This window comes from Pelobates fuscus, chromosome 2, assembly GCF_036172605.1.
Source record: "Pelobates fuscus isolate aPelFus1 chromosome 2, aPelFus1.pri, whole genome shotgun sequence".
NCBI lineage: Eukaryota > Metazoa > Chordata > Amphibia > Anura > Pelobatidae > Pelobates > Pelobates fuscus.
The window spans coordinates 289,013,219-289,301,576 of record NC_086318.1 but is presented as its reverse complement, the minus strand read 5'-3'; the positions used below and the strand labels follow the sequence as shown (position 1 = coordinate 289,301,576).

Genomic DNA, 288,358 nt, shown 5'->3' with positions numbered 1-288,358 from the left:
TTGGTCTGATATTGATGGGGAGGAATGGGTTCCCTAAATTTTCTAGGTATAGATGGTGTATCATTGTAGGTTTTTCTTCCAGATACACCTAAGGACCGATGATCCGGGTGTTTAGGAAATTGATTGGTCTTATTATGGTGAGGATAATTTTGATGGTGGGAGTGATTTTTCCGGGAAAAGGATCTTACTTGGTTTAGAGCATAATCATTCTGATCTCTTTGAAACTTCCTCTTTTTAATGATTAGTGTATTTTCCTCCACTTTTTCCACATTATTCTTTACCATTTTAAGTGTATTATCAATTTCTGTACAATTGACTACTGGTTTAAGTTGTTCTTTAATTTGGTTAATCTGGATACCCAGCTGCATCAAATTACGTTTTTTTTGCTGTACAATAATGGATATCATCCTAGCTGAAAAAGACTCCAAAGCGGAGTTCCAGATCTCCATAAAATCATCATCCTCCCTATCAAACGTGGGGGTTTTAAAAAATCGTAGACCTCTTGGGCTAATTTTTTGCTCCAAATATCGTTCTAGGGTAAAGATATCCCATTTAGTTTTAGTCTCCTTAATTAGCAATTTTTCTAGTTTTTTACAAGCAAAATCTAGATTTTCTTCTGATTGAATAATGGGGCCTTGTATATTGTCAAATCTACTAGCAACCATATTCTGCCAGTTCTCTCTGGCTTCAAATAATTCCATTATTAATAGATCTCGAATAAATGGATCAGAGGTAAATTTACAAATATGAGCAGCCCACAACTTTAAGGGATAATGAAATAGCAAACAAAATATACACAAGGTGTATAGTTGTGTAGGCGCTTCCAACTTAAAATAGACAATAAAAGTAAGTGTGACAGAAAGGTGTAATCCCTTAACACCTAAAGGTAAAGTGAAACAATTAAAATAATTCACACCCACTTAGAAAAATATACAGAGTAAAGAGGATATACCACCTATTGCAGATATAGATAATGCTCCAGTAGTGGTAAAATGGTCCCCAGAGACTGAACAAGCATTCAGAAAGCTTAAAGAAGCCATTTGTGCCCAACCAGTGTTGGTAACACCTGATTTTTTTAAATAATTTATTTTACAGTCAGATGCATCTGATGTAGGACTTGGTGCCATTCTCTCTCAGGAAATTCAGGGTGAGGAGCACCCCATATTATATTTAAGCAGGAAGCTTAATCCCCAAGAAAGAAACTATTCCATTGTTGAGAAGGAGTGTCTGGCTATAGTGACAGACCATGCACCCCTTACTTAGATGAGCCAAAACAGGGAGAAAAATAAGTAACCCGCTGGTTCCTTAGCTTGCAACCCTATAATTTTTCCATAGAGCATAGGGCTGGGTGTAGACAGGGAAATGCGGATGGTCTTTCGTGGATGAACTCGCTAATGTCCATGGTCGCTCGACCCAATAGGTCTGAGCTGGGGGGGAGAATGTGTGACCGAAAGCAAGGAATTGTGCTGGAGGGAATCTATATATCTCCCCAGATGTTTATGTTTATGTTGGAAAATGGACAAGCCATCCAACCCAGTTAGCTAATTATTTTGTACAGTTAGTGCTCAGAAGAGCAATGATTTTGTTTTATATATTTTGTTACAACCTTTTATACCTTACTGTGCATTTATTTTGGAACCACAAAAAAAAGAGCAAGTCCTTTTACCTCACCCAGTGTATGAAGTGTCTCTAAAGCCTGAAAAGACTGTGTGTAACACCCCAATCCCAGGACAAGGTACCAAGGGAAAGGAGTACTTTTGTCACAATACATACACACATGCCAATTTTCTGTTTTCTATTTCTAAAAAATAGTTTTATGTATATATTTTTCTCATTTCACTTCACCAACTTAGACTATTGTGTTCTGATCCATCACATAAAATTCAGATTAATAAAACATTGAACTTAAGGCTGTAATGTAACAAATTAGGTAAAAAGTCAAGGGGGTGAATACTTTTGCAAGGCACTGTAAGAAATATGACATAAAACCCTGGACATCTAGCAATATGAAGGTCAACCCCGAATGGGTCCCAAAAGGAGGGAGCCTGAGACCAGAGGGTACCCCATTCCCCAACAGGTGAGGCTTTTTCTCCCCCCCACCCCTCGAGCTGAGCGGATCATCTTTTTTCTTTCTCTCGCTATCCTGCTATTCTTCTCCACACCTAACCTCCCTCTCTCTCGAAACACTACTTGGTCGAAGCATTTGGCGATACAACAACTTAAACGACATATAGAAGATGAGTCAGTCCAAAAGAACCACAAGGTTCAAAAAGAACTACAGCCTCTTTGGCGCACTAAGAGGGAGCATTTCCTGGTGTGACAAAAGCCACTTCACCACTGGGCTTTGGAGAGGACTACTTGCCAGCATTTTACCTTGTGATTATGGCCCCTGTGACTTATTTAGTTCTAAGGCACTCTTTCTGCTTCTGGAACTTATACTGGAACAGATTCGAACTTTCGAAGTGGCACTTCGGCTACAGTCGAAGTAGTCAAAGTAGTTGAAGTGGTCGCCATTCGACATTCGAACACGCGGCGGCCATCTTAGTTGGTCAAACGTGTTCAGCTGTGTTTTGCCGTCGAGTTCATGGATCTCAAATCGGACACGTGATGGCACAAATACCGCTGAAAAGTTACCTTTCAGGGAACTTCGACAATTCGAATGGGAGTCGAACGACGTTCGGTGAGTCGAAGCCCACGAACAAGAGACATACATTGACTATGCTCATTCACCATTCTGTTCGGTAATTTGAACAGTACTTCAACTGTTTAAAATAGACCAGCCGCACAGTCTAACTCTCTGGCACTGTTTTGGGCATGAAAACCATGCGTGCGGTCGGTCAAAAAGAGACTTCCAGGATTTCCTGATCCCCTGCTCTGATCTGGGTGATTTTTGGATATGCTGTACACCCAGATCATGGCTATCAGGGATGTTTTATGCAGCTATGTTGTATTTTGGGGTACTTATGAAACTTTGTAAAATATGTGTGTTTTTTTATGCTTGGGGATAATTACATTAATACATTATCTACCTTAATTGTACCACAGGTAAAGGGGAGGGATTGTGTGCTGTATGTGGGAGTGTCAGGCATTGTTACATTGTTTCTATTGGTCTGTACAATTTGTGTCCTGGTGCCCCATCAGGTCCAGTGGGTATTCCTCTGGCCTGAAAAGTTGTATAAAAATCCAACCTATACCATCAAACTCTCAGACTTCTTACCCTCAACTTGCAGCCTCGTCTCGTGTTGTAGAGAACAGCTATAATCACTACAGGGATTGCTATAATCATTATACTCCCATGAATTCTGCTAGCTCTTGTAAGAGCTATACAGCTATGCCTGCTTGACCCTCAGGAGGAAGAGAGGTTCACCCACTGGACCCTGGAGCCTTGTTGTGGGTCAAGGGTGGGTAGGAGACGGCGAGACCCCAACCAAGCTGCGGCGGCTCGTGGGGTCTGCAGTGCTTATGGTGTCTGATGGTCCTTGGTGAGCACTAGGAGCATCCATCGGCGGAGGGTCCGTCACACCTGGTCTTTACCATTTCATTTTCTCTTGTTAAATAAAAATGTGATTGAATAACAGAGGAAACCAGTATATTCACAGATATGCAGTAACCTGCAATGTTGACCTTGATACTGTAACAATAACGGACAGTGATGTTTTGTATGCTGAGTATCATAACGTGAATGTATAAAATTATGACCTGCTATCATGCAAAAATAAAGAATTAAAAAAAAAAAGAAATATGACATAATAGGCATAACAGAAACATGATGGGATGACACACATTACTGAGCAGTTAACTTAAATGGTTACACATAATTTAGAAAGGATAGGAATCGCAGGAAAGGTGGTGGAGCATGTTTTTTTGTCAACCATAAGTGAAAGTCAAATCTTAAAAAAGGAAGAGACTGAAAAGGGATTGCAGAGAGGTCCTCCCAACTATCATCCTGATACCCAAAAAAGAGCTGTTCATTAATCTAAGGCAACCAATTGCCAGTATAGAACATAAGTGAAATATATGAAAAATAATAATACATTTTATTAGCCCCTCTTGAGGAGAAAAATGATAAATAAATAAGCGAAAAAATATATATTGATAGAAGTGTATATACAGTGAAAAAATATATGTTGTATATAGGAACCGTCTACAATTCTGCTAAATGGATAGTGTGTACAGCACACCAGTACGCTCTTTCATTGGTAACTGAGATGAATATGTATTGTTGCTAGTAATGCATGTGCAACAATATCTCGTTAGTCAATGTAACTACGGTGTGAGTAAGCAGAGATACAAAGTATCTTATTATTCATGTAATAAGTGCACAGGGTGTAAATACAGTAAGAATAAGACTTTAAAGGCATAGACAAATTAAAGACAACATATAATAAATAATTTTTTATTAACGATTTCATCACATGATTTACTCGTAATGTAATCTACCTGTTAATATGCCCATGTGGCTTACAGTATGTGGGACGTACAATACTCCCACTACATAAAAGAATAGGAGAGCATGTGAATAATATTCTTTAAAAGGAGTCACACAACATAGCGTCTCGGCACACGTCAAGGAACATCATAACAGTGATCCAAGGGGCTTAGGAGACCACATTTTAAATATTGGTAGAGAAGAAATGAAGTGGATTTATAAGTTTAAAACTCTGGAGCCATATGGTCTTAATATAGAATTTGATCTTTTTAACTTTTTATATATTATTTTTATATAAAATAAAATGGAAGTATTTAGAAAATTGGACAGACTAGATGGGCCAAACGGTTATTATCTGCTATCACATTCTATGTTTACTAAAATAAGAAAGGACAGGACATAACACTTGCAAAATACCAAAGTTGTCTACTTTTGCAAATGGTAAGCAGTGATTCAGGTAATTTTTTTCCTGGCCTGTCATACTGCCGCAAAGGCATCACAGGGCCAGAAAATCAATTTATGAAAATTCCATGATTTATTTGAACAGTTTGGGAACCATAACATCATCAAAACGAAGTTGTTATGGTGCCAAGACGTCCCAAAGTCTTTGTTCCAATGATAAATCTCCCTGCCACTCAGCCCTTTCATTTTCTAAAAAGGCTCGCGCAGAATTGTGCAACGAGGCTGCTAATTGTCTTACATGGGTCAGGTGACGCTCTCTGCCAGTAAGTGAATCCCTATTCATAAAAGTAGCTTGAAAAAGGGAGGTTTTATAAATGGGGTTCATTGATTGGCTGACAGCATCAGCATGACAGATAACAGCGCATCAGTGATGCCCCCACTGTTTTTTAGAAAATGTAATGGCATTGCAGATTGGACACTGGAACAAAGACTTTGGGGTTTAACCGTTCAAAAATGGTTTAAGCCCTTAAGGTGAGCTAGTGCCTGGGACCTCCGGCACCATAACAACTTAATTTTGATGAAGTGTTTTTGATATGGGTCATATTTCACCATGTAACTTACAAAAACCCTGGCAAACTTGCAAAATGTGGGCATCGTTGTGCTCGTGGGACTTCACAGAATACAAATTTGGGTGTTTTTGGTAGTAAAAATGAACAGAGGTCAAATTCCAGCTTTTTTGGACAATTAACTCCATCCTTCAATGGTTAAAACAGATACGGTCTTGTGTTTACCTGGATTTCCCATAAAATTTAAAATAGGCACATTACAAAAAAAGTCCAAATACCTAAAACTCTGGTCACAGATTAAGTTTACTGATTTTTTTATTTTATTTTTTACAAAGCCCGTTTCTATTTCCGCAGTATAGATAACAATTAGCATCCTGTAACAGTAACATTAAAATGTTGCATTGCACTGATGACGATAGAGGGCGCGCTATCCATTGCAGATTGAAACATGCATGTAGACTCTATTCTACACGAACACGCACAATCTTCCACAAAAATCGTGTAGCAGTCACGTGACTTCCCGTAACACCACTTCCGAATGACCATAAAGAGCGCTCGAAATGAACATGTCGCCACTTCCTGTCCTCTCTCCCCACAATAAACTCTATGGTATCACTGGCTGGAATCCTCCCACAATCACATCTCCCCTAGGGGGCGCTGCACATTAAAACCTGACCTTCTTTTATCATTCCCGCTACAGGAAGACACAAAGACAATCTCTTTGGTTCTAACGGTGTCAAATAAAAAAAGACGATGTCACTAAAGATAACTCGACCATTTGTTTATTCCACAACTAAAAGAGCAATGTACCCGCTGCAGACACCCTAGAAATGCCCGTGAGGCTTTTACTGTCTTTCAGTGTGGTCCCTCCCACCACAGCCCTTGCAGAGTCCCGGTTCAAACATGGCGGCGGCTGTGCAAGTCACGTGCCACTCGCGAGTTAACGACGATCTGGGAGTTCTGAGTCGGTTGGGGGCCGCCTTGTTCGTGCGCAGCCACCCGTCTGCCATGTACCGGGACTGTTAGAAGCTGCGCGGCCCCATCCATGCAGAGCCCTCGGTATCACGCCATGCCAGGGGGACGGTATCCGCTGTGCTTGTAATATCATGCACCGTCAGACGGACACCGTGTTGGCATACTGACACCGGGCTGCCATGCCGGCCAAACCGTGTGTGTCTGTACATACTGAGTGTCTATCCATACCGTGTGTGACCGTGCCCGCTGTGTGTGTGTGACAGACTGTGCCTGCTCTCTCTCTCCTCCCCCCTCCTCTTCACTCTCACACTTCCTCCCTCCTCCTATCCCCCGCCTCCTCCACCCTGGCTCCACAGCCACTCGCCGCCGCCTCCTCCAAACAACACGGCGTTCCTACATCAACCGACAACATGGAGGCCGTCAAAACCTTTAACAGCGAGGTTTGTATTCCCTGATTTCCATCCTCTGTCTCTGTACTCCGCACACTCACTATCTCTCACTCAGCCCCGTGCAAGGCTCGCTCCGCACACTCACTCACGCCGGATGGGCTACCAGGGCCCGGCAGGGCTTTCCATTCCCCCGGTTTGACCCTCCTTATCTCTTCCCTCCTTTACCAGGCCTGGCTCTGATTGTTTTACTTCCCCGTATTGCACATTGAAACATGCATGTCCCGTTGGCTATGCAGGAGGCAGCTCCGTGTCTCTAATAATGGTGCACCCTGTGCAGTGCCCCTTACAGGCCAGCACTGAGCACTAGGCCCTTAAATATCCTGCAGTGGGACAGCTTCCTTAAATATCTTTGTTGACGATGAAGGGTGGTTTAGCAGAGCCATTATTATTATTTTATTATTTATATAGCGCCAACAAATTCCGTAGCGCTGTACAATGTAGAAATACATATTTTAAAAACACCGTTTAATGAAATGTGATAATGAAGAAGCTATAATGTCACCCCTCCCCACATACACTATGTATGTATTCATTTGCAGTGCCAATATACTATATTAAGTTATAATTTCTTATTATTTAAAAGCAGCATCTGCACCATGTAGTGTTTTTATACAATGTTGCAAGTAACCAAGTATCAGCACCTAAAGCACTTACAAAGAGAGAGAACAGTATTGATAGTCATTATTTTAATCAGTGCATAGTTAAATAAAACTTGCAAGTCAGATTCACATCCATTGTTTCTGGGGTGCCAAGTTGTTTCTGAAAACTACAAGCCATAGTGTTCAACATTTCCCTTCTCACTGATATAGTACCATAGGCCAACAAGTGTTTGTGCCATCATCATTAATGTTTTTTATTTTGGTTCTACAGTATATGGAACCTAGCTCTCTTACATCAGGGGAATTTTCTTTCTTTGTTTTGCGTATATTATACTCTAAACTGGCTTCTCCACGTTTAGCAGGTTTGTTCTCATAATGGGATATCTGAGGGAAATTACACAGTCCAACAGTTTCTAAGACAAATTATGCACAATCATCTAAATTTGGGAAGTGACCAAAATTATGTCTAACATCACTAAAGAAATAAGTGCATTATGTATAAACATCAGTTTAGCCTATTTTGAAGGCTTCATTGTACTTTGAAGGCCATTTTGAAAAGTGGTGGTGTCAAATTCTGTTCCTTGATATTTTTAGTGGTGTGTGTGTAAATACATTAAAGCAGCGATCAAAATTGTCATTCATCCATTAACGAGTAAAAGTTCAGCCATGGACTCTCCAGGTTTGCAGTGGTGAATAGCTTTTCGACTATTATTATTATTATTATATTTATATAGCGCCAACAAATTCCGTAGCCCTTTACAATGGGTGGACTAACAATCATGTAGTTTGACGCACAGAAACAGAGGGGTTGAGGGCCCTGCTCAATGAGCTTACATGCTAGAGGGTGTAGCATAAAGTGACACAAAAGGTAAGGGAAGTAGATTGGTAGAATAGTATTTAAAGAAGACTTAGTGTGGGGTTTTGGAGCCATTAAAGGGACACTCTAGGCACCCAGACCACTTCATCTCATTTGAGTGGTCTGGGTGCCTTGGCCCTCTACCCTTAACCAAGTTTGTCAAAACACTGGTTTTTGCTAAACCGCAGTGTTTTGATTAAATTGAAAATCCCACCTCCAGCTGCCTTCTCTTACCTAGCCGCTAGATGGTGCTTCCGCATCCATAGGAGAGGAAAGGTGAGTTACGACGTGCGACGCCCCCACGCACTGTATGAGGACGTCGCACATCACGTGGGTCTAATGCAGCTTCACAAGGGGATTCAATGAATCTCTGCATGAAGCGTGCGAGGGGCGGGGTGCTGCGTTAGATGCGCATGCGCTCTTGATTCCCAATGAGTATGAGCTCATTGGCGGAGGGAAGGAGAGTGGGTCAGCTGATCGGATGACGCGGAAGGGGGTGTAGACGACGGAGGATGGATGTGTGACGCGGCGCTGGAAATAAGGTAAGAATTATAATATTTATTGAAGTTTATATGTCTTGCAAGGGGGGTTACAGAGGTGCAGGGGATGGGTAGAATTTAGTTTGGGAGGAAAATAAGCTGTATTTTCGGTGAGTACAGTTTCCCTTTAAAGGAGCACTATAGTGCCAGGAAAACAAACTAGTTTTCCTGGCACTATAGGGTCATTAGGTGCCCCACTCCCGCATGGGTTTAATCCCCTTCAGCCACTTACCTTTCTCCAGGGCCAGGCTCCCTCTGTGCTGGGGAACAGTCCACCCCCTGCTGAGGTCAGATGCGCATGCACGGCAAGAGCCATGCACATTCAAACAGCTCATGTGAAAGCATTACTCAATACTTTCCTATGGAAGTCCAGCGTCGTCTCACTGTGATTTTCAGCGGAAGCGCCTCTAGCGGCTATCAGTGAGACAGCCACTAGAGGCTGGATTAACCCTCAGTGAAACATAGCAATGTTTTTGGCGATCGACTGGACATGAGGGGTGAAGAAGAGGACGGAGTCAAATACTACACCTAGGCAGCGAGCCTGCCCTATAGTAGTGGAGGATTAGAAATTTTGAGCCCTAGTATAATTATAAATATCCTAAATGTTTTGCAGTTTTCTTATGCTTGCCTGAATGCTAACAGAAGGCCGTCACAAAAACTTTTCAAACATTCGGGACTTATTTTAGTAATGTGAACGATGCTTTATTAAATGATATAGCAACATCTTGATAAAAGTCTACACAAGTACTGAAACGTTGATCTTTGCTGCATAAAAAAAAGCATTCTGAACGTAAAATCAGAAATGTAATTTCTCTGGAGGGGACTGTTTCTAGTTTCCTTATCCCAGTAAATGATATTGAAACATGTGTGTGAATAATATGGTTTAGGTGATGCTTTGGGTATTCACAGAGAAATTCAGAACAAGCGCATGCACACTTCCTACAGTTATGCCATGTATGTGTGACATTGCAGGGGTTAGATTTACATTTAGTACCCAGCCGCCAAAGTTTACAGCTAGCTTTGGTGGTGTGATCTTATAAAAGTTTAGTGTAGGGATTAAAAGGGCAAGTTTACTCTAAAGGCAGTACTGGTATTTACATATCCCACTGCTGCCGAGAGTTAGTCCTAGGAGGTTGTTATTTCCAGTATCAGTGATACTCATCTCCGCTAATCCACTTTTTCTCCATAGAGAACACTGAGAGAGGCCTAGTAGGCATTTCCTACTATAGGGCGCATTCAGCATCATACTGAGCACGAGGGCACCTATAGTCACTCCTGCATACATTTCAGAGGTGTAGGAAGGAGTCACCTCTAGGGGCTGTCAGTCATGATCACAAGAGGTGTGCCGACACTTACAGCTTAAAGCAATCTGACTTTTAATAGAAAAGGCACTGTTTATAAAAGAGAGGCTGCAGGTTGAGGCTCTTTACACACAAATCACTTCATAAAGCTGTAGTGCTTCTGGTGATTAGAGTATCTCTGACAGTTTGTATTTTCAGTAAACTAGATATTTCTTTTAAAATATTAACTATTCACACAAAGGGTTAATATAACCCATTCAATGACCGATTCTCATTAAAAATAAGCATGTTTGGACACTATCAGAGGGAGATAGGAGGAATGAGCTGGGAGGTAACAAAAGTTGGAAGGTTGAGAGGTTTATTTGGAAGAGAAAGATGAGGGAGTGTAACATATGATGAAGAGGGATAAGGGATCAAAATATATAATTAATGTCCACTCTATTATATTCTACAGAGAATACACATATGTAGACTTGCATATGAAATACACTAGAAACTGTAGGATTGTGCATATTAAACTCTGCAGGCTAGAGGTTGTGCACCCCTAATTTACAGGATCAAATTAGTGGCATACCCTTGTGTTGGCATGCACCTTCCTTGGTATTTGGTAATATTGCACTATCTGTGTCACCGTAATGGCCAGTGTCAGACTTTGATACCGTCTCTAGCCCTAGTACTAACAATAAAGGGACACTAAAGGCACCCAGACCACTTCATCTTATTGAAGTGGCCTGGAAGCAATTTTTCATGTTCCTTTTAACCTTGCAATGTAAAAAATACAATTCTTGAGAAACTTGCAATGTAAACATTGCAGTGCTAAGACTGCATCCGTGAAATGACGCTGAATGTTCTCAAGCTGTGCATAAGGACATTCAGCATGTTTTAAAAACTTCATAGGACTGGGACAGTGCTTTCCTATGAAGAAAGCCTAATGTGTACGTCGCGCTCTTCACACATGTGCTTTAGTTCCCCACATCTGTGGATTAAGATCATGACCCAGTGTTGAGGGGAGCACTGGAATCGGGTAAGGGAGAGGGCTTTATAGTGTTAGGAATAGTGATCGACTGATTATCGGCCAATATTCAGAATTTTTAGCAATTTTGTTATCGGCCTATAAAGATACCGATAATGCAGACCAGGGCCGCCATCAGGGCATGAAAACTAAGACGGTTGTCATGAGCCTGGGGGGCCCGCAGCACACTCTTACTTACCTTTCCTTCAGCTCCCCTGTCTAAATCTTGCGAGTCCCGTGGCCATCAGAGCGTTGCCACGGCTTACCATGGCAAAGCTGCACGCAGGCTGCGAGATAGACAGGGGAGCTGCTAGGAAAGGAAGTAAGAGTGTTGCTGGGCCCCCTCTGCAGAGTGCATACCACTGGACCACCAGGGAATGCCATATCTCCCTGGCCAGGTAAGAAGCTGGGAGGGGGGACTGAAACAATGTTTAAAAAAAATTAAATACAAAAATTTAAAATGCCCCCTCCTCCCCCCCCCCATTTTACACACATTACATACCTACACAAACACTCACTGCATTTACTATACATACACTGCACAAACCACTGCCTTCATTATGCACACGCTACACTACATTCACTTTACACACACACACACACACTATACAAACACACACTGCATTCACTATACACACACTACACAAACACACTGCATTCATTATATATACACACATTACACAAATACACACTGCATTCACTATACACACACTACACAAACAAATACACACACTGCATCTACTACACAAACACACACTGCATCCACTACAAAAACACACACACTGCATTCACTAATCAAATACTCTCACTGCATCCACTACACACACATATTCTTGAAAACATAAACAATTCTAATTGGCATGTACATTTTGTGCATTTACCTTAAAGGACCACTATACCTTTCTCCAGCGCCTTTCTGTGTTGGGGAACTCTCCACCACCTGCCGACGTCAGATCCGAATGTGCATGCGCGGCAAGAGCCACGTGTGCATTCAAACAGCCCATATGAAAGCATTACTCAATGCTGTCCTGTGGACGTCCAGTGTCTCACTGTGATTTTCACAGTGAGAATCGCGGAAGCGCCTCTAGCGGCTGTCAGTGAGACAGCCACTAGAGACTGGATTAACCCTCAGTGAAACATAGCAATTTCTCTGAAACTGCTATGTTTTCAGCTGCAGGGTTAAAACTAGAGCACCCAGACAACTTCATTAAACTGCCTACAGTGGTCCTTTAACAAAAAAAATATTAAACCAGTTAAGTTAACAGTAGATTTGTGTAGAAATAGTTTATGGTAAATGTACAGAATATGGGTAAGTTATCGGCTTTCGGCCTGTAAATTCACAGATTATCGGTATCGGCTCTAAAAAATCAATATCGGTCAATCCCTAGTTAGGAATGCATTTTTGTATTTCTAGCACTATAGTTTCATTTGACTGTTGAGCAGATTGGCTCTTGTTGCTAAAGTTGCATTGGGGGACCTTCATATTGCTCTTTTGACAATTCCTTTCTACTGTAAGACAGGTTTTTTGAGACCACATGTAATTCCTCATGTACAAGGTACACACTTGTCACCAAGCATAACTGGCGGGGCAGTCCCAAATGGGCTAAATATAATGTTGGATCAGTAAAAATGTCTTCATTATTAATAGAAATCTCAGGCAGTAGAGGAATATCAGGCCTCCCAACAGTCTTGATATTGGCGTGGCAGGTAAAAATTTGGGGTCCTCTACCACAGTCCTGATTTAGTGTTCTAGTGTGTCGCATCTGCGAAACGAGGGAACTGTCCATGGACAGCACAGCGTGAAGGCATCATTAGACATGCTTGCTCTATGAACAGGAACTCGGATCATATCTGCATAGTCCTGTATGGAGGTGTCCAGTCAGGAGACTGTCAAGCAGTATGGGTGTGCTTGTTGCCAGCTTGACCCACTCTTTCTGTGAGCAGATTTGCTCACTAATGGGCCACTGGCATCTTCCCACAACGTCTCATTCTCGTACCTCCCAGTGTTGGATGGAATAAAAGTAAGGTTAGATTGCTCATTGGCATATTGAAGGACTCACTTTTGTTTGTAGGCCATTGATTATTAAAATGTTTTAAAGCTCTAGGTATAGGCATTACCATTACTGTCTTGTCACCAACAAAAGAACTTGCTAGATTTTTTATATTTTTAATATAACAACACTGAAACAAATTCTTTGGATTGGTTCTCACAAGGAAGTCTAAATAAATCTTTGCTTTGAACTGTGCAAGGGTTTATAGTACATTTTGTTCCTAGAAAATCATGATTTGTTTGAGAACACTCCAGGGGTAACTACATTTATTTTGATTAAAGTGTTTTTTCTATTACTTAGAATAGTAAATTATATTAATGTAGCGGTATTCATTTAAGAATTCTCCAAACTAGCGGGTTTCTTTGGAATTTAAGACATAGTTGTACAGCTTGCATAATAACCATTATGTGTACTGTTTAGTAAAAGAAAAAAAACTCCAACACAGGGTAATTTATTTGATCAAATGGAGATTTTGCATGCAGACATTTTTAGTTTTCATTCATCTGGTGTTTTGCTGCAAAGCATCACAAATAGCATTGTACACTAAGTAGCCTTAATTTGTACCTCACTACTGCCATCATTCAAGATTTAATTTCCATGTAATATAGGCGAGGGGGGCTGCACATTACTATATTACTTCCCACACACTCACATTTAAGAAACACTATAATGTTAGGATTACAAAGCAGTATTCCTAACACTATTGTGTCCCTCTCCCTGCCTCCACCGCACTGCTGTCAAAACCCTTTAGTTCTCTTACCTTATTCCAGCGCCAAAGTCCCTTGGCTTTGGCTTAGCAACCTCCAGTGTCAGTGCCAAGGTGAATCTAGTGGGCGTGCACAGCAAGCACCAAGTTGCGCATTAGGCCTTCGCCATAGAAATCAGTGGATCTATCAGTATGTCCAGCTTCATTTCACAGAGTTACAGGGATTCTATAGTGTTAGGAATACAAATCTTCCTCGGACGACCAATGTCGTTTTAAGAGAGTCCGTTAGAATCCAAGAAGTGTATCTAGTGCCTGTATGATAGACAGTCACTAGAGGTAGTCTTAATTCTGCAAGGTAATTATTGCAGTTTCTCAAAAACTGCAATGTTTTACATTGCAGGACTATGGGGGACAGGGGCAGTGCATTCCTAACACTTCAGTGAGATAAACTGGTCTTGATGACTATAGTGTCCCTTTAAATAGTGTAGAAAGTGCTTCTAGTTGCTGTCTGGTAGACAGTCACTAAGTAAAGTCTTTCCCTGTGATGTGAACATTGCTTAGATTGCAGGGTTAAGGAGACAGTGCACCCAGACCACTGCAATGAGATAAAGTGGTCTAGGTGCCTATTGTGTCTCTTCAATGTTATTTAAGCCACCTACCTTTTCCATTACTCTTTAGCAGCATGAGAACAGCTTTCTTGGAGACCGGGCTAACAAGACACAGAACTGCTATTGTCCCTTGCAGATTCTGTTTTAAAATCATTTGGAGGAAATGCTCTAACGTCACTTCATCCCAGCACTGCCTTCTGCATTCACCCCTAGAGTTGACCACCCAGTCAGCACTATAAAAAAATTGATATAAAATGGGGTAAGCTGGGTAGGAGGGAAACTCCCCTCTAAGTATCACAGGTGCCATTTGTCCCATTAAAGGACCACTATAGTGCCAAGAAAATATACTTGTTTTCCTAGCACTATAGTGCCCTGAGGGTGCCCCCACCCTTAGTGCCTCCCTCCCACCAGGCTCTAGGGGGTGGAAGGGGTTAAATTTACCTCTTTCTCCAGCGCCGGGTGGGGGACTCTACTCGTCTGAATGCGCATGCGCAATTCACAATGCTTTCTTATGGACGCTGGCGTTTTCTCACTGTGAAAATCACAGTGGGAAGCGCCTCTAGCGGCTGTCAATGAGACAGCCACTAGAGGCTGGATTAACCCTATTATATTCTATGAAACTGCTATGTTTATAGAAAAAAGGCTTAAACCTAGCTGGACTTGGCATCCAGACCACCTCATTAAGCTGAAGTGGTCTGGGTGCCTATAGTGGTTCTTTAATACAACTACTGATGGGGGAGATCTGCTGATCTCCACAGCCTGTCTGTTCGGGTTTAGCACGTGCCATATGTTGCAGATCTCAGCCTCACAATTCTTGTAGTGTTATTTACTGTATTAGGAATTGTTGGCAATTGAAAGTGAATTTTAAAATGCAGACCAAATAGCTAAACAGAAGGGATAGCTGATTTGGATCATTTTCCAGTTCAGCTATTCTGGCCTTACATTTGAAACTCACTTTGAACTCTTGGCAATTCTCAGTCTAGTAAATAATCTTGTGATTCCCATAGCACTAGTGTGCTATGGGATTCATGGCACACTAGTGCATACCTAATAAATTCCTTGTGGGAATGAATGGTAGAGTCCTATACACAATACAGCTGTTGAGGCTTTTTATATATATATATATATATATATATATATATATATATATATATATATAATTTTTTATTTATTTATTTTTTTACTTAAACACTCACGTTCACCTTGAAAGGAAGTCGGCAGCAGCATTCATCTTCTTGTTGCATATATTTGAAGGGTTAAATCAGCCCGCAATGCAGTAATTTATGGGAATCTAACATGTTTTTGGATAGTAGAGAAAAGCATGGTGGGGATATTCTGCATACCCTCTCCCCTCCTCCCCCACAGAGGTGCATTGTTTTTAGTCTGTATAGTCTAAGTGCTTATATAAACATTTTACACATTTTCTACTCTGATGTCCATGCAAGAAATCTGTTAATTTGTCGGGTCTATTTACCTTTTCAAAGAAGCACTTTGTCAAACTGTTAACAAATGGTTTGACACTTACTTGGCTCTGTTGGATGCCTGCACGGTTGTTAGTCTGAGCTGATATGAAAACCAGAAGTCCATAGTTTTCTTAGAAAAGATGTCACCATTTTGTTATTGATTGCGCTTAGATTTTTAGAGACACGCGTACCTTCACCACTTCATGGAATGTTCTTGCACAAGATTTCATCTAGCCCCCTTTCAATCTACAATGTATAAAATAAATATACAGTTTAAATATATTATAATACTGGTACACAAGTCCTAAAATTTAGTATATATCAGTGTTTTGAGGCAGGCAACATACAGGTGTATACATTATAGGAACTCATAATGGATGTACCTGTTTTTTTTTTTTAGAAGTTGGTATACTTGATAGTGATAACATTTACATGAAAAGTCTAAGTATCATGACGACTACAAAAAGCTGGACTGCTCTGGCACGTCTCCAATGTAAATCGTCAAACCTTTTGCTAACAGATTGACAACATACCTGGGGTTCGCCAGTCAACCCCTCCATTGAGAAACAGAAGCTCTCTGCTCGAATCTAGCTCAGCAGTGCAGTTGAATGGCAGAGCGATCTTCTAACCTTAAGCTGGCCCTGCAAGTTCTTAGGTCGGCAGGACTAAGTGAAGATCCATGCAGGAGCTTCTTGCTCTCAGTGGAGTTGGTGAGCAGTGTCTGGTAGACCCCAGGTAAGTGTTCAAATAGTTGGCTATTTGCATTGTGTGGGAATCAGGGCATTCCTGGCTTCATAACCACTACATCTCTCTGTAGGGGTTATGGTGCTTGGAGTGTTCCTTTAAGTCAGGTTTTTTTCTGTCAGCGTGATGAATTTTGAGAAAGTGTGTGTGTATATATAATATCTTATCTTATAGAAAATACCAGCACTCCAGGAATTCCACAATTTTCCTCTTTATTGCAATGACTCCATCAAGGTTGATGTATATTTTCCCAATAGCAACTTTCATCAGGACAGCGTGAACAACTTCATGCTGTCCTGATGAAAGTTCCTATTGGGACCTGCAACGTCGACCTTGATGGAGACTTTCCAATAAAGAGGAAAATTGGGGAATTCCTGGAGGCCTGGTATTTTCTATAAGATTTTATCTAAAGTGTTACAGAGCACTAGGTATTTGTTATAAAAGTTGGATATATATATATATATATATATATATATATATCTCCAACTTTTATAACAAATACCTAGATATATATAGTCCCCAACATAGCCTTTTTGTTTTTTTGCTAAGTTGGATATATATATAGTCCCCAACATAGCCTTTTTGTTTTTTTGCTAAGTTGGAGATATATATATATATATATCAACTTGGCAAAAACCAAAAAGGTTATGTTGGGGAAAAAATTGTGATTGAAAAACTCTTCCACCTGAAGTCTGTGGATAGTTAATACATTGTTAAATAAGAATCTGAACATCAGTCAAGCCATTTTTGCCTCATTCCATTTTAAACATGGATTTCTTTGAGTCTTTGTTTGCTGCATACAACCGCTTTGAAATGCAACTTGGGAAAAGATGCAAAGCCAGTGAACCACTAATGAACAGCTGTTTCATTGTTAATGCAAATCATCAGCATGAGGTTGGTTACTGAAGCGCTGCGGAATATGTTGGCGCTATATAAATGGCAATAATAATACTGGTTTGCATATTGAGGCTTGGTAGTGCTTGGGAACCAAAAACTAAAAAGGTTATGATGGGGAAAAATTGTGATTGAAAACTCCTTCCATCTGAAGTCTGTAGATAGTTAATACAATGTTAAACAAGAATCTGCACACCAGTCAAGCCATAAGACTTGCTTTTCCCACAGAAATCACAAATCGCAGTGATGTTACTAAGGATTCTGGGTGGGCATGAGTGGTTCACTGGCGTTGCATCTTTTCCTAAGTTGTGTTTCAAAGCTGCTGTATACAACTAACACAGACTCAAAGGAATCCATGTTTAAAATGGAATGAGGCACAAATGTGATTCTTTGTTAAACTAATTTGCATATGCCCGCCACAGATTTGTGATTTCTGTGGGCAAAGCAAGTCTTATGACTTGACTGGTGTGCAGATTCTCGTTTAACATTCTATTAACTATATATATATATACACACAACACAGTCACAATTTGTTAAGCGTAAAGGTGAATTTATTATTCAGTTTGACACTGAATGCAGGATTAAAAATATTTAACCATCAAATAGTAGAAAATATTTTAATTAAAAGGGAGGCATGAAGCTTGAATAAGGTGTACTGTTTCCATGTCTAATCAAATGTGTCATCTTTTCCAGGGTCGACATCAGGGTATAGAAGTGTCCCTATATCGATCTAGTCAGGTTTGAATATTTTATGAGAAATCTGTAACAGAAGTGATTTCTGCATGATACATTTTAAAATTTCAATGTACATTACTAAATGATATGTTTTAATTAACTACTATTTTGGTAGTGAGGCACTCTAAAGGATAGTAGATCTCTTGTATTGAATTACCGTGGTACTAGTATAATAATGGCATCCATGTTTGTGACTTTTAGATTGGACACAAAGTTCTTGCTTTGTTTGTATTTGTTTCTTTTGAAACCCATAGATGATGTTTTTTTTTATCTTTGTGGGTTGTCCATAGGTAGCTTGTTTTTGTTTTTTATGGCTTGGGGAATGACTACAAAGAAACTGTTTAGCCATTTTTTGAATCAACTTCAGCAAGATAGTTAAGGGGAAGGCTGAACCTGATGGACTTGAGTCTGTAACTGTAATTTGTTTAGTTGAAAATATTTTTGAATGTAGGATACCTTGGTTGTGTTTGAATGTGTTTTATTTGCTGCCTAGGTATGTTTGATAACATACACAATATCGTGATGCATTTACATTTTATTTTGGTATACATAATTGTTGTTTAGAACCAAATACTTCTTGTTTAAAACAAAACTGGACAGATTAAAGGATCACTATAGGGTAAGGAACACAAACATGTGTTCCTGACCCTATAGTGTTAAAACCATCATCTAGCCCCCCTTGGCCCCTCATGCCTCCATTAATATATAGTAAAAATCTTGCTGTATTCAAGCCAGAAGCTGTAACTCTGCATGCTGTTAGACATAAAAAAAACAAACAGTCTGCTGACATCAGCAGAAGTGGTGGCCTGATCCAATCACAGTGCTTCCCCATATGATTGGCTGAGACTGACAAAGAGGCAGATCAGGGGCAGAGCCAGCATGATTCAAACACAGCCCAGGCCAATCAGCATCTCCTCATAGAGATGAATTGAATCAATGAATCTCTATGAGGAAAGTTCAGTGTCTGCATGCAGAATGATAAGATACTGAATGTTTGGATGCATTTTAGGCAGCCATGACCCAGGAAGGATCTCTTAACAGCCATCTGAGGAGTGGCCAGTAAAGTTATCACTAGGCTGTAATGTAAACACTGCATTTTCTCTGAAAAGACCGTGTTTACAGCAAAAAGTCTGAAGGTAATGATTCTATTCACCAGAACAAATTCAATAAGCTGTAGTTGTTCTGGTGACTATAGTGTCCCTTTAATTTAAATTACTAAAATCACTATTGTTGGATTGATGTGTAAGGACTTGTTTTAGTACTGTATTCTCTGCGATTCTGGTGATATTTAGTTTATGGAATTTAGCCTTGGCATGATATATAGTTTATAGTTCGTATTTTTGACATGCGTTATGAACTCAATGAAAAGTCACTGTCATTAATATAGATGTAATGTACAAAAATCATAAGTGACTACAGGCAGTTATGATTGAGAAGGGAAACCTACTGTGCATTTTACTAGATCATTTAACCCCTTAAGGACACATGACGTGTGACATGTCATGATTCCCTTTTATTCCAGAAGTTTGGTCCTTAAGGGGTTAAACAAATCATCTTATTTTCATTCTTTATAGAAATAATTGTGGAAATATTTGTGTTGTGGCATATGTTAATATGTATGCTACTTTGTAAAGTTGTAATGGCCATAGCCTTTAACTTGAAAACATTATTGGTTTTATCCCTTCATTCAAATTAAACTAAATAGACATGACCATTACAACATTATTATATTAAGTTATATATATTTATTTTGTCCAAAACAAGACTTTTTTTATATTATGTTCGCTTGTGTGTAGTACAAGCATGTCAAACTCAAAGTACCATGGGCCAATTAAACAAGGTTTAAGTTTATGTGGGCCAAAAAAAAAAAAAAAAAAACTGTACATTTTCATAGAAACGTAGGTTTGTTGTGAAAAGTACCATATTTAATTATTTATTTATTTATTTTTTTAAACAGCATCCCCGTCTTGTAAACCCCAGCCCCCTCCTCTACTAAACCGCAGTTCTCCCCCTCTATACTAAATCCCAGTCCCGCCCCTCTGTACTAAATCCCAGTTCCCCCCTCTATACTAAATCCCAGCACCCCCCTCTACTAAACACCTCTACTCCTTGAAACCCTGTGAACGTGGAGCACGTTGAAGTCACGTCGAAACGTGACGTGCTGCGTGCCTCCATGCACCTTAATGTCCTCCACTGTCCAGCCGCGGCCATCGCAACACTGTCCATCACTGTCAGACGCACGCACTCACTGTCAGACACACGCACTCACTGTCAGACACACGCACTCACTGTCAGACACACGCACTCACTGTCAGACACACGCACTCACTGTCAGACACGCACTCACTGTCAGACACACGCACTCACTGTCAGACACACGCACTCACTGTCAGACACACGCACTCACTGTCAGACACACGCACTCACTGTCAGACACACGCACTCACTGTCAGACACACGCACTCACTGTCAGACACACGCACTCACTGTCAGACACACGCACTCACTGTCAGACACACGCACTCACTGTCAGACACACGCACTCACTGTCTGACGCACGCACTCACTGTCTGACGCACGCACTCACTGTCTGACGCACTCACTGACTGACACACGCACTCACTGACTGACACACGCACTCACTGACTGACACACGCACTCACTGACTGACACACGCACTCACTGACTGACACACGCACTCACTGACTGACACACGCACTCACTGACTGACACACGCACTCACTGACTGACACACGCACTCACTGACTGACACACGCACTCACTGACTGACACACACATTTACACATTCTTGCACACACTCACAAATCATTTTATTTATTGCTCCCTACATTTGGGAGCTGGTGTGGGGCCCCTCCCTGGGAAATTTCTCTCCTGCTCCTCATTGCTTTCTCACGCACGCAGTTTAGTGATGCATGCACCTGGCATCACTACAGAGGGTGCACTTTGGAGCAGTGAGGAGCAGGAAGAACATATTGAGCTCCCTCGCTGCAGCCAGCATACTTTCCCCCCAGCCGGGTAAATTTTAGCAGACTAGGCACCTGCAATGTGGGGAGCGCAGGTGCCTACTCTGCCTTAACAGTAAGAATATATAAAACTCGCGGCTCGCCAGGCCGGAAGGCTATTCATTGTGGGCCACATGCGCGGGCCGTGAGTTTGACATGCTTGGTGTTGTACATAGACTTTGTGTGTACCTGTCTCCTGTAGGTCCCTTTCTCCTTGCACAGAGTGACTTATAACTGCAAATATTGAACAAAGAGAATCACAACTTTTTCCAGCCAAGGTCTCCACAATTTGCATAAAAATCCTGACGTTTTTAAGAAATTTTCATTGTTTAGCAATATACATATTCGTCACCTTGCTTTTTCCAGTGTCTAATGAGGAATGACCTGTTTATTTTCATTTAGTCAAACACCATAACAACTACTATGTAAGTGATATAATATTGTTTGACTTTTTACCTGGAATCTGCTGGGCGCCACTCCCTGTTTCTCTGCAGCTTGAAGCTCTCTGCTGAGCTATACCCAGTGGGGTAGTTCATTGATTAAGAGTTCTTAGCTGACATTTTCAGCTTAGCTCATAATTTATGAACTGTTTCTTGTTAAAACATAAGACAAAGTAGGGATTACTTTGTTTTATGTAGGAAACAATAGGAGAAAGGTAAGTTTGAGGTGTCAGAGCCACTTTAAAGGTAACCCATAGTTCCCGTTTTCTCTGTAAAAGCTAGGATTAATCTATATTGCCTCCTTTCCAGCGCCGAGACTCCTCCACTGTAGCCTCCAGCTTCGGTTCTATTGATATCAGCATCTAAGCTAAAGTAATGAAGTGATGTGTGGGACTTTAGTGGTCCTTTAAGGCTTACTCCAAACACCATGACCACTTAAGTGATTTGAAGTGGTCATGGTGGTAGGAGTATGTATGTGCAGTATTTCAGCTTGAAACACTGGACATACTAAGTTATTTGGCTCTTGTGTGTTGGGGGCTAGCTACACCCCTGGCATATTTGACATTACCAGCCCAGAACTTTATTCTGCCTAATGTAAATAATGTAAATTCTGTGCATATTTTACGTCTGTCGTCAGCTTTGCCCGGCACTGGATTAAGGTAAGTTAAAACATTATTTTTTGTTGGCTTTACTGGGGGGAGTGCAAATTAATAATTTTTTAATCAGTGTTGGAGTAACCCTTTAAACACTTATATATTGGTTATGATGCAAGAAGCTTTGTCACTCCATTCTACCAATTTTACTAGCAGCATTTTTCTAAAATTGGTACAACTAAATGCATTACACACTCGTGTATCAGTGGGAAGCTGTGCTCTCTTTTATTTCTCCTCTCATTGTATGAGAGCTAATATAGCCCCCCCCCACCCCCCCCCCCGAGCCCCCTTAAAAAAAATTTAAACTCCCCTCATTTCCAGCGCTGGCTCCACCACCTTGGTGACATCATCAAAATTGCCTCTTTTTAGCCAATCCAATGCTTTCCCATGGTGAAAGCATTGGATTGGATAAAATCTGCAAGGGGCTGGGGCCAAACACCATTTTGGCCAATCAGCACCCCCTCAGAGAGATGCATTAAATCAATGCATCGCTATGAGGAAAATTCAGCGTCCCCATGCAGAGTGTGGAGACACTGAATGGCAGTGCTGCCTACTGTGCAGCACTGAGCTAGGAAGCACCTCCAGTGGCCATCTGAGGAGTGACCACCTGGAGGTGTCCCCAGGGGCAATATAAACACTGCTTTTTCTCTAAATAAAAGCAGTGTTTGCATATAATGACTACACTCACCAGAACAACTACATTAAGCTGTAGTTGTTTTGGTGACTATAGTGTCCCTTTAAAGCAGAGCTCGAAGGCCTATCAACAAGCCCTGTCAGACATTTCCAATGAGTTAGTATGCCACCTCTGTTATGGAGGCACAGGCACGTGCTGCCCCTCAGCCACAGACTTTCCCCCTCTCCATGATGGTCTGTACTGGGAATACATAGCTAGTATAAATCATCATAGAGATTAGGTAATGCTTTGGACTGAATTGACTTTATCAGAGCACTTAACCACTTCAATAAGATGGAGGTTATGGTTTTATAGAAGTGACACTTTGAATGAATTCGGCACTTATTAAAGGTCTAAACAGCTGTTTAGGTCCCCAACTCCCCTCCCCCTTTACCTCCGGTTAAAAAGATTTACTCACCTTTTTCCTGTGTCACAAGGGGTCTGGTCACGGCTGGCTCCACCCCTTGTCTATGATCATCTACCTTGATGATCTCTGCCAATCCAATGCTTTCCCATAGGAACACACTACGAAGCACTTCTACTTGCTATCTCTGGAAGTGTCCCTAGGAAGTAATGTAAACACTACCTTTTCTCTGAATAGGCAGTGTTTAAACTAAAATGCAACAGGAACATACAATATACACCAGAACAACTACATTAAGCTGCAGTTGTTCTGGTGACTATAGTGTCACTTTAAATGAACCTTGTAACACTTCCCCGGCGGTCAGTTAGGCATCCAATTCTGTTATATCCTGGAAGTTTAGATCTATGGAGCTATACTCAAAAGACCGGCTACTGCTTAGAGCAAGTGCCTTGCATAGATGTATTACAGCAATTGTTAAAGGGACACTATAGTCACCCAGACCACTTCAGCTCAATGAAGTGGTCTGGGTGCCAGGTCCCTCTAGGGTTAACCCTGCCTGCTGTAAACATAGCAGTTTCAGAGAAACTGCTATGTTTACATTTGGGGTTAAGCCAGCCTCTAGTGGCTGTCTTCTGGACAGCCACTAGAGGCGCATCTGCGACGCTGGAGGCATTGTATGCCTCCATCACGCAGAGCGTCCATAGGAAAGCATTGATGCGCTGATGTCAGACGGGGAGGAGAGGTAAGGGAGCCCGGCGGTGGAAGAAGGTGAGTAACTGAGGGGGTTTTAACCCCTTCAGCACCACAGGAAGGGGACCCTGAGGGTGGGGGCACTCTCAGGGTACTTTAGTGTCAGGAAAACCGATCTGTTTTCCTGACACTATAGTGATCCTTTAAGTATGTAATTTAACAGCTACAGAAAGTCTGTGCTGGTGAAGAATGGAAGAGCTTTGACTAGCTACAGAAACTAGATCTGCAGCTATTGCAAACCAAGATATCCCCCAAAGAAAAGATTCAAAGCACACTACATGCATATATTTTTGTGGTTATTGATACTAAATTGTTATTTATATACTTTAATGTAGTGTTCACTTAAATGCTACAAAACATTTTGCAAATGCATTGAAAATTATTTGACTATTATTGGTTTGTGAACATTGGCCTTTACTAGCCAGCTTCATGTATAGATTAGAAAAAACAAGTGTTGAAGGAGGTGGGTTCTAGATAGCCCTAACTGCAATGTAAAATAGACACAATAAAACAAGGGAAGTGAATGGCGCTTACACAGTAAAAACCAAAACACAGTACTGGAGTGAGAAAGGTGTTCCCCAACACCCTAAAGTCAAAATGTACAGAAGGTATTAGAAGCAACAAGTGCCAAAATACACACAACACTCCCTGTGTATAAACATATAAAACAATACTTATGCATGTACAGGTCTATGTGAGGGATGTCCCATGTAGTCAGTACCTACAATAATAAAAAAGGTACATAGTATAGACTGTACATACAACGAGAGAAATATGGAGGTAATTGGATACACTCACGGATTCCAGAGCCGTACCAGGCTCTGTATTTAGTGCCCAAAGGTGCCTCAAAAGGCTTTGCTGGAGAATCCTGGATGGTATCCCCCAGAGGTAGAAGGAACAGCAGCAGAGTGATGATAAAAAATGTAGATTTATTGTAAATATAAATTAAAATAATAACTGTGCAGGTCCCATATGGTGACTCACGAAATCACAGTCATGCAGACGCGTTTCAACTCAGTCCGAGTTTTCATCAGTGCATAAAATCATCCAGTTGCTGTTCCGTTTTAAATCCACCGCTATTTTGATTGCCGGTCACATGGGCGGAAGTTCGGGTGGCCGGCGTCTGACATCACTTCCGGTATTTCGGCGCTCATTTTCCAGCTTGATTATGTTTAGTGCTCATTTTCCAGCTTGATTATGTTTAGTAAACATAATCAAGCTGGAAAATGAGCGCCGAAATACCGGAAGTGATGTCAGACGCCGGCCACCCGAACTTCCGCCCATGTGACCGGCAATCAAAATAGCGGTGGATTTAAAACGGAACAGCAACTGGATGATTTTATGCACTGATGAAAACTCGGACTGAGTTGAAACGCGTCTGCATGACTGTGATTTCGTGAGTCACCATATGGGACCTGCACAGTTATTATTTTAATTTATATTTACAATAAATCTACATTTTTTATCATCACTCTGCTGCTGTTCCTTCTACCTCTGGGGGATACCATCCAGGATTCTCCAGCAAAGCCTTTTGAGGCACCTTTGGGCACTAAATACAGAGCCTGGTACGGCTCTAACTGCAATGTGCCCTCTCACTACACTGAACTGATGGGGGTCCGATAAGCTTTCTCCTTTGATGTTTGTGAGTAAGGGTTGGCCCTATGGCTGCAGAAGTTACTTTTTTTCAAATCACTGCATTTGTGAGATCCCATGCTCTAGTATTTTCTTCCTTTTAACAATCCTTCATTCAATAATTTCCCAGAACACTATTATATTTTAGGTGCTTCTGATGGCTAGCGTAGCTGTCTGGAACTAATTACGTTTTAATACTGCTAACTTGGAAGACTGTGATTGGAGTGCCGCACATAGTTTGCAAGGCTTCTGAATACGGATGTTAATTCTGGAGAGGGCTTGAAGTATCTGCAGATATTAGATCTGCTACTATTGAAAGCCAAGATTTCATATACCCCCAAAGAAAATAAGTAAAAATAATTACATCCATTTTCTTTGGGAGTATGTATACTAACTTGCTTTATTTGTTTTCCAAAAAATATTTGTGAGAATCAGTGTCTTAAAAAAATAATAGGTTCAATTACGTGATTGATAAAGAACACTTTTGGTGCCAATCATCAAAATTGTCAATCTCAGCCAATCCAGTGGTTTCCTATATAAAAGCACTGGAAGGCAAACAAAATACAGAGCTGTGCCATTCAGCATCTCCTGGTAGAGATGCATTAAATCAATGCAGTCCTATGAGGAATGAGTGATGGCCACTAGAGGTGTTACTAGGCAACAAAATAAACACTGCTTTTTAACTGAAAAAGGAATGTATACATTAAAGTGCCTGCAGGGATAAACTATACACACCAGAACAACTACATTAAACTGTAGTTCAGTTTAAGGGAATTTCAAGATTTAAAAAGTGTATATGTTTGTAGTGGACGAGGTTGTTAAAATATAAAATGAGCATTTATAGGTTTTTCAAAATAATTTTCTCCAGTTCATCTTACTCTTCTTGTACTTTTTATTTAAAGATAATCAGTAAGTAAGAAAAAACATAATACATGGTTATTCTCTGAGCTGTGAACTGTCAGGATTTACAAAGTAATTTCAAATTTTAGACCGAACTAGCTAAATTGGAAAAAATCACCTACTCAACTTCTGCTTCTAGGTTACCATTTCAGTAAAATATATTATCTCTAACAAATGACAATTCAGTGAGTTTCCCTGGATAATGAAAACCTGTTCACTCTTTTGTAATTCAATATATAGGTAATGCATTTAAAGTGATGCAAACAGATTCCCCTTTTCATAGATCCTGAAATCGCTCCGCTGATAGAGGTTGTTTGCAGCTTCTGACAGACAGTCTCCCTTCAAAGAGGACCCATGAATCTGGGACCTCTAATTCTGGGATAAGGTGTCTAATTTTATTCTAAAGTGAGATTTACGGAATAAGTAGTTTCCCCCAACATTAGTTACGGAATTCACTACTTGGGGTATGACGCCAGGTTACTGTAGGCAACATCATCATTCTTAATTCTCTGCACTATTTGGCTGTTTATATTATTAAATTCAGGTGTTAGGGGATTCATCTCTACCTCTGCAGATTACATTATGATTGCTCATGTATATGCTTTCAACTCCTTGTCTTTTATTTCCTGGCTTGTAGCATTTTGGGGGGAAAGTACTCCTGTCTGAATATCCCTTTCTTGCTACAGTTTTCTCACAAACATATGTATCCCATGAACCTGTAGTTTGACTGTCAGATTTAAATTAAATATGCACTGGTTGTAGCTGACTTATGAAAAAAACAAACTTAAGTCAGTAACAGTCAGGAGGCGACTTCCATTAACTTGCAGAGTTGCTTCCAGGGAAATGGTTATGAGCTCAAATTTAGGTAGGTATAGAAACAGATTGCAGGTCATATGTTCATTTACTTGACTCTACCACTATCATCCATTAAGACCTTTACCTAAAGCATAGGAAATTATCTTTTTTGACGTAAGGACACTAAAGCTGTGGAATTATCTACCTAAAGCAGGAGTCTCAAAGCCAATTTACCTGGTGGTCACTAGCCACATATCCGTACTGCTGCATGTGTTCACAATCAAAATTCCCATACACATAGAGACACACATGGTTACACACAAACACCCACAGCTACACTCTACCATACATTTAGACATAGAAGTACAAATTCCCGTATACACACTCAATATTCTCTCTCCCCAGTACCTCACAATAGAGTCTGCTTCTGTGCATTATGTGCACCAGCCAACCTCATTACTGGAGTTGTGGTATGGGACTGTCAAAGGCAAGCACTTTACTAATAATGCTGTCAGAACCACAAAGCAAAGACAAACATTGTTATCCAGCTGGTCAGTCACTTCAGCCACTGCAAAAAAGTGTGCAATCGCAGCCTGATGCAGACCATAAGCAGTGTGGGCCAAAGAGAGGTATGTCTGGGGATTAGACCTACCCATCTATGCCAGGATGGGTTGCTATTCGGGCCTATTTTTTTTAGAGGGCCAAAAATGACCACCCGCATGGTATTTTGAGACACCTGGCCTAAAGATTCCCTTTCTGTAGAAATTTCTGTAAAAGCAGGACAAAATAGTTCAAGGGTAACCATTCAGCCCTCTATAGTAGTTATGGTGTCATGAATCTCCTGATGTCATCCCAAGTTTAAGAATCATACTGTTTTCACTCACGGTTTGACACTTACCGTGGTCAACTGTGCTCCCATGGTCCTGTCTGGCAAGTATTGCTAAAGGGGAAACGGTTTGACTATATTGGGGCAGGATGGGACAAGAGCACTTCTGGAACTGTAGCCACTGCTTGAAGTATTCCTTTAATAGTTGCGTTTACAACTTATTGATCCAAGGAGAAATCTACCTGCCATTTATCTTGCGCATTTTTTTGTTGTTGTTTTGTTTGGTCTTCTTATTCATTGCATGGTTGTAGTGAATGATAGTTCTATTTCATTCACACCAGCTGGTAACTGTATAGTTACATTAGGAGGGCAATATGTAAAACCCACAATATTGTAAACTCAGATTTCTTTTGCTGTATGGGACTGTAAACATACCCCTTCAGGGTCTAGGGTTTATTCAGTTTTTAAACAGTTAAAGCGTCACGGTCACCATCTGGGTGCTTTGCATATTTCGCAAAGACCCCTGTTGTTGACATCTCTGCTGGTAGTTCGGTGGCCGGAAGGAGCAGGCAAAGGTGAGTTTAACTTACCTGAACCTGTCTATCACAGGCACCAGGGGTCAATGTCACTCAGCCTTGAGGTCTATGTAGAGTCCCAAGAGGGTCCGACTTGTGGTAGCTCCATGTCAGGTGTTTTTGCCTTTTATTTTGGAAATAAATACGTTTTTGTTTTGGGCTGTCAACCAGCTGGAATAATCCTGGAAGGCTGGCAATATCAGTTTTGGGCAACTTTTGTGTGTGGTGCCAGCACGCATTGAGTGCACACAGTATTCTAACTTTAGACACAGTGGGCAAGCTGCAGTTTTCCCCTGTGGCTGTCAGCCAGTAGTTTTTCAGAGTGCCAACAGTGGCAAGGGAAGGCAACTTCTTGCATTGCAGTGTATATCATACTCAATGAAGTTTTGGCTGAAGCTAGTTTGAGTAAAAAATATACATTAACCCCTTCCCGCCGTTACGACGTACCATGCCGTCATGCATTAAATGGGCTTTAAAGCTGTTGCGACGGCATGGTACGCCGTAACGGCTTGCAGCCCCAGGAGGTGAGTTGTACTTACCTCCGCCGCGATCCTCTTCTGGGGGGCTGCCTTACAGCCCAGGCAGCCCCCCTCCGGCAAATGAGGCCCCCGGGGGCCGTGTGATCGCTCTCAGAGAGCGATCACATGGCCCCCTATAGCTGGCTATGGATCTGCCAGCAGGGGGACTGTTTGAAATATCACAGTCCCCCTGCTGGTAGGAAGAGTAAAAAAAATAAATTAAACATGTTTAAAAATATATTAAATATATTTATATATATATATATACATTGTATGACGTTATATAATAAGTGTATTTTAATATTAATAAAAGTATATATATTAATATTAAAATACACTTAGAAATGACGTTACATATATATAATATGTATATATATATTATATATATATATAATAGATGTACATATATATATATATATTATATATAAATACGTATAATTAAAATAATAAATAAATAAATAAAATATTGAAACAAAATGTAATATAAATTATATATGCATATGTAATTTCATTCTAACTGTATTTTCTTATTAATATATATATATATATATATATATATATATATCAGTAACAAAATACACTTAGAATGACATTCTATATATATCTATCTATATATAAAATACAAATAACCGCAAATATATATATATAGATAAATACATATAATTACATAAAAGATTACATTAGTATACACGTAGAATTTAAATACCTATAAATGCATATATATAAAAATTCTACATGTATATTTAAATAATCTTTTAACGTAATTATGTGATTTGATTAATTAAAATTTGATTGACATGCCTGACAACACAGGGAGAAAGTGCAGAGAATTTAATTCGCAAGCACTATATTTGACCCTGTAACTCTCCAAGACACCATAAAACCTGTACATAGGGGGTACTGTTTTACTCGGGAGACTTCGCTGAACTCAAATATTAGTGTTTCAAACTGGTAAATTGTATTACAACTATGATATTTTAAGTAAAAGTGACTTTTTTCACATTTTTTACAAGCGAACTGCACTTTTATGGTCTATATTATTGTTGTAATATGTTTTACTGTTTTAAAACACTAATATTTGTGTTTAGTGAAGTCTCCCGAGAATAACAGTACCCCCCATGTACAGGTTTTATGGTGTTTTGGAAAGTTAGAGAGTCACATATAAGGCTTGCATTTCATTTTTTTCACATTGAAATTTGCCAGATTGGTTATGTTGCCTTTGAGAGCGTATGGTAGCCCAGGAATGAGAATTACCCCCATGATGGCATACCATTTGCAAAAGTAGACAACCAGAGGTATTGCAAGTGGGGTATGTCCAGTCTTTCTTAGTAGCCACTTAGTCACAAACACTGGGCAAATATTAGTTTTTTGCTTTTTTCACACAAAAACAAATATGAACGCTAACTTATTTGCCAGTATTTGTGACTAAGTGGCTACTAAAAAAGACTAAACATACCCCACTTTCAATACCTTGGCTTGTCTACTTTTTCAAATGCTATGCCATTATGGGGGTAATTCTCATTCCTGGGCTACCACACCGTCTCAAAGGTAACATTACTAATATGGAAAATTTCAATTTAAAAATGTAATGTTCTATATTTGACCCTGTAACTTTCCAAAACAACATAAAACCTGTTAATGGGGGGTACTGTTGTACTCGTGAGACATCGCTGATTACAAATATGTGCATTTTTTTGCAGTAAAAGTATTATGACATTCACAGTTAAAATGTCAGACGGAAATGCAAATTTAAAAAAAAATCTTATTTTCTCACATTTTTTTTAATTTTGTTCATAATAAATTATGTTCCATATATGAATAGTGAATGATAGATTAAAGCCCTGTTTCTCCTGAACAAAATGATATATAATAAGTGTGGGTGCATATAATTTGAAAGAGGGGAACTACGGGTGAACAGACATATAGCGCAAATTCCAGTTTTTGTTTACGTTTTGTTTTGATCAGAACGTGCACTATTGACTCTGTCCTGAAGGGGTTAAAGAGGGCACTATAGCCACCAAAACAACTTTGGCTTAACCCCTTCAGGACAGAGTCAATAGTGCACGTTCTGATCAAAAACAAAACGTAAACAAAAACTGGAATTTGTGCTATGTGTCTGTTCACCCGTAGTTCCCCTCTTTCAAATTATATGCACCCACACTTATTATATATCATTTTGTTCAGGAGAAACAGGGCTTTAATCTATCATTAACTATTCATATATGGAACATCATTTATTATGAATAAAAGTAAAAAAAATGTGAGAAAATAAGATTTTTTTTTTTTAAATTTGCATTTCCGTCTGACATTTTAACTGTGAATGTCATAATACTGTTAGGTTTTACTGCAATAAAATGCACATATTTGTAATCAGCGATGTCTCACGAGTACAGCAGTAACCCCCATTAACAGGTTTTATGTTGTTTTGGAAAGTTACAGGGTCAAATATAGAACATTACATTTTCAAATTGAAATTTGCCAGATTGGTAATGTTACCTTTGAGACGGTGTGGTAGCCCAGGAATGAGAATTACCCCCATAATGGCATACCATTTGAAAAAGTAGACAAGCCAAGGTATTGAAAGTGGGGTATGTTTAGTCTTTTTTAGTAGCCACTTAGTCACAAACACTGGCCAAAGTTAGCGTTCATATTTGTTTTTGTGTGAAAAAAGCAAAAAACAAATATTTGGCCAGTGTTTGTGACTAAGTGGCTACTAAGAAAGACTGGACATACCCCACTTGCAATACCTCGGGTTGTCTACTTTTGCAAATGGTATGCCATCATGGGGGTAATTCTCATTCCTGGGCTGCCATACGCTCTCAAAGGCAACATAACCAATCTGGCAAATTTCAATGTGAAAAAAATGAAATGCAAGCCTTATATGTGACTCTCTAACGTTCCAAAACACCATAAAACCTGTACATGGGGGGTACTGTTATTCTCGGGAGACTTCACTTAACACAAATATTAGTGTTTTAAAACAGTAAAACATATTACAACAATAATATAGACCATAAAAGTGCAGTTCGCTTGTAAAAAATGCAAAAAACGTCACTTTTACTTAAAATATCATCGTTGTAATACAATTTACCAGTTTGAAACATGAATATTTGAGTTCAGCGAAGTCTCCCGAGTAAAACAGTACCCCCTATGTACAGGTTTTATGGTGTATTGGAGAGTTACAGGGTCAAATATAGTGCTTGCGAATTAAATTCTCTGCACTTTCTCCCTGTGTTGTCATGCATGTCAATCAAATTTTAATTACGTAATCAAATCACATAATTACGTTAAAAGATTATTTAAATATACATGTAGAATTTTTATATATATGCATTTATAGGTATTTAAATTCTACGTGTATACTAATGTAATCTTTTATGTAATTATATGTATTTATCTATATATATATATTTGCGGTTATTTGTATTTTATATATATATAGATATATATAGAATGTCATTCTAAGTGTATTTTGTTACCGATATATATATATATATATTAATAACAAAATACAGTTAGAATGAAATTACATATGCATATATAATTTATATTAAATTTTGTTTCAATATTTTATTTATTTATTTTATTATTTAATTTATTTATTATTTTAATTATACGTATTTATATATAATATATATATGTACATCTATTATATATATATATAATATATATACATATTATATATATCTAACGTCATTCTAAGTGTATTTTAATATTAATATATATACTTATATTAATATTAAAATACACTTTGTATGACGTTACATATATATAATATGTATATATATTATATATATATAATATATATACATATTATATATATATATATATAATATATATACATATTATATATATATATATATATAATATATATACATATTATATATATATATATATAATATATATACATATTATATATATATATAAATATATTTAATTTATTTTTACACTTGTCTTTTATTTATTTTTTATACTTCCCACCAGCAGGGGGACTGTCTGATATTTCAAACAGTCCCCCTGCTGGCAGATCCACAGCCAGCTATAGGGGGCCATGTGATCGCTCTTTGAGAGCGATCACATGGCCCCCGGGGGCCTCATTTGCCGTGGGAGGGCTGCCTGGGTTGTGAGGCAGTCCTCCTGAAGCGGATCGCGGCGGAGGTAAGTATAACTTACCTCCTGGGGCTGCAAGCCGTTACGGCGTGCTATGCCGTCATAACGGCTTTAAAGCCCACTTAACCCGTGACGGCATAGCACGCCGTAACGGCATTAAGGGGTTAATGAAGAAGTTTTGGTGTATAGATCATGCTCCTGCAGTCTCACTGCCCAATTCTCTGCTCTTTTTGAGTTAAATCAATGTTATCTATATTTCTGCATCCCTAGTCACACCTCCCCTGGCTGTGACTGACACTTTAAATTTCAAATGTTGTTTTATTTTTTATTTAAAGATTCTTTATTTATAACTTGTTGGTTTTTTTTGTTTGTTTTTTAAAGAACAGAGAGATACAAGAGTACAAAAGTACAGAAATTCAATTCAAAACACAATATTTGCAGCATAGTCTGGTACCAATGTTGAGTGCTACATTGGTGTCTCAAAATGTTACAGTAATGGCAGGTATACTCTAGGCAGGATCTAAGGGTCTTTTTGAATTCTTCCAGGGAGTAATATACCATCAGAATAGCATTTTATATGCTTGTTCCAAATTGTGATTGAGTTTATGGAGGCCCAGATGTCAGACCAGTCAGTGGGGTCTATGTTAACTTACTTTTAACGTTTTTATCTCCTGCTCTGTAAATTGAACTTTAATTACATACGGTAGGCTCCTACGGAGCCTAACAAGATATTAACAGAGCTGGAGATAATCTTAATTAAACAGCATTTGTAATCAAAGAAGTGTGAACATTAGATAACTTCTTTACAGGAAGTGTTTAGGAAGTCTGTGCAAGTCACATGCAGGGAGGTATGACTCGGGCTGCATAAATTCTTATAAAATTATTTTAAGGGTCACTATAGTCACCAGAACAACTACATACTATTGTATTTGTTCTGGTGAGTGCAATCACTCCCTTCAGGCTTTTTGCAGAAAACACTTTTTCAGAGAAAATGCAGTATTTACATTAAAGCTTAGGGATACCTCCACTGGCCACTCTTCAGATGGCTCCTATAGGTGCTTCCTGTGCAGTGCTGCACACTCAGTGTATCCACAGTCTGCATGTAAACACTGAACTTTCCTCATAGAGATGCTCTTTGGCCAGGGCTATGTTTGACTTGTGCTGGCTCTGCCCCTGAACTGCCTCTGACCTTCTCATCCAATCCAATGCTTTCCTATGTGATTAGCTGAGACAATCACTTCTGACGATGTTGGCCAAGCCGGCACACCAGTAGCAGCAGACTGGAATAAATAATACAATTTTACTATAATTTGGGGGGGGAAAGAGTGAGGCAGGTGGGCTAGGTGGTGGTTTTAACACTATGGGGTCAGGAATCCCTGTGGTGTTCCTTTAACACCTAAATGGCAGAAAATTGGGCAGCGAGACTGCAGGGGCATGCTCTATACACCAAAACTGCTTAATTATGATAGTTATTTTGATGGTTATAGTGTCCCTTTAATGTAATGGCAAGGTGAGGCAACCACTTGCTAACCAGCTTATCTGGAATATAACTTTCCCTCCTCCAGCAGTTGGTTAACTCTGATAAGATTTTTAGTCTACAATAGACTATAATCATTTTGTTTTTATAGAAATCACTATTTTTATTTAAAGAAAATAAACTACCGTATATACTCGAGTATAAGCAGAGTTTTTCAGCACATTTTTTGTGCTGAAAAACCCCAACTCGGCTTATACTCGAGTCAGAGTCTGTATTATGGCAATTTGCATTGCCATAATACAGACTGGGGGAGAGGGGGGCTGGCAGAGCTGTACTTACCTCTCCTGCAGCTCCTGTCAGCTCCCTCCTCCTCCGCGCCGTCCGTTCAGCACCTCAGTCAGCTCCCAGTGTAAGTCTCGCGAGAGCCGTGGCTCTCGCGAGACTTACACTGGGAGCTGACAGAGGGAGCTGCACAGACCGCGCGGAGGAGGAGGGAGCTGACAGGAGCTGCAGGACAGGTAAGTACAGCTCTGCCAGCCCCCCTCTCCCCCCACTGAACTACCAATGACACTGGACCACCAGGGAAGGAGCCCCCCTCCCTGCTATGTATCAAGCAGGGAGGGGGGACGAAAAAAAAAATATAATTAAAAAAAAATAATAATAATAATTAAATAATACATAATAATACAAAAAATAAAATAATATAAAAAATAAAAAAAATATAATAATAATTAATAATATATTAAATGCCCACCCCCACCAACACATACACAAACACACACTGCATCACACACACTGCATCACACTTCATTCATATACACACACTGCACTCATACACACACTGCACTCATACACACACTGCATCACACACACTCACACTTCATTCATATACACACACTGCACTCACACACACACACTTCACTCACACACTTCACTCACACACACACACTTCACTCACACACACACACTTCACTCACACACACACACTGCACTCACACACACACACTGCACTCACACACACACACTGCACTCACACACTTCACTCACACACACTCACACACACACACTGCACTCACACACACACACACTCACTCACTCACTCACACACACTGCACTCACTCACACACACTGCACTCACTCACACACACTGCACTCACTCACACACACTGCACTCACTCACACACACTGCACTCACTCACACACACTGCACTCACACACACACACTGTACTCACACACACACACTGCACTCACACACACACACTGCACTCACACACACACACACTGCATTCATTATATACGCACACACACTGCACTCACAAACACACACTGCATTCATACACGCACTGCATTCATACGCACACTGCACTCATACGCACACTGCACTCATACGCACACACTGCATTCATTATATACACACACTGTAAATAAATATTCAATTAATATAATTTTTTAAGGATCTAATTGTATTTAGAAATTTACCAGTAGCTGCTGCATTTCCCACCCTAGTCTTATACTCGAGTCAATAAGTTTTCCCAGTTTTTTGGGGTAAAATTAGGGGCCTCGGCTTATATTCGGGTCGGCTTATACTCGAGTATATACGGTAATACAGCCCTATAGTATGTCTTTCGTTTTTGTCCCTATTACTTATTAAATCCATCCATCTGTATGAAAAGCTTCGAACAGGCAATCTGACTGTAGTGTTTTTCTATGACATGAATGTGTTTGAACAGTGCCCAGCAGTAACAAGGAACTAAGTGCTGGGTAAAAAGGTTGTGGATCTTTAGATGCCAGTTCTGTGTGCATGTACATTAAAAAAAAATGTTTTTGCACATACTACAAAACATTTGTTTGTCTTATGTAAGATATAGTCACCGAAAGTGCTTCTTCTTATAAATTGAAGGTGGACTATATTGCACCTGGCAATTAACAGAGGCAAAATATGAGGCATAGACCAGTTTTTCCTCACATTGAAATTTTTTTGTTTAAGAACCAGGCCCGGACTGGCCATCGGGCACAGGCTGTCAGAGGAGGTCACAGGATCTCCCCGGCCGGTCCATGCAGGGACCCTGCCGTATTCCATGATTCCTTCTTAGTGGGCCGCTGTGATAAATGCCTGGGCCTAATTTTTTTTTCCCAGTCCGGCTCTGTTAAGAGCTATACATGAATTAGACGTTTAATGTGAAATATACATTGTGGAGCATGTCATTCTAAAATATCTGGTCAATTACCTTTCATGAACCCCTAGTGCAGAAATAATTTCTCTTCTATATCCATTTGTTTGTATTTCCAATCATTATTTTCTAAATTACCTTAAATCAGTGTTTCCCAATCAAGTCCTCAAGACCCACCAACGTTCCAGGTTTTATCAGTATTTAAAAGTGCACTATAGGGTCAGGAACACAAACATGTATTCCTGACCCTATACGGTTAAAACCACCATCTAGCCACCCTGGTCCCCCCATGTCTCCCTAAATATAGTTAAATCTTACTTGTATTCAAGTCTGCAGCTGCTTACTTTGTCCCTGTTTCCTTTAGATCTGCCCACTGCCTGCTGACATCCGCAGAAGTGGTAGCCTAATCCAATCACAATGCTTCCCCATAGGATTGGCTGAGACTGACTCAGAGGCAGAGCCAGCACAAAACGTCTGTGGCTTATTTATATGACTTTGAACGTTAAAACTATGCTTCCAACTGTGTCTCTAGGAACAGTCCGTGCCTTCGGTATCTTTTTCTTGTGTTCCTTGTTTGTGAAGGGAGATATCTTCTCTTAACTTTGTGGCCCATTCTTTTGACTTGGCCATATTTCTAATTTGCAGTCAGACATGACAGTCAACAAACCTCTAGCTAGTTCAGGTATTTAAAGTGTTCCAGCTCAAGCACACCTGGTGCAACTAACGAAGCCCCTTAAGAGTTACATCGGGTGTGCTTTAGACATGTTTTTTGGATATTTGTGCTTTTGTGAGGGATTCACTATTCAGGGGATTGAATAATTTTGATACTGGAGAAGTCATTATAAGTTGCATTTTAGGTTGACTTTGTGGAAACCACTTGAAGCATTCGCTGTGTTGAGCTATTTCAAATGCTTTTGTTTGATTTGTTCATTGCAAAGAGCTGAAAGTATGTACATTTTGATAATACATTTTCAATTGGGGTTGAATAATTATGATTGTAACTGTATATACACACACATATGTCTGCATGATAAGTTATTTGTTTCTGTAAATATACTTTTTTTTATTTTTTCCATTCTAAGTCAAACAGATCTCTACTTTTAGACTGAAGGACATTTTTTAAAATTTGATTACACCTCAGTTCATGGAGGTACGTCAGATTTTGATGCCCTTTAGATTAGTCATAATCAAAGCTTAAGTTTCAGCCTTCTTCACCACTGTGGTCAGCCAGTTAGCTGACTGTGTGTAATACCTGCTGTGTATAGCTTTGTGGTTCCCCACCCAGTCCTAAACAGTGTTAATTTTGTCGACTGACAATGTAGTAAAATTTTAGTCAATTAACATTTTTGAGATTGGGTTGACTAAAACTAAAACAATTCAGATGACTAAAATCCGACTAAAACTAAAATGGCTTTTTAGTCAAAAGCCTATTACTAAAACTAAATTGAAACTTGCTGCCAAAATTACTGCTGTACACAGGGCCTGTGGAAGGGGCAACAGAGACAGACCAGTGCTTGGATGGAAGAGAGTCACCTAGAATGGCTGGGAGAACACAAAGAGACACAGAGGGACTGGGGAAGGGACAAAAGAGACAGAGGCTTTAAAGGATCACTATAGGGTCAGGAACACAAACATGTATTCCTGACCCTATAGTGTTAAAACCACCATCTAGCTCCCCTGGGCCCCTCGTGCCTCTGTAAATATAGCAAAATCTTACTGTATTCAAACCTGAAGCTGTACGTCTGCATGCGGTTTGCCTCAGAAAAACAAGCAGTCTGCTGACATCATCAGAAGTGGTAGCCTGATCTAATCACAGTGCTTCTCCATAGGATTGGCTGAGAGTGACCAAGAGGCAGATCAGGGGCAGAGCCAGCATGATTTAAACACAGCCCTGGCCAATCAGCATCTCCTCATAGAGATGAATTGAATCAGTGAATCTCTGAGGAAAGTTCAGTGTCTGCATGCAGCGGGAGGAGATACTGAATGTTTGGATGCATTTTAGGCAGCCATGGCCCAGGAAGGATCTCTAACAGACATCTAAGGAGTGGCCAGTGAAGTTATCACTAGGCTGTAATGTAAACACTGCATTTTCTCTGAAACAACAGTGTTTACTGCAAAAAGCCTGAAGGTAATGAAGCTGTAGTTGTTCTGGTGACTATAGTGTCCCTTTAACTAAACCCAGTCGTGTCAACTAAAATCTACTAGAGGTTTAGTCTACTAAAACTAAAATGGCTTTTTAGTCAAAAGATTATAAATATTTTTGCTGTGACAAAGCAGTGCTCTTTTCTTCTAAAAAGCGTTACTGCAGTTTCAATCTTGCAGAAATTTTAGTTTTCTCCTTGTACTAGTCCACAGAATAGCAAGAAAACCTTGCACTTTTGAGATGTTACATGTCATCAAGCTTTACCTTGAAGCATCCAAGACCTTTTGAATATCTAAAACTATTTTGTATATGTTCTTTAGGATAACTAATTTTCACCAGACTACTTCCCGTTTGTTCTTAGATGTTGACATATTTGGGTAAACACTTATAGGCACTACACTAGGGATCGACCGATATTGATTTTTTAAGAGCCAATACCGATATTCTGTGAACTTTCAGGCCGATAGCCGATATAATTTGCCGATATTCTGTACATTTACCATTTTGGAAAAGAAAAACTATTTCTAAAGGTAAATGCACAAAATATACATGCCACGTGTAGTGGATCCAGTGTGTTTAGACAGGGGAGCTGTGTGTGTTTGTGTAGTGGATGCAGTGTGTGTAGTGGATGCAGTGTGTGTTTGTGTAGTGTGTGTTGTGGATGCAGTGTGTGTAGTGTGTGTGTGTTGTGGATGCAGTTTGTGTAGTGTGTGTGTTGTGGATGCAGTGTGTGTAGTGTGTGTGTGTTGTGGATGCAGTTTGTGTAGTGTGTGTATTATGGATGCAGTGTGTGTTTGTGTAGTGTTTGTGTTGTGGATGCAGTGTGTGTGTGTGTGTGTGTTGTGGATGCAGTGTGTATTAGTGTAGTGTGTGTATATAATGAAAGCAGAGTGTGTGTGTGTATAGTGAATGTAGTGTGTTTATATAATGCAGAGTGTGTTTGTATAGTGTGTGTATATAATGCAGTGTGTGTGTAGTGTGCATTATATAAACACACTACACAAACACACACTGAATTATATAAACACTGTGTATATAATGCAGTGTTTATATAATGCAGTGTGTTTGTATAGTGTGTTTATATAATGCAGTGTGTTTGTATAGTGTGTGTATATATAATATAGTGTGCGTATATAATGCAGTGTGTTTGTATAGTGTGCATTATATAAACATACTGCATTAAATACACACACCTCATTACAAGCCCGGCGGTCCTGTGTGATGTCCATGTCATGGTAATGCAGAGCTTATTCTGTTTTTTACCATTTTAACTTTAATGCATATCTTTCCAATGGGAAAGCATTGTGATTGGCTGAGATCACCACTTTTGATGATGTCAGCCAAGGAGGCAGGTCAGGGGCAGAGCCCCTCTATCAGTCTGGAATAAAGGTAGGTGTTCCAGTGTTCCTGGTCCTTTAGTATTCCATTAATTTATTTTGCTTAGGCACACTTACCCAAGCATCATAATCCTCCTCCATGACGCCAACATGCTTGCTTCATTGCAGATGTTTTTGCATTTTAACAGAGTGACAAGCACTGTGTTGAAGTACAGCAGGACTGCCTAGTGGAGGGTTCTTTTGCTTTCCAGCCATTTCTTTGGCATAGCAGTCTATGAAAAGATCTATGCAGATTTACTGATTGAAAATGGTGAGGGGCCTATTTTTAATGGTTTTCTTCCCATCTATATACTAGCAATGAATAAGATTTCACAGGTCCCAGCTGGATTGTTGCGCTTGGGTTTAGATTAAAAGGTATTTGATTGTTCATGCCAGCTGAAATGCATTTGTGCACATGTCTACTAACAACTCTACTCTGCAGTGTAGAGCTTAAATTATTTTTACTATTAAATAAACTTATCCATACTATGACGGGTACTTAAGTAAGGTTAAATATTAATATTGTTTGTCATTGGACAGGTGACATTGTATAAATACTTTACGCTGATCTGCATTTGATTTTACTTTTAAACTTTTTACTACGATATGTATTAATCATTAAGTTTATCTCCATTGTTTCCCACAGTTATACTCGCTAAATGATTATAAGCCACCTATTTCCAAAGCTAAAATGACACAGATCACAAAGTCTGCAATCAAAGCTTTAAAGGTATGTATTTTTGTCTTTATTTGTTTAGTCATAACCTTTTAAAAACCAAGGCAGTTTTGTCATAACATTATATATATATGTGTATATATGTATATTATTAATGAACTGAACAGATTGGAAACGGACTATACCTTGTGTTGATATTATATAAAAGTATACTAAGATGGAACGTTTTAGTTCACCAGGTGTAACCTCTTGACATACAGATTAAAAGAACACTATATGTCAGAATTGCAAACATCTATTCCCGACACTATAGTGCTGGTGTGGCTGTTTAGGTTGGAGGCCCCGCTCCAATCTCCCCCAAAAAAGGTGAATTTATTTACCTTTACGCACATGTCATGGGTATCTTGCCGTGGCTGGCCTGTCTCCATTGCTGGGATCATCATTTTGATGATTTGAGCCAATCAAATGCTTTCCCATTGGGGAGGCTATTGTGCATGCGTGGCAAACACTGCACTGAGCCAATCAGCATCTCCTCATAGTGATGCACTAAATCTATGCATCTCTACAGGGATCATTCAGCGCCTTCTTGCAAAGCGTGAAAACGCTGAACGCCACTGCTCGCACTGTGTAGCAATGACGCGGGAAGCACCTCTAGTTGCCTGAGTGACTAGGCACAAATGTAAATGCTGCCTTATCTCTGAAAAGGCAGCATTTACATTAAACAGTCTGCAGGGACAGGCTATAGACACCAGAACCAACACATTAAGCTGTAGTTGTTCTGGTGACTATAGTGTCCCTTTAATGGAGGAGGAAAAAATCATTATGTCCTTAAGCTAGGGAATTGATCCATATTTTAAATTCATTACTATAATGAAATAAATGATTGAGTCAGCAAGTACAACAGGATACAGTTCTTGTCTTAAACTGGTAACCAAAATTGAACTGCATAGTTAAAGGAACACTAAATGTATTCCTGACCCTATAGTGTTAAAATCACCATCTGGCCCCCCTTGCCTCCTTACATGTAGTATAATCTTACTTGTATTCAAGTCTCAGAAGTAGTGGTCTGAGCCAATCACGAAACATACCCATAGAATTGGCTGTCATGGAGGCAGATCAGGGGCAGAGCCAGCACAAGTCAAACACAGCCCTGTCCAATCAGCATCTCATCATAGAGTTGTATTGAATCAGTGCATCTCTATGAGGAAAGTTCAGTGTCTGCATGCAAAGGGTGGAGAAACTGAATGCAGTGCTGCCCAAGGAAGCAGCTTTAGCAGCCATCTATGGAGTGGTCAGTGAAGTTATCACTAGGCTGTAATGTAAACACTGCACTTTCTCTGAAAAGACTGTTTACTGCAAAAAGCCTGAAGAGAATGATTGTACTCACCGGAAAACAAATACAATAAGCTGTAGTTGTTCTGGTGACTATAGTGTCCCTTTATAGTATGTTCTGAAAATTTAAGAAACCGTGAATTGCATTAGCTCCGGATGCAGCGTGTCTTGAGATTCTCTCTCTGAGATAAAGTCTTTTAAAGTTTTTATCTTGACAATAATAAATGTACTGTTATTCTAAAATATGCTATACATTTTTTAAATTTTCTATTTTTGTTACCCGTGGTGCTAGTAGAAATTGTATGATAAATATTGGGGAAAATAAAAGAAATGGTGCCTAATAAAACAAAAAACATTATTAAGTATTCTGGGCACAGTTTAATTCACTGTCAAGCAAGCATAAAAGGTATTCAACAGTTTTTGAAGAGATTTCAAAAGCATATAAAAACAAAGAACAGATTTCTCTACATCAAAATACCTTATCTTTTAGAAATTATGATCATGAACAGCAATTTTTATTTATTTCATATTTCTGTTCATCCTTTACTGATTTCTCTTTGAAAGTCCAAAGACCTTAAACAAGTCCTCAGCCAAATACATGTTGAACAGCTAATGCAATTCACACTGCTAATGAATGATCAGATTGCCTGTAGTTTACATGTTTTGCATTATGCCAATCAAATGTACATAATGAGATACTTGAATTTAGTAGTACAGCATATTTAAATAAGAGACCTAAATGGCCTTGAGATCTTATACTCTAATTATGTTGTATTTGTAAAGTTAGTACCTTTGTTTCTATGTCTTTGTCTTTAATTATAATAAAATGGAAGTTTGATAATATATATATTTTTAGGCTAAATGGAGCACTCTAAGCACCATAGCTACTGCTGCATGCTGTTGTGGTTATGGTGCCAGAAAACCCTTGTAACACCCCACTGTTAAGATACATACTGCTTTTAAATGGGTTAACACATACTGTGGTGCTTAGCCCCTGTTCACAGATATTGCTGAAGTGGAAGTTATTTGTGAGAGAGGCCAGACTACGAGGGCCTGCATAAACCACAGAAGTGTCACACCATTAGAATATGATTAAACTATTAACAGTGGGACAGTGCCACAGTCACCTAGCACCATACTTACTACAGCATGCTGTGGATGTAGTAGTGTTTCATCCATCTTATTACATTTTTTTTAAGTATTTTTAATTTCCAAAAAGAAACATCATTGGGTGATAAATCTCCCAAAATGTGTTTTTTTTTTTTTTTTTTTAAATATTTTTTCTTTCCAACTCTAGTCTGTTACTTAGCTCAGAGGTTTTTAATCTATAGGGTCAAATAATGTTGGTTTTTAAATTGACATTTTTTTCCTTTTATTACAGTCTACAGCTGTGCTTCTAAAGCTTCTTAGCTTAGTGACCCATTCTTCAATTTTAAAATTACCTCAGTCAACTATTCAACTTTTATGTAATTTATGTATTTAAAAGTTATTTCTGGAAACCACCTTCATTATCCTCTTCCCAACCCAAGGGGGTCTCCATTACACTTAAAGGGTTACTCCAAGCAGTATGACCACTCAGGCCGATAGCCGATAACTTACTGATATTCTGTACATTTACCATTTTGAAAAAATAAACTATTTCTAAAGGTAAATGCACAAAATATACATGCCACGTTTAGTGGATGCAGTGTGTTTAGACAGGGGAGCTGTGTGTGTGTGTACATATAATGACTGCAGAGTGTGTGTTTGTGAAGTGTATGTATATAATGAATGCAGAGTGTGTGTGTGTGTGTGTGTGTGTGTGTGTGTGTGTTTGTGTAGTGTGTGTATAGTGGATGCAGTGTGTTTGTGTAGTGTGTGTATAGTGGATGCAGTGTGTGTGTTTGTGTAGTGTGTATAGTGAATGCAGTGTGTTTGTGTAGTGTGTATATATAATGCACTGTGTGTGTGTTTGTGTAGTTATGTAATGGGGGGGGGCATTTTAAAAAAAAAAAAACATTTTCTTTTAGTCCACCCTCCCTGCTTCTTACCTGGCCAGGGAAGGGGGATATAGCTTTCCCTGGTGATCCAGGGGCATGGACTGTGCAGTGGGGGCCCAGCAGGCTCTTACCTTCCCAGCAGCTGCCTTCAGCTCCCCTGTCTAAATCTCGCGGTGTGTGTGCCGCGCAGAGCATTGCCATGGTAACCCGTGGCAACGCTCTGATGGCCGCGGGACTCGCAAGATTTAGACAGGGGAGCTGCTGGGAAGGTAAGTAAGAGCTTGCTGCGGGCCCTCCAGGACCGCCGGACTTGTCATGGCCACGGCGGTCCTGGTATGTATTATCGGCAATATCGATATCTCTATAGGCCAATACCGTATATCGGCCAGACCGATAATCGGTCGATTCCTAGTTCACACCCATACCAAGTACAACAAATAGACTGAGAAGGAGCATAGGCCAGGTCCCAGTTTGTAGCCATCCCACTTTATGCTTCTAACAGCTATGGATTGTTTACCAATTGTTGTATTAGTGCCATTGCTACCTAAAAGCACCCAAAGTGTTTTTTTTTTTCTTTTCTTTTTTTGCATTTTACAAAATCTTTAGATTTCAATTGAAATGTGCACTTTATAAAAGTGTTTTTTTTTTTTCTTTTCTTTTTTTGCATTTTACAAAATCTTTAGATTTCAATAGAAATGTGCACTTTAATAAATTAATGGTTATTACACACCCTGGATGTCAACCATACATTTAGGTCCTGTTACTTCCTAGTAGTTCAGTGGATCTATACTGAGACAGGGGCAATTGCCCAGAGGTCCATCTCCTGTGCTGAATCGAAAAGCCCTATAATTGTTTGAACAGCCACAGAAAGTCAGGGCTGGGGAAGAAGGGGAGGGTGTGCAAAGGTTGCAGACGAGATCTGTAGCTTTTGGAAGCTATTTTTAGAAACACTCCCAATGAAAAATGCATTGTCAAATTAATGCATGTTTTCATTAGCACTATATCTGCTAAATAGTGTTGTATTTTTTGTATTTTAGTTCCTTGAATGGAACACAGAGAAACATGGAAGCTGTGTTTTCACATCTTACAATGCTTAGAAATGGATTTCTGATATCTAGAGTGATTTTTCTTTTTACAGACTCACCACAGCGTAGCGAAATTTAAAAGAATAATAATCCCAAAAACACAATACCTATAATCTTACACTTATTAACGGCAGTTAAATTATTGATTGCCAGGCGTTGGAAAACTACTAATACGCCAACAATAGAAACTTTTTGAACAATTTATCTGGCAATGTAGGATGGAAAAAGGCTGTAATAGTATAGACCAGTGGAGATCGAGAAAATGATGTAATTGGGATCTCTGGATAAAAAAAAATAGAAACAATAATGGAAAGAATAAATTTTTGAATACTCCTAGCAACAATGACAATGGATTTTGTTGTCTCTCTCTCAGGAATGTTAAATGTATGTATGTAAAGTATTGTTTTGTTTCATAACTTTATATGAATTTCAACAAAAATATGGCTAAAGAATGGATATGAAAGATATATATGATTGATGTCTCTTTGTTGAACTTTTTTTTTTTTATAACATTTTAAATCCAATAAAGAGATATCAAAAAAGAAAATAATTATAAAAACATAACCCAAGTTAATATTTATGTTGTCATATTTTTGTTTGCACATCTCTAAGTGAAGTAGCTACTTTTTCTGTCTTTAGTGGTCAAAATCTCCCTCCAAAACACTCACAAAATGTGTTTTATAATATTTTCTATTGTGTGTTTGAAATATAACGATTATTATTTACAGTGTCATAAGATGTGAAGACAATTGTCCATTTTTTGCCCATTCATATTGATTTTGTTTGTTGTATTTTTTCCTTTAGTTTTACAAGCATGTTGTCCAGAGTGTGGAGAAGTTCATCCAAAAGGTAACTTTTACTTTGAAATATGTGCTTATGGGGTCCCTTTACAGGTATATAAATTTTACAGCATATAGTATGTGTGAACTTGATATTGGGGAGACTATACAACTGTACAATCGTAGTATTACAGCCTTACAATGCCATTGTCAAAATTGCATAAATTAAGTATTTCCAGAATGTGGTGACATATTAGTTGCAGAATAGGCAAAATCATGTAATTTCTTTTTTTCCATGCAATGTTTTATCTAGCATGTGTCCCTATCTGTGCTGTTAATAGACACATTTGGGTAATCTTATATACATTCTATCAACTAATGGACAACAGGCAGAGTAGACAGCATTCGTGTATTTGATACATCTGTTCTAGGAGAAGCCAGCTCCACTATTGCAAGGAAAAGAACTGCCTGGGCACACAGGATTAAAACAGCATAGCAAGTGTATTCCCACCAACATTTTAATTCACACAGCAGCATTTGAGGAGAAAAGTCTATGAGAAGCTTTACTTGCATGTGCCCTGTCTCTCAATGCTTACACTAACCCTAAGGAATACTCTGCTAATATCAGTGTTTATATCAGCATATGGATTTACTAGCTAAAATAGTAGAGATCAGTCTGTGACCACCATCTACAGGTTGTTTTCAAGATGACAGAGAATAGCTCTCTGTAATGCTGAGCCTTCTTCATGCTTTCCCCGCTGATTACACTGTGATCGGTGCTGGGAAGCTGGCAAAGCATAGCACCGGTCATAATTGGCAGGGGGCAAGTAGGGAGATTTTCCTTTTAGATGCTTGGGGATTCCCTTGAGCAGCTGTCAATCTAGAATGACTGGTCCTCTCATCTGCTGTGTTTTCAATGGATTTAAAGTGCTGTATGCAGCACTCATTTGAGCACTGCATACAACTCCTCAATCAGTCTGGGGCCACTTAATTACTAAATTTGGCCCCAGCAGACAGAGGTGTCAACAAGTATCGATTTGTACCTTATTCTCCCTGATGTAAACTGCTCACACCAAAACATTAGAGCTTATCATTATGCCCTCACATCATTACACCCCATGCTTTGTAAGGCGTAATGACATGTCCTAACTTTAAGGATTTTGTTGCACTTTTATACACAATGCACAACCACGTGGGAGCTTTAAATCATGTAGTGTGCATAACAGGTTCCCTGTGCCAGTTCAGCAATGTAAAAACAAATTAACAGAAAAAAGGTAGAATCCTCCTATATCCCATTGCTCACCATCTCATTTCATGATATTTTGTATGGGTAATGAATAAGTAAACCTCCTCATTATCACATCCCCAGCAAAGACGTTGAACTTAATGCTTGTGTACATTTGGAATTAACTACCTAATGTATAATTAATCTTCAATCTAAAGTTGACAAAGGTATTTTAAAATGTGTTCTGCATTACAAATGAAAAAGGAAAAAGGTAAGAGTTTTCATACTATCAACTATAGTGCTGTGTTAGTATAGTATAGTATATATATATATATATATATATATATATATAACCCCACTGGCTGTCAATCAAACTTCCAGTTCCATCAGACTTTCAGTTCTGTTACTTTCAGGTAGTTTTGCTCATATGGAGCTAGACTCAAGAGGCAGGCAATTACTCAGTACTTGGACAGCCACAAAAGGTCTGAGCTATAGAAGGGAGTTGCAAAGACTGCAGATAAGAGATCTGCCGCTTTTGCACGCTGTTTTTAGATGGACACCCAATGAAAAAAAAAAAAAAAGTAAATGCATGCTTGATTACATTGGAGATATATCTACTAAATGTAGATTTTTTTTATTTTTTTATTTTAGAAGTGTAATTTTATTTTTGTTTTTTTGTCTTTTCTACAGTGTAAACCAGAATATAAAGTTCCTGGGTTGTATGTCATTGATTCCATTGTTCGTCAGTCCAGGCATCAGTTTGGTCAAGATAAAGATGTGTTTGCCCCCCGCTTCAGCCAAAACATCATTAACACTTTCCAGAATTTGTATCGCTGTCCTGCAGATGACAAGGTATATTCCAGAATTTTCACAACATTTTTAAAATAAGTATTGTTCTTTTACCCATTTTGCAATTATTAAATGAATTATATCTGAAGGAGCTACATTTCCCATTATTTGTTTTTCTCAATATGACATGTTGTAAGAGGTGGTACAGCAAGTATTTAGTAATTGAGGTGGAAAAAGATAGTAGCGCTGTCTGTGAGCTTGCATGCTGGAGATTTTCAAGCATTCATTGTTCGTGTGTACTCTAGATATTGCTCAGTTTGAAAGAGTGGTGGAGAAATTGTAAGTGATGTCATTGTAAGTTTAAGCTTATTAGTAATCTTTCAATTTCTTATAGTCTATTTGCTTATATTTTAATACACCTAAAGTACTTTTATTGGCTTTGTATTACACAGCCTCATTACAGTGCAGCCGCCAACTCAGTGTGTTCAGTATTTAAAAGGATTTTCTTCTTTTAAGACAACTTTAACAGTAGGACTCTTCTAAGATGTGTGCTTTGACTTTGGCTGGTAAGCTTACACTTTAATAGTTACTGCAGTTACTGGCAGCATCTTGCCATATACTAAAACCCATTGTGAAAGCACTTTTACAAAAATCAGACGGATTCCACTAAAACAGCTTATAGTAGTTATATTGCTAAGTGTGTCCCTTTAACAGCAATTTGGCACAGCTGAATCCTGCTTATTCTGTTCAGATATTTAGGTCAGGTGAAACTCCATTGTTTATGTGGAAGTCATAGGGGATGGATTAAAGCACCCATAGCCTACTTGAACCAAACCAAAGATGTTAGAAGCATTATGTTTCTTGGTATCATGTGTAATTAATTACAATTTTCTGCTAAGATAACCTGGTAATTTTGCTTTGAAAAAGGGTGTTCAATTATAGATACATATGATTTATTTTTTGTTATATTTTGATGAAATGCCTCTAAAATATGTATGTATTTTTTAATTTTTTTTTTTGTTTAGAGCAAAATTGTAAGAGTACTAAACCTGTGGCAAAAAAATAATGTGTTCAAGAGTGAAATTATTCAGCCTCTCCTTGACATGGCTGCTGGGATTCCTCCACCTGTTGTCACCCCAAATCTACCTAGTACTGCAGCTGCGGTCAGCAACACACCAGGTATTATCTTCACCCTACAGCAGCTTTTATTTTCTATCAGTTGATGCCTTCATTATGATCTATCATGAGTTAAAATGTAATATTCCTTTACTTGAACAACATGCATTAAATCGCAAATAAAAAAAAAAAAAATTGATTTTACACCGTTACATAGCTGAGAAGAGACATGCATCCATCAAGTTCAGCCTTTCTCACATTTGTTTTTGCTGTTCCGAAAGAAGCTTTAAAAATAGTCTGTAGCTCTTCCAATTGTGCAACAGACTAGGGGGAAAAATCCTTCTTGACCCCAGAATGACAGTCAGATATCTCCTCGGATCAGGAATTATTACCCCACTAATTATAAATTATATCCCTGTATGTTATGTTTTTGCAAGTATTTATCCAATTGCTGTTTAAACATCTGTATATACTCTGATAAAACCACCTGTTTATTGTTCTTACTGTAAAAAAAACAAAAAAAAACACCTTTTCCTTTGCCTTAGACTAAATCTCCTCTCTTCCAATCTAAATGCCTTACATAGTTTCCTATGTATAGTTCTATTTATGAATAGATTTCCAGTCAATGGTTTGTATTGGCCCTGAATATAATTGTGTAGTTCTGTAAGTGAATGACGTTGTGTGAGCTGATGGACATGCATAGCTTATGGCAGAGTATGGCACCATGCCTCTTTTCTCAAGCATTCCAGCTCCCACTCAACATTGATGCTCTGAGACGACAATCCCACCGCATAAAAGCAGTGAAGGATAAGGGAAGGACGAAAATGTTACAGGGAGATCTTTTTAACATCTTTTACCTATTTTAATTCCTAGAGGCTTCAGATGGTTGATATCTCTTTTAAAATTAATTTGTCTGAAAAATATTAAGTTATACTGTTCTTACATTACTATTATTAGTTTGACATTATCATTTAATCAGACCAACAAATTGATAACTAAATTTGTTAATAACGATTTTATAATCCATTATTAATGTTATTATTTGTTGTAATCAGGCATCAACCTATGTTGCATGTCAATGCCATGAATCTGATTAATTAAATTTTTCAGCCCATTTCAATCTGCGACCATGGAATTTTCGTAGTTACAACACTGTTTTGATTTGAAAGGTTGCAGGGGCAGCATCTTTACTGTTTTGATTTGAAAGGTTGCAGGGGCAGCATCTATGCCACAAAATCACATAATTAAAATAAAATTATTTTGGTGTTTAATGACTATGTTACTATGTTATTCTATTTCTTCTAGGTACTCCAGCTACGCCAGTAACTCCAGCTAACATAGTTCAGGGTATACCAGACCCATGGATTGCTCAAATAGCCAGTACAGATACACTTGCTGCTGTGGCACAGATTTTGCAAAGTCCTCAGGGACAGCAGGTAAGGATTATTTGTAATGTGGCTGCTAATGTGGCTGCCGACGTCTTGACAGGATCTCTACAGTTATTATATATGAAGGGGGTGGAAACACTACAGAACATCATACCCCCGACTTCCTTTCACAGGCTGTTAGGGGAATTTACTAATGTGAGAATTCAAAGTTAATTTCAAATTTAAGGTCTAAATAGCCAAACTGGAAACATTTTCTAAGTCATCTATGCTTTCAGTTTGACTGTTGTGACCTTAAATTTGAAATTCACTTTGAATTCTCACTTTTGTAAATAACCATGTGTGTGCCAGATTCTTAAGGGGGAATCCTGTCAGAACAAAAATGCATCCCAAGATGCTATTTTGCCATGCTACATGGTGAGTTAAAGGGAAAGTTTACGTCTGTATGTATATGTAATTAATACAGCACATTTGGGATTAATAAAGTGCATTGTGGAGCTAATACTGAAGATGCTGGGTTAGTACAGTATGGTGTGGGGTTAATACTGCAGTTGTGTGCATATAGGAGTGTGTGCATCTGGCACGGTGTTTGTGTCTGGGATTACTGACTTGCAGTTCTCATCTGACTGTGTGTCTGGAAGTATGAGTCGGTGTGTGCTTGTGTCTTTGACTATGGATCTGTGTTAAAGGCTTCTGGGAATATGGGTCTTTGGCCTTTAGCCTCCATGGATATAGATAAATTTGCCAGTGCCCACCTCCACTCTCCCCCCCCCCACCCCAGGTAAATAGCACTTTACAGCATTTAGTAGATCATGGAACACTATTTCCACATGTCTGTCATTTTCAATCCATTTAATCTGTTTAGATATTACTGCGTCAATACAAGCACCATATCAAACTATGCTATTTGCTTAGATTATGATAAACCGTGCTCCCTATCTCTGACTCCATTAATCTTGTGTGTTTTAGTTGCACACAAAATGCAATTCAGGAAACAGCTTGCATTTGTTCCATTGCTATTTCATATGCAAGCCCACTTTATTAAGGCATTAAACCATTAACAAAACGTAGTGTCAGTCTGACACATAGTGGGGATATATGGAACCTTTTTCCTTAAATTAAAATATTCTAGTTTGCATAGCACATAATAGTTATGTATATTGTTAAACTATAGCATTTCTTTTCAATAGAAACAATAATTTATTGATTGTTTGGGTTTTATGAAATATGCCTGTATGTTTAAACAAAGCATTTCAATTATACATTTTTTGTTAATATTAATATACTCCTAAATATCCTAAAGCGCAGTGATAGGGTTTTTCGCACACATTGGGCCAGGTATGTTTGAGTTACACACAATAGGGCACCCACATATCCTACCTCAGCAATGAATGTAAGATGCACTCCTACTTCTTGGACCCCATAAGGCTACACAGAAACTTAATGGTCAAGCAGTGATACTTATGCCCATAGTGCATTGAGATAAGTAAATGCAAACCTGAAACAGGAAAGAGTGGTAAACTCAAAATGTGAGCAAATCTTTTCTACTTAATTTTAATGTTTCTCACATTTCAGTTCTCTTTTAGCTCACTTGCTTTCTTGCCTTACTGAATTGGCATTGCTGTGTTTGTCATCAGTAGTTAGGATTTTTTATAAAGTTTATAGTTTTATAATTTTTATGATTCCCTTTTCAATAGCTTCAGCATCTGGTCCAATCTTTGCACGTTCAGCAGCAGAAGCCCCAGCCTTCTCTTCTTCAAGCGTTAGACGCTGGTCTAGTTGTTCAGCTTCAGGCACTTACAGCTCAACTCACAGCAGCAGCCTCCTCATCAAACACGTTAAATCCACTGGAGCAGAGCATGTCTCTCAGCAAGGTATAACACAGTATATTGTGCACATTATTATGTGTACTTATTATGTAGGGTTCTGCATTTTTGTGTGTGACACAGTGAAAACTGTCAGTTAATAGATAAATTATAACACTTATTTTGTGTGATTATGTCTGTATAAAGATATTCTAATACCAGACTAAAAACGTCCTTTGGTACATGACCCATTACAATCATTTATTTACAGCCACTTATTGTGTCTACACGTATAATTATTATTATATATACTTATTATTATTTAAAAAAAAAAAAAAAAAAACATAAACCGACAATATAGCCTTTATTAAACTTTTGACTTTCTTACATAATTGTCTTTTGTTCTAATGGCATTCACCAGAGTAAAATAAACATATAGTAGATACTGGTATATTTGTGCAGGCATGGTTATATTCTGGCAAGTGATCTGGCATAGTGGTTATGGTGCCAGAAGTACCCTGGCTTCATCCTGAAGTAGCCAATAAGCTCTTGAATGGTTCAAACAATTACTTGGGTTACCCCGGGCATCTCCAGTCCAGCCTCCTCTTCAGGTATGACTAAAGTGGAAGTTTCATTTTAAGTATATCTTAGAAAAGGCCAGACCAAAGGTGCTCAAGGTTTGAAAACCGTTTTCATTCCTGTGCTACCATACGGTGTCAAAGGCAACGAAACCAATCTGGCAAATTTCAATCTGAAAAAAATTTTACTCGCTAAATTTGACCCTGTAACTTCCCAAAACACCATAAAACCTGTACATAGGGGATACTGTTTTACGTGAGACATTGCTGAATACAAATATGTGTATTGTATTGCAGTAAAAGCAAACAGTATTATGACATTCACAGTTAAAATGTCATGTAGAACAAAAAAAAACATTTCTTATTTTCTCCCATTTTTTTATATTTTATTCATATTAAATAATGTTTCATAGCTAAATCTTTGATGTTAAATGAAAGCCCTGTTTTCCCTGAATAAAATGATATATATTAAGTGTGGGTGCACTTAAAATAAAAGAGGTGAATTACGGTTGAACAGACATAGTCAAATTCCAGGTTTTGTTTACGTTTTGTTTTGATCACAACGTGTACATTTGGCTGAGTCCTTAAGGGGTTAATGGATAACCATTCCCCAAGAAATGAAGTGAAACCGGTTATCTTCATGGTTAGTTTATTTTATTAATACATATTTTTATTTACGTACTAGAAACTAATGGACAGGTTTGATTTTGGAGATGATTCTAGCCAGCCTGAAGAGTCAAACAAGGAGACCCAACAGATGTAAGTTTTTTTTTACGGTTACTTTTTATATTTTGTTGCATTTTTTCTTGTGTTTTGTAACAATGTTATTGATAAGTAATTTCTATATTTCACGTACATCATATTCTGTAGTATTAGTAACAAATTATTATTGTGAAAACTATGAAATCCTTGTATAGGCAATTAGGTTTGTAACATGTCCTGGGCATGTTTGGTGCACTCTGACTCTATCAAGAGCTGCTTCACATATCCCACAGGTATGACAATTTTTAGGTGTTATTTATAACTTCAATAATGGAAAATGATCTCCAGAAGAATAGGTGAAAGTGGATGCATGTTGTTTTTTAGTTACACCATGAGATTTCATAACAAGTCATGTGATATGTGTTTGTATGGGGGTGTTCTTTGAAGATCAAACATCTCTAATGATCTGTGGGGGATTTGTTTTAGTGGAGAGCATGTGACTTGCACCCCTTGCAGATCACAGTAACTACTACTCATGGCGTAGCACCCACTAAGCCAGAGTTCAGGCTCAGAGTTACGGCAGCGGTGCTCTGACTTACTGAGCCTCAGACTGCAAAGGAGAGACCACATTCCCTATGCCCAGGCAATTACAACCCCATGTGCCCTGGAGGAGTTCTGCTGGCTGAATTAAGGCAGAAGAAAAAAAAACATCCGCCCAGCTCCTGAAACTACATGTCCAGAGCATTGGGTGATAGGATTTTCACATCTCTGATTTTTAAACCTTTTTCTTCCGTTTCCATTGGTATTCTTACCACATGGGGAAGGAAATAAGCATAGCACATCTTCACCAGGTCACCTTTGCACTTTTTTTAGTTTAAGGCGTTGGCTTCAATATCAAACCTGTCTGTTAAAGAGATGCACTGTAAACACTAAAATAACTTTAGTTGAATCAAATGGCTTTGACGTATAGATCATGTCCGTGGAGTCTCCCTGCTTAATTTTCTCCCATTTAGGAGTTTTATCACTTTATATATCCAGTTCTACCCACACCTCATTTGGCTGATGCTCACACAGCTCCCCTTCACCTTAAAAATAACATATATTGTTTTAGGTTCCCATATTGTGCAGTTTGTTTAATCTAGAATTTCTTATCCCCTTCTAATAATGACATGCTAGAGCCTGGAACAGCTTCATGTGTATGATTAAACTTCAATTAACAGAGCAGGAGATAATAATGTCTAAAGTAAACATACTGTGGTGCCACATCTGAAAATTAAACCTTGTTTTTTTCATGTAGGCTCTGTGAGTCACAGCCAGGGCGAGTGTGGCTAAGGCTGCATAAACAGAAATAAAAGTGATTTAAATTCTAAATGGCGTAGATTTGAGCAGAGAGACTGCATTGCATGGTCTATGCACTAAAGCTGCATCATTAAGCTAAAGTTGTTAAGCAAGTGTACCTTTTAAGCTTGACCATTTTATTTATGTTAGTATATATTTTTTTATTTTTTTTGAAGAGGGACCATTAGCTAGCCTGTTCTGATATTAATATGGTAGTGATGCAATATGTCAGATAGTTTTGAATTGCAATTTGTCCTTCAAATATGTTATGACTCGTTACATCTTCATAATTAAATTACTGTTGTGTATAGAAATAATATTTTTTTTTGTTTGTGTATGTGTCATGTTGTAGACCTCGAGTATCTGAGTCCATGAACAACTCGCTATTCCATCAACTTGCAGAACATTTGCAACAACAAAATCTTGAACATCTTCGCCAACAGTTTATGGAGCAACATACTCCAAAGGTAATTTATTAACTATTTTAACAGGGATGATATTATTTGCATCAAGTTTGCTTAAAAAGTTTAGAATAAAACACTGATAATGGGTATGTGTTAATAACACACCGGAAGCCCTATTCATTAATTTCACCTTTCTTGCATTGCCTACAGTGCTGGTCTGTTTGACAGACACAAGAGGCATGTTCTTGTCCAAATGTGAACATCACCTAGTCACACTGATTCATAAAAGGAAATACTGGAACCACTTTGATTCAAGAATGTTCTTTCTCTATGACTGTCTAGATGCCAGCCAAGGAAAATCAGGATATGTCTGAATCTGAAAACTCTGCTACACCTTCTCAAGATGATAGCCAGCAGACCTTTCTAGATCAAGAATCACAAATCCATGCTTCTATGAACATGCAACAAGAGGTGAATAGCAATACTAAACTACTACATTTAGCTTAACCCATTAATAACATTCTATATTACTGTAAAATATTCGCAGTTCAGTAAATATATGCAAGCCATTTTCCAGACCATCAAGCTGAAGCGCCACACCACTCGATTTAACAGGTCTAGTTGCCATTCTAAAAACTATTTTACATAGACTTATTATATTGCTTAAGCAACATAATTTATATCAGTTAGTGTAAAGCCAAAATGTTTATTTGGTTTGTAGGTTGATTTGAGTTAATATGAAGTGCACTTTTTTTACAGTCATTGATTTCAATAACAGTAATTATCGGTGTGATAAAAATGAAAATGTAAGTATTGTTTTGAATTGTGATATATTGTTTTTAGGATATGGATATTGAGGAAATGCAAGATGTAACTGAAGAGATGTTTGAGAAAGAGGAAAAGAAGATAATGAAAGATGAAAGACCCAGGACACGTTCAAAATCTCGTTCAAGGTTTGTGATTATTACTTTATTTATAGACCTCTTTGCTTTTTCAAAACCATTGACTAAATTATCTAATTGAAGATTTTGTTGCCTTTCAAAAGATCCCCAAGAAAAAGGCGGTCAAGGTCACGCTCTGGCTCCAGGAAACGTAAACACAGAAAACGTTCTCGGTCAAGATCTCGGGAAAGAAAACGGAAGACATCCCGGTCATACTCAAGTGAGAGACGAGCAAGAGAGAGGGAGAAAGAGCGGCAGAAAAAAGGCCTACCTCCCATAAGATCCAAAACGTTGAGTGGTATGTACACTATGATCCTTTATTTATTAATTTTTTTATTTATACTTTTTTTTATTATTATTATTATTTACAGCTTGTTACATTTGTTTGTAATATTTGCTTTCAGACGTAAATGTAAAGACTTGTGTTATAAAGATTATGTACTAGCATATTTTCTAATTAATTATTATTGTTTTTTTGCGTATGTAAAAATTATGTGTTTTTTTTCTTCTCATTTTACCTTCATTAGTATGCAGTACTACACTGTGGGTTGGTCAGGTTGACAAAAAAGCCACTCAACAAGATTTGACCAATGTTTTTGAGGAGTTTGGACAGATTGAATCAATCAATGTAAGTATGAAAGAAACACTTAACTTCATATGGTTTATTAAGTTGTTGGTCCTTGTTACAGACTGGACATTGTGTAAAAAATTTCATGTTAAAATCAGCTTTATAAATTTTTATAAATGTAAATGTATACATATATAAATGTAAATGTATACATTTTTATAAATGTAAAATATAAGTTTGTAACTTCTTACCACATTACTTTTTTTTTTTTTTTTTTTTTTTTTTTTTATATATAGATGATTCCCCCAAGAGGATGTGCATATGTCTGCATGGTTCACAGGCAAGATGCCTTTCGGGCTCTTCAGAAGCTTAGTGCTGGCTCCTGCAAGATTGGATCTAAAATAATTAAGGTATGTCTAGCCTTTGAATGGGTCATGCAATGATAAACAGCATTGTAAAGGGACGAGAAATGTTAGATTTCCTCTTCAGTAAGTGAAGCATAATACATTTTTAATATACATTTTTTTCTGTATAAAATTTATCATGCGTTTGACAAGATATTCTGCATTAGACTCACTATATATTTTCTTATGTTCAGATTGCTTGGGCCTTAAATAAAGGTGTAAAACAAGAATACAAACAGTTCTGGGATGTTGATCTTGGAGTCACCTATATTCCATGGGAGAAACTCAAGCTGGATGATCTAGATGACTTTGCAGAAGGTGGAATGATTGACCAAGAGACTGTCAATAATGGTAAAAACCCATTTAACTTAAACAGGGTATTTATGTTGTTTTTTCTTTTAATAGTGAAAGAATTCTAGGAAATGTTTTACAAGCAGTATATATATCTTAACCCATAACATTCAAACTTCTCCTCATTAACCTCAACCACCCAGCAAGCTTCACTGCTCCCTCTTTTCTTTTTTCACGCACTGCACACATCTCTCTGTACACTTTCCTACTTCCAGACAATCTCATCCTAGACCTCATCCATACAACACCCATTCTCACCTCTTGTCATTGTCTCTACTTTTGTTTCTTGCAGCTGGTGATGTCTCTCCCAATACACAGGGTCTTTCACGTTCTCTGCTTACACTAAGCCAGACAGAACACATATGAACCTCATGCCCATACCCTGTTATTTAATGCTCAATTACCAACATTCAGTGTGCATTGTGGAACGCCCGCTCTGTCTGCAGCAAACAAATTGACTATACAAGACCTTTTAATTTCAAACTTTCTGAGTCTGAGACCTGGCTTATCCCCCTTTGATAGCGCTGCTCCAGCTTTTTTAATGCGTCTGTGGCCTATAACTAACTCACATTCTCAGCAACTGTAAAGGAAACTTTGCAGCATCCTTTTCTCCCCCCAATTTACCTTTCAACCAATATCACTTGCCTTATCTTTTCCTTTGTTTGAAGTTCACACTTTCTGCCTTTTTAAACCTTTAAGAACTGCCATCATTGATTGCTCTCTGGTCGTCCCAGCTTGTTCATTGAACACTCTTCTTCCTGGCCACCCCACTTTTTCTCCTCTAGCACTCCGTCCCTTATCCTTGGGGACTTTAATATCCCAATCAACAACCCTAACTACTCTGATGCCTCTCGACTGCTCTCTATAGCCTCACACATTGGTTTAACGCAGCAACTCATCTTCACAAACCTTTGTACCACCTCTAATCAACCACAGTTTGCTGACCATTGACATCAGCACATCCCATAACCAAATTATACCACCCTTGGTACATCAGTCTCTCAGAAAATGCTGTTGTCTTGACTTACAGCAACTCTCCGCCAACCTCCAAACTCTCCTTTTATCTGTCCCAAACCTCACCTGCCCTAGCTCTGCAAATCTCCCTTTACAACTTTACCCTTTTCTCTTAAATGGCACCTTAAATGGCACCTCCTACATTTAAACATTGTAAGCACCTCCAATTATAATATTGGCACACCAAGCAAACCCGGTACCTCCAAAATTGCTCTAGAACTGCTGAACAATATTGGAGAAATCTGAATCCGACTTCCTCTACTATAATTTTATGCTATGCTCGTGCAATGTCCACATATCCACAATCTACCAAGAACCCAAACAACTCTTTTACACTTTTAACTCTTTTCTCTGCCCTGTTGCTTCTCCTCCTCCTGCTAACTGGCCCCGTACTGTTCTGAATCTGTACTGCTTCCCTTGGTAAACTCGTCAGCTTCTTTGGCTTCCAGCATCCCTTCTATGCAGATGGCATGCAAATCTATCTGTCCTTTCCTGAACTCTCGCCGTCCCTATTGATTTGTGTCTCTGGCTGCCTCTCTGCTATTTCTAACTGGATGGCTGCTCAGTTCCTTAAACTTAACCTATTTATAACAGAACTTCTTTACCCCCTTTAAGCATTGCTACTCCCATGTCTATATCCTTCCAAGTCAATGGCACTACCATCAGCTTTACCTTGTAGGCTTGCTGGCTAGGTATTCTCTTTGACTTCAACCTCTCCTTCACCCCTCATATCCAATCACTTACATCTCAAAAACATAGCGTGCCTCCACGCCTATTTAACGCCAGATGCAGCTAATGTGCTGATCTATGCTGCTGTCTTCTCTCGCCTTGACTACTGCAATCCACTTCTCAGTGGGCTTACATGCTCCCAAGTTGCCCAGTTACAGTCTATAATGACTGTAGCAGTGACGCTCATCTTCCTGTCCAACCATACTTCCTACGTCTCCCCCTTCTGTTAGTCAGTACACTGGCTTCACATAAGATATAAGGCTCAATTTAAAATTCTGGTACTTGCCTACATATCCCTACATAGCTCTTCCTACCTACTCCTACCTACTTAGCCTCACTAATACACAAGTATGTCCCGCTGACTCCGCAACACTCTACCGTAGACCTGTCCAGTGCTGCACCGTTCCTTTGGAACTCCTTTCCCTGCTTTGTTTGACCCATTCTCTGTTTCTTCAAAAACAAATCTTTGAAAGCTCACTTCTTCATGAAAGCATATCAGTTAAAGAGTTTTTCCTCTCCACACCTTGCTTCCTCTCCTGCAACTGTGTCATTCAAAAAACGAATCCTTCATTGTAAACTATTCTACCAACCTGCTCTTCCCTTACATGAAATGTATCCTACCCTTAACTCTTGTGCTGCTTTACCCCACTCCCTCTAGAATATAAGCTTTTTGGAGCAGGGCACTCAGCACCCCTCTTTTTTTGTGCACCTGGATTTTGTTACAAATACGTGTCTGTTAGTCCTCCCATTGTACAGCGCTGCAGAACACGTTCTAATTGGTAATAATAGCATACGTTGTAATATTCACACTTTTATTAAATCATGAAATATGACTTACATTGTTTTATTTATTTATTTTAGATTGGGAAACTCAGAAAAACCCTGAGCCTCCCACAGTCAAAGAACCAGCTCCTAATCCCACAGTAACAACCACTGCAACGGTGCAGAGTTCTGCTATTCCGAAAAATACAGTTATAACAACTCAACAAGAGGCCTACAGTCAGTCAGTTGCAATGCTTCAGGTAAAAACTGTAAAATCCTATGTTGTCTTAACTTTTCACAATTTGAACAAATATGTAGTATGTTATTTAAATATATTAGACATGCAAGGATGTGTTTCAGTTTACACATAGTGTTTTGTAAGCAGAAGAGAATATTGTTTTCATGCAATATTTTACTTGAATGTGTTTGTAAAGTCACTGTCTTTTTCATAAGCAAAATCTTTGTGAAAAACTCTTGTAGAATGTGTAGGAAATTCATCGGCATTCTAACACAATTTTATGAAGTGGTTATTACTGTGTTTTATGTGTATATGCAAAAGATCTACAGTAAAGGAAAAATAAAACTCATAGAGTAATATAGTTAATCACACCAATATACTAGTGTTTCAAGGTTGCACTCACAAAAGTATATTGATTCTAGGCATATCAGATAATTTAAAGATGGTAAAAGGTCCACAACATGGAAAATGGGCATGTAGGAGAGAATGAGAAATACACAATAAGTGTAGACTGTTAAAAACTTGATTATGCACTTAAATAAATCACACTTACAAGCTTGAAGTGATATATGAGCATATCAATATCCACAAGGTATGATCCTCAGTCATCATCCAATATAAAGTTAAAAACAAAGTAAAATAATAACAAAATTGTATTTTGTTTTTATTTTACTTTTTTTTAAACTTTATTTTTAACTTTATTTTGTGCTCATACATATCCAATAAATTGCCTTGTTAATCAAGAAGCAGTATTCTTTATCATTCATAACCAACACCTGTGGATGATGACTGAGGATCGTACTTTGTGGGTATTGATATGCTCATATATCACTTCAAGCTTGTAAGTGTGATTAATCTAAGCACATAATTACATTTTTAACAGTCTACACTTATTGTGTATTTCTCATTCTCTCTTCTACATGCCCATTTTCCGTGTTGTGGACCTTATACCATCTCTAAATTATCTGGTATGCCTACAATCAATATACTTTTGTGAGTGCAACCTTGAACACTTGTATATTGGTGTGATTAACTATATTACTCTGAGTTTTATTTTTCCTTTACTGTAGATCTTTTGTATATATTTTGTATTCTGAATACTATTCTACAGTTTAAAGAGTACATTTTAGGTATTTTATAACTTATATCCACACTGTGTGTCTTTCCACATATTTTTAAGGGTGATAAGTTCATACTGTACATATGTTTTATGTGTGTGCAATAATTGGCATGAGCTTCATGCTTTTGTAGCCAAATCTTGCATTTTTCATCAGTTGTGGCAAGCAGAATGGTCCGTAATAGGGACTGTGCATGGTGATGTGTAATGGAATGTGGCCTGCAAGTCTAAAGCACAAGAGGGACCCAACACCAAAGCAATATTAAAGTTAACTCTGGGCTGTGCTGTTTTTGTCATTCACAGACCAACATGTATTGCAGGTTTTTTATGTTATTTTTTTTTTAGTTCGAAGGGGTTGTCTCTTAAATTGTGCTAACCCTTTAAAGCATCAGAGTTCCTTCTGGAACTAGAAATAGAAACTTGTTTTATATGACTGCTTTAATATTAAGCATGCTGTAAGACACTTGGAACAAAATGCCATTGAATGAATCATCTTGTATTAATATTCAATTTATTTTTGTCTGAAACAGATCCCAGTTGCTGCCACTGTCCCTGCTGTAAGCTTAGTGCCCCCAGCATTTCCTGTCTCTATGTCAGTGCCTCCACCAGGTTTTTCTGCAATCCCACCACCTCCATTTTTACGGACAGGTTTCAACCCTTCCCAACCACCACCAGGTAGGTTCATTGTTTAAGTATTTTTAAGTTCTGATTAATTTATAAGCATTGACATGTAATACAAAATTCTGAGATCAAACTTTGTTTCAGGAGTACAATCCCACATTTACATTTTTTTTTATATATTGAACTTTTTTTCTTTCAAACTCAGGGGAAGAGATATAGGGAAAAAAAATTAGGGGGTACTTAAAACCATTCATATTGTATGAAAGGACCATTCCCGACACCAGTCCTTGGCGCCATTTTACCTTAAGGGGGTGAAACCATTAATGAGCGGTTTTACCAAAAAGTATAAAAGACCATGTCCGATTCCTCTGCCACTTCACTGAAGGTTCAAGGCATCCGAGTGCTATTGGAAGGCTGTGAAAGTCATCTGGGAGTTGTGGCTTTGGTGTTTACAAAGTACTAGTCATTTCTCTGGTTAGAGGTGTTGTATCTAGGAACAGATACAGATACCTAAACCAAGGGTCCCTGGTCACATGGAGTCTGTTTTTGTTGTGTCATGCAGAACGCATTATTTCCTCACACCCACTATACATTATAGGTGTCAAACATATAAAATATAAGGATTTCAATTATGTTGCCACATGTGGCTGTTCCAGTGAGGATAAAGGAGCACAAAGGAGTACCAAATAATTTGGCTTTTATTTTTTATTATTTTTTTCCCCACAGAGGTCTATTTAAAGGAAAACTCTGGGCACCAACATTACTTAAGTGCATTTGGTTTTGACAGGTTTTGGCCCTCATGCTGTGTTTTCCTGTCCAAATCTCATTCGTTTTCACTAAGCAACTTTTTTATTTGACTTCTTACTTGTATGCTGAGGAGATAAGGGACAAATAATAGGATGACTGTGCTTGGCTATCAGGTGGGGTGATGTCAACAGCTGAGCTCTGGAGTATGTCCTGTAAATACATGTGATGAGTTGCTTTGTGAAAAAAAGAGAGGACGGGTGTTTTTTATTCCTTTTGTTTGATGATAGTGGTATTTTTGTAAAATGTAACAAGGCAAATTTAAATGAAATACCATTTGGGCTGTGCAAGAGTGCCCCTCCAGCTAAGAACATCAAATTTACAAATCCTCAGCCACACAAGCAGAGGCAAGAATACAGCTTATTCTTCCCAATTTTCTTTTCAGTTTTGGTAAAATGCTGCTAGCATTTTAAAGCAGAAATGCAGATTTCAGCTATGCTGGTCACTTTTATTTTTCTCTGCTGTGTAGGTTTTTTTCCCCTCCTGAATCAGACAATGTTTGGTAGAGATTCCACATCAATCCATAGAAAACAATAATATATAGAAATCTCTACTAGATATAGATGTTTCTCTGTACGTATGATTTAAAGTTTTGATGTCTGTGGTGATCTGTACCCTCTGTTTACTACAGGTTTTATTCCGCCTCCTGTACCACCTCCTGCAATTCCCCCTCCTCCTCCTACTATTAGCTCAGCTATTACAACAGGTGAGATATTCTACCCTTAGCAGTATTGCTATTATTTATTTCAGCTCTTAAACATCTACGTTATTACTAAAAAATTTTTATTTTTTTTTAGATTTCTTCATATATTTTCATTATGATTCAGTTTATATTTGCAGTATAATCCATTGTACTGCTATGATTACATTCTGTTTTTGTGTATGAAAATAACGTTAGAAATGTTATATTATGTAAATGCTCATTATTTGTTGGAGAACAATAGTCCTAAATTGTGAACATTTAGTGCTTGAGTCAAACCTACTGTTTTAAATGCACCAAACGTGAACACTGTATTCTGTGTTCTGATGGGTATTTTGTTGCACAGCGTATATATTCATTATCAGTAGTATTTTTTTTTAACTGACTTTTTTTTTTTTTGATGGTGGTGACAAATTTCACTTTTATCCCATTGACATCTTGTTGTTTTTTTTTTTTAGTCCATATACATGAGGTCTCTTATCATTTATTGTGCACATCTGCTGATGCACATAGGAAATCATGGATATTTGGAATGTGCATTGGATTCTGGGCTTTTCCAGAAACAACTTCTATTTAAAGCAAATTAAAGTTTAAAATAAATGCGAGATTTAAATTTGTAGAATCACAAATAATAATCTAGCCTTTCTCTCCAAAGTGACAGGTTTGTTTTTTTTGTTTCTGTTTTTTTTTATCATTGGTATCTGTAGGGAATCTAAGACTTTGTTTATATATTTGCAGCTCTAGTTCACCAACGAATCCCCATACCACCAGATGCCATGAAGGAGGTTTCGTATGGAAGTATGATGTTACCGGTTAGTTCAGTTGTAACTACTCAGACTACTCCAGCAGTGTCTACACCATCTATTTTCAATCCTGTTTCAAGTAACCAAGGAGAGCAAGAGGAAAAAAGATCATTTCCTGGTGAAACACAAGTGCCAGAAAGTACATCTACAAACCGTAAGCATACTTATTTTTTCTTTATTTTTTTTGCTGACCAATGCATTGACCCTAATGTGTCAGGGAGAGGAATGCCTTTATTATTAAAAATTAATTGTAGGACAGCAAGCTTAAAAAAAAAAAAAAAATCACATCTGTTTGTTGTGCATTTGTTATCACTGCTAACAGGATTGAGATCAGCGGACCCCTGCTATTTGGATTTCATTTCTGCAGTGGCATTAATTCCAAAATAGCTTCACCTGTCTATTCATGATTATACTCTTCCTTTGCCACGTTACTTTATTTATATGTATTACCTTTTCCTTTTTTTGATTTTAATATCTGAGTGTAGCCATTTTGATCTAATCTGTCCAATATGTTTGCTGTTTGCCCCTCTATGGAATTGATTTTGTAGATGGATTGTGGGTAAATTTGATTGTCAACTGAAATAGAACCTTGCTTTAACCTGCACTAATTGTCAAGTTTTGTCAACTTTACTGTCATACATAAGGAAAAGTAGTCCTTTTTTTTTTTTTTTTTTAACTACTTGTGTATTTTATGAAAACAAGCGCTCAGGAATAAAATAAAGAGATTTGGTCACATGGAGCAACATAGAAGTAGATAAAATAACTATTTAGCCAAATTGTAACTAAATTTCCCAATTTCCATGCTACAAAAAAGAAAAAATTAAGATGTCTGGTTGGGGTCAATTTATGATTGAGGTATCATTGGTGTCAAGTTTTGGGAGTAGCATTAAGGTTCTTGTATCAGGCGAATTGGAACAACTGAAGCCAATTTGGAATAGCAAAATTACCTATGATGAAGAGTCCGCTGAGATTTTAGCAGACAATTGAACTGCAGCCAAATGAAAGTGCACATTCAGTTGAAATAATTAAATCTGACTTGTGAATTCCTGGATTGCAATAATCAATGATTTGAATGCTTTTCAGTTGCCATTGGTTTTTATTTTAACTGTTGTATCTCTGTGTTTTGTTGTCTTTATTTTAAATTGATCTGGTCTGCTTTTACCACCAATAACACTTTTCATCTTACTCATATATTGATTAACTTATTTTGCCTTTTCCAGATTCTCAAAGTACCGTGGTTAGCAGCACTGGGATCCTGGGTGTGCAACATCCTTCTCCTGTTACAGCGCATATTCCTCATTTAAACATTCATGGTCGAGTTCCAAGCATGCCTTTTTTGGATATTCGTCCAGGGATTTTGCAACAACCACCTACAGCAAGATTTGCTATGTTACAACCTGGATTGCCTCCACCACCTCCTCCAAGAAGCATCCTTCCTCCAACATTGATTGATCCCTCAGTCCATCCATTGCCTTTTCCACCAGGTGACATTTTTACCCACCCTGAAAGACCTTATGGTGTCCAAGGGAGACCAGGCACAGATACAGTTAATATACAAGAAAAAAATATACCTGTTCCCAATGACCACATTCGGCAAGACGGAGATCAGGATTATCGTTTTCCACGAATAGAAAAACATGAGAATCCTGGTCAGACATCAACAGGTGAACACGGTAGTGGAAGAATGCCAGCTGGAGGTAGCCAGGATAATCAAGGCGTTAATTCAGCAGAGCAGTCTGATGTTGGACATAAAGGGGATAATCACGAACTACAGGATATGGCCGTTGTAGATCCTTGTGAGGGTCAGGAAAAACTTATTGCAGACTCTTTGGGTCACATGTCCTCCGATGAATCCCTTGAGAGTGAAAGGAAACATGAAATGGATACTTTAGACAAAAGCAGAGGCCCTGGTCTTCATGCATATGATAATATGGGAACAAATTCCTCAGATAGTCATGACAGTCAATTAAGACCGCCTGTGGATGTACGGCCGCAGTTTGGAGGTCCTCCAGTAGATATGTTACCACCTTTTGGGAGGCATCTATTTGAAGGCAGGGAGTTTTTCGGAAGACCACCTTTGGAGGGAAGGGATCACTTTGGCAGGCCATCTATAGATGTACGAGATCATTTTGTGAGGCCCCCAATGGAGAGTAGGGATCATTATGGACGACCTCCATTAGAGGATAGGAGTCATTTTGGAAGGCCACCCATTGATGGTAGAGAACATTTTGGAAGACCACCTCAAGATATAAGGGATGACCACGGAAGGCAGCCTCCAGATGTTGGTAGTAGAAGAGAGCACTTCAATTTTCCCCCAGATAAACCTTGGGGACATAGAGGTGATTTTGATGAAAGACAGCATCACTTTTTTCCTGGGTTTGGAGGGCCTAAAGGCTTTCATGATGAAAGATTTCGCCATGGAAACCACAGGCCAGAACTGAGAAATGTTCCTAATTGGAACAGGGGGTTTGAACAAGATGGACATAGGGATTTTGATGACCGACGAAGACCTTGGGACAGACAGAGGGATAGAGATGATCGAGATTTTGGGTTCCGTAGGGAAGTCAATGGCAACCGTTTTGGAAGAGAGAGAACACCAAACTGGGTACCTCCTCAGCCTCATGTTTTTGAATATTTCCCTGAGGAAACTTCTGTTCCACAGAAAGATGACAGTGCTCCTCAGGTTAATGGTGAAAGTCCTGAAAACAGCAGTGAGCAACAAACTGTTAAAAAGTCAATTGAAACTGAACTTTCTGAAAAGCAAGAGTCTCCAGTCAAGGTGAACGAGGAGAAAGATGTCAAGGAACCTGAAATAGAATGTCAACCAGTGGTTGAAAGCACAGAAACTGAGGGAACATAATCATCACTCAGTAGGTAAAGATACCTTTTGTAAAGTTGTCATCTCTCTAATAGAATAATGGCTGACTGGACCTTAGTAGTTTGCTTTTTATCAGCCAGAATTAAGTTAATCACCTTTCACTTAAATAACTGTACAACTGACTTGTATAGACTTCTCTTACTCTGAAAATTGTAGGTAGAGAGATTTTTTTTTCCCCATTAGGAATCCGCAAAACATTGCCCCACTTGCTTTTAACCAAATCTTTAAATGTCCATAAAAGAGACTTCCTATGGAAGAACACAACAATTTTTAATGCTGCCGATGCGTTGGATCTGGTTGCATTTCAGGCTGCTTATGACTTTTAAGTTTAGAAAAGATGTGAATATTTCAAGGTTCCTTCAAATTGGCTTAAAAATATTACTGCCTGTCTGTGCAGATTGCAGTACTAAGATAAAAAAAAACACAAATATTTTGTAAAATTGACCTCACAATCCCTGTAATAATCAAAAGTTAAGTGTCTGTGATTTATTTCTTGTACTGCAGTGAGTAAAACAACGAAAAACCTGAAAAAGTATGTTTAAATGTTGGGTGCATTTTGTTTTTAGATCCTAATAAAACATTTGTTTGATAACAGTGTGCCAGGTATTGTATTTTTTTTTTTACTTGCCATGTTGTTAAAAAGTGGGTTTCACATGAGCATGTTTATACATATAGAACATTGCTTAAATCATTTATAAAGGACAGTCCTTATATTTCTCATAGGAACATGCATTGGCACGTGCTGGAGATTTGTCTCTTAAAACCATGTACTCTGTGGCTTTGCTATGTTCCAACGTAATTGTATTTAAAGTGAAAGAAATCTTATTATAATATAACATTTGTCTGAAACATTTTTCTTCTCTTATTTAAAAAACAGTAATGATGTTTTATGGATTTAATTTTTTTAATTTCTTTTTTTATAATGGGGAAGCGTAGGATTTTTTTTTTTTTTTAAATGGAGCATAACTGCACTGGTGAACTAGTGTTTTGTTTATCAGATAGTATGTATTATGTGCACCTTTATTTCTAATTTTATGTTTTGTGAGAAGCTAATTACATGTTCCTTCAGATTTGTATTGCAGAGGTTGTTATTGATATGACTTATATTTGCAGGATAGTAATAAAATGCTAATTTAATGTCCATATCATGAAAATCTTGGTTGTTAATCTGGAAAGTATGTAGATATGTTTATTAATACATATATATATATACAGGAAGGAACTTTTCATGATGACTGTAGTTGCCACTATTTTCTCTCTTTGTATCTGTCAATTGCATAAGCAGCCATAGTCCTCTATCTATAAAAATGCATGGCAGGGAAAAACAGGAGAACCCTCCTGCAGGTAGTTCTCCTGCTGTCTGTCACTCTATAGAGCATGTCTAATGCTTGCTAGAGGAGTATAAATGAATCGGGGTGACAGTCATAGTTGTGGTGCTCCTTGCTTGGGAAAGAAGTGTTTCCAACCTGGAACTATTGCATAAGAAGAAGACAGGAGGTGGGTGTTATATTCATTTAACATATGGGGGAGGATGAATCCCCATCAGACTGTCTAGTGGAAGAGATAAAAGAATTAAGATCACCCACAAGTCATGACCGTGTACATTTTAAAATATGTTTTGTTATTCTTATCTTTCTTAAAGGAACACTCCAAGCATCATAAATATCACAGCTCATTATGGCACCAAGAGTGCCCTTATGCTGTAAGAGTATAATTGGTCAAACAACTTTCCTTGATCTCATTAAGCAACCTGGGCCATATTCTGGATTCTCCTTGCAGTAGATTCCGGTTAGTTCTGGGCTATGCATGGCAGCAGACGTTGGCTGATAGCATCAGTTGAGTGCTCGAAGACAAAGAGTGCAGTCCTGTTTTAGCAATGCAGGCTGGACAGAGAGACATATGTCTTTTTTTGCAGAAGACCAGATTCAGCACGGGGGGAGAGAGAGCTGTAGTGGATAGGAAATATATCCTTAACACCTTTCCTTCTAAAGCAATTAATGTTCTAATTTAACTGTATGATAAATTATTTATTTATTGCTTGAGAGGATGTAATGAGGAGAATGGTTGATTTCTCCTTGAAATGAAGCTTGGGAACTGCAGCCATCATGAAGCTCTGAAACACTGTCATGTACAAAGTAACACTTGTTTCATTATGACGTATTGCTATGAAAATGTTCTTTATATCTTTGCTTAGTAAATTAATATATAATTGCCCGATTGACAGCATAAAGAGTTTGGACATGGTCATTAAATTAAGCAATGGCACTGTCCTTTTAATTAAATAAAACATACTATTGGACAACCTGATTAACCCCTTAAGGACACATGACATGTGTGACATGTCATGATTCCCTTTTATTCCAGAAGTTTGGTCCTTAAAGGAACACTATAGTCACCTAAATTACTTTAGCTAAATAAAGCAGTTTTAGTGTATAGATCATTCCCCTGCAATTTCACTGCTCAATTCACTGTCATTTAGGAGTTAAATCACTTTGTTTCTGTTTATGCAGCCCTAGCCACACCTCCCCTGGCTATGATTGACAGAGCCTGCATGAAAAAAAACTGGTTTCACTTTCAAACAGATGTAATTTACCTTAAATAATTGTATCTCAATCTCTAAATTGAACTTTAATCACATACAGGAGGCTCTTGCAAGGTCTAGCAAGCTATTAACATAGCGGGGGATAAGAAAATCTTAATTAAACAGAACTTGCAATAAAGAAAGCCTAAATAGGGCTCTCTATACAGGAAGTGTTTATGGAAGGCTGTGTCAGTCACATGCAGGGAGGTGTGACTAGGGTTCATAAACAAAGGGATTTAACTCCTAAATGGCAGAGGATTGAGCAGTGAGGCTGCAGGAGCATGTTCTATACACCAAAACTGCTTCAGTAAGCTAAAGTTGTTCAGGTGACTATAGTGTCCCTTTAAGGGGTTAAAGGGATATGTTATGCACTATAACCACCACGGCAAGCTTTAGTGGTTATGGTGGCAGAAGTTACCTAGTGTAGTCCCATCGTAAGCAGTCAAACTGTTACTTGAGACCTCTGGGCGCCTCCTGTCCAGCCCCGCTATCTGATACTTCTGCAGTAGTGGTATCAATGCTGCCTGTTTGATGGAATTAATTCGATAAGAGCATCAGCATTATCCCCATCATTATGGAAACTGTAGTGTTTCATATTTTCTGTGCTCCGAGAACAGCAATTCATTATGGATCACTTTAAGCCAAAATGGAAGGATAGCGCAGAGCAGTATTCACTTTAATCTGTGTTAAATATTTGTGTTCAAAATTATATTAGAAATGATACACAGTTGCAATAATTTATAACAGTAGATGAACCCATGTTTAAAGAGAACATGCCTTCTTGCATACACTGTATTGGGTACTTTTCTATGTTATATATAATTGAGCTGGCAGTAAAAAGAAAAGGCTTTTGTAAGAGTTCAATTTAAGTTAATTATCCTTCCATTATGGCTATAATTGTGCTTAAGTAATGATATATATATATATATATATATATATATAATATATACAAAAAGTGTTTCTTGGCACTCACCCTTTCATGTGTATGGTTCAATTTAGCCTGGGTGCAATCCCATGTTGAAAATATATAAACAGAAATAAAGAGATGCACTCCAAGGACTTGGTAGATGGAAAAAAGGAGTAGTTTATTCCACTAGGTATAGCATTTAAAAAATAGCCGACGTTTCGACCCGTGCAGGTCTTTCTCAAGGTCCTTAAATCAAATTTAAGATGGAAATTAGGATTGCTTCAGGACCCACTTTAATATTTCCAATCAGGACAGAAAAGCAAATCCTTCTTTGACCATGACATGTCTAATATGTATATGTATATGTGTATATATATATATATAATACATATTAGACATGTCATGGTCAAAGAAGGATTTGCTTTTCTGTCCTGATTGGAAAAGCATGACATGTCTAATATGTATTTTATATATATATATATATATATATATATATATATATATATATATATATATATATATATATATATATATAATATATATACACATATACATATTAGACATGTCATGGTCAAAGAAGGATTTGCTTTTCTGTCCTGATTGGAAATATTAAAGTGGGTCCTGAAGCAATCCTAATTTCCATCTTGAATTTGATTTAGTTCTTACTCGTGGAACCCCAGGGCTTGATAAATCCAGGAAGCCATGGCTATTCTAAACATATGACTCCTACAACACTATCTATGAGTCTTTCAACACAATTTCTATGAGTAAAAGTGAAAACCATGATCTTGAATCTGTATGACTAAACTAGAAATAGGTATAACTGCTAAGGTCAATTCTTCACACTGCATTTACCTGAGCAAAACTGTTGTGCTGAGAGTCGGTAGCAGGTTTTGCTTCTGCTATGACATTCAGTATGAACAAATAAAGGAAAAAGTTTTCAACATAAACCAGCTTTGAAATTTCAAAATAGTTCCATTATTGTTTGATCAGGATATTCAGCAGGGACACAGCATGGAGAGTAGCACAGATAAATGACACCAACTCATTTTGCGCCTTAGCGGCACTTCATCACTTCTGTATTTGTTGATGCTGACTACTAAATTATGCAAACATTTCTCAGTCCCTGAAGTACATAATACCGCTATTGTTTTTTTGGTTTTATTGTTATTGGGGGTTTTCTATGTTTTATACAATTTATTTCTAAGATAAAAGCTTTTTCTTTGCAAAAAACATGGTTTAAGGGAAATAAATAATGATAAAATCTCCCAAAACATTGAAAGGGTTAAAAAAAAAAAAACTCTTCTAGTACTAACTCCAAGACTGCTCTTCCTCCCTTGAAGTCGCCACCTAATGCGCATACGCCGCAAGCGTTCCCACCCCATTAAGACTACCCTAAAGAAAAGTATTGAACCAATGCTTTTCAATGGGGTTTTAGCTGACGCTGGGTGTCTTCATTCAGAGCGTGAGGACGTCCAGCATCACCAGTGTTCCCCAACCCAGTCCTCATTGACCACCAACAGTCCAGGATTTATGTGTGTCCCTGTTTTATTGTTTTATTCCAATGGAGATACTTACAAAACCTGGACTGTTGGGGGTCCATGAGGACTAGGTTGGGTAACACTGAGTTAGATGACCAAAAGCCGACTAACGACTCAGAAGCGCTGGTACACAGCCACTAGAGGTGGAGTTAACCCTGCCGTGTAATTGCAGTTCATCAGTAACTGCAATAATTGCAATTGCTGGGTTAAACTGACAGTTGCACTGCAAACAGATTACTTCAATAAACTGAAGTGGTCTGGGTGCCTTTAGTGTCCCTTTAAGTGATTTGTAAAGCAGTTCCCAAAGGGGAGAAACCTGTGGTTTAGCTATACGTGTTACAAACATCATGCTAAACTTTGCAAACCTGAGCATTGGGTCAAACCTCTATGAGACAAGGTACATTCTAATATTTAAGTTACTGCACAATTGTGCATTTGCTAGCTCATTGAGTAGCACAATATGAAGATGAAGTTATAGCGAGATCAGAATGGGACTCTGCCATAATTTATATAATGAGCCCCAATTAAGCTCCTCTGGTATTACGAGTTATGGTAGTTTTTTTTTATATTGTGATCAGATGTCAACTCTTAAACTACAGCTAAGCTGCAAACATGTTTAACAGGAAGATGTATGTATTTGTTTTTGTGTAGAAAAAATACACATACTGCAAAGTCTTTAACATGCTTAAGATTAGAGGATCTATCCAAGCACCATAACCACTATATAATAATCTAGTGGTTATGGTGTAAGGACTTAATAATTTTTAATGGTTTGAATTCCTTCCTAGGGTCCACAGTGTCACTTCTCGTTTACACTACTAATGCTGGATAACCAAAAGTTCCTAAGCAGGAGCTTCCGTACGATTTTCTGAGTTAAATTCTGCACTTTCTTTTTCTTTCAATTCTTTAATTTTGTAGTGCAGAGGCATATACATAGCTTTGTAATGGACAAAAGACAACAAATACAGGGTGCGCTAAATAAAATAAAATAAAAGAAGGTGAAAAAAGTCTCTATAGGTACAGTGTAGACCTTGAGTAGCTGTTCTTCTATTCTTGCTTTGGAATCTCAGTAGTCGAATATGGAATACAAAAGCAGAGAAGGGGGAGACCAATAGTGCAAAACCGTAATGCTGAAAGGATCACGAACAACACAGACGAGGAGAAGTGCCAACTTACAATTTTTAGAGCTAAGCCCAGCTCTAGGTAAAACAGCACGCAGTGGTATTTAATACTCCCCACATGTAGGATATTACTGGGCAATTGGAGGTATCTCCACACGATTCTTTACAACTTCTGAGACCGACGTCAGCATATAAAATATATAAAAGAGGGAAAAACCCAATGGTGCAATAACTTGGGTAATACTGCAACAACAGACAACACTGAGGTCCTAAGAGTGCCAACTTACAATTTAAAGAGCTATGACCAGCTCTGAGTAAAACCGCATACAGTGGTATTTAAACTCCCCACGTGTAGGATATTCCTCTAGTGATGCTTGCAGTGCCGGTCTTATGAAAATAAAATCACAAGAGAGGGCCCATAGTGTTTTTCATATATAAAATGACAAAGAAATAAAAAGAAACGTACTTAAAGTGTTCAGAGCAGGCACACTGCTCTATGAACCAAGCGTAGGTGGAATAATCCCCACCAGGGATTTCTTTTGAAGTGCTAGATCTTGATAAAAATGATAAAAATCAGCCAGGATAAAACAGCAACATATAAAGTAAATGAACTAACCCAAAGTGAAAGGTAGTCACAAAATACTTTAATATAAAACAAAGTAAAAATACACAACGCGTTTCGCCAAACAATAGGCTTTTTCAAGTGTAGAGAAAATAATCCTGGCTATTCCCATTATATAGGCAGCTATATGGCATAAATTACAAAAATTGGCGCCAAAATGGCGTCATTACCACGTGACCGCGGTCACATGACTTAAAATTATACATATAATAGGTTAACATACTGAAACAGTAAAAAATAATAGTTTTTATATTTGTATGTTATGGGGTTATACTTAACCCACTAAGGACCTGTAGGGGACAAAAAAAAATTGATTTATATGCAAGGGAAGGGAAGAAATTGAAAGATGAAAGGACAGGTGAAAGGTTGCGAGGGCGCGGCCATTCTAAACCAATGAAACGGGCGGTAACGGCATAGTGCCGTGTGATATCGCTAAGCATGGAGGGAAATGTAGTCCGGATCACGTCTAAGATAATGGCGTGATCGGAACGAAAATTAAAATGGAATAGGGGATGGGGGAGTCATAATTAATGAGGGGAAGAGAGGATTATAAGCGGCCATAGTGGTGAAGGGCAGAAGGGTGAAATATGAAGAAAAGGCAATATGTATAAAGGGCAAAGTAGTGAGGTATATAAATAATGGGAAGAGAGCATACAGAATATTAAGACAGTGATAGTGTAATAAAATACATTATACATATATTAGAAGAGAATAAAATAAAAAAAATAGTAAATAAAAAATGAAATGATGGTCTTAGTATATGATAAAATAAAAAATAACTGCATTTAGCTAATAATAAAGGAAAAAAGCTAATAATCATATTTACATAAAATTACTTATTTTAAAACATTACAAGAAATTAAAAAGGTCAAATTCTGCATTTAAGCCTTCTGGGGTTAGTGTCTTAAGATTAAAAACCCATTCCATTTCGGCTTTTCCCAGAATGTTTCTTATATCACCACCTCTCCGTGGAATATTGCATATTTGAATAGGGGTAAACTTAAGAACGTTGGTTTTTTTTTGGTGGTGTGTTATGTTTAGACACTGTGTGATTCTCAAATCCATTCTTAATGTTCCAAAAGTGTTCTGATATCCTAATTTTTAGGCATCTTGACGTCATACCCACATACTGGAGGCCACAAGGGCACTCCAGTAGGTATATGACATTTTTCGTACAGCATGTGATGAACTGTTTGATATTGTAACCTTTGTTAGTAATGTTAGATTTGAATGTTGTGGTTTTATTTGGGACTGACATTTGGGTAGTTACAATATCAAACAGTTTATCACATGCTGTACGAAAAATGTTTTACCTAGAGCTGGGCTTAGCTCTAAAAATTGTAAGTTGGCACTTCTCCACGTCTGTGTTGGTCGTGATCCTTTCAGCATTACGGTTTTGCACTATTGGTCTCCCCCTTCTCTGCTTTTGTATTCCATATTCGACTACTGAGATTCCAAAGTAAGAATAGAAGAACAGCTACTCAAGGTCTACACTGTACCTATAGAGACTTTTTTCACCTTATTTTATTTTATTTTATTTAGCGCACCCTGTATTTGTTGTCTTTTGTCCTCTCCATCCTCTGAAGGGTTTGAGGGTTACCCTTCCTCTCAGGTGGGCAGCTTTCTCCCCCCTTGTGATCAGTACTGTAGCGCTGTTCCCTCCCCACTTTTTCTCACTATAACTTTGTAATGACCTTTAACATTAGCAGTGGCTGTGTAGATATAACATGTCAAGATGAGCTGCGCAATTTTAAGATATCAAAATTAAAGCAAAATACACACAAGACCTTCAGGCACTCGACCCGGTAAGCCTTCTAGCTGCACACCACATTGCGGCTCCGACTGACCTATTCTCACAGCGGAGAGCATACTTTGAGACTGCACATGTGTGCTGGTGCGGTAACTCTTCTGGCGTTGCAGAGATTGTCGGTTCCGAGGGGTCCTTGTTAACTGGGTAGGAGTGTCAGGGGTTGGGTGCTTAGGCCTTCAACACATTATCGGGCCCTCTTCAAGCTTGGGAAACATTTCCTCCAGGAAGACTCGATCTTGAGACCGCTGATGTAGGTCTGCGGGTAGCTGATTGCTTGCCGGGTTTTGTATTCTGCTGGCCAGCTTGGCCAGGAAGGCATCAAATAGGTTATCTTGCTTGGTCAGAATAGGGGGCTGCAGGCCCGATTGACACCTGGTATCCGCCGTCTTGGGTAGATCAACTCGCCTGATATGCATCCAATAAAGCCACAGCAGGGCCAGATGGCAGGCAGATGGGTGCCAGGGAAACCCTCACCGGGAAAGTGGGGGGGGTGGTGTTGGGGCTCATCCGCCGATATTACGTTCCCTGGTATGGCACAGACGAAGCGATCGGCTGCCTCCCATCACCTCCATCACCAGGTAGGCCACAGGCAGGTCCACTTTGGGCCTCCCTGCAACTAAACAGGAGAGCAATGCTGCTCCCACAAACAATGAGGAACCTGTGGCGTCGGGCTTAAAACTTGTGAACCTTGAGTCCACAAAGCGGGTCTTATACAGGCTGGCATATTCTTTCAAAACTGCTTCTTATTTACCTAATTCAATTTAAACATATATTTACATAAGATTAATGAACAAACATCTAACAAAGCTGTTGTAAATTTAGAGATTATACTAGCAGATCTATATTCTTTTCCGAGTGAAGGTGGCAATCTTGGCACCATTTAGACCATGGATAGTCAACCTGGTCCCTACACCTCTCACACATATATACATATGGAACATGGGGGGGTGGCTGCACTCACCTGAACATGCTTAAATGGGGTGCTGCTGGGGGCCATATTATACAATAAACAATACACAAGATCCAGCGCACTCTCCTATCTACTAAACAGCAACTTCAATGTTGACAGATTTTATTCGTTTTTAAAAGGTTTTTTTTTTTTTTTTTTTTTTTTTTAAAAACACCTTATCTAGGCAAAAAATAATGGGGATTTAGTTACATTATATGATCATACATTGCATAAGCCTGCCACAACGTCAATGTACCCCATCTTTGGCAGGTCCTACTCTCACAGTCTAATGTCTGCTCTTATGAGATTAACCCACTTACTTGGGAAAAAAATTCCATCTGAGGCTCTCTGCAGTACAAGGCTAAATAGGGACCTGAGATGAGGCACCTGTGACAGGGAGGGGTGCAAAACCAAGGAGTTGGCTAGACTCCCAAATATATACATATGGAACATGGGGGGGTGGCTGCACTCACCTGAACATGCTTAGATAAGGTGTTTTTAAAAAAAAAAAAAAAACCTTTTAAAAACGAATAAAATCTGTCAACATTGAAGTTGCTGTTTAGTAGATAGGAGAGTGCGCTGGATCTTGTGTATTGTTTATTGTATAATATGGCCCCCAGCAGCACCCCATTTAAGCATGTTCAGGTGAGTGCAGCCACCCCCCCATGTTCCATATGTATATATTTGGGAGTCTAGCCAACTCCTTGGTTTTGCAACCCTCCCTGTCACAGGTGCCTCATCTCAGGTCCCTATTTAGCCTTGTACTGCAGAGAGCCTCAGATGGAATTTTTTTCCCAAGTAAGTGGGTTAATCTCATAAGAGCAGACATTAGACTGTGAGAGTAGGACCTGCCAAAGATGGGGTACATTGACGTTGTGGCAGGCTTATGCAATGTATGATCATATAATGTAACTAAATCCCCATTATTTTTTGCCTAGATAAGGTGTTTTTAAAAAAAAAAAAAAAAAAAACCTTTTAAAAACGAATAAAATCTGTCAACATTGAAGTTGCTGTTTAGTAGATAGGAGAGTGCGCTGGATCTTGTGTATTGTTTATTGTATAATATGGCCCCCAGCAGCACCCCATTTAAGCATGTTCAGGTGAGTGCAGCCACCCCCCCATGTTCCATATGTATATATTTGGGAGTCTAGCCAACTCCTTGGTTTTGCACCCCTCCCTGTCACAGGTGCCTCATCTCAGGTCCCTATTTAGCCTTGTACTGCAGAGAGCCTCAGATGGAATTTTTTTCCCAAGTAAGTGGGTTAATCTCATAAGAGCAGACATTAGACTGTGAGAGTAGGACCTGCCAAAGATGGGGTACATTGACGTTGTGGCAGGCTTATGCAATGTATGATCATATAATGTAACTAAATCCCCATTATTTTTTGCCTAGATAAGGTGTTTTTAAAAAAAAAAAAAAAACCTTTTAAAAACGAATAAAATCTGTCAACATTGAAGTTGCTGTTTAGTAGATAGGAGAGTGCGCTGGATCTTGTGTATTGTTTATTATATATATATACACACACTGCACCTCTCACACACAAACATACAGCACATACAGAAAAGGTTTTTATACAGTAAGAGCACGAAGGATATGGAATTCTCTGGCTGAAGAGGTGGTTTTATCAGAGTCCATACAGATGTTTAAACTGCAATTGGACAAATACTTGCAAAAACATTACATACATGGATATCATTTCTAATTAGTGGGGTAATAACTGCTTGATCCTAGGAGATATCTGACTGCTTTTTTGGGGTCAGGAAGGAATTTTTTCCTAGTTTGTTGCAAAATATGAGGGTTGTTTTTTGCCTTCTTTTGGATCAACAGCAAAAACATATGTGAGGAAGGCTGAACTTGATGGACGCAAGTCTCTTTTCAGCTATGTAACTATGTAATTCACAGCCATGCCTACCTGCCACCCCACTGCACTGCTCTTATGATCTCAAACCTGCTTAATTATGCATGTCTGTTTTTGCTGCATTTCCATTCCTGTCCCTTACAGAGATAAAGAATGCAGTAATAGAGAAAAAAAAGACAAGAATAGGATCACTACAAGTAATGCGATCGTTACGGGTTGGAAGAACTGACAGTAATAGGAAGGGGCTGACTAAACAAAGTGAGGGACAGAGGAGGAAGGAAGTGGATAGTAATTTGCCACGTGGAGGAAGTAGGAAACTTCATCAGAGAGGGAGCACAGTCACATACAAAGGCCCCAGAACACATGTATTTCTATGCATTCAAATGCATAGTTACCCCATGCTACGGACAAAATAGGCATGAAAACCAAAAACCAAAATTCTTTATGGCATGCAAGTTTTAGGTCTCTCGTTAAGACAAAATTTTGAGCTGAAGACTGAAAGTTTCCGCATCATGTTAAGGTTCACACCTTTGCTATTCTGAACAATAATGCAGTGTTGTGTAGCAAGATAATACATCTATAAATGCATTTTGGGGAATTCTAAACAGATTTTGTTTGGATGATATTGTGATATAAAAGCCTGACAAGTTGATGTATTTGTTATTTTTCTGTACCCCTCTTTTACATTGGAGACTGACAGGTTTTTGTTTTATTTTTTTCATGTTTATTGAAATTTTGCAAACACTGCAATATGTCAAGTAAAAACGTTCCATTACAGAGGCTGGATTGCAATCGACCACTGAGCTTGTTACAAGAAAGAGTTTACATAGAGGAAAAGTGTTCCAAATATAACATTTACAGCGTATAGCATAGTTGAATGAAGACAATCGTTATCAATACTAAATCAATGTCAGGATACATAATGAATAAAAGTTATGGAAAATGGACATGAACATACATTGAGATGTTCTATTAGATTGAAACTCTTTATAGAACATATCTCCAGTTCAGTAGTTAAAGGAACGCCATAGTAAATACAAACACGTGTCCCCAGCCCCCTTCTCTGTGGAGTAAAAAGGTTATTTTATTTTCCTTTTCTCACAGCCTCACAGTTTTTTGCTGCGACTGACCCTGCCTCCATAGCTGAGATCATCAATCTTGACAATCTCAGCCAATGCAATGCTTTCCCACTGGAAAGCATTTTGAGGTTATTGCATATTCAAGGCAAAACACCACACTGCGCCAATCAAAATCTCATCGTAGAGATCATTGAATCAATGCATCTCCATGGGGAACGTTCAGCGCACTGAATGTTGGTGCTGCCACTAGAGGTGTTACTAGGCAGCAGTGTAAAACTGCCTTTTCTATGAAAGCCTGCAGGGATACCAGAACCACTACATTAAGTTGTAACATACCTGATCACAGATTGGAACTGTATGTGAACTAAGCAGCATAGAACAGAAAGAACAACAACAAAAAGAGAGAGAAAGAAAACAACCAAAATAAGACAGTTGCCAAAGAAGGGCTAGAGGTCCCTTGTCAATCCTCAAATTTATGCAGTAATTGCATCCGGCGTCCCTTCACTATACGCTATGGACATAAGTATTGGGACACACCTCTTAATTATTGAATTCAGGTGTTTCAATCAGACCCATTGCCACACGTGTATAAAACGAAGCACCTAGCCACACAGTGTACTTTGAAACATTTGTGGGGATAAAACGTTTTTTTCTGAAAAGCTCAGAGAATTCAAGCTTGGTATTGTGATAGGATACAACCTTTGCAATAAGTCAGTTTGTGAAATTTCATTCCTAGATATGCCATGGCCAACTGTAAGTGGTATTTTTGGAAAGTGTTTAGGAATAGCAGCAACTTAGCCATGAAGCGGAAGACTAAAGTCACAGAGCAGGGTCACTGAGTGCTGAGGCACATGATGCATTAAAGTTGCCAAGGATCTGCTAATTCCATAGCTAATGAGTTCCATACTTTCACTGGCATCAATATCAACACTAAAACTGTGCAGCAGGAGCTTCATGGAATGGGTATTCATGACCAAGCATTGGATCCAAGAATTGGATCGAGTGGTTTAAAGCACGCCGCCACTGGACTCCGGAGCAGTGGAAACTTGTTTTGTGTTTTTCTGTTTGGCATTCTGATTGTGAAGTCTGAGTTTGGCGGATGCAAGGAGAACGTACCTGCTTGACTGCATTGTGCCAACAGTAAAGTTTGGTGGAGAAGGGATAATGGTATGGGGCTGCTTTACAAGGGTTGGGCTAGGGAATGGAAGTCTTAATGCTTCAGCATACCAAGATATTTTGAACAATGCTATGCTTCCAAATTTGTGGGAACAGTTTTGGGAAAGGCTCTTTTCTATTCCTACATTACTGGATGAGATTGGTGGCCCACACAGAGCCCTGCCCCGCATCGAACACATTTGGGATGAACTGGAATGGAGATTGTGAGCCAGGACTTCTCATCCAACATTAGTGCCTGACCTCACAAATGTTCTGCTGGATGAGTGGAAAAAATACACACAGAAACATGCCAAAATCTTGTGGAAAGCCGTCCCAGAAGAATTAATGCTATTAGTGCTGCAAAGGGGGGGGGGGGGGGGGGGGGGGGAGGATCTACATATTAATGTCAAAGTATATAAAAAGTGATGTCATAAAAGTCCCTGTTGGTGTAATGCACAGGTGTCCCAATACTTTTGTCCATATTTTCTATGTCTGCCGGAGTTTAGTTTGAACCTGGTGTTTAGTAGTAGGGTTAGTCGATTTCCAGCACAGCGTTATGCAAGATATGGCTGTCCACATAATATGTATGAACAATTTTATCTGGGTGCCCTGATTATCGCATAGAAACATGCTAAGGAGCATAACCTATGACAGTGATACTTTTGTACATAGTTGAATAAGGTGAATATATGCTTCCAGAACTCCTGTATCGGACTGTAGGAGCAGAAACAGTGTAATAGTGTTTCCTTGTCTCACATCTCCAGCAAATAGAGGACATAATAGGACAGGCAGGGACTATCCTTTAGGGAGTTGAAGGAACTCTGTACTCTTGTTGTGTATGTACATACAATAACATTAATACTATTTCTATAATAAAGTAATAGTAGTGTCACCCATGTAAGAATTCTGTTTTGATTTTTTTTAAAACAGAGCTTGACAAATTTGCTTGGAGTCTAGGAGCCAGCTAAAAAAAAAAAACGTAGGGGCCAGTTTTTTTTTTGTTTTTTTTTTATAAAACTAACAACGCTTTGTTTCCAGCCACAAGAATAAAATTCTTAACAGGATACTATAGTCACCAGATCCACTACAGCTCAATGTGGTTGTTCTGGTGTCTACAGTCTGTCCCTTCAGAGAATATGCAGTGTTTATATTGCTGCCTAGTAACACTTCTAGTGACTGTTACTCAGACGGCCACTAGAGGTGCTGCAAAGCTCTGCATAGCGGTGCTGAATGTTCCCTATAGAAATTCTGATTCCCTCAAGCGCTGTTTAGTGATGCGGGGGCCGGCGTGACATCATAATCCAGCTCTCTGCATTACTGCAGGACGTGCAAGGGAGCAGAGCAAGGAGAGCAGGAAGATTTCTGCTCCCTTGCTGCCCGCTTCCACGCTCCCTGAGCTATACACCTGCCTTCATCCTCCCTGGGTTGGCTGCATTCTCCCTTAGTCGCCCATCTCGTAGGGAACTGGCTCACGCCATGCTAACCTGGCGCCTGGTATTTATCAAGCCCTGTTTAAAACCATATGGAATAAAGGAAAATAGATGTTTGAAGTCCCCTTGCAGCAGTCTGCTCAACTTCTGTTTGCTTCATTATCTCTAATGACTTTGGCCAAATCGAAAACTTCCCATAGAAAATAATTTTGGATTGATGGATGGCACTCACTGCAATCGACCATTTAAATTATTCTCATAGAGAATCATTGAACCGAATGATTCTCTATGAGGAGTTGCAAATGACTGATCAGCTTAGTGCTCTCATAAATTCCGCTTACATGCATTTGTTCCTGACTAGCACCCAGCCAATACCGTCATTATCAGCACGGTAGGCGTGCTAGTGTCACAGTATGATTGGTGATGCCAGCCCAGAACTTTAAGTGAAGACTCACTGAATCAGAAGGCGTGGAGGCATGTCTATTAGCCACACTTTTAAACACACTAACATAACGAAAAATTAAATGTAAAGGAAATTAAAATGTTAACGTTATTGGCCCTATAGATCAGGCTTCCCCAAACTCCGGCCCTCCAGATGTTGCTGAACTACAACTCCCTTGATTCTATGAATTTAATAGATAGGCTGAGAACCATGGGAGTTGTAGTTAAGCAACATCTGGAGGACCGGAGTTTGGGGAAGCCTGCTCTAGATTGTAAGTTTGTTGGAGAAGGGTCCTCATCAACCTACTGTTCCTGTAACATTTTGTAATTGTCTTCTTTAGTGTTAAATTTCCCCCTTTAAAATATTGTAAAGCGCTGCATAAAAAGTTGGCACTATTCAAACGCCAATAATAATAGTTATACTATAACAACTTTAACAGGATGACTACAGTTTTCTTTAAATACCATCTCAAAGATCATTACAATGCATCTACCAGTGATTCAGGCACCCGGAGGAACCCTTCATTTGGGCAGATGTTTTCTGGAATTCTTCCACAGGGAAAAAATGTATTTGTCAGTTTTAAAATATTTAAGGAAGTTTTTTGTTTTTTTTTTTGATGGAGACACATGTAAAGTATAGCAGAGAGAAAGCAATTTCTCCAGGATCTTTAAGAGCAAAGCAGAATTAACACATTTTGTAAGGATAGACTGGTCGTAGGTATCTTCAATTGGAGATGTCATGATGAGTTCCACTCTGAAATAAGTAAAGATTTTCCAAGTTGACAACCCAAACTTCAGTAAGAGATGGGAACAATTTGACTACTAAGGTCGATAAAAGTTGAGAAACCTTCTCAAAACCCAATTTATACCAAATTCCAGATGCAAATAAGTTGTGAACAATTGCAGTGCATTAAGGGGGAGCAAAAATTACAGGCTGCACTGGGAAAAGGAATGAGTATGGTTGTGAATAGTCATTTTCCAGCCGCGACCACAGTGGAAGATTTGGTAAAAAAAAAAAAAAAACAGCATTACAGCCATGTGAGACTACAAAATATGATTTTAAGTTAGGTTCTCCCCACACTGTAGGTGCTCTCAGGGTAGCTGCAGATATGCAAGCTGGTTTCCTCTTCAAATGTGGGCATTGAGGAGCAATTTGAATAATTGTATTAAAGTTGAAGGCCATGCTATAGGCAGTGTCCTAAATAAATTTTGTATTGATGGTGTTTATACTCTCCAACTGAGACAATTCAAGGTGTGTCTGCTGGTTTCGTTCAAAAGTCTTGTGTAATTCTCTTGAAATAACTGATTGCGGGAGTTGTTACCTGAGTGCCCAAGTATTTAATATACCGTATATACTCGAGTATAAGCCGACCCGAATATAAGCCGAGGCCCCTAATTTTTCCCCAAAAAACTGGGAAAACTTATTGACTCGAGTATAAGACTAGGGTGGGAAATGCAGCAGCTACTGGTAAATTTCTAAATAAAATTAGATCCTAAAAAAAATATATTAATTGAATATTTATTTACAGTGTGTGTATAATGAATGCAGTGTGTGCGTATGAGTGCAGCGTGTGTGTGTATGAGTGCAGCGTGTGTGTATGAGTGCAGTGTGTGTATGAGTGCAGCGTGTGTGTGAATGCAGTGTGTGTGTGTATGAATGCAGTGTGTGTGAGTGCAGTGTGTGTGTATGAGTGCAGAGTGTGTATGAATGCAGTGTGTGCAGGGCCGGTGCAAGGATATTTGCCCCCCCCCATATGTCCTGACCTCCCCTCCTCCTCCCTCAGTGGTCCTTACCTCCCCACCCCCGTGTTCCTTCACCCCCCTCCCCCAGTGGTCCTGACTCACCCCTCCCCTAGTGGTCCTTACTTCCCCCTCCCCTCCCCTAGTGGTCCTTACTTCCCCCTCCCCTTCCCTAGTGGTCCTTATCCCCCCCTCCCTCCCCTAGTGGTCCTTATCCCCCCCCTCCCTCCCATAGTGGTCCTTATCCCCCTCCCTCCCATAGTGGTCCTTATCCCCCCCCTCCCTTCCTCCCATAGTGGTCCTTATCCCCCCCTCCCTCCCATAGTGTTCCTTTTCTCCCCCCCTCCCTCCCATAGTGTTCCTTATCCCACCCCCCTCCCTCCGATAGTGGTCCTTATCCCCCCCTCCCTTCCATAGTGGTATAGTGGTCCTTATCCCCCCCCTCCCTCCCATAGTGGTCCTTATCCCCCCCCTCCCTCCCATAGTGGTCCTTATCCCCCCCTTCCCTCCCATAGTGGTCCTTATCCCCCCCTCCCTCCCATAGTGGTCCTTATCCCCCCCCTCCCTCCCATAGTGGTCCTTATCCCCCCCCCTCCCTCCCATAGCGGTCCTTATACCCCCCTCCCTCCCATAGTGGTCCTTATCCCACCCCCTCCCTCCAATAGTGGTCCTTATCCCCCCCCTCCCTCCCATAGCGGTCCTTATACCCCCCCTCCCTCCCATAGTGGTCCTTATCCCACCCCCTCCCTCCCATAGTGGTCCTTATACCCCCCCCCCTCCCACAGTGGTCCTTATACCCCCTTTTTTTTTTTTTTTTTTTTTTATTATTTTTTTTTTTTATTATTATTTCTTATTTTATTTTTTTTTCGTCCCCCCTCCCTGCTTGATACATGGCAGGGAGGGGGGCTCTCCTTCCCTGGTGGTCCAGTGGCAGTTCAGTGGGGGGGAGAGGGGGGCTGGCAGAGCTGTACTTACCTGTTCTGCAGCTCCTGTCAGCTCTCTCCTCCTCTGCGCCGTCCGTGCAGCTCCCTCTGTCAGCTCCCAGTGTAAGTCTTACACTGGGAGCTGACCGAGGTGCTGAACGGACGGCGCGGAGGAGGAGAGAGCTGACAGGAGCTGCAGAACAGGTAAGTACAGCTCTGCCAGCCCCCCTCTCCCCCGGTCTGTATTATGGCAATGCAAATTGCCATAATATAGACCTTGACTCGAGTATAAGCCGAGTTGGGGTTTTTCAGCCCAAAAAATGGGCTGAAAAACTCGGCTTATACTCGAGTATATACGGTAGTCATCCCTCTAGTTGAAGAACAACCTCTACTGAATAGATATGACTTGTATATATCACTAATAGCATAGACAGTTTTTTTCACAATATTTTTATAATGGGAAACTAAACTACAGGATTCCAGTGTATCTATTAAAGGAACACTATAGTGACCCAGACCACTTCATCTCACTGTAGTGGTCTGGGTGCAGTGTCCTTGTCCTTTTAACACTGTAATGTAAAAGAAACTGCAGTGTTTACATTGTAGAGCTAAGTCCACCTAATTTGGCCAAGTGTCACAGAAGCCCGCATAGCAACTCATTGATTCAATGCTTTCCTATGTAGAAGCTTGAGTTTGTGCACGGCACTTGCCATGCATCAGGTCACCAATGTTCCTCTATAAGGAACACTAAATTGGACCATCGCAAAGAAGCCATGCCTCCTCTGTGATAGTGCTGGAGACGGAGAGGTAAGTAGCGCCGAGGAAAAAGGTAAGTTAAATTTTTGAGTTTTTTAAATTTGTATTGCAAACTTGGGAGACCTGTGTAGAGCTAGCCTTATATATAGCTAGGGGCACTATAGCATTTGGTATACAGGTTTAGGTGTATAGTGATGAAGTAGTGTTTGTGAGAAATCCATATAGTGCAATCGAATGCTTGTATGTTTGTGCTATGGTTCCTGTAATGCCATGGTCGTGTTATATAAGGTGTACTAAAGGCTCCTGTATTAAAATAAAGAACAATGGGGCAACCCTTGTGGGTGCCATTTGTAATGTTAAATGTAGAGGATAGAACTCCGGAGTTAAGGTTTCAGGCTGAAGGTAGCAAAAAGAGGACCATAACTGATTTCAGAAATATTCAAGAAAGCCATATCTGCAAAGTGTGGAGAGAAGAAAGGTGGTCTAGTGCTTTTTTTTTTTGCCGAGTATTGGCAAACAATATAACAGATTTCGTAGTACATGGATACATTTGCCACCTAGCTAAGCCTACTCAGTTTTTCTTAGTAAAGGTAGATTCACCCAGGCTTCCCTATCGGTGGTCCTTGGGCTTGTGACTAGGGGGGGGCGTTGGTGTTGGGCTATATGTGCCTTGTGGCCAATATGTGTTGCGCTCTGATACCAAATCCTTTGTAAGGCAAGTAGTTAGAGTATAAGTGTGCATGGGACCTCTCAAAGCCGAGGATGAGTTTCCGCTTTGTAGCGTTGGGGCAGGACGTCGAGGTCACATTCTAGGTACTCAGAGGACTGTTGTTTTTGCGCAGAAGTGTCACTTGGAAACTCTGTGCTGCTATGGTGGGGAGGGAGAGGGGGGGTCATGGATGCTTTGATTCAGAGCTATATCTAAGGCCTACGGAGCCAGCAACGTAATAACAGAGGCAAAATACATAAACGTTATCAACATTTAAGACGGGCAACAGTTATAAGATTTTGTAAGGTGTATCGTGCATAGGGTAGTGCACAAGTAAGTTCAGGGTGGTAGTGCCGTTGTCGTGGGTGCTCCCCCTCTGGGCACAAATGGGGTGGTGTCTGCTACATTCCTGGGGCAGGGGTCTGCTGTCTGTGGCTTAGCTGCCGACAGGCCGAGGGCTTGCAGGAAGGTTGATGCTTCAGCAGGGTGCGAGATGGCATGCGTTTTTCCTGCCTTATTGGCAAGTAGTCTGCAGGGGCCCCATTTGTAGACAATGGAATTCTCTTGAAGAATCTGGGTTATGGGCTTGAGAGAGCGCCGTCAGGACAGGGTATGTCTGGAAAAGTCCCGATAGAATGCCAGCTGATCTCCCTCAAAGGGCACCGTGGGAGTACTCCTAACTGCCCCCATAATAATGCCACGGTCAGCGTCCCGCACCAGTTTGAGCAGTACGTCCTTGGGCACCTACTGGGTTGCATTGGTTGCTTTATTGATTCTGAATCAGGAGTCCACCAGCAGCTGTTTGGATTGCTTCAGCATGAGGAGGGTGGCAAGGAGCCTCCTGCAGTAGTGGGGAAGTTCTGCATCTGAAATAGTATCCGCCATTCCCTTTATCCTTATGTTACGTGCCCTGGCTTTGTCCTCTAAGTTTGCTAGTTGGGCTTGATGATCTGCACACTGTTTCTGCAGCGCTCCTATGGCCGCGTCTATGGCCTGCCATACCTTCCTCCACTGTGTGCATGCGGTTAGTGAGGGTGGATACCGCCTCCCGTATTGATGCCAGGTCTGCCTTGAACATAGCTTGGATCTCTGCTACTAGGGCTTGATGTCTACCCTTTTGGCCGGAGCAGAGTCCCCAAGTGCTGTGGTCACTAGTGGCTCTATTTGCCTCGGTGGAGGAGAGAGGTCGGCGATGCTGCTGTCCTCCTCTGAGGACAGGTGCGTGTAGGCCTCTGCGGGCGCCATCTTGGTCGGCCGCGCTGCAGTTCGCATATAAGCGCCGATATCTTGAGTACCTGAACCCGGGTCTGGACACAGCTTCTTATTTTTTTTCCCCCATACCATCGGTGATCAGGCAGCATCCAGCGAAGGTCTGTTATAAGGGTATTCTAGGTTTTTAGAGACCTTTTCTCGGGCTGAGTAACAGAGCAGCTCCGAGATGCTTAGTAAGTAGCAGGGCCGTCTTTAACGCGGGGCAAACGGGGCAGCTGCCCCGGGCCCAGTTGCTCCTGGGGGGCCCAGAGCAGCTGCCCCGTGGGCCCCGCGATTTGCGCAACCTCCCTTGGACCCGGCGGTGCGGCTGCACAGAGCCGCACCGGCCCGCACGCTGAGGAGGCTCCCCGGGTGGCTCATGCACTAAGGGCCACCCGGGGAGCATGTGTGAGCAGGGGCCCGGTCTGGCGCTGTGACGCTTAAACAGCGCGACCGGGCCCCTTCCTGTACCGGCTGGGAGGAAGTGACGTCACTACCTCCCGACGGAGAGCACAGCCGCGCGGGAGGAGAATGGCAGGGAGGGGAGTTCCAGAGGAGAACTCCCATCTGCCTCAGCCTGCCACTGGACCCCAGGGAAACCACCCTCCAGGAAAAGGTAAGAACCTGGAGGGTGGCTAAATGTATGCTTGTGTGTAAGTATGTCTGTGTGTGTCAGTATGTGTGTGTGTGTATGTCAGTAGGCCTGTGTGTGTCAGTATGTCTGTCTATGTGTATGTCAGTATGCCTGTGTGTGTGTCAGTATGCCTGTGTGTGTGTGTCAATACTTCTGTCAGTGTATGTGTCTGTGTGTGTCAGTATATCTGTCAGTGTATGTGCTTGGTCAGTATATCTGTCAGTGTCTGTATGTGTATGTATGTCTGTGTGTGTCAATACGTCTGTCAGTGTCTGTGTGTGTATGTCTGTCTGTGTGTGTGTGTGTCAATACGTCTGTCAGTGTATGTGTCTGTGTGTGTTTGTGTGTCAATACGTCTGTCAGTGTATGTGTCTGTGTGTGTGTGTCAGTACGTCTGTCAGTGTATGTGTCTGTGTGTGTCAGTATATCTGTCAGTGTATGTGCCTGTGTGTGTGTATGTATGTATGTATGTATGTCTGTGTGTGTGTGTGTCAGTATGTCTGCCAGTATATATTTGTGTGTCAGTGTATGTGTGTGTCAGTATGTATCTGTGAATGTTTTAATGTCTGTCTGTGCGTATGTGCCAGTACGTGTGTCTATGTGTATGTCAGTATGCCTGTGTGTATGTCAGTATGCCTGTGTGTGTCAATACATCTGTCAGTGTATGTGTCTGTGTGTGTATGTATGTCTGTGTGTGTGTGTCAGTGTGTATCTGTGAATGTTTTAATGTCTGTCTATGTCTGTATGTGCCAGAACGTCTGTCAGTGTGATTGCGCATTGGGCGTAATTGGGGGGAGGGATAGGAGGGGCAGGGCCCAGGGGGCCCAAGAAAATGCATTGCCCAGGGTCCTAATCATATTATAGACGGCCCTGGTAAGTAGAGTTTAACATTCCAACTAAAATACGTACTCTACCATCGTGTTTGGAGCAAAAAGGAGGGAAGTGCAACCACAAGTTTGAGCAACAAGTGCCACAGCTTTAATTAAAGAACAAGCACCTATACAAACATTTTGGGCAAAGCCCTTTCTCATCAATGTCCATCTTGACAAGATGCATTGAGAAAGGGTTTTGCCTGAAACCTTTGTATATTGTTTGGGCAGTAAGGGAGGCAAGGGTGCCCATTACATTCTGTTTTCCTCCTGCACAACTCCCTCGTCGCCTGCCGTGATATGATGTAATCCCCGCATCAGCATCACTGCTGGGCATGCAAGGGACCTGTGCAGGAAGAGCACATAGATCCCAGCACCAGCAGCAACCACTGGCCCCAGGAAGCTGATCCACTCCAGCCCTCCCAGAGCAAGGTAGGGAGGCTGTGTGGTCCTCTTTGAGGACTACAAGTGTGTGCATGTGATTTTGTGTATGTTTTGTCAGTGATTGGCTGTATGTGGGGGGCAGGGGTCTGTGGGTATGTGTGTGGGTCAACTTATAGTTAATGCTGCAATGTAAGAGACTCAAATAGACAAAAAAAACTAAAGAACACAAGGTGAAGAAATTTGTGAAACAAGGAGAGCGTATCCCTCAATCTTACTTCTTTGTGCAGGCTTACCAGATATATTGAAGAAAAGAAGACTAAATGACAAATGAAGAAAGACACAAACAAAATCAGAAGTGTCAAAGATATATGGGTGACTAGTAAATTGGAGATAAATGACAGATGGTTGAAAGAAACAAGGACTAGAACAATAGGAGGGATGTTTTATTTTGGGTTGGATAAGTACTTTAATGAGGCAAGAGACATGGGTTTAAATGCCAGGGAAGGGAGCTAAGAGGTAATGAAAGTAGTAGTTAGTAGAAAGATGGAAAAGTGCACTGGTACATGGGATGCTAGTTTTAAAAACGAGTTCACTAAACCTGGCACATGAAAGAACATAGGTTCATCACCCTTGGTGGTCTAGTATGAAGGACTGCTATCAAAAGCAACCAGCATATTATTTATTAGCAAGCTGCTAATATAGGACATCATTTTGTTATCACTAGACCACAGAATTGTGAGTAGCAGATCACAGCTATCTCATGATTTCACCTTTTACCTTGCCATGGGATATAGTTCCACCAAATTATCCATTGTTTAAGTCGTTATATTCAGAGACCGACTGACCATTTGGGCACATCAGTCAATGGCCAAAAAAAAGCACACGGACACAAAGGGGCCCTCCTGTGGCTGTGCAGCCATGGGACAACTATGGAGATAAGAGGATCTTGATCTCCCCAACTGGCTTTCAATATTTTTTGTGCAGGAGCCTTCAATCTGGATTGTGCACTTCTTTTTCTGTCTCATATAGAGTGGCTACATGAGAGCAGTGGCTGATACCTGCCAGTGAGCTTTACCCAATGTCTTTATTGTGGTTTAGAGCAGGCACTGCTTGAGGGGAAAGGCAGGCACATAAGCTCACATCATATTCCCACCCCACCATATTTCAAGGGCCGCAATTTGGAACTGCAATAAAGACATCAGTAAGAGTAAAAAAGGAGAAAATAGGTGCCACTGTGTGCTACACACGTCATGGTAAGAGAAGGGATATCAGCGAACATATACTTAAAATGAACTAGAAAGAGGCAGCAGAAACATTATATCAGAGATGAGCTTAGGGAGGAGAATTCCACATCTCCCTAAATTCCAATGAAGTATTGGCCAACAAAACCAATGTATTCTTATTATACATCATGCCTATCACAGATTCAGGCTTGGCATGCCCCTATAGATACAAAAGGATGTGTCAATTTTGCATGTCTCCAAACCTAAAGGGGCACAAAAGGTACCCAGACCACTTCATTACAAAAAAGTGGTCTGGGTGCAGTGGCCCTGTCAGGCCTTTAATCTAAAACACTGTCTTCCAGACCACCACTAGAGGTGCTTGAGCTGCAACAAGTGTTTCACTCAGTCACGTGACCTTGAACATCATTGAATGCAGCTCCCTATTAGAAGCATTTCTTTAGACATGCAGACTGTGCTCACCTCTCTGAGGCTCAGGATGAATGGACCAAAGCCTAAGAAATTGTATACAAAATACCTGCACATTTTTCAGAATATAAGATGTGCCTAAAATAAAACAACCAATTAAATGTTGTAGTCCCCCTTAGTGTATCACATCCACTTTTTAGTGTCTTTTAACCCCTTACATGTCTTTTACGCCCATATTGTCTGAAGATTCCCCCCTCCTCCAATTTTCCGCTGCATGGAGACACTGAATGTTCCTCATAGAGATGCAAAAGCCTCTCATTGCTTTCCTACGGGAAAGCATTGCATTGGCTGAGATCGTCAAATTTGTTGATCTCAGCCATACAGGCAGAGCAAGGTGGGGCCAGCTGCAGCAAGACCAGCACAACACTGGAAAAAGGGTAAGGTAACTCACCTTTTTAATGTAATGAGAGGAGACCTACATTGTTATTTTATCACTATATTGTCAGGAATACAGTATGTGTTCCTGACACTATAGTTTTCTTTTAAGCCCATGTTCTACCCAAGTTGAACTTGAGGAAGGTATAATTGTAAGACTGAAACGTCTGCTCCTCGAATGAATAAAGCTGCAAAGATAGCAACATTTGAGTGCCCGGACATTTTCTTGCTTCCTTTTAAAGACAGAGTATAGGTACAAAAATAACTTAATGAAGCAGTTTTGGTGTATAGATCATACCCCTACAGTCTCACTGCCCAATTCTCTGCCATTTAGGAGTTAAATCTCATTGCAATTAACTTTTTTTTACATTATCTATCTTTCATAAAACCATTCTGATTTGTGTTAATTAATTAAGTGCTTGTGGGTGAATACCATCTGGCCTTGAGGATTTGTTTACATTAACTTTCTTTTGTTGCTGTGGCACCTTGTCTTGAGTAATCCAATCACAATACTTCTGCAGGTTTTTTGCAGCAATGATTTACATATCTCTTGCTGTAGGTTCATCTTTAATATATACTAAAAAGTAATTATTTTAACCCAAAAAAATGGTCCTTAAGGACAAACATGAGCGCTGGAAACAATTGTGATTATTCCAGCTGCTCTAAGGGTATTGCAGTGACACCTCGATGTCGAGGCATCCTGCAATACGTCTCCTGACTGCCGGGCCGCCCGGCAGTATAGCAGAGCATCGGAAGCCATCAGGCAGGATTCCGATGCTCCTCTGCCTGTGTGCTGAGTGTTGAGGCACTCTAATAAATAAATAAAATACAAGAGAAATAATTAAATACATTTTAAAAAGTATTTTAGCCCCCAGAGAACCTGACACACCTGTACATGGTTGGTTTTACTGTATTCAGGAGATGTTGCTGAACACTTATTGGGGTGTTCTTTGGCAGTAACACATAACAGGAGCTGATAATCCATGCCTAAAGTACAATGTGTGTGGAAAAATAACAAAAAAATGACTACCCAAAAGTTTGACAAAGACTGGTGGTAGAATTAGTGCATGGAAAGTGTTAAAATACCAACATTTGAAATATCCTAGGGCAGTGATGGCTAACCTTGACACCATAAATTGTTTCTGGGCTACATTTCTTTTGATGCTCAGCTAGTGTTTAGAGTCTAAAAGCTAGCTGAGCATCATGGGAAATGTAGTCCAGAAACAATTTATGGTGTTAAGGTTAGCCATCACTGCCCAAGGGTGTCTACTTTTAAAAAATATATGGTTTGATGGGGGTAAATTACATTGGCCGGCTTCAAAAATGTCCCAAATAGTACCAGCTGTGAAAATTCCAAGACTGGAATGCGCACCCTCCAAATAAGGTCTTTTAGCCCCCAGAGAACTCAACACACCTGTACATGGGTAGTATTATTGTACTCAGGAGATGTTGCTGAACACATATAAATCACCAATTATTATTATTTTTTTCTAAATTTGGCATAGATTGGTGGTAAAATGGTTGCATGAAAAGAGTCAAAATTCCCCAAGGACAAAATTAAGAAACTATATAGCATGGGTGCTTTTTGGCGGTTGTAGATGCGTAACAGATTTTGGGGGTCAAGCTTAGAAAAGGTGTGTTTTAAAAAAAAAAAATCATCATATTTTTATAGTAAATTATATGATATGATAAAAATAATGGTATCTTTAGAAAGACCATTTAATATCGAGAACAACTGTATATAATATGTGTGGTAAATGAGTAAATGAGGAAGAATAAAATTACAGCTAAACACAAACACTGCATAAATGTAAAAACAGCCCTGGTCCTTAACAGCAAGAAAATTGAAAAACAGTCTGGTCACTAAGAGGTTAAAATGTAGCTTTTTCCTAATCTTCCTTTACTAACATAACCATCTCTGATTTTAGTCACCTACGCTTAAATGTATTTTTAATTTTTTTTAATTAATGTACTTAAAAGCTTTATGGGGTTAATCGTGCCCTCTTTGGCTACTTCTTTTTTTAATTTTCTTGTTTATTATTTATTTATTTATTAAAAATTCTTAAGAAACGCAGTCTTATTACCCATAGGGTCTCGATGCGCATACCAGCAATCAAAAACAAGCAAAACAATATCCAGCACACAACAGCATTATAATCACATGCATTTGAACCAGGTTAAAAATTTCATGTCATCCCGTATGCCTGAGCAAATAAAACTGTTTTTAAGCTCCGGCGGAACTTCAATAGATCATTCTCAAGTCTTAATGTCAGAGGCAGGGAGTTCCAAAATTGCGCTCCCTGAACATCACTCGTCCTCCCTCCGCACTTTTTCTTTTTAAAATTTGGAATCTTCAATAAGGCTAAATCAGCCGATCTCAAGGATCGACTGGGAGCATAGCGTGTGAATTTATCCTTCAGATAGTCTGGTCCCATACCGTGGATTGCCTTATATACCAAACAACCATTTTTAAACAGAACCCGTTCACGAACGGGCAGCCAGTGCAGGGCTTTTAAAGATGGAGTGATATGGTCATTGCGGGCCACACCCGTAAGTAGCCTTGCAGCTGCGTTCTGTATCAACTGTAGCTTGTGTATGATGTTCTGAGGCAGTCCAAGGTACAGGACATTGCAGTAGTCCAATCGGCTACCGATGATGGCGTTGACCACCGAGATTTGATCGGAGGGGGCAATAAATCTAAAAATAGACCTCAGAAGCTTCAGGTGGTAGTGGCAAGAGCTTACCACCTGATTGATCTGGGGCTTCAGTGTCAACCTAGAGTCGAAAATGACTCCCAGATCTCTGACCTTGGTGGCAGGACTCGGAGATGGAGAAAACGAGTCTGGCCATGAGGGAAAGATACTATTCACCTCCTGGTTACTGAAGATGATGCATTCAGTTTTGGAGCCATTGAGTTTTAAATAATTGGCTCCCATCCACGACTGGATATCCTGTAGGCAGGAAGAAAGATTGATTTGATCCTCCTTTTTCTTGGCCAGGCGAAAGTACAGCCTATCTAATAATATTTTTACAGGCTTTATCAGCTTCTTTGCGCAAGATTTACAGAATATAGATAAGCACTAAGAAATACTAAAGCCAATTAACTAAAAATCAGCAAATACTAGGTGTAGGGACACCTCTATGTTCCAACAAAATGAGATAACACAACAAAGAAAGGTTGTCCCAAAACAAATAAGTAAAATATAAAAAATACAGCAAACAATGAAAGATAAAGTATATAGTCCAAATACTCTTATGTGGTTGAGTCCATCCTCATAAGGTGGATATGAAAGAAAAGTAAAAAAAAAAAAAAGAGATACTGAATGTGTAATATGTAATACAGAGTTTGGTAACAAATAACAAAAGTGTGTAAGTGCCCACTCACAGGTTATAGAGCAATCATACATGCTCTGGTAGTGACAGCATGTAGTGGTACAATCCCAGCTAATGGATATGCATGTAGATATGGTCTCTCCTGTGAATCACAGTGAAGTATGTTAAGACAAAAATAACATCCAGTACTGTAATATTTCCAAAATAAAGTGCCATAAAAGAGGAAATGCACTCACAAGGGTAGAGCTTTTATTAAAGATCACCTTTGCAGGTATAAGTTGGTGATGTTCTCATCTAGGGATATAGCTGGTTCACAACTTATTCTACAGTGTTCACATATATGGAAGAATAGAAATGGTATATAGTGCTCTCAGTATATATGTACATAGAAAGATAGATGGAAACGTACGTACATTTTTTGGAGCAGTAAGATTGCTCTGTTTTGATAGTGTAGGTTGTACATATTAGAAATGTATACTTCTCACTATATACTATTGGATAACAAACATAAAAGAAACGCATTGAAACCCATGTGGTTTAGTTGGAAGGTAAGCCTAGGAATTAAGAATAAGAAAAGGGTATTTAAATCAGATAAATCAGAGGTCTCCTATATGAAATACAAGGAAGCTAATTAAAAAAGATATAAGAAACAGGTTGTGCCAATATGAAAAATATAAAAATACAACGAACAAAGATAAAATATAGTCCAGATGTTGTTCTAATGGCCTGAGTTCTTATGTAGTTGGATCCATCCTCATAAGGTGCATATGAAAGAAAAGAGAAAACAGGGATAGTGACAGTGTAGTATGTAGCACAGTGAGTGAAAAACAAACAACAAAAGTAAGCACCACTCATGTTATGACGCTATCATACTAGCTCTGAAATATGTAAAGACAGAAATAACATTCAATAGTGTAATATTGCCAGCAAAAGTGACTAAAGTTCCAAAAAATAGGAAATGCACTTACAATGCTAGAGGTTTGTTTTTTCCAGCATAGTGCAAGCATGTGCTGTGTTTGCTAGTGACTTGTGTCACCAATAGTGGGATACCAGGGAACAAAAGTGGAACAGGACTGTTAAATGTGTTTTGTGCGTGTGTTGTGTGCTCCCTGTGCTGTTGTATGGCAAAGCAGACATTGTGTTGTAGGGGTCTATGTGTGTGGCTAGGGACTGTAGTGTGTGTGTGTGTGTGTGTGTGTGTGTGTGTTTCTGGGTTGTACTGTATGTGTGTTTGTGTGTTAGTAAGTGCAGGGGTGTCGTATGTATGTTGGGAACTTAAGAGAGTGTGTGTGTGTGTGTGTAAGTACAGGGGGTGTTGTGTGTGTATATAGGGAGTATAGCATTTGAGAAGTGTGTTTGCATGTATGTGCAGGGGGCATAGTGTGTGTGTTTAGTTTGTGTAAGTGCAAAAGGTGTATTGTGTTAATAGGGGGTATAGAGTGTGTGTAGTGTGTTTGTGTGTAGTGCCTATATAAGGGATTGGATTAAGGGAAATGGAGCACCCTAATTCCTGGTGGTCCAGTGGGCACAATATGTGTTCTGTACCACCACATGGTACAGACCATGTCACTCCCTGTTACAAGTGCCGGTGTTTCAGAGCATTGCCATGGGTTATCATGGAAATGCTCTGACAATATCAGAGGAAATGAGAGGGAGATGCTGCCCTTCATATTGCCGAAAGGCCTTCTGGCTCACTTTCCTCTGGTGACCCAATCTCCCCTCTGACCCATGATGAAACAGAGCTCCCTCTAAGGGCCGATACTGTACAACTTGGGCCGGCAGGGGAGATCCCTGATCTCCCCTGACAGCCTCAGCCCATGGCCATCGTGGCCCACTGGGCATTTGCCCTGTTTCTCAGATGGCCAGTCAGGGCCTAATGATGTGACACTTACTATGCCCATAGTGAGTGGGCCCACCTGGAAAACTACCTACTGAAGGAGCCTGTCTTGCAGGCCACCTGCCTGCATTGCCTTGCAGAGACAGCTGCTGAAGCACTCCTAGTGCCCATGCTCAGTACAAGCACATGTAAGGATGTGTTTATGCTGTGCTGTCCGACTACAGTTTTCTGGTGTCCCAACTAAATCTGGAATGTGGGATAGGACTGTTGGGGTACCTGACCTTAAGTCATCAGGAATTACTGTCCCTTTCCTCCCTCTTGAGCCATTGTATGTCATATCATATGTGAAAGAAAAATATACACCAGATATCTTTAGATCTGTGAAAACAGGCACAGAGTGATAGGTAAGAAGGACAGACCTATAATCAAAGAAGACACCCCCCAAAAATAACTATTGGGATGTTTGTTTGTTTGTTTGTTTGCATGATGAAAAACAAAAACCCTGCTCTCTAGAACTTACTTACCTTTCCAGTTATTATTAATCAACCTCATACTGTTACTTAAAACAAACTTAAACAATACAAGTATTCATTGTCTCATAACAGCAGCACTACATAATTTAAACCTAAAATGTTTCTTACATTTTGAAAAAGGAAATCTAAAACTGCCTAAAATTCTTCCAAAAATTTTTCCAACATATTACTATATGCATTTTCTTTCAAACCATGGACTACTAAATTTTATGAAAGGAGCAATAAGACCTTTCTACTAAACATCATAAACACTAATATTTGCTCAGGAAGAATCCCCCAAAGCGGGGTTGCCCAAAAGGTAGACCCCCAGAGGTTGTACAACTACAGCATCCATGATGCATTCTAAAGGCACGAAAAGCATAATGGTTAGTTGTAGTTTTATTACATCCGGGGATCTACCTTTTGGGCTCCCCTGCCCTATAGGCTTTCGTTACCTCCCCATACGACACTGTTTTATACATTTTTATTGACAACTTGTAGGAAGATTTTTTTTACCCTGTACAGTAAATCAAATAAGAGTAAAGATATTATTGTATTTTTGTTTGCTCTCTCCATTATGGGAAGAATATGAATTTCATTCCTTTTGCCAGTCCCAGAAATCTGAGATTCTGATCCATCTACACTAAAAGTCAATCCATTGATCGTTTTGCAACAGCAGTAAATATCAACTGTGTTCTTTACAATTGTAAATGTTATTAGCAAATATGATAATTTCGTTTGCAAACACTTACATCCAATGAATATGAAGTAGGCTTCTACGCAATATACATAGGTTTATGCAAGCTGGCAAATAACAGGCCATACGCTGGTCAAATTGTAAAGGTTCTAACGGCTATGTTTATGATATGTATATTTACTATGTGTTTTTTTTTTTTTTCTAATAAATTATTGCCAAAATCAGAGTTTCTCTGTTTCCTTTGTGTGTATATTTGTGTTTGACATATGCTCTTTGCTGTGACTTGTCATGTGACCCATCACAGCATCATAATGATCTTAGCACACATTACCAGGCCACCTGCAAACACTTCTCATTGAGTCCTTACATTTGCAGAGGGGTGCTTTGGTCAGGCTGACGAGATCCTCTGATCTCCTCAGTCGGCTGGGATCTGACAACCTTGTGTGCCATATAAAGGCACCTTATGTGCCATACGTGCCTGATTTAGCAATATTAACACAGTTGCACTCCATTGTGCCTATATTGGAATCTATTTGGGAATTCGTTTGGACTGTATCGCCTCAGAATTTGACCTACTATTGCAAACTGGCAATAACCCACAGAATTATCCACAGAGCCTACTCATACTTGCATTGATAAATATGCAAACATTTTCCTAAGTGCAGAGGCAATTTCTACTTTATATTAAGTAGATGTAGTTATTAGAATGATGCATACCTAAAGCTCTGTGTCTTTCCATAATGGTATGTCACATCTTATCAATTAGAATGAATGCCGTATTAAAGGGACACTATAGTCACCAGAACATTACAGCTTATTGAATTTATTCTGGTGAGTAGAATCATTACCTTCAGGCTTTTTGCTGTAAACACGGTCTTTTCAGAGAAAATGCAGTGTTTACATTACAGCCTAGTGATAACTTCACTGGCCACTCCTCAGATGGCTGTTAGAGATCCTTCCTGGGTCATGGCTGCCTAAAATGCATCCAAACATTCAGTGCCTCCTCCCTCTGCATGCAGACACTGAACTTTCCTCATAGAGATTCATTGATTCAATTCATCTCTATGAGGAGATGCTGATTGGCCAGGGCTGTGTTTGAATCATGCTGGCTCTGCCCCTGATCTGCCTCTTTGTCAGTCTCAGCCAATCCTATGGGGAAGCACTGTGATTGGATCAGGCTACCACTTCTGCTGATGTCAGCAGACTGCTTTTTTTTTTTTTTTTTTTTAGGCAAACAGCATGTAGATCTACAGTTTCTGGCTTGAATACAGTAAGATTTTGCTATATTTTTGGAGGCATGTGGGGTCCAGGGTGGCTAGATGGTGGTGTTAACACTATAGGGTCAGGAATACATGTTTGTGTTCCTGACCCTATAGTGACCCTTTAAAGATCAAAACTTGAATAACTGTTAATGGGACACTGTAGGCACTGTAATCTCTTCATCTCAGTGAATTGGTTATATTGTCTGGAGTTCCCTGATGCCACCCTTCTTTTCAGTGTTAAATCCTTTTTTTATTGGTTTAATGCTTAGCAAGAGTCCCACCCCAGCAGGGTGCATTAGCCTAAGCCAGATGACAGATGGCTGTGATTATCTGAAACATAGAAACATAGAACGTGACAGCAGATAAGAACCATTCAGCCCATCTAGTCTGCCGAATTTTCTAAATACTCTCATTAGTCCCTGGCCTTATCTTATAGCTAGGATAGCCTTATGCCTATTCCACACAAGTGTTAACTGACTGCTTTCAGCCTGTCACAGAAGCCGATTGTTGGTATGGATCTCTCCCTAAGTCATGGCCGGGCTATAGGCAGTCAGGGAACCTCATATAGCTGAATATTGCTCAAAAATTGATTAATAGTGTATGGAGGAACAGCTCACAGGTACTACCTGTTTAGTTAGATAAAATGGTTAAAGTGCCTAGAATGTCCCTTTAAAGGTACACTCTAAGCAGCATAACGACTACTGTGACCTGTTGTGGTTATGGTACACACCATCCTTCAATGTTTTTTGGCACCTCCTCCAATGTAAGTAGTCAAGTAGCTTTAGAACAGTTTGACTTTTCACTGGGGTCCACTGGACACCGCTCCCGACCTAGAATATATATTGCACAAATCTGTAAACTGTATGTTAGAAAGGGTCCCATCAGGGCCCAATTAGAGACCACAATAGAGTCTAATGGGCCCTGGAGAGGGGCTCTCCAACACTCTGGCCCTTCTGTGTGTGTCTGGTTGCCCCCCTAGCCCCTCTGTGTGTCTCTTTGCCCTCCTCTGTGAGTCTCGTTCTGCCCCTAGCCCCTTTATGTATCACTTTGTGCCCGTTAGTGTCTCATACCCCCCAGCCCCTCCATGTGTCTCATTCCCCCAGCCTCTACATGTGTCTCATTTATTCCCCAAGCCTCTCCATGTGTCTTCCCCCCCCCCCCAGCTTCTACATGTGTCCCATTTCCTCCCTCCCCAGCCCCTCTATGTGTCTCATTTCCCCCTCCTCAGCTCCTCCATGTCTCCCATTACTCCTCCACAGTCTCTCCAAGTTAGTGTTCCATTTCCCCTTCCAGCCCCTACAAGTGTCCCATTCCCCCTCCACAACCTATCCAAGTGTCCCATTCCCCCTCTCCAGCCTCGCCATGAGTCCAAACCCCTCTATGCAGTTTCTCAATGTCTTTCCTTTCCCCCTCCCCCGCCTCTCCATGTGTCCCATCCCCCATAGCCTCTGCATGTGTCCCAACCCCCCCTTAGCCTGTCCATGTGTCCCATTTGCCCATCCCTAGCATCTCCATGTGTCCCATTACCCCTCCTCAGCCTCTCCATGTGTCCAACTTCCCCCCAACCTTTCCATTTGTTCCATTCCACCTTAACCCCTCCACGTATCCCATTTCCCCCCTCCCCAACCCCTCCTGTCTGAGCCGCGGCAGAGGAGCTCCTGTTCACTGTACCTAGTCTCACAGGAAGCAGTTTTGTGCTCCCTGATAGCACTTCCTGCCAAACCAGGTAGAGGAACAGAAGCTCCTCTACCAAGGTCTGCGGCTCGGCCACGCTACATTCTGTGATCAGCAGGAGAGGAGCATTTCCCCTCCTGCCGTTTACCCTATGATTCACTTTTGTCACCCCACACTTATTACGCTTACATTGGGGGGAGGGAGGGGTTGCCAGGTCACTCCTGGCACCATAACCATTACAGTGTGCTGTATGGTGCTTGGAGGGTGCTTTTAATCATCCAGCTATCCTAACCACATGCATTCTAGTGCAAATTATTATTGTCTCTCTTCCCCATACTAGAAGAGTGCTTCACCAACAAGTGTGCTTTCCAAGATGAACAGACAGTAGGTATTATGGAACTACTGATACAGTGGTGAATAGGAGAGATTGATTGAATTGGTGGGTGATAACATTCTCAATATGCATCACATGTCTGAATCAGGACAATTCATCCAAAGCTTCAACTACAATGAACAGAAATGGATATGACAGTGAGAAACCTCTTACAATTAAAGGGCTGTAACTGACCATTTTGAATGCACATAGATAAGGGATTAGAAAATATGCACCCACATCCAATCCTAAATAAAATTATAATAAAAGTTAAAATATATTCACTACCAGTACTTTATTTTAATGGAAAAAAACAAACAAACCAAAACAACATTATAGTTCTTGAACTTGGCCTACTCCAGGAACATACCTCCTAATATTGGGAGGTATGAGAATGGGACAGGTGGGTGGACCTGAGAGAGGCTTTGCCAGTGATACAAATCACATCACTTGCAATCCCAATAATTGGATAAAATAAGCAGGTCTGTTTGGACTTGAGAAGGGCCCACCAACCTGAAGGACCTTGCAGAGAGCACTGCTGAACCGCTTTCTGCAGGATCCTAGTGCAGTGTGACCTTGTCTAATGATATGCTTGCACCTTGCTGTCGAGGACAGTTCCCTTTGTGGTAAGTAAATTAGGACACCAGGACATGACCCCAAAATCAATACAGGTGTGGGCCTGAGGAAGTAGCTTGCCCAATTAAGAGGCCTTTACTTTCAGACATGTTTAACCCAGCACTGCAAAGGGTAATGTGCATTGGCAATTACCAACTAGCTAATTATTAAGACAAAGTCTATAAAATACATAAAAGCTAAATTGGTATCCAGGGGTCTTTTTAATACACCTCTCCTGTGCTGCAAACCTGTGAAAGTTACCCTTAAATCAATACCCGATTGTGAAAACAGAGTGTATGCAAATTACAGCCAATTTGTACACATTATACAGCAATATAGTATGTTTAAAAGTATGCATTTTGAATTAAATTAATTTAAGTGTAATTACTCTTCAGTGCTGATCCTTAAATATGCTTGGCTTCCCTTTGGGATTATAGTTGAGAAGGTGGCACTATTAAGTGCAATGGGCAAAAATACAGTTGTGCTCAAAAGTTTGCATATCCTTGGAGAATTGGTAATATATGTACAATTTGTAAAGAAAACATGAGTGTGCAGGCAAAAACACATTTCTTTTATTTCTTATGAGATTCATATTCAACTGTAGGTCATAACACAATGGCACAATCATAACAAAACATGGCAACAAAGAAAAAAATGAAATGACCCTTGTTCAAAAGTCTGCATAGACTTATTTCTTAATAGTGTGCATTGCCCCCTTTAGCATCAATGACAATGTGCAGTCTTTTGTAATAGTTGTTTATGAAGCCAATAATTCTTGCAGATGGTATAGCTGTCCATTCCTCTTGGCAAAATGCTTCCAAGTCATGCAAAGTCTTTGGTAGTCTTGCATGACACGCACTCCCCAGTGTGGCTCGATGATATTAAGGTCAGGAGACTGTGATGGCCATTCTAAAACCCTCACTTTTTTCCACTGTAACCACTGGAGAGTCAACTTGGCCTTGTGCTGGAAAGTCCAAGAGCGTCCCATATGCAGCCTTCATGCAGATGAGTGTAAATTGTCAGATAATATTTTCTGATAACACGCTGCATTCATCTTGCCATGAATTTTCACAAGATTCCCCATGCTTTTAGAGCTCACATCCCCACAAAAATCAGTGAGCCATCACCATGCTTCACAGAGGTGGTGGTATTCTTTTCACTATAGGCTTTGTTGACCCCTCTCCAAATATAGCGCTTGAGGTTGTGGCCATAAAGCTCTATTTTAGTCTTGTCACTCCAAATTACAGTGTATCAGAAGCTGTGAGGTGTGTCAAGGTGTTGTCGGCATATTGTAATCGGCTTTTTTGTGGCATTGGCGCAGTAAAGACTTCTTTCTGGCAGCTCGACCACGCAGCTCATTTTTGTTCAAGTATTAAAAACAAGCACACCGTCTTTTTCAAGAGCAGCATGTATTTCTCCTGAGGTGGGATTTGCACCTGAACTTGATTTGGTATCAAGAGTTCACCGAATTTTCCACTTTTTAAATGATTGAACAGTACTGACTGGCATTGTCAAGGCTTTGGAAATGTTTTATATCCTTTTCCATCTTTATAAAGTTCCATTACCTTGTTACGCAGGTCTTTTGACAGTTATTTACTGCTCGCCATGGCTCAGTATCTAGTCTGATCAGTGCATCCATTTGAGAACTAACAAACTCATTGACTATTTATACACAGACACCAATTGCAATTTAAAAAGCCACATGTGTGGGAAATTAACCTTTAATTGCCATTTTAACCTATGTGTGTCACCTTGTGTGTCTGTAACAAGGTCAAACATTCAGGGGTATGTAAAGTTTTGTACGGGGCCATTTGGGTGATTTCCGTTATCATTATGATTTAAAAAGGAGACAAACAACTATGTAATAATACATGGCTTCATATGATCACTATCCTTCAATAAAATCAATTTTTTGCATGATCAGTCATATTTTCAAAATCAATGCCAAAGTTTCACAATTTCTGCCAGGGTATGTAAACTTTTCAGCACAACTGTCTGTCTGCTTGCATCAGCTGTTTTTCTAAATATCTTTTTGAAAAACTTAAAGCTATACCTTCAAAGTCTCCTTATTTAAGAGAGGCAGTCTCTATTTTGGGCACAAATCCCTATTCTATCCTGGTGTCTCTTTTTTCTAGAAGTTCCATATTGCTGTGTCTGAGCGTATAACAGAGCTCCACATCAATAGAAATGTGTCTTTAAACTACAATAAATGTGTTTAGATAAATAAAATACATATTCTTGATCTAAATTTCATTTTTAGCTGTATAAATTATTAGTAAGTCATCTATTATTCTCAAAATAGCCAAACTAATGGCCATAATCCCGCTCACAACTATAAAATTAGTGTCCCTCTTTTTCCATGTTAAATTCAGGAAGCTATGTAATAGAGACACTTTAACTTTACTGCTCACTAATGAATAAAACTACGTACATGACTATAACGTTCCATGTATTTAAGTATCTCTTGCAAATCTACTCAGGGTTGGATATCTCTCTTTGTCGTCTGAATGCCTGCATAATCATGATGCAAGTAAGCATCACTATGTACAGTAGGTTATTGGGAGTAATGATTGGTGAAGTTTAAAGACAGTGGGGCACCAGACTTTATTCCAGGAATTTTACTCTGCCCCATAACTTGTTGGGCTCCGCGCACTTAACCGCCTGCCCATAAAGCACATTTTGAAGGGGAAAAAAAAACTTTAAAAGAGGTTTGACCACATCCCTTAAAGCTGTATGATACCCAAAGATAACCCCTCAAGACTGGGCGATATGCAGGCCTGGCTTTTAGCATATCCAGGATCTGTCAGTCCAGTGAAAAGCTACTGCATGATGACTAAGCATGTATGACGGGGCAGAGGCATTCATAGGTTACATGGCACCTGGGCATTAGTATTTTGTCCCCCACCATCCTCCCTTTGCATTGCCAACCCCTTTTTAGTGCTTTGTCAAAAGAGACTTAAATGTTTTCTTTTTTTTTTTGTATTTTTCTATTGTTAGACTAGCTTAATGCAGGTGAAGGCATTTTTTTTTGGGGGGGGGGGGGGGGGGGGGCAACACTGGAAAAAGAGAGGTGGTGGGTAAAGCAAACACATTTTGCATACAATTGAAATGTTTACCAACCAAATTCTATCTCCCAAGTAATTGATGAGTATAGTAAAAGAGGGAAAGGGTTTTAGGAATAATTACGACAGATGATGCTAACAGATTTTTTTAAAATGTAATTACAACAAAAAATGTACCCTCTGTACCTATAGACCACCTTCCACTCATTATTGATGTAGTACAGGGGTATGTAATCTTCAGCACTCCAGATGTAGACTACATCTCCCATAATGCTGTAACAGCCATAATGTTGGCAAAGCATCAGGAGAGATGTAGTCCACAACATCTGGTTTGCCTGCTGTAGGAGGTTGTATACCTCCCAACATCGGCGCCCAATCGTAGGGGGAAAAGGAGACGGACCAGTGACACTACTGGACACCTCCCAAAGGTTCACTCAAAAGGGAGACAAGTCCACCCGAAGGACTGGCAGTTTAACCAGGTGTGAATGCACACCATGCTGCCTGTCAATCATAAGGCCGGCCCATGCAGGGAACACTGTTTTAGTGCTCCCTGCAGGGTCATAGTGTCCTGAGTACAACTCGAGCATGTCTGATGATACGTTTGTGCTACACATTTTGTGGACCGTTTCCTGGTGTCACCAAAAGCAGGACACCAGGGAACAAAGTTTAAATGGTGGGATAGGACCCAAAAAATCAAGACTGTTTTGTTGAAATCGGGTAAGCTGGGAAGCATGGTAATGAGCTAATGGTGATGGTAAAAGAAAGAAAAGTAATTCATTAGCAAAACTGTGCCAAAATAACTATCACTATTCACAGCAGCAGAAGTAACTCAGAGAGGTATAGATGGTGAAGATTAAATAGAGTGGTAATGGTCTATAGCTAAATTTCTCATTCTCTTTTTAGAATAGCAGTATCCCTCCCAATCAGGGCCAAACAAGAAAAAAAATGTGGGCTGGTCATTTTCTAAACAAAAAAGCCCAGTGGTAGGTGGTGTAGCCAAAGAGGGGGCATGTTGTCATCACCAATGACACATCCCCCAACTGAATATATTAATTCAATGCCCCTCCAGGGCAGCCCAGATCACTGCTAAAGAGCTATTGCATGGGGAAAAAAGGCCCTGTTTGTGGTGTGGTGTTTTTTATAATTAGTTTAATTTCAGCGGAGTTGTGTTTATGGTGTGTGGCTAGGGGCTGTAGTGTGTGAGTCTAGGGCAGGGGTAAGCAACCTATAGCACCTGTGCCATGCACGGCACTCATGGCTGCTAGAGCCAAACAGGCTCTGGCCTATCAGGAGTCCCAGTGAAACTTGTGATTTCTCCTAATACGAAAAGGTGGTAAAGGACAATCCTCAATTTATGCATTACAGCACATAGAAGAAGGGATCTCAGATCTCACGAAATGCCATAATATCACACAGTGACGCATAGAACCCCCTGCCCATAATCAAAAGCTATTGAGGCAACAAGACTGCGTCCGACATCGATATCAAGGGCGTTAGGCCCCGACAACCACCCTATTTGCAATACAGTGTCTTTTCTCTAGCCAACAAGCAGCCCACATACTCCACTGACTCTGCCGTTTTGGATGGCACACTCGGACAGCACGAGCACATGCCCCAAGACACTGCTATGCATATCGTTCTATGTTCCCAAGTTAACTTGTAATCAACGAGTATTAATAAGTTGTTAATGTTGTATTGTTACTACGTGATTGTATCGCGACTACTGCCGCACAACCCTTTAAAAAAAGGGCGCACTTAAACCTCTATGTTTATAACTTGCATAGCCAATGTCTCCATATCTTATAACTGTGAGAAAACTAAATAAAGAATGTAAAAAAAAAAATAAAGCAACTGCAGTATAAAAAACACAAGCAGAATATGGCAACATACACACCTCAATTTTAAAAAATAGGACCGGCATACTCTGGGACATCACAATCTTATTTCGGCACAGTGCTGCTAAAAGGTTGCCTACCCCTTGTATGTACGTAGTGGGCATTGGATAGCATTCCCCTCATCCCCCCATAAAAACCATAACTTACCCCTTCAAATAACGACAGACAACTTCTTGGGAAAAACAGGCCACAGCATTTATTAACATCACCAAATACTGTATAACTCCTTAAAAATATAACATAATAAATTAACATAAACACTTTTTATACAGTCATACAGTAATCAAGAAACCGTCCTTACCAATCTAACTTCCCCAAGGCTCTCACCTCCCCCCCTCGGCATAATAAAACCTCTTCCTTTTCAGGGCTCCCCACCAGCCGGTTTTCCGCTCGGTGGGGCCTTCCTGGTCCTCCCACTCCACCCTCACCCTGCTTATTGTCACTAGCCCTGCCTTTGATTTCCCCTGGCCTCTGTGCATGGCTACTGCAGCCAAATGGGCATTTGCACGGTTTTCCCAATGGCCAGTCTGGGCCTGCTCCTAATCTACAAAGTTAATGAAGCCCATCACACCCCATATGCTTCTTCTTATTAAACACTAGTTTTTGTTTTCATCAATATCTAGGCTCCGCTTAAAGCTACACTATAGTCATCCAGACCACTTTTTCTCAATTAAGTGATTAGGGTGCAGTGGTCCTTTTATCCTAACTCTGCAATGTAAAACATTGCAGTTTTTTAGAAAGTGACATTTTTTTTTATTGAATGGTTAAATACACCTCTAGTGGCTATCATACTCACAGCAACAAGCAATTGCTTAATTTCTCCTCTTTTTCGTATGCTTTCTCTGTGCTGACTTCCAGAAACAAATCATTTGTAACAATGATTGCCAGGGAGCTCACATGGAGGGACCCAGTTGCAGGATACAGATTTGCAGATTTCTACTTTCAATATTATTTTACACACCTCACAAATACATACAGGTAGTTCCCGACTTTACGAACGAATTGATTCCGAAGCCTAGTTCATAAAGCGGGAGTTCATAAAGTGAGAAGTGCCCGTATTTGTTTAATGTAGTGATAAGTAAACATAATATTAAACATTCTGAGAAGTGACAGCTCGAAAGCTAAAAAGAGTATAGCTTTAATTGGAAGTTCAGAATATTACTAGTTTCTGGACTAGATGTATGTAACTATGGGAATACCTTTCCATACCCCTGTGGTGGTCATTGGGGATCTTTGCATTTTATTAAGTCTAAGAGGGAGCAGGCATCATTTTTACAAAGGTTTTAAAGTTTGTTGTTTGTTACACACAAACCAAGGGAGGGCCAAAATATAACAAAAGTCATAGAGGTGATAGTGGTGAATATTTTAGAATATATCAGCAATTTTGAAATAATTGGCCTTTTGCCACGATGGTGTGAAAAAAGGGGATTTACTATCTGAAAATTGTAAGGTTCAACCGTGGAATCATACAATATTTTAAATAATCCAGGAATCGGACAAGGAGAGATGCTAAATTATGCAGAAGATTTTTTTTAACATTCTATATGTTGCAACCTACTCTAGAGTTTTATAGGATGTCAGTTTAGACTTCACTTTAACGGGACACTATAGTAACCAAAACAACTTTAGCTTAATGAAGTGTTTTGTTTATGTATAGATCATGCCTCTGAAGTTTTCGCTGCTCGATTCAAAACCATTTAGGAGTTAAATCACTTTTGTTTCTATTTATGAAGCTCTAGTCACACCTTCCCTCTCTGTGACTGACACAGCCTGCATGAAAACAAGATGGTTTCATTTTCAATCAGATGTAACTTACTTTAAAAATTCTCCTGCTCTGTAAATTGAACTTTAATTACATATATAAAGCTATTTACAGAGCAGGAGATAAGAAATTCTAAATTAAACAAAAGGATATGTAAACATTGGATTACGTTTTTTTTTTTTAGGAAGTGTTTATGAAGTCTGTGCAAGTCACATGCAGAGAGGTGTGGCAAGGGCTGCATAAACATAGTGATTTAACTCCCAATTGAGCAGTAAGACTGCAGGGTCATTATCGATACACATAAACTGCCTTATAAGGTTAGAGTTGTTTTGGTGACTATAGTTCCCCTTTAACAGCCATTTGTTAGTTGAGCCCAATAGACTATTTGTGGTCATTGGTAGTGCTCTCAGGCTAGAATGCTGCTGATCTCCCCTGGTACTGAATCAGAGACATGACATGACAAAATAGTCAAATGTAGGCATGGTAACAATTTGGTAACAATGTACTGGACAGGGTACTTCTCCTAGCCAGAACCATTATCTTCAGCAAACAGGTAAATATAATTCTCAAAGTGCATAGTACATGATACACTAAAAATGTGTTCTTAATTGGTTCTCTCGAACAGTCTTTGTCTATACACTGCCATATATAACATTGGAAGGTACACGACAGCCTGAGACACCTCTGCCACTTCCTGATTATTGCACAAAATCCCCATGATATGAGTGTTTTTGCACTGCTCCTTACAAAAAGCTATAGAGACATTTAGTATTGAGTATCTTTTTTATTTTACTTTCATTATTAATGCATTATTAACATCTAAATATCAAAACTTCCCTTCAAAGCCTGTCTGCTTAAACACTAATTGTGCAAACAAAAACAAAGTTACCTCAGGAACTATTCAAACTAACATTAAATGAGCACTATAGGGTCAGGAACACAAACATGTATTCCTTACCCTATAGGGTTAAAACCACCATCTAGCCACCCTGGTCCCCTCATGCCTCCCTAAATATAGAAATCTTACTTGTATTCAAGTCTGGAGCTGCTGGCTTTGTCACTGTTTCCTTTAGACCTGCCCACAGCCTGCTGACATCAGCAGAAGTGGTAGCCTGATCCAATCACAGTGCTTTCCCATAGGATTGGCTGGGACTGACAAAGATGCAGATCAGGGGCAGAGGAGCAGCACAATTCAAACACAGCCCTGGCCAATAAGCATCTCCTCATAGAGATGAATTGAATCAATAACGCTCTATGAGGAAAGTTCAGTGTCTGCATGCAGAGGGAGGAGGCACTGAATGTTTGGATGCATTTTAGGCAGCCATGACCCAGGAAGGATCTCTAACAGACATCTGAGAAGTGGCCAGTGAAGTTATCACTAGGCTGTAATGTAAACATTGCATTTTCTTTGAAAATACAGTGTTTACAACAAATAGCCTAAGGTAATGTTTCTACTCACCAGAACAAATTCAATAAGTTGTAGTTGTTCAGGTAACTATAGTGTCCCTTCAAGTGAGTAATGTGGCCTACACAGAAAGTAGTGGAGGAAGGGAGCAGAACTTGGTTGACCCTAGGTAAGACATCAAGCCATTCTAAAATTATTTGACTGCTTACAATAGGGACGGGACCTAGGGCACTCCTGGCACCATAAACGCTAGAGTTAGCTGTAGTGGTTATGGTGCATGTAGCGTTTCTTTAACACTTTCTCTTTAAGTGTGCATACTATACAAAATTTACATAGTATATATTGTTTTATAAGGGCTTTATTAGAATACCCCTTACAGATACTAGGGCTATAACATTTTTTTGGCAGTCGAAGAATCCAAAAATATTACATTAAAGTATATATTTGTAAAAAGTAGACCCACCAGGCTATTTAACTAAGAATATTTTGGCAGTTCTCATTTAACCACTTAAAGGGATACTAAAAAGCTGGCACTATTGCTCCCTCTGCCGTCTTCCCCCTTCCTTGCTTGTGCCCCTCCTCCTCACGGTGGTAAATAAAGGGTTAAAAATCAATGAGCGGAAGTAATCTGGGTGCCTTTAGTGTCACTTTAATTTCATCACCAACCTAGCCAAAACTACAAAACTACTGGTTATAATTTATTTTATATGTTTCATTTATAGGATTCATAGAGATGATGAGGTAGATATATAGATACAGTATATAGATATATAGATAGACAGACAGGCAGGCAGACAAATGAATAACTAAAGGTACTGAGACAGTGCATCCAAAGTCTTTTTGCACCATAACCCCCACCGCCATCTGCTGATGAGTTTGTTATTGTGTTAGTTGGCAAATGCCTATTTGTTCTGTTTTTAGTTTAGCTGCTCTCTAGCTAATACATTTAACTGCATATATATATATTATATATATATATATATATATATATATATATATATATAGTAGTAATATTTATAACTGTAGTTAAAAGGTTAACTTCTTTATTTTTATATAATGCATTGAAACTATAAATCTAAATCTACTTAGTTATCCAATAAATGTATTCCTAGATCGACAAATTGTTAACTCAGACATAGAGATACAGTTAAGTATGTATTATATTATATAAGTGCAACTGATAGGCTCCATCTGCCTAAATGATAATTGAATAAAAAATAATCCCTTCACACTGTGAAAGGGTCAGAGGGGGCAATCTTTTGTTCCATCAGTGAATTCTCATTTAAAAAGCGTAGGGTTTGTTTTATCACAGCATCTGGGCAAGAGATTATTTTGAATTGGCATGAATATTTAGCAACTGCACTCTATACCCATCTTCAGTCAATTAGAGTAAATGTCTTAAAGAAGATGTCACGCTAATGGGAAGGCTGAAACAGTTGGTGCGTGAAAGAGACAGCTTTGAACGCATTAATGCTTGGTGGTGACTGAGCAAACTCTTCAATTTCTGAACAATTAGGGATGCTTGAGGAAGATTTCCTGATGTGACTGAATATATTAGAAAATCGTAAGGGCTGCTGGAAGCTTTGCAATGATTCATTTTGTAAACTCAACACACCTTTCCTTTCTAATCAATAGAAATGATGGGTCAAAATAAATTTTGTCGCCTTATAATATGGGATTTATCCTGTGTGGTGAGCTGAAAGAGGAATACAGGGAGTGCAGAATTATTAGGCAAATGAGTATTTTGACCACATCATCCTCTTTATGCATGTTGTCTTACTCCAAGCTGTATAGGCTCGAAAGCCTACTACCAATTAAGCATATTAGGTGATGTGCATCTCTGTAATGAAAAGGGGTGGGGTCTAATGACATCAACACCCTATATCAGGTGTGCATAATTATTAGGCAACTTCCTTTCCTTTGGCAAAATGGGTCAAAAGAAGGACTTGACAGGCTCAGAAAAGTCAAAAATAGTGAGATATCTTGCAGAGGGATGCAGCACTCTTAAAATTGCAAAGCTTCTGAAGCGTGATCATCGAACAATCAAGCGTTTCATTCAAAATAGTCAACAGGGTCGCAAGAAGCGTGTGGAAAAACCAAGGCGCAAAATAACTGCCCATGAACTGAGAAAAGTCAAGCGTGCAGCTGCCAAGATGCCACTTGCCACCAGTTTGGCCATATTTCAGAGCTGCAACATCACTGGAGTGCCCAAAAGCACAAGGTGTACAACTTGCCTAATAATTCTACACTCCCTGTAGAGGTGAAATAATACAGTTCCACAAACTCAAAAACATGTCTTCTATCAATATGTATTAGTACACTGAGACTATATGTGAGGGGCTGCATGTTACCCTTACTGAGAAAAGAATCAATAGAGAATTCTGTTGATGGCTCAAGTAATAACTATCTACATGGCCTAGCTTTTATAGATAGATAGATAGATAGAAATCAGACGTCACTTATTAAGGTCTTGGGGACACTGTGGCTTTGATTTAGATTTTCGCATACGTTTTTCAAATAATATAATATTTTTTTATAAACTTTTGAAATTATTTAATGTTTTAACAAATATATAGATTTTTTTATATGTAATATATATTTGTTGATATTTTTATATTTTTAAAGAAATATTTTTTAAAGTTTATAATATTAAAACAAGACTTATGTCGTTGTTTTTTTAGGCAGGTGTAAGGGTAAGGCTAAAAGCAGTGCACAATTCCCCGAGTTTTACTTATATGCAGTTTGGTCCAGCTCCATTGCATGTTTTGAAATAGTATTTTCCTCTTTCTTGCTACCTGTGGTCTGAAACCAACTACTTCTTTTCTCTCAATTGTAATGTAACGGATCCCCTATACTCCGACTGAGTATATCTGTTGTAATTCTCCCAACTCCCAAGTGAATCAGTGATTAGAGCTCTTGGTTACCCAAACATCAGCCGAGACTTGATGAAGGGTAAAACAGGAATGACTGCCGTTTATTATTGTCACACATGGGCACAGGCACAGACCCCTACCTGGGGTCTCCAACACAATTCCGACAGGGGTTTCAATCCCCAAAACCTGATGGGAGATGGAGGAATGACAAAGCAGCTGGTTTAAACTGGGCTGGCAGTGTCCCTTGGACAACACCCTGCTAGGACAGGAAAAGGAAGGGGGAGGGGAGGGGAAGAGGCACAGACAAGCAATACACTTTCCACCTAACAGTCTATAGAGCTGCTGCCCCCCCCCCCCCTTTTGCTGACCCACTGCTGCATATACAGACATATCACTGCTGTATGTAGAATACAGGCACATAACAGAGCAACATCTAGACACATGTAAAACAGCCTCAAAAATGGCGCGGCAAGCTTGTGGCCCTCGCCAAACAAATCAGGCCATCCATCACATATCTCCCCCCATAAAAAAAAGACAGACCTGTGGCCAGACCCACGACGGGCCTGCAATAAGTGGATTGGACCCCCTCCCAGAGTCCACAGTCCAACTCCTTGGGGTCCAATGTGACTAGCCAAGTGGGTGGGCACACGTGGGTATGGCACTCAGTGACGGCGTTTGTCACAGGTAATGAGAGTCATAATCAAAGAAATGAGAATTCAAACATTCTGTAAGGCTTAGTGTGCTTTACATTAGACTCTGTACTAAAAACTAAGTCCCACAGAAATGATTAAATTTTGAAAAAAGGCAAAATGAAGTAACTCAGTTCTATATTCCATGAATTAAAATACTGTGTTCTAAGTAGAAAAGATGTAGAAAATTGTAATGATTTGATGTAACATTAGATGCTGATGTCCAAAATATTTTTATACATTTTTACTACCCTAAGAAATCAGCCATTTTTTTTTTTTTTCAGCGGCATTTACCGGTAAATGTAAAGTAAATGGTCTTAACCTCACTTTTATGGCATAAAATTAGTAGATTATATAAAACTAATATATCATTCTATCTTTCTGGTAAAGTCATAGCGACTCCCAAGAGGTTTACGTGGTCAAAATATCACACAATAAAAAAAAAATTTTAATAAAAAAAAAAATGGTGAAAAGAAGACATGTAAAATCAGTACTTTCAAATATGAAATTTTGTGCTAACCAGCAAAATAATGCATTGATTATAAGTTCTAAATTATAAAACAAATAAAACAATGTTCAATTTCTTAAAGTATTAAGACATACAAGCTAACACTTGCCATGGTCGCTTTCTTTAGTCTGTCTAAGCACGATGGGAGTTGAAGTCTATAATGTGACACTGTAGAGACATTCACAGGCTTATTTATGTATTAATGTGAGAACTGCTGGGTATTCAAAGTGAATTTTAAATGTAAGACTAAAATAAGCGATCGGAACACAGAACTGAATAATTATGCTAAATAGTTTGGGCTTACATTTTTAAAATCACTTTGAATTCTTGACAATGCTTACTTTTGTGAATACCCTTGCATCTGTATTAATACAATACGTTGCTCGCAGTCTTGCACTGAAATATGTTACAAAATGTGCCATCATATAGTCTCTTGTAAAGGAAACTGAAAACTAACCTATATATTTCCTTTTTGCCAAACACAGATTTCCAAGCATTCCAGAATTTGTGTGAAAATTAAGATGAAAAATCCAGAGTTAGAAGCATGTGCGGTAAGCTTATTTTTGTTAAGGCTTGGCCCAGGTGGTCGCATGTTATAGTAGTACGAAAATGATCACAATGGGGCATTCTCTAAGGCTCTAAGGCTCTAAGACGCAATCACGCTACTTACTTCTGAAATTACAGTACAATACAGGGGTAATCAAGTACAAGACATCCAGGACTACAACACATATTTGCCATAAAACAGTAAAGCTCACCTTCAGTGATTTAAAATGGTCATGGTACCTAAAGTCTGCAGCATTTTGCTTTGAAACAGTCCACATGCAGAAATAAACCCCTTAGCTGACAGAGTTGTCACTCCCACTCAGGCAGTTTCATAGGGATAACATCAGCCATCCCAGAACTAGAGTTTGGGTTGGCTAATGTCAATGATGTGCAACTTTAATTGCACAGAATTTCAGTTATTGGCTAAGAGCGGTCAGTTGACACTCTCAGGCAATGAATGGCGACTACCACAGCTTCTGGCTTCTGCAGCTCTTCAGAAGCCGGAAGCGTGTCAGTGGACCACAAAGGAGTATAGGACCTAGGAAAGGGGCAAATCGTTGCTAAATGTTTTTCCATTACTGGGGTACCAGGCTAGGGTACTCCTGGTGTTATAACCAGTACCGCCCACTGTGGTGGTTATGATGCTTGGAGTAACCATTTATGGCAAATAGTCCACTAAAAATGAAAGAGGTATAACAAAGCATAATCCTGCAACTTTGCCCATGTTTCTTCTTGTCCCAATGGTTCTGTCAATTCTACATTACTCACGTAAACATAAAGGTTAAATGTTCAATGTATGGAGTTGCCTGTAGTTTTTGCACAAATCATGAATGTAAAACCCATCCTGATTCTTATAAGAATACCCCAGGAGAGGTATAGTTAAGATTTGTTGACAATATGAGAATAGGAAAAGGAGAAAATAGAATGTGTGATATATGCAGCCTGTGATATAGGAAAAGTAGAAATATATGTATAATGCAAGAAGAACCATATAAAGGTCCACACATGACTCTAGAATTTAAAGGGACACTATAGGCACCCATGTCACTTCATTTCAGCAAAGTGGTCTTGGTACCATGTCCCTGTAGTTCTAATTCTGCAGCTGCAAACATTGCTGTGCAGGGTTTAAATGCCTCTAGTGACAGCTTCTCTATCAAAATAAAGCTCTACTATTTGTATCAGATGGGCTCATAGAGGCCATTTGATTGTCATGGCGTTTTGCTGCATATGCACTTTAGCCTTCCAGTGTTTCCATAGGGGAAAGCGTTGGATTGATCAAGATCATCGATCTTGATGATCTCCCTGCCCCTCCCCCACACTGTAACCCCTTTTCACCCTCCCCCCACACTGTAACCACTTTTTTCCTGCCCCCCACACTGTAACCCTTTCTCTCCCTCCCCCCCTTTCCACACTGAAACACGTTCTCTCCCTGCCCCCCTCCACACTCTGTAACCCCTTCTCACCCTGCCCTTTCCCCATACTGTAACACATTCTCTCCCTGCCCCCTCCCTACACTGTAACCCCTTCTCTCACTGCCCCCTCCCCACACTGTAATCCCTTCTCACCCTGCCCTCCTCCCCACACTGTAACCCCTTCTCACCCTGCCACCCCACTGTATCCGTTCTCACCCTGCCCTCCCACACTGTATCCATTTCTCACCCTGTCCCCCCTACTGTAACCCTTTCTCACCCTGCCCCCCATTGTAGCGCTTTATCCCCCCCATACTCCCCACACTGTAACCCTTTCCCCCCCTGCCCGCCGCCCACTGTATCCCTTTCTCACCCTGCCCACACACTGCCCCCCATGCTGTCACCAGCACATACACACTCCGTCCCACACTGTCACCCTCACCTCCTGTCTCTGTATGTATGTGTATCTGTGTGTCCTTTTGTGTCAGTGTGTGTGTCCATGTGTGTGTGTGTGTATTGTGTGTCACTGTGTATCTGTGTACATGAGTGTCTGAGTGTTGGAAACTAGGTGTCATTGTGTTTATGTCTGTGTATATCCGTGTGTCAGTGTGCGGATTTGTGTGTCTGTGTATTTGCATGTGCGTCAGTGAGTGTCTCTGTATGTGTGTGGAAGTGTATACACTGCACACAAATTCACACCTGCATTCAAACACCAACATTTACACACATACTCCATACAAAAACATGTTTCCATTCAAATACACATACATAAGTTTTATGCCTCTAAAACAGATTACCATGATGTGCCAAGTTTCTGCCTCTAAAACTGCCATGATACCCACAATTATGCCTCTAAAACTGCCATGGTATGCCAAGTTTCTGCCTCTAAAACTGCCATGATATACCAAAATTATGCATCTAAAACTGCCATGATATGCCAAAATTATTGCTCTGAAACTGCCATGATTTCCCAGAATTATGCCTCTAGAACTGACATGATATGACAATTATATGCATCTAAAACTGATTGCCCTGGTGTTGCAATTGTATGCTTCTAAAGCTGATTGCGATCATGTGCCATTTGTATGCATCGAAAGCTGATTGCCATAGTGTGCCAATTGTATGCCTCTAAAGCTGCCATGTGCCAACTTTATGCATCTAAGACTGTTTGCCATGGTGTGCCAATTTTATGCAGCTAAGACTGTTTAACATGGTGTGCCAATTGTATGCCTCTAAAGCTGATTGCCATGATTTGCCACGTTTATGCATCTAAAAGTGATTACCATGATGTGCCAAGTTTTTGCATCTAAAGCTGATTGCCATGATGTGCCAATTGTATGCATCTAAAGCTGGTTGCCATGGTGTGCCAATTTTAGGCTTCTAAAACTGATTGCCATGGTGTGCCAATTTTATGCACCTAAAGTTGCCATGATGTGCCAATTTTATGCCTCTAAAACTGATTGCCATGCTCTGCCAATTGTATGCATCTAAAGCTGATTGCCACCGTGTGCCAATTGTAAGTTATTAAAGATGATTGCCATGGTGTGCAAATTGTATGCCTCTAAAACAGATTCTAATGGTGTGCCAATTGTATGCCTTTAAAGCAGATTGCCATGGTGTTCATTTTTAAAATATGCATTAAAAGCAAGTGGGTCTCAAAAAAGTTTTCAAAAGTGGGTCTTGGTCCATAAAAGTTTGGGAAGCACTGGTCTAGAGGATGCTAAAGCGTTAGGAATGCATATTTGTATTCCTAATGCTGCAGTGTTCCTTTAAATGTTGTGTCCTGGAGACTTAGTAGTGATAGAGATCAAATCAAGGGTTTGATTATTTGACTATCTGCTACTGTCCAAATTGGTTATTTAATTGTGTGCACGCTTTCTAAAAGTAATTCACACCGGACACAAGTTGCAGGTTGCTAAAAGACTTGAGGAATGTGTTTATTCCGAGGGGTGGAAGCCCCTTAAAAGCCAGAAATACGTCATATGCATAGTCATAGATAACACAAAGTATACATTCAACAATTGGTTAACCCCTTAAGGACAGACGACGGATATATTCCGTCATGATTCCCTTTTATTCCAGAAGTTGTGTCATTAAGGGGTTAACAGTCTAAGGGGTCTTTCCTGATACCATCCCACTGGGCGTGATCCCTGCATAGTCACATGACATAACTTTGTATCCCAGCACCATTTTATTACACGTGGCAAGTTCTTGAGAGAGAGCCGTTACTGAACAAAGGAGGCGGGGGAAGGGTTAGAAAGGGAAGCAGTTCCTCTGACAGCCAATTTAACACAGTGAATCTCCATTTTGTTACACGAGGGCTTTGCTCGATGGGAAGGGAGGGGAAAGTGAGCAGTCACTGAATAAAGGAGTGCATTATCAGGCAGCAGACATGTTTTTTAGGTGTTCTACTTTTAATTTCAAAAGCTAACTAGCGTCCTTGCTATGTGTTCCTTAAAGGACCACTCTAGTGCCAGGAAAGCATACTCGTTTTCCTGGCACTAGAGTGCCCTGAGGGTGCCCCCACCCTCAGGGACCCCCTCCCGCCCGGCTCTGGAAAGGGACCCCCTCCCGCCCGGCTCTGGAAAGGGGAAAGGGGTAAAAACTTACCTTTTTCCAGCGCTGGGCGGAGAGATCTCCTCCTGCTCTCCTCCTCCGATCCTCCTCTTCTCCTCCCCGTCGGCTGAATGCGCACGCGCGGCAAGAGCTGCGCGCGCATTCAGCCGGTCACATAGGAAAGCATTCACAATGCTTTCCTATGGACGCTGGCGTGCTCTCACTGTGAAAATCACAGTGAGAAGCACGCAAGTGCCTCTAGCGGCTGTCAATGAGACAGCCACTAGAGGACATAGGGGGAAGGCTTAACCCATTCATAAACATAGCAGTTTCTCTGAAACTGCTATGTTTCTGAAAAAATGGGTTAACCCTAGAAGGACCTGGCACCCAGACCACTTCATTAAGCTGAAGTGGTCTGGGTGCCTAGAGTGGTCCTTTAAGAAAATGAGATTGCATGCCCTGTTGTCTTAAAAGCTGGTGTCTGCATTAACATTTCTTTAGCAGTCATCAAGACTAAATGCATAGCCTATTGTGTATCTGTTACCTTAAATTGCAGTGGCACATTAGAAAATTGGTTACTGTTGTGCTTATGTTCAAAGAGAAACTAGTAAATTAGCTACTGAAAAATTGGTGAAAGAGAGGTTTTGCCTTTTTGAATCATACCTGTTCCACAGTTATCACATGTAATGGTGCAGGTTTAAAAAGAAAAAGACCATATAAAAAGTTATAAAGCTAAGAGGAATTATCTTGAAAATGAGTGAGTCATACTTGTCTAAAAGGTATCTTATGTCTATGAGATAATAGTAAAAGGTCTCCTTAAACATATTAATGAAATAAATCAGTGCTCAGTGTGTTAAAACAGATTGTTTTTCTACTAGACTAGAATAAAAAGGTACCATTAAGTCCATTATTTATAAAATGACAATATTGTTTGTAAACCATAGTGTAAATTATAATCATGTGTTCTAGCATAGCCCAAATAACCAGAGAAAAGAAAAAAGAAATAAATCAGAAAAAAGGCAGTGTTTACATTGCCCTTAGGGACTCTTTAGATGGCCACTCCTTAGATGGCCACTGGAGGGGCTTCCTGGCTCAGGGCTGCACAGTAAGCAGCCCTGCCGTTCAGTTTCCCCACGCTCTGCATGATGACGCTGAATTTTCCTCATGGAGATGCAGTGATTCAATGCATCTCTATGAGGAGGTCCTGATTGGCCGAAAATGCATTTGGCCCGCCCCCGTGCCGATATTAGCCAATCCAATGCTTTCCCTATGGGCACAAAATCGGCCATTTTGATGAATGGAAACCGCGCAGCGCTGGAAATAAGGTAAGCTTTAAACTTTTATAGGAGGGCTAAGGTGGGGTGAGGCACCTAAATGGTGGGTTTAGCACTATAGGGTCAGGAATACATTTTTGTGTTTCTGACTCTATAGCGATCCTTTAATAATATCCCTACTAAAACAATATATAGTCACTATAGCCTAAATTGTAAGCATGCTAGACATTTTTTTACTGGATGGTGAATAGTTGGAAGTATTTTGCTTTGGAGGAAGAGAGGTTTTGCGTTTTTGAATCATACTTGTTGCACAGTAATCATATATGACTATCTGGTGCAGGGCGGGTGCAAGGATTTTTTTTGTAAACATGCGAAGATGATTTTGGCTCCCACCCCCACCCCAAAAGCATCTTCACCTGTGTGCTTCTTAACCCGCCTTTTATTTCTTATCCCCTTTTTTTTAAATGTCTTACCCCCTTTAGTGTATCTTAACCCCTATTTTCCCTATTGTGTTTCTTACACTTCCCTTCTGTATCTCTTACAAACCCCCTTGTGCATGTCTTACTCCCCCGAGTCCCTTTGTGTCTTCTTCTGTCCCAGCCCCTTTGTGTCTTTTACTCTTACCAGCTCCTTTGTGTGTTTCTCCACTCACCACCAGCCCGTCTATCTCCCCCAGCCCCTCTGTGTCTCTTTTTCCTCTTCTCCAGTACCCCTGTGTCTCTTTCAGCCCATCTGTGAACTTTCTCACCAGCATGCCCATCTGTGTGTCTTTCTCTCCCCTCAGGTCCCTCTATGTGTCTTTCTACCAACTTAGCCCCCCCCCCCGTGTGCCATTTCCCCCTCCATGTCCCTTAGTGTTCCTCTCCCCTTCATGTCCCTTAGTGTTCCTTTACCCTCCCTCTCCTGTCCCTTAGTGTTCCTCTCCCCTCCCTCCCCTGTCCCTTAGTGTTCCTCTCCCCTTACTCCCCTGTCCCTTAGTGTTTCCCTTCCCCCTGTCTCTTAGTGCCCCCCCTTCTGCTTAATGTTGCCCCCACTTAGTGTTCCTCTCCCTTCTGTTTTAGTGGTCTCCCCTCTACCCCAGTGTTCCTTTTCCATTCCCTCCCCTGTGCTTTAGTGCACCCCTTTAATTTTCCTCTCCCCTCCCTCTTTAATAGTGTTCTTTCCCACCCTTCCCCTGTCCCATAGTGTTCTTTCCTCCCTGACGGGGTGCACAGGCTCTGTAGAGAGAGGTGCATATTGGCGCCAGGCTCCACCCCTCAAGATAATCCCCACCCCTTCTGTTTATACTCCACCTCTCCATAACTGATGTCACAGGCGGCAGAAGTGCTCAAAGCTCCTGAAAGGCTGGCTGGTCTGGAAGGTGAAGCTGAGCAGGCAAAGGGGAGGGGGGCTACATAAGAGCTAAAAAAAAAAAGGGGCCCAGGAGGGATGGGGGATATTGCTGCTGCAGAGGGATTTATATAGACTGGGGTACTGGGCACTCAGATTGTAGATGAAATGTAATCTAGAAACATGTAGTTATTCACTTCAGGGTAAAGAATGCACAAGCAACTTATACCCTAAATGGTACTGAAATAGGGATAACAACACACTGGTAGGATTTGGGAATTGTTATAGACAACAAACTAGGCAAAAATGTTTAGCTGTAATTTTCCTCTTACTCATTTAGTGTACCCACACACAAATAGTTTCTAAATTGTGTCCTGAGTTTAGAAATACCCAATGTTAACATGTTCTTAGCTTTTAGTTTGCAAGTTATAGGGCTATAATATTTTTAAAATGTATCAATAGTCATTTTATAACACTGTTATCTATCATAAATCTCTAAATCACACCTCATATGTACTCTTTTAAAGTAGACAACCCAGGGTATTCAATATGGGGTGTGACCAGTCTATTTTAGTAGCCACTTAATCACAAACACTGGCCAAAGTTAGCATTTATATTTGTTTGTGTGTTAAAAATGCAGTTATACACCATAAAACCTGTACATGGGGGGTACTGTTTTATTCGGGAGACTTTGCTGAACACAAATATTAGTGTTTCAAAACAGTAAAATGTATCACAATAATGATATCATCAGTGAAAGTGCTGTTTGTGTGTGAAAAATGCAAAAAACGTAACTTTCACTGACAATATCATCGATGTGATATGTTTTACTGTTTTGAAACACTAATATTTGTATTCAGTGAAGTCTCCTGAGTAAAACAGTACCCCCCATGTACAGGTTTTAGGGTGCCTTGGAAAGTTACAGGATTAAATATAGTGCTAGCAAATTAAATTCTCTGGACTTTCGGTCAGGGTTGTCAGGCAGGTCCCCCAAATGGCAATCAATAAAATTACTTAATTATGTAAAAATATAACATAAATATGCACGTAGAATTTAAATATATATATATTTGAAGCCTATGTGTATATTTATGAAATTATTTATGTAATTATGTATATCGACAAATGAGGGGTCGAGGCACTCAGTAAAATAAATCAAATGTAAAAAAAAAAAAAAGTATTAACTGACCCCCAGGACCTCAGACGTACCTAGTACGTCCGAGGTAATCCTAATTACTAACTGGATCGCCGCCGTTCCCCCGCCAGCGATCGGTCTTCTTCTCCGTCTGGGGGTACTGTCTGACAGCCTAGCGAGTCCCCCCTCTGCAAATTAGGCCCCCGCGAGCCATGTGATCGCTCTGAAAGACTACTAAAAAAGATTGGACATACCCCATATTGAATACACTGGGTTGTCTACTTTAATTTAAAAAAAAAAAAATATGTACATGTGAGGTCAGAGATTTATGACAGATAACAGTGTTACAATGTCACTATTGATACATTTTAAAAATATATATTTTGAAACAGCAATGTCCTACTTGTACTTATAGCCCTATAACTTTACAAAAACAGCTAAGAATATGTTAACATTGGGTATTTCTAAGCTCAGTTTTTTGCCGGTTTAGATGTGTAACATATTTTGGGGGTCATATTTTGGGGGTCATATTTTTTATTTATTTTTTTATAGTAAATTATATGATATGATGAAAATAATGGTATCGTTAGAAATACAATTTAATGGCGAGAAAAACAGTAATAATATGTGTGGGTACAGTAAAGGAGTAAGAGGAAAATTACAGCTAAACACAAACACCGCAGAAATTTAAAAACAGCCCTGGTCCCAAACGGTAAGAAAATTGAAAAGCGGTCTGGTCACTAAGGGGTTAAAGATGCAAGGTGAATTGTTAGTGAACAACTGACATAAGAGTTTTGCCTTGATATTGCAGGTGAGCTTACACTTTTTAATGGCCATTGGAGTGATACTAAAAAACCTCCAGTTATTTAAATGTGCATTTTGGGATAGTGTGCAAGTACCCTTTACTTTGGTTTTTATTGTATGTAATGTGGCCAGTGTGTACTAAAGTCATTGCTGCTGCCCAGGAGTAGTGGGAGTCTGAGTGCAGGGCTTAATTTTGTATGTTTGTATTTCATTTTTTATTACACAGGCATGGTACTGTTTTGCCACCTACCCCATAAGTTCCCTATTAAAGGTTAATAAGTATGTAGGGGTTTAGGAAAATAAGATTTTACCTTTCAGTTTAAAGAAGCAAGGTGTATCATTACTGTTGGACTCACCTAAGAGGTTTTGCCTTGTCGTGGCAGGTGAGCTTACACTCTAATGGCCATTGGAGTGCTACTAAAAAACTCCAGTTATTTAAATGTGCATAGGGATTTGGGATACCGCGCAAGTAGCATTTACTTTTTTTTTTTTTTGCATGTATTGGGGCTGATGTATACTTTAGTCATTTCTGCTGCCCAGAAGTAGTGAGGCTTTTGAGCACAGAGGACTTAACGAGACACAATAGTCACCAGAACAACTACAGCACATGCACCATCCAAGCGCTAAACAGCAGAGCTCTCAGTAGCTTATAAAAGTGTGAGCTAGTTATCTACATACCTAACTGTCTGTAATACCATTAAGACATACTACACTAGTTTTTGTTGTATTTCTGTTTCATTTTGAAGTTGTCCTGGTACTGAAATACAAAAATACTTTACTCCAAAGAGAGTACGTATATACATCTATTCATTACACATCATTGGGTCACTGATAAGATTCAATTCACCCGTGTGATTTTTTTGGTTTTGTTTGGCGCTGTTGATCACTTGTTTTTTTTTTTTTCAAGTGTTGGAAGGTATAATCCCAGTGTTCCAGTGGGTAAATTGATCTCCTCTGCCTGAAAGATACATATTTTGTCCTCTGTGATGAAGTTGGAACTTTTTATGGCTTTTATTATTTAATTCTCTACTAATTTCAGTAATTTGACTATATATACCTGTAGTTTCCATTTCATCTATTTTATAGTAGAAACAGAGGACAGGCAAAGCAGACAAAGGGGAGGGCTATCCTACATGTTTAAAGATTGGTACACCATATATTTAAGCAACATCTACTGATGGTCCTCTTTTGCCTGCATTCTATTATAGCATTATCCTTATTGCTATGGCAGATTATAGAATTTTTTTGTAGGGCTTTTATATACCTGCTGAGACATATTTTTTTTCTAAAATAAACACATGCAGTTTTTCCGGCCTTTTCTCAACACTATATATTCCAATCCCAATACTAATTTTGTAAACAGGTCTGGAAATATTTGGATACTGACACAAGTTTTGTTTTTATGTTTTCCAAAATAAATTCAAGTTACAGTTAAATAATGAATATGGGCTTTAAAAGTGCTGTCTCTTAGCTTGAATTTGAGGGTATTCACATCCAAAGTGGACAAAGGGTTTAGGAATTGTAGCCCCCTCTTTTTCAAGGGACCAAATGTAATTGGACAATTGACTCAAAAGCTGTTTCCCTGATTACAAATCCCCCAATACTTTGCCAGCATTATGGATGTAAGAGCATTTCGAAAGATGTAGTCCAAAACATCTACCTATGCTCTAATCTTTGAAGGTGAAGCTGTGTCTTTAAAAAAAATCCGTTTTTAGCATAAAACCACATGTAAAGCTATTCCTACTTTGCCCGATATCTGGTTATCAGGTCACCATGCCACCTGGTGTTTGTTGAGCTGACTTGTAAAATAGTAGAGATGAACTTCTATAAGTGTATTAATTGGCGAACCATTTCTTCATGTTCTTTAAATGTGACTCTTTTTTCATACTAAATAAAAGTACTGTTATTTAAAAGTTACTGGCATGTTTTGTTTCTCTGTAGAAAAGTTCTAATCACCAACTTATGAGCTGTCAGAAGGAATAAAGAAAGAAAAGCAGGAAAGTTTTCTTGAATGAGTAACGCAAACAACTCTTTATCAGATGTTGCACCCACACAGTAAACTAGGCTGATGTACAGAGAACATTCACCTCACCCGCTTTGTCCTACTATATGGCCTTTAATTTTTCTTGCCCAATTGCTGTTGCTTGGCAACAGAATCTCCAGTGTGTCACGCATTGCCTTCTTGTTTGAATAGAAGATATTATAAAAAAAAAAATTGAGACTATATGAAATCTGAAATAAATTATTGTTTAGTCTTTTGTTCAGTATTTCTGTTTTTGCGTATATTTTATTGCTGTTAAACATTATTTGTACGATTCAATGTATTTCTCTTTTTTTATAGATTGTCTCTTTTCATGTAGTGCTTTCTGTATCACTTATCTTATAGCTGGTGCTCTTTATAACTCAACTACATATTGTTAGGAAAGCATCCTTTGGCTGCCATAGCAACCTATAGAGAAGGAGGAAGTACTGCAAACATATGAATGCAGAAAAAAAATTACAGGGCAAATCTACCGTATATACTCGAGTATAAGCCGACCCGAATATAAGCCGAGGCCCCTAATTTTTCCCCAAAAAACTGGGAAAACTTATTGACTCGAGTATAAGACTAGGGTGGGAAATGCAGCAGCTACTGGTAAATTTCTAAATAAAATTAGATCCTAAAAAAAATATATTAATTGAATATTTATTTACAGTGTGTGTATAATGAATGCAGTGTGTGCGTATGAGTGCAGCGTGTGTGTGTATGAGTGCAGCGTGTGTGTGTATGAGTGCAGCGTGTGTGTATGAGTGCAGTGTGTGTATGAGTGCAGCGTGTGTGTGTATGAGTGCAGCGTGTGTGTGAATGCAGTGTGTGTGTGTATGAATGCAGTGTGTGTGTGTATGAATGCAGTGTGTGTGAGTGCAGTGTGTGTGTATGAGTGCAGAGTGTGTATGAATGCAGTGTGTGCAGGGCCGGTGCAAGGATATTTGCCCCCCCCCATATGTCCTGACCTCCCCTCCTCCTCCCTCAGTGGTCCTTACCTCCCCACCCCCGTGTTCCTTCACCCCCCTCCCCCAGTGGTCCTGACTCACCCCTCCCCTAGTGGTCCTTACTTCCCCCTCCCCTCCCCTAGTGGTCCTTACTTCCCCCTCCCCTTCCCTAGTGGTCCTTATCCCCCCCTCCCTCCCCTAGTGGTCCTTATCCCCCCCCTCCCTCCCATAGTGGTCCTTATCCCCCTCCCTCCCATAGTGGTCCTTATCCCCCCCCTCCCTTCCTCCCATAGTGGTCCTTATCCCCCCCTCCCTCCCATAGTGTTCCTTTTCTCCCCCCCTCCCTCCCATAGTGTTCCTTATCCCACCCCCCTCCCTCCGATAGTGGTCCTTATCCCCCCCTCCCTTCCATAGTGGTATAGTGGTCCTTATCCCCCCCCTCCCTCCCATAGTGGTCCTTATCCCCCCCCTCCCTCCCATAGTGGTCCTTATCCCCCCCTTCCCTCCCATAGTGGTCCTTATCCCCCCCTCCCTCCCATAGTGGTCCTTATCCCCCCCCTCCCTCCCATAGTGGTCCTTATCCCCCCCCCTCCCTCCCATAGCGGTCCTTATACCCCCCTCCCTCCCATAGTGGTCCTTATCCCACCCCCTCCCTCCAATAGTGGTCCTTATCCCCCCCCTCCCTCCCATAGCGGTCCTTATACCCCCCCTCCCTCCCATAGTGGTCCTTATCCCACCCCCTCCCTCCCATAGTGGTCCTTATACCCCCCCCCCTCCCACAGTGGTCCTTATACCCCCTTTTTTTTTTTTTTTTTTTTTTATTATTTTTTTTTATTATTATTATTTCTTATTTTATTTTTTTTTCGTCCCCCCTCCCTGCTTGATACATGGCAGGGAGGGGGGCTCTCCTTCCCTGGTGGTCCAGTGGCAGTTCAGTGGGGGGGAGAGGGGGGCTGGCAGAGCTGTACTTACCTGTTCTGCAGCTCCTGTCAGCTCTCTCCTCCTCTGCGCCGTCCGTGCAGCTCCCTCTGTCAGCTCCCAGTGTAAGTCTCGCGAGAGCCGCGGCTCTCGCGAGACTTACACTGGGAGCTGACCGAGGTGCTGAACGGACGGCGCGGAGGAGGAGAGAGCTGACAGGAGCTGCAGAACAGGTAAGTACAGCTCTGCCAGCCCCCCTCTCCCCCGGTCTGTATTATGGCAATGCAAATTGCCATAATATAGACCTTGACTCGAGTATAAGCCGAGTTGGGGTTTTTCAGCCCAAAAAATGGGCTGAAAAACTCGGCTTATACTCGAGTATATACGGTATCTTTTTTTCCAAGTTGGTTCTAACAATTGTTTCCCAGCCAATTCCAACAAGCATTTGTACGCTGCAAGTGGTTGGCTTGAAACTATCTGGCTGAACAGTTCAGTTGTGCCATGGCATTCAGAGTAGCAACTGGCTGGAATATTAACTATGTGTTTTTATTACTTAGAGATAAAGATATTGAGTACAATAAAGTCATGTTTTAATACAAGTGTGTATATATGTATATATAATTATATATTTTGTAAGAATTATGTTCATATTCGTTAAAATTAAAAACTGATGTCAAAATAACAAAAATAATTATGATGTGTTAAATAACTTAATACTATCAAAAAAATAAATACAATTAATATTTAATATAGTGGTCATCATAAATTTAGCATTTTCACATATCGCTCATTTACATACTTGATGGAAGGTACGTATAGAGGAAGTATGATGCAATTTCACAGCACTAAAGAATGGTATATGCTTTTCTGTAGGAGAAAAATATGTGCTACCAAGCAGTTTTTTGTCAAGTGTGGTATTCAAAGCCATGCTTTTCAGTGAAAGAAGAAGAAAATGTAATGTAAAAGGTAATATTTCACAGGATCAGTTTAAAAACTATATTCAACATAAATTTAAACGTTGCTGAAATCTAAAGAATTATAATGATAACTGTGGTGCACAAATGGGCCCAAATGAATATATACTACCGGGTACTTTATATTTATCAAATTTGACACAGAAGAGAAATAAATAAGCTCACATCAGTAATCTTGGTTGTCCAATTTGCCCCCTGAGTATAACTACATAGAGGGACATTAATCAAGGCAAAAATTGGGGCTAGGTTTTAAATGGTAAAGAACATTCCATTGGTTTTCGTTGTGAGTGTGTATTATTTAGCACTTTGCTCCAAAATAAAACCTGGTTTTAACTTGGATTGATTTCTCCACAATTTTATCAACTTATAAATAGTCAGAGCCGAATTAATCATACATTTTAATGATCATAAATAAGTTATTTAGATCTGTATTAGTTAAGAAAAAAATGATCTGTAAAGTTCACATGTTTCCTCTTCACACAAAATCTTGCTGTGTCTACACTGGATTATGTAGGGTCTATATGGTGGTTCAGATTTCCAGTAGTATTAGATGAGGGAATGCAGCTTGAACACATTGATCTGGAGTCTCTACTCTTTCCAGATAAATATAAGTTCCTTGTGCATGAAGGAAGGAGTGGTGGCCCAGTGTTGTGTAACAGAGATGAAGAAATTGCAGAGAAGTGCAGTATTTCTAGTAAAATGGAAGCATAAGTAAGGAATGCACTTACAAATTTTGGGAGCTCTTGAAAGCTCCACTTGTATAAAATTCTGGATTTTTGTGGGTTCCCTTGGTCTCAGTCAGCAGTCCAGGAGTTTGTATAAAAACAAAACAAAAAAAAAACCATATGGTTAGACTAACATAGTGTATCATAGTATCTAGATAAAACAGAATAAAATAAAAATAAAAAATGCACTCATGTGGAACTTCTGTATTGGCTCCTAAAATACAGCACGGAGTGGTATAATCTCCACTCTGGGTGTCAGGATCCCGCAGGCGGCTGCGAGGGGAGGCTGCGTCTTCTTCCGGGTCCCCCGGCGGCAGCATGCATGACGCTGCACGCTGGGAGACCGCCCAATTTGTTACACGCCGGGGTCAGTCACCTGACCCGGCGTTAAAGGCACAGTGCCTCAATCACAGTGGGAGGTTTAGATATCGCCCACGTGTGATTGTTAATTCTGATTGGAAATTAGCCAATCAGAATTAACCTTCTGGTTTAAATACTTACCTCTCCTGTTCCTCCCTGCCCTGTTGTGGTCTTTGCTTTATAGTATTGATTCTGAACGTGTGCTTTCTGGTTACGTACTCTCTGGCTTGTTATACTGACTTTGTGACTTTCTCCTACCCTTTGACCTCGGCTTGTTTCTCGTTATTCTGTTTTCTGGTTCCCCTTACTCGGCTTGTCTCCTGACTATTCTGTGTGTGCTCAACCCGGCCACTCTAAGGACCGGTACTGCACACTTTCTGTGTGTGTGTCTGTGTGTGTGTTAGCGTGTTGGGTTCCCCGAATCGTGACACTGGGATGCTGGTGAGTGACAGTCCTCTCCGAATATAATAAAACAGAAATAAGAAATATTTGCACACTATAATTTTTGTTAGTTCAAATTAAGGAAAATCACTTACAAATGTGGAGTAAAGTGGGGTTTTGCTCAATCCAAACAGCTAAGGTGGTATGTTCCCCAATAAGTGACATCCAGTATTTGACTAATTAAAAGCAGAAGAGTCCTAAATAAATAGTTAATCTTTATTCTGACACACAACCTAAAAAGCAATAAAATATAGAGTAAAAAGTAACATTAACATATCACCAATGTGGCTTTTTCAAAAGTGTTACAACTATACTGTCGCATGGAGTACATGCTCGTATACCTCAAAATATTCACAATAAGATGCAAACCTAATAGGCACCTCTCCTAAATGACAAAAACAATATCTAAACAAAAACCAGGATGCACCCCACAATTATCAATTAACTGCAAAACTTTATTAGAACAATATATACAGTATCTCACAAAAGTGAGTATACCCCTCACATTTGGTCTCAGGTGTGAATGGGGAGCAGGTGTGTTAAATTTGGTGTTATCGCTCTCACACTCTCTCATAATGGTCACTGGAAGTTCAACATGGCACCTCTTGGCAAAGAACTTTCTGAGGATCTGAAAAAAAGAATTGTTGCTCTACATAAAGATGGCGTAGACCAAGCATGTCAAACTCAAAGGCTATCACGGGCCAAATAAACAAGGTTTAAGTTTACGCGGGCCGCAAAAAAACAAAAACTTCAGTTTTCATAGAAACGTAGGTTTATTTAAAAAATAGTAGTATAAAAAAAGTTGCCTAACTGACACTGGATGTCCTCACCCTTTTATGGCTTCAAAGTAAACATTTTAAGGAGATGTGCATTTGCATATAACCAATGTTTCAGTCCAACTACCTTGACATATTAAGAAAAGTTTGGTAATGGGACTGAAATGGTGAATGTATGCTGTGGCACAACTGTAAAAAAACAAATTACGTTATCTTGTTGATTTTCAAGTCCTATGAGTGTTTTCTGTAGTTTGGCATAGGAAAGAATTGCTAGGCTATTATGCATGTGTGGCAGAAAGCTGCGCGGCCAATCAGCATCTCCATGGGTAGCGTTCAGACCCAATCTAATACACTGCCCCACCCCCCCATTCTAATACACTGCCCCCAAATCTAATTTAATACACTGCCCCCTCCACCTAATCTTATACACTGACCCTTAACCTAATACGCTGCCCCTCGTCCCTCCACTCTGATTGAAAACACTGCCCCCCATCACCACTCTAATAAAAATCACCCTCTCCCAATTTAATACACTTACCCTCCCCCTAATTTAACACACTCTAATACACAGCCCCAATCCCTTCCCCAAGTTAATACACTGCCCCCCTCCCTCCTCTAAATTAATACACTACCCCCTGCCTCAAATTAATACACTGCTCCCCCTACCCAATTTAATACACTGGCACCCTCCCTCCCCCAATTTAATACAGTGCCTACTCCCTCCCTCAATTTAATACACTGGCCCCCTCCCTACCTCAAATTAATATATTGGCCTCTCTCTCCCTCAAATTAATACACTGGCCCCCACCCTTCCCAAATTAATATACTGCCCCTGACCTCAAATTAATGCACTGGCACACTCCCTCCCCCAATATAATACAGTGGCCCCATCCCTCCCTCAAATTAATACACTGGCCCCCTCCCTCTCACAAATTAATACACTGGCCTCCTCACTCAAATTAATACACTGGGCCCATCCCTCAAATTAATACACTGGCCCCCTCATTCCTTCAGATTAATACAGTGGCCCTCTCTCGCCCCCAAATTTATACACTGACCCTCTCCTTCATTGGCCCCGTACTTCCCTCAAATTTCTCTTAACTACACAGGAAGGTCCCCCAAGTCCCTCTTCTCTTACCTTAAGATGACCTGCCCGTCCTCCAGTTCCAGCTCTTTTATGCTCAAGCAGGCAAGACTCTCCTCTGGCACAGCGAGCAGGAGGGAAGGCGGAGTGGCTGGTCAGCTTTGCAGACAGACAGCCCTCTAGTGGCCATGCAAGGAAAGGCAAGAATCAGACAGGAAATATCTTTCCTGTCTGGCTGGTTGCAGCCACAGGACAAAGTGGCCCCAGGGCAGGCGGGCGGCAAATATGTTCATTGTGGGCCGCAAGTTTGACATGCTTGGCCTAGGCTATAAGAAAATTATATACGGAAAGAAACATACAAAAACATTTTATGAATGACAGAAAAGGTTTCTACTCCTGCGGTCAGTGCACAGGATGCAAATATAGCAAAAATAGGACCCTTAAAGGTATAAACAAGTTTAAAAGCAAGCACAATTATAATGAATTTGATATTAAAGATTTTATTACTTGTTTTACAAGAAATGTAATATACCTGCTAATTTGCCCATGTGGACTACAATATGTGGGCCGCACTATACGGCCACTCCATAAAAGAATAGGAGAGCGTATAAATAACATTTTGAGGGGAGTCACTCATCATAGTGTCTCAGCCCATTTTAAGGCAAAGCATAATATGGATCCGAAGGGATTAATCTTTTTAGGAATTCAGGTAGTGAAGAAATCATGTAGGGGTGGAGATTATATTTCTAAAATTGGAAATGATGTGGGTTCATAAATTGAAAACCCTAGAACCACGGGGTCTTAATACAGAATTTAACCTTTTTAACTTTTTATAAATTTTTATTTATTTTTTACAAAGATTTTTTATGGATTTTTTATGGAATTCTCAATACAATAATTTGATTGAGTTTCTACAGACTCATTCAAATATTATACAGAATATATAATTTTGTAAGTGTTGATGAAAAAATATGGTGACTCTTTTATTCCCCCCTTTTCATCTCTTCCTAATTTTAACATTTTACTTTCTGCATATTATTTTCCGGAATTTTTTACAATAGGAGAGCACTTTTTGCATGTTGCATGTTGCATATTTCATTTTAGTTTATAATATGTAATTTAGCACTTTAAATGTGATTCAGAAATATTATGTAATGGACTAATTTTATTCCTTTCTTCCTCTATTAAAGTAGGTACTGTTGAGAACAATATATATTTTTTAGCAAATCACACAAACAATTAAATGTTTTCATGTATTGTAATTTATATTATTTTATTCTATTTACCTGGATTAATATCCAAAGAGGTTTAATGATAAGCTGTACATGTAGATAAAACATTTTTTTAAACATTTAGTGAATATTCCCCTTGTTTCAGTTCGAGTTAAAAAAAAAGGTTTGGCATCTATAATGTATGTTAATATGCTGGTCAAGATAACCAATCATAGGACAGAACTTTCAGACTCTTTTGGGTAAGCACGACCTTGTGTAAATGATTTATATTGAGACTCTGATGGACTAGTGGGCGGATCTCATGAAGCCGAGCACGTCAGCGAAACGCGTCATCACGCTCTGACATCATTACGTCCAACGGCCGTAAGCCCCGCCTCCCGGAACAAGTGTGAGTGGAAGTAGCCCTTAGAGCTTCTGGAGCCTGAAAAGGACCGACGAAATTGTTTGGGACTATACCACATTTGCGAGGAAGAAGTACAGAAAGAGGACGTATAGCCAGACAACTGCTTTTAATGTTTGGAGTGTCAAATAAAGGATTTTTACTGCCATCACAGCCTTAAGCCTCTGTATACTGAGATGCCAAGTTCAGAGAAGACTTAATTGCTCTACTCTTGTGAGTGTTTTCGATCTATATTTTCAATATTTATGATTTATGCATATTGCCCTATGAGTTTTTGTTCAGTTTTTTTCTTTTTGAGCATTTCACTGAAGTTTTAACAGAAGCAATTTCAAAACTTTTCAAAGTGATCTTTTAAATAATTTTATCCTTACTTTGCACTTATGTGTTTTGTCACTAGTGCACTTTAACACTTTTGTATTGGCACAAATTATTTATGTTATTGCACATGTATGTGGTATTTATATCACTCAACAACTGATTTGTAGTGTGTTTAAGCACAGTGCACTCTATACAATTTTGGAAATTAATATTTATGTGAAAGTTATTCACTTGTCTTGTTTGATGGTCTTAAAGGCACAGCACACTTTATTTTTGTTTTTTGTTTTTTATAAGAAGATTGCTAAGCCCTAAAATAAAGCTGCAACACTGAACAGGTTGCATACAGAAGAGACCTCGCCATGGCCGACCAAAGAAGTTGAGTGCACGTGCTAAGCGTCATATCCAGAGTTTGTCTTTGGGAAATAGATGTATGAGCGGGTTGGGGCGTCAGCCTGTTAGTGCTCAGACCATACGCCGCACACTGCATCAAATTGGTCTAAAGATGATGCACAAGAAGTTTGCTGAAGACAAGCAGATTAAGGAAATGGATTACTGGAACCATGTCCTGTGGTCCGATGAGACCAAGATAAACGTATTTGGTTCATGCCTTCCTCCCCCTCTGTTCCTGTGCGTCCAGTTTTCTGGTTACAACTACATGTCTGTTAGTCCACCCATTGTAAAGCACTACGGAATCTGATGGCGCTATATAAATAATAAAATAATAATAACAAAGCTTGTGTGGCGGCAACCAGGTGAGGAGTACAAAGACAAGTGTGTCTTGCCTATAGTCAAGCATTTTGGTGGGAGGGTCATGGTCTGGGCCTGCATGAGTGCTGGCGGCACTGGGGAGCTAAAGTTCATTGAGGGAACCATGAATGCCAACGTGTACTGTGACATACTGAAGTAGAGCATGATTCCCTCCCTTCAGAGACTGGGCCGCAGGGCAGTATTCCAACATGATAATGAGCATGAACACACCTCCAAGACGACCATTGCCTTGCTAAAGAAGCTGAAGGTAAAGGTGATGGACTGGCCAAGCATGTCTCCAGGTCTAAAGCCTATTGAGCATCTGTGGGGCATTCTTAAATGGAAGGTGGGGGAGCACAAGATTTCTAACATCCACCAGCTCCGTGATGTCGTCATGGAGGAGTGGAAGAGGACTCCAGTGGCAACCTGTGAAGCTCTGGTGAACTCCATGCCCATGAGGGTTAAGGCAGTGCTGAAAAATAATGGATAAATAAAAGAAATAAAGCAGGCGGTCGAACATTAGGAGTGTTTAATTCCAACATGTCGGGCTGTCGCAAATCAAGCGCCTCACTGGCATGTTGTTTCGCCGCTGAATATATGCAAAGTGCGCCATGGCCGTGTAGGAACGCCTGAAATGGCCACACACCTTCCTGGCCTGCTTCAGGACGTCCTGTAAGCCTGTGTACATATGCACAAAGCGTTGTACGATCAGATTACACACATGTGCCATGCACGGCACATGTGTCAACTTGCCCAACTTCAATGCCGCCAACAAATTTGTTCCGTTGTCACAAACCACTTTGCCGATATCCAGTTGCTGCGGAGTCAGCCACTTTTCCACCTGTGTGTTCAGGGCGGACAGGAGTGCTTGTCCGGTGTGACTCTCTGCTTTCAAGCAAGTCAAACCCAAGACGGCGTGACACTGCCGTATCCGGGATGTGGAATAGTACCTGGGGAGCTGGGGGGGTGCCGTTGATGTGGAGCAAGACCCAGCAGCAGAAGAGGACTCAGCCGAGGAGGTTATGGAAGAGGATGGAGTAGGAGGAGTAGAGGAGGTGGAAGCAGGCCTGCCTGCAAGTCGTGGTGGTGTCACCAACTCCTTGGCAGAGCCACGCATTCCATGCTTGGCAGCCGTCAGCACGTTTACCCAATGCGCAGTGTAGGTGATATACCTGCCCTGACCATGCTTTGCAGACCAGGTATCAGTGGTCAGATGGACCCTTGCCCCAACACTGTGTGCCAGACATGCCATTACTTCCTTTTGCACAATCGAGTACAGGTTGGGGATTGCCTTTTGTGCAAAGAAATTTAGTTCGGGTACCTTCCACTGCGGTATCCCAATAGCCACAAGTTTTTTGAACGCCTCAGACTCCACCAGCTTGTATGGTAAAAGCTGGCGGGCTAATAGTTCAGACAAGCCAGCTGTCAGACACTGGGCAAGGGGGTGACTTTCTGACATTGGCATCTTACGCTCAAACATGTCCTTGACAGACACCTGACTGTGGGCAGATGAGCGGGAACTGCTCAAGGCGAGAGACGGAGTGGCGGATGGTTGAGAGGGGGCAAGGAGGACAGCAGTGGTTGACTCATTTCTTCAAACGGATGTGTAAATGTAACGGATCACCTGGCACCCCGACTGGGTACCTCCAGTAATGGATGCTCCTAGCGCTTCCTGAGGACTCCAAGCACTCTGGCAGACACCACAATCACCGAATCCGAGAATCCTTTAAATTCTCCCAAGCATATGAATGCTGTAGACCATTGAATAGGAACCATACGAATAGGCTTGTACTCCTAGCAGTCAACTGGAACAGCATGCAATAAATCCTTCCCCCAATAATGAGACGACACATCACTTTGAGGGTAAAACAGGAACTCTGGACTGGCTCATCCAGCCTGGCTTTTATTTCCATCTCACACATACAGGCCACACCCAGGGGGAGGCATAAAATAACCAATCCGAGATATGGTACAACCCACACATCCCCTCCCCTTAGCCTGAGAGATAATCCACTTATTATACAGTTTAAAACATAACTTTTACACAATATCTGTAACTTCAAAACCATACATCACATTCACATACAAATCACATATTCAGACTCAGCATACTTTAAACATAAACACTTCCAAAATTCAGGCAAATCCCTCCAGTGGATCAAAAGTTACACGGAAGTCCTTTTATGACCGACCGCAAGCACATTTTCTTGCCCAAAACAGTTCCATAGATTTGGGCTGTGCGGTCGGTCAATTCCCGGCATAAAAACGGCTAAGTCCCATTCGAAGTGTGCCTGTACTTCGACTTTGGTCGAAGTGTCGAAGTGGAGTTGATGTTAAGGGTCGGCGGTGTTCGAAGTTAAAATGGCCGCCGCCACGTGGTCCTTTGTCCGATACCGGCCGCTTCGACAACTTCGGTAACTTCGACAGCTTCGACTGCTTCGACCGCTTCGACTGCTTCGACAGCTTCGACAGCTTCGACAGCTTCGACAGCTTTGACTGTGTCTGAAGTGCCATATACAAAAGTACCAATCTGTCCCCAAAGTATTTAAAGGGCTAGGGACAGTATTATATCAATCCACATGTCCAAAAGTAGTTCTTAAAGGGTCAGTACATTATGGTAGCAGTCCATAAGCCCCAATTCAGTCCCTTAAAGGGCAATACCTCCCAGGGACCATAATCACTGGGCAGGAGGCAAGCAACCAGGCTTCTCCAGTTCTCAGTGGCGAGGTTGGTTCCGCCACATTTCTCCCCTTTACCAATTAGACTAACAGGGTACCTGACCTCCTGCCGGTCAGTGCCCTGGCTAGTCGAGCAACCCACCCACAAAACAGAAACAGCAGAGCAGCCCACCCACAATAAACAGTTACTACACCTGGGTGAGGGAGAATCTTGTCCAGGTTCAGGTGCCTCACCACGGCTGTGTGGGGGACTGGTAGGCTGCCTTGGTGGGTTGCTGAGGGGGCAGAGACCAGCGGTACTCTGTCCTGTTGCCAGCACTACCACGGGAGTAGTCTGGTTGGAGCCTGGTTGCTGGAGACCGACTGTCTCCCCTTTAAATACACCGCTCTGCTGCTGGAGACCGACTGTCTCCCCTTGAGTTACACCGCTCTGCTGCTGGAGACCGACTGTCTCCCCTTGAGTTACACAGCTCTGCTGCTGGAGACCGACTGTCTCCCCTTTAGTTACACAGCTCTGCTGCTGGAGACAGACTGTCTCCCCTTTGGCTAAACAGCCCTGTTGTGGGGGGGCAGGACCGACCGTCCCTACCCCCTGTGCTGGAAGTGCAGAGACCACGGTCCCATCTGCACAGGTGTGGGGCTTACAGTCTCCCCCTGGTACATTAAGCTGCCGCTGGGGAGAGGTGGTAACCAGCTCCTCTCCCATTAGAACACTCTGCCGCTGGGGAATGGAGACTGGGCTCTCTATTCCCTGTACATTAATGATCCGCCGCTGGGGAGAGGTGGTAACAATCTCCTCTCCCATGCATACTTCCCGTCTCTGCGGAGGGAGACCGACTGTCTCTCCTCCCAGCACAGAGTCCTGCTGTGGGGGAAAGGGGGCTGGGCTCTCTATTCCCTACTGGATACTCTGCCGCTGGAGAATGGAGACCGGGCTCCCAATTCCCAACAAATCACACTGCCGCTGGGGAGGGAGGACGGCTCCTTCAGCTCCCTGTAACTTGGGCGCAGAGACCACGGTCCCATCTGCGCTGGTGTGGGGCTTACGGTCTCCCCTTGGTGGGTTAGGCTGCCGCTGGAGAGAGGGTGTAACAAGCTCCTCTCTCTGAACTGTAACCTGCCGCTGGGGATCTGGGCCGACAGCCCAGCATCCCTGTAGGGCCGGTAGAGAGACCTCGATCCCATCTCCACCTGCCATCTGTGGGTCTCTCCAGGACCAGTCTATGAGGTCCCCTACTTCTGCAACTGGTAGTGAAGCAGGGGGTACCTCTGCCGCGTTTTCCCAGCTATAGGCTAGCAGGTCTGGGTCTGCCACCCAGTTTTCCCGGTCTGCGTCCCTGCTCTGCGGCTGGCAGGAATTTAATAGTTCTACATAGTCCATCTCCAGCTCTCGTTCCATGGCAGCGAAACGGCGGAGGTCTTCTCCCAGTCCAAAAGATCTCGGGCCCTGTATCATCTCACCTCGGTAATGAAAGATAGCCCAGTACCGTGACTCTGCTGGACTGCCGAAGTCGACATCCTCCACTAAGGCTTTCCACAACAGGCCAGGGCTTGTGTAGTTCTCCCCCTCTGGATGGATGCCCTCTGCCCTCCACGTCTCTGGCTGGACAGTGCACCACCACAGTGCCCGGTATGAGGCGTCCAGGCTCAGTTCCCTTTCCACGAGGTACTCGAGTTGTCTTACCCGCTGCCCTCCAGGTTGGTCTCCCAGAAGCGGCATCCGCCAGGCCATTTGTTCCTCCAAATGGTATGCGACACCAGGAAGGCGCTGCTGCCGTTGATACTGGACTTCCTCCAGGGCATCGTACCATAATTCTTTCCGGGCATTATCTCTCCATTCTAATTCACTCTCTTCCTCAGGTGTGTGTGTTGCCCAGGGGTCTACGAACCCCATTTTCCCAAATCTTTGTGTAGACAGGGACGCTGTAGGCACACTAGCGTCGCCCTCAATTTGTAAATCCAAACGTACTGTGTCTCCGAGCTGCTTTACCTCGAACTAGGACGCCATCCCACCGCTTGCCACCAATGTAACGGATCACCTGGCACCCCGACTGGGTACCTCCAGTAATGGATGCTCCTAGCGCTTCCTGAGGACTCCAAGCACTCTGGCAGACACCACAATCACCGAATCCGAGAATCCTTTAAATTCTCCCAAGCATATGAATGCTGTAGACCATTGAATAGGAACCATACGAATAGGCTTGTACTCCTAGCAGTCAACTGGAACAGCATGCAATAAATCCTTCCCCCAATAATGAGACGACACATCACTTTGAGGGTTAAATTAGGAACTCTTGACTGGCTCATCCAGCCTGGCTTTTATTTCCATCTCACACATACAGGCCACACCCAGGGGGAGGCATAAAATAACCAATCCGAGATATGGTACAACCCACACATCCCCTCCCCTTAGCCTGAGAGATAATCCACTTATTATACAGTTTAAAACATAACTTTTACACAATATCTGTAACTTCAAAACCATACATCACATTCACATACAAATCACATATTCAGACTCAGCATACTTTAAACATAAACACTTCCAAAATTCAGGCAAATCCCTCCAGTGGATCAAAAGTTACACGGAAGTCCTTTTATGACCGACCGCAAGCACATTTTCTTGCCCAAAACAGTTCCATAGATTTGGGCTGTGCGGTCGGTCAATTCCCGGCATAAAAACGGCTAAGTCCCATTCGAAGTGTGCCTGTACTTCGACTTTGGTCGAAGTGTCGAAGTGGAGTTGATGTTAAGGGTCAGCGGTGTTCGAAGTTAAAATGGCCGCCGCCACGTGGTCCTTTGTCCGATACCGGCCGCTTCGACAACTTCGGTAACTTCGACAGCTTCGACTGCTTCGACCGCTTCGACAGCTTCGACTGCTTCGACAGCTTTGACAGCTTCGACTGTGTCTGAAGTGCCATATACAAAAGTACCAATCTGTCCCCAAAGTATTTAAAGGGCTAGGGACAGTATTATATCAATCCACATGTCCAAAAGTAGTTCTTAAAGGGTCAGTACATTATGGTAGCAGTCCATAAGCCCCAATTCAGTCCCTTAAAGGGCAATACCTCCCAGGGACCATAATCACTGGGCAGGAGGCAAGCAACCAGGCTTCTCCAGTTCTCAGTGGCGAGGTTGGTTCCGCCACAGTAAATAACTCCTCTGACATACCAAGTGAAGCGGCTGTGGTGCTAGTGTTGTTGGTGGCGGCAGGCGGGTGAGTGGTATCTTGAGAGGTGCCCGAAGCTAAGCTGGAGGAGGCTGGTGCGTCAAGGTTCCGAGCGGAAGCTGTAGAAGATTGGGTGTCCTGTGTTAGCCAGTCAACTATGTCCTCAGAACTTTTCAAGTTCAGGGTACATGTCCTCTGAAAACTGGGCATTATTCTAGGGCAAAAGGGAATCACAGCACCATGACCACGATGGCCCCTGCGGGATGGCCTGCCTCTGCCTGTCATTTTTTTTTGGATTAGTGGTACAATGCGTGCAAGCTACTGTGAGACCAGATATGAGTGGCACTGTGCAGTGGCAGAGGTTGGCAGAGTACACGCTGTAGGCCTGACACACCCGCTTGAAGACAAGTAACTGCTATTCAATCTATAACAGTGAAAAAAGTTTTTTGGTTTTAAATGCACACTATTGTGACACCAGATATGAGTGGCAATGTGCACTGGCAGAGGTTGGCAGAGTACACGCTGTTGGCCTGACACACCCGCTTGCAGACAACTAACTGCTATTCAATCTGTAACAGTGAAAAAAGTTTTTTGTTTTTAAATGCACGCTATTGTGCCACCAGATATGATTGGCACTGTGCACTGGCAGAGTACACGCTGTTGGCCTGACACACAGACGCTTGCAGACAACTAACTGCTATTCAATCTATAACAGTGAAAAAAGTTTTTTGTTTTTAAATGCATGCTATTGTGACACCAGATATGAGTGGTGGCACTGGGCAATTGGGCACAGTATCCACTGTGAGCCTGACACACAGACGGTTGCAGACAACTAACTGCTATTCAATCTATAACAGTGAAAAACGGTTTTTGTTTTTAAATGCACGCTATTGTGACACCAGATATGAGTGGCAATGTGCACTGGCAGAGGTTGGCAGATTACACGCTGAAGGCCTGACACCCACTTGAAGGACACTGACTGCTATTAGCTTACAGTGAAAAACTTTTTTGCTTTTTAAAGGCACGCTATAGTGACACCAGATATGAGTGGCAAAGTGCACTTGCAGAGGTTGGCAGAGTACATGCTGAAGGCCTGACACCCACTTGAAGTACACTGACTGCAATTAGCTTACAGTGAAAAACTTTTTTGCTTTTTAAAGGCACGCTATAGTGACACCAGATATGAGTGGCAAAGTGCACTTGCAGAGGTTGGCAGAGTACACGCTGAAGGCCTGACACCCACTTGAAGGACACTGACTGCTATTAGCTTACAGTGAAAAACTTTTTTGCTTTTTAAAGGCATGCTATTGTGACACCAGTTATGAGTGGCAAAGTGCACTTGCAGAGGTTGGCAGAGTACACACTGAAGGCCTGACACCCACTTGAAGGACACTGACTGCTATTAGCTTACAGTGAAAAACTTTTTTACTTTTTAAAGGCACGCTATTGTGACTCCATGTATGAGTGGCAAAGTGCACGCTGAAGGCCTGACACCCGCTTCAAGGACACTGACTGCTATTAGCTTACAGTGAAAAACTTTTTTGCTTTTTAAAGGCACGCTTTAGTGACACCAGATATGAGTGGCAAAGTGCACTTGCAGAGGTTGGCAGAATACACGCTGAAGGCCTGACACCCACTTGAAGTACACTAACTGCTATTAGCTTACAGTGAAAAACTTTTTTTCTTTTTAAAGGCACGCTATTGTGACACCAGATATGAGTTGCAAAGTGCACTTGCAGAGGTTGGCAGAGTACACGCTGAAGGCCTGACACCCACTTGAAGTACACTGACTGCTATTAGCTTACAGTGAAAAACTTTTTTGCTTTTTAAAGGCACGCTATCGTGACACCAGTTATGAGTGGCAAAGTGCACTTGCACTGGTTGGCAGAGTACACACTGAAGGCCTGACACCCACTTGAAGTACACTGACTGCTATTAGCTTACAGTGAAAAACTTTTTTGCTTTTTAAAGGCATGCTATTGTGACACCAGTTATGAGTGGCAAAGTGCACTTGCAGAGGTTGGCAGAGTACACGCTGAAGGCCTGACACCCACTTGAAGTACACTGACTGCTATTAGCTTACAGTGAAAAACGTTTTTGCTTTTTAAAGGCACGCTATTGTGACTCCATATATGAGTGGCAAAGTGCACGCTGAAGGCCTGACACCTGCTTCAAGGACACTGACTGCTATTAGCTTACAGTGAAAAACTTTTTTGCTTTTTAAAGGCACGCTTTAGTGACACCAGATATGAGTGGCAAAGTGCACTTGCAGAGGTTGGAAGAGTACACGCTGAAGGCCTGACACCCACTTGAAGTACACTGACTGCTATTAGCTTACAGTGAAAAACGTTTTTGCTTTTTAAAGGCACGCTATTGTGACTCCATATATGAGTGGCAGAGTACACACTGAAGGCCTGACACCCACTTGAAGTACACTGACTGCTATTAGCTTACAGTGAAAAACTTTTTTGCTTTTTAAAGGCACGCTATTGTGACACCAGATATGAGTGGTAAAGTACACTGGCAGAGGTTGGCAGAGTACACGCTGAAGGCCTGACACCCAGACGCTTGCAGACAACTAACTGCTATTAGCTTACAGTGAAAAACTTATTTGCTTTTTAAAGGCACGCTATAGTGACACCAGATATGAGTGGCAAAGTGCACTTGCAGAGGTTGGCAGAGTACACGCTGAAGGCCTGACACCCACTTGAAGTACACTGACTGCTATTAGCTTACAGTGAAAAACTGTTTTGCTTTTTAAAGGCACGCTATCGTGACACCAGTTATGAGTGGTAAAGTGCACTTGCAGATGTTGGCAGAGTACATGCTGAAGGCCTGACACCCACTTGAAGTACACTGACTGCAATTAGCTTACAGTGAAAAACTTTTTTGCTTTTTAAAGGCATGCTATTGTGACACCAGTTATGAGTGGCAAAGTGCACTTGCAGAGGTTGGCAGAGTACACGCTGAAGGCCTGACACCCACTTGAAGTACACTGACTGCTATTAGCTTACAGTGAAAAACGTTTTTGCTTTTTAAAGGCACGCTATTGTGACTCCATATATGAGTGGCAAAGTGCACGCTGAAGGCCTGACACCCGCTTCAAGGACACTGACTGCTATTAGCTTACAGTGAAAAACGTTTTTGCTTTTTAAAGGCACGCTTTAGTGACACCAGATTTGAGTGGCAAAGTGCACTTGCAGAGGTTGGAAGAGTACACGCTGAAGGCCTGACACCCACTTGAAGTACACTGACTGCTATTAGCTTACAGTGAAAAACGTTTTTGCTTTTTAAAGGCACGCTATCGTGACACCAGTTATGAGTGGCAAAGTGCACTTGCACTGGTTGGCAGAGTACACACTGAAGGCCTGACACCCACTTGAAGTACACTGACTGCTATTAGCTTACAGTGAAAAACTTTTTTGCTTTTTAAAGGCACGCTATTGTGACACCATATATGAGTGGTAAAGTACACTGGCAGAGGTTGGCAGAGTACACGCTGAAGGCCTGACACCCAGACGCTTGCAGACAACTAACTGCTATTAGCTTACAGTGAAAAACTTATTTGCTTTTTAAAGGCACGCTATAGTGACACCAGATATGAGTGGTAAAGTACACTGGCAGAGGTTGGCAGAGTACACGCTGAAGGCCTGACACCCAGATGCTTGCAGACAACTAACTGCTATTAGCTTACAGTGAAAAACTTATTTGCTTTTTAAAGGCACGCTATAGTGACACCAGATATGAGTGGCAAAGTGCACTTGCAGAGGTTGGCAGAGTACACGCTGAAGGCCTGACACCCACTTGAAGTACACTGACTGCTATTAGCTTACAGTGAAAAACTGTTTTGCTTTTTAAAGGCACGCTATCGTGACACCAGTTATGAGTGGCAAAGTGCACTTGCAGATGTTGGCAGAGTACATGCTGAAGGCCTGACACCCACTTGAAGTACACTGGCTGCAATTAGCTTACAGTGAAAAACTTTTTTGCTTTTTAAAGGCACGCTATTGTGACACCAGATATGAGTGGTAAAGTACACTGGCAGAGGTTGGCAGAGTACACGCTGAAGGCCTGACACCCAGACGCTTGCAGACAACTAACTGCTATTAGCTTACAGTGAAAAACTTTTTTTTCTTTTTAAAGGCACGCTATTGTGACACCAGATATGAGTTGCAAAGTGCACTTGCAGAGGTTGTCAGAGTACACGCTGAAGGCCTGACACCCACTTGAAGTACACTGACTGCTATTAGCTTACAGTGAAAAACTTCTTTGCTTTTTAAAGGCACGCTATTGTGACACCCGATATGAGTGGCAAAGTGCACGCTGAAGGCCTGACACCCGCTTGAAGTACACTGACTGCTATTAGCTTACAGTGAAAAACTTTTTTGCTTTTTAAAGGCACGCTATAGTGACACCAGATATGAGTGGCAAAGTGCACTTGCAGAGGTTGGCAGAGTACACGCTGAAGGCCTGACACCCACTTGAAGTACACTGACTGCTATTAGCTTACAGTGAAAAACTTTTTTGCTTTTTAAAGGCACGCTATTGTGACACCAGATATGAGTGGTAAAGTACACTGGCAGAGATTGGCAGAGTACACGCTGAAGGCCTGACACCCAGACGCTTGCAGACAACTAACTGCTATTAGCTTACAGTGAAAAACTTTTTTTTCTTTTTAAAGGCACGCTATTGTGACACCATATATGAGTTGCAAAGTGCACTTGCAGAGGTTGGCAGAGTACACGCTGAAGGCCTGACACCCACTTGAAGTACACTGACTGCTATTAGCTTACAGTGAAAAACTTCTTTGCTTTTTAAAGGCACGCTATTGTGACACCAGATATGAGTGGCAAAGTGCACGCTGAAGGCCTGACACCCGCTTGAAGGACACTGACTGCTATTAGCTTACAGTGAAAAACTTTTTTGCTTTTTAAAGGCACGCTATTGTGACACCAGATATGAGTGGCAAAGTGCACGCTGAAGGCCTGACACCCGCTTGAAGGACACTGACTGCTATTAGCTTACAGTGAAAAACTTTTTTGCTTTTTAAAGGCATGCTATTGTGACATCAGTTATGAGTGGCAAAGTGCACTTGCAGAGGTTGGCAGAGTACACGCTGAAGGCCTGACACCCACTTGAAGTACACTGACTGCTATTAGCTTACAGTGAAAAAAGTTTTTGCTTTTTAAAGGCACGCTATTGTGACTCCATATATGAGTGGCAAAGTGCACGCTGAAGGCCTGACACCCGCTTCAAGGACACTGACTGCTATTAGCTCACAGTGAAAAACGTTTTTGCTTTTTAAAGGCACGCTTTAGTGACACCAGATTTGAGTGGCAAAGTGCACTTGCAGAGGTTGGCAGAGTACACGCTGAAGGCCTGACACCCACTTGAAGTACACTGACTGCTATTAGCTTACAGTGAAAAACGTTTTTGCTTTTTAAAGGCACGCTATCGTGACACCAGTTATGAGTGGCAAAGTGCACTTGCACTGGTTGGCAGAGTACACACTGAAGGCCTGACACCCACTTGAAGTACACTGACTGCTATTAGCTTACAGTGAAAAACTTTTTTGCTTTTTAAAGGCACGCTATCGTGACACCAGTTATGAGTGGCAAAGTGCACTTGCAGATGTTGGCAGAGTACATGCTGAAGGCCTGACACCCACTTGAAGTACACTGGCTGCAATTAGCTTACAGTGAAAAACTTTTTTGCTTTTTAAAGGCACGCTATTGTGACACCAGATATGAGTGGTAAAGTACACTGGCAGAGGTTGGCAGAGTACACGCTGAAGGCCTGACACCCAGACGCTTGCAGACAACTAACTGCTATTAGCTTACAGTGAAAAACTTTTTTTTCTTTTTAAAGGCACGCTATTGTGACACCAGATATGAGTTGCAAAGTGCACTTGCAGAGGTTGGCAGAGTACACGCTGAAGGCCTGACACCCAATTGAAGTACACTGACTGCTATTAGCTTACAGTGAAAAACTTCTTTGCTTTTTAAAGGCACGCTATTGTGACACCAGATATGAGTGGCAAAGTGCACGCTGAAGGCCTGACACCCGCTTGAAGTACACTGACTGCAATTAGCTTACAGTGAAAAACTTTTTTGCTTTTTAAAGGCATGCTATTGTGACACCAGTTATGAGTGGCAAAGTGCACTTGCAGAGGTTGGCAGAGTACACGCTGAAGGCCTGACACCCACTTGAAGTACACTGACTGCTATTAGCTTACAGTGAAAAACGTTTTTGCTTTTTAAAGGCACGCTATTGTGACTCCATATATGAGTGGCAAAGTGCACGCTGAAGGCCTGACACCCGCTTCAAGGACACTGACTGCTATTAGCTTACAGTGAAAAACTTTTTTGCTTTTTAAAGGCATGCTATTGTGACACCAGTTATGAGTGGCAAAGTGCACTTGCAGAGGTTGGCAGAGTACACGCTGAAGGCCTGACACCCACTTGAAGTACACTGACTGCTATTAGCTTACAGTGAAAAAAGTTTTTGCTTTTTAAAGGCACGCTATTGTGACTCCATATATGAGTGGCAAAGTGCACGCTGAAGGCCTGACACCCGCTTCAAGGACACTGACTGCTATTAGCTCACAGTGAAAAACGTTTTTGCTTTTTAAAGGCACGCTTTAGTGACACCAGATTTGAGTGGCAAAGTGCACTTGCAGAGGTTGGCAGAGTACACGCTGAAGGCCTGACACCCACTTGAAGTACACTGACTGCTATTAGCTTACAGTGAAAAACGTTTTTGCTTTTTAAAGGCACGCTATCGTGACACCAGTTATGAGTGGCAAAGTGCACTTGCACTGGTTGGCAGAGTACACACTGAAGGCCTGACACCCACTTGAAGTACACTGACTGCTATTAGCTTACAGTGAAAAACTTTTTTGCTTTTTAAAGGCACGCTATCGTGACACCAGTTATGAGTGGCAAAGTGCACTTGCAGATGTTGGCAGAGTACATGCTGAAGGCCTGACACCCACTTGAAGTACACTGGCTGCAATTAGCTTACAGTGAAAAACTTTTTTGCTTTTTAAAGGCACGCTATTGTGACACCAGATATGAGTGGTAAAGTACACTGGCAGAGGTTGGCAGAGTACACGCTGAAGGCCTGACACCCAGACGCTTGCAGACAACTAACTGCTATTAGCTTACAGTGAAAAACTTTTTTTTCTTTTTAAAGGCACGCTATTGTGACACCAGATATGAGTTGCAAAGTGCACTTGCAGAGGTTGGCAGAGTACACGCTGAAGGCCTGACACCCAATTGAAGTACACTGACTGCTATTAGCTTACAGTGAAAAACTTCTTTGCTTTTTAAAGGCACGCTATTGTGACACCAGATATGAGTGGCAAAGTGCACGCTGAAGGCCTGACACCCGCTTGAAGTACACTGACTGCAATTAGCTTACAGTGAAAAACTTTTTTGCTTTTTAAAGGCATGCTATTGTGACACCAGTTATGAGTGGCAAAGTGCACTTGCAGAGGTTGGCAGAGTACACGCTGAAGGCCTGACACCCACTTGAAGTACACTGACTGCTATTAGCTTACAGTGAAAAACGTTTTTGCTTTTTAAAGGCACGCTATTGTGACTCCATATATGAGTGGCAAAGTGCACGCTGAAGGCCTGACACCCGCTTCAAGGACACTGACTGCTATTAGCTTACAGTGAAAAACTTTTTTGCTTTTTAAAGGCACACTTTAGTGACACCAGATATGAGTGGCAAAGTGCACTTGCAGAGGTTGGAAGAGTACACGCTGAAGGCCTGACACCCACTTGAAGTACACTGACTGCTATTAGCTTACAGTGAAAAACGTTTTTGCTTTTTAAAGGCACGCTATCGTGACACCAGTTATGAGTGGCAAAGTGCACTTGCACTGGTTGGCAGAGTACACACTGAAGGCCTGACACCCACTTGAAGTACACTGACTGCTATTAGCTTACAGTGAAAAACTTTTTTGCTTTTTAAAGGCACGCTATTGTGACACCATATATGAGTGGTAAAGTACACTGGCAGAGGTTGGCAGAGTACACGCTGAAGGCCTGACACCCAGACGCTTGCAGACAACTAACTGCTATTAGCTTACAGTGAAAAACTTACTTGCTTTTTAAAGGCACGCTATAGTGACACCAGATATGAGTGGCAAAGTGCACTTGCAGAGGTTGGCAGAGTACACGCTGAAGGCCTGACACCCACTTGAAGTACACTGACTGCTATTAGCTTACAGTGAAAAACTGTTTTGCTTTTTAAAGGCACGCTATCGTGACACCAGTTATGAGTGGCAAAGTGCACTTGCAGATGTTGGCAGAGTACATGCTGAAGGCCTGACACCCACTTGAAGTACACTGGCTGCAATTAGCTTACAGTGAAAAACTTTTTTGCTTTTTAAAGGCACGCTATTGTGACACCAGATATGAGTGGTAAAGTACACTGGCAGAGGTTGGCAGAGTACACGCTGAAGGCCTGACACCCAGACGCTTGCAGACAACTAACTGCTATTAGCTTACAGTGAAAAACTTTTTTTTCTTTTTAAAGGCACGCTATTGTGACACCAGATATGAGTTGCAAAGTGCACTTGCAGAGGTTGGCAGAGTACACGCTGAAGGCCTGACACCCACTTGAAGTACACTGACTGCTATTAGCTTACAGTGAAAAACTTCTTTGCTTTTTAAAGGCACGCTATTGTGACACCAGATATGAGTGGCAAAGTGCACGCTGAAGGCCTGACACCCGCTTGAAGGACACTGACTGCTATTAGCTTACAGTGAAAAACTTTTTTGCTTTTTAAAGGCACGCTATTGTGACACCAGATATGAGTGGCCAAGTGCACGCTGAAGGCCTGACACCCGCTTGAAGGACACTGACTGCTATTAGCTTACAGTGAAAAACTTTTTTGCTTTTTAAAGGCATGCTATTGTGACACCAGTTATGAGTGGCAAAGTGCACTTGCAGAGGTTGGCAGAGTACATGCTGAAGGCCTGACACCCACTTGAAGTACACTGACTGCAATTAGCTTACAGTGAAAAACTTTTTTGCTTTTTAAAGGCACGCTATTGTGACACCAGATATGAGTGGTAAAGTACACTGGCAGAGGTTGGCAGAGTACACGCTGAAGGCCTGACACCCAGACGCTTGCAGACAACTAACTGCTATTAGCTTACAGTGAAAAACTTTTTTTTCTTTTTAAAGGCACGCTATTGTGACACCAGATATGAGTTGCAAAGTGCACTTGCAGAGGTTGGCAGAGTACACGCTGAAGGCCTGACACCCACTTGAAGTACACTGACTGCTATTAGCTTACAGTGAAAAACTTCTTTGCTTTTTAAAGGCACGCTATTGTGACACCAGATATGAGTGGCAAAGTGCACGCTGAAGGCCTGACACCCGCTTGAAGGACACTGACTGCTATTAGCTTACAGTGAAAAACTTTTTTGCTTTTTAAAGGCACGCTATTGTGACACCAGATATGAGTGGCAAAGTGCACGCTGAAGGCCTGACACCCGCTTGAAGGACACTGACTGCTATTAGCTTACAGTGAAAAACTTTTTTGCTTTTTAAAGGCATGCTATTGTGACACCAGTTATGAGTGGCAAAGTGCACTTGCAGAGGTTGGCAGAGTACACGCTGAAGGCCTGACACCCACTTGAAGTACACTGACTGCTATTAGCTTACAGTGAAAAAAGTTTTTGCTTTTTAAAGGCACGCTATTGTGACTCCATATATGAGTGGCAAAGTGCACGCTGAAGGCCTGACACCCGCTTCAAGGACACTGACTGCTATTAGCTCACAGTGAAAAACGTTTTTGCTTTTTAAAGGCACGCTTTAGTGACACCAGATTTGAGTGGCAAAGTGCACTTGCAGAGGTTGGCAGAGTACACGCTGAAGGCCTGACACCCACTTGAAGTACACTGACTGCTATTAGCTTACAGTGAAAAACGTTTTTGCTTTTTAAAGGCACGCTATCGTGACACCAGTTATGAGTGGCAAAGTGCACTTGCACTGGTTGGCAGAGTACACACTGAAGGCCTGACACCCACTTGAAGTACACTGACTGCTATTAGCTTACAGTGAAAAACTTTTTTGCTTTTTAAAGGCACGCTATTGTGACATCAGATATGAGTGGTAAAGTACACTGGCAGAGGTTGGCAGAGTACACGCTGAAGGCCTGACACCCAGACGCTTGCAGACAACTAACTGCTATTAGCTTACAGTGAAAAACTTTTTTGCTTTTTAAAGGCACGCTATAGTGACACCAGATATGAGTGGCAAAGTGCACTTGCAAAGGTTGTCAGAGTACACGCTGAAGGCCTGACACCCAGACGCTTGCAGACAACTAACTGCTATTAGCTTACAGTGAAAAACTTTTTTGCTTTTTAAAGGCACACTATTGTGACACCAGTTATGAATGGCAAAGTGCACTTGCAGAGGTTGGCAGAGTACACGCTGAAGGCCTGACACCCACTTGAAGTACACTGACTGCTATTAGCTTACAGTGAAAAACTGTTTTGCTTTTTAAAGGCACGCTATCGTGATACCAGTTATGAGTGGCAAAGTGCACTTGCAGATGTTGGCAGAGTACATGCTCAAGGCCTGACACCCACTTGAAGTACACTGACTGCAATTAGCTTACAGTGAAAAACTTTTTTGCTTTTTAAAGGCACGCTATTGTGACACCAGATATGAGTGGTAAAGTACACTGGCAGAGGTTGGCAGAGTACACGCTGAAGGCCTGACACCCAGACGCTTGCAGACAACTAACTGCTATTAGCTTACAGTGAAACACGTTTTTTCTTTTTAAAGGCACGCTATTGTGACACCAGATATGAGTGCCAAAGTGCACTTGCAGAGGTTGGCAGAGTACACGCTGAAGGCCTGACACCTACTTGAAGTACACTGACTGCTATTAGCTTACAGTGAAAAACTTTTTTGCTTTTTAAAGGCACGCTATTGTGACACCAGATATGATTGGCAAAGTACACTGGCAGAGGTTGGCAGAGTACACGCTGAAGGCCTGACACCCAGACGCTTGCAGACAACTAACTTCTATTAGCTTACAGTGAAAAACTTTTTTTCTTTTTAAAGGCACGCTATTTTGACACCAGATATGAGTGGCAAATTGCACTTGCAGAGGTTGGCAGAGTACACGCTGAAGGCCTGACACCCACTTGAAGTACACTGACTGCTATTAGCTTACAGTGAAAAACTTTTTTGCTTTTTAAAGGCACGCTATTGTGACACCAGATATGAGTGCCAAAGTGCACTTGCAGAGGTTAGCAGAGTACACGCTGAAGGCCTGACACCCAGACGCTTGCAGACAACTAACTAACATTTTTTTGTTTTTAAATGCAAGCTTAAGCTATTGTGACACCAGATATGAGTGGTGGCACTGGGCAAGTGGGCACAGTATCAACTGTGAGCCTGACACAGAAGCTGGCAGACAGCTAACTGCTATTCAATCTATTACAGTGAAAAACAATGTTTTGTTTTTAAATGCAAGCTTAATCTATTGTGACACCAGATATGAGTGGTGGCACTGGGCAAGTGGGCACAGTATCCACTGTGAGCCTGACACAGAAGCTGGCAGACAACTAACTGCTATTCAATCTATTACAGTGAAAAAAAAATATTTTATTTTTAAATGCAAGCTTAAGCTATTGTGACACCAGATATGAGTGGTGGCACTGGGCAAGTGGGCACAGTATCCACTGTAAGCCTGACACAGAAGCTGGCATGCAGGCAACTGCTATTCAATCTATTACAGTGACAAAATGTTTTTCTTTTTAAATGCAAGCTTAAGCTATTGTGACACCAGATATGAGTGGTGGCACTGGGCAAGTGGGCACAGTATCCACTGTGAGCCTGACACAGAAACTGGCAGGCAGGCAACTGCTATTCAATCTATTATAGTGAAACATTGTTTTTGTTTTTAAATGCAAGCTTAAGCTATTGTGACACCAGATATGAGTGGTGGCACTGGGCAAGTGGGCACAGTATCCACTGTGAGCCTGACACAGACGCTGGCAGACAACTAACTGCTATTCAATCTATTACAGTGAAAAAAAATGTTTTGTTTTTAAATGCAAGCTTAAGCTATTGTGACACCAGATATGAGTGGTGGCACTGGGCAAGTGGGCACAGTATCCACTGTGAGCCTGACACAGAAGCTGGAAGACAACTAACTGCTATTCAGTCTATTACAGTGAAAAAATAAATTTTGTTTTTAAATGCAAGCTTAAGCTATTGTGACACCAGATATGAGTGGTGGCACTGGGCAAGTGGGCACAGTATCCACTGTGAGCCTGACACAGAAGCTGGCAGGCAGGCAACTGCAATTACATTACACAGGGAAAAAAAAGCAGACTGATGTTCTAGCCCTAAAAAGGGCTTTTTGGGGTGCTGTCCTTACAGCAGAGATCAGGACTGTAGTGGACACTGAATACCCTAGCCTAGCTATCAATTTCCCTATCAAATGAGCAGCAGCTACACTTTCCCTCCTCTATCTAAGAATGCAGCTTCAGATTTAATCTAAAATGGATGCTGTACAGGAGGTGGGAGGGTCTGGAAGGGAGGGTCTGCTGCTAATTTGGTGGAATGTGTCTGCTGACCGTGAGGCACAGGGTCAAAGTTTACTCAGTGATGACGAATAGGGGGCGGATCGAAACGCGCATGTGTTCGCCCACCGTGGCGAACGCGAACACATTATGTTCACCGGGAACTATTTGCCAGCGAACAGTTCGGTACATCACTATAGATCAATAAGAAAATGAATTTCGGGTAACAAGGCAGTGTAACTATTGTACATTACTCTTAACTGCTTCTGCAAATATGACAAGAATTTTTTACGTGATGTTTCTTTAAGAGACACACGGAGAAGCTCAAACTCTACTTATCACAGAAGGCTTTCTCAACCATTTCTCACAATCAGGTAATTGAGAAAGCAAAGAGTAATAAAATTGTTTGTGACAAGTTTGAATTTCAGTTATAAGTCCATATAACACAGTTTTCTGAATTTGACAAGAGACGTCTATAGTAGACAAGCATAAAGTAGATGCCTTTTCCATCCGTCGCCGGATTTGTTTTAAAGGGACACTGTAGGCACCCAGACCACTTCTGCTCATTGGAGTGGTCTGGGTGCCAACTCCCACTACTCCTAACCCTGTAAGTGTAATTATTGCAGTTTTCTATAAACTGCAATAATTACCTTGCAGGGTTAACTCCACCTCTAGTGGCTGTCTACTAGACTGCCACTAGAGGTCTCTTCCTGGTCCATAGCACAGGAAACCTGTGCTAGAGCGTCGCTGGACGTCCTCACGCTGTGAGGACCTCCAGCGTCGCTCAAATCCCCATAGGAAAGCATTGAAATTCGTTTTCAATGCTTTCCTATGGGGAGACCTAATGCGCATGCGCGGAATTGCCGCGCATGCGCATTAGGTCTCTTCGGCCGGTGGGCGGGATCAGTCTCGCCCGCCGGCCGACGGAGCCAGTAGGAGGAGCGGCAGGGGAGGAGCAGGCAGCGACGTGGGACATGTCGCTGCCTCAGGTAAGTGACTGAAGGGGTTTTCACCCCTTCAGTAACTGGGGATTGGTGGGTGGGAGGGAGAGGGACCCTCCAGTGCCAGGAAAACGGATCGTTTTCCTGGCACTGGAGTTTCCCTTTAACTGATTACAACAAGTCTTAATGATGTCATAATCTTGCTGTGAATCAGTGTTAATACCAACAATGTTATTCATCGTGATCCTAGACATTTTTCTCTGCTGGTTCCAAAAGGTCAGATCATTATGTAAGGACATGAAGGGGTGCTGCCCTGGAACAGCACTGTCCCTTTAAATGTGGTAACCAATTTAGCAAAGAATAAATGCAAAAGACACAATGAATAGTGCAAATAAAGAAGAAAAGAGAATCAAAGTACAAAAAGATAACAAAACATCATAATAAATATATACAAAGTCACAGAACAAATGTATATAACATTATAGGATAAGCATGAATAGTGCTGGCAGTGAATACTTAAATAGTCCTTTGGTATAAAGGCAGGATTGTGCAGGCACCACTAGTAATAGGTAGGGCACAGATCCAGAGTTCACAAGGCAGATATACCAGGAGGCAAGACCAGAGGCAAAATAAATGGCTGCAGGGTCAGTAAGGCAGCTAACACGGTACCAGAACACAGGAGCAGGAGAACACAGGAACGAAGACCAGGAGAACACAGGAACAAAGACCAGGAGAGCACAGGAATGAAGGACCAGGAAATGCAGGATACAGGACCAAGGATCAGCATGCAGGATCAAGGAGTCAGAATCACAGGGAACCAGGGACCGGGGAAACAGGAGGCAAGAGACAATGATCTGACAAGGAGTGAGGGGAGAAACCAAACTATATAGGTGCTAAACAAGGACCTGGTGAAGTGCTAATGAAAAGAAATTAGAAACAGTGCCAAACAGAGATAGTGGTGTGAATGGGTACTCCTCAACTAAGGAGTGTGTCGTGACATTCAGTAGAGCGGCGCCCGCAATTCTCGCCGCTCAGCACGCAATGCGGCGTCTAGGTATTCTATGTTTATGGGATCAGGCTACCACTTCTGATGATGTCAGCAGACTGCTTGTTTTTTTTTTTTTTTAACATTCTTTATTTGTAGATTTTCAAGAAGACAATCGTACAGAAAGGAAGAATGTTTAGGTTTAAATAAGGAATGGTAACAACAAATTGTAACATCAAACTGATCATAGGTCAACTTGGTACATGATGTATAATATGGAACATCAAGGCTTTGGCATTATTGCGAGGTCTGGTCTGCGTGTGGAGACTCTCTGCTGGTGAGAGAGTTATTCCCGTTCATCATTCCCTTTGCAATGTAGGTGGGGATATCGTTGGAGTTTGGCTGAGAGGGAGAATTGGTACCAGGCAGGTGTAGTGAGCCAATGTCGACTTTTGGATTTTCCATAGGGGGAATGTGCCGTGGGTGGACTGATCAGTTGACTTTGGTGAGAAACATGGGTGGGGGTTCTCCTTAGGCATGGTGGGGGGGATCTGGAGGAGGTGGTGCCACACGCCCGACACCCTACGGGCCCGGGGTGGAGGGGGTAGGTATGAAGGTAGTGGGGAGGGAAGCTGTCATGCTGTCGGTGGGGTTTGCGCGGGTAGGAGCATGGTATATGTTTGAGGGTAAGGTTGGTTTACCAGGGAGGGGTGGCATCGCCTTCCAGCCATAGATCCCAGATTTTGTGGAATGACTTCGGAGTGTCGTGTACTTGAGCTGTTAATTTGTCCATGTCAATGCTGTCAGTTATTTTAGTGTATATTTGAGTGTGAGTTGGTACGCGGGGGGAGGACCAGGCTTCTGCTATGGCTCTGCGTGTGGCTAGGGCGATCCTGGTGTTATGGTACTTTTTAGCAGTAAACAAAGATGTTTAAATGTCTATCTGTTCCTGTCCAAATTAGAGAAAATTAAATTGCGTATATATGCTGAAGTAATTCAGACTGACACACGGAGTTCAGGTTAAAATAACTTCGAGGAAATTTATTGGCAAGTGAAACAAGAGCGGGCTCGCAGGCCCTTTAAGAGGCATTTTGCGTCATCATTGATTATCAAGATATCAGTAAATAAACATCATTACTTGGATTAATTGTTAAGTGTCTGGGTTAGTGTCCACCTATCAATATAATTAATTGGCTCAAAAACTAAGTGGTTAGCTAAGTGTCCACCCACCGATAGGTGGTATTGTTCTGGACACGGGTGGGGACAGAGGGCTCAAGCGCCATCTTCCCTAGCATGAGGTTTACTCGGTGGAAAGGGGGGCTTGAGCGTCATTTTACACAGTCAGTGATGTCAGGTCTTGTGGTCAGGTGCAAGGTCTCTTATGAATAGAACATTTCATTAGTACAGTGTTCTCATGGCCTTCAAATTATACTATGTTGCGAGTTAGGGGAAATTCAGCAGTTTCTGAGTTAGTCATGTCCTTATAGAGAATACAGTCTCTGTTCATTGTATTAAATGTGCTGGGAAATTCTGTCATGTAATGTATTTTTAAAATGGAGAAGTCAGGTAATGAGGACAAAATGGAGGGTTTGTCTCAATGTGAGGTTAAAATGGAGTTAGTACAATAATTCAGTACAAGTTCAATAAAGATTTTTAATAATTCTACATCAGTCCCCCCTATGAAATGTTAGATTCTAAGAGATAAACTTTATTTGTTAATACCAGAAGACGTGTTAGCCCAAAGGCACAGAAACCCTGTGGCCGCTAGCTAGGTGTTAATGCAAAGTGCATTTCTGTCCCTAATACTGACCCTAATAGGCTAACTCATCGTCAGTATGGCTCTCGAACACTTCACTCCCATGGGTGGCCCATGGTGGCTTGCCCACCACTTCTCCACACGGGGCCTTTACCATTCACTGACAGATGCTGTCCCTAAGCTGGTCCCTTCCTAGAATTCTCGCACTTTTTCAACAAAAGGGATAGTTTGCAGCGGTAAACAGGGTGAGTTGAGATCTTGGAAATCTTGGTCATCAACTTCGAGATGTGTGAAAGTGGGTGCCGCTTGGTCAACAGTCTTCATGAGGGATTTTCTCAGACAAGGGAGGACACAACAAAAGAGAAGAGCAAGGATAAAAAGAAAAATTAGTATTGCTATACCAATATGCATTAAAGCCTTTTGCCATCCTGTCATCCAACCAAACCATCTTTCCCAGGGATCTTTTATCCCAGAATTCCTTTTTAACTCTTCAAAGAGTTCATTTAATTTTTCTATGGCTAATGTAACTTTACCATTAGGGCCTGTGTTTTCTGGGATGTAGGTACAGCATGTCATGGTGTCGGGCAAAATTTTACATACTCCTCCCTTTTCGGCTAGAATCATATCTAAGGCCATTCTATTTTGGAAGGCCATTTGGGATGTGGCCTGCAACTGTTCGGCCAATCCCTGGAGGGCATCTCTGGTGTAATTAACAAAGCGCTGTTGGTAATAATAAATGTAATTTATCCAATTTAAATTCTTGTTTGCGGTAACTATGGTAAAAAGTGATTCAAATCCTGCAGCAACTTCATCTCTTGCTTTAAATTCATTGGGCACCCCCCTAGGCACCCCAATGGCATCAATATAAACGTGAGGATCAAAACTTCCTTTCACTGGGGCTTCGCGCTTAACCTTTGTGTGACTGGACTCATGGGTGTTGAGGTGTGTGTCGGAGATAATGTGTATGGGCATAATGGCTTTAGCCAAAGTACACTCCCCCCACCATTCTTTGTCCATTCTGGATCTTAGCTGTAAATCCCCACACAACCAGTAAATACCCCCTAATGATCTAGTATGAAACTGCAACAAGTTCATGGAGACATTTCTGTAGGTAGCACAATACCCCTTAGAGAAGTTACCCAAGAATCTACCAATTCCATCATAATTAGCATAACAAGTGTAATTACCTTTATATACTGTAATACCATCTGGGGGTTTGACATCCTTAGTTAGAAGAGGATACTCTACTGTCCATGCTTTACATTTGGACCTGTTGAAGTCATTGTGATAGGCAAAAAGACTCAAAACACATTCTTCTATATCTACTGGCAGGGTTAAAGGCACAGTGCCCAGATGAGGCCGGGCACCGCCACACACATAGCATGCGGTTCTGTTATGCTTATTAGCATTATATTTCATCCATTCTAACCATAGGTTAACATCATTAAAACCTGTTTCAGCGGCCATGGTATCTTCAAAGGTGGGGTTAGCAATGGCCATCATGTCTTGAAAGGTCTGGATGTGTGGTTTTAATGGGTTAGGGACCATATGGGTGGCCCCTTGCCACTCAGAAGAGTTGCACATATCTTTGAGGTAGAAATGCCCTAACTTGTGGTAGGAACCCTTTTTCCAATACATTCCCATTACATATTGATCTGCATCTGTTGGACTTGGATGCTCAATATTAAGGATTAATTTCATTGGTGTACCCCCCCCCAGGCTTTCTCAAAGTCATTCTCTGGAGAAGGGATCTACCATGATCATCTACTTTAGATAAGGCACTTTTTGGTTTGTAACCCCAGGCAGGCCCGGCATTCCATCCCGCCGCCCCCCAATGGTCACAATTGTGCCCCCATTGTTTGTCAACTACACAAACATATGGGTCTTTCGCATGAGGGATATCTCTATAGATATTCTGAATTTGTGATGTAGGGAATGGGCATTCTACGATGTCACAATAATCAAAGGTATAAGTAGCCACATGGGTACATGATGAATTATACCAGAAGGTGTACCCACCAACATCTTTGGTGATGGCTACTTGCTGGGCCTTAATTGAACTAATTAAGGAGATGATGTACCAGAGGTACATGGTTGTGCGGTATCTGCTTCCTCTGGGGCAGGAGACTTCTTGCAATGGGAAGCGTGGATCCAATGTGGCCTGCCGGCCAATTTGACGGAGGTTGCGGTGATCAGGAGAACTTGGAATGGACCGTCAAATCTTGGTTCCAGGGTATTTTTCCGCACAAATTTCTTGACCAGAACCCAATCTCCGGGAAGCAGGTTGTGGGTACCTGTATCCAAATCGGGATCTGGAATTGAAGAGAAAACTTGGGCATGTATTTTGTTTAACCCCTTAAGGACACATGACATGTCTGACATGTCATGATTCCCTTTTATTCCAGAAGTTTGCTCCTTAAGGGGTTAAGGCACTTGCAAGTTCAGTTGCATAGTCTACTAAAACATCTGATTGAAGCTGTAACTGTTGCGGATAATAACAACCTAGTCTGGGTGCTGTCCCAAATAGAATCTCATATGGGGATAATGAGTGCTTCCCTCTAGGTGTGTGCCTAACGCTGAATAAAGCTATTGACAGGCTTTCTGGCCAGGGCATCTTTGTTTCTTGTGACATTTTTAACATTCTGGCTTACAAGGTGCCGTTCATGCGCTCTACTTTACCACTACTTTGTGGGTGGTAAGGGGTGTGAAAGGCTAGGGTCACCCCCAGAGCAGTCCAAATTTCTTTAGTCACTGTTGCTGTAAAGGCTGGGCCCTGATCACTTTCAATGACTTCTGGAAGTCCAAATCTACATACAATGTCTGTAAGTAGACGTCTTGCGGTTGTTTTTGCAGTGATATTGGCCACTGGGTAGGCTTCTGGCCAGCCTGAGAACATGTCCACTATTACTAGTGCATATTCATGAGGCCCACTCTTGGGCATTTGGATATGGTCAATTTGAATTCTCTGGAATGGGTACATGGGTTTTGCCAGGTGTTTTGAAGGCACCTTGATTGGTTTTCCTGGGTTGCATTTTGCACAAATGACACAGGCCCTACAGAAGCTGTTGATCAATGTTGTGATTCCAGGTGCTTCATAATACTTTTGTATGAGGGCGGCCATTAAGTCTTTTGACAGGTGTGCAGGCCCATGTGCCCATTGGACAACTGCTGGATATAAATTTTTGGGAAGGCAGAATTTAAAGTTGTTGTAATATATTCCGTCCTTTAGGACAGCTCCTTTCTTCTTCCATTTCTGGATTTCTTCAGGGGTAATTGCAGCTTGCTGTTCTCGCAAAATTCTTAAATCAGTAGGAAGGGTTTGTAGAGCAAAAATAGGAACTTCTTCTTCTTGTCCGGACACTTCTTCATCCACTTCCTGCAAATCTCTGGCTGCTTGCTTAGCAGCCTGGTCAGCCAAATGGTTGCCCTTTGCTTCATCTGTATCCAACTTCCCATGTGCCTTGACTTTCAAAACGGCCACTTCTTCAGGGAGTAGGAGGGCATCCATTAGTTCCTTGATTGCAGAGCTGTGTTTGACTGGTGTACCGGCGGTGGTAAGAAATCCTCTTGTCTTCCAAATGAGGCCGAAGTCATGTGCCACACCCAGAGCATATCTTGAATCTGTATAGATGTTGGCACGTTTTCCTTCGGAAATTTTGCATGCTGAAGTCAGGGCTTGTAATTCAGCTTCTTGCGCAGACATTGCTGGCGGTAAAGATGATGACTTGATAACTTCATCTGTTGTGGTTACGGCATATCCTGTATGGTATTTTCCTTCTTCATCAGCATACCTTGAACCGTCCACAAACAGGGTAAAATCCGGATTTGGTAATGGATTCTCATGCACAGTTGGTAAGTGCACTGTTTCCATTTTCATCTGTTCAAAACAGTCATGAGGTGTTTCTGGGTCATAATCATTCACTATGACCAGGTCTTGAAATTCTTTTTCCAGGAAATGGCGTGGCCATGCTTCAAGAAGATCAGTTGTTGGGTATTTGACAATACCATTTTCCTGTAGCTGTGATTCATCCATGGTGGCCCATAATTTTGCCATGGGCCCAAGATCATTCCATGATTTTGTTTTCAACTTGGTAACGGGAACATGTGGGATAGCAGTATCCCAATGACGGTACAGGTAATTGAGTTCTGGGGGTAGTTGGATCAGGACCATGCTATTGCCTTCAGAGTCACAGTAGAAGTCTTGAGCAGTGAGCTTTACCTCCATCCAGTGATAAAGCTCATCTTCATAGCAAGGTTCAGGAGTAATGTTTGGCTTGTACCACATGGTACAGAAGGCATAATCCGGGCCTTCACAGAGAGGTGTCTTTTCTTCATAAAATGTTAAATCTGGATGCATTCTCTTGATACACCCACAGAGAAGGTAGATGTAGGTTTCATCCGTGATAAACCCATAGTAGATACCCCCCTCAGGGAGTGGAAGAAGAGTGGATGGATTAAGAACCTGACATCTTTGTATGGAAATGTTGTCAGGCAGAAGAAGATGACATTGTAGACGCAGGTGTCTGGCAGGAGACACGTGCTTGAGCTGGACTTGGTTGATAATGGCAGAGATGTCATGAGGGGCCAAAACAACCAGAGGGTGGCCAAGGACCAGGTCTGCAGTTCTTTCAATGAGTTCTCTTGCAGCAAAGACGGCCCTAAGGCAGGAAGGGGTCCCTCTGGCCACAATGTCCAGTTGACATGAGAAATATCCAATAGGCCTCTGGCGGCCTCTTAAGTCATTAGTTTGGGTAAGAACTCCTGTAGCATGGCCTTGTCTTTCAGAGACAAATAATTTGAAAGGTTTGGTATAGTCTGGTAGGCCCAAGGCAGGAGCAGAAGCAATGGCACGTTTAAGAGATTTGAAATTATCCAGAGCTTCATTGGTCAGGCAGAATGGGTCTGACTTGAGTCCATCATAGAGAGGTTGCATAAGCAGAGAGGCTTCTGGGATCCATGCTCTGCAGTAGGAAATGAGGCCTAAGAAGGCATGAAGAGATTTTGAAGTCCTTGGAGGTGGGATATCCAGTACAGCTGTTACCCGGTCCCGAGTAAGATGTCTGGTACCTTGAGATAGGCAATGTCCAAGGAAAATTACTGAAGGTTGGCAGAATTGCAGCTTGAGAAGTGAAGCTTTGCATCCTTGTTCTGCCAAATAGCAAAGGAGACTGATTGAACAATCTTCAGAAGTGGGTATATCATCTCCACAGAGCAGTAAATCATCCACATACTGGAGCAAGACAACTTCTGGGTGTTCAGCTTGCCATGGGTCAAGGATGGAGCACATGGCTCTTGCAAATTGACTTGGAGAATTTTGTGCCCCTTGGGGCATAACAGTCCAGGTATACTGTTGCATCTCATGGGTGAAAGCAAAGAGGTATTGACAGGTTGGATCCAGGGGAACACTGAAAAAGGCATTAGCCAGGTCAATGACTGTGAAATACTTTGCAGATGGTGGGACTCCAGAGAGCAGAGTGTGAGGGTTTGGTACAAGAGGGGTGTCCAGGACAGTTGCTTCATTGACAGCACGGAGATCCTGAACCATCCTGTACTTCTCTGGCTCACCTTTTGGAGTTTTCTTCTTCACAGGAAATAATGGAGTATTACATTCTGATTTACATTTCACTAGAGCACCCTTCTCCAAGAGAGCTTTGATTTGAATAGAAATGGCTGCAGCCTGTGCTGGTTTTAAAGGATATTGTGGTTTTCTTGGTAACTTAGCTCCTGGAATAAGACATTTAGGTGACCTATGTCCTCTGGGCCTGAGAACCATAATTTAGCAGGCACCTGTGTTTTTAACACATCTGGGAAATTGGACCTCAGTTCTGCTGCTTCCCCACGGGGTTCCTCTAAATGCAGCATCAGAGGTAGGGAGCACAAGGCTGAGGTGTCTGATTCAGATAGAGGTGTAGACATTTCTACTTGTCCATCTGGAGTGAAGGTGATAGATGCCTGCAGGCGTGAGAGGACATCAGCGCCTAACAGGTTAATTGGGCATGTGGAGGATACCACAAAACGAGCAAGCAGGCTAGTGCCAACTCGTAGTGGAGTTGTTAAGGGACTGTGTCTTGGCTGGCCATCCACTCCAACACAAGAGACATCAATATTTGACAGAAAAGATGGGTCTGGCAGGTCTTGTTCTCGCAGAACACTTCGGGCTGCACCTGTGTCAACAAGGAATGTGGTGGGTTGGCCTTCAATAGGTAAAGTCACTGTAGCAAGTGGCCCCCCCTTGTCCCCTGTAGACACTGCCATGACAGGGGTTAATGACACAGGCTTGCCAATTTCCTAATCATCTGGTTCCTCAACTATTGGAACTGGGTTTGTGGCTTTGGGAGCCGGGGCAGGCTTAGGTTCAGGGCAATCACTTCTGAAGTGTCCCTTATCCCCGCAATTAAAGCAATGTCCATCCTCAGGTTTGGTGCCTTTTGGGACAGGAGTGGAGCGGGACACCATGAGAGGAGCTGAGGTGGGTCTCCTGGGGGTCTGGGCAGATTCCAGACCTCTAGCAACTAAAAGTAAAGTATCCAGAGGAACAACCTTATATTCAGGGCGTGCAGCAATGATTCCCTTGCGTATGGAGTCTTTAACACCTTGGACAAACGCACCTGACAGCATTTGTGAATGAATTTTGTCAGTGAGATCAAATCCCAAATCTGTAAACATTTGATACAGTCTTGCATGAAACCTTTCCTCTCCTTTGTCTTGTACAATATCAGTAAGGCCAGCAGCCTGATCTGCAAGTTTGTCCTTAGCCCATTCTCTCAATTGATTGCAAAAAGTTACTCCGGAGGGGTAATCAACATCACTTGTGAGCAGATCTGTACTGAGGTGGCGGGCCATGCTGGGCCAATATGCATCCCCTGCTTTAATAGCACAAATGCTCAGTAAGTCACGCCATGCGGCGGAATAAGTCTTTTGAATCTGAACTATCCCTCGGTGGGGTTAAAAGGCAACATATTTAGGAGGGGCCCGTTCTCCCCGACCCTCGTGCCCAAAAGGATCATCGATGGAGCGGTGGGCCGAGGCTCCCGCAGCCTCCAATGAGTCCTGGGATACCCTGTCATCCTCTTCCTCTTCTATTTCTACGATCTGGGCCCTTCTTCGTGAGGGGGCCGCTTGAGGTGACAGAACCGGGGGATGGGAGGGAGTCCCAGATGCGGGAGTCGCTAGTGGGTCATAATCTTGGGATAAGTAGTCACCGGGAAGTACCGGCATCAGGGGTGCTGAATGACTGGGGGCCGCCCATATTGGAGGCGTGAAAGGAAGCTGCATTGGGGTTAAGGGAAGAAGTGGCGGCCATGTTGGATGTGGGCACATCCGGGGCAGACTATGTCGGACTTGGCATGACCAGAACCTGGGGAGTGGCTTGGGGAAGGGGGTATGGATAATTTGGATAGGGCAGGGCCATGGGGTATGGGAAAGGGTATGGCCAGGCTGGGGAGGGCAGGAGAGTTGGGTTGGGATTAGGGAAGGAGGTGGGATATCGGGCCGTGGTAGGGGCGGGTAAGGGAGAGGACGGAGAGGGATTGGTAGAGGTGGGTGTAGAAGGAAGAGCCGGAGCAGATGTAGTAGGATTGGCAGCAGCAAGAGAGGAGGGGTTAGTTAGCTGGGCGGACGCAGATGGGAGGGTAGGGTTATCAACGGAGAGAGAGTGTAGAGAAGAAATGGCAGATGAAATATTAGGATTAGGTACAGAAGGTAGTGTAGGGATGGATGAGGATGATGGCAATGTTAGGGATGGGGAAGGGGAAAAGAAAGATCCATCAGAATTCAGGACCGGGCAGACAGGGGAGGTGACGGGATGGGCATCGGGAGGATTGGGAGTGGGGAACATAGTCAGCTGGCTATCACCTATTGCTGACTGAACCTTGGGGATAGACATCCCCTGGGCGCCATTTTGGGGCGCTGGCTGAGGGAATACCCCAGCAACATAGTTATTATGATACACAAACAATTTCACACCCTTGTGATTTATTTCTTCCTCAACCCAGCCTTCTTGCTGAATAGCCTTCGCTACTCTGTACCACGCTTCAGCAGTCTTTAATAAATCGTTATCTGTAAGCTTGCCCTTCTTCTCTGTCAGTAATCTACGCCAGCTTTCTGGCTGCAATCTACCACATGAAGGCACAGCAATTTTACACACTTTAGCAATTCTTTCAACACCTTTAACCATGTCCTCTCCCTCTCTGTCTTCAACTAAATCACATGCGAGCCAGCCCTTACTGGGCTTACCCAATTCCTGCCCCATATTCCCCCTCCCCCTACACCAGCGTCCTAGATATAGGGAAAGAAAAGGAAAATGAACAAGAACGTCTACAATGCTCGACTGCCACTCAAGGAAGGGTGGGTCCCCCCTCAAGTGCGTCTTCCCAAAACGTAGACTAGTCACTGAATCCGCCTACCCGGGGTGGTAGACACGGATTGGAGCGAGGCGAGAAGTGTGTGACCAATCACTTCTCTAGCAAGAGAAATGGGAGTGGATAGAGTAATAATACAGGAAGTGTAGAGAAGGTAAAAAGGTAAGGAGAAATCCTTAGAGACAGACACAGGAGTTTGAATGACTCCTAATTAAACAAACAAAACAACAATACAATTGAAATACAGTGCATGCATCACAGTTCAAATAAAATCAACAGTAATCCCTTTCCTTTACTCATGTGGCCGAAGTCACCTCCCTCAACCTCGTAGTGTCTCCGCTCGGAGAACGACTTCCTCAAGTCTCACTACCAGCGGCCACAGGAAACAGCAATCCTCTCCGACCCGAATCCTGTCTAGCCTCCCCCGTTACAGCAGTCCACTAAGTGTGGCCACCTCTATCCTCACTCCCGTAATGCCCCTATGAACCCACTCATAAGTCTCACTACTACGTGGTGCTGGAGACAAGCAATGCCTGCTTGAATCCGCCCGCCACAAATAAAAAAATTGGAATTCCACCAGCCTCAGCGCTCGAAGCTGTGGGTTACCACCTCTCTGCAAGCAGAGTTACGTGCACAATGAGGCTAGCTAGGCTATCAAAGTGACACAAGAAGGATCACAGGAAATTATGAGTCTACACAAATTCCACAGTTCCAACACACCTCTTTTTCCATACAGCCACAGCCACGAAGCTCCTAAAAGAGGTAAACAGGCAAAGAAGACCCCCAGGAAAACTTCCACAGGTCAACCCCCCTTTTTCCCTACAGCCACAGCCACGTGGCTCCTAAAAGGAGTAAACAGGCAACAGGACTCCAGGCAAATCCCCCGGGTCCACCCCCCCCCTTTATCCCAAAAGGGGCAACAGACAAACACAGGACCCCCAGGCAAACTACCACAGGTCCACCCCCCTTTTATCCCAAAAGGGGAAACAAATAAACACTCAACCCGGGCACTCAAGCTAGAATATGCCAATATAAACACACCCAGGCAACAGATAGACTAAATGCAGGTAAACAAGTGAGTAACGAGACCCCGGGCAAGATATTACCTGTCTTTGATGTCCTCCCGGGAAGCAGTCAAAGACACGTGGACGGGTCAATCAAAGGGGCCGGAACATACCGGTGGCTCTGCAGAAGTCTCTACCGTGTACCTGGAGGTGATCAATCTCCTTTCCTTCCCCCCGGATTCCTCCGTCCAACAGCGTCTTCCTTAGGACGGCTCACCGGCCAGACATAGCCCGGGGCCCCACGTTGGGCGCCAAAGTTGTTATGGTACTTTTTAGCAGTAAACAAAGATGTTTAAATGTCTATCTGTTCCTGTCCAAATTAGAGAAAATTAAATTGCGTATATACGCTGAAGTAATTCAGACTGACACACGGAGTTCAGGTTAAAATAACTTCGAGGAAATTTATTGGCAAGTGAAACAAGAGCGGGCTCGCAGGCCCTTTTAAGAGGCATTTTGCGTCATCATTGATTATCAAGATATCAGTAAATAAACATCATTAATTGGATTAATTGTTAAGTGTCTGGGTTAGTGTCCACCTATCAATATAATTAATTGGCTCAAAAACTAAGTGGTTAGCTAAGTGTCCACCCACCGATAGGTGGTATTGTTCTGGACACGGGTGGGGACAGAGGGCTCAAGCGCCATCTTCCCTAGCATGAGGTTTACTCGGTGGAAAGGGGGGCTTGAGCGTCATTTTACACAGTCAGTGATGTCAGGTCTTGTGGTCAGGTGCAAGGTCTCTTATGAATAGAACATTTCATTAGTACAGTGTTCTCATGGCCTTCAAATTATACTATGTTGCGAGTTAGGGGAAATTCAGCAGTTTCTGAGTTAGTCATGTCCTTATAGAGAATACAGTCTCTGTTCATTGTATTAAATGTGCTGGGAAATTCTGTCATGTAATGTATTTTTAAAATGGAGAAGTCAGGTAATGAGGACAAAATGGAGGGTTTGTCTCAATGTGAGGTTAAAATGGAGTTAGTACAATAATTCAGTACAAGTTCAATAAAGATTTTTAATAATTCTACATCACTGGCTATAAGCTTGTTTTCGTTTCGGGTAAACAGGTCGATAGGTTTGGAGAGAAGTAGGGGCCAGGGGTCCATAGGGGTTTGTGATGCTTTGCCAGAGGGGTTAAACTTCGGGCATGTCCGCCAACAGTCGTGGAATGTGCCCTTCTCCCCGCACAGTTTCCAGCAGTTGCTGGTGGGGATTTGTTTCATTGCTGCAAGTCAGAGGGGGGTGAGGTACCATCTGAACAGCATCTTGTACGCTTGTTCTTGATGGTTTACACATATGGAGATTGACTTGATGGCTGCCTAGATGTCTGTCCAGTCTGTGGGGTTGTCAGGGGGGCCCAGGTCCTTCTCCCAGGCTGTGATAAGGTAGGGAGATTTGGGTGTGGTGCATGGTGAGGGTCATGTATAGTTTGGATATTTGGCTTTTACGGATCGGGGAGCGTATGCTATCGCACTCAAAGTCTGCAAGGGTGGATGTGGCAGCTAGGCGTACGGTGTCAGATGTGGCGAAGCTGCGGAGTTGAAGAAATCTAAAGTGGTCGAACGTTGTCAGGGTGGAGGTTTGGGGGTTGTCTGAGTATTGGAGTAGAGGGAGTGTAATGGTCTGTGCTGTTTCGGGAGCCAAATGTAAAGGGAAGGGTAGTCCCGGACGAATATAAGGTGTTGTAAGTCAACCCAGCGTTTATGTTCGGGATGGAGGTGCCAGTGTTGTATTTGTGCCAAGTGGGTGGAGTGTTTGTAATATGCCAGGTTGATGTTGCAGATGGAGAAGTGTGTTATTCTGTGTATGAGGTTGGGGGAGATGAGGAAGTAGTCAATGCGGGAGTATGTGTTGAGGGGTGAGAGTAAAAGGTGTAATCCAGGTCAGAGGGGTGTTGTGCCCTCCAAATATCCAGGAGGTCATGTGTTGAGGAATAGGGAAAATAGCGTCTCGTTGGTGGAGGAGCGGTGTCCGCCTGTCAGCTTGGCTGTGCGGTCTAACATTGGTGCATGGGTTGCATTGCAGTCACCGCCAATGATGCTGTAGTTGGGGCATATAGTGAGGTGAAGGCGTAAGAGGTGGGGCTGATTCTGCCTGTTATCATTAAATACCTGCCCTGTGGGTCTGGGAATGCTTGTAGGTCAGAGAGCGGGCAGGAAGATTTAAGAAGAATGGCCACCCCCTTAGTTTTTGTGGTCTGGGAGTTCTCTAAAAAGGAGCGGGTGTAGTGTCTGTTTCTTAGTGGGAAGTGTCTGGCAGTTGAGAAATGGGTTTCCTGGATTAGAAGGATGTCTGCCTTTTGACTGTTGGCCCATCATAGGAGGGAATGTCGTTTTTTAGGGTTGTTGAGGTCTTTGGCGTTAATGGAGACACAGTGTAGTCTGAGTGGCATGTCTATGTAAGGGGGAGTCTGTGTCGTCGGGGTTGGGTGGGAGGGGAGGCAGGAGGAGGGGAGTCGGGGCGGGGAGGGGACAGTGAGCTCCGGTGGACCCGGGCGAGCAGCAGGGGTTGGGTGGGTGGAAGGGGAGATGAGGTAATTGCTGGGCTTATCTCCAGGACCAGCGGGGGGGACTGTAGAGCCTACGACCTCTCAGGTTTTAAAGCCGGGGACCGGTGGCAGGAATCAAGGGGTGTGGGGACAGCAGTCGACTATCAAAGAGGGGTCAGCAGATTTATACATTTCGGGCAGCAATCATTGCGGTGGGTATGGCACCAGCACGAATGGGTTGTAGAGGGGGAGGTTATGGTTGCGCGGTCAAGGCCTTCCATGCCGGGCGGCATGGGGGAGGGGGACCTCGAGGGCGACCATAGTGTAACAAATAGGGTATCACATTTTGGTAAATATCAAAACAGTAAAGCTGGAGAGCATCAAAACAACAGGACATAATACAGTCATCATGGTTGTGCGGTCAGGGCCTCCCGTCCCCTGCGCCAGATGGTTCAGGAGGGAGGGGGTGCCCCGAGGCCGACCACAATGTTACAAATAGGGTATCACATTCTGGTGAATATCAAAACAGTAAAGCAGGAAAGCATTAAATAACTGAACATAACACAGACGCACGCAACATTTGGGCCTGCCCGTTGGGATGCAACTCAGGACCTTGCCAGTAAAGCGTGGTGGGGGGTTCCACTGCCGCTGGTCGGAGCAAGTCAGGGCCGGGCAACACACTGGGGTGCCAGGCCAAACCTCGGACTACCATGCTAGTTATTAGGAGAGTAAGGTATATTATACAATTACAGCATACGTTACATAGTTGATTACACGTTGGCCATACTTCTGCGGGAGCAAGGCTGTGGAGATTAGATGGTTAGCGTGTGTACAGGGTAGAGTCTCGGTACCCGGTGTATAAGTGAGCAGCTGTATCTCTTTCGTGGGTTCCTCTCGTGAGGCAGTCGGGAGCCAGGTACGTATCAGAGCAACAGGAATATGCCCTCAAACATGGCCCTTAATTTGGAGGGGGGTCTCCCTCACCACTCTCATGAATGCTTCCTTGGTGTGGAAGTAGTGGCAGCGTAGTATTATGTCCCTGGGCTGAGTGGGGTTAGCAGCCAGAGGACGGAGAGCTTGGTGTGCCCTGTCCAATAGTAGGTCTGTCGGTGGTGCGTCAGGGAGCAAGCTGCTAAAGGCTTCATGAAGCGTGGTAGTAAGAGTGTCTTGCGTGTATGTTTCCGGGATACCCCTTATTCGGTGTTTGTTACGTCTGGATCTGTTGTTTAGGTCCTCTTGCGCTTTTTCTAGGAGGGCTATCTGCTCTCAGAGGTTTTTGAGAGCATGATCATGGTCGTTGGTGGTGGTAAGTACCTCTTCCAGTCTGTCTTCCACCTGTTCCACATGTTTCTGTTCCTGATCCTAGAGTGATCCTTTAATATTAAAATACACTTTTATTAATGATATATGTATGTGTATATAAAAGTAGTTAGATCTATACACACACATTGTAACAAACCACCTCTTTTACAGGTAGGATTTTGTCACAGATCTTATGGTAACCACAGCCTTCTAGGATAATCAAAGTCCAGGACACATTCAGCTCAGTTTTTCTGATTTATTTGGTGCAAAATATTCAGGTGCTCCAAAATAAAATAAACAAAACAAAATTGGCTGGAATTGGGTGGCTTTTCCACTTACCAATTGACAATAACAAGATATAGCTACAAAACACACCATTTCTCTGGCTCTTTCTCCCTCACTCTGCAGCAGGCTGATCCCTTCTTTTAAAAGCCTGCCTGCAAATTGACCAGCTACAGGTGAGTATCAATTAGTTCACATACAAGTCCTGGTCTGGGTGTTATATAGCAACTAGTGCCATTGGAGCACTGTCCCACCCTGCTATCCAAATGCTCCGCCCCAGGGACCCTTACCATGGTTTGCAGAGTACCAACAATGTAGTTCAGACAGGCCCCTGTAGGTACTGCATAAGCCGGCTATTCCGGCCGTGTAGTTGCGAGGACCCCACGATCACATGGCTATGGTGGGTGCCGGATCGGCAGAGGGACAGTAACAGAGCTTCCTGTACCCCGGTTGGGTACCTCCGCCGACGGATGCTCCTAGTGCTCACAGAGGGCTTCAAAGACTCCACCAGACACCATAAGCACTGCGGACCCCACAACCGCCGGAGCTTGGTTGGGGTCTCGCTGTCTCCTACCCACCCTGGACCTACGACAAGGATCCAGGTTCAGTGGGTGAACCTCTCTTCCTCCAGAGATTCAAGCAGGAATAGCTCTTACAATAGTTTAGAGAATCCAAGGAAGTATAATGAAATATAGCAATCCCTTGTAGTGATATAGCAGTTTCCCCCAATAAGAGACAAGACTCTAGATTGAGGGTTAGTCTGTTTAATGGAAGCCACAGCTGGCCTTTTATGCAGGTTTCCCAACAAGGGTGATGCCCAGTTGGACCTTGTTGGGCACAGGGACACAAAGTGTACAAACCAAGGAAAACAATGTGACAATGAGTGACACTCCCACATACAGTACACAATCCCGCTCCTCTGCCTGTGATATAATTAAGGCATATAATGCATTAACTTAATTATCCCCAGGCAGAAAAAACACATTTTTACAAAGTCCAATAAGTACCCCAAAATACAACATTTCCCCATATAGCCCTGATCTGGGGGAACAACATACTTAAAAATCACCTAGATTGGTTCAGGGGTTCAAAGGTTAGTTGGAAGTCTCTTTTTGACTGACCGCACGCATGGCTTCATGCCCAAAATAGTTCCAGAGAATGTGCGGCCGGTCCATTCAAACAGTCAAAGTCGCATTCAAATAGTCAAATAGTTCGTGCACAGAGTCAGTGAGTGTATCTGGTTCGGTAGATTATTTCTACTGAACAACGCTCCGTTCGTGCAGTTCCAGTCGCACCTAACTGGAGATGGAATTCCCAGCGGTGTTCGTGCCGTCGATTATCTGATTTCAGTTCCATGCACTCAATGACAAAACAATGCTTGACGTGTTTGATTAACCCCTTAAGGACACATGACATGTGTGACATGTCATGATTCCCTTTTATTCCAGAAGTTTGGTCCTTAAGGGGTTAAACTAAATGGCCGCCGCCACATGTTCGACTATACGAACAGCGACCACACAGAGGTTCTTCAATTAAGCTGTGGTTAACCACAAGCCTGGGAGGTTAACGAGCAGCACACTCCATTTGCGGGTGGTCCGGCTGTTCGACAGTTGGTTCGGTAAATGAACACCATAAGCCTAATCCATTCGGTAAACCCGCCGTCCTTAAGGGGTTAAACATCTGTATGGACTCTGATAAAATCACCTCTTCAGGCAGAGAATTCCACATCCTTATAGTTCTTACTGTAAAAAAACCTTTCCTTTACCTTAGGTTAAATCTCTTTTCTTCGAGCCTAAATGATTGACCTTGTGTCCTATGTATAGCCCTTTTAAAAATAGATTTCCAGATAATGGTTTGTACTGGCCCCAAACATATTTGTATAATGTAATCCTATCCAATGTGTGGTGCTGTTTTTCCAAACTAAAGAGATTTAATTTTTTTTTACCTTTCTTCGTAACTAAAGTGCTCCATTCCTTGTATCAATTTTGTAGCTTGTCTCTGCACTTTTTCTAGTGCCATGATATCATTCTTTAGAACAGGTGGCAAAAATTGCACAGCATATTCAAGGTGGTCTTACCAGTGATTTATAAAATGGCAAAATTATATTTTCCTCCCCAGAATTTATGCCCCTATTTATACATGACAAAACCTTACTGGCCTTAGCAACTGCATATTGACATTGCATATTGCTGCCTAATTTGTTGTCTATAACAATTATCAAATCCTTCTAATGTGTGGTTATCACTAATTCACTGCCATTTAGGGTGTAAGTTGCTTGTGCATTCTTGACCCCAAACTGCATAACTTTGAATTTCTCTACATTAAATTTAATCTGCCATTTTAGTGCCCAGTCCCCCAATCTATCTAAATCCCTCTGCAGCAAAGCAATATCCTGCTCACATTTTATTACTTTACAAAGTTTTGTGTCATCTGCAAACACTAAAACATGGCTTTCAATGCCTATTGCAAGATCATTTATAAATATGTTAAATAGAAGCGGTCCCAAAACAGAACCCCGAGGAAGAACACTTATAACTTTTGTCCAGCTTGAAAATATATCATTAATGACAACTCGTTGTACTCTATCCTTAAGCCAATTTCAATTAGACCAATTTCTTTTAGTTTGAAGAATATTGTGAAGAACCGTATCAAATGCCTTGGCACATCTACTGCAACAACCTGATCTATACTTCTACTTACTTCTTTGTAGAATGCAATCAGGTTAGTTTGGCATGACCTATGTTTCATAAAAGCATGCTAATTTAATACAGAAACAACATCTGCCTTCCTCCAATCCTCCGGTACAATGCCTGAAACAAAATAATCTTGAAAGATTAAATACAGAGGTTCACTTATTTCCCCACTTAGCTCCTTAAGTACGGTGAATACCGTCAGGCCCCATGGCTTTATTTACATTAACTTTCTTTAACTGCTGTAGCACTTTGTCTCGAGTCATCCAATCACAAGTTCTTTAAGTTCACAAGTTTTTTGCAGCAATCATTTGCATATCTCTTGCCATGGGATCGTCATTAATACATACTGAAGAAAAATAGTTATTTAAAATGTCTGCCTTTTCTTGGTCTTCATTAACTAACAGACCCATCTCTGTTTCCGGTGTACCTACACTTTCATTTTTTGTTTTTTTTAGAATTTATGTACTTGAATTTTTTTTTTTGGGGGGGGGGGGGGGTGGGGGGGAGTTGGTTTTGCATTCTTTGGCTATCCATTTCTTATTTTCTAGTTTAGCCACTTTAAATGCCTTTTTGCAAGCATTATTGGCGTCCTTAAATCTCATATAGGATGCCTCTGATTTGTCTGATTTAAATGCTTTAAATGCCATTTTCTTATTTTTAATCTCTTGATTTACTTCTCTACTAAGCAACATTGGTTTCAATTTGTTTCTTTTATATTTATTATCCAATGGTACATACTGAGAAATTTACCTTTCTAATATTTGTTTGAAGAGCTTCCATTTATCCTCAGTGTTTTTTTCACTAATGAGTTTATGTAAGTCGATATGTTGTAAAGCTGCCCTAATCTTATTGAAATTGACTTTTTTTTAAAAAAAAATAATTCTACATTTTAAATATATAGAGTTTATTTAAAAAAATTACCATATTGTGATCACTATTTCCCAAATGCTCCCCTACTTGAATGTTGGTCAAAAGATCAACATTGTTATAACGAGATCCAGACAAGCATCCTTTTTAGTTAGTGCTTGTACCAGTTGTGACATGAAGGTGTCATTTAACACATTCAAAAACCTGATTCCTCTTGCAGAAGTACTAGTCAATCTATCCCAATTTAAGGTCATTAAAATCTCCAATAATGAACGTGTTACCCAGATTTGCCACTTTCCCAATTTGCTCTAGCAACTGTTCCTCCTCATTAATATTTACATTGGGTGGTTTATAACATATCCCAACCAATAATTGATTTCCTTTCGTTTGCCACAGGCAGATATCTACCCATAAAGCTTCCACATTTTCCTTGGCACACTCCACATGCCTAAGATTTGACTTTAAATCATGGTTGACACACAAACATACCCCACCACCCTTCTTGTTTTTCCTATCCTTCATAAATAACGTGTACCCATTTAAGTTAACTGTCCAGTCATGTGTCTCATCCCACCATGTTTCTGTTATGCCTATTGAATGGGGTGTGTAGGGGGGACAAGGCTCTTGCAGAGTTTTTGTAGAGAGGGGGCAGGATTTTTGTGAATGGGGGGTGCAGGTAGTTTGTAGGGGGGCAGGGGTTTTGGAGAGGGGGGCAGAGTTTTTTGTAAATGGCGAGTGCAGGGTGTTTGTAGAGGGAGCAGGGGTCTTGGAAAGGAAGGCAGGGATTTTCCTATTTTTTTTTAGATGGGAGCAGGGTTTGTGTAGCGGTGGCAGGGGATATGTAAAAGGGGGACTGCGCAGGGGTATTGTAGAAGAGGCACTGGGCAGGGTTTTTTGTAGAGAAGGGGGTGCAGGGGTTTTGTAGAAAGGGGGGTTTTGTAGAAGGGTGACTGAGCAGGTTTTTTTGTAGAGGAGTGGGTGCTGTTGTTTTTTTAGAGGGGGCAGGGGTTTTTGTAGGAGGTGAACTGGGCAGGGTTTTTTGTAGAGGGGGGTGCAGGTTTTTTGTATAGGGGAAAGGGATTTTGTAGAAGGGGGACTGGGCAAGTGTTTTGTAGAAGGAGGGACTGGAAGACAATTAAAAAAGAATTTTAAGAAAATAGTGGGTGTTTTTTTTACATTTCAATTGCGAAGGGTGGAGAGGCAAACACAGGTTCCGCCCAGGTGCCAAATGCTCTAGGTACGCCCCTGCCCACAGGTATGCAGTGTGTTTGTGTATAGTGAATACAGAGAGTGTGTTTGTGTAGGGATGTAGCGTTTGTATAGTGAATGCAGAGCGTTTTTGTGTAGGGATGCAGTGTGTTTGTGTAGGCATGTAGTGTGTATAGAATTAATGCAGAGTGTGCGTTTGTGTAGTGGAGATAGTGTGTGTATAGTGAATGCAGTGTGTGTGTAGTGGATGTAGTGTGTGTGCATAGTGAATGCAGTGTGTGTTTGCGTAGTGGAGATAGACCCTTCCTGGACTGATAAGAAAAGGGGGGACATGACTGATGCAGAGATAAGGGGATAGGACAACATGGATATAATATGACAATATGGGGACTGAATATATATAGGGGACAGCTGGGGGGGGGGGGGTTACCAGTTAGCTTGGAAAAGTGCAGGGATCCTGACTTTTCTCCAACTCTGCTGATCTTGCTGTACAGCTTGCTGGGAGGCTCCAGGTAGAGTTGGATGACGAATCAGAGGAGGAGAGAGCCGGGTTGGAGGAGCTGGGACCATTGAATCTGCCACGCTTTGGTGAGTTGGCCTGCGCTAGTGCTTGGGGTACTGCTGGGGCCCTGGGCAGGACAGTGAAGTATTATAGGTTATTGGTAGGTGGTAGTCAGACTAAGGGTAGTGGGTCAGGGGTTCTAAGGCAGGCTACCTCCAGTGGGCAAGGGAGTAGGGGTCCCTGAGATGGGGGCCTATCGTCCATGTCTCCCTGGGTGTGAGCTGTCCCCATTAGGCTTGCACGTGCCGGCGGTTGTCCAGAACAGGATTCTGCAAGGTGAGTTTGTGGATTTGCTTTCTCTTGTTCCTCCAGACAAGGAGTTGGAGGACAGACCACATGGCGGGGCGAACAGCTAGAAAGTGATAAAGGTAGAGCACTTTCGGTAATTGGTTGCAGGGATTTAACATCTTTGGAAGTATCCTGGTGCGTCGTTTCCTAGAGCGGGCCCCCCCCCTTGACCTGATTTGGGGGGCGTACAAGGTGTATGTAGGACAATTCTGGATTAAATATGACCAGCAATTTTGGGGTGCAGGACTGCAGCCTGTGACTGCTACTCATGACCCTGTGTCACCCGTCTCATTTTCCAAAGCCTGTTGGCTCTTCAATGAGAGCCATTGTAAGTGGTTCAGCTCCTGCAGATTTCGGCACGAGTGTGCCCACTGTGGAGGAGCCCATCCAGCTTTGCAATGTTTCAGGAAGGGCAGGCCCAACGCCGCAAAGGGCGTTGGTCGGAACAACGTTCCTCGCCGGAAAGGACGTTGGTGACCTCAGAAAGTTTACTACAATTCTGTGTTTGGTTCGGGGTAGGGAGGGTTTGTTTCAGGACAAACTGGGAGCCGAGGTTCCGCGGGGGCGGATCGCAGGCCCCTTTGATTCCCCCTCTTTTCATAATGTAAGGGTCCCCCCCCCCCGGTTTGGTTCACGGGCCTTCAAGGTCGATTCAACAACTGTCATACCCAGCGGGTGGGTCGGTCAATGACGACATTGACAAGGAAATGTGTCGAGTGCGTTACGCATTGTTTGACTCGGCATTGCAGCTGGTCCGGCGGGTGGGTGGAGGGGCATTGTTGGCAAAATCGGATATAGAGTCCGCTTTTTGACTGTTGCCTGTACACCTGGCTTGTTTTCATTTGTTGGGGTGTTTTGTTAACTGGTTTTACTGCTATGACATGTGCATACCGATCGGCTGCGCCATTTCCTGTTATTATTTTGAACAGTTTACTTCGTTTTTGGAGTTGGTAATGGTGTGTGCATCGGGTTTGGGGTCCTTGACTCATTACTTAGAAGATTTCCTGTTCATCAGCCCTGCTGGTTCACAGGATTGTTTTTCCTTGTTGCAGGCTTTCCGGCATGTGGCGTCCGATTTTGGGGTTCCAGTCTGGTGTCGGTCTTGTCGTTCTTAGGTATTAAAATCGACTCTGTTTGGATGGTTTTTCATATCCCAGACGAAAAACTGGTTGTGGTTTTGCTGCGTCTGGTTGATTTGGTCAAAGGGTCTAAGAAGGTCCAACTGCGCCAGATGCAGATGCAGGGGCTGCTGGGTCACCTGGACTTCACGTGTCGGGTACTGCCTATGGAAAGGTTGTCGCAGGTTGTCGTTGTCGGCGTTTGGGTTGAGGGAGCCCTATCACTACATCCGGGTAACGCTGCGTTTGCGGGCGAATTTTCTGGTATGGATTTCGTTCCTCAGCTGTTACAACGGGCACTCCTGCTGGTTGAGGGAAGCTACCTGTGGCGAAAGTGACCTCACCATTGGTTGTTGGAGGGGCCTGTTTGCCCGCCTCCTACCTTCTGACTATGGCCCCTGGGAGATTGTGCCCTTTAACAACAGTCTTTGGGCTTATGGACTTGTATTGGACAATGCTGGCCCTTTAAGAACCATCTGGGGACATATTGAGACTTTGTGTGACAATGCCCCTTTATGACTATGTCCCCAAACCTTTAAAATCCTTTGTGCATGGCTTTCTGCCACTTGGTTCAGTAAATGGGGCTTACTGAACCAAGTACTGTACAGGCGGACCACTCAGAAGTGGAAGCGTGCAGGCAATCTACCTCCCAGCCTGGGAGCCTGCTGTAGGTAAATTGCCGACCGCTGGGTGGCCACCATTCGTACAGACGAACACGTGGCGGCGGCCATCTTTAATGCAGCTGAAGTTTTACCTTCTCCAGACTTCAATGCATTCGACAATTTGAACGCCGTTCGACAGTTCATTCGACAATTTGAATGGTTATCATTCGTCTGTTTGAACTGACTTTAACATGGGAAATAGATCAGCTGCACAGCCTGAATCTCTGGAACAGTTTTGAGCATGAAAATGTGCTTGCGGTCGGTCACAAAGGACTTCCGACTAACTTTTTATCCACTGGAGGGATTTGTATTATTTTTGAGAGTGCTCATATTTGAAGTATGCTGAGTAAGAATATGTGATTTTTATGAAGATTGAATGTAAAGTTTTAAAGTTACAGTACATGTGTAAAAAATATATTTTTTTCTGTCTGTGATGATTACATTAACCCATTGTGTTTAGTAATTATATCACAGGCAGAGGGGAGGATTTTGTGGGAATGAATGGGAGTGTTTTACTATATATTACGTGTTTGATTGGTTGTTCTTCTAAACCATGTGTGTAAAATGGGCATAAAAGCAGAGTGTTTCATTAAAACTTCATTTCTTCTTCACCCTCAATCTAGAGCCCGGTCTCTTATTGGGGGTAACCAGCTATATCACTACAAGGGCTTGCTATGCTCTGCATGCTCCCTTGGATAATCACTTCTAAGCTCTTTTAAGAGCTTGTTCCTGTTTCCCTCTCTTGGAGGAGAGGTTCACCCACTGGAGCCTGGAGCCTTGTCGTAGGTCCAGGGTGGGTAGGAGACGGCGAGACCCCAACCAAGCTACGGTGGTTGTGGTGTCTGGTGGAGTGCTTGGAGCCCTCTGGAAGCACTAGGAGCATCCAGTAACGGAGGTAACCAGTCAGGGTGCCAGGCGGTCCATTACACTACCCCCAACTCAGAGTTGGATCTCTTCACAGATGCATCCGGGTCTGTCGGTTTGGGGCGTACTTCAGGGGTCAGTGATGTGCGGAAGCGTGGCCCGATGAATGGCGATCCTCGGCGCTTGTACATTACTTGTCGTTTTTGGAGTTGTTTCCCATAGTGGTCTCCCAGGAACTATGAGGTGAGGACCTCGCACGGTGGTATTTCACACGGATAACATGAGTGTTGTCCATGTGATTACTCGGTCGTCGTTGTCGTCTCCTCCAGTTTTGGCGCAGCTGCGATGTCCAGTCCTGCTCAGTTTGCAATTTAATGTGTGGGTTAAGGCTTGTTATGTCCCGGGGGTGGAAAACTGGTAGCTGATGCCTTGTCTCGGTTGCAGGATCGGTTTCGGGAGGCAGCACCAGAAGCTCAGCTGTTCGGTCGGAGTTGCACGCTGTGTAAAATGACACAGAGAACTCTGATTTGTGGATTTCAAGCTGCATCGGTTATTTTATTTGGCCTTTTTTGGGGCTGAAAAAATAAGATTTTAGAAGAAAGAAAACATCAAACCTTTTTTACAGGTACTTAGTTAATGGTTCCCCCCTCATTATTTTTAGGGTGAGGGGGGTAGGTAGGGGTTAATTTTTTGGGGGAGGGGGGTGACTAGGGGTTTGGGGACCCCTAGTCACCTGGGGGGTTAAATTTTTAACCCTTATTGGTATTTAGGGCCCCCACCCACCGCTCAGGGGTGGGGGTCAGGGGGGGGAGGAAAATAGCCCCCCCCTTATTGGTATTTAGGGCCCCCACCCAATGCTCAGGGGTGGGGGCCAAGAGGGAGGACATTATGTCCCCCCCCTTATTCTAATTTAGGGCCCACACCCACCACTCAGGGGTGGTGGTCAGGGGGGAGGACATTAGGTCCCCCCCTTATTGATATTTAGGGCCCCCACCCACCGCTCAGTGGTGGGGGCCAAGGGGAGGACATTAGGTACCCCCCGTTATTCTAATTTAGGGCCTCCACCCACCATTCAGGGGTGGGGGCCAGGTGGGAGGACATTAGGTCCCAGATCCCTAATTGGTATTTAGGGCCCCCACCCACCACTCAGGGGTGGAGGTTAGGGGGGAGGAAATTAGGTCCCATCCCCCTAATTGGTATTTTGGGCCCCCACCCACCGCTCAGGGGTGGGGGCCAGGGGGAGGACATTAGGTCCCCCCCATTTATTCTAATTTAGGGCCCCCACCCTCCGCTCAGGGGTGGGGGCCAGGAGCGAGGACAATAGGTCCCCCCCTTATTGTTTTTTAGGGCCCCCACTGCCGCTCAGGGGTGGGGGCCGGGAGGGAGGACAATAGGTCCCCCAATTATTTTACTTGAGGGCCCCCACCCGCCGCTTTGGGGGCGGGGGCCGGAGGGGAGGACAATAGGCCCCCCATTTTTTTACTTTAGGGCCCCCACCCACCGCTCAGGGGTGATGGCGGGGGGGGGGGGGGCAATAGGGGGAACCTTTTTTTTAAACTGGCTGCTCACTGTTTAATAGACATGCCCCTACTTGCGGTATAGCGAGTAGGGGAAAAATGTACTAATACAAAGTAATTTTTACTTAGTAATTTTTACTTAGTATTGTGTCAGAACAAAACTACTGACAGTATTTTGTTTTGTAACAATTTCTTTATTGAAAGTTTTCACATACAAATATGTCAGTACATAGCCAGCACTGGTACCATTATGTTTTAGCAAAAGTTCAAAAAATACAATAATGCATTTTCCACTGAGGTGTACGTGTAACAGTGCTTTCTTTCAAATATAACGGAAAGCAATTCAGAAATAATGAGAAAACTGCAAATTAAACCATCTAAATTCATAAACGCCTGCTATAGTGTAAAAATCATGTCTCCTACTTGCTTCTATGTTCTCTGAAATATATTCTGATAAAGTTCTGAATTCCCGAATTTCGGAATGCCAAACCGAAAACTTTCCCCAATGCACATGCCTACTGCAAACTCCCAATAGGTGCTTTTAATAAGAATTCGATGGCCATTATTGTATTTTATTTGGATTATGCTTTCTGCATGTGCCACATTACTGTATGTTAGCATGTCTATATGTACCCCATATGATGACTAAGTCTTTGGATTTTCACTTTGTAAGCCCTGTACTCATTATGTCTTGTGAACCTCAATTTATCACTGTTGTTTCAATCTAATACTTTGTAAGATTGTACTTCTGATTTACTGAAAAAAATATGTATTTTTTTAATAAACATTTATGGAATATAAAATGTAATCTAGAACAAGAACAATGTATCTTATTTACACAGACTGTTCTAAACACATGTATTATAGTTTAAAGTAACATTACTGGGAGTATTAATGCTGTGGAGCTCTTTTATATAAACTTTGACACAGCAACAATATGGAGCTCCTGGAAAGGAGGGACAGTAGAATAGAAAAGTGGGACAGAGGGATTTGGACTTAAAATAGGGACAGTCCCTCCTAAATAGGGAGACTTGGCAGGAGTTCCTGTAGGTCTCTAAGTCTGGAAGTGATGGTTTGGAATATGGAGTATTGAATCAAACATAAAGCTTGTGCAAGTGAGTTGATTTTGTGACAATAATTTAAATTTATATTCCCCTGTAGTGTTCCATACATACAGAGAAAAAAGTAATTTTGTCATTTCCACAGACACATTGTGTCCAGACATTCTGTGTCAGAATTCAGAACATCAGATTTTATTGTGATGTCACTGACCAGCTGTTCAGAGAACCCAGATCCTGCTTGTTTTACCAGCATTTCATGAGCATTTCTGATGCAGTGAGATACTTTTGAAAGTACCAAGAGTATGGGAAATTATATATCTATATTTCAAAGCCCCCTGGTCCCACGGCTGTGGGGTATTCAACCACCATCCAGGAGGGTCATTACTGATAAAGAATGTATAACACAGCCTTCGATGAACAGGTTAATGGATAGTTGCAGCTGGTATCACTATAGAGTTATGTGGCGGTGGGGGTTTACATGTAACAGGGTTTAAAATGAAAGTTTGACTTTATTGATCATTAGTCTTATGATTTTTTTTCACTAGGCTCATTATGAAATCAATTAATGATTACTATAGTAATCAAAATGATAATGATCAGAATCACTATGTGACTTTATTAATCACATTTTCTTCCTTAATTAGGATACATCGAAAAGAAAATAAACCCCAAAGCAAACCTCTAGGGGGCAAATGGTGTCCTGAACAGAGCCATGAAAAAACGGCTTACTGCAGCCACATGAAGGCTAAACCATGGACCAAGAGTCTGCTTGATGACATAGATCAGACAAGTGTTTGGAAGCTCAGGTAAATGTAGCATGACACACAGAATGACTGACTATAACGCTATAAGGTTATCTAAACAAGCCCACAGTGTCCTCAGTGAACCAGAACCCTACTTCCAGAACTTACGGTCTGGGTAAGAAGGAAGCCAATGAGAGAAGTATTGCAGCGAACAACTTAACTGGTTTCTCTAAATCAATGTCACAAATTGTTTGAGACTACTACTGCAGTATGACTTGCCAGACATTGCCTAATTTCATTATGGAATGTATTTTACTGTAAACAGAAACTTATTGTAAAAGAAATCATTCAGTAAAAACAACACAACCAATATGTGATCACTGAAAAGACAGGTGCTATCATAATGTTATTATAAATGGTGTATGATTGACAGATAGAGAAGGACAGGGCATCCGATGGAGAGTAGGGAAAGGATGTATAATGTGAAGAAGAGAGAGAAAGAGAGAGGATGGATTGATAGATGGAAAGAAAGAAGAGAACACAACTACTGATAGTATTTTGTTTTATAACTATTTCTTTATTGAAAGTTTTGTTCACATACAAATATGTCAGTACATAGCAAGCACTGGTACCATCATGTTTTAGCAAAAGTTCAAAAAATACAATAATGCATTTTCCACTGAGGTGTACGTGTAACAGTTCTTTCTTTCAAATATAACGGAAAGCAAATCAGAAATAAAGAGAAAACGGCAAATTAAACCATCTAAATTCATAAACGCCTGCTATAGTGTAAAAATCATGTCTCCTACTTGCTTCTATGTTCTCTGAAATATATTCTGGGAATATGCAAACTCAAGAACACTTTGTATCCCCATTGTACCTTTTATCGATACCCATTTGGGCTTAATATCTAACTGTAAAGCATTAAAAGTGAATAGGTGAGAGCAAACACTCAGAATGGTAAAATACTACCACTTTAAAATCTTGAATGGTAAATGGTAGCTGTCAGATATATATTGTTGAGCCTATTCCTAGCAGGCTCAAACTTTCAAGGCTCTTCAATATATAAGCTCCGGATTGCTGCTTACTGGATCTGCTTACTCCCAAGAACGTGACTTCCAAACTTGCATAAGTGGAAAAACACTATTTCTTTTTTTTATATATAATTTATTTATCCAAAGTTGGATTCTCAAGGACCTTTATCCAGTTATCCCAGATCTCATATTGGCGAATATTAATACTTAAATTGGAGGCTATTCCCCTTTCCATTTTCCATTGAGTTATAATGGTTGCCTTAATTTGTTGCCACGAATCAATTGTTGTCTTCTTCCAATTTTTTGCAATGGACATCTTAAAGGCCATCAAAGCCTGAATCAGCAAGCCTTTCTTATATTTAGTTAATTGCAGAAAATTTAAATGTAAAAGCAAATTGTATGGGGTTCAGATATGGGTGGAATCCAAATATGTGTTTATATGCCCCAAGAATTGAGCCCAAGCTGTCACGATTCTGGGAACCAAACACGCTAACACACACACACACACACACACATAGAAAAGGTGCAGTACCGGACCTTAGAGTGGCCGGGCTAAGCACACAAAGAATAGTCAGGAGACAAGCCGAGTAAGGGGAACCAGAAGACAGAATAATGAGAAACAAGCCGAGGTCAAAGGGTAGGAGAAAGTCACAAAGTCAGATTAACAAGCCAGAGAGTACGTAACCAGAAACACAAGTTCAGTAGCAATACTAGCAAGCAAAGACCACAACAGGGCAGGGACGAACAGGAAAGGTAAGTATTTAACCCCTTAAGGACCAAACTTCTGGAATAAAAGGCAATCATGACGTGTCTCACACGTCATGTGTCCTTAAGGGGTTAAACCATAAGGTTAATTCTGATTGGATAATTTCCAATCAGAATTAACAATCACACGTGGGAGATATCTAGACCTCCCACTGTGATTGAGGCACTGTGCCTTTAACGCCGGGTCAGGTGGCTGACCCCGGCGTGTAATAAATTGGGCGGTCTCCCAGCATGCAGCGTCATGCATGCTGCCGCTGGGGGACGTGGAGGAAGACGCGGGCGGCATCCGTGGCTGGGAGGATGCTGCCCGCCGAGCGCATGGCAGGAAGGGGACCGCAGACAGCTGGAGGGTGAGTGCCGCGAGTGGACTGCAGCCTCCCCTCGCAGCCGCCCACGGGATCCTGATACAAGCTTCTTTAATTGGTGCACAATCCCACCATATATGTAGTTCATTCGCCCCCTCATTCCCACATCTCCAGCATCTAGAAATCTCTGCCTTCGAGAATTTCTGAATCTTGTTAGGTGTCATATACCATCTATTTAGGATTTTGAAGTGAGCTTCCCTGATATTTAAGCAATGTATCGTAGAGTAGACTGATTGGAGAGCCCTATTCCATTCCTTTATATTGATTTTTATTAATAAGTCTCTTTCCCATTTAATTTTAGCTATGGGGTGAACAGGTCCTTTTATACTTTTCACAATCTCAACACATCTGGTTAATATTTTCGTATTTTTCTATTCTATTCTAGTCTATTAAATCATTTAATTTAGATATTGATAATGACTTCGTAATACTACCGAGGGAACTCGGTAAAAACTTTTAATCCTAATAAAATTTAACGCTTGTGAGTATGAAATACCATAAACTCTTCGTATCTCAGCAAAGGGGATGATCTTCCTATCTACTAGTATATCTGCAATTTTTTTAATTCCATGCCCAGTCCATTCGGACGTATCCAGATTTTCCATCATAAAAGTCAAAGCGGGTAAAATTTTATTTCTCAATTCTAATTGGTTTTTGAAGTAGGTCCACAACTTTAGGAGAGGTCTAGTTATCAAGTTGTCAGTTAGGCATCTTGTATTTTTGTTTCCACTATTATTTCTTGTAGGCCACATTAGTCCAACTTTATTATATGGATCTGTAATGTCTTCCTCTTCTATTTTAAACCAATTTTGTGGGAATCTATCCTGCGTAATTAAAGGAAGTGTATGCATAAGCTGAGCCGCTTGATGATATAAAATAATATTTGGGAATCCAATCCATCCCTCTTTATGCTTCAGATATAGGAGTTCCTGCCCAATTCTGGGTTTCTTATCGAGCCAAATATAATCTCTAAATATCTTACTTATGAATTTGAGCCGTTGGGGATGCATCTGTAACGGAATCATCCTCAATAGATAAATAAACTTAGGGAAAACATATGACTTAATAAAATTGACCCTACCCCACCATGATAACTGCATAGAATTCCATTGTTTTAGAGAGTGAGTACATTCTCTAATCAAAGGGATTACATTAGCCTTCATTATATTCTCCAGATCTTTCACTATATTGATCCCAAGATACACAAACCCCTTTTTTCCCCATTTAAAAGCGAAATGTTAATTTAGATATTGAAGATCTTCCTCTTCCATATAGAAGGGTAGTACCGTTGTTTTTTGGACATTAAGTTTGTAATTTGACAGATAACTATATCTTTCAATTACTTGCATAGCAGCTGGAACTGACTTGATTGGGTTGGTTAGTGTTAACAATGTATCATCAGCATATTGGCTTATCTTAAAATCTTTCTCTCTCTTTTTGAACCCTGTTATTTCAAGATTTTTGCGTATTTCATATGCTAAGGGTTCAGCCGTTAAAATGTAAAGTAGTGGAGAGAGAGGGCAACCTTGATGAGTGCCATTCGATACCGTAAACCACTCAGACTTAATCCCCCCTCCCACTATCCTACTCGTCGGTGAGGAGTAGCAGGCCAAAATTGCTAGAAGGATCTGACCTGAAAACCCAAAAGCTTTTAAAGTTGACTGCATAAAATTCCAACCAACCCTATCAAAAGCCTTTTCTCCATCTAAGGCCATCGTTAAAAAAGTGGTTTTGTTCTCGTGGATCTTAGTGGATATATTTAGTATCTTCCTAATATGATTGGACGACAACCTTCCTGGTATAAAACCCACCTGGTCTTCTGCAATCAGAGAAGAGATTATATTCTTAATTCTTTTAGCAACAATTGAGGCATAAATGTTGTAGTCATTGTTTAATAGGGTAATTGGCCGATAGTTAGTTATTTCTTCTGGATTTTTATTGCTTTTTAGGATAGGAATAATATTAGCTGCTAACATTTCCTTAGGTAGTTTACCAGTATTCATCGCTAGATTATAACATTCTACCAAACACTGGGCCAGCCTGTCCTTATACATTTTAAAAAAGGAATCTGTAAACCCATCTGGGTCCAGCACTTTATTTTTTTTCATAGTATCAATAGAATCGATAACTTCTTGTAATGATATCTCTGTGTTCAATTAATCTAATTGAAGATCATTTTGTCTAGGGAGATGAATATTCAAAAAATAATTATTTATATCCTCTTGAGAATATGTAGCCGGTAAATTATATAATTTATGATAATAATCTCTAAATACTGCTCCAATTTTCTTAGGATCTAGTATAGTTTCATTTCCCTGTTTTATTTTTGTAATTAATTTGTTTTTTTGTTGATTTTTAACTTTATTAGTAAGTATCGGATCTGCCTTATTGCCCCTGTAATAGTAGTTTATTTTCATAATCTGTAAATTTCTGTTTATTTTAGATATCAAGATTTCATTTATTTTATTTTCTATAGTCCTAATTTGATTTGACATAGTTCTTACGGTTGCAGCGATATTTTTTTTTATAACATTCACTCAGCTCGATATATAGACTTGACAGAGATTCCTGCCTCTTTTTCTTGGCTTGGCTTCTAGGCTAATTAAATGACCCCTAATGATACTTTTAAATGCACACCATTTTGTAGCAGCAGACACTTCATTATTATCATTATCCAGCCAAAACATATCTATCGCCTCGGCAATCTGTTCCCTGTTAGATTTAGAGATTAATAGCTTATCATTTAATTTCCAGTCTGGTCTTTGCCTTATGATATTATTCTTTAATTGTATTTTAACCCATATTGTGATCAGACCAAGTGACCGTAATTATATTAGTAGATTTCACATGTTCTAACAGACTACGATCTCCAAATATAAAGTCTATTCTTGAGTATGAACAGTGAGTCTTACTGAAACATGTCAAATCTTTCTCTGTAGGATGAAAAATCCTCCAACAATCAAAGAGGGCTTCATATTGGATTATATTATGATTTTTTTTTTTGCCAAATTAATAACGTTCCTCAAAGGTTTTTTAGTCTTTTCAGAACTTCTGTCTAAATTAGCGTTCCGTTACCAGGTTAAAATCGCCCATGACTATAGTACGGCCTTGCTTGATTTTGTCTAATTGCGCAAAAAATGTGTATAAAAACTGAATCTGAGAAGTATTCGGGGAATAAATGTTAGCAATTTTATATAGTTGGTCTTCTATTGTACATATAGGAATAATCCATCTTCCCATCTTATAAGTTTTCGTATGTTTTATAGAGAGATTTAATACTGATGAAAAAAAAATGGCTACTCCCCTCTTTTTTTTATCTTTATCCGAGGAACAAACTGAACTAGGAAAGTCTTTAAAGCTAAATTTCCCCCTCATCATCTCTACGCCAGTGAGTCTCTTGTATACCTACAACTTGCGCATTTTCTCTTTTTACATGTTCAAATAGCGATCTCCTTTTCTGTGGAGAATTCAGGCCCTGCGCATTAATTGAAACAACATTAATCATATACTTCTTATCCTACTTTTTCTTTCTCTTTTTTCTACTTATCTCTTTCCCCATTCTATTGTCTTTGTTTCTTTTATACTGCCCATTTAGGCCTAAGTTTCCACCAGAGTGGGTATCTCTATCTTTCTTTGCTTCTAGCATATATAATTGAATTTTATATTTCATAACAGACTGCATCAACTTATAACATACCGGACACCAAAAAACATTTACAAAGAACACCAAATATAAGAACATCCCTAAAAGGAAGTGTGGATGGACCTGTGATATACCCTCTTTCACAGATCCTCCAAATAGATCCTATTCAGGATCATTATTATGATGCTGAACCACCCCAATTGGGAAATATTTTCAGCCATATTGTTATCCTTTGCCCTTCGGATTGTCGAGTGTATAATCCTGGTTATCACAGGGCGTCAAGAGAAGGAGGAGAAAAAAAATAAAATAATTTATGCGTATCCAATTTACTATTGATATGATTTCTAGCCCATATCCATCACCGTTTCATATATATTAGATTCTTATACTATGAGAAAGTTCTTAAGAAATCTCCATTTTTAACTGGCCTTTCATTTCATTCATCTTAGATCTAATTTTTATATACACACTGTCCACTTAAGGTCAGTTGTATCGTTAAAATGCTTTCTCAACCTCTTCCTTACCTATCTGTGATTCACTAACACTAACTTGTGATCCTGGTTAATTGTGTATTACGGTTTCTTTCAATAATAATATTGCCTTATATACAAAATCTAGCAGATTATCAATTCCTCCATTGTTAATTTATACTCTCTCAGTACTGTGAGCACAAAAACCTTTAATCTCCCCTGTAGATATCCATTTCTCTTCTTTTTTTTCCCCTTTTCCTTTCCTTTCCTTTTGTGATCAAAACTTATTTTTTTTTTTTTTAAGTGATCAAAACTTTCTATTGAGTGTCCTAATTTAAGTAATTGCCTAATTCTAATTTTGAAATATTTGTGTACACACAATTACATTATATCTGTGTTACAGTTATTCATTCTATATACATTACCCCCCCTAGTTCCCATTAACGTTTTGGTGTATCAAATGTCAAAGGTTGGAAATCATGCGTATATCCATAGACTCAAGGCCTTCATCAAATTATTAGTGTTTTTGTAAGTAATGTCCTTTTTTCCCCACTTTTCTCTCTCATCATTTTTCTTATATTATATTTTTTTTTTCAAAGAGAAAAAAATGGAAAAACACATGGGGGAAGAAAAAAAAATGAAAGAAAAAAAGGATTATATCCCTTCTATTATGCATCTTCTCACCTTCATCCTTTGTCTCCCTCTGATGAATTATTCAAATCAAAGTTCTGCTCTCTAAACCATTTCGAAATTGCAATAACATCTGAAAAAGAGTATGTCTTTGCTTCATAAGAAATTGTAATTTTACAGGGATAACGCCAGGAATATCGAATATTCTTCTGTCATAAAATCTTTGTGTATATTGCAAACGGTTTTCTTTTGGCTCTGGTGTAATATGAGATATAATCAGATGAGATCATAATATTACTGTATGGATCATTCAATCTAATAAGTCTTGAAGCTTTTAAGACTTGATCTTTCATTTTATATGTCGAACAGCAAATCATTACATCTCTGGGCTCAGTTTGGGCCACAAATTCTGGTTTCATAATTCTGTGGCATCTTTCAAGAAAGTTTACTGGATTTGTGGTTTGGATGCCTAAATGTAAAAGAATCTCCATTATGTAGTCTTGCAGTTTATCATTATTAATACATTCTGGGATACCCCTGATTCTTAAATTATTAAGTCGAGAACGATCTTCAAGATCTGCAATTTTGAGTTCCAGATCAGCTATTTTTTGATTTGCCTTCCTCATATTATCTTCTGCTGAAACTTGCTGGAATTCCAGCGATTCTATTTTTTCTTCATTCAGCTTAAATTTTTTTTCCACCTGTGATAACTCCAAAGTGAATAGGTGAGAGCAAACACACAGAATGGTAAAATACTACCACTTTAAAATCTTGAATGGTAAATGGTAGCTGTCAGATATATATTGCTGAGCCTATTCCTAGCAGGCTCAGACTTTCAAGGCTCATCAATATATAACCTCCGGATTTTTACTTAGTATTAGTAAATTTGGTTGAAAGACCAATTTAGGTCTTTCAGCCTTTTGGTAGATAACTCCCTAATACCGTGGGAATTAGGGGGTTATCTACTAAGCGGCTGCAAGAGAAGTGCCGAACCGAACTGAAGTGATGAAGTTCTGAATTCCCGAATTTCGGAATGCCGAACCGAAAACTTTCCCCATGCACATGCCTACTGCAAACTCCCAATAGGTGCTTTTAATAAGAATTCGATGGCCATTATTGTATTTTATTTGGATTATACTTTCTGCATGTGCCACATTACTGTATGTTAGCATGTCTATATGTACCCCATATGATGACTAAGTCTTTGGATTTTCACTTTGTAAGCCCTGTACTCATTATGTCTTGTGAACCTCAATTTATCACTGTTGTTTCAATCTAATACTTTGTATGATTGTACTTCTGATTTACTGAAAAAATATGTATTTTTTTTTTAATAAACATTTATGGAATATAAAATGTAATCTAGAACAAGAACAATGTATCTTATTTACACAGACTGTTCTAAACACATTTATTCTAGTTTAAAGTCACATTACTGGGAATATTAATGCTGTGGAGCGTTTTTATAAACTTTTACACAGCAACAATATGGAGCTCCTGGAAAGGAGGGACAGTAGGATAGAAAAGTGGGACAGAGGGATTTGGACTTAAAATAGGGACAGTCCCTCCTAAATAGGGAGACTTGGCAGGAGTTCCCGTAGGTCTCTAAATCTGGAAGCGATGGCTTGGAATATGGAGTATTGAATCAAACATAAAGCTTGTGCGAGTGAGTTGATTTTTGTGACAATAATTTAAATTTAAATTCCCCTGTAGTGTTCCATACATACAGAGAAAAAAGTAATTTTGTCATTTCCACAGACACATTGTGTCCAGACATTCTGTGTCACAATTCAGAACATCAGATTTTATTGTGATGTCACTGACCAGCTGTTCAGAGAACCCAGATCCTGCTGGTTTTACCAGCATTTCATGAGCATTTCTGATGCAGTGAGATACTTTTGAAAGTACCAAGAGTATGGGAAATTATATATCTATTTTTCAAAGCCCCCTGGTCCCACGGCTGTGGGGTATTCAACCACCATCCAGGAGGGTCATTACTGATAAAGAATGTATAACACAGCCTTCGATGAACAGGTTAGTGGATAGTTGCAGCTGGTATCACTATAGAGTTATGTGGCGGTGGGGGTTTACATGTAACAGGTTTTAAAATGAAAGTTTGACTTTATTGAATATTTTTTATGATTTTTTTTCACTAGGCTCATTATGAAATCAATGAATGATTCCTATTGTAATTAAAATGATAATGATCAGAATCACTATGTGACTTTATTAATCACATTTTCTTCCTTACTTAGGATACATCGAAAAGAAAATAAACCCCAAAGCATACCTCTAGGGGGCAAATGGTATCCTGAACAGAGCCATGAAAAAACGGCTTACTGCAGCCACATGAAGGCTAAACCATGGACCAAGAGTCTGCTTGATGACATAGATCAGACAAGTGTTTGGAAGCTCAGGTAAATGTAGCATGACACACAGAATGACTGACTATAACGCTATAAGGTTATCTAAACAAACCCACAGTGTCCTTAGTGAACCAGAACCCTACTTCCAGAACTTACGGTCTGGGTAAGCAGGAAGCCAATGAGAGAAGTATTGCAGCGAACAACTTAACTGGTTTCTCTAAATCAATGTCACAAATTGTTTGAGACTACTACTGCAATATGACTTGCCAGACATTGCCTAATTTCATTATGGAATGTATTTTACTGTAAACAGAAACTTATTGTAAAAGAAATCATTCAGTAAAAACAACACAACCAACATGTGATCACTGAAAAGACAGGTGCAATCATAATGTTATTTTAAATGGTGTATGATTGACAGATAGAGAAGGACAGGGCATCCGATGGAGAGTAGGGATAGGATGTATAATGTGAGGAAGAGAGAAACAGAGAGAGGATGGATTGATAGATGGAAAGAAAGAAAAGAACACAACTACTGACAGTATTTTGTTTTGTAACAATTTCTTTATTGAAAGTTTTGTTCACATACAAATATGTCAGTACATAGCAAGCACTGGTACCATCATGTTTTAGCAAAAGTTCAAAAAATACAATAATGCATTTTCCACTGAGGTGTTCGTGTAACAGTGCTTTCTTTCAAATATAACGGAAAGCAAATCAGAAATAATGAGAAAACTGCAAATTAAACCATCTAAATTCATAAACGCCTGCTATAGTGTAAAAATCATGTCTACTTGCTTCTATGTTCTCTGAAATATATTCTGGGAATATGCAAACTCAAGAACACTTTGTATCCCCATTGTACCTTTTATCGATACCCATTTGGGCTTAATATCTAACTGTAAAGCAATAAAGTGAATAGGTGAGAGCAAACACACAGAATGGTAACATACTACTTTAAAATCTTGAATGGTAAATGGTAGCTGTCAGATAAATATTGCTGAGCCTATTCCTAGCAGGCTCAGACTTTCAAGGCTCTTCAATATATAACGTCCGGATTGCTGCTTACTGGATCTGCTTAGTCACCAAAGAACGTGACTTCCAAACTTGCATAAGTGAAAAAAACACTATTTATTGGGCACACAGTGTGATATGTAAAACACCAAGATAAAAAAAAGTTTAAAAAATAAAGCACAGTAAAAATAAAGACAGGAGGAGGCCCAGTGTATTCCTTTCATTGGATGCAGAAAAAGCGTTTGATAGGCTACACTTGGCCTTCCTTTTATCAGTTCTTAGGAAATATAAATTTCCATCAATGTTTTTGTCAATGGTAAAACCATTATATAGTAATCCAAGTGCAAAGATATCAAAGTTTTGGATTCCTATAGTAACTGTTCGTATTATAAATTAAACATAACGAAAACACGAGCTATGGGGTTAAATATGTCTAATCAGGATCTACAGAATATAGAACAACATTTTAGATATGATTGGAGATCCGATCATCTTAAATTCTTAGGGGTTGCGTTCACGCCAAGTACAAGCAAATTATATAAGGTTAATTATACTAAATTATACAAGGATATTAAGATATCTATTGGTCTAGGCGAATAGCAGCTATAAAGATGGTAATTATACCTAAATTTCAATACTTATTTAGATCCCTACAGATTGCAGTTCCTTCCAATTATTTAAGGAAGTACAGAAAATTATTATATAATTATATAAAAACGCATCTATCCGAAGAAACAAATGCCTGAGAATTGCAGCCTCTATATTATATAAACCATTTGAACAAGGATAAATGAGTGCACCCAATATTAGATTATACTATCACGCTTCAGTAATCAGTTCTTTAATCAATGCCCAGTCTAGCATTTCTTTACCACATTGGGCACAAATAGAATCAGACGAGAAACAAAATTGTCAAGTGCCATCATTGATATGACTGCCAAAAACACTTAGGCCTAAATTGACCCAAATGCTACCTTTAACGGTACTTACTGTACAAATTTGGGCTTTATATAGACATAGACATTCATCGTATGGGCCCATTTCATCTGCTATCCCTATTTCAACACTTTCACAATGTTTAATTATAAATCATGGGGAAAATATGGAGTTAGATTACTATATCAGGCAATTCACGGTAAAGAGGTAGTAGACTTTTAAATTTTGAAAGAAAAATATAACCTCGCTAATATAGCATACTATTCATATTTACAACTTCAGTCATGGATGCGTAGGTTTTTTGTATCAGACCCAAATAATAAATATGGGCAGCAATTGACGGACCTCGAACAAATGTGTACGAGGCTTAAAAAAACAGGAACATTTTTTCCTTGCTTATGTCTATATGGTTAAATCAGCACATGCAAGTTTACATAATTTTATAGAGGCCTGGCATAAAGATATGGGGAAAATTCTTTCAGAAAGTGAATGGAATTAAATCTTTAAAGCACATAAAAATGTAACATTATGTTCATATCATATAGCTGCCTCAAGAAAAATGCTTTACAGGTGGTATTGGGTACCCAATATATGCTGGAGGTGTGGTATAGGTATTGGCACTGCGGTGCATATATGGTGGGCTTGCCCCAAACTAAGACGTTTTTGGAGAGCGATTGCAGGCCTTATTACATCTTGTATTGGCATCACCCTTCCTTTAGAGCCAGACTGTTTCTTATTAAAAAAAATTCGCCAGCAACCTCCTAAAAGAGGATCAATATCTTATTTATCATATAATAATTAGTGCATTAAGAAATATAGGTAAAAATTGGTTGATGACTGATGATGTGTAACCAAATCATTATTGTATATGTAAAGTGATTATGAAAAGATGGTAACCCCTTAAGGATGGCGGGCGTGCTATGCTGTCCTTGGGGACCCGACTCTAAACGCCGGTGGGCGGCATAGCATGTCAACACCGTCCTATTCACTTACTTGCCTAATCGCGATGGTGGGACTTACCTGGCATCTCAGGGAGTCCCCCTGCTGCTGATCCGGCCCTCATGGGCTATGGGATCGCGAGGTCCTTGCGAGGAACTCACCTCACGATCACATGGACGAAATAGCCGTCCATAGCAGTGCCAGGGGGAGTGCCTGGATTGACAGGCAGTCCCCCTGCTGCATGAAATAAAGTAAAATAAAGATTTAACACAGTTTCAAATTAAATAATATATACTTAGATCATATATATATATATATATATATATATATAAAAATTATATATGATCTAAGTATATAATACACTTACACATACATACACATACACTAAGTTTTTTTAATTAATATATATATATATATAAATATCAAAATACACGTAGAATGATATTAATTATATATATATATATATATATATATATATATATATATATAAAAATAAATATATAAATACGTTTTAAAAATGAGAAAAAAAATATTACAAATATAGATATGTGTAATTTCGTTCTAACTGTATTTTGATATTATTATATTTATATTGATATCAAAATACATTTAGAACGATTGGAGTACCTGAACCGTTATTCAGAGTTAACATGTCATGCAGAACTAAAAAAATAACATTTCTTAATTCCTCACATTTTTTAAATTTTTTATTCATATTAAATTATGTTTCATAGCTAAATATTTGATGTTAAATGCAAGCCCTGTTTCTCCTGAAAAAATAGGCATGGGTGCACTTAATATATAAGAGGTGAATTACGGCTAAACAGGCATATAGTCAAATTCCAAGTTTTGTTTATGTTTTATTGTGATCAAAACATGTACATTTTGCTCAGTCAAAAGTTGTCCTATATTTGTCGATCTGTAAATAAATGTGTGATCTGTAGAAATTTATAAAATTCTAATTAGCACTTAAATCTGTAAGAGAAGGTAGGGCTTATCTCTTAAATAACAACCTCACAGAAGTAATTCCTTTTACAGTCCCTATTGATAAATGTAAGTCAGGAATCCAATCCTGTAAAGTTTGGATAGGGTCTGCCCTTGAGATGTCCGACAGGCAAGGAATATTTCTCACCAGTTGATGCCACACTTGAAGTGCGTATCTTGTAGTACATTACAATTGTTTAGCTAATATAGGGGATTTATCTAGCCACAAACGTATGTGCTATGTGTCCAGAGGCTACCACTGCATCCTCCGTATCCACCCATTGTTTTCTAAATTGACTGGAGCACAATAAAACATTTGTGAAAGAATGGTTGCCTGATGGCAATGTACTAGGTGAAGGACACCCATGCCACCTCTCAACTAATTACAATATAAGACCCCTTTTGCCACTCTTGTTTATTATGGCCATTAAACTAGCGCAGTAAATTAACTTTCTAATTATTTTTTTTGTCTTATCTAGATGTTTACCCTTACTTCTTTAGCAATGATGGCTTTTGCTATCCCCAACACCCATTTAGTCTAGAAAAATAACATCAGGCGAGTGAATTATGACCTCACTAATCACATTTTCTTTTTTAATTAGGAATCATCAAAATGATGGAAAACCCCAAAGAACACTTCTAGGGGGGAAATGCTATCCTGGAGAGAGCAATCTACAAAAACTTGCTACTTCCAAAGATTACAAATTACTTAATGTTACTCGAAAAGAGGCCAAAAAAACTGAAGAGGCTGCAACTGCCGCAGATAAGGCCACGGAGAAAAAAGAAACAAAAAAGGAACAAAATGCTTCCTGGAGCCACATAAGGGCTAAACAATGGAGCAAGAGCTTGCTTGATAGCATAGATTCAACAAGTATTTGGAAGCTCAGGTAAATGTTACATGACACAAGTTAATCAAAAACAATAAGTAAAATGTACGTTAAACCACCTAAATTATTAAATGCCTGCTGTAGTGTCACAATAATGTCTCCTACTCTATGTTCTCTGAAATATATTCTGAGAATAAACAAACTCAAGAACCCTTTTCTATCCCCATTGTACCTTTTATCTGGACCCATTTGGGCTTAATATCTGACTGTGTTGATCATAAGAGGAAGATTAGGAGAGAGTTAAACTTTAAAGTGTAAAAAAACTCCCACAAACTTTTTTGTTTTCAAGAATCTTCATTGCACAAATTTGTAAACTAACTGTATGTTAAAAAAAGTTCCCTCAAGGCCCCATTAGAGACTACTACGTCTGTCTCTCTAACACTCTGGCCCCCATTCACAATATAGCAATTTAACATAGCTCTATGATACCCAGCACAAGTTGGCTCTTCTTACCTTAATTTCTGCTGGCTGGCTGCTGCAGCGGCTGGTTGGCTGCTAGAAGGCTGGATGCTGATACCAGCTGGCTAGCTGCTGTGGCCGGTTGGCTGACAGGCCTCTTTCTTCTCCCAGCAGGCATCTGTTTCTCCTCCAACCCCTTTGTATGTCTGTTTTTCCCTTCCTCAGCCCGACTGTGTGTCTCATTGCCCACCCCCCAGTGCCTCTATGTGTCTTTTAGTCCTCTCAGCCTTCGGTGCATCTCTTTGTGCCCCCCCAGTCCCTCTGTGTGTCTCTTTGTCCCCCCTCAGCCCCTCTCTGTGTCTCTTTTTCCCCCCTAGCCCCTCTGGGTGTCTGTGCTTCCTCCACCTTTGCCCCTCTTTTGTTGCCCCCTTCCCTCCTGTGCCCTTCTTTTGATACCCTCCCCTCTTGTGCTGCTCTTCCCCCCGCATCCTCTCTTGTGTTCTTCTTTGGACCTCCCTCCTCCCCTCCTGTGCCCTCTTTTGCTCAACTCCCAATCTGTGCCTTTTTTGGATAGGGGCTGTCCTTAAAATGCCTGACAGACAAGGAATATTTCTCGCCAGTTAATGTAGTATGTTACAAGTGTTTAGCTAATAAAGGGGACTTATCTGCCCACAGCTTATGTGCTATGCATCGAGGGGTTACCACTGCATCCTCCATATCCACCTTTCTAAACTGACTGGAGCACAATAAAAGCTTTTAGGAAAGAACGGTTGCCTGATGGCAATGTACTAAGGGAGAGACACCCATGCCACCTCTCAATCTATTACAATATAAGATCCTTTTTGCCACTGCAGGTTTTTGTGGCCATTAAACTGGCAGTTTTTTAATTTACAAATTTAAATGTTTGTCTTATCTAGATGTTTACCCTAACTTCTTTAGCATTTATAGCTTTTCCTATCCCCAACACCCACTTATTCCAGAAAAATAACATCACGTGAGTGAATAATTACTTTACTAATCACATTTTCTTTCTTAATTAGGAATCATCAAAATGATGAAAAACCCCAAACAACACTTCTAGGGGGAAAGTGCTATCTTGGACAGAGTGATGGGTATGTACAAATAGATCTACAACCTCATTAATATGATACTTCCAAAGATGACAAAATACTCAATGTTACTCCAACAGAGGCCAAAAACAACTCAAGAGCCTGCAACAGCCCTAATTAAGACTGTGGAGGAAAATTAAACTAAAATTGGAAAAATGCTTACTGGAGCCACATGTTTTACTGTAGGCAGAGTGCTCTTTTCAGCATAAGCTTTATTTTTCTTCCTCCAGACATACTGCTGATCCATTGGGCCGAAAAGTTCCAGTTTTGTTTTGTCGCTCCACAGAACTGAATCCCCAAAGCTTATCTATATGATTTTGAGTATATTGGAGATGGCTTTTCTTGTGCTTTTGGGTCAGTAGTGATGTATGTCTTGGAGTTTTGGCATGGAAACCTGCATTTAGTACTCGCCTTACTGGGCTCACCGAAACCTCAGTGCCTGTTGCCACCAAGTCTTGCTGCAGAATCTGTTCATTGCAAACAGCTGAAAGTCTGTACACTTTGACAAAAAACAGATTTTCAATAAGGGTTGAATAATTTTCATTACAACTGTATCTGAAGATGAGCAACTATCAGTTCTACAGACGTTATTGTGGTAAATGTCAACTTGTACTTTAATTGTGGATTTGTAAATAAATGTGTGATTTGCAGAAATTTATAAAACTCCTGTTTAGTCCGGTCATAATTAGCCCTTAAATCTGTAAAGCAAGGTAAGGCTTGTTCCTGAAATAACAACCTCAGAAGTAATGCCATTTACAGTCCATATCGATAAATGTAAGTCAGGAATCCAATCCTGTAAAGTTTGGATAGGGGCTGCCATTGAGATGTCCGACAGGCAAGGAATATTTCTCACCAGTTGATGCCACACTTGAAGTTACAAGTATTTAGCTAGTATAGGGGACTAATCTGCCCACAACTTGTGTGCTATGCATAGAGGGGCCACCACTGCATCCTCCGTATCCACCCATTGTTTTCTAAATTGACTGGAGCACAATAAAAGCATTTAGGAAAGAATGGTTGCCTGATGGCAATGTACCAGGGAAGAGATACATATGCCGCCTCTCAATCTATTACAATATAAGATCCTTTTTGCCACTCTAGGTTTTTATGGCCATTAAACCGGCACAGTATTTTAATTTACAAAATTAAATTTTTGTCTTATCTAGATGTTTACTCTAAATTCTTTAGCAATGATGGCTCTTCCTATCCAAAACACCAATTTTTTCCAGAAAAATAATATCAAGCGAGTGAATTATGTGACTTCACTACACTAATCACATATTTGTTCTTAAATAGGAAACATCCAAATGATGAAAAACCACCAAAAACACCTCTAGGGAGAAAGTGTTATCCTGGACAAAGCCTTAGGTATGTACAATTATATCTACAACCTTATATTCTGCTTCTTCCAAAGATGACAAAATATCCAATATTACTCCGAAAGAGGCTAAAACAACTCAAGAGGCTGCGACAGATCTAGTTAAGGCCTCCCATCCCTCCTGTGCCCTCCTGTTGCCCCTTTCATTTATTTAGCCTCCCTGACCTTCTGTGCACTCTTTAGGCCCCTCCCTCCTGTGGTTTTATTTAGCCTCTCTCTCCCTCTGTGCACTCTTTAGCCTATCTTCCCTCCCCTCTTTAGCTCCCAATGCCCTCCACAGTTGAAGTGCATATCTTGCAGTAAGTTAGAAGTGTTTAGCTAGTATAGGGGTCTTATGTGCCCACAACCTATGTGCTATGCGTCTAGGGGATACCACTGCATCCTCCGTATTCACCCATTGTTTTCTAAATTGACTGGAGCACAATAAAAGCATTTAGGAAAGAATTTTTGCCTGATGGCAATGTACTAGGGAAGAGACACCCATGCCACTTCTCAATCTATGACAATATAAGATCCTTTTTGACACTCTAGATTTTTATGGCCAATTAACTGGCACAGTATTTTAATGTACAAATTAATTTTTTTTGTCTTATCTAGATGTTTACCCTAACTTCTTTAGCAATGATGGCTGTTCCTATCCCCAACACCCATTTTTTCGAGAAAAATAATATCAAGCGAGTGAATTGTGTGACTTCACTACACTAATCACATATTTGTTCTTAAATAGGAAACATCCAAATGATGACAAACCCCAACAAACAACTCTAGGGAGAAAGTGTTATCCTGGACAAAGCCATAGGTATGTACAATTATATCTACAACCTTATATTCTGCTTCTTCCAAAGATGACAAAATATCCAATATTACTCAGAAAGAGGCTAAAACAACTCAAGAGGCTGCGACAGCCCTAGTTAAGTCCTCCCACCCCTCCTGTGCACTCTTTACCCCTCCCATTTATTTAGCCTCTCTGACCTTCTGTGCACTCTTTAGACCCCTTCCCTCCCCCATGCTTTTATTTAGCCTCCATCACCCTCTGTGCATTGTTTAGCCCATCTCCCCTCCACTCTTTAGCCCTCCTCCCCTCCACAGTAAAAGTGCATATCTTGCAGAAAGTTAGAAGTTTTTAGCTAGTATAGGGGTCTAATGTGCCCACAACTTATGTGTTATGCATCTAGGGGCTACCACTGCATCCTCCGTATCCACCTATTGTTTTCTAAATTGACTGGAGCACAATAGGAGCATTTAGGAAGGAATGGTTGCCTGATGGCAATGTACTAGGGGAGAGATACCCATGTCGCCTCTCAATATATTACAATATAAGATCCTTTGTGCCACTCTAGGTTTTTATGTCCATTAAACCGGCACAGTATTTTAATTTACAAATTTAAATTTTTGTCTAGATGTTTACCCTAACTTCTTTAGCAATTATGGCTTTTCCTATCCCCAACACCCACTTATTCCAGAAAAATAACATCAGGTGAGTGACTTATCACTTCACTAATCACATTTTCTTTCTTAATTAGGAATCATCAAAATGATGAAAAACCCCAAAGTATACCTCTAGGGGGAAAGTGCTATCCTGGACAGAGTGATGGGTATGTACAAATAGATCTACAACTTCATTATTCTGATACTTCCAAAGATGACAAAATACTCAATGTTACTCCAACAGAGGCCAAAAACAACTCAAGAGCCTGCAACAGCCCTAGTTAAGACTGTGGAGGAAATATTAAACTAAAATTGGAAAAATGCTTACTGGAGCCACATGTTTTACTGTCCGCAGAGTGCTCTTTTCAGCATAAGCTTCATTTTTCTTCCTCCAGACATACTGCTGATCCATTGGGCCGAAAATTTCCAGTTTTGTTTTGTCGCTCCACAGAACTGAATCCCCAAAGCTTATCTATATGATTTTGAGTATATTGGAGATGGCTTTTCTTGTGCTTTTGGGTCAGTAGTGATGTATGTCTTGGAGTTTTGGCATGGAAACCTGCGTTTAGTACTCGCCTTACTGGGCTCACCGAAACCTCAGTGCCTGTTGCCACCAAGTCTTGCTGCAGAATCTGTTCATTGCAAACAGCTGAAAGTCTGTACACTTTGACAAAAAACAGATTTTCAGTAAGGGTTGAATAATTTTCATTACAACTGTATCTGAAGATGAGCAACTATCAGTTCTACAGACGTTATTGTGGTAAATGTCAACTTGTACTTTAATAGTGAATTTGTAAATAAATGTGTGATTTGCAGAAATTTATAAAACTCCTGTTTAGTCTGGTCATAATTAGCCCTTAAATCTGTAAAGCAAGGTAAGGCTTGTTCCTGAAATAACAACCTCAGAAGTAATGCCATTTACAGTCCATATCGATAAATGTAAGTCAGGAATCCAATCTTGTAAAGTTTGGATAGGGGCTGCCATTGAGATGTCCGACAGGCAAGGAATATTTCTCACCAGTTGATGCCACACTTGAAGTTACAAGTATTTAGCTAATATAGGGGGCTTATCTGCCCACAACATATGTGCTATGCATAGAGGGGCCAAGACTGCATCCTCCATATCCACCCATTGTTTTCTGAATTGACTGGAGCACACTAAAAGCATTTAGGAAAGAATGGTTGCCTGATGGCAATGTACTAAGGGAGAGACACCCATTGCACCTCTCAATCTATTACAATATCAGATCCTTTTTGCCACTCTAGGTTTTTATGGCCATTAAACTGGCACACTATTTTAATTTACAAATTAAAATGTTTGTCTTATCTAGATGTTTACCCTAACTTCTTTAGCAATGATTGCTCTTCTATTCCTTAACACCCATTTTTCCAGAAAAATAATATCAGGCGAGTGAATTATGTGACTTCACTACACTAATAACATATTCGTTCTTAAATAGGAAACATCCAAATGATGAAAACCCCCAAAAAACAACTCTAGGGAGACAGTGTTATCCTGGACAAAGCCATAGGTATGTACAAGTATATCTACAACCTTATTTTCAGGGTGGCGGTCCGGTGTCCGGAACCCAGACACAGTGTCCAGGCGGAGGAGCAGGACCGGGACCCAGTATGCCTGGTGATCAGAGTAGGAGTCACAGTGTGGAGGTGGATTAGCAGGGTCTGGTGCAGGGTAACCGCACGCCCCCTGGTGTTGAGCACCAGCGTTTGTGCAGCCACATACCAAGACCCTGAATCAGCTTAAGCGGATACCAAAAACTAGGAGCATGGAAATTAGCAGACCTCCCAGGAGCTGAATAGGGAGGCTCTGCAGCAAGATTGTATCCAGTACTAGAAACAAGGCAAGACTAGAGATAGGCACCAAACATGAAAACAAGACAGAACTAATAGAACCCAGAACCAGAGAAGGATAGTAAGCTAAACCCAGAACATATACACAAGACATGAGGAAAACAAACATAACATGGGCATGACTAGACAGGTCTGGGTATATAAACTAAAACAAGACAAGATAACATAGGTGAAGTGGAAATCAATCAATAAATTGATTATTTTGTTTATCTGCCCCTGGCCAAATTAAAGAAACAATGCGTGCACGCTCCCTGAAGTAATTCACACCAGACACAAGTTTCAGGTTAATGAAGAACTTAAGGAATGTTTATTCAGAGGGGCAGGCGACCCCTTATAAAGCACAATTACATCATAAGCATTGTCAGAGAAAACAGTGATTTATACATCAATAATTGGTTAGGGGTTAAGTGGTTGATTTAGTGCTCGTCCTACCGGGTGTGATGTCACTGGTATCTTGCGGGTCTCCCCCAGATTCCAGCGCCATCTTGTCAGTAAGGGTGTTATTCGATGACTAAGGGAAACTCCCTGGCCCTAGCGGCCATTTTAAGTAAATCATGTAAAACGATAAATGCTGGTTAAGAACTATATAAAGTAAATATTTTACTAATTTTACTAATTTTACTAATTTAAAGAAATCAGGATAATATTTAATTTCCACAACAGTCCCCCCTTAAAATGGCTATTTACTAAACAGACAACTACAGCTGTCCCTAATATGCCCCTAACTGGCTGCAGCACATCTGTCTTAACAGGCCTCGAACGCTTCACTCCGTGGGTATCCCGCAGTGGCTAACCCACTACTTCTCCCACGAGAGACTTCTGCCCGTAGAGACAGACGCTATCCCTACACAAGCCCTATAGGAAAGCAGTTGTCTGTTTGAACTGGTGGGACTGTAGAGGTGTGTGTGGTGTGTCACATTCTGTTTCGTCAATGTCCTGGTGTAGAAATGTGGGAGTTAAGTTATCAATGGTCTGCCCTACCATCTTCTGTAGGTATTTCTGTATACAGGGTAGTATGCAGCATGTCAGGATGAGAAAGATGATTGTTACTGTGAGGACAGCTATTCCTACCTGGAATAAGGTCTTCTGCCACCCATTCATCCATCCAAACCATCTATCCCATGTATTGGGGACTTCTGTATTGGGGAATTCTTTTGCAATTCGTCGGAGAGGTTGTATAACTTTTCTATTGCCATAGTCACCTTCCCATTGAGCCCAGTATTGTCAGGAATAAAGGTACAACAGGTCATAGTGTCAGGGAGTATTTTACATACTCCTCCCTTTTCGTCTAGAATCATGTCTAAAGCCATCCTGTTTTGAAATGTAATTTGGGAGGTAGCTTGTAATTGTTCTGCTAGGCCCTGTAAGGCATCTCTGGTATAATTAACGAACTGCTGTTGATTATAATAAATGTAATTTATCCAATTGACATTTTTGTTAGCGGTGATTAATGGCACAAGGGATTCAAATCCTGCTGCTACCTCATCTCTTGCCTTAAATTCAAAAGGCACCCCCCTTGGCACCCCTATGGCATCAATATAAATATGTGGATCGAAACTTCCACTAAGAGGTATTTCTCGTTTAACTCGGAAATAGGCATGTGGGGAGTCTAGTGGGCCTTGGTGTTCGTCTGAAATAATATGAATAGGCATTATAGCCTTAGTCAGGTTACATTCCCCCCACCATAGGCCAGCTAGTTGGGATCTTAGTTGCATATCGCCACATAGCCAGTAAATATCCCCAACTGATTTTATATTGTTTATCAGTAATGTCATAGGTGGGTCATGATAGATAGCACAATAGCCAGATGGGAATTTGCCCATGAACTTATCAGTATTTTTATGCACTATATAACAGGTGTAATTACCTGGATATACTGTAACTCCATCGGGTGGTCTAACATTCCCCTGGGTAATGGGATACACCCTTTTCCATGATTCACAGGTAGATGAATTAGTGGGTGTCTGGACATAAAGGCTCAGAAAACACAATTCAACCTCAGGAGGTAGGCTAAGGGGCACAGTCCCTAATTGAGGCCTAGCCCCACCACATACATAATAGTTAGTCTTGTTGTGTGAATTAGCATTATATCTCATCCATTCCAGCCACAAGTTTGTGTCTGAAAACCCAGTTTCTACTGCCATGGTGTCTTCAAAAGTGGGATTGGCGATAGCAACCATGTCTTTCAAAGTCTTGATGTGAGGTTTCAGTGGATTAACAGTCATGTGGGTAGTACCTACCCAGTCAGGGGACGTGAGCATGTCTTGTAAATAAAAGTTTCCCAACTGATTATGTGAACCACCTCCCTTCCAATACATACCCATTGCATATTCCCCGGCATCCCCCGGACTGGGGTGCTCTATGTTTAAGGTAAGTTTCATAGGGGTCGACCCTGCGGGTTTACACAGTGTCATTCTATGTAACAATGGCTTCCCATTTCTGTCAACCCTGTCAAGAGCACATTGGGGCTTGTAGCCCCATGGTCTACCAGTGTTCCATCCAGCTGCATTCCAGGAGCTACAGTGATGCCCCCAGCGGCCCTCTGTTACACAGATGTATGGGTCTTTCTTGTTAGGTATGTCTTTGTATATGGCAGAATGTTGTGTCTGTGGGAAAGTACAAGAAACATTATCACAATAATCAAAAGTAAAAGTAGCCACGTGTGTGTTTGATGAATTGTACCAAAACGTGTAAACATGATTGTCTTTAGTGATAGCAACTTGTTGGGCCTTTGTCAGGCCTAGCAGCAAAAATATGCACAGGAAGCTCATGGTTCAGCGGAGGTAGCTTCCTCTGGATCGGGTACTTTCTTGCAATGTGAAGCGTGTATCCAGGAACTCTTCCCAGCCAGCTTAACTGAGGTAGCGGTTGTGAGCAGTACTTGGTACGGGCCATCGAATCTTGGCTCAAGAGTGTGTTTCTTGTTGTTCTCTGAGGAGTCTAAGATCTGTAGGTAGATCTGTAGGTAGAGTCTGCATGGTGTAAAGGGGGGTCTCTGTAGAGGCCACTCCTGTCCACTTCCCATCCTTGTCGTGGCGGTGGGGCCTGGGAATACTCAGGAGGAGGAGGAACATATGGGGCTGGTGGTGGTGGTGGTGGTGGTTGCAGATATCCAGGGGGAAAGTATCCATAGGCAGCAGCAGCAGGATTGGGGAACTGGGGTTGCTGCGGCCTATCTAGGATGGGGGCAATCCCTTCTAAAATGGGCAACCTGGTGGCAGTTAAAACAAGTTCTGGGCACAGTTGGAGTTCACCGTGCGTGAAACTCATAGTCTGTGGTTGTATTGGTTGAACAGGATACACCTGGGGAGCAGTGGTGGCCGCAGGAGTTGGAGCAGGGGCTGCGAGCATCAGGGGCTATTCCTCCTCTGTGTGGGCTGTAACACGGACTCCAACCCTTTAGCAACCAACAAGAGAGTGTCCAGAGAAATTATTCTATACTCGGGTCGTGCAAGTACCAAGCCCTTACGAATGTTTTTTTTAGACCGGCCACAAAGGCAGCGGATAAAATCTGTGTGTGTGCTTTATTATAAACACTAAAGCCTAGGTCAGAAAATGTTTGGGTTAGACGTGAGTGATACTTTTCTACGGACTCAATCTTGTCCTGGACAATATCATTTATGCAAGTGGCCTGGTCAGCCAGCTTATCTTGGGCCCAGGCACGGAGTTGTTCACAAAAAGTAATTCCGGACTGGAAGTCCATATCAGTAGTGAGAGGAGGATCATTGAAACTCGTTGCCATGATTGGCCAATATGCATCTCCAGCTTTAATTTCACACAAACTGTAAAAAATCCCGCCAGGCAGCGGAGTATGTCTTACATATCTGAGCCTTTCTACGAAAGAATGGCATGGGCTGTTTTTCAGGGTCTGGGAAGGTAAATGTAACATACATCGGTAGGGGCGCCTTCGGAGGCAGGGGGCACCTGTAGATGCAAACCGGAAGGGGCTTGTCTCGGAGAGGGTCTATTCGCATCCACAAGGGGAACTGGGTTTGGGAGACCATGATAGGATGCTAGATCAATGGAGGCGGGAGCTTGCATAGCTGAGGGCCCGGGAACACGGGGAGTGACCATCTGTGACATAGTGGGATGGAAGCCGGAGGCTGCCGGGGAATTGCCAACAGCGTAGGCATAATCTGAAGTGGCAGGCTCGTCTGAGCCGACCACCATGTGTGGGAAACTTGGATCTGTGGCCGGGGAGTACGGGACAAGGGTAATAGTAGGCTCCATCAGCTCCGAGTACAGGACACAGGGGAGTAGGGGCGGGTCCCATGCTTGGAAAGGGTGGTGGCTGGGCGTCGATGGGGGAGGCAGGGCATGAGTCATTCGATACGTTCTGGCCGCCATCATAGGGCGGTGGCCGCGGGGCAACCGGAGGCACATCATTATTACAATAATTTCGATGATACACATAAATTGTTTGTCCCCCGAACTCTAATTCTTCCTCTGTCCAACCCTCCCGTTTGAGTCCTCTAGCGACTCGATACCAAGCTTCTACAACTTTAGTCAACTCATTGTCTAACAATAAACCCTCTTTATCAATGAGTAACTTCCTCCAACACTCTGGCTGCAGTCTACTGCTGGGTGACATTTGGAAACTGCAAACCTTTGCTATCTTCTTCATCTTCAATACTGCTTCCTCTCCCGCCCTCTCTTTTACAATATCACAAGCCAAAAATCCCTTAGCAGGTCTAGCATGTTCCTGGCCCATTTTAACCAAACAAAGGGCGCCACGTGACAGAGACAGAGGGAGGGAGAAGAAGAAGGAAGAGAGTCTACAGTGCTCGACTGCCACGAGGACCAAACTCCTGTGCGTCTTCCCTAAACGTAGACTAGTCACAGGGAGTCCGCTCACCCAAGATGGTGATCACGGACGGGTGCGGGTGAGCGTGGGTGACTAACACAGCTCTGTGCAGCAAACACAGGAAAGATATAGGAAAAAGGAGAAGATGAATGTGGCAAGGCTGAGCAAGAGACACTTACAGAAATCACATACATAGAGGTGTGTGTAAACCCCAGAATCTAGAGCGAACCACACAACGCATACACACACACCCAGGGTACCCACACTGTAACAACAGTTGAACAAAATCCACAAAATAGCAGAAAGTAATATAGCCATGTACATATTAGAACAATGTGCATAAAACAGTGAAATACAGCAAATAAACCCTGATCCAGTCAGGTCAATACATGAATAATCCCAGCCTTTCTCTAGGCTGTCACCCAACCCTCCACCGGGTCGTCAACAATAACATAGTGATAATCACAATATAAAAATAAACCCCAACCCTCTACTAGGGTGGTCCCCAGCCTCTAATGGCTGTCACAATATAAAAACCTCAACCCTCTACTAGGGTGGTCCCAGCCTCTAATGGCTGTCACAATATAAAAACCCCAACTCTCTACTAGGGTGGTCCCAGCCTCTAATGGCTGTCACAATATAAAAACCCCAACCCTCTACTAGGGTGGTCCCAGCCTCTAATGGCTGTCACATTATAAAAACCCCAACCCTCTACTAGGGTGGTCCCAGCCTCTAATGGCTGTCACAATATAAAAACCTCAACCCTCTACTAGGGTGGTCCCAGCCTCTAATGGCTGTCACAATATAAAAACCCCAACCCTCTATTAGGGTGGTCCCAGCCTCTAATGGCTGTCACAATATAAAAAACCCAACCCTCTACTAGGGTGGTCCCAGCCTCTAATGGCTGTCACAATATAAAAACCCCAACCCTCTACTAGGGTGGTCCCAGCCTCTAATGGCTGTCACAATATAAAACCCCCAACCCTCTACTAGGGTGGTCCCAGCCTCTAATGGCTGTCACAATATAAAAAACCCAACCCTCTACTAGGGTGGTCCCAGCCTCTAATGACTGTCGCGTTCCCTGCCCGCTAGGCAGTCAAGCTAAATTTCTTTAAAAAGGACAAACCACGTATACTGACTATCATACACAAGCATACTAACACTCAAGAGGCAGATAGACAATCGACAGGTTCGTTAAAAGAGGCTCCGGATAAGAATTTACCTGTCTTGCAGCCTTCTGGAAGCCGGAAGTGGACGCGGAGACAGACCGGCACAAAACAGGAGAATACAGACAACGGCTGTATTTTGGAGGTGATCAGGCTCCGGTTGTCCCACTTTCCGGAGGTCCGCTCCGGTCCGTTGTTTTCCGGCCCTCTGAACCGGCAAAACCGGAGCCCCACGTTGGGCGCCAAATGAAGTGGAAATCAATCCATAAATTGATTATTTTGTGTATCTGCCCCTGGCCAAATTAAAGAAACAATGCGTGCACGCTTCCTGAAGTAATTCACACCAGACACAAGTTTCAGGTTAATGAAGAACTTGAGGAATGTTTATTCAGAGGGGCAGGCGACCCCTTATAAAGCACAATTACATCATAAGCATTGTCAGAGATAACAGTGATTTATACATCAATAATTGGTTAGGCGTTAAGTGGTTGATTTATTGCTCGTCCTACCGGGTGTGATGTCACTGGTATCTTGCGGGTCTCCCCCAGATTCCAGCGCCATCTTGTCAGTAAGGGTGTTATTCGATGACTAAGGGAAACTCCCTGGCCCTAGCGGCCATTTTAAGTAAATCATGTAAAACGATAAATGCTGATTAAGAACTATATAAAGTAAATAGACATTTTACTAATTTAAAGAAATCAGGATAATATTTCATTTCCACAACAATAGGCAAAACAAGAAGAGAAATAACTAAGTACTACATATGGAAATTATGGGGATTTAGTCACACTATATGATCATACATTGCATAAGCCTGCCAACAACGCCAATGTACCCCATATCTGGCAGGTCCCACACTGCCTAATGTATGCCCTCTTACCTGCAAGAAAGGGCAGAAACCTTGAGGAGCTGCCTGCAGGAACTCTGAAACAGAGTGAATGATGGAAAACAAACGGATTTGGCAACATAAAACAAACATTTAAATGAAACCTGGAGACTGGGAATCCCAGGGATGGATTACAGGAATGAACCCAGAAATCCCAGCATAAAGAAAACCAGACATAGAATAGAAAACCAAAAACCAAGAAAAACTAAACAAGAATTGTAACAAGAGTACTGGATACTAGAAGCCAAGGCCAGACATCTCCAGAGAACAGAGCAGGACGTGACACTTATATTCTGCTTCTTCCAAAGATGACAAAATATCCAATATTACTCTGAAAGAGGCTGAAACAACTCAAGAGGCTGCAACAGCCCTAGTTAAGGCCTCCCATCCCTCCGGTGCCCTCCTTTTGCCCCTCCCATTTATTTAACCTCTGTGACGGTACAATCCGTTACTCTGTTATTCCCTTCTTCCCATAAAAGAAAATCACCCAATACTCCACGAGTAGAAATATCCCTGGAATCGCCGAATAATCCACACATGAGCCAAAGCTTAATGCTGGAACAAGACTGATTTACTGGCTCACAGAACTCACAATTTATGCAACATAAAACTCCTCCTCTGGGCCAGGCTAGATAATTGAGTTTTAACAATACACACAGCTCAATTATCTGCTGGCCAGAACATTTACAGTTTTTAACAATTTCAGAAAAGTACTTTTTATATAACATACAAACATAATTTCAACATCCCTGGGTAGCTGAGGATACTGGTGGTCATATATCCAAATTTCACGAATTTCCGTTCGGTAGTTTCAGTGTCGCATCGTGTGGAAGTTTGACCGGCTTGCCATGTGGAGGTATCCGATCTAGAGTTCCATAGAATCAGTAGCAAGAGCCGGTCTCCGTTCGCATCTAACTACACGAAAACCACCGTTCGCATGTTGCAGCTGGTTACATGTGAATGTTCCCCTCATTCGGTAGATTCTATCTACCGAATGCCAGTTTGATTCGTGGCGGGGAACGTATTCATCCAGGCCTTCCATGGGGACCGGGCGTTTGCATGGTTGCCGTGCCGAAATTAGTTCCAGGCAATCCCTGCATAAGTCCCACTGATCGCGTTCGTGAGTTCTAAGATGGCCGCCATCCTTTGTTCTCGCCATGTGTTTGTATGTCGAATGGCGGCCACCTAGTAGCAGTTAAGTTGCGGTTTCTCTGTGTTCTAATGCTGATTGCTACCCAGGGTGTGTAGTCTCTGTTCGGTAAATGAATACATTTCTCTTATACATTTTGAACCGAACGGATACAGGCATTAAAACAGCAGGGAGAGGGTTTAACTGAGGGCCCACAGGCAAGTACATGGAAAATCCTTCACAGCCTCCCTGACCTTCTGTGCATTCTTTAGCCCCCCCCCTCCTGTGCTTTTATTTAGCCTCTCTCTCCTTCTGTGCACTCTTTAGTCCCCTTCCGTCCCCCATGCTTTTATTTAGCCTCCATCACCTTCTTTGCACTCTTTAGCCCCCTTCCATCCATCATGTGCTTTTATTTAGCCTCCATCACCTTCTGTGCACTCTTTAGTCCACTTCCCTCCCCCCATGCTTTTATTTAACCTCCATCACCTTCTGTGCACTCTTTAGCCTATCTCCCCTCCACTCTTTAGCCCCCCACCCCTCCACAGTTGAAGGGCATATCTTGAAGTAGGTTAGAAGTGCTCAGCTAGTATAGGGGTCTTATGTGCCCCCAACTTATGTGCTATGCGTCTAGGGGCTAACACTGCATTCTCCATATCCCCCTATTGTTTTCTAAATTGACTGGAGCCCAATAAAATCATTTAGGAAAGAATGGTTGCCTGATGTCAATGTACTAGGGAAGAGACATCCATGCCACCTCTCAATCTATTACAATATAAGATCTTTTTTTCCACTCTAGGTTTTTATGGCCATTAAACTGGCACAGTATTTTAATTTACAAATTTTAATTTTTGTCTAGATTTTTACCCTAACTTCTTTAGCAATTATGGCTTTCCTATCCCCAACATCCACTTATTCCAGAAAAATAACATCAGGTGAGTGAATTATTACTTTGCTAATCACATTTTCTTTCTTAATTAGGAATCATCAAAATGATGAAAAACCCCAAAGACCACCTCTAGGGGGAAAGTGGTATTCTGGACAGAGTGACGGGTATGTACAAATAGATCTACAACCTCATTATTCTAACAAATAAAAGTATGGGGAAAAAAAGTATAAAGAATAATTGTGGTGCTACTATCACCTAGTGTGAATCACTCTAACACACAAGAGTTTATAAAGTGCAAAATAAAGATAATGTGAGAGCACTCAATGCAAGCAATATAAAAGGTTTACCAGTACTGTTTTGAGCATATATCTAAAATAACAAGACATAAAAAGGACCATAGAGTAATATTGTTATAAATATATACAATGACCTTATATTACTGGTTAAACTATGAACTTGTAACGGAGATGAAACCTTTTAAATAGGATGTCCTGGATTGATGTAGATGAATCCTCCCTGGGTGTAGTCTGTACAATTATTCCAGGATGCAGGATCAAATTAAAACTTGTTATACAAAATAAAAAGATATATTAAAATCAAATACAGATGAAATTGTCCTTTAAATATATACCACGACGCATTTCGGCAAAGAAGCCTTTGTCGAGTGGTGCTATCTGTCCATCTCCGCTGTTTCTGTTTTTATCCTGAGAGATTTGGCGCCTTTCCCCGCAATGTCCGTGCCTTCCTACTTCCGTTTTCGTCATCATTCGGCGTCCAACGTATTCTGTACGTCATGATGTCACTTCGGCGCCATATAACGGAAATGTTGCGGGCGCCATTTTGGAAAGTCCGTTACACATATAGATGCCAGTTCTTTATAAAATTTTGTTATTTTAACATAAAAAAGGACATAGAATATTATAATAGTTAATTCAAACTTCTAAAGGAGGAAAATAAAGGAGAAAGATTATTAGATGTAAATAGTTTTATTAATTTAAAAAGTTGCCATTTTAGACCATGGCTGGCAAACATACCTAAAGGACAGTTTTTAAGAATAAAACGTAACTGTATAACCTCATTATTCTGATACTTCCAAAGATGACAAAATACTCAATGTTACTCCAACAGTGGCCAAAACAGGAAAATTAAACTAAAAAGGGAAAAATGCTTACTGGAGCCACATGTTTTACTGTAGGCAGAGTGTCCTTTTCAGCATAAGCTTAATTTTTCTTCCTCCAGACATACTGCTGATCCATTGGGCCGAAAAGTTCCAGTTTTGTTTCATCGCTCCACAGAACTGAATCCCCAAAGCTTATCTATATGATTTTGAGTATATTGGAGATGGCTTTTCTTGTGCTTTTGGCTCAGTAGTGATGTATGTCTTGGAGTTTTGGCATGGAAACCTGCGTTTAGTACTCGCCTTACTGGGCTTACTGAAACCTCAGTGCCTATTGCCACCAAGTCTTGTTGCAGAATCTGTTCATTGCAAACAGCTGAAAGTCTGTACATTTTGGCAATAACCTGATTTTCAATAAGGGTTGAATAATTTTCATTACAACTGTATCTGAAGATGAGCAACTATCAGTTCTACAGTCGTCATTGTGGTTAATGTCAACTTGTACTTTAATAGCGGATTTGTAAATAAATGTGTGATTTGCAGAAATGTATAAAACTCCTGTTTAGTCCGGTCATAATTAGCCCTTAAATCTGTAAAGCAAGGTAAGGCTTGTCCCTGAAATAACAACCTCAGAAGTAATGCCATTTACAGTCCCTATCGATAAATGTCAGTCAGGAATCCAATCGTGTAAAGTTTGGATATGGGATGCCCTTGAGATGTCCGACAGGCAAGGAATATTTCTCACCAGTTGATGCCACACTTGAAGTTACAAGTATTTAGCTAGTATAGGGGACTTATCTGTCCACAACATATGTGCTATGCATAGAGGGGCTACCACCTCCATATCCACCCATTGTTTTCTAAATTGACTAGAGCACAATAAAAGCATTTAAGAAAGAATGGTTGCCTGATGGCAATGTACTAAGGGAGAGACACCCATGCCACCTCTCAATCTATTAAAATATAAGATCCTTTTTGCCACTCTAGGTTTTTTTGGCCATTAAACTGGCACAGTATTTTAACTTTTCAATCTTAATTTTTAAGTTATCTAGATGTTTACCCTAACATCTTTTAGTAATGATGGCTTTTCCGTTTCCCCACACCTACTTGTTCCAGAAAAATTATACCTGGTTAATTATGTGACTTCACTAATCACATATTCTTTCTTAATTAGGATACATCAACATGAAGAAAAACCCCAAAGCACACTTCGAAGGGGGAAATTGTATCCTGGGCAAAGCTGTGTACAAGAAGATCTAGAAGCCTATTATTCTGCTATTTCCAAAGATGACACAATACTTAATGTCATTCCAAAAGTGGACAAAATAACTCAAGAGACTGCAACATGCTTTGAAACCATTGTAAAGGCAGTGGAGGAAAATGAAATGAAAAATGAGAAAAATGCTTATGTAGATTGCCATCCTGAGCAATGTATTCTAGATCCCGAGATCACAGGTCTAGAACAATATATTTCTTTTGTTTGCCCAGTTTTATCTACTGAACCTCTTGCTTGTGAACTATCAGAGGAGCTGCCAGTAAACCCTGTTCAGTTACAGTCCACTCTGCTTTGCCAATCTGAGTCAATTGATTTAGATTGTGAGCATTCCGTCACAGGTGTAGAAGAAGAAATTCTTCCAGAGGGCCCTGTTTCTAATACTGAACCTCACACAACTGGATTAGCAGAGGAGCTGCCAGTAAACTTGGTACAGACACAGTCCACTTTGGTTTGCCAATCTGAGACAATTGATTTATATAACGAGCAGTCAGTCACAGGTGTAGAAAAAGTTATTCTGCTAGAGGTTCCTGTTTCTACTACTGAACCTGACACAAGTGGATTAGCAGATGAGCTACCAGTAAACCCTGACCCATCACAGTTTACTTTAGTTTCTCATGAGGCTAAAAATCTAGCATCTAGGCAGTCAGTCACAGGACTAGCAGAGGATATTCCTCTAGAGTGCCCGCTTCATCCTACCCAGCTTTTGACTAAGGAATTGTCCCAGGAATTGCCAGTAAATTCTACCATTCTGGTTTATCATACTGAACCTACATTTGATTCCACCGATTTTTCAGCAGGTGAAGTGCTAATAACAAATAAAAAGGGACTCACTGGGCAGAAGTATACTGAAAATAAAGTCATCCAGCCTGAAGTACATGTGAGCTCTGTCATTAAAACTGAAGAGCAACCTGTGCCAGTTATTAAGCCTGCTCAGGAAAAAGAAGGTGAACCACCCGCTAAAACTAAGGTATTCCCAGAGCAGACCACAGAGAGCCAAGCGCAAACTGCTGAGGCTGTACCTCAAACAAACCCAAATATCAAAATAGGACAAATAGCAAGGATATGCTACAGTCGTAACTTTCTGCTCAGTTTTCGGATTATAAAACAGAAGCCACCTAGCCTTCCAGATATACCTGACATACAACTACATACGACTAAGAAAACCCACTTGCAACCACTGGATTCGTCACAACAGGCTACCAAGAATTTTACACACCCAACTGCAAGATTCTGCCGCCCTGTTAGGGCTAAACCTAGATTTGTGAATGGACTGAGTCCAAGAAGGTCCCTGCAAGAGCCTTGCAAACATCCTCGCAAAATGATATCATTAAATCAGAACATTCACCTACGTAAAGCTGAAAATGCTTGGAAACCGGCTATGAGAAGAACAAATGAAAATGCCACTAGTGTCCAGGCTCAGGAATTGTTCTGCAAAGTGCGCAGTATCCTGAATAAGGTGACTCCTGAGACATTTCAACAACTAACCAACCAAGTGGCAGACCTCTCTGTACACACAGAATATGAGCTCAAAGGTGTAATTGAACTACTATTTGAAAAATCAATATCTGAACCAAATTATTCATTTATATATGCCAACATGTGCCACTGTCTAATGAGGCTGGAAGTTCCAACAGAAAGAAATCCTAAAATCTGCATTAACTTCCGCAGGCTGCTGCTAAATCTTTGCCAGGAGGAGTTTGAAAAAGGTGAAGATGGTGACAAGCGAATTCAAAAACTACAGACGACACTGGAAATGGCTACATCACCTACAGAAAAGGCTCAAGTAAAGGAGGAATTGACCAACGCTCATAATAAAGCACGTAAGCGCGCTCTAGGGAACATCACATTGATTGGGGAACTATTTAAACTGAAAATGCTTTCAAAAAATATCATACATGACTGCCTTACCAAACTTCTGAATAGGCAAAGTGAGGAATCAATGGAGAGCTTCTGTCGTTTGCTAACATCAGTTGGAAAACACCTGGAATGTGGACTGCCTCTTATGGATGACCATTTTAACAACATTGATAAACGCATCAAAAACAGGAAAACATCTCCCCGAATTAGATTCATGATGCAAGATCTGGTGGATTTGAGGATTAACAACTGGGTGCCTCGCCGTGAAAATCTGGGTCCAAAAACAATATCTCAGATTCATAAAGAAGCAGAATTGGATAGACAGAAACATGCAGAGAAACATTAAAAGATAACAATATTTGATAATACACAATCTTCAATGCAATGTCAGCTGCAACTGAGCACTGCTCACATTATATTAACTTTTATAAATAAAAATGTTCAAAAATATTCAAAATGCATAGTTGTTGTAACATATAACTAGAGGAACGAATGTTTCATGCCCAAGCCTATATATGTATATTATATATATATATATATATATATATATATATATATATATATATATATATTTATGGGTGTAGAAACAATCACACTCCTGGGACTTGGTTGAAGTAGTAAAATTTAGCTTTTATTTATTCCATATAAAATATCAACGTTTCAGCTCCAACATGGAGCTTTCATCAGGACAGGCAACATGTTACCTGTCCTGATGAAAGCTCCATGTTGGAGCTGAAACGTTGATATTTTATATGGAATAAATAAAAGCTAAATTTTACTACTTCAACCAAGTCCCAGGAGTGCGATTGTTTCTACACCCATATCTACCTTTGCCACAACCAGCACCGGGCACTACAAAAGTCTTCTTGGAGTGCAAGCTACTACAATGTATATATATATATATATATATATATATATATATATATATATATATATATATATATATATATATATATATATATATATATATAGTTAATACATTGCTAAACACAAATACACACACCAGTCAAGCCATAAGACTTGCTTTTCCCACAGAAATCTCACAGTGCTCTCACTACTGCAAGGGATTCTGAGTAGGCATATTCAAATTAGATCAACAAAGAACCACATTTTTGCCTCATAATTCCACTTTATACCATGGGGGGGGGCAATGGGGCAATTACCCCCCCCCCCCGAGATTCTCCCCTGCCGGCTAATGAAGGGCTGGCACTGTCCAAGTGCCAGCCCTGCAATGTGCCTTCACGTGCCTTCACGGACCGAAGGGAAGATCAGAGATCTCGCTCCCCGGTCCGCATGCACTGTGCTGGCATCTGGCAGGGGAGGGAGGGAGAGAGGACCCGGGAGCTCAGCCTGCAGCTCCTCAGGGTCCTTGTCTCGCGAGTACGGAGCATTGCCGCGGTTACCACGGCAACGCTCCAAATCTCGCGAGAGTGAACTCTAGCCCTGGAGCTACGGGCTAGAGTTCACTCTAACCACTGGTACCACCTGGGATTCCCCAAGGGACCACCAGGGATCCAGAAATGTCCCCCCTCCTCCCAGTAAAGGTAAGAATGGAGGAGGGACATACATTTATTTATTTTATTAAGCCTCCCTACCCTCCTTCTCCCCCATACACACACTGCACACCCATAGACACATTTCCCCCCACACACATAAACTGCACACCCATACACACATTGTCCCACAGACACATACAGTGCCCTACACACACTGCTGCCCCCCATACACACATTGCCCCACACGACCCCCCCATACACACACTGCCCCACACATACATACAATGCCCCCCATACACACACTGCCCTACACACACATACAGTGCTCCCCATACACACTGCTACCCTTACACACATTGCCACACAAACACATTGCCCCCAAACACACACATACACTGCCCCCCATACACAGACATACTGTGCCCCACCATACACACATACAGTGCCCCCCATACACACATACAGTGCCCCCCATACACACACTGCCCCACACACACACACAGTGCCCTCCCATACACTCATTGCCCCACAAACCACATGCAGTGCCCTACACACACTGCTGCCCACCCATACACACATTTCCCCACACGCACACAACCCCCCCATACACATACTGCCCCACACATACATACAATGCCCCCATACACACACTGCCCCACACACACTTACAGTGCCCCCATACACTCGCTGCCCCAAACACACATACACTGCAAGCCTCACACACACACTGCAACTCTCACACACACTGCCCCCTCACATACACCCTGAAACCGCTCACACACAAACTGCAGCTCTGTCACACACCCACTGCCCCACACATACACTGCCCCCTAACACACACACTGCAACCCTGACATACACCGCCCTCACGCACTCGCACACACACTTCACCGCTCACACACACTTCACCCCTAACACATACCACTGCTCCTATTCTATATCCCAGCAGTCCCCAGGTTAGTTGTCAAACTGTTCTTAAACGGTTTGACTACTTACTCTGGGATGGGATCCTGGCACTACTGGCACCATAACTACTACACTGAGCTGTAGTGGTTATTGTGCCTGGATTATTTCTTTAAATAATCTACAAGTGCCCCTCCCGAGATCAGGCTCTGGATCCGCCACTGCTTTATACATGGATTCTTTGGAGTATGTGTCTGCTGCATACAACCAGTTTGAAACACGACTCAGGAAGAGGAGCAAAGCCAGTGAACCACTCATGGACAGCTGTTTCGTTAACACACATGCAGATACATAGACACACAGTTACAATCACTGACATACATATAGATAGAGACACACAGATACAAACACTGACACACATGCAGATACACAGACTGTATTTGTGTATCTGCATGCGTGTCAGTATGTGTATCAGTGTGTCCGTGTATCTGCATGTGTCTGTGTGTATTTTATCTATATGTCAGTGATTGAATCTGTGTCTATGTATCTGCAAGCATGTCAGTGTTTGTATATGTGTGTCTCTATCTGTTTGTGTGTCAGTGACTGTAACTGTGTGTCTATGTATCTGCATGTGTGTCAGTATGTTTTTCCTGATGTTTGTCAGTGTTTGTATCTGTGTGTCTGTATCTGTATGACTGTCAGTGTTTGTATCTGTGTATCTGCATGTGCCGGAAGCCTGGGGCAGAGTGAAGAGCAGGGAGAGCTTGGGGATAGCCTGGGGCAGAGGGGAAAGCAGGGAGAGCCTGAGGCAGAGGGGAGAGAATGTAGAGCCTGGGCAGAGGGGAGGGTGGGGAGAGCCTGGTGCAGAGGGGAACGCAGGGAGAGCCTGGTGCAGAGGGGAGAATGGGGGAAGCCTGATGCAGAGGGGAGAATAGGGAGATCCTGGTGCAGCGGGGAGAGCCTGGTAAAGAGGTGAGAGCCTAACGCAGAGGGGAGAGCGGGGAGATCCTGGTGCAGAGGGGAGAACGAGGAGATCCAGGGGCAGAGGGGAGAGCTGGGAGAGTCTGGGGCAGGGGGGAGTGCAAAAAGAGCTTAGAGCAGAGGAAATAGCAGGGAGAGCCTGGGGCAAAGGGAAGAGCAAGGAGAGCCTGGGGCACAGGGGAGAGCAGGAAAAGCCTGGTGCAGAGGGGAGAGCGGGAAAACCCTGGTGCAGAGGGGAGAGCAGGGAAAGCTTGGTGCAGAGGGGAGAGCGGGGAGATCCTGGGGCAGAGGGGAGAGCTGGGAGTGTTTGGGGCAGAGGGGAGAAAAGGTAAAGTCTGGGGCACATGGGAGAGCAGGTAGAGCCAGGGCAGAGGAGAGAGCAGGGAGAGCCTGGTGTAGAGGGGAGAGCCTAGTGCCAGGGCCGGCGCCACCTGTAAGGCGACCTAGGCAGCCGCCTAGGGCGCAACTTACCGGGGGGGCGCCGGATCCCTGTCCCCGCTGTGCCTCCTCATGCTGCGCCGCCTGAGCGCTATAACAAGCCCCAGGCGGCGCAGCACTGCTGCATGGAGGGCGGTCGGGTTTGAGTGACTGGCAGGAGGGAAGCGCAGAGCGCTCCCTCCTGCCGGTCTCTCCATGTAGCGTGGCCGGGCGGCGTGGAACGCGGGACAGGAACCTTTGTTTCCTGTACCCGGCCGCCGGCGGAATGACAGGAAGTGCTCACTTCCTGTCATTCCGCCGGCGGCCGGGTACAGGAAACAGAGGTACAGGAAACGTAAGGACCACTAGGGAAGGGAGGGGGGGGTGTAAGGACCACTAGGGGAGGGAGGGGGGTATAAGGATCACAAGGGGGGGGAGGGTATAAGGACCACTAGGGGAGGGAGGGGGGGTTATAAGGACCGATAGGGGAGGGAGGGGGGGTATAAGGACCACTAGAGGAGGGAGGGAGGGGGGTATAAGGACAACTAGGGGAGGGAGGGGGGTATAAGGACCACTAGGGGAGGGGTGGGGGGTATAAGGACCACTAGGGGAAAGAGGGGGGTATAAGGACCACTAGGGGAGGGAGGGGGTTAAGGACCACTAGGGGAGGGAGGGGGTATAAGGACCACTAGGGGAGGGAGGGGGGATAAGGACCACTATGGGAGGGAGGGGGGGGATAAGGACCACTAGGGGAGGGAGGGGGGATAAGGACCACTAGGGGAGTGGGATAAGGACCACTAGGGGAGGGAGGGGGGATAAGGACCACTAGGGGAGGGAGGGGGGATAAGGACCACTATGGGAGGTTGGGGGGGGATAAGGACCACAAGGGGAGGGAGAGGAGGGATAAGGAACACAGGGGGAACGGGGGTGGGGAGGTCCACTAGGGGTTTGGGAGAGGTAGGACCACTAAGGGGGGGAGGGGGGAGTGAGAATACCACCAAGGGGGGACTGCAGAGGGACAGGGGGCCAAGGGAGAGCACTAAGTGACAGAAGGGGAGAACACGGAGGGACAGAAGGGAAGGGGAAATCAATAATTGACCGGAGGGGAGAGCACTATGATTTGTTTAAAAAAAAATAAAGAGCTGTTCCCCTCTCAGTCCCTATCTTACCCCACAAACCCTCTATTTTACACTACACACATACACAATGCATCCCCCCCACACACACACACAGAAACATACAATGCATTCCTACTCACACACAGACACACCCGAAACACACAATGCATCCCTTACATTCTCTTACATAATTAATGCACCCCTTACAGACACACACTGCATTCAATTACATACACAGAAACAAACCTTGCACCCCTTACACACACACACACACACACACACAGAAACATACAATGCATTCCTTACACGCAAACACACACTACATCCCCTATAAACACACTACATCCCTTACACAAATTGCACACATAAAACATCCCCAACTCATGGATGGGCCATGTAGGTGGATTTATGGGTGGGTATTGTAGGCGTATGCCCCCTGGGGGCCCAGACCTTGAGCTGTGTAAGGGGCCCTAAAAAATGGAGCTGCTTCCTGTTCGTTAATTGTTGTGAGCACTGTTAAAAACAGTCTCCAGAGAGCCTCTTCTACACCAGACCTGTGGAGCCAGACTGAGCCCATCATCAGCCTCTTGTCCTCATCTGGCGGTAAGTAGGCAATCCAATATATTATTAGTGGCACTAATCTCTAATTTACCTCACATTAAATGGATACTATAGTCACCAGAAGCACTACAGCATAATGTAGTGGTTCTGGTGTCTATAGCCTGTAGGCTTTTTTAATGTAAACACACTTTGTCTTTTCAGATAAAATACACTTTGTGAAGACTGGCGTTGGCCCATATGGCAGAGCATATGGGCCGGGCATTGTGATGTCACATGGTGGGCAGGACATATGGGGGGGGCGGCAAAAATGTTTTTGCCTAGGGCGGCAAAAATCCTTGCACCGGCCCTGCCTAGTGCAGAGGGGAGAGCGGGGAGATCCTGGTGCAGAGGGGAGAACGGGGCGATCCAGGGGCAGAGGGGAGAGCTGGGAGAGTCAGGGGCAGAGGGGAGTGCAAGAAAAGCTTAGGGCAGAGGAAAGAACAGGGAGTGCCTGGGGCAAAGGGAAGAGCAGGGAGAGTCTGGGGCAGAGGGGAGAACAGGGAAAGTCTGGTGCAGAGGGGAGAGCGGGGATATCCTGGTACAGAGAGGAGAGCTGGGAGAGTCTGGGGCAGAGGGAAGAGCAGGTAAAGCCTGGGGCAGAGGCAGTGGCATACACATAACCCATGGGGCCCTGGTGCAAAACTGATCCATGACCCCCCCCCCCTCCCATTTCCCCCCTCTAACTCTCCCCCCTGACAGACTAACACACATACAGACAGACAGATACATACAAAGACACATACAAACAGACAGACAGTCAGGCACACATACATACAGACAAGACACACATACATACATACAGACAGACAGGCACACATACATACAGACAGACACACACATACACACACAAGACACACATACATACAAAGACACATACATAAAACAGACAGGCACACAAACATACAGACAGACACACACACACACACACACACACGACAAACATACATACAAAGACACATACAAACAGACAGGCACACATACATACAAACAGACAGACAGGCACACATACACACAGACAGACAAACACACATACATACAGACAGACTCACTCACACAAGACACATACATACAAAGACACATACATACATAAAGACAGACAGGCATACATACAGACAGATAGACATAGACACATACAGACAGACACACACATACATACATACATACAGACAGACAGACACAAGACACACATGCAGACAGATAGACACATACAGACAGACAGAAACACACACACAAGACATACATACATACAAAGACACATACAGACACATACATACACTCAAGACATACATACAAACAGACAGGCACACATACAGACAGATAGACACAGACATACAAACAAACAAACACACATATAATATTTAAGTCACACTCCTGTTTCCTACCTATTAGGTGCAGGAGGGTGACTTTCCCTTGGGTCCAGTGGTGGCTCAGGTTGAAGGGTGTCAGAGTTCCCACTCTGACTCCCTGTTCTTCCTCCCGTGCTGGCTCTGTGTAAGCTGGGAGGAGTGACGTCCACCCAGCTGTGATGATCTCGTCACAGGGGGCCTAGTCGCGCTGTTAAAGCGCCAGCGCTGACCGGGCCCCCTGACAATCCATATCCATCGGTGGCCCTAACAGCATGGGCCACCCGATGGACCCCTTGGACAGAGGCCCCGGCAGTTTGCCAAGCGGGTCAGGGCCGCAAATGGTCATGGCGGGCACCCAGTTGCAGGGTTGTGCAGGGCGGCCGGGCTCCCTGGAGTAACAGGACCTGTCGCAGCTGCGACTCCTGTGACCGCGGTATGTATGCCAGTGGGCAGAGGGGAGAGCAGGTAGAGCCAGGGCAGAGGGGAGAGCAGGTAGAGCAGGTAGAGCCTGGTGCAGAAGGGAGAGCCTGGGGCAGAAGGAAGAGCAGGGAAAGCCTGGGGGAGAGGGGAGAGAGGGGAGAGCGGGGAGAGCCTGGTGCAGAGGGGACAACGGTTAGATCCTGGAGCAGAGAAAAGAGCAGGGAGAGCCTGAGGCAGAGGGAAGAGCAGGGAGAGCCTAAGATTGAGGGAAGAGCAAGGAAAGCCTGAGATAGAGGGAAGAGCAGGTAGAGCCTAAGATAGAGGGAAGAGCAAGGAAAGTCTGAAATAGAGGGAAGAACTGGGAGAGCCTTGGGCAGAGACAAACGTATATATTTGAAATAACAGCAACAATGTTAGTTACAAACATTTCGCCAATATGAGGGGTACACTTTCTGGAAATGGGCTGCCAAGGGGAACTCAAGTGAAAAAAGATTGGGAACTGTTCTAGAACACCATCAAACCTGTATATGAGGGGTGCTGTTGTACTCCACATATACAGGAGATTTTGCTGAACACAAATAAGAGTGTTTCATAACAGTAAAATCAGGGAAAGAGCAGTTTGTATGTGAAAAATGCAAAAACCAAATGTGAATGCTAACTTTGATCACCAAAACACAGGATCCGCCACGGGTGCAAAATTCTCTAGGTAGCCCCTGGTTAAAGGTGATGTTCTTTTAAAAAAAAAATGTTTAATTCATATGAAGGATTTGGCAAATAATATGATAAATCTGTTCATCATGGTAAAGGCCTGGGTTCACATTGTAAATGAGGAGCAATAAAAACATTATTAGATTTCTCTTCTCTGCATGTTTTCTCAATGATGACTGACAGGTATAAAGCACAAAGGTCTCAATTTAAGATTTTTGGCTTTTTTCAAATAATCACAATCTGTTGGAAAAATGTTTCAAATGATTTATCTACAAAAATTTCCACTGACGGGGGGCGGGGCCTGACTGCCGACGGGATCAGACGTGCTCTGTCTGAGCTCCCACTTCAGAGACGGCCGCTCTCCCGGGTCTCCGGCCGGCGTCTCGCCTTCCCCCCCCCTCTGGACCGGGGGGGTTATCCTGGTCTCCATGGGCTGCTACAGACATGCTAACCTGGGCCCAAATAACCGTCCTACCGCAGAAGGCTTACAGGGCAGAGCCAAGATGGCTGCCGCACGTCAACCATGTGCGCGACCAGCAAACATGAACAAGCTGAACGCAGACCACCCAACACCAACCGACCATCATGGCAACCTGCCCCAGAGCATGGCCGGCTGACAATAACGTGCAGACCCAGGTACATACAACCAAAGCTCAGCAGAGAAAAACGGGGAGCAAGAAGTGCGGGACACCACTGAACCAACATTCTAACGCAGACTCACTGCTGCACCTGGAGGGCCTGCTCAAGCTGCCTTTCACCCGAAAGAAGTACCTGGCACCCTACTTATGCCTACAAACCCCACTACAGACTCCCACATTTGCAAAGCAATCACCTACTCACCTGCCCGCAAGCAAATTGGCACCCACGCAGCCGCCCAACACCCACACTCACCGGGCACGACGCCAACGCAGCAACAGCCCGACCACTCGGGAAAAGGAACAGCCAGCGTACACACCATGCAGAGGGAACCCCGACCGGGACTGCACAAACCCTATTAAGAGGACCGAGCACCTACAATCCAGACGGGAGAACCCTCAAACAGGCGGCAACACATGTCTGAGGAACGCATACCCACCAACTTTTGACATGCCACCAAGACCGGAGGACTTATCGTCCCTGCCCGGACAGTATCCAGCATCCGATGGGTATCGGCTGAAACTCTCTGGACATTCTACAGGCTTCACAGCCGAACCTTACTCCTGGTGACAACTACCTGTTTTCTTGAAATGCTTATACATATCTCAGATCCTGACATTTTGAAATTAATTTGCCTGCTTTATCCACCTAAAGTGCAATGTTGTTTTATCAGTGCAGAGGGGGGAAGAGACTCTAAAACACTATGAAGAGCGTAGCCCGTAGATTGCCCCTCAACATGGGTCTCCACCTTATACACAGAGACACACAATAACAAAGCACTTAGGGTAACAGTGATGTCCCGAACTGTTCGCCAGGAACCGTTCGCTGGCGAACATAGCTTGTTCGTGGTGAACGCGGCGGGCGAACATATGCGATGGTCGGTCCACCCCCTATTCGTCATTATTGAGTAAACTTTGACCCTGTACCTCACAGTCAGCAGACACAATCCAGCCAATCAGCAGCAGACCCTCCCTCCTATACCCTCCCACCTCCATGACGAATAGGGGGCGGACCGACCATTGCATATGTTCGCCCGCCGCGTTCGCCACGAATAAGCTATGTTCGCAGCGAACGGTTCCCGGCGAACAGTTCGGGACATCACTATTTCTAATACGTAAATGGAATGTAGAGGAGAATGTAGAGGAGAAGCAAAGTTGGTTGAGGTGTGCCGAAACCAACGTACGAGTAGGCCTGTAAAAAAGAGGGCAAAGAGGAATTCGAAGTAAACACATTTTATTGCGAGTTTAAACAGTGAGATTTCTGAAGGCTTGTCTAAACTCCCTTTCTGGTCATGGGATATAGGTGTTGTATATTGAGGATTTCCAGCATCCCAGTCTCTTAATGATTTGTACCAGGGTGTTAAAGCCGATGATGCTGCGCCAATGCAAAATGATTGACCAGAGAAGGAAGCTGGGTTGTAGCCCAACCTTGATAGTAGGGTTCTGATTTGCAAAATGAATTTAGCTGTGGTGAATGGGTGCCCTTGGAGTAGTAGAAGTGGAGTGTCTGGTGAGTGCATGTGGTGAGATAACAGGAGTAAATCAAGTCACCACAGATTCTCGGTAGGCACCACAGATTCTCGGTAGGGAAAAAGGGAATGATAGTAGGATAGGCAGAGTGATTGATTTTAGTAGAAGGTAAGGAGAGTATGCAGTGGTCGTCTACTAAAGTTTTAGACATCGGACGTAGAAAGCCAAAAAGATGGCGGATTTTATAATTTTATGATCAAACAGGGATTTGTCCAATAGATCGCTAAGTAGCCTGAATATTGGACCATCTATTGGTAATCTAGTAGTGCCAGGAGGAACTGTGACCTTATAAATACCTTTGAGGATTTTCTTGATGGGGTAGGAAGATAGAAAAGGTGCATGGTTAGGGAAAGTAGTGGGGATGTGGTGTTGTACCCCAGTAAGGTAGATTTTGATAGTATTGTGTGAAAGTTTTAGGTGCAGATGGCAGAAGGAGGCAAAAGCCACCATAGTTTTAATGAAAAGGTCACCTTGTAAGGAAAACTCGTGGTAAATTTGTTAAAAATAGTCAGTGCCCTAGCGTAAGAGATAGTGGTGTTGGGAGACAGTGCGTGGTGCGTGAGTGCTTGTGCGTGGAGTAATAGCTCGCTTAAACCAGGATTAGCCAGAGGAACGGTGGTGTCCTGGATGGTTAGAGGTGGGCCAGAGGGAGAGCCTGGCAGGAGACCTGAAATTGAGAGCATGAGAGACCGTCAGCAGCTGAGTCGTGGGTACCAGGGATGTGAAACATTGGATGATTCTATAAAGACTGGCAAGGCATCCGGCTCGGAGGGCCGATGGGCCCTAACCAGTAGTTGTGAAAAAGGGGGGTTAAGAACCCTGAGCATCCTGTTGAGTCTTTGTGAATTGTGTAGAGAACTCCGAATTTTGGAATGTGCTGCATTATCCCTGTACCTATGGTTGGGCGTCTATTAATGCGTCAGTAGGCCTGTGCTGTCAGGGTCGACAAATAGTTGGGCAAGGGCTGGATATCCCGTGGAGCGAAAAGAAGTAGCCTTAGAACGAACAGCCGCACCCCCGCGGGTAATACTAAAGCGAAGCCGAGGGGCCCCGCTCGTACCACCCCCAGGGGAACTGGACTATATGTCCCCATTAATGAGTCAGCTATACTGAGGTAAGCTGGCTTGCAAAGCTAGTTCGTGTGGCTATGACAAGAAACGAGCTTGGCATAGGAACGAGTGTTCGCTTGGTGAGGGAGGGACCAAGTGTGAAGGGATAGTAATTGAGGTGTATGATATACCTGTATTGCTTAACCATGTCTTCCTACCTGCTGAAATAGTAGATTGTGTGGCAGCCAGTTTGGCATATTACAATGAGAACTACTCGTCGGGTATGAGAGAATTAATGCTGGATCTGGAGGAGAAAAAGGAAGAGATATGAAAAGGTCAATAATAAATGTTTATTCAATTGGAGTGCAAGTAAGTAGCTCCCCACGATGGGGTAGGTACGCTTAGGATGATACATAGCTGAACGTGGTGCCAGCGTATGCTTGTGGACAAAAGGTGGTCCACCGTACGTATGCCGTAGGTCATGTGATTGTATATGAGGGAAGGTAGTGAGTCCTGTGTGAGAACCTTTGAAAAAAGGGGGCCCGACACTGGAAAACTCCCTGTCGCCTTGCTGGGGGTGAGTGCGGGTAGAAACCAACTTATTTGTTGGGTGACAGACAGGCCGGGCACATAGTCTTGGTGTGGTCTCTAAAGCAAATGGAGAAGATGTGCAACAACCTGCATGCGCTGTAGCTGCATGCTCCCGTATTAAAATTATTGCACACCTGCGCCTTGCCCAAGAATGTCATGGGTCTGCCCAGCTTGTCTCTTTGGCCGCTTTCCTGTCTTGTGAGTGGGGTGAAGGAGTGGTGGGACGTGGAAGTGGAAGTGGAAGGGTCTGCATCACCAGGGCACAGGTCGGTGGAGTGAGAAGTGGAACTACATGGGGCACAAGACGGGGGCCTCAAACCAGCAAAATGACGGCAAAACAGTTCGGTATCCATCTGGCACCAGTCGATTATAATGCTGAACTGTGCCAGATGAGTAGCTGCCTTGGCCGAAACTGATTTGTGGTAGTCATAAAATGAGGACCCTCCGTACTTGATGCCCAAATCAACCACCTTGTGCATGTACAAATCAAGCTCTTCTCTCCTATGTGGGTACACCGTGCAAATAACGTCACGATAAGTGCCAAATACGATAACAAACTGGGGAATGGTGAGTTTTTTTGTTTAGCCGTGGATCTCTGGCTCTTAAGACTACTGAAATGTCCCCATAGTTATACGTTCTATTTTCTAGGATATCTTGGGAGGCTATGAAGAGAGACATTAGGTTAACGTCCTTTCCATCAAGAATATCATTCTTGATGGAAGCTGGGACGGAGTGGGCTGGTAAGATGAATATGGTAGTGGGAGTGGTAGTGGCTGGTGAGGGAGGGGGAATGAGGGGAATGTCAGTCTGAGCGGTCGAGATTACCAGTGTAGGGCCTGCTGGGGTTGTTGAATCACCCGGTGTAGTTATGGCCGATTCCACCTTAAGCAACCTGCTGTTTGTGGTTTGGAGGGTGACCAGTATAGCAGCCAGCGTTTCCTGAGTGGAATCAGTGTAGCCAGCTGGAGGCCCTTGTGAACTCGTGCCGGGCCTAGGGTCGTTGGCCTGAGCCGTCAGGAGTTTGTATAGTTCGGCCTTTCTAGCGGTGGCTGGAAAGGGGATCCCCCTGAGCCTGAGCTCAGTCCAATATCTCAGGGATCTGGGGGTAGAAGGAGTGAGCGATTCTTCTGGAGACCCAGGCCTGACTGGCGTGCTGGGTATATCGTCTGATGGCAGATCGGTGGTCGGTTCTTGAGACATTCTTAAAAAGGAATAATGATTTGGATAAGTAGGGTGTAGTGGAGGTGGGATGAGACCTCTGGAGAACTGGCCTGCTAGCTAGTGCCAAGGTGAAGAGTTTACCTAGAACCAAGTGACAGGTGAGGCCCTGCTAGTGCCAAGTGGCGGAGAGAGGCTTGTAACGGATTGACGGGCACCCCGACTGGGTACCTCCATTGATGGATGCTCCTAGCACTTCCTGAGGACTCCAAGTACTGCAGCAGACACCACAACCACCGAACCGGAGAAGCATACGAAGGCTTTCAAGCATAGAATGCTGTAAACAGCTGAACAGGAAAAGCATACAATCAGCTTACACTCCTGGCAATCAGCATACAATCTAATTCCCCCAATAACGAGACAACACTTCGTTTTGAGGTCAAGCAGAACTGACTGTACTGACACATACAGCCTCATTTATTCCCAATCCACAAACCTAGTACTGCCCACAGGGTTTTGAAATACAACCAATCAATCCGTACAATACACACAGACACACCCACACAAAATCCTCCCCTCTGCCTGTGATATGATTACTGAACACAGTGGTTAATATAATTATCACAGGCAGAGAAATACAGTATTATAAAACATATCACAGGGACCGCAAAACATGCAATAACCCCATAAAAAAATCCTCGGAACCGGCGGATCTGGGTGAACCACATATCCAAAATTCACCCAGATCCGTTCAGTAGTTTGAAAGATACGGTTTAATGCAGATTCTGCAGAACATATACAGGCTATATGAAAAATAATTACTGTTAAATGTGTCCCCTGTTCTGCAGTTTAAAACTACTGAACGATGTGCACCAAATACCGGCAAGATGGCACCGTGTAAAAAAGTCAAAACAGTGTCTGTGAGTCAAAATGTCCGCCATCCATTGTTCTCACCATGTGCTTCATCCATTGTTCTCACCATTTGCCTCTGATACATGAAATGGTGGCCACCCAGTAACTCCGCAGTATGTCCCCAGATGGTTCTGAAAGGGCCAGTAGCAGCATTATAAAATACAACATGCCCAAATCAGTTCCTAGAAGGGCAATACATCCCAGGGCCATAGTCGCAGGGAAAGACGCTGGCAAGCAGTCCTCTCCAGGCACAAGTGGCGGGGCTGGTTCCACCACAAGGCTCTACCTATGATTTGGGCTGAGGGGATTTTGTGGCCACTTGTACGTGGTGGCAGGATGTTGGCCTCTCAGTGACCGTAAGGAGATTCAAGATGTGTGGCCGTGACTTGGGAAGCCCTAGCTGTAGCCCTAAAGAAGGGCTAGCGAGATGGCTAGCTATGAAATGGTCATGGGGCTGAACCTCAGTGTATGAGGTGGGGGGACCTCGCGGGACTGTAGAATTTACTTGGGAAAGCTAAGGCCAGCGCCTGACCCTAGAAGCCAGTTCTCTAACCTGAGGGGGGGGGCTGGGCTAAGTTACAGCCGGGTTAAAATTTAGAGGCTTGATAGGGGAAGCCTACCGATAAAAAATGTATAGAAGCCAACTGTTGCTTTAAGAATATTCCCCTGGGAATTTGTGCCCATAATTTTGTGACGGTGGGCGGTGAATTAGTGCCACATAGACTAAGTTAAATACGTAGTGGCGAATCATATACTGCCCATGATAAAAGGAAAATAAACGAACGGCTAAACGAACGTGCGAGAGGAATATAACAGAAAATACCACCTGCAGTCAATTTTAATTGGAAACAAACGGAAGACTGCACGAAACAGCCGTTTGTACGTGTTCGGCTCTATAAACATACGAAAGAACAGACAAACGTAGGTAAATAACTTAATTTAACGAAAGCAAACGAAAGCATGTGTAAACTGCGGTCGGCTGTTAGCCGCACGAACGCAGAAGTACATGAACAGCGTAATTGCACGAACGGGTAAGTAATGAAGGGAGCCTATCCCGCGTTTTTAGGCCCGAACGTGGGAAATAGCCGAACGCTATTCCCCACGTTTATGCTTACGTGTACGTGCCGGTCTCGTAACCGGAAGCCAGATAGCTGGGTAGCGGGTAGTAAAGTCGTCACGAAGCCGAAGGACGGACCCGGAGGTCGGCGGCAGGAGCTGCTGGTAACTTACTGTTGCTGCTTGAGACAGGACTTGGCGGGAACGACGAACTGGAAGTGCAGGTAACGATGGGAACAAAACAGCTTGAACGGCAAAGGTAAGTAGGGGTAGTGATTATATAGGGTCATGACTCCTCCCACAAATTCAGGTCAAATGGCCTTCCAACATATAATACGTGTGTGTATATATACACACACACACATATATATATATATATATATACACACACACACAAATAATATGTATGTATGTATGTATATATATATGGGTGTAGAAACAATCGCACTCCTGGGACTTGGTTGAAGTAGTAAAATTTAGCTTTTATTTATTCCATATAAAATATCAACGTTTCAGCTCCAACATGGAGCTTTCATCAGGACAGGTAACATGTTGCCTGTCCTGATGAAAGCTCCATGTTGGAGCTGAAACGTTGATATTTTATATGGAATAAATAAAAGCTAAATTTTACTACTTCAACCAAGTCCCAGGAGTGTGATTGTTTCTACACCCATAAATATATATATATATATATATATATATATATATATATATATATATATATCTAATATACATATATAGGCTTGGGCATGAAACATTCGTTCCTCTAGTTATATGTTACAACAACTATGCATTTTGAATATTTTTGAACATTTTTATTTATAAAAGTTAATATAATTTGAGCAGTGCTCAGTTGCAGCTGACATTGCATTGAAGATTGTGTATTATCAAATATTGTTATCTTTTAATGTTTCTCTGCATGTTTCTGTCTATCCAATTCTGCTTCTTTATGAATCTGAGATATTGTTTTTGGACCCAGATTTTCACGGCGAGGCACCCAGTTGTTAATCCTCCTTAAGATGTTACCTGTCCTGATGAAAGCTCCATGTTGGAGCTGAAACGTTGATATTTTATATGGAATAAATAAAAGCTAAATTTTACTACTTCAACCAAGTCCCAGGAGTGCGATTGTTTCTACACCCATATCTACCTTTGCCACAACCAGCACCGGGCACTACAAAAGTCTTCTTGGAGTGCAAGCTACTACAATGTATGTATATATATATATATATACACACACACATATACATATAATACGTGTGTGTGTGTATATGTATTTCCTATATATGTATAATACATTATAATTAAAGCATTTTATAATATATTATACATATATTATGCATATATATGATTTCATTAAAAGTGTATTTTGAGATATATGTGTATATATCTCAAAGTACACTTATAAAGAAATTATATATATATATATATGCATTATATATGTATAATATATTATAAAATGCTCTAATTATTTTATAATATATTGTACATATATAATATATGAATAATATATTTTATATTTTTTTTTTCTTACTTTTTAGCAGCCTGGGGAACTGACTGCCTGACAACTCAGACAGTCCCCCTGCTGGTAGCTCCATAGACTCCTATTGTGACGGTGATCATGGTGATCACATGGCCCTGGAGGGCCAGCGTGGCAGGAGCTGCTTCCGTGGGACTGCTGGGGTCTTCGGCAGTACCCCCGACCGTGATTACCGTGGATCACTGGTCCTGGTAAGTCCAAGGCTCCTATTTGCAAACGTTTTTTGTCGGACGTACCTAGTACGTCCACGGTCGTTAAGGAGATATGTATTTATAACGTCATTCTAAATGTATTTTGATTTAAATATATATGTAATATTAGTTCAATTTAAACCAGTATATAATTTTTTAACATTTAATTTTATTATTTTATTTATTTATTGATTATTTTTAGTTTATATCTATATATATATATATATATATATATATATAAATATATAATTATACTTATATATATAATTAATGTTATTCTAAGTGTATTTTAATATTAATATATATATATATATACATATATATATATAGATAGATAGATATCATTTTATAGATTAATATTAAAATACCCTTTTTATAATGATTTATGTATGTGTATATAAAAGTACTCAGATCATATATATATGATCTGAGTACTTTTATTGAATTTGTTAAACTTTTTAATAACTTTTATTTACTTTTTAACCCCTTAAGGACCAAACTTCTGGAATAAAAGGGAATCATGACATGTCATACATGTCGTGTGTCCTTAAGGGGTTAAACTTTTGTGCAGGCACTGCACAAGCCAGCTATTCCGGCCATGTGATTGCGATGACCCCGCGATCACATGGCACGGGAGGGCCGGATCAGGCAGAGGGGGTCTGCCTGAGCTCCCAGGCAGACCCCAGGATCGCGATCGCCGGTGGGGGATTGCCAGCGAACACGTAAATGAAGATTGTAGCGGACTGGGTCCTATACCAGAGTACGCCCCAGTTTTCTGGAGGGGGCTGATGGCTCACCTCCTGCCCAGTGATTATGGTCCCAGAAAGATGGGACCCTTTAAGTACAATGGCTGGGATTAATGGGATTTTGTATGGCACTACTTGTATAATTGTGTTAATTGCTAATCTAAGGGGAGGAGATGTGGGAGGTAATGTCTATGGGATTGGTTACTGTACTAATTGTGGTGAATCCCTCCCTTGCATGGTAGAATCTCATAAAAGCATGAATGTTGCCATTAAACTTCAGTTCTACTCCTGATAATGTGTGTCGTCCAGTGATTGGGAAAGGTGATGGGATACTATTGCATTTTATTGCTGATTGTGCTGGATATTCTTTTGGATTTATTACTTGTTCCTGCATCCTCTTAATAAATTGGTGGAGTTCAGCTGTGGGAAATCAGCTCTCCGCTACAGAGATTTACTATCCAACGTACCAGGTATGTCCGAGGTCGTTAACGGACGTTTTTTGTCGGAAGTACCTGCTACGTCCGAGGTTAGGAAGGGATTAAAAGAATATGTAAATATAGTATTAAAACAACTGGGAAGTAAAAGTTCCTGTTTAAGTACATATTAATTTAAAGCAGACAAATCTCAGAAAAAGTCTTAACATTACTTAAAGGGACATTGTGGGCACCCAGACAACTTCAGCTAATTGAAGTAGTCTCACGGACCTTTAGCATCAGATTTTCCCCATACTGAATAGTGCTTTCCTAGGCGGAGGTCTAACGCACGCAGCCATTGCCGTGCATGCGCATTAGTTCTCTCCCACCGGCTGACATCGGCGCTGGATTCAAGGAAGTGGCTGAAGGGTTTTTTAACCCTTTCAGTGCCGAGGGAGGGGACCCCGAAGGAGTGGGGCACTCCAAGAACCTATAGTGCCAGGAAAACGGGATTGTTTTCCTTGCAATATAGCAGTGATGGCGAATCTTTTTGAGCCTGTGTGCCCAAACCGCAATACATGCCAACTTTTTTTTTTTTATTCTTTATTTTTCATTTTTGGTGCTTGATATTTTAGTTTCACAGACAGGTGTGCACGTAAGTGCTCCAAAAATATTTAGATACAATATCGTTTAAGTTTTGCACCAATTTTGGGTCAAGCAATAACATTTTCAGAAATAACATCAACATATTAAACTTTATATGATGCGCTGTCTAGATGTGTCAGTATGTTTTGTATACCCTTGTGTTTAGGGTGAAGCCTTATGTTTGGTGTCAGCACCTGCGGATTGTGGGTCTGCTGGTATTAGCGCTCTGTGTGTGTGGTGGTGTGTTGGCGTGATTATGGTGTGTCTGTGTTGCGGTAAAAACCGTGTTCGTTAGTCTAGTTCTTTATGTTGTGCTGAGTGAGGGAGTCTGTCGCAGGGGGTGCTTTTGCATTGATTGATTACCCCTAACCAAGGGGGCAGTGGGTGGGGGGGGGGGGGTTGGGTTTGTTGACGCCAAGTGTTTGGGCACAGGTTGTGCTGGTTCTTGTGGTGTTGACTGGTTTGTGTTCCCTTTGGTATAAGGGTGGTGAAGCATAGATATAACGTAAAGCATTAGTAGGGAATGTAAAAAAATAAATAAAAAAAAATTGAAAAGAATTGAAAAGAATAACCAACTAAAACGTAAAGTAAACATTAAGGTCATAGCATGGAAGGTATGCCACTGTTGTGTTGGTGAGGCTGGTGGTGTCAATTCACACCATTCACGGCACAGGGTGTTGTGATCCGCTGTGTCCCGGTTCAAATGGGATCGTGTTCTCAGGGTCCCAGGCCCTCGTCTGAGGTTTGTTCCGTGTCACGTTCGTGGAGCTAGAAAGTCCCAGGGTGTCTAGGAGGGGTGTTGCTTCCTCCACTGAAGTTAGAACATGTGTGGTTCCTTTATGGGTTATCTCCAAAGTTCGGTTAGCGCCCCACCTGTAAGCTATATTTTCTGAACGTAGTTGTATGGTGAGCGGTCCATAGCTTTTGATAGGTCCTGGAAGAATGTTAATGAGGAATTCTCCAATAGCAGTGGTGTCTTGCCTTTCAGCCCCGCCATTATGTGTAGTTTGTCTTGTACAGTGACACATCTGAGGATGACATCTCTGGCTGGTGGGGTTTTTAGGTGTGGGGCGCTAGGTAAGCGGTGCACTCCGTCAATTATGATTTTATTTACGAGTGAGTGTGGCAGTACAGTAGTCAGCAGGCGCCTGACATAGTGCGGCAGCTCGTCGGCAGAGATCGTCATGGGTATTCCCCGGATTTTGATATGGGAGCAGCGCTGTCGGTCTTCAATGGTTGACATTTTAATTGCCAGTTAGGTGTGTTGTTGCTGGATTTGTTTGATGGTGTCTTCCATTTGATTCATATGAGTGTGGACTTTCACTACTTCTTCCTCCGTGGCTCTCACCCTTTCTGCGACTGTGTGTAGTTCAGTCTTGAGAATGGCTGAGTCAGCTGCCAGGAGTTTGTGGATCTCTGCTAAAAGGATTTTGAGGTCTCGTTTGGTGGTTGGGGCTGAGTCATTTGTGGACTCCAGTGGCGGTGTCTTTGGCTCTTGTGAATGCCCTGGGGAGTCAGGTCTGTGCAGTGTTGTAGTTTGTGCACTCATCTGCTGCAGTGCCTGGGTGTGCTCCTGAGAATCAGAGCCCATGTTTGCCTGGATTTGCAGCCTTGCCGGTGTGCGGTATCTGGGGGAGCTCAGAGGGGACAGGATCTGGTTGTTTCATGTTGGGTGCCTTGTCCGGCTGTCGTATCTGAGACAAGCCAGATAGATTGGAGCTCTGTTGAGCTGTATTGGGTGCCTGGGCGAGGTCCAGCCTTTCTGCCATGGCAGCTGGCTTAGAGTTAGTAGGCCGTTGTAACATGGCCCCTATATCCCTGTCCCCAGGTGTACCTTGTGGTTTTTGAGAACGGCGCCCCATGGGTGGTGTGTGAGCAGGGATGATGGGTTGTTCCCACAGATAGTTGGTGTTCCCGAGCTCCGTCAGGTGTCCGCTAGTGATGTACCGAACGGTTCGCTGGCGAATAGTTCCTGGCAAATATAGCGTGTTCGCGTTCGCCACAGCGGGCGAACACATGCGTGGTTCGAACCGCCCCCTATTCGTCATCATTGAGTAAACTTTGACCCTGTGCCTCACGGTCAGCAGACACATTCCAGCAAATAAGCAGCAGACCCTCCCTTCCAGACCCTCCCACCTCCTGTACAGCATCCATTTTAGATTCATTCTGCAGCTGCATTCTTAGATAGAGGAGGGAAAGTGTAGCTGCTGCTCATTTGATAGGGAAATTGATAGCTAGGCTAGGGTATTCAGTGTCCACTACAGTCCTGAAGGACTCATCTGATCTCTGCTGTAAGGACAGCACCCCAAAAAGCCATTTTTAGGGCTAGAACATCAGTCTGCTATATATTTTTTTCTGTGTAATGTAATTGCAGTTGCCTGCCTGCCAGCTTCTGTGTCAGGCTCACAGTGGATACTGTGCCCACTTGCCCAGTGCCACCACTCATATCTGGTGTCACAATAGCTTAAGCTTGACATTTAAAAACAAAAACATTTTTTTCACTGTAATAGATTGAATAGCAGTTAGTTGTCTGCAAGCGTCTGGGTGTCAGGCCTTTAGCGTGTACTCTGCCAACCCCTGCCAGTCCACTTTGCCACTCATATCTGGTGTGACAATAGCGTGCCTTTAAAAAGAAAAAAAAAATTTCACTGTAAGCTAATAGCAGTCAGTGTCCTTCAAGCTGGTGTGTCAGGCCTTCAGCGTGTACTCTGCCAACCTCTGCCAGTTCACTTTGCCACTCATATCTGGTGTGAAAATAGTGTGCCTTTAAAAAGAAAAAAAGTTTTTCACTGTAAGCTAATAGCAGTCAGTGTCCTTAAAATGGGTGTCAGACCTTCAGCGTGTACTCTGCCAACCTCTGCCAGTCCACTTTGCCACTCATATCAGGTGTGACAATAGCGTGCCTTTAAAAAAAAAAAAAAAGTTTTTCCACTGTTACACAGCACAGGGTGCCCCCAGGTGTACCTTGTGGTTTTTGAGAACGGCGCCCCATGGGTGGTGTGTGAGCAGGGACGATGGGTTGTTCCCACAGATAGTTGGTGTTCCCGAGCTCCGTCAAGTGTCCGCTAGTGATGTACCGAACAGTTCGCTGGCGAATAGTTCCTGGCAAATATAGCGTGTTCGCGTTCGCCACAGCGGGCGAACACATGCGCGGTTCGATCCGCCCCCTATTCGTCATCATTGAGTAAACTTTGACCCTGTGCCTCACGGTCAGCAGACACATTCCAGCAAATTAGCAGAAGACCCTCCCTTCCAGACCCTCCCACCTCCTGTACAGCATCCATTTTAGATTCATTCTGAAGCTGCATTCTTAAATAGAGAAGGGAAAGTGTAGCTGCTGCTCATTTGATAGGGAAATTGATAGCTAGGCTAGGGTATTCAGTGTCCACTACAGTACTGAAGGACTCATCTGATCTCTGCTGTAAGGACAGCACCCCAAAAAGCCCTTTTTAGGGCTAGAACATCAGTCTGCTTTTTTTTTTCTGTGTAATGTAATTGCAGTTGCCTGCCTGCCAGCTTCTGTGTCAGGCTCACAGTGGATACTGTGCCCACTTGCCCAGTGCCACCACTCATATCTGGTGTCACAATAGCTTAAGCTTGACATTTAAAAACAAAAACATTTTTTTCACTGTAATAGATTGAATAGCAGTTAGTTGTCTGCCAGCTTCTGTGTCAGACTCACAGTGGATACTGTGCCCACTTGCCCAGTGCCACCACTCATATCTAATGTCACAGTAGCTTAAGCTTGCATTTAAAAAGAAAAACATTTTGTTCACTGTAATAGATTGAATAGCAGTTAGTTGTCTGCCAGCTTCTGTGTCAGGCTCACAGTGGATACTGTGCCCACTTGCCCAGTGCCACCACTCATATCTGGTGTCACAATAGCTTAAGCTTGCATTTAAAAACATTTTTTTTTTCACTGTAATAGATTGAATAGAAGTTAGTTGTCTGCAAGCGTCTGGGTGTCAGGCCTTTAGCGTGTACTCTGCCAACCTCTGCCAGTCCACTTTGCCACTCATATCTGGTGTGACAATAGCGTGCCTTTAAAAAGAAAAAAATAATTCACTGTAAGCTAATAGCAGTCAGTGTCCTTCAAGCTGGTGTGTCAGGCCTTCAGCGTGTACTCTGCCAACCTCTGCCAGTCCACTTTGCCACTCATATCTGGTGTGACAATAGCGTGCCTTTAAAAAGAAAAAAAGTTTTTCACTGTAAGCTAATAGCAGTCAGTGTCCTTAAAGCGGGTGTCAGACCTTCAGCGTGTACTCTGCCAACCTCTGCCAGTCCACTTCGCCACTCATATCAGGTGTGACAATAGCGTGCCTTTAAAAAGAAAAAAAGTTTTTCCACTGTTACACGGCACAGGGTGTTGTGATCCGCTGTGTCCCGGTTCAAATGGGATCGTGTTCTCAGGGTCCCAGGCCCTCGTCTGAGGTTTGTTCCGTGTCGCGTTCGTGGAGCTAGACAGTCCCAGGGTGTCTAGGAGGGGTGTTGCTTCCTCCACTGAAGTTAGAACATGTGTGGTTCCTTTATGGGTTATCTCCAAAGTTCGGTTAGCGCCCCACCTGTAAGCTATATTTTCTGAACGTAGTTGTGTGGTGAGCGGTCCAAAGGTTTTGCGCCACAAGAGGGTAGCTTTTGATAGGTCCTGGAAGAATGTTAATGATGAATTCTCCAATAGCAGTGGTGTCTTGCCTTTCAGCCCCACCATTATGTGTAGTTTGTCTTGTACAGTGACACATCTGAGGATGACATCTCTGGCTGGTGGGGTTTTTAGGTGTGGGGCGCTAGGTAAGCGGTACACTCCGTCAATTATGATTTTATTTACGAGTGAGTGTGGCAGTACAGTAGTCAGCAGGCGCCTGACATAGTGCGGCAGCTCGTCGGCAGAGATCGTCATGGGTATTCCCCGGATTTTGATATGGGAGCAGCGCTGTCGGTCTTCAATGGTTGACATTTTAATTGCCAGGTAGGTGTGTTGTTGCTGGATTTGTTTGATGGTGTCTTCCATTTGATTCATATGAGTGTGGACTTTCACTACTTCTTCTTCTGTGGCTCTCACCCTTTCTGCGACTGTGTGTAGTTCAGTCTTGAGGATGGCTGTGTCAGCTGCCAGGAGTTTGTGGACCTCTGCTAAAAGGATTTTGAGGTATCGTTTGGTGGTTGGGGCTGAGTCATTTGTGGACTCCAGTGGCGGTGTCTTTGGCTCTTGTGAATGCCCTGGGGAGTCAGGTCTGTGCAGTGTTGTAGTTTGTGCACTCATCTGTTGCAGTGCCTGGGTGTGCTCCTGAGAATCAGAGCCCAGGTTTGCCTGGATTTGCAGCCTTGCAGGTGGTGGTGTCTGGGGGAGCTCAGAGGGGACAGGATCTGGTTGTTTCATGTTGGGTGCCTTGTCCGGCTGTCGTATCTGAGACAAGCCAGATAGATTGGAGCTCTGTTGAGCTGTATTGGGTGCCTGGGCGAGGTCCAGCCTTTCTGCCATGGCAGCTGGCTTAGAGTTAGTAGGCCGTTGTAACATGGCCCCTATATCCCAGTCCCCAGGTGTACCTTGTGGTTTTTGAGAACGGCGCCCCATGGGTGGTGTGTGAGCAGGGACGATGGGTTGTTCCCACAGATAGTTGGTGTTCCCGAGCTCCGTCGGGTGTCCGCTAGTGATGTACCGAACGGTTCGCTGGCGAATAGTTCCTGGCAAACATAGCGTGTTCGCGTTCGCCACAGCGGGCGAACACATGCGCGGTTCGATCCGCCATTTATTCATCATCATTGAATAAACTTTGACCCGGTGCCTCACGGTCAGCAGACACATTCCAGCAAATTAGCAGCAGACCCTCCCACCTCCTGTACAGCATCCATTCTAGATTCATTCTGAAGCTGCATTCTTAGATAGAGGAGGGAAAGTGTAGCTGCTGCTCATTTGATAGGGAAATTGATAGCTATGCTAGGGTATTCAGTGTCCACTACAGTCTTGAAGGACTCATCTGATCTCTGCTGTAAGGACAGCACCCCAAAAAGCCCTTTTTAGGGCTAGAACATCAGTCTGCTTTTTTTTTTTCTGTGTAATGTAATTGCAGTTGCCTGCCTGCCAGCTTCTGTGTCAGGCTTACAGTGGATACTGTGCCCACTTGCCCAGTGCTACCACTCATATCTGATGTCACAATAGCTTAAGCTTGCATTTAAAAACTAAAATTTTTTTTCACTGTAATAGATTGAATAGCAGTTAGTTGTCTGCCAGCTTCTGTGGCAGACCCTCCCTTCCAGACCCTCCCACCTCCTGTACAGCATCCATTTTAGATTCATTCTGCAGCTGCATTCTTAGATAGAGGAGGGAAAGTGTAGCTGCTGCTCATTTGATAGGGAAATTGATAGCTAGGCTAGGGTATTCAGTGTCCACTACAGTCCTGAAGGACTCATCCGATCTCTGCTGTAAGGACAGCACCCCAAAAAGCCATTTTTAGGGCTAGAACATCAGTCTGCCCACTGTGGATACTGTGCCCACTTGCCCAGTGCCACCACTCATATCTGGTGTCACAATAGCTTAAGCTTGCTTTTAAAAACAAAATTTTCTTTTCACTGTAATAGATTGAATAGCAGTTAGTTGTCTGCAAGCGTTTGGGTGTCAGGCCTTTAGCGTGTACTCTGCCAACCTCTGCCAGTCCACTTTGCCACTCATATCTGGTGTGACAATAGCGTGCCTTTAAAAAGAAAAAAAGTTTTTCACTGTACGCTAATAGCAGTCAGTGTCCTTAAATCGGGTGTCAGACCTTCAGCGTGTACTCTGCCAACCTCTGCCAGTCCACTTTGCCACTCATATCAGGTGTGACAATAGCGTGCCTTTAAAAAGAAAAACGTTTTTCCACTGTTATAGATTGAATAGCAGTTAGTTGTCTTCAAGCGGGTGTCAGGCCTACAGCGTGTACTCTGCCAACCTCTGCCAGTCCACTTTGCCACTCATATCTGGTGTGACAATAGCGTGCCTTTAAAAAGAAAAAAGTTTTTCACTGTAAGCTAATAGCAGTCAGTGTCCTTCAAGCTGGTGTGTCAGGCCTTCAGCGTGTACTCTGCCAACCTCTGCCAGTCCACTTTTCCACTCATATCAGGTGTGACAATAGCGTGCCTTTAAAAAGAAAAAAAGTTTTTCCACTGTTATAGATTGAATAGCAGCTAGTTGTCTTCAAGCGGGTGTCAGGCCTACAGCGTGTACTCTGCCAACCTCTGCCAGTGCACATTGCCACTCATATCTGGTGTCACAATAGCGTGCATTTAAAAACAAAAAACTTTTTTCACTGTTATAGATTGAATAGCAGTTACTTTCTTCAAGCGGATACAAGTGAAGCAGTTGATGATGACGATGCGTCCATGCATGTCACGTGGGTGCCCACTCAGCAAGAAGAAGAACAGGGCGAAAGTTCAGATGGGGAGACAGAGAGGAGGAGGAGGAGACGAGTTGGAAGCAGGAGGAGGTCGTCGCAAGGAGCTAGTGGCACAGTCAGACAGCATGCATCGGCACCCGGGGTCAGCCCGACAGCACGCCAATCAACGCATGCTGTGTCCACCACCAGAATGCCGTCATTGCAGAGCTCAGCAGTGTGGCATTTTTTTTGTGTGTCTGCCTCTGACAACAGTGATGCCATTTGAAACCTGTTCCAAAAGAAACTGAGTCGTGGGAAGTCCAACACCCACCTAGGTACAACTGCTTTGCGTAGGCACATGATCGCACATCACAAATGCCTATGGGATCAACACATGAGTACAAGCAGCACACAAACTCAAAGCCGCCATCCTCCTCCTGGTCCAGCATCTTCAGCCACATCAACCACTGCTGTCCTCCTTGCCCCCTCTCAACCATCCGCCACTCCGTCTCGCCGTGAGCAGTTCCCGCTCCTCTGCCCACAGTCAGGTGTCTGTCAAGGACATGTTTGAGCATAAGAAGCCAATGTCAGAAAGTCACCCCCTTGCCCAGCGTCTGACAGCTGGCTTGTCTGAACTATTAGCCCGCCAGCTTTTACCATACAAGCTGGTGGAGTCTGAGGCGTTCAAAAAAATTTTGGCTATTGGGATACCGCAGTGGAAGGTACCCGGACGAAATTTATTTGCACAAAAGGCAATCCCCAACCTGTACTCGATTGTGCAAAAGGAAGTAATGGCATGTCTGGCACACAGTGTTGGGGCAAGGGTCCATCTGACCACTGAAACCTGGTCTGCAAAGCATGGTTAGGGCAGGTATATCACCTACACTGCGCATTGGGTAAACCTGCTGACGGCTGCCAAGCATGGAATGCGTGGCTCTGCAGAGGAGTTGGTGACACCGCCACGACTTGCAGGCAGGCCTGCTGCCACCTCCTCTACTCCTCCTACTCCATTCTCTTCCATAACCTCCTCGGCTGAGTCCTCTTCTGCTGCTGCGTCTTGCTCCACATCAACGGCACCCCCCCCCCCCCCCAGCTCCCCAGGTACTATTCCACATCCCGGATACGGCACTGTCACGCCGTCTTGGGTTTGACTTGCTTGAAAGCAGAGAGTCACACCGGACAAGCACTCCTGTCCTCCCTGAACGCACAGGTGGAAAAGTGGCTGACTCCGCAGCAACTGGATATCGGCAAAGTGGTTTGTGACAACGGAACAAATTTGTTGGCGGCATAGAAGTTGGGCAAGTTGACATGGCATGGCACATGTGTGTATGTGTGTCCTGAAGCAGGCCAGGAAGGTGTGTGGCCATTTCAGGCGTTCCTACACGGCCATGGCGCACTTTGCAGATATCCAGCGGCGAATCAACATGCCAGTGAGGCGCTTGATTTGCGACAGCCCGACACGTTGGAATTCAACACTCCTAATGTTCGACCGCCTGCTCCAACAAGAAAAAGTTGTTAATGAATATTTGTATGACCGGGGTGCTAGGACAGCCTCTGGGGAGCTGGGAATTTTTTTGCCACGTTAATGGACGCTCATGCGCAATGCCTGTAGGCTCATGCGTCCTTTTGAGGAGGTGACAAACCTAGTCAGTCGCACCGAAGGCACCATCAGCGACATCATACCATTTGTTTTCTTCCTGGAGCGTGCCCTGCGAAGAGTGCTGGATCAGGCCGTAGATGAGGAAACAGCCTTAACAGCATCGCTTGCTGGACCTGCGGCAAAGCTGGAAGAGGATTGTAAGGAAGAGGAGTCAGAGGAGGAATGTGGCTTTGAGGAGGAAGAGGAAGACCAACCACAACAGGCATCCCAGGGTGCTCGTTATCACCTATCTGGTACCCGTGGTGTCGTACGTGACTGGGGGGAAGAACATACCTTCATTGAGATCACTGAGGAGGAGGAACTGGAAATGAGTAGCTCAGCATCCAACCTTGTGCAAATGGGGTCTTTCATGCTGTCGTGCCTGTTGAGGGACCCTCGTATAAAAAGGCTGAAGGAGAACAACCTGTACTGGGTGTCCACGCTACTAGACCCCCGGTATAAGCAGAAAGTGGCGGAAATGTTACCGAATTACAACAAGTCGGAAAGGATGCAGCATTTGCAAAATAAATTAAAAAGTATGCTTTACACAGCGTATAAGGGTGATGTCACAGCACAACGGGAATCTAACAGGGGAAGAGGTGAAAGTCATCCTCCTCCTTCCACGACCACACCGGCAAGGACAGGACGCTTTAACCCCTTAAGGACCAAACTTCTGGAATAAAAGGGAATTATGACATGTCACACATGTCATGTGTCCTTAAGGGGTTAAAGACTTGTTGTTGATGGAGGACATGCGGAGCTTTTTAAGTACTACGCATCGCCACAGCCCTTCGGGATCCACCCTCAGAGAACGACACGACCGACAGGTAGCAGACTACCTCACCTTAACTGCAGATATCGACACTCTGAGGAGCGATGAACCCCTTGACTTCGCCGTTCGCGAACCGAAAATGTTGTGTTCGCGACATCACTAGTCATCCATAGATCTGGCCAGAAAGAATACCCAGGGGTCTAGCTTGACCTCTCTATCAAATATATCCCGCAATAATTCCGCAACCTGTTTCCAATATTTTTGTGCCTCTAGACAATCCCACCACATGTGTATATAGGTCCCTTTTGTCCACATCCCCTCCAACACAAATCTGTAGAATTTTTATTCATTCTACAAAGTTTCGCCGGGGTAGCGTACCACCTGAATAATAGTCTTATAAGCTTGTTCCTGCATGGAGACACATATAGAGGACGTGGCAGCGGCCTCTCAGATCTCTTGCCATTCAACGCCCTACAGTTCCTCATTTAGGTCCGCTTCCCATTGGGTTATATAAGTGAGCTCCCCCCATTCCGATGTGTTCATACTTAAATGTGCATACAGATTGGTAATTAGGCCTTTCGGGAATTGTTCTTTAATGCACATTCTTTTTCCAATATATATTTTATTGAGTTATTAACATCGAAGTACAGTTTTGGGTATGGTTCAAGACAATTTGCAGTTTGGAACATTGTGTGAACATGTAAATCAAGCAATACAGTAGAGTTAATACAGTTGAGTTAAGGTAGGGGTGGGGGTAGGTACAACAGAGTAACATGAGTCGTCAACATTGCTAGCTCGGTTATCACTCAGATAGGTACATTGACATTTATCCCGTTCCTATACATTGTCGTGTGGGATGGTTGTATAATTCCACCCATGGTGACCATGTTGTGTGAAATATCTGCGCTGATTTGGTGTCAGGCGTGGCCATTCCCTCATATAGGTAGAATTGTTGTACCTTGTCCCATAGTTGGGCTTTGTTTGGACAAGTGGTGGACTTCCAGTGGAAAGCTAGTAGGTTGCGGGCAGCCAAAATGTTGATGGCACTAAGTTGGTTGTGCGAGTGTGTGTACGATGGGGGAATCTCATCATTAAGTATGTTTCAGGGGTGTATTGAGCATGTGGGAGTTTGAGGGCGTGTAGCGTAGTGCACACTTCCTTCCATAGAGGTTGGATTTTAGGGCATGTCCACCATATATGTATGAGTGTGCCTTCTGCTTCGGAGCACCTCCAGCAGAGCGCGGTTGTGTTCGGGTAGATGTTGTGAAGCTTATGGGGGGTGAACGACCATCTGTAGAGTAGTTTTCTGTGTGCTTCTATGTGTGAATAGCAGTTTGTCCATTTGGATAAGTTATTTAATGCTTGTATCCATTCGTCATCTGTAAGTGTGATAGCACAATCTATTTCCCACAGCGTTTTGCAGTGTGGTGTAGTGTTGTATGTTGGGATCATGTCTTATTTTTTGCGCTAGGGGTTCAAGGGATAGAATGTAAAGTAGGGGCGACAGGGGGCACCCCTGTCGCGTTCCATTTGATATATGGAAGGGGTCGGAGATGAAACCACCATGAGCCACTTTAGCTGCTGGTGTTGTATATAGTGCCATAATACCTTTGATGAGTTCGTCGGGAAAAACAAATTTTTTTCATCACCCGTTGCATGTATGCCCAATTGAGTCAGTCGAAGGCCTTCTCCGCATCCAGTGCTAGGTGGAGGCCTCCGACCGACCCCTCCTCCATTGAGGCCAGTATGTTAAGGACTTTGCGGGTATTATCCGAACCCTGGCGTCCTTTGACGAACCCTGTTTGGTCATTATGTATCAATGTGCTGATTATTGTTGTGAGTCTATTACTAAGTATCTTTGCGTATAGTTTGGCATCTCCGTTTAGGAGGGAGATAGGTCTAAAGTTTTTGCAGAGGTGGGGGGCTTGCCTGGCTTGGGCAGCGTGGAGATGTGAGCTAAAAGAAGTTCTTGGGGTAGTGTTCCATTTTGGAAACTATGTTGGTATAGGTTGAGAAGCTGAGGGAGTAATATTTGCGAAAAGTCCTTGTAATATCTATTGGGGAGACCATCCGGCCCAGGGGATTTGTGTGAGGGTAAGTCAGCTATGGCTTTTGGATATTTCCTCTAATCGGCTAACCATCGGCTGGTTCAGTAGACATATTTTGTCAGGTGGTAGGGTTGGCAGGTGTGTGTCAGCTAAGAAATTGTCAATGTCTGTGATTGTGGGAATGTTTACCCCTTCCTCTTCCCTGAGATTATACACTTTATGATAATATTCCGAAAATTAATTTACAATTTGTTTTGGATCAATGATTTTCTGACCATTAGTTTTGTTTAAGAAGTGTCAGGATCGGGACAGGGATCCAACACGCAGAGTACAAACAGTAGCCAGATACGTATACCGGACCTTAGAATGGCCGGACTAACGTAAGTAGTACCGTATAGAATGGTCAAAGACAAGCCGAGGTCGAGGGTAACAGAAGACAGGTAAGCGAGAGACAAGCCGAATCAAGGGTAACAGAGATAAGCAGAGTAAGGTAAACAAGCCGGGTCAAAACCAAAAGGGATAATAGAATACACAAGCACTGAGTGACTAGAACAAGCTAGAACCACGACAGGACAATGAGCTAATGAAGGAAGCTCTGTTAAATACCCTGTTCAGAGCAGTAACCACACCTCCGAGACGTCCTGATTGGTCCTGCAGCAATTGACTGACAGGTCGATCCGGGGGAGTGTCCTGATGATGACTTCCTGCCTAGATGGTGTAAAAGGCAGTCACTCCCTCGCGGCCGGCCTTGCATGACCGGATAGACCGCGGGAAGGGAGTCATCAGACCGTCTGGATGGTGGAACAGCTAAGTCTCTACCTCTTTTGGAGGTAGAGACCACAGGTACCCTGACAGTACCCCCCCTCTCAGATACGCCCACCGGGCGGAATGAACCGGGACGAGATGGGAAGCGAGAGTGATACGCCCTGCGGAGACGGGGAGCATGAACATCCTCCTGAGGTACCCAACTCCTCTCCTCAGGACCATATCCCTTCCAATCAACCAGATATTGTACTCTCCCCCGGGAGATTCGAGAATCAATAATAGAGTTGACCTCATACTCCTCCTGACCCTCCACCTGAACGGAGCGAGGAGGGGCTATTGTGGAGGAAAATCTGTTACATATGAGTGGTTTCAGCAATGAAACGTGAAACGAGTTCGGAATGCGTAAGGTATTAGGAAGAGCTAAACGATACGCAACCGGATTGATACGGGTCAGCACCCTGTAAGGTCCAATATACCGAGGAGCGAACTTCATGGAGGGCACTTTTAAACGGATGTTCCTCGTGCTCAGCCATACCCTATCACCTGGAACAAAGACCGGAGCCGCCCTTCTACGTTTATCAGCGTGTTTCTTGACCAACATAGAGTTGTGCACAAGGATTTGTCGAGTTTGATCCCACAACTTCCTCAAATTGGCAACATGAACATCAACCGACGGCACCCCCTGGGAAGGAGAATCCGAAGGAAGAATAGACGGATGAAAACCATAATTCATGAAGAAGGGGCTTGAATGAGTAGAATCGCAAACGAGATTGTTGTGTGCAAACTCCGCCCAAGGAATCAAACCGACCCAATCATCCTGGTGTTCAGAAACAAAGCATCGTAAATATTGTTCAATTTTCTGGTTGGTACGTTCAGCAGCTCCGTTAGACTGAGGATGATAGGCGGAAGAAAAGTTTAATTTAATACCAAGTTGAGAGCAGAAGGACCTCCAAAAGCGGGAAACAAATTGGGAGCCTCTGTCCGATACAATTTGAGAGGGTATCCCATGTAGGCGAAAAATCTCCTTGGCGAATATCTCTGCCAATTCGGGAGAAGACGGAAGTTTAGGCAGGGGAATGAAGTGTGCCATCCTAGAAAACCTGTCAACCACGGTGAGGATAACAGTCTGTCTTTTAGAGATATGTAGATCGACAATAAAGTCCATGGCCAAACAGGACCATGGTTTCTCTGGAACCTCCAAGGGTTGCAGGAGTCCACATGGAAGCGTATGGGGTTGTTTGGTTTTAGTACAAACTTCACATGCAGCGATGAACTCCTCAACATCCCTCCGTAAAGTAGACCACCAGAAGTCCTTAGAGATCAAGGCGTAAGTTTTGCGAATACCAGGATGTCCCACCATCTTGCTATTATGTAAACACTGTAAAAGTTCCAGTTGAAAAACAGGAGGAACGAAATGACGACCCGCAGGGGTCTGTTTAGGTGCGAGATGTTGCAACTTAATGATCTCGGCCAGTAATGGAGAATGAATCCTGAGATTCGTATTAGCAATGATATTGCACTTCGGAACTATAGAAGAAAGAACTGGTTCAGGTACAGTAGAAGGTTCATATTGGCGAGATAATGCATCGGCTTTAGAGTTTTTAGAACCAGGTCTGTAAGTCAGTACATAATTGAAGTGAGTCAGGAATAAGGACCAACGAGCTTGTCTAGAGGATAAGCGCTTAGCCTCCCCAATATATGACAAGTTTTTGTGGTCTGTCAAAATCGTAATAGGGTGTAGGGTCCCCTCCAACAAATGTCTCCACTCCTTTAAGGCTTTAATGACTGCTAACAGTTCCCTGTCTCCGATGTCATATCTGCTCTCAGCCCCAGAAAGTTTCCTGGAAAAAAAACCACACGGGTGTAATGGTTTATCTACCGCTAATCTTTGTGACAGAACCGCACCTACTCCTGTCTCAGAGGCATCGACCTCGAGTAGAAACGGCAAAGTCGTATCAGGATGGACTAATATTGGAGCAGAAGCAAAAAGTTCTTTGAGCCTCTTGAAAGCAGCGAGAGCTTCAGGAGACCACGTCTTAGTTTCTGCCCCCTGTTTGGTCATATTGGTAATGGGCGCAATAATAGACGAGTAACCCTTAATGAAGCGCCTATAATAATTGGAGAAACCAATAAACCTCTGAATAGCCTTGAGTCCCTTAGGTAATGGCCAATCTAAAATAGACTGGAGTTTGTCAGGGTCCATCTTAAAACCCTCCCCAGAAATCACGTAACCAAGAAAATCTATCTGAGACTGATCAAAGCTGCATTTTTCCAATTTACAGTATAGACCATGTTGCAGAAGTTTCTGTAATACCGCTCTGACCTGTCTATGGTGAGTTTCAATCTCCCTAGAGTGTATCAGTATGTCGTCTAGGTAGACAATGACACAATCATGTTGAAACTCCCTAAGTACCTCATTAATCAGATCCTGAAATACTGCAGGAGCATTGCAAAGTCCAAACGGCATAACTGTGTATTCATAGTGACCGTACCGAGTATTGAACGCCGTCATCTACTCGTGTTCCTGCTGGACTCTCACCAAATTATATGCCCCTCTGAGATCTAACTTGGTGAAGATTTTGGAGCCCTTAAGACGATCAAATAACTCGGTAATAAGTGGAATAGGATAGGCATTTCTGACAGTTATTTTATTCAAGCCTCGGTAATCGATACAAGGTCTTAGCGTGCCATCCTTTTTCTTAACGAAAAAGAACCCAGCCCCGGCCGGGGAAGAAGACCTCCTAATGAATCCCTTTTCTAAGTTCTCCCGAATATACTCCTCTAGAACCAAGTTTTCCTGAACAGACAAAGGATATACATGGCCCCTCGGAGGCATAGTCCCAGGTAGGAGCTTAATTTTACAATCAAATGGCCTGTGTGGCGGCAAAGAATCGGCATTCTTCTTGTCAAATACTGCCTTTAAGTCTAGGTAAAGGTCTGGTATCTGTCTTTCTGTGGACTGAATAGGAGTCTCAGGTATGTTAACATTAGCTAATGGAGAAACCTTGCATAAACACCTATCCTGGCAACCCTGGCCCCACGAGAGTATCTCCCCTAACTCCCAATCGATAATAGGGTTATGTTTCTTCAACCATGGGTACCCCAGAACTATGGGAACGGAAGGGGATGAAATGAGCAAAAGAGATAAATTCTCCACGTGTAGGATACCAACATTTAAACTAATGGGTATGGTTTCACGAAAGATAACAGGGTCTAGTAGTGGTCTACCATCTATGGCCTCAATGGCCAAGGGTGTCTCCCTTAGCTGGGATGGGAAATTGTTCTTAATAGCAAAGGCTTGGTCGATAAAATTCTCAGCAGCACCGGAATCTATCAATGCCATAGCCCTTACTACTTCCTTCTCCCAAGTTAAGGAAACTGGTAGCAGAAGCCTGTGATCTTTATAATTAGGAGTAGAGGACAAAATAGAAACACCCAAGGCTTGTCCTCTAGAGAGACTTAGGTGCGAGCGTTTCCCGGACGGTTAGGACAGTTCGAGAGTAAATGACCCTTGGCTCCACAATACATACACAAACCCTCTCTTCTCCTGTACTGTCTTTCCTCCTCAGAGAGGCGGGTATAACCTATCTGCATAGGTTCAGGAAGCAAAGATACCGTGGAGTCAGGACTTGGAAAAGCGGGGGCTAACCTAAAAGAAGGTCTCCGGTTCCTCTCTCGAGTGTTCTGTCTCTCTCTTAAACGTTCATCTATACGAGAGATGAACGAAATTAAATCTTCTAAATTCTCAGGGAGTTCTCTGGTAGCAACCTCATCAAGGATTACTTCAGATAGACCATTCAAAAATACATCCATATACGCCTGCTCATTCCACTTGACTTCTGACGCCAGAGACCTGAACTCTAGTGCATAATCCACCAGTGTTCGGTTCTCCTGTCTCAGGCGCAACAGTAATCTGGCTGCATTAACCTTTCTACCTGGAGGATCAAATGTTCTTCTAAAAGCAGCTACAAATGCGTTATAGTTATACACTAATGGGTTATCGTTCTCCCATAGTGGGTTGGCCCATCTCAGAGCTTTCTCAATAAGTAGGGTGATAATAAATCCTACCTTTGCCCTATCTGTAGGATAAGAGCGGGCTTGCAATTCAAAGTGGATACTAATTTGGTTTAAAAAACCACGACACTTCTCAGGAGCCCCACCATAGCGTACTGGGAGGGTAATGCGAGAAGAAGCACCCACTGTGGCTACCTCTAGACCTAAACTGACAGGAGAAACAGGGGTATTACGTATCTCCTCTGGTGGGTTATTGGCATGAGATAATAGAGCCTGTAGCGCAAGCGCCATCTGATCCATTCTGTGATCCATGGCTTCAAACCTAGGATCAGGAGAAGCCAGCTGACTGTTTGTACTTGCAGGATCCATTGGCCCTGTCGTAATGTCAGGATCGGGACAGGGATCCAACACCCAGAGTACAAACAGTAGCCAGATACGTATACCGGACCTTAGAATGGCCGGACTAACGTAAGTAGTACCGTATAGAATGGTCAAAGACAAGCCGAGGTCGAGGGTAACAGAAGACAGGTAAGCGAGAGACAAGCTGAATCAAGGGTAACAGAGATAAGCAGAGTAAGGTAAACAAGCCGGGTCAAAACCAAAAGGGATAATAGAATACACAAGCACTGAGTGACTAGAACAAGCTAGAACCACGACAGGGCAATGAGCTAATGAAGGAAGCTCTGTTAAATACCCTGTTCAGAGCAGTAACCACACCTCCAAGACGTCCTGATTGGTCCTGCAGCAATTGACTGACAGGTCGATCCGGGGGAGTGTCCTGATGATGACTTCCTGCCTAGATGGTGTAAAAGGCAGTCACTCCCTCGCGGCCGGCCTTGCATGACCGGATAGACCGCGGGGAAGGGAGTCATCAGACCGTCTGGATGGTGGAACAGCTAAGTCTCTACCTCTTTTGGAGGTAGAGACCACAGGTACCCTGACAAGAAGGCAATCCTGGAGGCGACTGATCTTTGTTTAAGCTGCAAAGCCAATTTAGCTCCCGCTCTGTTTCCATAGGCGAAGAATTTGTGTTTGTGTTTTTGTAGTAGGTAGGTAGTTTTGGCCAGTTCAAAGTTTTGTAGTTTGGTGTGGGCTTGCAGGAGGGCAGTCCGTGTCGTGGGGGATGGCGAGCGTTTGTTTCTGTGTGTTAAGGAGGTTATTTCTGTAATGATTTCTAAGTATTTTGCCTGGCGTGCTTTCTTGGCTGGACTAGCGTGTTTTATAAAGCTGCCCCGTATTACAGCTTTATGTGCAAGCCAGAGATAGTCTGGTGATGTGTCAGGGCGTACATTGTCGGTGAAGTACTTCTGAAGGTCTGTAGAGATATGGGACACTATGTCTGGGTCATTGAGTAGGGATTCGTTTAATCTCCAAGTGGTTCTACCACTCATGGGGAACTGTTAAGATATAGTCATAGTGATGGGGGCGTGGTCTGACCACGATATGGTACCGATTTCAGTATGAAGCCCTTTCTCTAGAGATGTAATTTTAATTAGAAATCTGTCAATTCTGGAATAGCTATTGTGTGCGGCTGTGTAGCAGGTGTAGTCTATTTCAGCTAGATGACTTATTCTCCAGGGGTCTGCATAGTTATGTGTTTGTAGTGTTCGACAGATGGCGGATGTTTGGGTGTGTCTCTGTTTCGCTGTCATTGTGGTTACTGTTCTTGCAGCGGACGAGTCCATATTGGTATCAAGAAGAAAATTTGTATCGCCTCCAAGAATAACCTCCCCAAAGCTATACATTGACAGAAGAGAAAAAACATTAGCCATAAATACTGGTTGATTATCGTTAGGGCCATAAACGTTCAATAAAGTGTACGGTTGATTGTTAATGTGGCATTGAAATAAGAGGTATCTCCCTTTTTTATCACTTATCTTACGAATTAGCTCAAAGACAACATTTTTATTGATTAATATCGATACACCCCTCTTTTCTTTGTGGAAACACGCATGATAGTCTGTCGGGAACCAGAAAGAATTAAACCTGGGTCTCGCTCCACATTTAAAGTGGGTTTCTTGGAAGAAAGCCACATGTGCCCCTTGTGTCTTGGCCTCCTGGAGTGCCAACCTGCGCTTATTGGGTGAATTTAAGCCTTTAGCATTGAGTGAGAGGAATTTCAGGGGCATGATGGCTTAACGACTGTGGTAGGGTTTATATTGGCTGCTGTGCGTTGTAGGAGGACGGGCTCGAGTATATGCAAATTTTACCTTCGTTGTAGGGGGTCAATCTAGCCAGGGCAGATATGGGGCTGGCGGGGGGTGGGGGGAGAGAACTATATACAAAAATCTGTTAGCCCCTAGGGCCGTATGCAAGGATATGCAGACGGATATATGGTGGCCTACTATGTAAGCCTTGTGTGGGGGTTGGTGGTAGTGCAATACAAAATGTGGTAACCAATGGTCACCTTATTCATCAATTAAAAGAAGAGTAAAAATAGTTAAAGGCAGCTTGTGAGGAAGAGTGAAAGCGCAACAACTTGTGGCGACTGAACGCCGGCCATGGGCCTATTGCTTATGGCCACTGCTGCGTGCTATACGTACAATGAATCGGCATTTATACAGATAACATTTAACTGTGGGCATATTTAACTTATGATACAGAAAGCTAAGCCCGTCAACATTATTACGTGTCTTGGCGCGTTGCTTGTAAGGGTTTATGGATCAGGGTTTCTGCCGTCTTGTGGAGGCGGTCTGATCCATGGGACCTGCTGCCAGTCTCTTGCAATTTTGCGTGGGGGCGGTAGGTCTTGTCTACGAGAGTCAATCGCAGGTATCGGGATATTCCAATCTTCTAGAAGCTTTAGGCCTTCTTCCAAGGAGATAATGATTCGTTCAGTTCCATTTCTTTTTATGATTAGTTTGGTAGGGAATCCCCATTTATACAAGATGTTGGCATTTCGTAGCGCCGAAGTAACAGGCGCAAACGACCGTCTCTTGAACATGGTGGCCGCTGATAAGTCTATGAAAAGTTTAATGTCCGCATAGTTGCCTGGTAGGGTTGCATTGAGCCGAGATGTCTGCATAATTTGGTCCTTCACCGGGAAATGGTGGACCCTTGTAAAAACATCTCGCGGTGTGGTTGCAGGTAAATATCTAGGTTTGGGAAGCCTGTGTGTTCAGTCAGTGTGGGAATCATGGTTTTAAATAATTTCCGTACAAACTGCGCTAGGTCTTGCGGTCCAATATTTTCGGGTATGCCACGGATTCTAACATTGTTTCTCCTATCTCGATCTTCATTATCAGCAATTTTTCCCTCCAAGTATCTGACCTTATTTTCCAGTGCTGCATGGGCCTCTGCAAGGTCGTTGTGGGCTTCTTGTAATCCCTCCGTTTTTTCTTCCAGGTGCACTGTTCTTTCCCCCAATGATTGGATGTCAGCTCTTATGTCTGATGCCATTTTCTGAAAGTCGGAGCGCAGGACCGCTTTAAGACTCTCAAGCATGTTGCTTATGGAGGCATCCGTAGCCGGAGCAATAGCGGCGTTGGGGAAGCTGCTTTGGCTGTCACTTGCATCAGAGTCCCATGTGGGTGATCCGGTTCTTCCGGCGCCATCTTGGATTCTCGCGCATGCATTCTGCTGCGAGTTTAAGTGAGAATCCATAGTTCTCTGTTTCATTTTTTTGGCCGATTTTGTTGCCATCGTAGTCCTGCTGTAATGTGCTTCGTGGGTGGCTGTGATTTGCAGCTATTTTGCTGTGAAAAACACGCTGTCGGACCCACGGCTCGGCGGAGCTCACAACTTAGGCGTCCGTGTCCATGCGGTCCGTGGCCACGCCCCCCTAATGCACATTCTTTTGAAGAATGTAGGTGGGGTTAGTGCACTCTTTTTAATCGCTGGGTTTTGGGCATAGTGCTTTGTATTTCTAGGCACAAAAAAATCTATAAATAAAAAAATTTAAAAAAAAAAAGCAAATGTGTCTTACATTTTTATTTATAGGAATTATTTACTATTTGTCCAAATGGACAAAATCCGTAAAAACTTACAGAATTCCAGCTGCATTGGCACTTTCCAGATTTACTGACTGATTCTGTAACGTTGGTTCGGATAAGTTTAGAAAATCAATCCGAACCAATTTACAGCACCAGAATTAGAGATTTATCAACAACCAAATGACAGCCAATGATAAGTCAAATGCAGGATGCACGTTCACAAATTATCATTCAATTGATAATTTGAAAAACAATTTGCTTGCTGCCAAGTGTAAAAAAACCTTTGTTGGAAAGGTTAATTATGTGGCAACTGGCCAGCACCTGCTAGCCAGCCCTCAGATTAAAAAAGTTTTTTAAAAATGTAAATAAATAAAAACATGTTTAAATAAATAAAGCTATTATGGGGGTCAATAAGACCCCCATATGTCTTTAAATGAGGTACTGTACCACCATATGCACCCATCTGCCATCCAGATGTGGGCGTATCTGTGAAATAACAAGGGGAACATAGTCAACCTTGTACCCCCACCTGTGAGCATGTGGAGGCTACTTAAAATTTTAAGAGGATGACCTATTGTCCCCCACCCATAACAGGGATGTGGCCTTTTCTGGACAGCAATAGCTACTGGATGGCAGGTGGGGGTATAGTAATATAGGGATCTTATTGACCCCATAGGAATTTTATTTATTTATTTTACTTTTTAGATGTGGCGGTTGGCTAGCAAGCACTGGCCAGTAGCAACATAATTAGTGTAGCGGACCACCGGCTGCTAATCTCCACTTACCTCTCCTCTCAGAATCGTTAGTAAATATAGCTCTGTTTCCCCCAGTAACCAGACGTGACATAGTTCTGGTAGTAATCTGATTTTATTGCTCAGAATGCAGCCTTTTATGCTCAGACCCCCTTTAACACCTTGATCCAGCCCAGGCGTCTCTGTGTCTAGGAGATAATTTAGTAAAAGACCAGTTAACCCGTTCACGCCGTTACGGCGTGCTATGCCGTCCCGGCGTTTATGGGCTTAAACGCCTTCACGGCGGCGCCGGGGCTACTGTTTTACTCATGAGACATTTCTGAATACAAATATGTATGTTTTATTGCAGTAAAACCAAAACAGTATTGTGACATTAACAGTTAAATTGACATGCAGAAATTGAAAAATATCAAAATTTCTTGATTTTGAAACCTTTTTTAGATTTTATTCATATACAATATAGTTCTATATATGAATGTTTGATATGGAATGAAAGCCCTGTTTCCCTTGAATAAACCGATATATAATAAGTGTGGGTGCACTTAGTATGAAAGAGGTAAATTATAGTTGAACAGACATAGAGCCAAATTCTGTGGTTTGTTTACGTTTTGTTTTGATCACAACTTGTACATTTGGCTCCGTCCTTAAGGGGTTAATTATCTCCCGGATGCAGAGAACCAAATACAATGAAACCCCCAAAACACAGGGAAAATAGTTACGAACCCCCACAAGTTTTTTACCTCCAGAAAGCTCTTGGTAGAGCGCCCAATCTGTCCAAATAGTGTTCTGATCTGTGGGGCTTTGGGGAAACGCCACCCTGTTAAAGTTGAGACCGCCCGCTCGCATGGTCTCAAGCCGAAAACAGTTCAAGGTGCATAGAGGTATTGGCTGGTACTTTAACAGAATCTCTGGGTGGTTGTGGAAGGTGGGCCCCCCCTGGTTCGTAGGTAGTGATTGTTCCTCTCAAAACCTTGTAGCTCCCCTCCAAAGAGCGCTCTCCTGGGGTATCGGGAAAGTGGTGAAAACTGAATGACAAGTTAACCGGGACAAGGTGTGGCCGAGCTGGAGTTCCAGGGTGAACTCATAAAAGACCTGCTGACTCGTTCGGTATGTTGTAGTTTTACTGGTGAACGCCATAATTAGCCCTCACTGCTGTCAAGCTTTTTTTTAACTATATACCCGATGGATACTAGCAAAGGCAGCGGGCAAATTCTTCAGTTTTTTTAAAATCCGGGCTCGAATGTGAGTTCTCTGAACCTGGATTTCAGCCATCCGGCGGCGTTCGGTTTGAATAAAATTCAGACCAGATTAAGGCCTCGTTTACAAAATCCAGACACTGATGAATTCCACCAACAATATCCGAATTTTGCAGTCCAAATGGCTCTGTATGCAGCCATTCAGACTTTAGTGAGTAACCCTTTATGTATCTAAGCAGCAACAGGACGAAACAGGATGCTGAAATGCCCTCTAGATGGCAGCAAAGTCATCAAATTATTACTGCCACAGTGGATGTGATTTTAAATGTGTTATGCCGTGGAAGACATTGCAGACACTGTAATTGAAGAAGAACTGTCAGCTCATGCTAATTCTCAACCCTATAGCCAACTATAAATTAGCTATGGGTTATGCTACAATAAAAGTAACATTAAAAACATTAAAAAAAAAAAAGATTTAAGATTTGCAAACCTGCTATTTCACAGCCTGGCATGACATGATGTGGTCTCTCTGTCATTAGTCGCTGATCGCAGAATGAAGCATTGACAGTTCTAACGGAGGACTGGCACACTATGCCATCTGTGGTAAGGGCTTGCTGAGGGTGAAAGGAGGTGAAATGAGGGATAATATTAATATTATATAAGAATACTGAGGGAGCATACACAGAGCTGGCATAACAATGTTTTATGCTCAGTACACATTTAAGGGAAAGTTGTGAGTTCCCTGCAGATGAACTGCTTAGTAAATCTGCTTGCATCTATCTAGACAAGTATAATATAGGTTATAATAGTCACAAGATTTAATAGTTGACTATATAGGCAGCCTCCTCTGCCAAACAAACTAGAAGAAAAGTAACGAAATACTAGGGTACATGAACTAAAAAGTGGATTGTGGTCATTTGAAAACCTAATTGCAACATCAATTAAAATAGTCAGTAGCTTTGACTGGCTTTAGCTGTAATGGATTTTTATTTCAGCTCAGCTATTGTGGTTTTAATTTTGTTACTCTGTCTTCAGCTCACTATATGGTAAAAACAGTGCATTTACACTAATTGTTCATAGGTAAAATAGACAGCAGGTACTATATAACTGTTCTGGGGCTGAATGAAGTGGGTGGTCTATAGAGATCATTTGTGGATATTGTAGCCACCTGCTTGCTTGATTCACCACTGAAAAGTGTTCAAGGAAATGTGTGCCCTTTGCAGTAAGTTACGGACTAATGTATAAGGTGCCATGTAATGAGAACACAAAGCCCATTAGGTACATGTCTGACGGAACCACCTAATCTCCAGAAGTTGACTCTGCTTCACTTGGCCGGGCGGCCTGAACCCCTGCACCCCCTAAAAATACAAGAATAAGCCATGACGTCATTACCTTACTACGTCATCTAGGCGACCCAATGCTGTTTGGGCTTACAGAGATGACGTGGACCAATGGGAACTCTTTTGAGCCTATTTAAGGCTTGTTTTAGCCTCCATTCTTTGCCCTATCATGGTTTCTGTTTGGATCCTCATTTAGTGCTCCTGGTGACTTCCTTTGTTTGACCTTGGCTCCATATTTGACTTCTGATTTCTGGTATCCTGTCCCCGGCTTCGTATTTGACTCGTGATTTCTGGTATCCTGACCCCGGCTTTGTCTTGACTCTGAGTATTTCTGCTATTCCTGTCCTTGATTTATCTTGACCCTGTTTCTTGTCGTATTAATACGTTAAGTCCGGCCATTCTAAGGCTTGGTAATACGCCTTTTTGTGTTGTGGTGCGACTCCCGTGACAATATCATGCTTGAAGCTAAGGGACATGTTGTAGGCTTCTTGATAAATTGAGAAAAATTGGTTAAGTCATAGTCACAACCTCTCCAGGATTTAGATTGGACATGGCGGAGGCTAAGAGGTACAGACCAGATTCTATAATAGATTACAGAAATGTTGCATACGTCAGAGGGGGGAAAGGGGGGGGGGGAGGGGTACATTTTACGAAAGGGGTTGGTTCATGGTATGCACAATGGACAGGATGGAGACCACAAGTCAAGGATACAATATCACAACTGTATAGTAAGTGCTAGCATGATCGGAGGTGCTAGCAAGACTCAATCTGTTATAGGCCCAAAAAAACATTAATGAGAAGCTCCCATGTAAGGAGTACCCCTATTAAATGTGACAATGGGGGGGCGGGTGTATTCTACTAAAGGGGCATGCTATAACAGCTGTTAGTGGCAGCACAGATATCTTAGAAACAAGTGGTTAGGTAAGCTCCATCTCCAACAAGAACCTGCACTAAGAAGCATAAGAGATTAAAGACAATAATACAAACATCAAAGATGTAAAACTTTGTAATTGGGTGATGTATGGGTAAGCATTTAAACCACTGTGTCTCTTTTCCTCCTTGGAACAAAGACTGTTACCCTGGCGATATCCCAAGAATGGGTGGATGATGGGCCCATCATATTAGGGACGCTATCTGGCAAGCCCAGTGCTGCAAGAAATGCTGGACCTTCTGTAGGGTCAGAAGTCTTGTACAATTTCCCTCTTTGGTGATCCAGGGATCCAGGAAATAGACCAACGATATGCAAGTCCAGCAGTTTCGAGTGCTTTGGTGATTGGCTGCATAGTTTATGCCATAGTAGTGTGGATCTGCTAAGGTCTTGGTGTTTTCCCTGTAAGTGCGGCCACCAGGCCCTGTTTGTCAGCCATTGTTTGGCATCGTAGCATAAGGTGCTGTGTTAGGAACTTGTTCATTCTGTATACACTATCAAAAGAGAAATGTTTTCCATGTCTCATCAGGAGAACAGAGGACACCAGACATTTAATAAAGTGTGGAAGTTTGTTGATGTCCCACCTAGTGCCTGGAGCAGTGTCACCCAACTCAAGTGGCACCTCCTGCTCCATCTTTGCAGGGACGAGACTGTGACACCGCTCTCATGGGAGAAGAGACCTCTGGGGGGACTAGTGCTTTGGCCAGTGGGGGCGAGTGCTGTGGTCTGGAGAGGTTTTGAGAACTACTTCCCATCTCCTTGGCAGTGTAAGTATTGGGGTGTTAGTCTGCTAATACAGCTTTGCTCCACACTCTGAGCCCTCTGTCAGGTGCAGGAATGGCGTCTGTCCAATGTGCTACTTGGCTTTGTCTACCCCAGATAGACATATTTTTAATTCGGGGTATAACCCTTATTACATTTAATACTCCTGCTCCTTAAGCCCATGGAGTTGGGGGTAGCATGTCCACCCCTCCCCATTGTTTATTTAATAGTCCCCTCCCATGGGTGGGGGCTGTGGAAGACATTAGGTCACTCTGAAATTAAACTAATAACCCCCACCCAGCGATCATGACAGGGGTTGGGTGACATTGTGAACCCAATTGTTGAACTAATAGACCCCATCCAACAACCATTGGATTGGTCCTTAATAACTAGGTCACCACCAGTTATTAAAGTAATAGCTCCACCTGCCACTTGTGGATCTGGGTTGTGGGGAACACTGGGTTCCCTGTTTATTTAACTAGTAGCCACAGCTGATGCAGATGGAGGGAACAAAGATGTCACCTGTTATTCTGCAGCCCCCATTTGGATGAATAGGTCACCTTGTCATAATAAATACTCGTGGAAAAACTGAAATTAATTAGACATATCCTGGCTTCTGCTTTTAAACTCTGAAAATTACTTTTTATTAAATTCTTCTGTCCCAATTATTGCAAGCAATGTTGAATGTATCCCATGTCAATTAGTTGGGGTCAATTCAATAAACAATAAATCCTAGAAAAATAGTAACATTTACACATTTTAAGCCAAACTTATAGTTTCTAAAAGTAGCTTAGTGGAGAATTTTTACCCAAATTCAGGTTTTTTTTAGCCTAAAATTTGAAGTACTCTTGTCAGTTATTTACAATTATTGAATGATAATAATTGAATTATTAAAACAACCCGGCCAACTCCGCAAGCAATCTCTGGATGGTTTATTCGGGTATATATTAAAAGTCATTTGATTTGTTTGCACCAGCTGAAAAGCATTTGTGCACAAGTCTAGTAATTACTATTCTTCCTAATAACTACAATTGCAGCTGTAGTAAAATAATTCTGGTTATCAAACTTGTTTTTTTAATCTTATGTTTTAGTTTTTTTCTTGATTGTGGGTGAAGATGAGTAATCCATGGACCCACAACGCAATCTTTACAAGGTAACAATGCATTTTTTTTATATTAGCTTACATATTGTAATCATAACATAAAGATGTGTTATCCCATATATATGTACCCCTACCCCCTTAAATGGATTGGTTACAAAACACACACACACATATATATGTATTAGCAAATTTGTGATTTATGTGTTTAACATTGTATTAACTATCCACAGACTTCCGGTGCAAGGGGTTTTTAATCACAATTTTTCCCCACCTTAACATTTTTTGGTTTTTGCTTCCCAAGCACTACCAAGCCTCAATAGCAAACCAGTAACCAACCTCATGCTGATGATTTGCATTAAAGGACCACTATAGTGCCAGGAAAACACTTGTTTTCCTGGCACTATAGTGCCCTGAGGGTGCCCCCACCCTCAGGGTCCCACTCCCGTGGCGCTGAGGGGGGAGGAAAGGGTTAATCCCTTACCTTTTTTCCAGCGCCGGGCTCCCTCGGCGCTGGGGACTCTCCTCCCTCTTCTTCCGTCATCGGCTGAATGCGCATGCGTGGCAAAAGCCGCACGCACATTCAGCCTGTCCATAGGAAAGCATTTTCAATGCTTTCCTTTGGACGCTGGCGTCTTCTCACTGTGAAAATCACAGTGAGAAGCGCGGAAGCACCTCTAGCGGCTGTCAATGAGACAGCCACTAGAGGCTGGATTAAACCATATGTAAACATAGCAGTTTCTCTAAAACTGCTATATTTACAGAAAAAAGGGTTAAACCTAGCTGGACCTGGCACCCAGACCACTTCATTAAGCTGAAGTGGTCTGGGTGCCTATAGTGGTCCTTTAACAATGAAACAGCTGGTACACTGGCTTTGCATGTTTTCCTAAGTTGTGTTTAAAAGTGGTTGTATACAGCAAACACAGACTCAAAGGAATACATTTTTAAAATGGAATGAGGCAAAAATTTGATTCTTTGTTGAACTAATTTGCATATGCCCACACAGAATCCTTTGCGGTAGTAACATCACTGCAAATTTGTGATTTCTGTGGGAAAAGCACGTCTTATGGCTTTACTGGTGTGCAGATTTTTGTTATCATTGTAATATATATATATATATATATATATATATTTAATATACATAAACGAAAATAGTATGTCTTTCTTTATAGATTGTGCTTATGAAGTTGCATACTGTTTGTACAGAACATTTTCTTTTTTAACCTAAAGCACTTTGATGCCCGTAGAGCTGTAAATAAGGTGATGTTAATTTAGGTGCCTTAATAAACATAGGTGCCTTAATAAAGTGGAAAAACTTGGTTCAGTGGTCTCCCTTCCTGGTGGTCCGGTGGCCGCTTTGTTCTTCAGCTCTGCCAGGTGCAGATAGGCCATGTAGTAGATGTCTCTTAAGCTCCAGCATTTGAAGTGTCAGATCATTGCTATGGTAACAGTCAGATTGGCAGAGCTCGCAAGACTTCTACCACATTGTCTGCAAGTCTGCACCTAGCAAAGCTGCAGACTGGAGGCGCTGGGCTATCTTTCCCCCTGGGAACACTGAGTGGAGGGGCCCAGCAACTGGCAGCAAAACACAGGTTTTCCCTCCTGGTGTCGGACCTAGCTCTCGTACCTGGGACCCGACAGATCAGTCTGCCTAAAGGGCAGTTAGTTAGCACGAGGTGCCTTACCCGCCTAATTCGAAAGCCACCTCTAAACAGGTTTACGCATTAAGGTTGACACATAATGTACCGGTTGTGATGTATAAATTGTGAGAAATGCTAAATACACATTTTTTCTTACAAAAATTAGACAAATCCGACATGACGACAAAAGTCATAGAATAGAAGTACTAGTATGCAGTGAAAATTCACATATAAACGGTACCTGTTATGTCTCTATAACTTATGCTCCTTTGAACAAACATAAAATTATCTCTCAACATTGTGCTAACAAATGTATAGGTTGGAAGAAAAACCTATTTCGCTAAAATTTTCTCCCACCTTTTAAGTAATTTCTTTATCATACACTCTATGCCAATGAATTGACGTGCAAGAAAGAGCAGAAAGGATATTTATCCCTCATACGTTCCTCCTGCTCTGCACACATCGCAACCATGTACTGTGGTTGCTATGGTAACTTCTTAGCATGCACTGGCTAGGGAGTTTAGGAATGGAGTGACTACATTCAGATGCCGGCTTGCGCAAGCAGGACAAAAATCACAGAAAGGATCGAGTGAAGAGCAGACTGGAGGTGGGTGTTATAAGAAGAGTAACATCCACAGTGCTAAAGACATAGTGGCACTGGAACGAAGGTGAGCTGAGTATATCTCAATATTTTACAATGAAGACATCATGTATCTCGGTGATATTATTATTATTTTATTATTTATATAGCTCCAGCAAATTCCGTAACGCTGTACAATGGGTATATGATGTATTCAATGTATTTACTGACAATTTAAGGCAAGTAAAAATATACTTTGCAGGTTCACTTTAGACTATGTTAGGTATGCTCATACAATCTCTATAAATCAAGAAAAATGTAACTATGCCAAGGAAGGGTGACATCTACATGAATTTACATGGTATATATTTAACACCACTCTTTAAAGACACATATATTTTTTAGCATAGTTCTAGAACATAAAGCATGTGTGAAAATGATTCAGATTTTGGAATACACGGATGGTGCAAACATCACCATGACAGTTATTTGGATTTCAACTCCTAATGAACACTTCTGAAAATGCTACAATCTGTGAGAGCAATAATATCTGGCAAGAAAGATGCTAAGAAGCTATAGCTGGTAAAGTAGCATATGTTGGTTGTATCAAATACAGAGGTGAATACATTGAAACTATCTTATAAAATATTAGTAACGAGTAGTATGTATTCTAATTTCCTTTAGAACAGTTTAAATTTCGTATTAAATTCTGGTGCAAGGATATATGTAAATAATAAAACCTACTAATTATTTAAAGCATGAACAAGGTGGAAGTTATACGTTCTTAAATCCAGAATGTCCCATAAACAGCGCCAGAATTGTAAGTAGTCAGGTTAGGCATCCTCATTGGGGCACTTGTTTTGGCACCTTTAAGGAATACTCTCACTCCCATAACAACTTCAGCTATATTAAATTATTATAGGTGCAGGAGTGTCCAGGTGGCGTATTACCTCCAAGATTTAAACAGTTTAACACTAAGGTCAGCCCCTTAGTGCCCAACACAGCTTCCTCTTAAGTTTCTTCATCCTGGCTGATGGAATGAGGAACTGTTGCCAGGTAGCCTATAATAGGCTGAGAGCTTAAAGGAACACTATAATGTCAGGAATAAAAATGTGTATTCCTGACACTATAGCTCTAAATGCGTCATTTAGTCATCTTTTACCAGCTCTGCGTGGTTCTCCTTGTGGCTGGCTCCAACACCTTGGCTGAGATCATCAAACTTGATGATCTCAGTCAATCCAATGCTGTCCCATTCTAAGGACCAGTAAAATGCATTTCTTCTTTTCCAAGCGTCTCAGGATAGTGTGGGTTCAAGTATTTCAGATTTTGGGCTATGCCAGTGGTTCCCAAACTTTTTAGGTTCAAGGCACCCTTAACAATTCAATATTTTTCCAAGGCACCCCCAGCCAAAACAAAGGTCTAAGTTGTATATTTGTATAGCCCTGCTGCATATACTGGCGCTATAGTATCAGTATAGTATAGTGTAGTGTTTGTGAATGAGGGGAGAGGAGATGAGAAGGAGCACAAAGAACTCCCTGTTCAAGAGAAATGTTTCCCAGTGCTATCATAGCACCGGGGAAACATATTGTGGCACCCCTGAGCGCTCTGAGTCAAATTGCACAGTGTGAGAAGACACAGTGTGAGCCTTTCCCTGCCCTGCAAATCTCAGTCTGCTCTAGGTGAAGATGGATTTTTTTTCTTAGTTTTTTTTTGCTTGTGATCAGGTCTTTTTTATTTTAATAGTTCAACAGGACTTTATTTAATGTATTTTTCTTTGGGCTTCTTTGGGGCTGAAAAAAGAAGATGGTAGAAAAAAGAAGACATCTAATGTTAAGTATTATGTTTTAGTTTTTAGGTATTTAGTTTATTATCCCGCCTCAGTATTGATAGGGTGAGGGGGTAGGTAGGGTTTTTGTTTATTTGGAGGGTGACTAGGGGCTTGGGGACCCCTTGTCACTGTGGGTGGTGACTAAGGGGTAAGTTACCCTCGTCACGGGGGGGGGGGGGGGAGGGGATTTTTACTATTCGTCTCCACCCACCTCCAATGGGTAGCGCCTTTTGGGGACACTTGATCCTCCCGTTATCACTAAGGACCCCCACTCATCACTAATGGGGGCTGGGGGGTAGACTAAATCCCACCCATTAGCACTTAGGGCACTCACCCCCTGCTTATAGATGGGAGCTGGTGGGGACAATAGGTCCCTTATTTAGTTTAATAACCCCCACTTGCATGGCACCCCTTTATTGGATTGGAGAGGGCAGAGTCTTTTTTCAGTAGTGAGCAGGCAGACCACTGGCTGCTCACTGTTTAGTAGACATGCTCCTACTCAATAAGTAAAGGGAGGAGGGAGCATTTAACCTCCCTTATGCTAATATGGGGGTTATATTTACCCCATAGAGTGAGAGGGACATGGGGGCAATTCAGAAAGTGGCCGGTACATATTACAAGGAGGAAGTCATGAGTCATTAGCTCCCTCCTTGTAATAAACTAAACGATCGACTGAAGACCGATTTGCAATTCAGTCTTTGTCCCTTGTAATATCTATTTATTTTTCTTTCTTACAAATAGACGAATATCTAAATTCAGTCAGAAATTCAGACAATAGTGAATGCCCACATTTTCAGCTGGGCATGTGTTCAAATTTCATAGTGCAAGCAAGAAATAAAGAGGTAAAAAAGAAGGTGAAATGGGGGACCTAGAGGCATTTGGAGGTGACTAGGGGGGCAGCTAAATGTAGAGAAGTCATAAGGGGGCTTTAAAAAAACAACAGATGCAGCCATGACTTTAAATACCAATCAAAATTTTGACCAGCATGTGTCAAAGTGTCTAATCTAAATAGAAAGAGTGGAAAGGTTCCATTGTTTTCTATATGTAGCTTATCTATAATCTTTAACCCCTTAAGGACCGAGGACGGTTCACGACCGTCATCGGCATTTTTGCATTGCCGACCGCTGACGGTCCTGAACCGTCCTAACGGTCTTAGTTACTTACCGATCGCTGTCGTTCCCTCGGCGGCAATCGGCGGCGATCGGCGGTGCTCCCGGTGTGGGGAGACTGTCTGCAGCCCAGACAGTCTCCCCATGGCGGATTAGGACCCCTTTGGCCATGTGATCGCTCAACAGAGCGATCACATGGTCACAATAGGTGTCCATGTGCCTGCCTGCAGGGGGACTGTCTGTGCTGACAGGCAGTCTCCCTGCTAGTGTAAAATCATTAAAAAAAATTAAGTTAAAGTCAATAAAAAAAAAATATTATTATATATGTGTATATATATATATATGATATATAGACATATATTATATACATATAATATATGTCTATATATCATATATATAATGTCATACTAAGTGTATTTTTTATATTAATATGTACATATATTAATATAAAAATACACTTATAATTAAATTACACACGTATATATATAATATATATAATAACTATATATATTGTATATATGTATTATAACATACAAATAATAATTTATTTAAATTAAATTAAAAAATTTAAACATAATAATATATCTATATGAAATTTTATTCTAACTGTATTTTGATATTAATATATATTTATATCAAAATACACTTAGAATGAAATTGTATATATATCTATGTATATATAAATAAATAAAAAGAATACGAACTATACATATGTCCATAAATATATAAATATGCATATATATTTAAATTCTATGTGTGTATTTATGTAATATTTTTACATAATTAAGTAATTTTATTGATTGCAATTTGAGGGACCTGCCTGCAAACCCAGGTCAAAAGTCCAGAGAATTTAATTTGCTAGCACTGTATTTTACCCTGTAACGTTCTACGAAACCCTAAAACCTGTTCATGGGGGGTACTGTTTTACTCGGGAGACTTCACTGAACACAAATTTTAGTGATTCAAAACAGTAAAACATATCACAGCGATGATATTGTCAGTGAAAGTGACTTTTTTGCATTTTTCACACACAAACAGCACTTTTACTGATGATATAATTGTTGTGATACATTTTCCAGTTTTGAAACACTAATATTTGTGTTCAGCAAAGTCTCCTGAGTATAACAGTACCCCCCCTCCCCCCTCCCCCCCCATGTACAGGTTTTATAGTGTTTTTGAAAGTTACAGGGTCAAATATATGGGTCAAATATTTTTACATTGAAAATGGCCAGGTTGGTTAAGTTGCCTTTGAGAGCGTATGGTACCCCAGGAATGAGAATTACCCCCATGATGGCCTACAATTTGCAAAAGAAGACAACCCAAGGTATTGCAAATGGGGTATGTCCAGTCTTTTTTAGTAACCACTTAGTCACAAACACTGGCCAAAATTAGCGTTCAATTAAGTTTTTTACTTTTTTCACACGCAAACAAATCTATTTGTTATCTACTTTAAAAAAAATATGTACATGTGGGGTGTTATTCAGAGATTTATGACAGATAATAGTGTTACAATGTCACTATTGATACATTTTAAAAATGTATGTTTTGAAACCGCAATATCCTACTTGTTCTTATAGCCCTATAACAGGGATAGGCAACCTTTTAGCAGCACTGTGCCGATATAGGATTGTGATGTCCTTGTAGCGTGCCGATTCTATTTTTTTTAAATGAGGTGTGTATGCTGCCATATTCTGCTTGTGTTATTTATACTGTAATTGCTTTGTATATTTGTATTTGTGCGTATATGAGCTATTATATTATATATGTTCAGGAGTAGTTTGTGGTATCGTGTATGATACATATGAATGTGGGCTGTGTATTGGGGCTGCTTGTGGAATTTTATAACATGACAGGAGGCTTCGTATTTGCTTAAGACTTTCTTTACTTAAGCTTCACAGCAGCACTTTTTTACTTAGTAACAAGGTAACCAATCAGAAAAAAGAGATAACAAGGTATATAAGTCCCTCCCAGTGATGTCATTTCCTCTTTCTTTGCTGCTTCACACCAGTACAGGTCAGAGTGCCACTGTCTCCTACATCTGTGGGTTTCTGTGGTTTTACTACTATTTTACCGATTAATTTTTCTGTCATACTCCTTCACTGTTATCTATTTACATATTATTTTATCCTTTGAGCTTACTACCTACTTTCCTAAACTCATCTTTTGTTTATATATTTTTCTCTTCCTATATAACTATTTTGTTAAGTATTTCCTTATTTATTTATTTTTTGTGTAAAGTTTCTTACTTATTATTTCATTTAATTTCGTTTTACCTTCACCACTATACTGGTACAGCTTTACCTCTGTCTTGCTCCCCCTTGGGGAGAAGTTTATATTACATCTGTTTTACTGGAATTTAAAACCAATTTATTCATATATAACTGGAATCATATTTCTCAAATACTTATTTTGAACAATTCCACATATATAATTTATGATTAATACATCTCAAATTTACACAATTCATGTGTATAAGGTTGATGAACTATTAAATATGATTGCTGTCTGTTTATACAGCCCATGATCGGCCCGCTTTGTCTGTGCCACGATACCTCTATACGGGTGTGAAAAAGTATTCCCTGAGGTGATTTATTACTGGGTGACCCCCAGTTTCAGCTTGCAATGTGGAATTATAACAATCTGTAATATTCCGTGACGGCCTTTAAATACATTCTAACACTGGCCTATTTTGCCCCATAGGTTTCAACACTATTGCTATGGAGGCTTCAAATCAAGACCAAAATTTGCAAGCAATTATTAACGCAGCTGTAGCTGCTTCACTGGAAAAGGCCCTGGCTCGGGTGCTGCCCGTGGATTCAAAAGAGGCAAAAATTTCGGAAACTCCGCATTCTGATGAAGATGCGGAGGAGTCCGACTCCATAAATAGAAACCTTTCCAAACCCATTAAACGTTATTGGAAAGGGAATGGGCCTGAACCTCTCAAACGTAAGGGGAAAGAGCCGGCGAAGCGCCCTAAACAGGCGGATGTCAGAGAGCAACACTCCATCCAGCCTACCCTGTCGGAAGAGGAGGAAGACTCCTTCGACCTACACCCCTTAGCCATCTTGGATGAATGGCAGGCTGACCACTCCTCAGATGAAGGGGAAGACTGGCCCGACGCACCCTTTAAAGGTGCTCCTCTCCCTCAATCCATCATGGGAGATCTCCCAACTGAAAGTGAGATACCCGGATCGAATCCATCTGGGGACGCTGAATCTTTCCTGGATGCACTTGGCCAACCTCTGTTTGACCCGAGGCAAATTAGATATCCCCGATCATCTGAATGGTCACTTCCAGACCATCTTGCTCAGTATATTCACTTCTGGATCAGAAGACCCTTAGAGCGGGAGATCCGTAAAAAACTACGAGCAGAATGTCCTAGACCCACTCTACCTGATAGAGTTGCAGTGACCCCAGAGTTTGATACGCTGCTCCACACATATCTGGCCAGATCGGGCCGTGATCCAAAGAAGGGCATTGAGCGCAGCCTACGCCTGACCCAAGACAAAATGCTAGATATCCTAGGACCCCTAGCTAAAATTCTTCTACTGTCTGATGAAGCCCTATCTAATGAAGGCCCTCTAGACCCATCTGTGATTAGAGAATGGGCACTACGCTCTATTTGCCTGCTGGGCAACGCTAATACATCTCTCTGTACTGAGCGTAGAAAAGCAGTGCTGCTGCGTATGGATGCCAAGCTGGCTGACTTGGGAACCAAAGAATTGGGCCCCAAAGCAAAGGGTCTATTGTTTGGAGAACCATATATTAAAGAACTACATAAGCATGTAAACCTATACGCCACGCTAAACAAGGCGCAGTCATCCATGAAAAGGGTATTTCATTATCAACCCTCACGGGTTTTTGGCAGGGCTGGCCGTACAAGGGGTCGTACAGTCAGCCGTTTCTGGACCACAAACCAACGCCAGAGAACCCCAACTTCATCATCTTTTTTCCCCAACTATCAAACAAGAGGCTCCTACGCCCAAAGGGCAGATAGAGGAAGAGGGTACAGATCCCGCGGACGCAACAGATATCCAACAGGTGAGATTTCCTACCCTTCACCTTTTTACTGTTTATCATGCGGGCAGGTTGTCACACTGTGTAGACATGTGGAAGACTCTGTCTTCAGATACCTGGGTCCTGAACACAGTTCAGGGTTATTCCATAGAGTTTCATTCTCTCCCTTCTCAAACAGGTTTTCCTCAATATCCAAAAATGTCGAAGTCTCAGAGCCTTCTTCTAGATTCAGAACTACGTTCTCTTCAAACAAAAGGAGCAATTCAACTCGCTCCTCTAGACGGAGGTTTCCTCAGCTCCATCTTCTTAGTCCAGAAGAAATCAGGGGACTTTCGCCCAGTAATCAATCTCCGTCAACTGAACTCTTTCGTTGTCTACAGGCATTTCAAAATGGAAGGGATTCACCTCCTCAGAGACATTCTACGGCCAGGTGATTGGTTCTCTCGCCTCGACCTCAAGGACGCTTACCTCTCGGTACCAGTACACCCAGACAGTCAGCGTTTCCTCCGCTTTCATTGGCACCACCGAATTTTCCAATTCACCTGCCTTCCATTCGGCCTGAGTTCCGCCCCGTGGTGCTTCACCAAACTACTCAAACCAGTCACCGCACATCTTCGAGAAAGGGGCATTCGTTGTTTGATCTACCTCGACGACCTCTTACTTCTCTGCGAAGACGCATCCAGGCTGCGTTCACAGACGAACTACACATCTGGATTAATCGAGTCCTTGGGATTCGTCTTAAACCAAGAGAAATCATCACTGTCCCCGTCCAGAGTCATCCAATTTCTCGGCTTCGAGATCGACTCTTCAACTTGTGTTCTTCGCCTTCCCCAGTCCAAGTTATCTGCGATCAGAAAGGAACTTCGCAAAGTCCTTCGTCAGGAGGATTTACCTCTTCGAGGTTTAGCTCGGATTGTAGGCCTGCTTTCTGCTTCGATTCAGGCAATCTACCCAGGCCCCCTTCACTACCGGGCCATGCAACGCTTGAAAGCTCAATTCCTCCGGTCTCATCCATCATACGATCAGAGGGTCCCGATTACTGCAGAAGTGAGGAAAGAACTCTTTTGGTGGCTCCGTCACATGTCAGCCTGGAATGGCAAGGCAATCTTCGGTCCCACCCCGGACTATGTAGTGGAATCAGATGCAAGCCTCCAAGGTTGGGGTGCAACCTGTCATACGACCTCCACCGGAGGACCATGGACCACCTCAGAACACTTTCTCCACATCAATTGTCTGGAATTAATCGCAGGCTCGTTCGCAATTCGCAGTCTGACCAGTCACCTCTCGAACTGCTGTATTCTCCTTCGGATGGACAATGTCTCAGCTGTCCAATACATCAACAAATTGGGCGGGGCCAGATCCCGCATCCTTTCCGAAGTGACAAAAGACATCTACGAGTTTTGCTTCCAACGCAACATCACACTTCGAGCAGAATATCTCCCAGGGGAATCGAACATCACTGCGGATTGGTTCTCCCGACATTGGAGGGACACCAGCGACTGGCGCCTACACAGAACAGTTTTCCTCCACATCTCCAAACGCAGGGGCCCGTTTACCCTAGACCTATTCGCCTCCCGGACAAATTTTCAAGTCCCACGGTTTTTCAGCTGGCTTCCAGACCCAGAATGTTTAGCGGTAGATGCCTTCCTTCAGAATTGGCCGACAACGGGAGCCTATGCTTTTCCTCCATTTGCGATGATTCCCAGAACTCTCCTCCAGATTCGCAGACAACAGATCACTCTTGTATTACTCACACCGCTCTGGCGGGGCCAAGCATGGTTTCCGGATCTTCTGGACCTCTCCTGCCAAGATCCCCTCCTTCTGCCTCCATGGCCAAACCTCCTAGAAGACCCTCAAGGGAACCCTCATCCAATGATAACGCAAGGCCACCTCCACCTTGTAGCCTGGACTCTTTCAGGGGTACCTGGCACTTCGGAGAACTATCACAGAGATCTAAGGAACTCCTCTGGGATTCATGGGCCCCTGGAACTAGAAGATGCTATCTTTCTTCCTGGAACACTTGGTGCAATTGGTGCCTGGAACGGAATACCGATCCCCTTACGGCCCCTAGACAATACATTTTGAACTTCCTCTCTCATCTTTTCGATCTAGGCCGCTCATACAGATCCATCAACGTTTCTCGTTCAGCCATCTCGGCAGCCCATGTTCCTCTAGACGGAGTTCCAGTGGGCCAGGACCACCTGGTTTGTAGACTTTTGCGGGGCATCAAACTAGCTCGCCCCCCCAAACCAAAATACTCCCATCTGTGGGACGTTAATGTCATGATCAGTTTCCTTGAGTCTTGGCCGGACAACGAAGATCTCTCCCTCCGTCAACTCTCGGCAAAATTCACCCTATTACTTTGCTTAGTGTCCTTCAGACGAATATCAGATGTTCGAGCATTTGACCATGACGCTATCAATTTCTCCCCAGAGGGTGTCACATTCTCCGTGTCCAGACGAACAAAATCGAACTCTTCTTCTATATTTTACCCTTACTTTCCTAACCACCCAAAATTGTGCGTGGTGTCTCTTCTTTCTCGTTACTTATTACTCACCTCCTCACTTCGTTCCACGACTTCCAGCCAACTATTGGTCTCATACGTCCAGCCACATAATCCAGTGTCATCCACAACCCTGGCCCGATGGGTTAGGTGGTTACTCTCCCTAGCCGGGATTGAAGCCTCCTTCGGAGCCCACTCCATCAGAGGGGCGGCAGCATCGGGGGCATTCAACGCGGGAGCCTCGCTTCGAGACGTTCTTCAATCTGCAGACTGGTCCCGAGAACAGACGTTCCGCAACTTCTACTTTCGTCCCGCTGTGCACGCTTCCTTAGCCCTCCTTGGGGAGCGTTAAAACAGCAAATACGAAGCCTCCTGTCATGTTATAAAATTGTAGATTATGCTAGCTTTAGTGTACCTATAATCTTAATTTTATTAATGACAGGAGGCGAGTATTTCCCACCACTGTTACCTTCGGTTTTTTCCCACCCTAGGTTCGCCCAACTAGGTAAGTTTCTAAGGTAAGTTCTAAGGCTAGAACGAACACACTATACCTTACTTCCATGGGGTCAGCTATTATTGTCTATCCTGTATAGCTTAACTGTTCTAACAAATTATAACATATGTTGCATAACAACCGGTTATCATGATTTCCAAGTCCAATTCACGGATTAATCCTTGGTTTCGACTCTGCTCTCTCGTTTCAGCATAAAACCCCCTTAAGAAGTCAAAGCTAGTTGCTGTTCCTTCACGAACTTCACCTCTACCCTTCAAGAACGCAAGTCTACGTTCCTGTTTCCCTCTCAAGCATCTCTTCTCATATGACATCCTGAATTCCTCATCTGGTTCCTTCTGTTCCGGTTCCTGTTTGTTCGCAGCCAGAAAGAGGAAATGACATCACTGGGAGGGACTTATATACCTTGTTATCTCTTTTTTCTGATTGGTTACCTTGTTACTAAGTAAAAAAGTGCTGCTGTGAAGCTTAAGTAAAGAAAGTCTTAAGCAAATACTCGCCTCCTGTCATTAATAAAATTAAGATTATAGGTACACTAAAGCTAGCATAATCTACAATTGTGTGTGGATTGTTATGTCACGTTGTGTGTTTGGTAGTGTGTGGGGGCTGTTTGGGGTATTGCATGTGGGGTTGTGTGCATGTATGTATATTGTTAGTGGTGTTGTGTTTGTGGGGATTGTGTGTGTGTGGGCTGTTCGTATTATTTGTATGAGGGGAGGGTTATTCTGCATTTCTGTGTATGTCTAGCAGTGTGGGTGGGTTCCCTGGGTTCCAATGGGGACCAGGCTGGCCAGGTACAGATCAAGGACAGGAGGCGCCACAGCAGCTGCGGGCTGCTCTACTCCAGTGTGGATTCCCATTCACAAGTGCTGGGAGGAAGTGATCTGAGATCACTACCTCTACGTGCTGCAATGCATAAATTGAGGATTGTCCTTCACCACCTCTTCGTATTAGCAGATTTCTGAAGTTTTACAGGGACTACTGATATGCCAGAGTGCGTTTGGCTCTAGAAGCCTTGAGTGCCGTGCAAAGACACCTTGAGTGCCGTGCATGGCACTAGTGCCGTAGGATGCCTACCCCTGCCCTATAACATGCAAAAAAAAATAGCAAAAAGCATGTAAACACTGGGTATTTTTAGACTCAGGACAAAATTTTGAATCTTTTTAGCAGTTTTTTTTATTCACTTTTGTAGGTGAGTAAAATATTTTTCACATAAAAGTCAAAAAACATGTATTTTTTTTTATTTTTCATCATATTTTTTCATTTTTTTAAAAATTAAATTACAAAAAAACACAAAAGTGCAAAAAGATGCCTGGTCGCAAATGTACAACATTGCAAAAACAGTCCAGTCCTTAAGGGGTTAAAGGGATTCTCCAGTGCCAGGAAAACATATTCGTTTTCCTGGCACTGCAGGTCCCTCTAGTGCCCCTCTCCCTCCCACCCCCCATCCCATGTTGCCGAAGGGTTTAAAACCCCTTCAGTGACTTACCGGGGTCCAGCTCCGATGTCCCTCGGTGCTGGGTAGCTCTCCGCCTACTCTCCTCCCCCGCCGACATCAGCCGGCGGGGGAGACCTAATGCGCATGCGCAGCAATGGCCGCGCACACGCATTAGACCTCCCCATAGGAAAGCATTATACAATGCTTTCCTATGGGGATTTCGGCGACGCTGGAGGTCCTCACATAGCGTGAGGACGTCCAGCGTCGTTTTAAAACACTTTTTGTGTTCTATGAACACGGAAGTCCCTCTAGTGGCTGTCTAGTAGACAGCCACTAGAGGAGATCTTAACCCTGCAATGTAAATATTGCAGTTTATGAAAACTGCAATAATTACAGTTGCAGGGTTAAGGGTAGTGGGAGTTGGCACCCAGACCACTCCAATGGGCAGAAGTGGTCTGGGTGCCTGGACTATCCCTTTAACTTTGTTTTCCCCATTTCATTTCCATTTATTGTGTGTAATTTATCACATGTTGGATTTTTTCAATTCTCTCTCCCACACACTTTACATTTGGATTGTTGCAAAGCCTCTCCACCATACGGTCATCCATTACCTCATCTGTGCATAGCATCTTCCATCGCCTTTCCTCCCACCACAAGATTATAAATGTGCTATACAATTCTCCAACCAAATTGTCATGTAATCACATACTGTCCAATATTTTTTTCTGTTACCATTTGTTAGAGTTTTCATTTTAATATTATTATAAAATGACTCATGTTGCTACATATGGACACATTTTTAAGTGAATGAATTGTGAAGGAGTTATGCATTCTGAGAGCATAAAACGCTAAAGGGCCTGTAATCTGTTTTATTCACACTAAGATTTCCTCCTCTATGAAATTTAATCAGATGTCCAGTTGAGGTGATGACACTCACATATGTCACATACATAGAGTGAAAAATTAATGTGTTACTAATATATTTTCCAAATTAAAGGGGACTGACATTTCTCTGGAATATACCCTGGTGAATAAAACATTCAAAATCACCAATAGCTTGTGTTAACCTTTTTTATGTGAGATGCCCTGTTTTCTTTTATATTCATGTTACATATTTAGCAAATTACATCAAAATCCTGTGGTGTCCTGCACAGTTAAAGGACCACTATAGGCACCCAGACCACTTCAGCTCAATGAAGTGGTATGGGTGCCAGGTCTCTCTAGTTTTAACTCTGCAGTTGAAAATTTAGCAGTTTCAGAGAAACTGCTATGTTTCACTGAGGGTTAATCCAGCCTCTAGTGGATGTCTCATTGTGAAAATCACAGTAAAAAAAAGATGCTGGACATCCATAGGAAAGCATTGAGTAATGCTTTCCTATGGGCGGTTTGAATGTGCGCGCGACTCTTGCCATGCATCATGCATGCACATTCGGATCTGACGTCGGCAGGGGGAGGAAAGGTCACCAGCGCCGAGAGAGCCCGGCGCTGGAGAAAGGTAAGTGGCTGAAGGGGCTTTAATCCCTTCAGCCCAGGGTGAAGGGGGGCCTAATGTTTGTTTTCATGGCCATATAGTGCTCCTTTAAGGCAAATGAAGAGGAAAAATTTAAACATTGTTTTATTTCTCCTCTTCTCTGTATTTCTCTATAGTGACTGACAGGTGCAAAGGACAGACCTTATAACATGACTGACAGGAAAACAAGATGGAGGCACCCAGTTGCAGGATTAAGAGGTGTGGATTTCTACATTTAATTTTATTTTGTACATCTCATATTTGTTAAATATAGGGATAAGTAAGCATATTTAGTATAAAGAAAAAAAAACTGGGAAATTACAGTCATACAATTATTTAACATAACCATTTGATGGCGAGTGAGTGTAAAATACAAATGAATGGTACTACTGTAAAGTGCAAATATCACTTTTTGGGAAATATTGTTCTTTTAAAAGCAGTGTTATGTTTTTGGTAGTACAAATGCAGTGTGTTTTTCAGATTTTCTCACCTTGCACACAATCTATATGTGTGCACTGTGCATGTGCATTATTAAAAAAACATACCTCCACCTTCCTTAGCCATAAGAAGCATGTCACTGTTAATACAAAAAAACAAGTCCTGCGCTCACTCCCATCACTCCTGAGCGGCAGCAGCAACCACAGTACACATCAGCCCCAATACATACAGTAAAAAACAAAGAAAAAGTTACCTGCGCTCTCTCCTAAATCCTTATGAATATTTAAACAAATAGAGGTCATTTAGTTGCTCCAATGGCCATTGGAGGGAATGCCCGCCTGCCAACGTCAAGGCAGACCCCCCTAAGCGGGTCCTACACTGACCTTACACCTTGCTTCTTTGAGCTTCTGGCAAAGATATCTCTAATGAGACAGAGAGGGGTATTTTTATATACACCCCTGTATACTTATTAACCCTTATTAGGGAACACATGTCAGTGGCAGTGGGGTGACTGGGGTGTAATGCATACATCAATTGAAGACATTTCCAAGCCCGCATGCTCGCATATCGCATTTCTGTGTAAATCCCATGATATGGCAAAGTCATCTAAAGGATGGCAATGCAGAAGAACAAATATGTTTTTTTGTTTTTGTTTTGTTGCTTACCTCCTTGGCTTTCTTCACCTAGTTAACCACTGCAATATATTTATAAAACAAAAAAGCATCTAGGCGCTCTCTATATATACAATGGATGGCTGTCACGACTACTAGTGTGGTCCAGCACGCAGAAACTATGTAAACATATACATAGACAAGAAAAGGAAAATAAAAGGACAGAGCGTAAACCGGACCTTAGAATGGCCGGACTAATACGCTAGAGACAGAGAATGGTCAAAGGGAAAGCCGAGGTCCAGGAAGCCAGAAAATACACAATACTGTTTACACAAGCCAAGTCAGGGAAACCAGAATTCAGAATAACCAGGGAAAAGCCAAGATCAGGATACCAGGAAATCAGATTCACAAATATAAAGCACTCTCAGGAAACCAGGAACAGGAAACCACGACAGGGCCAGGTACTGGAGTGAGCTAGGGATTTAAATATCCCTCTCAAAGGTCTGATTGGTCAGAGGGCGACCTCTGACCCCAGAACGTGCGTGCGCGTCGACGTCGTGACGTCACGCGCACGTCCATATAAACTTCGGTGGCGGAGCTGAGTTCAGGCGCGACCACGCGGTCAGCGCCATTTTGGATCCGGGCGCGACGGTCGGAAGATGCGGAGAAGCGGCTGTCGGCTCGCCGGTGAGCAGGTAAGCTTGTGCCGCCGGATAGACTGTGCCGGTCGGGCACAGCTTTGCCACGCGGCGAGCCAGCAACCGCAACAATGGCAGTAGTAGATTAACAAAAATTCCCCAAATCTTGTGTAAAATACAACATATAACATAATAAGTGATAAGCAGCACCAAATGATATGGATCAAACCCGTGTTTTAAAATAACCTTTTAGAGTTAACTTTTTCTTTCTAGGATTCCCATAAGTAAATACAATTATAAAAAAAAAAAAATTCAAAAGTAACCAGAGATTAATAGTACCTAATTATTTCACTTTCTGACAATTTGTGCTTTTCACCATTTTATAAAATGTCTGTTTAAATTCATCTTATTATATCGACAGGTCATTAAGGAGGACATATTCTCATCTGCCAGATACGTTTCTGTAGATTTTGAACATATTTGAATCTGTCGGCTATATTATTCATTTTTTTCTGTGCAGTGAATCATCTAAAAAATACAGACTTAAAGTAAAGATGAGTTTGCTTGAATTTTCCATTATTATTACTTTTATTTATAAAAGTGTCCACTCAATGGGAACATAGACAAAATAGTAAAGATTGATGTCTGAAAAATAGACTAACTAGTACAAAAGTAAAGGAGAGTCCTGCCCATGAGAATGCCAAACTTGTCAGGTGCCTTTAAGTGCAAAAATTATCTGGTGCCTATACATTAAATGTAGTTATAACATAAAACGAAAAGGACTAAGGTGCTTTCGTGTATAAAAAGTGGTATTGATTCACATGATCAAAATATAATTTGTCTCTTTATAAATTAATAGTAAGCCCCCAACTTGATTATGCCATGCAATTTTGGGCACCCGTTTTAAAGAAGGATATTGCAGAACTAGAAAAAGGTGCAGAGATTAACTGCAAAATTAATAAGTGGCATGGAAAACATTACTTATGAAAGCGCTAGAAAAAATGCATTTGTCTTCTATAGAAAAAATGTTCCATAGAGGGGATATGATAGCACTATACAAATATGTTCAGGGTCAGTACAAAGCACTATGTACTAACCTGTTCATTGGCAGGAATATACAACAGACAAGAGGTCACCCATTGAGACAAGAATAAAGGTGTTTTCGCTTACAGCCGAGAAAATGGTTCTTTAGCGTAAGAAAAATAAAGATGTGGAATTATCTACCTAAGCAGGTTGTCTTATAAATTTAAGAAGTCTTGGATGCCATTTTGCATAAACAGAATATTCCAGGATGTAATCGATATGTACACTGATAGGCCACAACATTAAACTACTGACAAGTGAAGTGAATAACATTGATAATATCGTTACAATGACACCTGTCAAGGGGTGGGATACATTAGGCAGCATGTGAACAGTCAATTCTTGAATGTCATGTTTTGGAAGCAGGAAAAATGGGCAAGTGAAAAGATATGACTGACTTTGACAAGTGCCAGATAGTGATGACTAGATGACCAGGTCAAAGCATCTTCAAAACGGCAAGTCTAGTGGGCTGTCCCTGGTATGCAATGATTAGTACCTACCAAAAGTAGTGCAATGGAGGACAACAAGTGAACCGACGTCAGGGGCACCCAAGGCTCAGTGAGGCACATGGAAGCCAAAGCTAGCCCATCTGGTCCTATCAGGCAGAAGAGCTAATGTAGCTTAAATTGCCAAAAAACTCAATGCTGTCCATGATAGAAAGATGTCAGAACACACCTTACGTCTCAGTTTGCTGTGTTTGGAGCTGCGTAGCTGCAGACAATTATGTAACTATGAAACATTTTATCCTTACATGTTTTTCTATTTCATAGGCTACGTATTTACACCCTTTTTGCACATTTCAGTGGTATTAGATATGTGATGTCAGAACTAATAACTCCATCTGTATTATTATTAGGACCTCATCTTGTCATATTCAAGTCTTAAAGGAATTACACATTTTATAGGACACATATGTGAAAGACAGCCAGGAAATCTGAGAATTCTTGGCAAATCGTCTCTTTCAACATTTGCATTACATTTACATTGGAATGCATATCATTTGACCACATTCTAACATTATATATAGAACACAAATAAGCTTATTTACCAAACATTGCATCCGACAATACACCACTTATAATGTGTTACATTTATTTGATTGTATTAGTTTGCGCTGTTGTTCTTGTTGAGCATGCATGCGCAGTGGTTGCTATGTGTGGGGAGCAGACGAAGCTCCTGTGGTCTCCCTTGTCAGTAAATGTTATCATTCCAAAGAATTAAATGATGGATGGGGAAAATACCTATTTTTAAATAGTCCCCTCCCCTTCATTCCCTCCCCAATTTATACAATTGCTAGGAAATCTTTTAGTACAATGTATAGATAGGATTTTATACTCTTTTAAGAGCTTGAGTTAAAATAGGTATGACAAGCACCCCTTAATATTTTATCTTTCTTTATGAACAGTGATGCATTTGGGGTAATTGATGTTGTTTTCCAAGAAGTAAATGTAATTGTATATTATATTGTAAAATATAAACTTTCATTGCTGTTTTATAGTGCACATTTTGAAAATTAAAGCTTCTTCCAGTGACATTTGTCGTTGTAGAATTTTGACAATTTCAGTGTAATAGTTCACTTTTTTCCTGATTCCTTTAGGAGAAATAGGTTTATATATGTATGTTTACAAGTAAATGTATTTAGCCATAATTAGGTATAGTAGGCAAAATCAGCAGATAGCATTTTTTTCATTGACACATTTCAATACACAACCATTCAATAAAAGTGACCCATAGACAAAAACTCTTCTTCCTGATACTTCGGGAATGACATAAAATAAAAAATATAGAAGCCACATGTTTTCATTCAATATCTATTTTTAAAAAACTAATCATTTTTAGAAATATATAAAAGCGCCAACCATAAAATGAATGTTGCAGGTTACATTTACACCAGAGCAACTAGCAGAGATCTCTGCCTGCCTATTTGCAATCTTTAGGTGAGAGGCAGTTGCTGTTGCTAAAGCACAAACATCTTCTCTGCAATCACAGCAGGGAAATGTCCTGAAAATACATCTCAGGAGAGGTCTAATCACTCCAACCAGTCAGCAAAGGAGTTTGCGCTGATAGGAGCTTTGATTGAAAAGAATAATTTGCTTTTGCTGGCACATGCGTGGGCATAATGCTCTGTTGTATGTTCTGACTCACATGCGATGTGATCTCCATTTTTGTTTATTTGACACCTTTTTGTATAATCATTTACTTCTAAATCAGTGCTTTGAAAATAGCCTTTAAAAACATTGAAGAAGTACCATGTTCTCTATGTGCTATATGTACCTTATTTTTGTATTCTGACAAATGTAAAAATATAAATATATTGTTTACCCCTCATACTGAGGGGTTTATTCACTAAATGTTGAATTTGCTTTTGCAATATTATGTGATTTAATGTGACTGCATTCTGTAGTTAAAAGTAATCTATGGAATTCAATTGAAGAGTCTTGCTATTTTCATTTGAAAATGGATTAACCCCTTAAGGACCAAACTTCTGGAATAAAAGGGAATCATGACATGTCACACATGTCATGTGTCCTTAAGGGGTTAACCAAATGCAGTGGCATGCTAACTGAGGGTCAGGGCAGGGGCAGTAAATAGCTCACGGTTGAAAGGCAGCTTTGGGTGCACAGATTACCCCCCCTCTGGAAAGATCAGCCACGTGCTTACCAGTGGTAAGTGCCTGTTCCGCCAATATGCTATGAAGCTGGCGTTGAGAAGGCTGCTGGAGTCACTCTGCACTGGCTGCACAGCTTACTCATACTCCCTGTACCGATGCTGTATGTAAGTATGTGAGTATACGTGTATATGCATGTAAGTATGTGTAAATATATTTATGGCATTAGGGTTATTCGTGTTACACCTATTTTAATTTCTAAGTCCAAGTATTCTGTGTGTCCAATTGTGAATAATTTGTTTTGTATCAAAGATAACACCTATGTATAGACTCGTGTTTTACAGTATATGAAAAAGTACTTACAAATATATTTTGTCCTTTTATTATTTTAAACTACAACACCAGAAGCACCAAAATATCCATGAAATTTCTACTTGTGCTAGACTTTTGATTGCTACATTTTGGAGTATTTCCAACCACATCTTACATGCACAGAAATATATGGCACATCTACCCAATGTATTTGAAAGAACACTTGGAATCCATGGGGAACCAAGACCTTAAGGTCCTCATCTCATTTTGCTATTTAAAACAGCTCACTCCTTTATTTTTTTTCTAGGCTTGCAGATGGTCTGGACCTATTCCCTCTCCCTCGCCTTCCTTCTCTATGTCCTCTACTTATCTCTCTCTTAGTTAGTGTGTCATTATTAACAAAAATATATAAGAATTTAATCATATATGACTGAAATACTGTAGAAAAAAATAAATATTAATTATTTGAAATATCAATAAAAATCAACAAACTTTTATCTAAATTATACAAATACCTGTATCTGATTACCTTCCTTTCCCTGCTTCTCCTATATTCCAAATAAAATATTCTACTTCTAAATTGTTATGGGAGCATACTGGAGGGGAAGTCCCTATTGCGTAAAATCGGGGTCATGGGTGATGAATTGGAACTTTACTTCTGATATTATCCCATAGCCAATGAGGACACACCACTGGGGCAGCCCGTATGTAGCAAGGCTTGTTGCCTGCTTGTGAGCCACATGTAAATATATTCTACAACTAATTAGGTCATATTTTTCACTTCAGTCTCTCAAGGTACATCTCCTCAAATCACAAATTTGGCCTGTAAATGCTTATCCCATCTACCCTTGCTTCACTTTGCTTTACAGATCCCAATTCTCAAAGTGTATGAAATCATATCTAATTACTTTCGTCTTTCTAATTTCTTAATTGTTTAAATTCCGAAAAATAAGGAGAAAGTTTGAAGATGACTTCAAGGGCATCGAATAATTTTTTATTTTGGCAAGTAACTTTTATATAAATTTTAAAGTTAATGTTAATCAACATTCAGGACAATAATGTTGTTAAAGACAGTGTTTGAATCATAGCCTAGGTTAGAGGGTGCAGTGCCAGAAAGCCTACACATGTACAGATTGTTTCATCCTTAATGTGACTCTTCAACATAAGACTTCTACGAACAGCATTGTGAGGTTTGTATCTTGTACAAAGCATACGCAAAATCAATTTCAGAAAAACCTTTACTGAATGTCCAGTAAAGTTAGTGGAACATTGTTGGGCACAACTGTACATGCCATAAAAGTCAGCATGCATGATTTCTAAGAGTATTTGCACTAGGCAGAGCTCTGTTATGTGGCTCCATAGTCAATAGTTCCCTCACCCCCCTGCTCCATAGTTCCCACATTACCCTCAGTCGGCAAAATCGTCACATCCTAGTCCAATAATACAGGTGAATTGAATGATGTTACCCTAGCTTCAATCATAATACCCTCAGCCCCTTGGCCCCCATAGAAACTGCCATTCTCGGTGTTTATTGTGGCACATTTGCCTAGAGAAAGCATATGTATATCTTGTGGTATAGTAACCATCTCCCAAACCGAACCCCCATGCTGTGTGTAAAAGGCAGGCTGGTAAATTAGAATTATGAGAAAGTGAAAATGCGCACAGCTTGCCTGTCATTACGCTGTTATGAATATTAGGAGAGAAAGAGAAATCCCAAACTGGCCTATTGAGCAGCAGCCTATCTAAACATTAGCAAGGCTACAGAAGTTATATTTGTGTCAAATGGCATTTTCCTTGTATCTTTCTAAGTAGAGGTGAGGACCCAACATAAGCTAGGCTTTATTTCATCACATATGTGGTTTAAAGGGACTGTAAATGTATTATCTCATTGAAGTGGTGAGAGTGTCTGGAATTTCCTGGCGCCAGACTCATTCGGGTTAAACTGTTTTTAGTGTTTTCATGCAAAAGGAGGATTACCCAGCATCCCAACCCCTCTGTGCTGCTTGGGTTAAGGAGGGAGCATTAGCCTGAGCAGCAATGGATAGCTGTGATTGACTGAGAATATCAGATGACTGCTTTCAGTCTATCACAATGCCAATTGCTAGTATGATTTGGTATGCTCAGAAGAAAATGTGTAATCTCTGCCTTATCCATATCTCCAGTAGGAGCCAGGTTGAGGGTATCCATGGAGCTGTATTTAGTGTTAAACTGCTTGAAAATGAACAACTTTGGCACGTCTCGGTGTACTTTCGTGACAGATGTACTTTAAAGTGATCTGTTATTTGTTATGTACTTTTGCATAGAACATTTTCTCATCTATTTTTTTTTCTTCAATTATTTCTGGTTAGGTTTAAAAGAAGGAGCCCATCATAGAAGGAAGCAGTATGCAGATGGATGTAGTCTCCAGGAATTTTTTGTTATAAGTGAACTAAATCAAGTGCTGATATAAGGTAGGACATGGGTGCTCTCTATATAGATGTATACAAAGTATACTGGCCATCTATAATTTCATTTGTATAGCTTTTACTGCTATGCAGAGGTGAAAGTGGTAAAGGCAATGGAGTTAATAAACAAATTCGGGCCAATATGGCTTAAAGGAAACTTATAGTCTAGTGCAGGACTGCCATCAGAAATTTTGGGGCCCCTAACACTGCTCAAAGTCTGGTCCCCTGTGGGCCTGCCTCCAAGCCCACCCCCAAATCCCGCCTCCAAATCCCACCAGATGGGCCGAATGGTTCTTATCTGCCGTCACGTTTCTATGTTTCACCCACAGGAATACACACAAAGACACAAACACACACTGATACAAAAAGGACACAGATACACACACACACAAAGATACACACATACTGACACACACATACATACTAACAGACACACATACTGAAACAGACATACAGACATATATAGTGACATACAGACACATACTAACATACATACACACACACACACACATAAGGACATACATACATACACACACACATACATACTGACATAAACACACATACATATAGACACATACATACATTCTGCAATACATACACATATACATACATACAGATACATACATACTGACATACTTACAGACATACATACATACATACTGACATACATACATAAAAACTGACATACATACATGCTGACATACATACATGCATACTGACATACATACTGACATACACACATACATACACATACATGATACATACACATACATACTGACATACACACACACATAGCTACTTTTTCTTTGCATGAGGGTGGCTGGGGGTGATGGGAGTCGGCAGACTCTCCCGTCCTCGCGGCCTGTCTCTCTTTCTCCTCCCACGCGGAGTGAGCTGGGAGGAAGTGACCGGCTGTCACTTCCTCCCAGCAGTACTTGTGACTGCAATTTTTTGAAAGGGACCCAGCCAAAGCGCTGACCGGGACCCTGAAGATGTAGAGCCCATCGGGTGGCACTAAATGCTTGGGCCACCTGATGGGCCCTATCAACGTGTGGGTCCCGGTGCAGCTGCACCGGCGGCTGTTCCGCCGCTACATGTGGGGCCCGGGCGGCTGGGCCTCACAAGGCTGCCGGGCCCGTGAAAACCGTTGTGGTTGTCACCTCCAGATGGCGGCCCTGGTCTAGAGTATAACAATCATTATTCTGGGACTATAGTTTCCCTTCTATCACCCCATTTGCATTTTGAAAGGTAAGTTAGATAAAGATTACTTTCCAACTTTCCTGTGCCGTCCCTTTTGAAGACGTCCCAGATGAATCTGTCCCATGGCTCAGCATTGGCATGTATTTTTTTTTTTTTTTTTTATGTAATAAAATAAAGTAAATATTATTTATGTAAAGGACAGATCAAATTTTGTAGTCCATATTTATAGCTTTAGTATAAATACAGTTATTCAAGGGTGGTGGGAATAAAAAACAAATCAACATTATATTCACACTTTTGCCTGTAAAACTGTGTAAACAACTACTATAGCTAAAAATTCTTCAGAACAGATTATTTTAATAACAGGATTTCATCTGTATTTTTCTTTTTTTTTTGGCGATTACAGGTCAGATATTACAACGAGTGCATCACTGATAAAAACAGCTAAATGTTTTCAAAAAGTAGTTTTTTTAGTCTATAGGTATAAGAACAGTCCAAACCCCAAACCACCCACACAAAAGCAGGGCTAAGGGTCAGCTTGGTGTAGGACAGTGATAGGCAACCTTCAGTACTCCAGATGTTATGAACTGCACTCCCCTGATACTTTGCCAGCATACTGGCTGCATAAGCATTGTCGGAGTTATAGTACACAATATTAGGAGTGCCAAAGGTGTATGATTTCTTTAGGTGCTTATGTGCATGTGGTTAAAGTCTTTCCACACCCTTTTTTATGTCTGCATCTCTTTGGGTTTATTGACGACACCAAGAAAATGTTAGCAAAAATAACAAAGCTGTTACTATAACTGAGTTATAGTATTTTACTATTAGTAGTTTACTATTTACTAATAGTAGTTTACTATTTCACCAAAGTGTCATGTAAGCAGCTTAGTGGATAACACTGTAGGTTCGGGGCTCGCAATTAGATGGGTCAGTGTAAATTGGTCTCTGGGTAGGAATATGTGTGGTTGCATCTGAGTTGATGGGTGGTGGGGGCAAGTTGCACATTGGTTAGATGGCTGAATGTGACAAGGTAGATGTAAATGAGTCGCTATGTGAATGCATCTAATTTGGGATATGTGATTAAATGTTGAATGTGGCACAGTGGGTGGTGGAAAGTGGCATGATTCTTGTTTAATGAGTGTACATGACTGGGAGGAAAGGATGGTATGTAAGAGGTGGATGTGTTTACAGTAACTGATAGGTGACCTGTGGTGTATGCAATAGTAATTTGCTCTAAGTATATTGGAAGTGAATAGTTATTTTTTTTTTTTTTTTTGTAGGTCGGGTGTAAGTGACTGGTTGATGACTTAGTGTTATAAAAACAGGATGGATGGGTGTAAGTGACTGGGAGTGAGTGAGGATGCACAGAGTGTGTGTATGTGTCTGGAGCTTGGGGGAGGATGTGCAGAGTGTGTGTATGTGTCTGGAGCTTGGGGGAGGATGTGCAGAGTGTGTGTATGTTACTGGAGCTTGGGGGAGGATGCCTAGGGTGGGTTAAAGGGCATCTGTCACCTGCAGACTATTTTAAATATTGCAATTATTTCATCAATCTTTAAATGAAATAGATTTTTTTTTTAACAACATATATTGTATAAAAAAATTAGAGACTCATCCTTACATTTAGGATATGACAAGATGCTTCAGCCATATACATGCACCTTGGGTCAGACAGAGTTTGAAAACGGACAGTTAGTCTCTATAGTGTTTCCTGCTTCTGTCAGTTATAAAACACAAATACAGGGAGAGAACTTTGTGGGACCTGATGATATTTCTTAAACTTTCTAATAATTTTAATAATATAACAAATCATTGTGTATATTTTTGTATCACAATGAAATTATATTTTTGCTTTTATTTAGAGTCCTATCAAGATCAAGTCACATAAGGACATGAGGAAAAAGCTAAAACTGGAACTGAGGAAACATCCGGTTTAAACATACATATGATAAGATAGACTTTACACAAGCATGCATAAAACAGACATGGAAAATGTAATACGTAAACTATGGTGAATCACAAATAACACGATTATTTTAAAGGTGACACTTGGAAGAGATTACTGTGTATAAAGACATTTCTCTTTTCTAAAGCTTTTATGAATTTTGAGCATTACATTGGCTATGAATGCTATGTTTGATGAAATAATGGGTTTATAGCTTGTGAAAACAAAGGGTGTAGTAAATTGTAAAAATGTCACAAAACTTCCTCAATTGAGAGATGTATATAATTATACCGCTCCCGAAAAAAAAAGAGGAAGCACAAATATAGTGCAATATTGTAAAGTATCTAGAATACAAAGTGATGAAGCTATACATTTCCACTCAAATACATGGACCCTTTTGCAGAATCCACTTTACTTAATAGTGAATGGAACAAATTTAATCAAGTAAATAAAATACAATATCAAAACAACTAAATAGCTATGCAACATATAGTCCTCAGTAACGCAATGCATTTCACTGGATGTTCAGCTTCATCAGTTGGTTAATTATGCTGTCCATGGGAGTCCCTTATAAAACACTTGCAATTTGAAGATGCAATCATCATTTCCTACCAATCAGAGCAAAGTGTGGGCAATGAACTGGCATTCGGCTCATATTGTTGTTCATTTGACGTTTTCTGGAAGTGACTTGTGAGAAGAGTGAAATCAGCCGGCAAGCACCCAAGGTCAGTGGCGTCACGCCATGGGCCCCCCTACATCATGCAGTGCCCCCCCCCCCCCAATTTAAATTGAAGTCGGGAGCACTGCGGCTTCCTTCACAAGCTGCAGGGGCACAGCACAGGGGAGAGACCAAGAGAGGAAGCTCAGCTCTGAACAGAAGCATCCAGGCAATTCCTGGTAAGTTTTAATCAGTCTCTGTGTGTGTGTGTGTGTGTGTGTGTGTGTTGGGGGTTGGGGGGGCCAGTCTGTCTGTGTGGGGAGGAGGGGTTCAGTCTGTGTCTGTGGGGGGGTCAGTTTGTGTGTGTAGGGATCAGTCTGTGTGTGGGGGTTCACTCTGTGTCTGTGGGGGTCAGTTTGTGTGTGTAAGGGTGTGGAGGGGATCACTCTGTGTGTGTGTCAGTTTGTGTGTATGGAGATCAGTCTGTGTGGGGGGGTTAGTCTGTG

General features: G+C 41.8%; 1 protein-coding gene and 1 long non-coding RNA gene across 3 annotated transcripts; both read left to right on the top strand.

Annotated features, from left to right (window-relative positions):
- Positions 1 to 6,362: 6,362 nt before the first annotated feature.
- Positions 6,363 to 68,602, top strand: SCAF8 (SR-related CTD associated factor 8). Of its 2 annotated transcripts, XM_063443427.1 has the most exons (21): positions 6,363 to 6,812; positions 18,288 to 18,332; positions 41,403 to 41,486; positions 46,633 to 46,677; positions 48,523 to 48,684; positions 49,647 to 49,800; positions 51,043 to 51,173; positions 52,820 to 52,996; positions 54,191 to 54,264; positions 55,898 to 56,012; positions 56,292 to 56,420; positions 56,793 to 56,902; positions 56,995 to 57,188; positions 57,418 to 57,518; positions 57,755 to 57,868; positions 58,057 to 58,213; positions 60,818 to 60,978; positions 62,604 to 62,748; positions 64,130 to 64,204; positions 64,937 to 65,155; positions 66,222 to 68,602. In XM_063443427.1, the coding sequence occupies exons 1-21, from the start codon at positions 6,783 to 6,785 to the stop codon at positions 67,859 to 67,861; spliced, it is 4,062 nt and encodes a 1,353-aa protein (XP_063299497.1). In that variant the 5' UTR covers positions 6,363 to 6,782; the 3' UTR covers positions 67,862 to 68,602. The 2 variants fall into 2 exon arrangements, with proteins under 2 accessions (XP_063299497.1, XP_063299498.1); XM_063443428.1 differs by lacking the exon at positions 18,288 to 18,332 and having other exon boundaries at positions 66,222 to 68,601.
- Positions 68,603 to 115,704: 47,102 nt separating this feature from the next.
- On the top strand, positions 115,705 to 287,484 carry LOC134585784 (uncharacterized). The gene is made up of 3 exons (XR_010086545.1): positions 115,705 to 115,772; positions 283,957 to 284,058; positions 287,112 to 287,484. It is a non-coding gene; the product is annotated as an uncharacterized LOC134585784 (long non-coding RNA).
- The last annotated feature ends 874 nt before the right edge of the window (positions 287,485 to 288,358 follow it).

Excerpts from the sequence above, each read along its gene's own strand:
- SCAF8 (XM_063443427.1), top strand. The coding sequence starts at position 6,783 with ATGGAGGCCGTCAAAACCTTTAACAGCGAG. Across the intron at positions 46,678-48,522 it reads TGGAGAAGTTCATCCAAAAG|TGTAAACCAGAATATAAAGT; the intron begins GTAACTTTTACT and ends TCTTTTCTACAG. Across the intron at positions 57,869-58,056 it reads TTGGATCTAAAATAATTAAG|ATTGCTTGGGCCTTAAATAA; the intron begins GTATGTCTAGCC and ends TCTTATGTTCAG.